Source organism: Plecotus auritus (genome assembly GCF_963455305.1).
Source record: "Plecotus auritus genome assembly, chromosome: 1".
Classification (NCBI taxonomy): Eukaryota; Metazoa; Chordata; class Mammalia; order Chiroptera; family Vespertilionidae; genus Plecotus; species Plecotus auritus.
Genome location: NC_137770.1, coordinates 9,310,413 through 9,559,238, shown reverse-complemented (window position 1 = coordinate 9,559,238; position 248,826 = coordinate 9,310,413). Strand labels below are relative to the sequence as shown.

Here is a 248,826-nt window from a genome sequence, read left to right as displayed (position 1 = left end):
TGGTCCCAGATAATGTGTTTCTGTTGATTCAGTGATTCGTAGATACTTTAGATAACTAACTTGCTCAATTCTGCTTCTGTAACTGCTTTTCGGGAACCAGGTTCCTCATTTCAAGCCCAAAGATGCAATCGATACCTTTGTGATATTCTGCATATAAGCCAGATGTGGCGAACTGTTCGGGGCTGCGAGTTCTGGAGCGCTTTTGCTCCCTCGTATACCGCCGGCTTTTAATAAATGACTCCATAATTCGACTTCTTGAGGCATCCTTTGTAAGATGGGGGTACACTACAACACCATGTGGTGTTTGACCTTTGAGTTCAGGAGTTACTGTAGTAACCAGTCTAAGGGAATAGTGACCAATCAGAGGGGATATCAAGACACCAGGATCTGCAGCCTTTATGAGCCATAGGGAAAAGGAACTCAGCGGGACCCTTTCCCCCTCTCCACGTGAGAGTCCATTCTGTGGGACTCTTTTCCTCTCCCCACTTGTTCTTCAATAAATCTCCACCTTTGCTATACCACTCTCTGTCTGTGGATCCATTCTTTGACTCTGGCAGACAAAGAATCCGGGTTCCAGTCCAAAAATTCAGTTTCAAAATGGTGCGTTGCCTGGGAATTTCTCCGTAAGTCAGTCAACCCTCTTCATGTCAAATGGGGAGTAGCCACGAAGTCTGTCCCTCTGTCCCTTTTCTGTCTCTTGTATGATTTTGGAGGCTGACGGCCGCCCGCAGTCACTTAAACTTGGCTGCCATCTAAAAAGCGGGCCTCTGTCTCTCTCTCTCTCTCTCTCTCTCTCTCTCTCTCTCTCTCACTGCTCCTTTCTGGATGTACTCTCCAGGGCCAAAAACAAAGTAGGCATGGGTCAGTCAAGTGAAAGCCACTACGGCAACTGCTGCTACAGAAATAAAAGTCTCCCATGGAAGGATAAACTGGTGCCGGGTCGGGTGAGAGCGTTAGGCTTCTGCCAGTTGCAAATCAAAGCCAAGCCATCAACTACATGAGTGCTTGGGTCCCTGCCCAGCTCCGAAGATCAAAGAGACAATCATCTCCCCCGGCCCCGCCCCCCCCCACCCCACTTCTGGGATTCTCGGATGTTCTTACGTGAGTAAGAGCCACAGTGGGGGTGCTTGGGGAGACTCCCCATAGCGTGTAGACCCCCTCATTGGGTTTTAACAACACATGTAATTAAATTCTGACCTGTCCAGGGGATGCATACAAGGGTTGGTCACCCAGCATTCCGGGTCCTCGCGGCTGTCTTGGACAGCTGGGAGAGAAACTGAGACACGGTTCCAAAAAAAAAAACAGCACATTTCTTTTTTTGTTTTGTTTTGTTCATTATTTATTTATTTATTTATTTATTTATTTATTTAAATTGTTTGAAGTATTACAAATAGTAGTAAAACAGCACATTTCTGACCCACTACATATGTCCACGCCCCTAGCCCAGATCCCAAGCTGGTTTTAATTGGAGGATCATCTGCCTTTTCTCCTGCTTTCTCCCTCAGTCAGGTCCAATAGTATCCAGCCAAGATGGCTGCCTCCGCGGTCCAGGACCCACTAAGCTTAAAACCCTAAGTCTCTTGCCGAAACTGGTTTGGCTCAGTGGATAGAGCGTCGGCCTGTGGACTGAAGAGTCCAGGTTCGATTCCGGTCAAGGGCATGTACCTTGGTTGGGGCACATCCCCAGTAGGAGGTGTGCAGGAGGCAGCTGATTGATGTTTCTCTCTCATCAATGTTTCTGGCTCTCTATCCCTCTCCCTTCCTCTCTGTAAAATATCAATAAAATATATTAAAAAAAAAAAAAAAACCTAAGTCTCCATTTGTGCAGGACTTTATAGTAAGGGTCTTGGGGAAAACTTCTAGGCAAGAGTTAAGAAAGGGAGAGCCAGCCCTATCCGGTTTGGCTCAGTGGATAGAGCGTCGGTCTGTGGACTGAAAGGTCGCAGGTTCAATTCCAGTCAAGGGCATGTACCTTGGTTGTGGGCACGTCCCCAGTAGGGGGTGTGCAGGAGGCAGCTGATGGATGTTTCTCTCTCATTGATACTTCTGTCTCTCTATCCCTCTCCCTTCCTCTCCGTAAAAATCAATAAAATATATTTTTTTAAAAAAGAAAGGGAGAGGCCCTAACTGGTTTGGCTCAGTGGATAGAGCGTCGGCCTGCGGACTCAAGGGTCCCGGGTTCGATTCCGGTCAGGGGCATGTGCCTTGGTTGCGGGCACGTGCCCGGTGGGGAGTGTGCAGGAGGCAGCTGATTGATGTTTCTCTCTCATCGATGTTTCTGACTCTCTATCCCTCTCCTTTACTCTCTGTAAAAAATCAATAAAATATATTTAAAAAAAAAAAAGAAAAGAAAGGGAGAGCCAGCCAACTGGTTTCCACTCCTGACACATGAGCATGGCCCTGGATCTTCCCATCAGGCATAACAGGAATTAATCACAGCCCTTAGCCGCTCTGCCACCACCCCTGTAGAAGTCAGCATTACCGCCAGGCACAGCTGTTAAGTTAGCCCACTAATTACTAGGTCACCTGCACTCGCCTTCATTGTGATTCTGTTAAAGGGTCGCACACTCTCGGGAGTGTTCTTAAAAGTCTCATTTTCGCCATGTTTTTATTTCCCAGTCCATAGTTTGAAATTTGGATAGGTAAGCCATTTCTCACAAATTAGGGACACTTCGGGACTTTCTATACCCGTGTAGAGGGAAAGGCTAGTTCAAAGGGAGGCGCCCCACCCGATTTGGGGTGGCTTCTTGGTCTGAGCCCCATCTCTTCATGGATGTTATAGAATAGGCCTGAGACGGTTTTTCTTTAGAAAATGGCGAAAATGACACAAGGGGAAGGTGAGGCAACCAGGCAAGCCACATGGCCAAAATTGTCCACTAGAAGAATGCTGAGGTTCTGGGGAGGGTCAGTCCCCAAACCCGGGACGAGAGACATTGCCTTTTTAATGGAGTGCTTTGTGGAGTGTCTGTGGATTGTGTGCACTTGTAAATATTGTGTATAAGAGTGTTTCTATTGATGTTTCCTGTTGACGTTCGAATCAATCTGTTTAAAGATGGGGCACATCCCACTTTGCTTGGGTCCAACTGCTTGTGGACGGGAGGGACATGTGGCAGGGTGTGATCTTGAGAGTCTCTTTGTCTGCGATGTACCTCGGTTACTGATTGCTTTGCTAGCTTGGTTCGCTCTCCGCCGTCTTTATGAACATAGACAGCCCTCTGTCTCTGCTCTGTGGAGGCTTTGTGTCACTCAGAACCACATGATTTTATTTTATTTTTCAGCATAAAATTGTTTTATTTAAAAATCTATTTTAGCATTGAAGTATGAGCAGATCAATTGGTAACATATTGTAGTCTGCTGACATGCTGACGTGTGGTCTTAAAATCTCTGCGAAAGAAGCCATCAACAAAACAGCAAGAAAGCCCACTGCATGGGAGGACATATTTGCCAATGTTATATCTGTTAAGGGTCTAATCTCCAAAATTTATAGGGAACTCATACAATTTAACAAAAGGAAGATAACAATTCAATCAAAAAATGGGCAATGGACCTAAATAGACATTTTTCGAAAGTGGGCATACAGGCCAAGAGACATATGAAAACATGCTCAAAGTCACTAATCATCTGAGAGCTGCAAATCAAAATGACAGTGAGGTACCATCTCACACCTGTCAGAATTACTATCATCAACAAACAACAAGTGCTGGCGAGGATGCGGAGAAAAAGGAACCCTCATGCACTGCTGGTGGGAATGCAGACTGGTGCCGCCACTATGGAGAGCAGAATGGAGTTTCCTCAAAAAAAGTGAAAATGGAACTCTGTGGGAACCCCTTTCACATCCCGCGTGGTTCGGGGCTCAGGTTCAGGGTTCGGGTTCTGGAGGAGGCCGCACACAAATGAAAAAGACTAGAAAAGTATTTGGGAATATTGGGGGCCAGGTGGGAGCCCACCTCTAGGGGGAGGACACTCCCCGCTCCAGCCTTGCTACCCCTTTTATTAAGGTTTGGGATCCACCCATAAAGGCAGGCAATTCCAGTAATAGCCAATCAGCAAGGATTTACATAAGATTGACAGGTGGAAGTTGCTTCAGCTACCACTGTCTCAACTAGATAGTGAGTGGGTGGTTCTGACCTTTCAGAGCTTCCAGGGTTAACCAGCCTTCCGGGTTCCTTGTCCACACCTCTCTGCTAGTGGGGGCAATGGTCGGTTTCCGATATCTCCCCCATTTCTTTTCTTTAAAAAAATCTTGCATCTGCAGACTAGAAATAAACATATAAGAACAAAAACGAGACAAGCAATAATAGTTATGCTGAGAGGCAAATGAGTCAGTCTGTAGTAAGTTTCTTTCTGGGCCAACAGTTCTTTGAGTCCCAATTTCAATGTCCAATAGTTTTGAGTCTCAATTTCAATGTCAAACAGTTCCTTATGTGTACATGTCAGCAATGATATTTCAGTTCTGGATGGTGGACAAATGGTGGCAATGCAGGTTTGACCCTTTCTGGTTTGGTCCTGGGCAACCTGCCGAGATGCACAGCTGCTGACCGCTAGCGTGGCAAGGCATCTCCACCATCTTCCATCTCTGGACTGTTTCTCCTCTCATCTTCGTGTCTGGAGCAGTCCTGTCAATTCCTCTCTGTTGCAGGAATCCACATGGTCTTGGAGTTGTTTTAGATCCGGTTTCTGCAGCTGGCCATGGGCTTTGCATGCGATGAATTTTCCACACCTTTTCTCAGTGTATTTTTTCCCTCCTTCGCTCTAGGTGAAAAATATCATCTCCTCCAGATGTCCCGTGTTCGGGCGCCAGTTGTGGGAACCCCTTTCACGTCCCGCGTGGTTCAGGGTTCAGGTTCAGGGTTCAGGTTCTGGAGGAGGCCGCACACAAATGAAAGAGACTAGAAAAGTATTAATTTGGGAATATTGGGGGCCAGGAGGGAGCCCACCTCTAAGGGGAGGACTGAACCACATGATTTTAGATTTTAAGATTCTAAGGCTAGCCCAGCCGGGTGTAGCTCAGCGGTTGAGCGTCAACCCAGGAACCAAGAGGTCACCGGTTCGATTCCAGGTCAGGGCCCATGCCCAGGTTGCGGCTTGATCCCCGGGGGCGGGGGGAGGGGGGCGTGCAGGAGGCAGCCAATCAATGATTCTCTCTCATCACTGATGTTTCTATCTCTCTCTCCCTCTCCCTTCCTCTCTGAAATCAATAAAAATATATTTTAAAAAAAGAAAGGAAAAAAAAAGATTCTAAGGCTAATTTTAAAGTGTAAATGTGTGAAGGTTACATATATGTTAACCCAGGGAAGTTTAAACAAAGACCACTAGCTAAAGTTGTAGACTACCTGTGGCTGACAAACGATTGTCTTCCCCGCCCGAGGCAAAGCGGGAGGAGGAAAAAAAAAAAAAAAAGAGCAGTTTTACTCCGACAAGTGGCTTTTGGATCCAGAAGTGGCAGAATCAGAGGCAGCCCTGGCGGAACCTGTGCAGGCGCTCAGAAAAGGGGCAGGGTGGGTGGGGGAAACGGGCAAAGCCCCGCCCAGCGTCATGTCCATTAGACATCCGGTAGGCAACATAGGTATTAATGGGACCGGGGACTGGGTGGTCCGCCCCTGCCTGTGATGTCACACACCCGCGCAGGTCCTGCCTAAGGTTAACTATGAGGTGACCACAGCTTGGCGGCTGCGGCACCCTTGGGGGCACGGCAGCAAGGGAATGCATGGGCGGTAGGTGTGTCGTCCCAGCATCTGCTCTGTGACATACAAAGTATATCGTATCTGTGACATTACTAAGATATAAAAATGTAATGGCCAAATTGAAAAGAATTAATTCTGTGGTCAAGACCAAATCTTTAATATTAAAACCAGTTTAAGTTTTAATAATCTTTAAATTGGGTGTATTTGACAGCTTTTCCGAATGTAGTATTTCAAGAATTTAACTGAGAGACAGCTTTGTGATATCTCAAGGACCCTGAGGTGACACAAAGATTTATTCTCCCTCCCTAAAAAGAAATATCTTTGAACTAAATTAGACCAATGCAATATACTTGAAGTTGCATGGGGAAATTCTGCCAAATAAAAATTAATAGCAATGTTCTATTTAAAATACATATTCTTTGAATGTTATAGAATTTCAGTCTGTTTCAGGAAAAAAAAATTACACAGATTCAAAGCTAAGTTCAAACAGGAAACTTTCCGGAAAAAAGGGCAAGCGTGATAATTCTGTGTCTGCCCGTGACACTCTGGGTTTTACGTTTCTTTTATTGGGATTGATAAATTGTTTTCAATGCTTAATACACCGTCTGCAATAAGCCATGTGCCACATATTATTTTTTATATACAAATTGTTTGTTGTACTAGAAGGTTGTTGTCTCAGAATATTATAAAGCAAAGGTTTTATCAATTGCATTTTAAACAAATCTATAACCATGCCACTTTTGAATTTTGTCATTGGACAGCCATTGCCTTACTTTGGTGCATTTAAGTCTTTAGAAAAACCCATGAACAGGATTCTGACTTACTCTAAATTGCAGGGTCTTAAGCAGGTGAACTAAAAGGTGCTAGTAAAACTTCAGGAAACTATTAATTAGGAACAATAACTAAAATATATATTAGCATACCTGAATAAAATAAGCTTTAAGAAGAAAGTTTTTTGTTTTTTTTTTAAATATATTTTATTGATTTTTTACAGAGAGGAAGGGAGAGGGATAGAGAGCTAGAAACATCGATGAGAGAGAAACATCGATCAGCTGCCTCCTGCACACCTCCCACTGGGGATGTGCCTGCAACTAAGGTACGTGCCCTTGACCGGAATCGAACCTGGGACCCCTCAGTCTGCAGGCCGACGCTCCATCCACCGAGCCAAACCAATAAAAATCTCTTCCACCAATATACACCATTAATAAAAAAAACTAAAAAGGTGTGCCTTTGTAGTTCCCTGTAAAGTCAACTCGCATATCCCTCTCCCAGCGGAGAAACAACCAAGTTGGTTGCCCAGTTTAAAAGGTGACATTTTTAAGGTTTGAAAATAAAACAGCAGAAATTAAGGGTCAGTGAAAACTAAAAGTTAAGCCAGTGAGCAGGGAGTTTAAAATATAAAATCAGGTAGAGGATGAATCCTTTAACGACGAGGGCATACAAGAGGTGGGTGGAGCTGTTTATACTTTTCCTTGAATCCCTGGATACTGGCCAAACCAGGGTTCGGGGTACTGTGCAACTCTCTTAAGGCCTCACCCTAGAGAAGACCCCTGGGAAATTCAGGTCAGCAGGCACTCCAACCCATGCAGTTCAGTGGGTAATTCAAAACATTACCAACACTCGGGCCCTTTCAATCACAGATGAGGGACCTGCGAGCAAGACACGGGGTATGCTCGCTTCCCCGAGATAGGGAGGGAAGCGGGTGGCCTCTGCGTGACCTCGGGTCATCACCGCGGTGGTCCGTGTGGCTAGTCCACCTGGCAACCTTGTTTGTGGCCGTACGTGGGCAAGGAACCCCTCACTCCTAGTTTGACAGAGGGGACTCCCTTCAGCCCTGGCCAGGTTGGAGACGCCTCACTGGCAAGGACGTCTTTGTAAGCACAGTGGATACAGGAGAATCCTTGGGCACCTCTTCTTCTTCCTTTCAGATGGGAAGCGTGTTCTCTACGCTACAAAAAGACAGTCCGTTAGGATGTGTCCTCAAGAACTGGGATAAGTTTGACCCACAAACCTTAGAAAGCGCCTGATTTTTTTCTGCACTCAGGTTTGGCCTCAATACCAATTGGCAAATGGGGAGAGTTGGCCCTCAGAGGGAAGCCTCAAGTATAACGTCATCCTTTTTTGTAGGAAAAATAGGAAATGGTCAGAAGTCCCATATGTCCAAACTTCCTTTACCCTAAGGGACAGGCCAGATTTATATAAAAAACGTTAAGTAAATACCTCGCTCCTGGCAATAACAACCCAAAGTCCACCGAGGGAGAAGGTGGAGGCGGGCCGCCCCCCCGCCCCTCCTCCCAGGGCTGAGCAAACCTTAGCTTGCCCCAAGACAGATAAAGGATCTGGCCATACTTTAGCCCAGATCCCCTTCTTACCCCGGGACATGAGACACATTAAAAGTGATCTAGGGCCAAAACCGGTTTGGCTCAGTGGATAGAGCGTCGGCCTGTGGACTGAGGGGTCCCAGGTTTGATTCCGGTCAAGGGCACGTAACTTGGTTGCGGGCACATCCCCAGTGGGGGGTGTGCAGGAGGCAGCTGATCGATGTTTCTCTCTCATCGATGTTTCTAACTCTCTGTCCCTCTTCCTTCCTCTCTGTAAAAAATCAATAAAATATATTTTAAAAAAAAAAAAAAGTGATCTAGGAAAGTTCTCAGAAGACCCTGACAAATATATTGAGGTCTTCCAAAACCTCATTCAAGTATTTGATCTCTCATATAGAGACATCATGCTCATATTAAACCTGACCCTCTCAGCCACTGAAAAGCAAAATATACTAGAAAAAGGAAGAGAATTTGGAAATGACCATTTTCTTACTTATGCTGGGAGAATAGAGGACTCTGAGGAAAGAAACAGGGATTTCTTTTTTTTTTTTTTAAATATATTTTATTGATTTTTTTACAGAGAGGAAGGAAGAAGGATAGATAGTCAGAAACATCGATGAAAGAGAAACATCGATCAGCTGCCTCTTGCACACCTCCCACTGGGGATGTGCCCGCAACCAAGTTACATGCCCTTGACCGGAATCGAACCCAGGACCTTTCAGTCTGCAGGCCAACGCTCTATCCACTGAGCCAAACCAGTCAGGGCAATCTTTGACATTTTTTTGTACTACATTTTTTTTTTTTTTTATTGATTTTTGTACAGAGAGGAAGAGAGAGGGATAGAGAGTTAGAAACATCGATGAGAGAGAAACATCGACCAGCCGCCTCCTGCATACCTCCTACTGGGGATGTGCCCGCAACCAAGGCACGTGCCCTTGACCGGAATCGAACCCGGGACCCTTCAGTCCGCAGGCCGACGCTCTATCCACTGAGCCAAACCAGTCAGGGCAATCTTTGACATTTTTTTGTACTACATTTTAACTGATTATTCTTCACAAGAAATTTTCAGTCTAAAATAATGTCTTTTTGTCAGCTCTATCCACTGAGCCAAACCGGTTTTGGCGAAACAGGGATTTCTTAACAGGACAAGAGGCAGTTCCCCCCGTGGACCCTCAATGGAATCCTGAAACTGAGAGGTGGGAAATAAAGCACTGCCCGTTTTGTATTATAGAAGGCCTCTGACGCAGTAGAACAAAGCCTGTCAACTACTCTAAACTAACCACCATTAACCAAGGGGCTGACGAAACCCCCTCGGCTTTTCTAGAAAGGCTCAGGGAGGCGTTGGCTAAGCATACGAACATTACCCCAGACTCAGAATTGGGACAACTAATTTTAAAGAACGAATTTATCACCCAGGCTGTCCCAGACATCAGGAGAAAATTGCAGAAATTGGCTATTCGTCCCGAGAATACTTTAGAGAATCTCCTGAAGATTGCCACCTCTGTTCTCTAATAGAAGCCAGGAGGAAAAGAGGTGAAACAAGAGAGACCAGGCTAAGGCTACAAAAATAGAGATCATAGCAGCTGCGCTTCGGGAGAACAGAAGCCCCCCCCCCCCCCCTGTCAGAGCCCCTGGAGGCAAATGGTCAGTCCCGGTCACTTGTCACACGTGTGGCCACGTTAGACATATGCGCTGGAATTGCCCCAAGAGGCATATTAGACCCCCAAGTCCTGTCCTGTCTGCCAAGGAAACCACTGGAAGTCGGACTGCCCCCGGAGACTGAGGTCCCTTTGGGGCGGGGACTGGCGACCCAGCTGGCCCAATAGGACTGGTGCGTCCTGGGGTCTCTCAACCCAGCCTCAGAGGACTGCCACCTCCACCCAGGAGCCCCGGGTAAGCTTGACAGTAGCGGGGGGGGGGAGGGGGGGGGCGCGCAAGGAAATTAATTTCCTTCCCGATGCTGGAGCCACCTTCTCTGTACTCCTCCCAAACCTGGTAAATCACCCTCAGAGGCTGTAGCCGTTACAGGCACGTTTGGGAAGCCAAGAAAGAGATCTTTTTCTCAGCCTTTAGGGCGTAGCTGAGGTAAGCGGTTCCTTTGCCATGCCTTCCTGATCCTGCAGAAAGCCTCACATTCGCATCAGAAACACTATCCTCTCGCCCTAACCGGTTTGGCTCAGTGGATAGAGCGTCGGCCTGCGGACTGAAGGGTCCCAGGTTTGATTCCGGTCAAGGGCATGTACCTGGGTTGCTGGCACATCCCCAGTAGGGGGCGTGCAGGAGGCAGCTGATCGATGTCTCTCTCTCATCGATGTTTCTAACTTTCTATCCTTCTCTCTTCCTCTCTGTAAAAAATCAATAAAGTATATTTAAAAAAAGAAAGAAAGAAAAGAAACACTATCCTCTCAACCTTGAGGCTCTAGAAAGACTCAATATTCTAACAGGCCATCTATTTCAGAAGCCAAGGTTTATTGAAACCTTGTCATAGTCCTTACAATACGCCCATCTTAGGGGTACAAGAGCCTAATAGAGGGGGAGACTAGTTCAGGACTTATAACTGGTAAATAAGACAGCGATTCCTATCCAGCCAAGTGTCCCTAACCCTTATGCTTTACTTGCCCAGACTGCAGAGGACACAGAGGGTTTATAGTCCTAGATCTCAAGGATGCCTTTTCTGTATACCCTGCCTCCCAGCTCAGCCCCTGTTTGCCTTTAAAAGATCCCAATCATCATAGCCGTCAGCTAACATTGGACAATACTGCCCCAGAGCTTTCGGGAACAGCCCTCATTTATTTAGGCAGGCCTTTGAATGGCCCAAAAGATCCTTTTACAGGCACTGTCTTTACGGCTCCCCACAGGTCAGCGGCATCGACTCCTAGATCCATCTGTCTGGAGTGAGCCTTGAATGCCAGCAAAGGAGGAGGACAAAGCTGCTTTGCCATCAACTAGATCACCAATTTCTACTCGTGTGAGCCTCTACAGGACCTGAAACTCCCCTTTCGAAGGGATCCTGGGAAGTCAGTGAGTGCCAGATAAGTAACATTCTCTGGTATTTCTAGATAATCAGTGTTTTCATCTTTTTAACAATTCTTATTCTGTCTTTTCATTAAGTGTCACCTGAATCCTAAGCTGGTACCTGGAGGAGACCTTCTCTGTCCTTACTGGGACCCAGAAACACCACAAGATTCTCCTACTTATAGCCCCTCCCTGTAACCCTGATATAGTAAGTTTCTCAAGCCATACTGGCTCCCCAAATCCCTAACTACTAAGTATAAGCAGCCCAATTCAGGGTCAAATAATCTCAAGTAGATATATATCTCCCACATCTCTTTCAGAGTAAAATGTGCTAAAGCTTAGTCTATAGGACAACTTATGCTATCACTACCACCAACCAGAACCACTTCTCAAGCCTCTACAGATTTTTATTCACAGAAAGCCCTGGATTGAGCAAGGCAAAGTCTATGCCATAAATAATACTTCTTGCTGCAAGCAGCTTGGCTAAAGGAAAAGGCCCCGAAGTATAGAATACCATCTCCATTAACTAGCTCCCCCCCACAGGCCTTGGTTTATACTGTTTTATTATTACTCACCTTTAACCATCCTTGTTATGTTTCACTAGAGGCCTGGTGCATGAAAATTCATGCACTCAGCCCGGCCTGGCCCCTCTCACAGTCCGGGAGCCCTCAGGGGATGTCCTACTGACACAGGGAGTGGGCCTAAGCTGCAGTCTGGCTTCCCTCTGCTGGAGGCGGCCAGGCTGATCAGGGGAAGGCACTGCCCCCCATCACCCCTCTGCTGCTGCCACTGCTGGCTGTGGTGGCTGCAGGGCCTGAGACCCGGGCCTCGCAGCTGCCTGAGCCCCAGGCCTTGCAGGCCTTGCAGCCGCTGTGGCTTTGTCCAGATGGACATCTGGATGGATGTCAGGAAGAATTCCGCCCTAATTAGCATATTACCCTTTTATTAGTATAGATAGCCTCCCATTTAGAAACCCTAAAGCTACAACTGATCCTCCTCATGGAACAGCAAATGGAGGCCGCTACATCCATCTTCTGTGGACCCTGACTTCTGATGGGACCCTGACTGCCGCCCCAAACTACGACCCCTTTGCCAGCAGGAAGCAGCCAGAAAGATGCGGCATCCCCTGTCCCCAGCGGCTGTTGGGGTTTCCTAATTGGAGGAGGGACTGAAACAGGAATTTTAGGGGACTATCGGGAGGCTTAGGGAATTTTTAGAATTGGGGTCCATGGAAAAACACAGAGCTACAGGTTGGGAGAAGGTACATCTCCACAACACAAGGAAGCCAGGTGCAGGGAGCAGCAACAGTTGCATTTACATAAGACATTTACATAAGACAAAGGAGCCAAAAAGGTTTATATTTACAAAATAAAGAAGGAAGCCAGAAAGAAAAGAACAATGAGGGAGGAGGGTATCATATGTCCCATGTGGTGTTTGACCTTTGAGTTCAGGAGTTACTGTAGTAACCAGTCTAAGGGAATAGTGACCAATCAGAGGGGACATCAAGGCACCAGGATCTGCAGCCTTTATGAGCCATAGGGAAAAGGAACTCAGTGGGACCCTTTCCCCCCTCCCCATGGGAGAGTCCATTCTGTGGGACTCTTTCCCTCTCCCCACTTGTTCTTCAATAAATCTCCACCTTTGCTATACCACTCTCTGTCCATGGATTCATTCTTGGACGGACGCTGGCGGACAAAGAATCCAGGTTCCAGTCCAAAAATTCCATTTCACGACCCAGCTAATGACTGACAAGACACAGGGACGAGGGCTGCAGGAGCGCCAGGGCCATACCTCCTGGTGGCCTTGTGACAGACAGGTGACTGCTTATAACTGACACTGTTTTGATATTGATCTCGGTTGTCATGCCATCCTGGCTGTTACTAACAATACTATTCATGGCTACATTTTAAGGAACGCAGAGATCAACTAGAAGCCTTTGCTTTCCTTGCTAAGGACTGTGAGCCTGGTCAGAGGTAACAGAGATGGAGTTGGTTTTGTTCATTTTTTTTCTTTTTTTGGAGTTGGTTTTGTTCACATCTACATTCCTACGAGGACTTGCGCAACCTGCCCCAAGCAGGGCATTCAAGGCACCTGCACTGTTCAATCGTTCCATTCTAAGGGCATTCAAGGCACCTGCACTGTTCAATCGTTCCATTCTAATTTGACTTACTGCCCTGTGACGGTACGTGACTTCCTCTCAAACCTCCCAACACAGGGACGGATGCTGCAGGCTATTGTGCTTTACCTCCCGAAGTCTGGGCAACCCAGGGACACCCCTTCCTCCCTGCGAGCCAACTGGACATAGGTTGCCCTGTTTAATCGTCATGGTCTCCAAAGTCTCCAGCCACCTGAGCAGCTCCACCATCCACTCCTGCCCTGTTCTGGGTCTGGACCTCTGGGGCCCACACGCTACGGCTTTTCTGGCTTCTTGGTCACTCTTCCACCCTCTGCCCCCGCTGCAGCCTTGAGGCATGGAGCTGGGGCTGAGAGGCTGGCGATATTCAAACCCAGGCCTCCAGACCCCTAATCCAGGGCCCACCAGCACTGGACTAGGAGTCAGCAGACCTGGGTTTGGGTCTCTTCTTCTTTTTTTTTTTTAAATATATTTTACTGATTTTTTACAGAGAGGAAGGGAGAAGGATAGTCAGAAACATCAAGGAGAGAGAAACATCGATCAGCTGCCTCCTGCACACCTCTTACTGGGGATGTGCCCGCCACCAAGGTACATGCCCTTGACCGGAATCGAACCTGGGACCCTTCAGTCCGCAGGCCGATGCACTATCCACTGAGCCAGTCGGTTAGGGCTGGGTCTCTTCTTAATGACTGTTCTCCTTAGATTCTAAGAATGAAAGGAGCCGAAACCGGTTTGGCTCAGTGGATAGAGCGTCGGCCTGCGGACTGAAGGGTCCCGGGTTCGATTCCGGTCAAGGGCATGTACCTTGGTTGCGGGCACATCCCAGTGGGAGGTGTGCAGGAGGCAGCTGATCGGTGTTTCTTTCTCATCGATGTTTCTAGCTCTCTATCCCTCTCCCTTCCTCTCTGTAAAATATCAATAAAATATATTAAAAATTTTTTTAAAAAATTTAAGAATGAAAGGAAAGCACACTGATGGTTGTCTCCCCAGAGGTCTCTGTCTCACTATACTTCACCGTTTACCTGTGCCTGACACACACCCCCTCGCACCAAATATCCCCTTTAAAACCTGTCTACGAGGTATATCCACGGAAATCTCCATCCTGATATCAGAACCGGTAAAACTAGAGTCAACGCACCGTGTGCTCTGCTACCGGAAACTCGGCTTTGCGGTCCTGACCGCAGGCGGTGAATAAGGAAGTTGGCCCCCCGAGTGATATCTGACTCCCACAGTGAAGAAAGAGCTCCCAGCCAAGCTCAGCCCCAACCGGACAGTCCGGACTTCACGAGGCGCTGGGGAAGGAGTGTGGGGGGAAGTCTCCAGAGAGTGGCCCCCATCTCAGAGACTCCGAGGGTGGTGGTGGTGGTGGCAGCGGATTCGGCTGCTCCTCACCCCCTCCCCCCACTACCCAGAGCTGCACTCCGGCTCCCGGCCCCTCCGGCCCCAGGGTGTCCTGACCGCCGCGTTGGACGCGCTGCGATGGCCGGGTTCTGCCCCGCGGCTCCCGGGCCGGTCCAGGAACCTCCCCCTGCTCCACAGTCTTCCGCGGCTCCCGCAGTCAGTCCGCAGGCAAGTGCAGGACTCCGAGGGCCTGGCCGCGCCCAAGACCCCGTTCCTTTTTCAGGTTCGCTCTCCGCCCCCCGAAATGCCGGAGCGCTCAGACCCTGAGACGCCACGTTTTGTGCCGGGCGACCAGGAGCCCTGGCTGGCCCCCCGCACAGGGGCGCGCAGGCGGGAGAGCGAAGGCTCTCCGAGGGGGCGAGTCTCCGCCGCAAGAGTGTCACAACTAGTTAGCTGTGTCCAAGCCTGCAGGGTTGGAGGGTCCAGGCGTTTTCGCGGCAATGTCCCCATTATACAGACGAGGACACTGAGGTCCAGCGGCGGAGCCGGGATCTGAACCCAGGTCCCAGGTTCCCGGGCCCCGTCCGGAGCGAGCGCACCCCACGTCCCTCCCAGCGGGCACGCGTCGCGCACGCCGGGGAGTTCCCGGGCTCGCAGGCCGGGTCCCACGGTCCGGCTTCCGCGAACACCGCGAGGCTCTCCTGCCCCAAGCAGCGCGCGGGCGGGCGCACGAAGCACACTCTTTGTCTGCCTCGCCTCGCGCCTCCCCCGCTGCCCGCCCGCCACGTCCCGCGCCCCGCCCGCCAGGCACGCCCGCCAATGAGGCGCAGCGGCGGCGCGCAGGCCTCGGGGCGTTGTCCGCACCCCGCCCGCCCATTCGCTGCACCCTGCGCCCCGCCTGAGGCCCCTACCCCCCAACCCTGCCGGCCGGCCGAGGGGCGGGGCGCGCGGCCCCAAGTAGGGGACCACTGGCCGGGCGCACAGCCTCGAGGGCTCGCGAGCCGGCCTGCGGGGACCTTTGCCGGGCGAGGAGCCGCGCGCTGAGCCGCAGCCGCCGCCGCCACCCCCTGCCCCTGCGCTGATCAGGCTCTGCGCCAGGAGGCGGCGGCCAGACCGAGTCTCTGCTCAGCGAGCCGGGGCGCTCCCGACGGCGACCTGCCCCGCAAAGGGCCCGAGAAGGAGAAGGAGAAGGACGTGGAGGAAGGACGGCCATGGCACTCGACTTCCTGGCTGGATGCGCTGGGGGTAAGGAGGCGGGCGGGGTGCGTGCTGGGCGCCAGGATTAGGAGGCCAGCTCACCTGCGAGCGCTCGGCCCAGCGCCTGGCACTCTGGCTGGGACTTCTCAGCTGTAAAATGGGGATAACAAAGCTCTCATCTCACGGGGCTCTCGTGGGCGTGAATTGACACCAGGCCCGAGAGCTGGTGTTTTTAAATCCTTCGGGGCGCGTTCGGACAGGAGTTCTGGGGCCCCGCGGCAGCTCTGATTTGGCGGAGACGGGGGCCACCAAGAAGGTGCCTCGCCGCCCCCTGCGCCCTCCTCGCCCGAGGCCCTTGGTGTCCTGCAGGTGTCCTGGAAGTTTGGGGTTCGGGGTACGAATCCTCGTCCCTCAGCTTCATCCCATCTGGAGCGGGGTCCGCTTCCTGGGCCCGAGAAGTTTGGGGCTGGCTCCACCTTCTCCTGCAGCCTTCTGGACAGAGCAGGGGCACCGGATCACCCACCAGCGGGCTGGCCTGTGAGCACTGTCAGGCGCCCGCTGGACCCCAGGCGTCGAGTCACCTTTGGCACGCTGCCCCCTTTCTACCTCTGTCAGTGAGCTGCTGGGGGGCGGACTCCACCCCAGTGGCAGAGTGGGCCTGACACGCCCTGTGGCTAGCTCTTGGGCTTACGTGGACGTGTCTCCCAATGTGGGACACCTTCACGGAGGTCGGAGGTCCGGCTGTGACGCTGGGGTCCAGGCCTGCGTTCCCTGGAGGACCTGAGTCTGTGTGCAGTCCCGGGTCTGCTGTGGCCCTCCCTGTTTGCTTTTAGCTTCTCTGCTTTTACTTGGAGAGTTAATTTATCCAACAGGTATTAATTGGGAGCCAGGTTTAGCGATGGGAATTTAGCGATGAGCTGGCAGGCCCTGCCTCCTGGGCAGAGAGAGGGCTGGCTGGGTGGCCCAGGCCCAGTCCAGCTCTGACCTCCGGCTTCTCCCCTCCAGCACCTGACAGTGGTGGGCGCCCTGGAGGAAGAGGCGTGCCTTAAGCTCTGGGTGAGAGAAGGCTGGTGAAGAGAGTGTGGTGTGTGGGAAGGGATTTAAGAATTTACCAGACTGTTACCCAGTCAGGCCTCAGGAAACCACAGACTAGGCAGCCGTGGGCAAACTACGGCCCGTTCGGCTGTTCTATCCGGTTCTCTTGCTCTCCCCTCCGCTCCTTTACTTTGAATTTATATTGGTTCACACAAACACTCCATCCATGCTTTTGTTCCGGCCCTCCGGTCCAGTTTAAAAACCCATTGTGGCCCTCAATTCAAAAAGTTTGCCCACCCCTGGAGAGCCTCAAAAGCGGGTAGAAACCCCAGAGTTTTCAATAGGCCACTGGAGAATTTCTCCCCGCCCAGGCACCTGAGGACACAGGAAGGAGGGGCCTCTGCCCACCCAGCTCTCATCCCTCCACCCTCCTCTGATCCCACTCTGCTCATCTTTCCCTTCCCTTGATGCCTGCCCCCCCCTCTGCTGCCCCCACCCCCCACCCCATGGTGGCTCCAGAGGGTGGAGGGCTGTCCCAGGGCCAATGCCCTTTTCCAGCTTCTTGGGGAACGTGGGTTCTCTCCCCAGAGGGGCTGGATTCCTTCTGTTTTCCTGCAGGTGTCCTGGGAGTTTGGGGTTCCGGGGAGGAATCCTCACCCTAAGGCCAGGCCTGCTTAGAGATGTTCAGTCACTCTGGGCTCTTGCTCAGGCAGCGCCTCTTCCTGGAATGCCTTTCGGCCCATCCTCACCAGGCCCACCTGGGAGAGGTCCTATCCCCGCCCCAGGGTCCAGCGGCCTGCTGAGGTATAGGCGCTTCACCAGCTGCCCCCCACTGTCCACTGGGGTCCCCGTGCAAGCACGGGGTGGGTGGTGCCACCTACCTCCCTGCTGTGTGAGTCGAGGCCTGAGCTTCCCAGGTGGACGAGGATGGAAGTAGCTGCCGGGAGGGGTGCAAAGGGTCAGTATGAGAAGTGGAGGGACTAGTACAAAATCATACTGCCCGCTCCTACCACAGGGCAGGCAAAGGCAGTCCTCCCCCCTTTAGCCCATGCAACAGTGACTGGATTGTATCCCAGGGCCGCCGTGGGCCCCTGGCATGGCCTGGCCCTTGCAGGGAGGCTGCAGGAACCACGTGCAGGTGACACCTCCCCCTCAGAGCCTGGCCCCCAGAGCCCCCCCCGACCCCGTCTGGCTCCTCAAGGCCTGGAGGCTCAGGACAAGATGAGGTCGGTGCTGCTCCTCCGTGGCCGGGTTCCCTAGCTCCTGATTTCCCAGTCAGGGTTTGGGGGGACAGACAGCACACCAGGTGGTTTGTCTGAGGGTGCACTTCCTGTTCAGCTGGCTCTTAGAGAGGCCAGGCAGGACCTTGATGGACAACAACCTCCAGGCCTTGGGAGGCTCAGAATGCCTGCCTGCTCTCCCCAACCAGGGCCAGCCTCAGGTCTTCTGCCTGCTTAGACCCTGGGCTCTGGCTGGGGGTCTCCCTGCTGGGGGCATGGATAGGAGGAAGTGCAGAGAGAAGTTCAGTGTGGGCAGGGGGCCCCCTGTGGGGAGGACAGGTACCCCTCCCACCACCTCTGCTGCCAGGTGCCTTCAGGATGGTGGTTCCCTCCGCCTTGCTGGACGGTCATGGGGTGGGAGGGTTCCTGAGAGTCCAGCTTTTGTGGGGCAGTGGGTTTGGGGTTGGGAGACAGGGTCCATTTCTGTCGCTGCTGCCTCAGGGTCCTCTCAGGGAGATGGCCCGGCGAGGCCTCCTGGCTCTCAGGTGACTGTGAGGGTAAAAGGAGGAGGCTTTGGGGGCCGGAGGCCCTGATGCAGGCAGGCCCTGCCGCCCACTCTGTGCCTGTAGATGTTCTGGGCGAGGGCGCGGAGACCAGTCAGGGGAGCGAGTGGGAATGCAAATGTCTGCCCTCGGACACCCTGCCTGGGACCTGCCAGCAGAGGCCAGCGGGTGAGGGTCTGCCCCTCCCATCCCAGAGGCTGAGACAAGTCCGGAGCCTGAGCCAGGACCTCTGCCACACGGGGGAGGGGGGGGGGGACCTCCAGCGCTCCCAGCATCTGCATCCCTGGGCCCCGAGGCTGGACCCCTGGCACAGGAGCTTGGTGGGCCGGAGGCAGAAGGAAGGCCGATCAGCACGCCAGGGGCGGGCAAGTGTTAGGTGTCCAAAACACCCCAATCCAGTTACAGCTGAAGAAGAGAGGTTTCACAGGCGTCCTCAAACTACGGCCCGCGGGCCACATGCGGCCTGCCGAGGACATTTATCCGGCCCGCCGGGTGCCGCTGCCTGTCCTGCTTAGCAGCCGACTCGTCCCGGGCCCGCAGTGCGCATAGGAATTTGTTCATAGTTGTTTTTTTAAACTATAGTCCGGTCCTCCAACGGTCTGAGGGACAGTGAACTGGCCCCCTGTTTAAAAAGTTTGAGGACCCCTGATAGGATTTTCAAATTCAAAACATGAAATGGGAAAGAAAAAAAGAAAAGAAAAGGCTGATCTTAAACTACAGAAGCTAAGTGTGTCCCAGGACCAAAAATACAAGCTGTGGAAGCCTTGTCTCCTCATCCACCTGCGCGATCGTGCTCCAGCAGGAGGACAGGCCTGGCCATGGCGACCGTGCTGAAAAAATAAAAGTGGAAATTTTCTCTGATCACAAAAAGGTGAGTCTGCAGAATGGACAGGGCTGGGGCAGTGCCAGGCAGGATTGTTTTTGAAGAAAGGCACACACCCTTGGCATCTCCAGTGGCATTCCTGAAGTCCATGATAAAATCTCAGTCTTCCTGTCCGAATAAATCAATATTAACAGAAAAGGCCTGGAAGCCAGAGGGCTTCTGGGACGCCGCCCCCCTTTGCGCCTCGCCCCAGAACCTCAGCAGACACAGAACCGTTCCCTGGCGGCCTTAAAAACACGGCTTTTGCAGAAGAGCTGATTCTAGGGGGCATTTCCCTGGCTCCACCATTTCTAATATATATATATTTTTTATTGATTTCAGAGAGGAAGGGAAAGAGAAAAACTAAAACATCAATGATGAGAGAGAATCATTGATCGGCGCCTTCTGCACGACCCCTACTGGGGACTGAGCCTGCAGCACCGGGCATGTGCCTGACTAGGAATCGAGCTGTGACTTCCTGGTTCATAGGTCGACACTCAACCACTGAGCCACGCCAGCTGGGCCCGGCTCCACCACTTCTAGCTGTGTGGCGTGGACATATTACATGCCTTAGTTTCCTCACCTACCAAATGGGCTAAAGTTAGCTGTCATAATTATACATAAACACTGCTGGCAGTAAAAGGATTCTAGGATGTACACATGCAAAATTCTAGGGAGAAGCCCTGGAGGGTGTGGCTCAGTTGGTTGAACATCGTCCCCTGCATCAAGGTTCGATTCCTGGTCTGGGCACATGCCGGGGTTGCTGGTTCATTCCCCTGTCGGTGTGTGTATGGTAGGCAACCCACTGATGGGTGTTTCTTTCTCACATCGATGTCTCTCTCTCCCTCTCCCTCCCCCTTTTTCTAAAACCAATGAAAACGTATTTTTAAAAAAATTCTAGGGAGGAAAGCGTGGCAGTTACTCAGTCTCCTTGAGCCTCAGCATTCCCACCATGAGGTGGGGTAACAAGACGTCTGCAATCTGCACAGCATGCAGGACTCTGAGAAGTGTTTGTGAGCCTTTGTCCCTCGAGGGGGGCTGAATTTTGGCAGGGCCTGGGCCGACACACCACCAGGCATGACCACAGTCACAAGCTGTTGTTCCCTGGGTATCAGGCGACGCCCACTAGGGAAGGGAGTGGTCCGCCGGCACTTGCCATGCACCAGGTCCTGGGTGGGCGTTTCCCGGGAATCCCCTGGGGGGAGTCGATGCTCACACCTGGGCTGACTCCGAGATGAGGCTCAGACCCTGAGCCCTTTGTGAGCTCGGCCAGCTGGTGACAGAGGGGAAACTCGATTCTGAGTGAGGGTCCAAGTCCAAAATTTCTGGAGTCCCCTGCCAATGCCAGGGGTGTTTGGAGCAGTGGGACCATCTTAGAAATAGCACGTGCAGCCCCCCAGGGGACATCTTCTGTTTCAGCTGCGTGAGCAGCAGGTGAGGGAGGGACACCAGCTTTGAGTTGGACAGATCCTGGTGTGACCTTGGGGATGTCACCCTCACATGCTCCCTCCCCCCTCCCCCCGAGCCATGAGGATGAAGGGGCTCCCGGAGGAACCCAGTGCATAGCAGATAATGGCCTCCCCATAGCTCCACCCCCCACTGCAGGTGTCTGAGACATCTGGGTCTCCAGTCCCCCTTTCTTCCTCCAGGTGTGGCAGGCGTGCTGGTGGGACACCCATTTGACACGGTCAAGGTGAGTCTTTTGTCGTGGTTTTAGTGTCGGGCCCCATGGAGGCCCAGACAAAGGACAGCAGCCTGCAGGGTCTGGGTGGCTGGGGCACCTTTCCAGCGCCCACCTTAGGAATCCCTCAGGGTCTTGGCACAGGTTCTAGCACAGGGGTCCTCAAACTACGGCCCACAGGCCACATGCGGCCCGCCGAGGACATTTATCCGGCCCGCCGGGTGCCGCTGCCTGTCCTGCTTAGCAGCCGACTCGTCCCGGGCCCGCAGTGCGCATAGGAATTTGTTCATAGGTGTGTTTTTTTTAACTACAGTCCAGCCCTCCAATGGTCTGAGGGACAGTGAACTGGCCCCCTGTTTACAAAGTTTGAGGACCCCTGTTCTAGCGTAACGTGGAGTAAGGGCGACCACTTACCCACTGAGCCGAGTGGGCCGAGCCTCCTGGGTCTGCCCCACATCTCCCAGCGGGGGCAGCCCGTCCAGGTCCATCCTGGGGCTCAGCCAGTTGAGACCTGGGGGGTGGGGGGTGGGGTGGCCGGTTTCCCCTGACCGAGAGCAGGGATCCCCACTGTTCTTGCAAAACTCCTCCAGACTGCTTCTTAAAAGAAAGAAAAGCTCAGGGAGAAACTACGGAAATACAGAAAAATCCAAACTTGTCAGGATTCCCCAGGAAGGTGATCGTCATCGTCAAGACATTGGGTGAGCATGTTCCAGGGCAGGTGCACACCTGCGCTGTGCTAGCAAGCCCTGCGCCCCGAGAAACCCGAGTTCCAGGTTCTCAGACGCCTCAGAGCAGAAGCCAAGCAAATCCATGTCCTCTCTGCAGAGGTTCCAGCTCAGATTGTCCCTGTGGTTGGGGTTTTACGCCCTTGAACTAGCCAAGTCAGGGCCCTACCTTATCTGCTGCCCCGGGAGCCAGGGCGGCTGCTGTACAAGGCAGGGCACAGGGCAGGCCTGTCCACGGTGAACACTGCCCAACGGGGGAGGGCAGAGCTCAGGCAAGGACATCACCTTAGCTGGTCCGAGGCGGGCTTCTGGTCTCCTTGTTTCCGGACCCAGGTGTTCCTCTGGGTCCTTTTCCAGGAAAAGGACTTGCGAGCTGGGGGCTGGGTTTCCTGCAGCAGAGATGTTGGGGCCCCGCCTTGTGCACTGGCTCCTGGGAAAGGTCTGTCCCTGGGCCTGATGCAGGGCCACGCCTCCCTCCCGCTGGTCTGCGCGGTGACGTGGGCCTGTCACTTTGCTTCTGGGCCCAGACGTCCTCATCCGCATGGTGAGGGGTTGGGCAAGATTCCTGAGGCCCCCGTGGTGGCCGGCGCACGGTGTAGTGTAGACGACGTGGGACGAGCGGCCAGTCCCGAAGAGCACAGATTTCCTCCCATCGCACTGTGGGCGGGTCTGGGGAGGAGGCCGAAGGGCCAGGCTTTCTGACCACACAGCGGCCCCTGAGCTCCCTGAGGGCCACCGAGACGAGGGCCTGGTGGCACCTGTCCACACGGCTGCCCAGGCTCTGCTCCGCTGGCCGCCTGTGAAGCCTGCCCACAGCCGGGCAGACCAGGCCAGCCTGGCAGTGTCCACGTTGTGCTGTGTTTCTGTCTGTGGTCACGTGCTGTAAAGGCCTCTTGAAGCTGCGTCCGGCCAAGAAGTGGCTCTCCGCGTCCTCAGCCCAGCTCTGCGGAGGCCGCTTGGAGCTGTGACTCAGCCCAGGCCTGGCCAGGCCTTCTGCCGGCTCCCATTGGGTCCCTCAGGCCAGGAGCATGGTCCTGGCATCCCTGCCCCCTCTTGGGCTCCTGAGCCAGGACAAACACCCCTTGCAGCAAGTGGTGGGGTGCAGGAGCTTCTTTCCCTGCTGGGCTCATGCTCTTTGGAACCCCCTTACCTGGCACCTAGAGGGAGCAAATCCGTGACTTTCCCCCCACCCCCCACCAGCATCACATCTGGGCAAACTGTCTTTAAAATCTGAGTTTTTTTTTTAATTTAATTTATTTTATTTTTTATTTATTTATTGATTTTTTACAGGGAGGAAGGGAGAGGGATAGAGAGTTAGAAACATCGATGAGAGAGAAACATCGATCAGCTGCCTCCTGCACACCCCCTACTGGGGACGTGCCCGCAACCAAGGTACATGCCCTTGACCGGAATCGAACCTGGGACCGTTCAGTCCGCAGGCGGACACTCTATCCTCTGAGCCACACCGGTCAGGGCCTGAGTTTTTTTATAAAGGGGAGAAAACCTGTCCCAGTCATCACCTTCCGTGACCGTGCTGTCCCGCCCGGGGCTCACATGGTGCTGGGCGTGGAGCGCACTCGTGGTTTCATGTAATGTTATAATGGCTTTACTTTTTTGCTGGCTGTTTTCCATTATGAAAGTTAAACGCGCTTCTGACAAGAAAATTGGGAAACGTAGAAAAGCAGATGACTTCCTCCAGCAGACCAGCCTGCCCTCACAGCCCACGCTTGGCCTTCCGCTGGGCAGGTGACGTTTCTGTGTAACGTCCTCAGGGACACACCCAGTTTTTTGGTCGGCTTTCTGTTACAAAAGTAATTCAAGTTGTAAAAAAAATGTAACCGTCACAGAGACATATAAACGAAAAGGAAAAAAACCACAGTCCTTCAACCACCGTCCCCGCCCCGTGGGCGATTTCTGCTGAAAAACAGCAATGTCGTGCATTCTTGCTTTTCCAAAAGTGGGATTTGTTTCATAGCCCTGCAGCTGAAATGAAAACTTAATGTATAGCAAAGGGCAAAGGTGCTAAGAGTGCAAACCTAGGAATCATGGGAAAAGAACAAGGCCCGAAAGCCCCCTCCCCTCTCCAGACCTCCCCCTCCTCACTCCCAAGACCAGGGCCCATCTCACCTGGCCTTTCCTTGAGCCTCATGCAGTCAGACCTGGGGCGAGGGGACACCTGTGTTCTGTGTTAGTCACACTGCCTCACAGCACGGACGTTCCCAGTTTATTCTTCCAGACCCTTGGGACCGAATTTGAGTCCAAAATTTGGGTTTCCCTCTATGGAGCCAGAACCACAGCCACTGTCCTCAGCCACGCTGCCCTCACACGAAGGTGGTTTTCTGTCCTACTTCAGGGACACGACGGTAACAGGGGACACCGTGCCCAAGCCCCCTTTCGCCAGGGAGTGGCTATCCCAGGGCAGGGGATAGGCCCGCACGCGATGTTGAAATCTTGTGTTGCTTTAACCGTCTTTACTTCCTGAGCTCGAGCTGTCTCCACCCTTCGCAAAAATGTAACTTACAGGGGAGCTAAAGCCTCACCCAGAGTCCAGGTGAACCCACATTTCTGTCCTCCCTCAACCAGACCCTGGGCCTGACCCCCCAAGTTCCTATAAGCCTAGCAAGGGCAGAAGGGGCAGGAGGGGCACTAGGGCCTAGTACAGGACCTGGGTTGGGGGCCTGGTCCAGAAAATCATCCCCCTCTGGTTCAGGGGTCTTCCTGGGCTTGTGTGAGAATGAGCACTTTTCTTTTTCTTTTTTTTTTTTTTCCAGGTCTCAATTGCATAGGTATGCAAGTTTAATCACTGTAAAACTTCTAACGTTATCTGTGTCCATTAAATAGAACCAACAATGCTGGGCCTGTTTAAATTACAAGGAAAAAAAAATCACTGTGTACCAACCCAGTATCTTACAAAACCAGCCGGGCTGGCCACAAGAGGGAGCGGGCACCCCTGGGCGGGTGGCTGGGTGCCAGGAGGGGTTAGGGGTAAGAAGAGGGCTCCCAAACAGAAGGGGACTGATTGTCCTCGTGGGAGGGGTGCAAAAGGCACATCAGAAGAGCGGAACTTAGGGGGGGGGGCAGGCCAGGAGTGCTTTCTCCACCAGGGCACAGTGTTGGAGGGGGCACGGTGCCGCCTGCCCACCCCTGGCACTTGGAGAACCAGTGACCCATGAGCCCTCGGCACGGCGAGCCCCATCTGAAACAGGACAACAGTCGCCCCTCCTACCGCAATCCCCATTTCCAAGGGCCCCCCCTGGCCAGCCTCCTCAGAACTTGGGGCTCAGCTACACCGCACTCCCCAGCAACATGCTGCAGCCCCCCACACCTCTGGGTCAGAGCAGCTGGGAGAATAGCAGGGTGGAAAGTGGGTGTGGGAAGATGGTGGTCCAGCTGCTACCCCCAGAATGAGCACTTTTCTAGGGGTGAGGTCCTTAGTCCTAAACGAGATCCTGACTCCCAAAACCTTAACACTCTCCATTCTAGAGATGATAAGATGTGGGTCCTTGGCCACATTTCACCCCAGACCCAGGGTCAGAAAGGTATCATTGACACTACCACCAACTGGATATTGACCTCGGTTGTCATGCCATCCCATCCTGGCGGTTACTTACCATACCATCCATGGCTGCCCTTTAAGGAACGCAGGTCATCATCGACCAGCAGGCTTTGCTCTCCTTGCTAAGGACAGTGAGCCCGGTCAGAGGTCACAGCATGGAACTTAAATCTTGGACACAGAGACGGAGTTGGTTTTGTTCACACTTAGCCTCTGCCGGTCCGAGGTCGGGGGGCCCCTGCCCCTCTGGGTGGCATCCAGTGCAGCTGGCTGTCTCTGGCTGTGTGCTCGCTGATACCCCTCCCTGAAGAGGTGCGGACACCTGGCCCCATCGCACCTTGGAACTCCAAAAGCCACAGAAAGCCAGCTGCGTGGCCCCCTGCCCTGTGGGTCTGGCCTCTGCCTTTGTCATGGGTGCCATGGAGCTGGGTGCTCTGTCCCTGGCTTGCCCACCTCTCACTGGGCCCTCCTTCCAGGTGAGGCTTCAGGTCCAGAGCCTGGAGAAGCCCCAGTACCGAGGCACCATGCACTGCTTCCAGTCCATCATCAAGCAAGAGAGCGTGAGTGGCGTGGGCAGGGGCAGGTGGGCAGGGGCGAGGGCCAGCCAGGAGGAGGCTGCGGTGCTGGACCACAGGGTGGGAAGGAAGAGCCGGGGGCCCAGTGGGGGGATCGGGACTTTGGAAATGGGATGGTGTGAATGCCCAGGACGCTCAGATTGAGGACTCTGGCTCTAATAACGTTCTGTTTGATACCTAGGAACGCCTGGGGTGGGCTGGGGCTGCCGCCACCTGTAGTGCGGATTCCCGGGGGAGGTAGGCTGGGCTGCCCATGCCCCAGGTAGGAGGTGGGCACCTGACGCCCCTCTGCCCCGCAGGTGCTGGGCCTGTACAAGGGCCTGGGCTCACCACTCATGGGGCTCACCTTCATCAACGCGCTGGTGTTCGGCGTGCAGGGCAACACCCTGCGGGCCCTGGGCCAAGACTCGCCGATGAACCAGTTCCTGGCGGGGGCGGCGGCAGGCGCCATCCAGTGCGTCATCTGCTGCCCGATGGAGCTGGCCAAGACGCGGCTGCAGCTGCAGGACGTGGGCGCGGCCCGCACCTACCAGGGCTCCCTGGACTGCCTGGCGCAGATCTACCGGCACGAGGGCCTGCGCGGCGTGAACCGGGGCATGGTGTCCACCCTGCTGCGCGAGACGCCCAGCTTCGGCGTCTACTTCCTCACCTACGACGTGGTGACGCGCGCCCTGGGCTGCGAGCCGGGGGACTCGCTGCTGGTGCCCAAGCTGCTGTTGGCGGGCGGGACGTCGGGCATCCTGTCCTGGCTCTCCACCTACCCCATGGACGTGGTCAAGTCCCGGTTGCAGGCCGACGGGGTGCGGGGCGCCCCACGCTACAACGGGATCCTCGACTGCATGCGCCAGAGCTACCGCGCCGAGGGCTGGCGTGTCTTCACGCGAGGGCTGACGTCCACGCTGCTGCGCGCCTTCCCTGTCAACGCCGCCACCTTCGCCACCGTTACCATCGTGCTCACCTATGCACGTGGCCCGGAGGACCAGTCGGAGGATGAGGGTGTGCCCGCTGCCTCGGGCTCTGCGCTGGCCCAGCCCTCCAGCCTGTGAAGCTCCACCCCATCGACAGAGGCGTGACCTCCCCAGGGCCACTTTTCATAACCCCAACATCAACATCAATTGGCCCCCCTGCCCAGACTGGCGGGCTGGGCCTCCATCAGATCTGGCCCAGTGCCACTCATCAGCTGGGTTACCATGGCCACAGACTCCTCATTTTTCTCAGCTGTGACGTGGGGATGCTCAAACCCGCGCCGTGCAGTCAGGAAGCTGGCCCTGTCCCGTGGAAGCTTCCAGAAACCCAGCCAACACTCCAGTCTTCCCTGGGACCCCACCCGCCACCACCCCGGCTCTCCCGCGGCCAGGCTGCCCAGGGACACTCTGCGCATCCTCTACCTGGCAGAGCTCCAGGGCGCTTCTTGGCCACCTGTCCAGGCTCTGGGATGAGGACAGAGGCAGCCCCGGTGCCTCCTGGTATCGGAGAACTGAACCTCTCCTAGTGCACCCCAGCTTCTCCACATGGCACCGCTGGGGGTACCCCTACTGCTGCCACTCCCAGTGGAGGCTGACCTGGGACCACCGAAAGGCCATGGGATTTGCTGGAGGCTCCATACCCTCCACAGTTGTAAACACAACCATGGGGAGGGGAAGTCTGTACCCTCTGGGCCTCAGGCTGCCCATCTATAAAATGGGGACACAGGTGCGCTGATATCTAGAGCTCTGGCCCACTTTTCCAAAGGTGAGTGGAGGGGGGAGAGGGAGATAGTATGGGCCCCCCCACCCCCCCTTCTCCAGCAAATGGTGTCTTTCCTGGGCACGCTCCTTGGTGCCTGGTGTTCCTGTGAGGTGGGAGGGCCCCTTGGGGGGCGTGGCTGTGGCCAACCTGGGCCCCTCCGGGTTGAGGGGGAGCTGAGCCCACGCTCTGGGGCTTCCACTCAAAGCTAGTGCTGCGGTGGGAACTCGGGGTAGCCCCGGCACATCCAGTACAGCGTGGCCATGTGACCGGATGGGGAGGTGAATGGTTTTGCATGGACGAAGGTGCCTGTGGCCCCCTTTGCCCTGAGTGGGGCTCAGCCTCTTGGGCAGTGGGACAAGCTCTCCCAGGAGGCACTGGGCGAGGAAGACGGGACTCCCACCCTGTGCGTGGGTGTCCCTGGTAATAAAGTCCTTTGTTTTTTAAGAGGGTCAAGGCTTCATTTGTGTATCACAGAAGGGGCCTCATTCCACACCCTCCCCGGAGTGAGAGGGGCCGGCTCGGTGGTCTGTGCCCTCCGGCCCTGATGGCAGCCCCAGCTGTGTGACCTGGGGTCAGCTTGGGGCACACCTTAGCCCCTCAGTTTCCTGGTCTGCACTATGGGGCTAACGGCGGCATGAGGATCGAGTGAGCAAAGCTCAGACGTGCTGGGCGTTCAACAGGAGCTCCTGGGGTGTCTGGCTCCCCCAGCCACAGGAGGCCTGTCCCTCTCCTCCCGCTGCGCGGGGCTGGCAGCGTGCTGTGAGCTCTCCGGGAGGACCGAGCTGTGCTCAGGTCAGACATGGCCGCTGGCAGGAGGGTGAGTGGAACTGCCCACCCGAGATTAGACCTAACCCAGCGAAGAGGTCCCTGAGGGCGCCTCAGGAGGTCTTGGGTGCCCACCCCCACTTCTCAGCCTCTTGGGGTCTATCCTGGACACCCTGTGTCTCCCAAGCTACCAGCCTGGATGGAGGCTCTTTCCTTCCCAACTGCTGAGCCAAAAAGCTTTGCCCACCCACGGAGGGGCGGGGGCAGGAGAGAGGGCGCCCAGCTCTCCCTGCAGGAGGGGAGCCAGCTCTCCGGTGCCTTTGCACCCCATTTAATCCCAGCACCAGCCTGTGACGTTGGGCTGTCTGCAGTGTCCAGGGAGAGGAGGCCGGGAGGGGGCTGGGTGAAGTGTTCTCAGGTGTGTCACAGACCCTGTTAACCAGTGTCCCCTCCCTGGGGTCCCAGGCAGCAGCGCCTCCCCCCGTAAGGTCCCCTGGCTTCTCTCTCACTTCTCTTTCCTCTGAGAGAACCCAGGCAAATGCTAAAAACCAGGGTCCCCCACTCCCACTGTGAGCACTGATGGTTAAACATTACCGACAGGTTGGGTGGGAAGAGGGGCTGAGAGAACTGTGGGTTTTTTATCAATTTATTTGACAATTTATTTTCTTCCTGACTGAAATTTATGTTTATTCTATTTGGAATAAGTCATCTATTAATGTGGCAAAAAATAAAAATGCAGACGAAACCCAGACTGTGTAATGAAGGGGAAACCTGGTCCCCAGCACCGCCCCTGCCAGCACCCTGCCCCCCCTGGAGCCCGGGGCTGTCTCAGTTCCTGGAGGACATCCGGCATGTCCTGGGTGAGTCCCAGCCCGTGGAACACTCCACTCCTGCAGACTGTGGCCTAGGTACTGACTGTTCTTTGAACTTGACAGTTATCTTGGAGATGTGGCTCAAACAACAGGCATTTATCCTCTTGCAGGTCTGGGAGGTCAGAAGTCACATTCACTGTCAGCATTGCAGGCCGCTGGGATTGAGGGAGGACCTCCCGCCCTCCCCCTGATGGCAGTGACTCACCCCTGTGCACACACTCTCTCCAGTCCTCATAGCCTCCGTTTTGCAGCGGGGGATGCCAGTGAGGAGGGCACTGTCCAAGGTCACACGGCCAGTTGGTGCTGGGTCAAGAGCCCGAAGGCCTTCCTGGTCTGCAGCCCTCACCGCACCCCTGCCCCGGGCCTGGCTATGCACCATATGGCCCAGGCTGATCCCCGGGTTCCCGTGGCTGCAGTGACAGACACCCCAGAGGGGCACCCCAGCAGCACAGGGAGGGGCGGGAACTTTGGACAGGTTCGGGACCCACCCTGGGTGCCCCTTGGTCTCGGCTCCCTTGCTGCTATGCCTCCTTACCTGGCACCCACCGGCCCTCCCAGGGGAGGGTGTGTCCACTGTGACGACGGTGGAGGCAGTGGCCACGGGGAGCTGGGCCAGTACAGCCCTTTGCTCACCCCCCACACTGGGAAGCCCCCCTGTGGCCCCCACCCACCCAGCCCCACTCTCCAGGCCAGCTGTTGGGCATTGTGTGTCCAGCCCTCCCAAGGCGAGGAAGCCCGAGTGGGGCGGTGGTGCTCCACATTAGATGCTGCTGGGTGGGAGCTGTGCCCTGGCAGACGGGCAGGGCAGGTCTGCAGGGCGGGCCGTCCATCCCTGGAGCTCCCTCAGGAGCTCTCAAGGTGTGGTGGGCTCCTCAGCCTGTTGGGCAGACCCTGAAAGCCACCCCTGGGCATCCAGGTGGGTTTGGGAAACAAAGTGGGCAGAATTGATGCCTGAGTGGATGTGAGGGGGTGAGAGATGGGAGGCCACCATGACACCCTCTTCTGGCTTAAATGTCCCTGTGGATGGTGGAATGCAGGATGGGAAGGGGGGGGGGCCACAGTGAATAAATGGCTGAGGGGCTAGATGAGGGCAGAGGCTGCTGAGCCTAGGGCCAGGTTGAGTTTTGCCGGAGAGAGACAAGGGAAGGCAAGAATGTAGGAGGGCGGGAAGCGGGGACATGGAGCTTTGTGGGGCTGGATGGTGAGGAGGTGATTGGCTGAGGGCACTGGGGTGCAGTCCCACAGAAGTAGGAGTGACAGTGAGAGAGCAGGACCCCAGGACAGAGACCGGGGGCTGCAGGTGTCGGAAACACGAGGTTTGGGGGTGGCCATGGCAGTGGCAGGTGGAGTGGGGTCATCAGGAGGACAAGGCCATGGATGGACCATCTTCCAGACCGATGCTGAGATCGCCAGTGAAGATGGGTGGGAAGCCGGTGGCCCAGCATTAGAATGAACGGGGTGACTGGCGGAGTGGGGCTGGGATGTGGTGGAAGGATTTGGAAGTGTAAGTGGGCTAAGGGGAGCCCCGTTCACTGCTCCTGCGGTATGGGGGTGAGAGAAAAAGCAGCCCAGCTTGGAGGGCTTCTGGTCCCTCTTCCCAACCCACACCAGGCTTTGACTTCACCCAGGACTGGACAGGGATCCGGCCACCCCTGCCCTGGTCTAGGGGTGCACCGGGAGCCCTCCCAACCCCAGGCCTTGCTCAGGTCTCCCTTCTGGTCCTACAAGGGCACCACGAGCGCCGCCTCCTCCCTCCTGGCCTGTCCTGGGGTCCAGCCTGCCCCAGCCACCCTTCTCCCCTCCGCCCAGCTTCTGCTGAGGAAAAGGAAGCTCCCGACAGGCCCAAGGTCATCTGCCCTTCTGCTTTGCCAAATCCCGAGGCCTTTCCAACTGGAGTGTCCCCTTAGCAGCAGGTGGCCCTACAGGTGCTGGAGGACAAATGAATGACCCCTCCTCCCCCATCCTGTGGGTCCTCACACTGGGCCGAGCGTGTTTGCGGATGGCACGAATGGCTGTGGGCGCCAAGGTGCAGGCTTCTAAGCTTCCCCCGCGGGACCCGGGCTCGGGAACCAGCCAGGCCTACGCAGATGGGTCCTGGCTGCCCCACGCTGAGCGCACACACATGCCCACGCCGCCACCGCACACCGTGTGAGCGACCGCAGCACAGCGCCCCCCAATGGCAGAGGGGAAGGCGCACCCGCTGATGCCGGCCCAGTCAGGGGTCTAAGGCTGGAGAACTGACTAACCCTCAGGCCTGCGGGCCAGAGCAGAGGGGAAGCAACTCAGGCAGCGGAGGGTTGGGGAGGATGGGCGGGCCGGCCCTGTCTGGGGGTGGTGCACGGGGCTGGAGAGGGGCTCTGGCCACCAGCTTCTGGGACACTGGTAAGCAACCTGTTGCAGTTGGTGGAAGAGCTGGAGCTTGGGCGAGGCCCCTCCTTCCGGTCCTCTTCTATCTTCTGTCTCCTCCTCTAGAAGTAATGCAGTTCCATTAGCACCTGGAAAGGCCTGACACATAACTGGGGCTCAGTAGCTGCTGAATGAGTGAACCTGGGAGTCGGAGGGCCAGAAGCTTTGGGCATGAGAAGCTGCGAGGGGGGCTGAGGTTGGAAAAGTAGGTCAGGGCTGGACTTGACCCGGTAGGAAGTGGGGAGCCCGCCCCTATAGGTTCAGGTGGGCAGGGAGGACCCACGCTGGAGCCCCATTTGGGAGATTGCACAGCGCGGAGCATCAGGAAGCTGGAGAGGAGCGACTGGGCCAGAATAGGCGGGTGAGGAATGCTGGCGGTGGGGGCCCAGAGCCAGCGCCCCAGGCTGCCATGCTGGGAACCCATGGGAACCGAGGCGGCCAGGGTGCCACTCCGTAATCAGCGGCCAGGGCTTCTTCCCAAGGGGTTGGAGATGAATTCAGGCTGCGGGCCAGAGGCAGCAGGAGCCAGGCAGGCCTGGGTTTGACTTCCTGCTGCCTAGATCTTTGCAAATGACCCTCATCCATGACGTGAGTTGAATGAAATGGTGTTCACAGTGCCCGGCATGGTGCTGGGGACAGTTAGGTCCCCAACATATGTTGTTACACCTAGGTGGAGATGCTGGCAAGTGTGGAGTAGGGACAGTGGGTTCAGCTATGGGGTGAGGGTGGGGGCAGGGTGCCCCCAATCTTAGTCTTTGGCCCTTCACTCAGCAGCATCCTGCCAGCAGCCCCTTCCCCCCCAGGAATGAAGGAGCTCTGCAGCGCCAGACGCCATGGGAGTAAGTGCTTCTCTGCATTTGCTTTAGGCCAAACCCTAGCTAGCTCCCGGTTTATTTTACCAAGTTTTGAAGCCTAATTACAGTCGAGTTTCTTACGGGAGTTCCCAGAACTATCACCTGGGGTTGAGAATTTGCTTTCTGAAAAGTGGGTTTCTCATTAAAACTCTTCCAGTCCATCAGTCCATCCTGGAGCCGAGAGGCTGCGCTAAGGAAGCATTTCCTGCTGGTGAGACTGAATGCATCCTGGAGTTTCCATTCCTGGGCCACAAGGGAACCCAGGAGGATCTGCCTCAGACCAGGCAGGAGCCTCCGGCCAGCTTCACTGTGTGATGAAACGCAGGAAAAGAGGCGGCTGAGAGGCTTGAGGAACAAACAAGAACCACAGGCATTAAAAAGCTTAACATTATGCGTTTATTATATCTTATAGAGCCATGTTATTATACATGCTTGGTGCTTCAAACTGGGTTACGTTAAATGTTTTTCCGGATGCAAAGCCATCTTGCTTGATGCTTGAGATGCGGATGCCTTAAATGCGATTAATACTTCTGCATCTATGACCTATGAGCTAAGGAAAAACCAAGGACAATTCCAGAAATGGCAAAAAACATTTAAGAAAAAGATGCACATGAGACGCAACGCTAAGTCCTTGAGCCAGGGCCTACAGAAGTTACCAGAAAGCGAATAAAAACAATTGTTCTATGAAAATGACTTGACCAATCACCATCTGTAGATAATAGAGCCTCTAACAGTTACGGATGTTGTAGAAAAGGTGGTTTGGTATCGATGCCTTTTTTCCCTCCATGTAAAGTACACGCAGACATCATGCAGCGCTCCCCGCCCCCCCCCCCCCCCCCGACAGTGCAGCCAACAGAATACAGCACAGCATCTGGCCCCTCCCCGTGACACCCCAATGCTGTTTCTCATGGCGTCTGAGTGTCCTTAACAGAGAAGCAATCAATCTGGTCAAATCTACCACTTTGTGGAAAATCACTGTGCTTTAGGATGAACGTGCCACCATCACTCTCACCCTGTGCAGACACCCACATCCTGGCCAGAACCATGGGGCCGGGTGACCAGCTCATGGGAATTTGATTTACCTGCTGTCAACGTTCCCTTCCAGTTTTCGTAAGAGCTGATTAAGTGTGTGGACAATATGCCGCCTGCCTTCCCAGCTTACACCTCTCTGCTCACCACTTAGCCTGGAGGCGACGAGAGGCCCACATGTGGAGGCACCTGACCATTCCTGTCTGACGCTGCTGCTCTGAAAGGCCTGCACTGCATTGTCTTCAGCGACCAGGGACCTGAGCACAGCCCACACAGTAACCATCAAAGTCAACCAGGGTCAGTACGTTAGGGTGTAGGAGACCTAGCCACCACTCAGGCAACGTTTCTGGGCTGGCAAGAGGTGCCTTCTGCCATGTTGAAGAGCAGGCTGTGGGGCCACGACCGAGCTGCAAGGGGGCAGAGCTTGGGTTAAAGGTTTGGGTGGAATGAATGCACCTGCTGGGCCTGACTGCTGACAAGGCGCTGCACCTGCCGGTGGTCCGAGGCCGTCCAGTGACGGGCAAAGTGCTGGCTTCGGCAGCCGGCGGAGCAGCTGCAAGGAAGCCTCGTGGCGTGGGTATGGCATTACGTGGGTGCCTGTCGGCAGCTTCAGTTCTCACCACCTCTTTGACCCCTGGGATCCAGGCTCTGGCTAGTGGCCAGACGTCAAGAAAGCAGGAGGAACTTGGGAGAATTTAAGGTGAATAACATGGTCTTCCTAAACCATGCGATCCCAAATCAGTCAGATACAAGAAGCGATCAATTCTCTCTGCCTGTCCAACTGAAAAGCTTCTGAGGGCCCGGTTTTCCTGTGCCACAGGCAAATCTGAGGTAAGTTTTGCTAAGCAGACGGGGGGGGGGGGGGGGGGGGGGGCGGGTGGCGGGCAGAGACAAAGCCCTCTGCCCACCCACCTGCCTGACCTGCCCTGCCCTGCGTCCCTCCGGGCTGCTCGCTGGATGGAAGTGCCTCTTCTGTGTGTGAAGAAACAAACCAGAATTCTGCTGGGAACATGGCAGGCAGTGGGCTTCCTCTTCTGCCAAGGGTCTCACTTTACTCAAATTTAGTGAAATAAGTGACATGTAAAAGAACTGTACGTGAAAACCAGATAGAAAAAATAATCTTGATATTCCTCAAATCCTCAGGTCTTGAATCTAGGCAAAGCACACAAACACCATATGAAACCAATAGTGTGAGTTCAATGTCACCCTGGAAAATAAATGTCACTCTGAGGTGACAGTTCTTTATACAAATATTATGCTTCCCCCTAACTTCACTACCAAAGAGGGGGGAAATAATAAGAAATCCAAAAATAGAAAACAACATCTTATTAAATGTAAACGTATCCTCTGGGCTCTTATATTACATATCCTACAAACATGCAAGTATCTCCGCTCAGATGTAGGAAAATATGTCTATCAGTATTACTTATAAATCAGGTTAACCCTCAAGACCACCAATTGACTCACTGTTCGAACACCATGTCAAAGTTTTGTCATGTACATCCTCAGCAAACTTAAGAATTTTACCCCCAGTGAGAAGGACTCTGCTCTTTAACTGTCACTCACCTATTCGTTCTCTATACTGGGGTTGAGTGTTCCGTCAACAAGGAACTTGGACAGTACATTTCTTCAACCCCCCAATTACATTCCTTTCAGAAACTAACTCTGCAGATCGAGAGAAGACACATGAACAGAGTCAAGGGGGGGTGATGACTATTTCACTCTGACAGAGGGATGGAAGAGATGACCAAAGGCATCCCCCTAGGGGTCAAGGCACGGGAAGAGGGACCAACCTCCTCACAGGGTCCTGCTTCTGTAGGTCATAGGACATAGAGTGGCTCTCTGGACTGCCAGCATGTCCGCACAGCACAAGGCTGCCCTGCCGTGGGCCCTTGGGGAAGGAATCCCAAGGACAGTGCCAGGACTAGGATCCACGGTGGTGCAATGCTAGGCAAGGGTGATGCAGCTCCAGACCTAATATGCCCCCCAGGACTGCTTGCCTGCTGGCAGGGAGGGAAGGAATGGGCGCTCACACCATGGGCACCTGTGGAGGCCTCTGCCCCAGGTCTAGCCAGAGAAGCACTCCGGGCGCTCAGCTTCAAAGGGGAGCTCCATCATGGCTTACCTCGCCCCCGACTGCCAGATACAGCCACTCCTGGCTTATCGAGGGGACAGCTGGGCTCTTCGGATTAACTCAGTTCCAGCAAACTACTCAGTCAATGGAAAACAGATTCTGAACGAATAAAAAAATTGTCTCAAGTTAAATTTTTCATTTATGAATCAGAAGGCACTTCAAAATTCCGGAGAGCCACAGTGTCACTGCTCCTGGGCCACCAATCCTGCACAGGACCGGAGGAGGAGCTGGAGACAGGGCAACGTTTCTGACCTGACGTGTCCTGGACATCAGTTGAATAAATCTGGTTCAGCTAGTTTGTCGAGCACACAGCACAAAGACACACGGATGTTTGCATTCTGAATAAATGGGATTTTGCTGTATTGTGGCAGTTTATAAAATATTCTCATGGGTCTGATATTTGACTCGAAGTAAAATTCAAAAAATCATAACCGTACATTTAAGAGGTCACAATGTGAGAGGCAAAGTACTCATTGAGTACAATTCTCTTAACTGAATCACCTTGCCAATCAGTACTCAGTGTCCATTCAGAAGCATGAGATTAAGCTGCTGGCGCTCAACTGCTACATGTGCTAGCACTGAGGACTCCACTGCCAAAGGACCCAAGGCTCTCAACCACACAGCATAACCAGGGCCTGCCTCTGGCTGGGCGAGGACCTGCTGGCGCCGCCCAGAGGGCGGCCTGAGCACTGGACACCTGCTTGTCCCTGCCAGGTAACACCTTACCTTGAGAACACAGGCCAGGGTGCAACTGTCAGTCACATCTTTGCTGGGGGAGCAAAAATCAAAACCCAATTGCCAAAGGGCCTGGTTGGGAGTCCTCTGAGGTAGTTCCTTAACTCGGGATGCCTGTTACCTACTCTCTCAGAACTCAGTCCATGCGGAAAAGTATTGAGATACCCATGCATTGCTTTAATCATAAGTCACTGTAACTGAGTGCAAAATAAAGGAAACTCGAGTTGCTTTATTTAGCTTCCAATTTCTGGGAGGCTCAAGAATTATAATTATTCTGGACAACAAAAGGAAATAAGACTGTGCTTACAGATCTTTTTCTGCCATATTCTTTCTGTAGGATTGCTATTTTATTGTTGCCCTTTCTGTTACATGGATGTACACACCAGGTGTTAAAAGGTACAATACATTCTACAACTGAGCACCACTTTCTGTAACTGAACAGGCAAAGAGATTACACTGAACATCAGCATCTGGCAGTATTTTTCAAAAAAAAAAATGTGACTAAAATGGGTTTAAATTGATTAACACTATTAAATCACATCTAATATTTGCTACTACATGATTCAATACAGCTATACGATACAATTATACAAAATGTGTTAACATCAAAGAATACAACCAAAATTAAGATAGCAAACAAAACCTATATAACTTTTTTTTACAGGAAAATACTTTTGAAGTATGCATGTAACTGCCCATTCTTTTAAAGAAAATCTACTGCAAGCAAAGTTATCAACCTCCAGAAAAATCACACATAGCATTACTAAGCATATCCCCAAAAAGTGTACAATATGCACACTTGGAAAATACAAAATTAAAAAAATTGTAAGCAACAGGTGAGCTTCATATTTATAAGAATGTGAAAAGAAGTCCCATTTTTAGCACTGTTGTATAAAGAATTGTCTTTTGATGCGAAGTTCATGACTTGTCCTCATGTTGGGACCACACTTTACAAAACACCGTGTTTTTGAAACGAGATTACAGAGCTAGATAGAGTCATATCTTAGCAATGTCATCTTATTAAAGTTTTTTAAATTTTTACTACTTTATCAAAACATGTCCCTTAAGAGTGTAGGATTCATTTTTAAAATTCTTTCCTAGAAACAATATACAAAGGAGAGGCATAGTTATTCCCAAACACACTCCTGGAAGATGCTTTCCAAGGTCCAGAAGGCTCTTCTCTCTCGTCTTCTCACTGGTTGTTTTTGGCCTTTGCATGTGTTAAGATGTGAGATTTCAGGTTAGTCGACTGAGCAAACTTCTTATTACAACCATCGAAGGGGCACACATAGGGCCTGTCTCCGGTATGGATTCGCACATGTGTGCGCAAATTGAAGTCCAGTGAAAAGCGTTTCCCGCAGCCTTCGAACGTGCACTGCCGGGGAAAGACCAGAGAACCTGCTCAGTGACACAAGGACCCACCGCTGCGCTGGAGGGCAGCTTACTTCTTTGACCTAACACTTTCCTCCCTGCCCAGGGGAAATTTTCTGGCTGTTCTAGAATTAGTGGGCATGGAGCTCTAGCTCTGCGAGAACAAGTCCTAAGACCCACAGGAGCGCCCTCCTGAACCATTTAAATATCAAGTAAGAGAAACACTTGGATCTCTCTAAATATTATGTTATGGTCCTAAAACTCATGTACAAAAACACAGGAAAGCTTCTGGTGCCAAATCAAGAACCAGGTCAGGTTTACTGTCTGTACTGACAGTACATGGGCTTCTAAAATGAGACAAAACGTTAACTGTTCTTCCTCTCGTACAGTAACCATTTTAGAAGTCCCTGCCAATTAGTGATTCAATATACTAACTACCCAAACTAAACTGCTTTGACCCCACCGTGGATGCACCCGAAATTTAGTTTTAATCTTGCTTTTGAGCAATCCTTTCTCCTGATGTGATGGACACTACAATGGTCTCCAGTATGTCACAGAGCAGCCCTCCTGTGACAGGACACCAGGCCACCTCTCCCTGAGCTGGAGCTGCCTGCCTACACTCGAGGTGTGTGTGTGTGTGTGTGTGTGGTGGGGGAGAGGGGGGTGGGGGGGGGGGCGGAGGGACTGGCTCTACCTGAAAGGGCTTCTCTCCAGTATGAACCAGTTGGTGCCGTTTTAGTTTTGAGCTCTCAACAAAAGCTTTGCCACACTCTGCACAGACGTGGACTCGGGGGCCGTGGGTGTGCAGATGCTTTCTCATGGCAGAGTTATCCCTGAACATCTTTGTGCAGCCCTTCAAACAGAGAGAGAAGCTTAGTGGTTCACACTGCAAAGTGCGACAAAGGGTCAACCACTGAACAGCCTTCACTGACACACTAAAACAAAACAACCCCAGCCCCATTTTAATTTTACTTAGTATTACAGCAGAAATATTAAAATATTTAAGACAAAAAAACAGACAGCTGAAAAAGGCCTTATCATTTAATGTAAACCCTTGTTTTACAGATGAGGAAACTGAGGCTTAGAGATGTCTTAAGTAGACTTGCCCAAGGTCACACTACTAATAGTAGCCGAGCTGGGAGTAGAACCCAACACCCTGGCTTCCAGCTATACCACCGCTGCCTCACCCAACTCCGTCCCCCACATGAAGTAACAGAAGCCCTGAGAAATAAATGGAGTTAAAATGACGGCAGTCCACCACTACCTTTGGTGGGCCCCATATTCTGTGCTGCAAGAATGGGCTGTCATTCTCCATCGCCTACTGTTCCCTCTTCTCTCTTTGCCTCTTTCCCCTTCTTGACAGAGAAAGAAGCAAGAGGGTCTCCAAGGAATGGCAACTACAGAAGAAATTGATTTTGTGAGACACTAGGAAAAGAAGCAGGCAAACTGATACGGGAGCGGGGCGGCAGATGGGAGGGTGGCGCTCAGAGAAGCATGTCCTGCCCAATTTCTTCTGCAGTTGTTGCCCAGTGATGGAGTGGGTGGGGGAAATGACAGACAGCACAACAGAGGACAGCACAAGCCAACCAGTGGACAGCTTCACAGGCAGAAGGGCGGGCAGGAAAAGCCACAGTTTTTTCACCTTGACCCCTAGGTTGAGTTTCCATTTAGAAGATGGGGTTTTAAAGAAGTAGACAGAGAAGCTAGAGAGATGGCAGGCACTCAAAGGCAGAACTGTTTTCAAATGCTTATCTATATTTTGGCCCCAATGAAAATCACTTTACATTTCACACTCTCCACACGAAGAGCATTAAAAAGAACAAAGAACTTGTGAGTTGCATAGTCATTAGAGGTGACACCTCAAAGCTAAATTTGTCCTACAATCCATCATTTTAAAAATTATTTATTCCTTAAAAAATTCTGCCCTTTGTTTTTCTGCACCTGTGTGATATTTTCTGTTAGTTTTACATCCAACTAAGTTTGAAACTGACCCAAGCCAATACCTCAAAGTACCTTTTTGGACTATCGTTTTATTTTAAAGACTAAATCACATTTGAAAACAATTAAGTACCCCTTTAGTAACACACAATTAATAGAGTAAATTAAGAAAATTGTGAAGAAAATGACGAAGTCTTATTAAGCTTACTTTAGCAACATCCAAAATAATCCCCAAATTCTTGTAACGTACCTACAGTCCCAATAAAGTCCATGGGTGAGCACACAACCCAATGTCTAAGACTGACTTGTTAATGATCCAAAAATAAAATCCTAACATAGTATATTCAATATATAGTAATAATAAAAACACTGATGCCCTATAGCAACCCCATTTAATAGCATTTAAATTGGCCTTTACTGAACAAAACTTACATTACAAAATATAGTCTCTTGAATATAGTTCCTCACTTAATCTCAAAAAATATGAAAACAAATAAAAAGTACAAATTTCTTATAATCTCTCTAAAACTTCATTAACAGTCTAATGAACACTTTTCCCCTAGCATTACTTACTTTATGAGGGCAAGCTATTGTTCTTGGAGCATCATCTTCTTTAATTTTTCTTGGCTTCATTCTTACCAAAAGAAAAAAAAGAGAGAGAGAGAGAGAGATTTGTAGGAGTGGGTAGACTCAACTGGCATAAATCATATAGTCCCTAAAATGTTTTCCTTACAGGTCCAAAAGCTAAGATTACAATATGCTTCCGTGCAGGGGAGGGACGAGACAACTCACATTCGGAATACCTATGCGTGTGAAGCTCTTCCCACTGGCCAGAAAAGAATGCTGATGTTCAGAAAGACCGGGTTGCTGCCTAGGGTCGCAATGCTAATGAGCTGGTGGGGCAGTTTAGGATGGCCATGCTGTGATCTGTGTGACTCAAATATCTGCTCCTTCCACGGAACTCTTTAAAAGATACAAAAGATCAGCAGCCCAGATAAACAGGAAATCTCCTAGAAGGTGTGAAACAATGTATCCAAGAGCAGTTGTGATAATAAGGATGCCTTATACCCAGAGAAACAGATATGGGAGGCTCTTAAAAACATATATCCCGCCCGTCCTGGCCAGTTTGGCTCAGTGGATAGTATGGGCCTGTGGACTGAGAGGTCCCAGGTTCAATTCCAGTCAGGGGCATGTGCCTTGGTTGCGGGCACATTCCCAGTGGGGGGTGTGCAGGAGGCGGCTGATTGATGTTTCTCTCTCATGGATGTTTCTGGCTCTCTATCCCTCTACCTTCCTTTCTGTGAAAAATTGGTAAAAAAAACAAAACCCATAATAATAATAAAAAAATATATTCCAGACCAGCCCGCACTGGCTCAGTGTTTGAGCACTGACCTATGAACCAGGAGGTCATGGTTTGATTCCCGGTCAGGACACATGCCCAGGTTGTGTGGGGCATGCAGGAGGCAGCCAATCAATGATTCTCTATCATAGCTGTCTCTCCCTCTCCGTCTAAAATACAAATACTAAAAAATATATATATCCTAACACAAATACTTAAAAAAGGGAGGGGACCCACTCATACTGACAGAAATGACCTTTTAGATCACACATAGGTGTAATAGCTCTGGAAGGGGAACCTAACTGCTGTTAACTGTAGTGTTGGCTACTGTAGGAGCCCCCGAGGGACTGGTGGACAGACGGAGACTGACGGACAGACGGGAACACCCATATCTCTTCATCCTGTTTAATTTTTAGCACACTACTGGTTTTTCAAAAAAATAAGAGCATTTCTTTAAAAGGACAGAGATGTCTGGCCCTGCTTGCGAGAGAGGGAGTGCAACGAGAGTTCTGATCCCATGAGCAGCCAGATTGAGCCCTGCATGGAATTACTATCCAGAGAGCTTGCTGAGTGGGTAACTTACCTACCTGCTATTTCCCCTGAACCAATACTTGGTCTTTTGTCAAAACTTTCTCTCCAGCTCTAACTGGTTTGGCTCAGTGGATAGAGTGTCGGCCTGCGGACTAAAGGGTCCCAGGTTCGATTCCGGTCAAGGGCATGTACCTTGGTTGCGGGCACATCCCCAGTAGGAGGTGTGCAGGAGGCAGCTGATCGATGATTCTCTCTCATCGATGTTTCTAATTCTCTATCCCTCTCCTTTCCTCTCTGTAAAAAATCAATAAAATATATTAAAAAAAAAAAAAAACACCTTTCTCTCCCAATACTCCCTACAGAACTGTGTGTGGTGGAGGGGTGAGAAATTAAGAGTTCCTAGAAAAAGATGTACATCTCTGGAACAAATGTTCTTTCTGTCCCTAGTTTTGCCATCTCAGGTTCCTACAGGAGGATGCTTATTTAATGAACAACTAAGTCAACGATCCCTCACCAAGAGCCAATTAATTGACCTCCACCTTTTTAAAAAAAAAAAAAAATATTTTATTGACTTTTTACAGAGAGGAAGGGAGAGGGATAGAGAGTTAGAAACATCGATGAGAGAGAAACATCGATCAGCTGCCTCCTGCATACCCCCCACTGGGGACGTGCCCGCAACCAAGGTACATGCCCTTGACCGGAATCGAACCTGGGACCTTTCAGTCCGCAGGCTGACGCTCTATCCATTGAGCCAAACCGGTTTTGGCGACCTCCACCTTTTTATTAGAGTTTTGCTGTCATCTTTGTAATTGCAAAGGCCCTAACAACATCCTTCTTCACCCTTCATCTGGGACAAGGACTAGCTTCTTACTTTATAAAGTCTAACTTAGGAATCACCTAAACTTTTCGTGCCCTGGAGGAGCAGAGGTGAAACAATTTATCTGGCAGCTATAACTTATTTCTAAGGAATTTGTTCGAGACTGTACAAATTTCGTTTTACATGACAACATTTTCAATCTAGTATCCTCCCCGTACCCCAACATTGTAGGTACTGGGCCTTTCTTGTACTTAAGAGAATTACCACATCAATTAGCAAATATTTTCTAAGTGCCTGTTGTGTATAAGGGCTCTGAACTAGCCTTTGTTATTTTAAATACCACTCAATCCTAGAGTTTGGTTGGGTCTGAGTTCACAAAACTAGGTAGGACAAAAATTTGATGCCACTGCGCCACCTGGAGGTTATATCAAAGTTTGAAAAACTATAGTGGTTTATATGAAAGGATTCTATTCCAAATATCAATTAAAAAGAGTAATTAAGGCCCTAGCTGGTTTGGCTCAGTGGATAGCGTGTCAGCCAGTGGACTGAAGAGTCTCGGGTTTGATTCCAGTCAAACGCCATGCCTGGGGGTTGCAGGCTGGATCCTCAGTAGGGGGTGTGCAGGAGGCAGCCAAATCAATGATTCTCTCTCATCCTCTATGTTTCTATCTCTCTCTCCCTCCCCCTTCCTCTCTGAAATCAATAAAAAAAATTTTTAAAAAAAGAGTATATCAAGAACCAAGCTTCAGTCTTCCCAATTAAGAATGTTTTTACCTTTGATGACCCCACTGATGTGTTCTAGGTCTGGACTCTAGCTACACTACTGTGAGTGCCTAAATTCATAAAATGGTCCTCACCTAAAGAGCGTCAATTTCACTGCCTGCAAATTCTCTCAATACATCATTTTTTAAAAAATGCCCATTGGAATGACAAAGAAGTCTTACTGACAATCTTTTCCCTGACCCACCCAACTTGGGGTCTGAATGTGGCAGCAGTGGATGTCCCTGTACCAGGAGGGCAGGTGTGGCTCAGCTGAGTTTCCACACCCCATACATTTTCTTAAGATTATTGCTAGGAACTGCATTTTTATAAACATGATAAACTTTAAATACACACAAAAGTAAAGAGAATGGTGCCATGTACCATTTACTCAACTCTTAATTTTTAAAAATGCTATTTATTGAGTGTTCTCTTTCTTTAAATGTCATTTTCAAAATGTGTGCAAGTTTAAAATGCATTTGGACAAAAAGGAAGTGGAAGGTATTTAATTGCAGCCACTCTTAAGCTGCTTGGCAAATCACCCTGCTCAGAGCAGCGAATGAGGCAGTAAATGCTGGTACCTTTTGCACTCTATTCCAATGTAAACACTGGGAAAAGGTCATTTCCCAAAGAAGTATACTGAGACGGAAAGAGTTTTGTGAATAAAGACCAAAATCTTCACAGCACCAATTTATATATAACTTGCAAACAAAAAATATATATTCTATATGTGAAATCCAAAAATTGTAAAAAAAAAGACTAAAATCACATTACTACCATTTTGAATATCTTCTTGACTTGCCCAAAATAGACAGAAGTAGCCAAGATTGGAGTTTTCATGGACTGTGATACTTTACAAAGATCTTTTGATCCAAAGACGACAATGACAACACCAAAGGCACTACAAATGAGACGGAATGGGATGTGCGACTTGATGCTGACTTCTACTAGTTTCACGACCTTGAGCAAATTACTTAACTTCTCAGCCTCAGTTTCTTACTCTGTAAAAAGGTATAACGCTGCCTACTTTAGAGCTGTGAAGGTTAAAAGTTGCACATTAAACTCTTGGGAAATGATAGCTATTATTTTCACCAGCTGGCTGTGTGTTAAATGGGCCTAGCTAAAAATGAGTTAATTCCTTTAAAAAAAAAAAACACACACAAAAAACCACCCAGTAATACTTAACAACCCAGGTCTAGTGCTCCACCGAACCACCCTTTCAAATAAAGGACTGTGAGATTGGAGAAAGGGGCACCGGTAAAGTAAGAGGCCTCCTCGACGTGTTAGAAATTATATGAGGAGCCAGGTACCAACAAGAGATGTTTCCCTTTCAATTAACATGGAGAACCCACTCCCTACGACATGACTGGTTTCATGCTGTCTCATTCTGCATCTGTGGAAGACATGGTAAAGGTTGGACTCCAGGACCAGAAACTGTAGGAATTTCCTGGTATGATTTCCTGCAGGGCATTGAGTAAACCAGAAGTTCCAGTCAAGTTAAATCTGCAATGTCCCAGAGCCGAGATTACATTTCTGAAGCAATGATACTTGAATGAAAATAAGCCTCTTGCCTGCAAAAGCTCGCTTGACTTCAGACTGGAAACACCAATTGTGACCTGTGCTGACAGGACAGAGGTTTCTGTGTAATACAGCTAGCATTTGCAAGCATGGTAAAGAACTATAAAAAGAATAATGCTGCCTTAGACAAGTGAGACAACATTTGTTAAATGAATTATCTCCTAAATAACAGTGCATATTCATGTGATGATACTGAAGAGATTTAAGGTACTTTCAGCTCCATGATCACATTCACATTAATCCTGTGATTAAAGTCTCGGGGTGGGAAATGAACAACAAAATAACCAACCTGGGACTAACTTAAGCACTCTTTATTCTGATCTTTCTAGACCAAAAGTTTCCAAAGGGCTAACTTTAATTAATGAAAAATGCACAAAAGGTGTCTATTTAATCAGGAATAGAATTTGCCAGGTCCCACCCACTGACCCTTTTGGAAATATTTACTAAAAAGACATTTCAGGAAATAAGTGACCCATAGCTCCACCTCTCAAACACCATGACTTCCAAGTGTAAGTCATTATTTATACTTGCCCACATACTAACTGATTTACTAAGCCGTCTAGGGTCAGTGCAGCAGGAGCCTGAAACATCCTGTGGTCTGTTGCAAGTCCAGTGCAAAATCCCTGCACCCAGTATATGAAGGAGAGAAAAGAGCAGCTAACACACCTCCTTAAGCCAACAGCCAAATTACAAGAGGAAGTGGATGAAGAGTGCAGGCCAGAAAAACAAGTTCTGTGGATCTTTATAAGCAAATAAGATGGGGTCTGGCCCCAACAGTTTGAAACTTGGTGCCTTCTGCTTTCAGAGTCTCAGTCACCAATTCTGGGGACTCTGGGAAATTCCATTCAGCTGTTGTTACTCACATTCTCAAAATAGGGCATTCTTGGCTCAATATTTCTCACCATCACTACTATCCAATTAGAGATTTGTTCCGTTTTACATGATCTTTTCAAGATACCATGGGAAATGGGAGTGAGAATGAGCCCAACCCTATACACTTCATATACATTGTCAAGGTGAGCAAGATCTCATTCTATTGCATATAAATGAAATCTTGAGCAGGTTGGCCATAACAGAAATAAACCCATGCTATATATTCAGGTGATCATGTAAATACTACTTACTACAGAACTTAACAATGTGCCAGGATCACCCTGCTTGCTCTAGAAATCCAAAGGAGTAGCTTCCGTTACCCACAAGAACCTTCTCCTACAGTGAGTCAAATGAGCTCTCTTCAAATACTGTCAGTATTATGCCCCATTTTTATGCCATTGCTTTCCCTCATCCTGCCCCCTTTTCAGGGAGTTTCTGATTTATCTTTTCATTTTTAGAAGACTCCCATACCACCAAAATCTCCTAGCTTCTTACTCATGCTGTCCACTAATGAATGAGATAGACTTTCCTTATAGCAATTCTCACAACCCACAGACTTCCTGTACTAAACTGCCTCTTGCAAAGCTGTCTTCTTGGTTTTCTTTTCACTGTATTCTTTAGGAAGTCTTCCTTTTGATGTTCACTCTCATTTTACTAGAATAGATCCTCAAGTCACCTCCTCGGAAAGCATGCATGCAACACAATGAAACAAATCTTGTATTTGATCGATAGCTTTGCTGGATCAAGAAGTCTACATTTAAAATTTTCCCTCAGAAACGTCAAAACTGCTCCACTGTCAGATAATTTCTTGTTATCTATTGCTGTTGAAGAAGAGTCTCAATCATTCTTTGTAGATGAGCTATCTTTTCTCCCTCAAAGTTTTTAGGTTCTTTATCCTTAGTGTTTTGAAATTTCATAAATGGTACCTTTAAGATATCTGGTACCTGGGTCCTCAGAAGGAAGGTCTCAGGGAGCCCTGATACAGAGGCAAACCACTTGGGAAACGCAGAGGCTTCTATTCCACAACAGTGACACGTGTCTCCTGGGTTGAGGGCTGAAAGACCCTGGGTTTTCTGTTCAGAGGACTGGGAGCAAGCTTCCAGATCAGCGGCTCTGATTCTCCCGCAAGGTCAACAGCGCCAAGGGTTGTCCACTGCTCACTACCCACAGGTTCTCTTTCTGCAACACTCTCTGCTCCTTCACGAGGTCACATCACAATGTACATTTTAGTACTACATTCCTCCCTCCCTCGGCCTCCTGCAGACTCCTGGCTCTCTCCATGCTGTGCTCACCTACCCGAGTCTCCTCCTCCTCCTCACCTGAAAGATCCTCTGGTCCTTCCCTGGTTCCTCTTCCCCTCTGAATACCAGGGCTTTCCCAGGACTTCCTGTGGAGTCTTTTCCCTCCAAAACCTCTCCCTCAGAGAGCTGACTTACCTAACACTTCCAGGCTTTCAGCCACCCCTCATCAGCCCCAACTTCCCAACACCACCTAGTCTAGAATGGATGTTTCATTAGTACCTAAAATCAAACGCTGTCTTACCCTGAACCCCCAGACCAGCACCACCTCCCCATTTCCCATCATCTAAGGAGTAAAGATTAAAAAAAAAAAAAAAAAGTTTTTATTGGTTTTCTTTTTTATAGAGAGAGAAAGGAAGTGGGAAAGAGAAATATAGATGAGAAACATTGATTAGCTCCCTTCCGCACATCCCCTACCTGGGATTGAGCCTGTAATCCAGGCAAGCACCCTGACCAGGTATTGTTGAACCAACGACCTCTCAGTGCATGGGACAATGCTCAATCAACTGAGCCACACGGGCCAGGGCAAGGAGCAAAGCTTTTTATCCCCCTTCCCACTATCTCCTCTCACCTTTACTCTTTCACAGCACCCTATCTCCCAGGCACACCTGACTGCTTGCTGTTCTCTGATTATACACTGGATATGGAATGTGTGCACCATGATCATGCCAATCTAGCATACAGCCCACCACAGAAACCCCACCTACCCATCAAAGCTCAATGCTCTTCAAGGCCCCAATCAAATGACACTTGCCACAAAGCTTTCTTTGACCCTCGTGTCTTATTATCTCTACCCCTAAGGTAGAGCCTATATCATACATATCTCACTAAATTCTGAGTACCATAAAGGTCACTAACTTTAAGAACACATGACAATATTAAACATTGGTATGACATCTGCCCTAATCTTCCCCAAATCTCTAATCTCAATAATGACTACTACAGATTCCATCTATATTTGTCCTGGGGTGGGGGTGGGGTGGCTAATATTTGACACAGGCCTGCATTTAAAATATGAATGGCAGATTAACAGCTGGAACAATGTCATTAACATAAGTATTGAGCCTTAACTTTTTTGCTAAGCCATAACAAATCAGAAATAAATTAATGTGTATATTTTTCTCTGTAACTAATTTCACTGGACAGGAGAACAGTGTTGGAACCCTTGTTAAAACATAATGGAATTCTTAAACTCATCTATTAACATGTGGGGAAACTGAGGCTCCAAATGGCAAGAGGTCGCCCACCTTGTTTTTGGCAGGGCTGGGAGGAGACACTGGAAACTCCAGGGCCTCCAGCTCCTTCCTATTCCGCTCTGCTCTCGAGAAAGAAAAAAAGGTGCCCCACTCTGTCCTTAAGAGAGTAGGATCACAGATTTCCTTCTTCCTGACCCAGCCCTTACTAAATTTCCTGGGTGGTTCCAGGCTCCACTCAACCTCAGGCAGGGGAAAAGAGGACTCTCCGCTCCAGAGTTTATTAGTTCATTTCATTTTACTTAAAAGTTTACATTTCTGTAAACTTTTCTATGCCCTTGTAAAAACTGCCCAACAATACTGGAAAATAAATAATGTAAAAAGGGCAGAGGCTTCTTCTATAGGGAACTCAGCCTGTTTTAGGCAAGACAAACATCTAATGGATTCAGACCTTCCTTGCTGCTTACCTCTTCACAGTCATAGGGTCCCAGCCATGAATACCTGAACTCTTCCTTTCCCACCAGAGCTTCCCTAGTGCCCCAGCGAATCACGAACGCATGAAATCCTCTCTAGTGGTCAGCTGTACAAAGCAGTAAAGACCCAGGTGTCCTGTAGCTTAGCCCAGGACAACACACTGCATATGAAACTTACACGAGCAGACCAGGGGATGGTGTAAAGATAGCCATTACCAAACAAATTATATCCAATTTATTTATTCACAAGCAATGTCATTTATGGAATTAAAGAGTATTTACTTCATCTTATTGTCTTCAAGGATCTAAAATGGTGCCACTCACATTAACAGTAGTTACTATTAAAAATAAAACCAACTGCTTTTGTTTTCAAATGTTTCCCCCTAGAGCAAAAATACAAACCACCATTGTAACTTAGGCACAAAAAAAATACAGCTGGCAACACTCAAGTAAGATGAAAAGAAAGTTCTTGTAACTTACCTAGCAAATTCTGCCAGTTGTTTGGGATCTGAGAGGTCAATGCCAGGTATCCCTCCAGGAGGAAGTTTCTTTCCTGTCATGTACTCTGAATAATCAGGAGGTGAGTTCTCCCCAATGATCTGTTCTTCAACCACCGTCTCATGGTCAATATCTTTTTTTTCATCTGAAGCACACCAAAAGATGATCTTAGTGAAGTAAAAATGTCTATGTGGGCAAATACATTTTAAAAACTATATAAAGCGTTTTCATTAGCAGCTTCTTAAATGGGAAATTTATAGCCACACCTCGATTTCTTAAGCACCCAGTCTTTTTCCTTAATCTCTTAAAACCCCATTTTTGCTTGAAGGTCACCAAAATCTTCAATGCCAAACCCAGTGGGTCTGTCTCTGAATGCTCCTTCCCAGACCATAGGGCGGTTCCCCAGCACCTGCTTGCCTGGATTCATCCACTTCTCTCTCTGGCTTATCTTCAGCTTCTTGCTTCTCCTACCACACCTCTCTCAGAGTTCTGCTTTTGGTCTATCACACGCATTTCCTGTTAACCACCAACACTGCAACAAGTCTCACTTTATAGCCTTCACCTTAGGTAGACTCCTGCCTACCTCTCCAGCCTCCTCATTCTTCACTCTTCTCTCCTCACTCTGCTCAACTCCACTGGCCTTTTAGTTCCTCAAATGCACCACGGCTCAGCGCCTTTCCTCTGCAACTCGCTCTTGACTTCGACTTATAACTATAGCTGTGTAATAGTTGTCGGCTCTTCCACCAGACTGCCAGCCCCTCCAGGAAAGGGGTGCTGGTCAGTCCTGACCCCATGTATCCGTAAAGCCTTGTTCAAAGTCTGCACATGATTGGCCCTCAATGAGCACCTGGCTTGAAGAATGTAGGACACATCTCTAACTCATGTTACCATCATCTCAAATCCAATAGGGTAAAGGGATATTGATCCCCATAATTAATCTCCTGTATCACAGACATCAAATCCTATTGATCATTTTTAAAAGGTCTCCTCTCCCTTTGTCCTACCACCATCACCTTAGTTCTAATCATGTTCTGCTCTAGTGATGCTCCAAAGGATAAACTGATACAGAAAATATAAGCTGATACACTTTCACTGGTGGTGCCTCAACAGAGGTATAAACTACTTCAGCCTGGCACTCCGGGTTCTATGCTGTCTAGTTTCATTTTAATACATCTAGGCCCGACATCTATTTCTCTAGTACATGTGCCCCTCCATACTCCAACCAGCCATTTTCTCACAGGTGCCTGGCAAGATACTCCATAAGCAGGAGTTCCCCCCTCGGCTCTCTCTAATTCCAGCCTACCTCCAAGCCTCCCATTCTTACTTTCAATTTCTATATCATTTATTGCTATTAACACTGCCAAACACTAAAATCATGCTGTTATGAGTTTCTGTCAGCCTGCTCTCCTAAACTGGAGGGAAAGGCCCAGAGCCCAAACCAGCCTTCTACAGCTCTGCTGCCTAAAAGCAGAAAATAAGTGCTCCAAAAATACAATGTTAACTGAAATGTCCTTTTTCTCCACCAAAGTGATTCACAAACAGCAGGAACACTAGAACTTTCAGAAGTGAAAGCTTGGTTGTCCAACTCTTGCATTACCTTTCACCAGTGTTAAAACCCATGACCAAAAACCAAACCAAATTCTGCAATTAATGTCACTACCAAAAACAGCACATAGCCGTTTAGCACCCTGCTCTCTGACATCAGACGTGAGGGAAAGATACCAGTAGAACAGGTAGAACGTAGGTTCATTTGATTCAAGTTCAGTTCCTCTCAGCAATGAAAAGCACAGAATACAACTGCTTTAAACTTTAAGCGCCTCTCTTTGCCCATCACTCTCCATTTCAGGAACTCTTGTTGGTCATTACAAGGAATTGCAGAATAGAACAGCAGCAGACATTTCACTGAATGTGTGTGTGTGGGCACTAGTTTAATCACACATACATCACCCTACAAAGTGGGAATATTAGCAACTGCATTTTACAGAGGAGCAAGATGAGACACAGAAAAATTAAGTCAGTAGCAAATGTGAACTCATGAAGTCTAAGACCGTGTACTTAGCCGTTACGCTCAGCTGTCTTATTTGGAACTAGAAAGGACTAAATAGGACTGTGCACCTGAAACCTGGATAATTTTGTTAACCAGTGTCACCCCAATAAAATTAATAAAAAGGAAAAATGAAATAAACCACTTGGCACAATGCCTAGCAAAAACAAACACAAAAAACACTAGATAATATCTCCCGGGTTACCCATTGAGAGATGAAGAATATCCATCCAGGAATGAAGGAGTCTAAGAAAACAATAGCTGGGTGTATTAATAAGAAAGTTCAAGAAATGTAGTTATTGATCGTAAGTCACAAGGCTGGGGTTCTGCACTGTGACCAGATTCTTTCATCCTCTCTTTTCTCAGGGCTGAGGCAATTCTTTCACCTCCAATCTCTCCAACTTACACGACTGCTACTATGCATCAACTAACTGTCAAGTAGCACAGAAACACATTAGTGGGCAGGGAAGCTCTTTTTCTTCACTGATGTTTTATATTTCTGATATGAGAATGATACCAAGACTCAGAAACATTGCTGCTCTAAGCAAGCTACTGATGAGAGCACATCTCAAGGATGCTGGGGCAGAAAAAGACTGACCTCCTGGCGTGAAGAAGTCAGGCTAAATCACTTGCTGTATTAGTTCAAACCGTGACTAAAGGCCTCCTATGTGCCTGGCACTGTTCCATTTCTGGCTGTTCAGGAACAAAAGCCAGAAACAAAACAAAGTTTTTGCCCTGTGTTCTCAAGATCAAGGTGCCAGCCAATTCAGTGCCTAGCGAAGGCCCTCTTCAAATGCCTTTTTGCTGTGTCCTCACATACCCAGAATTCCTGTCTCTTCCTATAAGAGCAGTAATCCCATTCACCAGGGCTCTAACCTCATAACTTAATTAGTTCCCAAAGGCCCTACCCCTAACACCATCACATTAGGGATTAGGGATTCAGTTTCTGACTTTTGGGGTGACACAAAGAGAAGTCAAATGAGGCTCAGTTCTTAGTTTCAATATGCAAGATGAAGCATGGTGGGGAGGAGAGGACGACACTAAGATGATTAAGAATTAGAACACAGCCCTGGCCTGGTGACTGGGTTGGTTACAGTGTTGTTCAAATACACCAAGGTCGTGGATTCAATCCCCAATGGGCACACACAAGAATCAACCAATGAATGCATAAATGGATGAAACAACAAATCGATGTTTCTCTCTAAAATCAGTAATTTTCTTTTAATGAACAAAATAAACCCAGAGCAGAGGCTGGCAAGATTTTACAATCTCTAGGAACAGCCTGTGGGACAAGCTGAGCCTGTCCCACTCCCCTCATTTTCACTGTTTCCTTTTTATCCTCACTTTTCAAACTTTTGGTAAAAGATATTAACATAGCCCCAGCCGGTTTGGCTCAGTGGATAGAGCGTCAGCCTGTGGACTGAAGGATCCCAGGTTGATTCAGGTCAAGGGCACATGCTGGGTAGTGGGCTCGATCCCCAGTAGGGGGCGTGCAGGAGGCAGCCAATCAATGATTCTCATTACTGATGTTTCTATCCTTCTCTCCCTTCCTCTCTGAAATCAATAAAAATGTATTTTAAAAAAATATATTAACATAATATTTAACTCTCTGTAAATGTGCAATTCAGTAGCATTAAGTACATTCACAATGTTGTGTAACTATCACCACTATCTATATGCCCCAACAGAAACTTGGTACCCATTGAAAATAACTCTTCCTTCTCCAGCCTCAGGTAAGCTCTATTCTACTTTATTTCTATGAATTTACCTATTCTAAGTATCTTTTATAAGTGGATCCATACAGTACTTATCCTTCTGTCCCCAGCTCATGTCACTGAGCATGTTTTCAAGATTTATCCATGTTGTAACACATATCAAAATTTCATTCTTTTCCATGCTTGCATAATATACCTGTATGGGCATACCCCATTTCGTTTATTCATTCATCTATTCATGGACACTTAGGTTATTTCCATCTTTTAGCTACTGTGAATAACAGAATGACGGTATACAGATACACTTTCTATTTTTATAAATAAAATTTGATTGGAACAGTCATACTGGTTTGTTTACATACCTCCTATGTCTGCTTTCCTGCTACAATGACACATGGAGTTGATTAGTTGTTTCAACAAAGACTGCAGGATTTTCAAAACCTAAAGTATCACTATCTAATAATTTTACAGAAAAGGTTTGCCGACCTTTGGTCTATTTAATGAGATTTCACTTAGAAAAAAAAGAATTAAACCGCAGTGGAAAGCCTTCTATTTGAAAAAAGAAACAATTTTTGATGGCGAGATTACTAAACAATGGGGTTTACTGCCAAAAAGGACATCTGTCAAGTCTTTAAAACAGATTAGAGTGAAGTTTTATTTTGGAGGAGGAATAAATATGACTGGGCAATGACTTTGATGCCTGGGGGCAGGATAAGAATGTTGAGTTTCTTGTTTCCATTTCTTGGAGGGTGGTGTATCATCAGCTGATATGGAGGACAATGGGGGGAGGAGTCTGTGCAGGAGCAGGTCTGGAGTTCCACTGAGATCTGTGTGACACCCAGTGGACAGACCTCAAGGAGGTACTTGGAGATGCAACTGTGGGGGAGAAGAAATCTAGGTTGGAGAAATATATGGGAATCAATGGCATACAGACTCTATTTAAAGCCACCAAAATATAGAATATTATCTATTGAAAAATATATAGACAAAGAGAGAACTCAGAACCAAAATCCAGGTAATTCCAATGTCGAGAATGAGGAAGACTCTGCAAAGGAGACTGAAGAGATGTCCAGATGTAGGGAGAAAACTAGGTTTGTCTACTGAGACTTTTACTCAGGGACACACCAAGTGCAAGTGGTTCACGGTGAGGGCAGTCTCTCCCAAGTACAGACATTAAGAGCATGGTCTGTGCATAATTTAAAAACTGATTAGAAGTCAGCCTGCTTTTGATTATCACCACACACCGCATTTCTAAACGTCAGTGATACAATATTCTTGCCTTAAAAAAAATCTTGTTGGTCTAAGTTCGAAATAATTGCTGTGGTTACGGTACACTTTCATGTTTATTTTTTTGTTTTAAATATATTTTATTGATTTTTTACAGAGAGGAAGGGAGGGGGATAGAGAGCTAGAAACATCCATGAGAGAGAAACATCGATCAGCTGCCTCCTGCACGCCCCCTACTGGGGATGTGCCCGCAACCAAGGTACATGCCCTTGACTGGAATCGAACCCGGGACCCTTCGGTCCGCAGGCCGACGCTCTATCCACCGAGCCACACCGGTCAGGGCCACTTTCATGTTTTTTACTTATTACTTAGTAAGCAGTGTATTAATTACCTGGAAATAAATTTGGAAAACTTGAAGACTGATGCACAGAAATTGTAAAGAGGGTCATTAACTCTTCAATAACAAAATGCAAGGAAATAAACTAGTTACATAGAAATAAATTATATTCTATAGAAGAGAGATTGCCAGAGAAATGACAAAAGATGCTGGGTTCTTTGGCCAGGAGAAATCAAAGACAATGTTCGTCTCATTTTCAGCAAGAGCTGGACACATATTAAAATAACAGATCAGCCCTAACTGGTTTGGCTCAGTGGATAGAGCGTCGGCCTGCGGACTGAAAGGTCCCAGGTTCGATTCCGGTCAAGGACATGTACCTTGGTTGCGGGCACATCCCCAGTAAGGGGTGTGCAAGAGGCAGCTGATCGATGTTTCTCTCTCATCAATGTTTCTAACTCTCTATCCCTCTCCCTTCCTCTCTATAGAAAATCAATAAAATATATTAAAAAAAAAATAACAGATCAAATAATGTCAGTGTTTGTTATTACTTGGCCATTTTACTTGATTTTTGCAAAAGAAAATCTTCAGAAATCTTTGCCAAATAGAAATTTATGATGCTCTAAAAGAAATTAATATTTTATTAAATTTACAGACCATATGTTCAAAAAATATAGTAGCGAAAAGTTACTCATTTTTCTTTTTTTTACAATTTTATTGTAAAATGTTTTAGTTATAATACGCATTCAAATAAAGAAGACTTTCACTGGCCACATATTCATTTCTATGGAAATAGATTCGCCATATAGAGAGAAAAGGTGTTAACTGATCCACTCTCAATGTCAAATGTTATGTACGCTATTGAGCTGTACTTACTGGCAACGGGGTGATAGCAATACCCATCTAGGTAAAGCATGTTAATGAAGCAAAGTATCTAAATCTGCTTTAAAAAACTGTTGTATACAGTTGATCATTAAACAACATAGGCTTGAACGGCACAGGTTCACTTGTATGCAGGTTTTTTCAATAATACCTGGTTACTATTTTCTATCAGAGGTGGGGAGTACGTGGAATTTCAACTGTGTGGATGTGGCACCCATAACCTCTTCTTGTTCAAGGGTCAATTATGTGTATACTAGGTATACATCCTCTCTGGAGTTTTCCTAGAGGGCGGACTTAGTTGTTTCAAGGAGACAGGGTCAATCCACATTAGAAGTTTCATTGCAATGAGTTTCTATAACCAGTGTTAACTTAAATTTAAAATTGTGATTACCAGAACACAACTGGGCAAAGCAAATTAAAACCTACGTCACAATGCCCAGCTGGCGTGGCTCAGTGGTTGAGCATTGATCTATGAACCAGGAGGTTACGGTTTGATTCCCGGTCGGGGAATATGCCTGGATTGAGGGCTCGATCCCATGCAGGAGGCAGCTGATCAATGATTCTCTCTCATCATTAATGTTTCTACCTCTCTCTTCCTCTCTGAAATCAATAAAAACTTATTTTTTTAAAAAAACCAATGTCACAATTCCTATATGAAAAAAGCTGAGAATGCAAGGCACTGCTTCATACAAATAGGGTGGTGGGGGAAGTTATATTGAGAACTTCTCATCAAAATTGTGGATTAGTCATATGTCACTAACCTCTGGTCAAACACAAATGACCTGCTACAATCAGACCAAAGTTTAGTTTAATGGCCTCAAATGGAACATGGAAAAGCTAGCCAATGCCACCCATAAATGGGACACACATTTTTAATTATTTCAGCAGGATAATCAATTCATTCACATTTTAAAGATATTCTCTATTTTTTGCATATGAAATTATTCAAAGGGTAGAAAAGTTGTATAATAAGTCCATTTCTCATCTATGCCTTTCCCTTCTATGTTAGCAAAGCTATAATCACTGAAAGTCTAGTTTGAGAGGCAAAGCAAAGAGACTCAAAAGAATTTACAATCCAAAAGGTATGATTAAGGAACTAAATGAAAAGGCTGGGAGTATTCTTCAGGTCTCCAGAGAAGAGGTGAAAAAGTGGAATCTTGCCCTAACCGGTTTGGCTCAGTGGATAGAGCATCGGCCTGCGGACTCAAGGGTCCCAGGTTCGATTCCGGTCAAGGGCATGTACCTTGGTTGCAGGCACATCCCCAGTAGGAGGTGTACAGGAGGCAGCTGATCGATGATTCTCTCTCATCAATGTTTCTAACTCTCTATCCCTCTCCCTTCCTCTCTGTAAAAAAATCAAAAATATATTTAAAAAATAATAAAAGATAAATAAAGACTGTTTCTGGGCTATTTAAAAAGTGCAGTCTCACCTGCCCTCCATGCTCCAACTAAACTGGCTTTGTGTGATTCAATGTCTGATATAAGGTACATGATAGCCCTGGCAGGTGTGGTTCAGTTAGTTTAGAGCTGCATCCTGTACAATGAAAGGTCACTGGTTTGATTCCAGTCAGGGCACATGCCAGAGTTGTGGGCTTGATCCCCGGTAGGGGATGTGCAGGAGGCAGTCGATCGATGTTATGCTCTCACATTAATGTTTATCTCTCTCCATCTCCCTTCTTCTATCTCTAAAAAAATGAAAAATATATTTTTTAAAAAGATCTCTTTCCTTCAAGAGGCCTTTCCTTCCTATTCCTGAACCTTGCTTGGTTTCCTTGGTTAATGAATAAAGAGAATGGCACCTACCTTATAAGGTTAAGACAAGATAACACACTAATGCCAACCACTCTGTCTGGAATAGAGGAGTGTGCAAAAACTCCTTTGGTCCACTTTTCCCTCCCTCCTGGGTTTAAGGAGACAGTAGGTACTATGCTTAATGGTTTTTAAAGACTGTAGTAAGCAAGTAAAGAACATAGAAAATTATAGACAATCTTCAGTTAGGTTACACTTTAAGTCTTTTGGGCCATTCTAAGTGTGTGAAATGTGACACTAGATTGGTGGGAATCTGTGCATTACTACCAGTCAGTGGTCCCCTTCAAATATAAAGCAGTTTATTTTAGAATTCAGTCCTAAGTAAAGCTTGATTTTCCTTATAATATTTTCCCATCTTGGAATCAGATAACAGTAGTAAGATTTCCTTTTGTACCTTGATTGCCAGGAAGCTCATTAGGGTTGACCCTAATGCTTCCTTATTTATATTTTTTACTTCCTTATTTTGTTGTTGTTAATCCTCACCCAAGAATATTTTTCCCATTGCTTTTTTAGAGAGTGGAAGGGAGGGAGAGAGACGGACGGACATCAATGAGATTGGTTGCCTCCTACATGCGCACCGCCCTTGACCTGGAATTGAACCTAAGATCCTTTGGTGCGTAGGGTGGTGCTCTAACCACTGAGCAACTGACCAGGATGGACCCTAATGCTTCCTTTCTTCTGAGCCTGAGTTTCTATTTTTACCAATTCTCACAATTATTTACGTATTTATTTACTTATTTATGGGTTAATTAGATTTTATTTCTCCACACCTTCCATTTTCGGGCATTAACTTTGGTCTGACCATTCTAGGTGACTTTTAGCAAAAATGACATTCCTTATTCACCACTACCACCTCCTTCACTTAAATGGGACAGAGACTCACTGCTAAGCAATAGGCCAAAGTGAGCCATAGGCTGTTTCCACTTTTCCCCACTAATGAAGACCTTAAGTAAGGATAATATCACTTACTGAGTACCTGGTACCTGTTTTATGCCAGCAACTATCACATTCCTTAACTCAAGCAAAAACCTTTAAGTTTATTAACACCCCATGTTTTTTGGTTGAAGAAATCAAGCCTCAGAAATACCAAGTAATGTACTTAAAGCACAGTGAGCCACAGATCTAGGATTGATTGTGAAGTCCATGCCTTTTCTAAAAAGGGAAGGCTTTTCCACCCCTCCTCACCCTCAACATTTCTTTCCCACCTCTGTTGTAATAGAGGAATGTGGCATTTGGGTCTATAGGCTAGGATTCTGCCTTGTGGACTCAGCTAGTTACTGAGAATATTCTCTGTGTCTAGTGCTGTTCTAAGGCTGCAGGGTTATAGCCCAGGGTTTACACTCTAAAGCAATAGTTCCTAATGTGGGGCATATGCCCCACAGGGGGGGCAATTTGACTTTTAAGGGGGGCAATTCGAGAATGAGTTATGAACAGTGAATTTTTTTGCATTTCTTATGGTTCTAGGGGCCTCATATACAATATATAAATATATTGTGACATATTTATGCATTTGAGTTCTCTATATGTTCTGAAACTTCATTTGCTTTCATATCACTTCATATTTATTTTTTAACAGCTTCTTAGTGATTTCTTCCTTAGTACTTCAGCTGTCCTTTCGTTCTTTTATTTTTCTCTTTCATGGATGCCATGTTCTTTGGAAGCTTGTTTAGACCAAGTTAATGGCCTTTTAGGCTTCCTCTACGTGAATAGAAGTTCACTTTTTGAATAATAAGAATTATATGTCACGGGGAGTGGGGGGGACGACACATCAGGATTTTAGAGATGCATGTGGGGCATGACCAAAAAAAGGTTGGGAACCACTACTCTAGAAAAAGTAGATAAGAAATTAAAAGAAAAAGGGCAGGACGTTTGCAGACAGTGCTACAAAGAAAATAAAACAACAGTTATGAGATAGAGTGACAGTGTGTGTGCGCTAACTTGAATGAGCAGAGAAGGCCTCTTAGAGGTGAGACTTGAAAAACAAGGTTGCACTAAGAATGGGAGCACCCAGCTCAGAGCACTGGAAGCAGAGCAAGTGCTAAAAAACAAATTTAAGGAACTGAAAGAAGGCAGGAAGGCTGGAGCATAATGGGAGTAGAGGGAGGAGCGGGGAAGGAAGCAGGGGCCAAATCATGTGTGGCCCTGCAGGTTATGCTAAGGTGTTTGGATTTTCCTGACAATAATGGGATGTCTGTGGGGTGTGGGTATGGGTGTGTTAAAACATACAAAATATAAAGTTTACCATTTTAAACATTTCTAAGTCTACAGCTCAGTGGCATTAAGCATATTCATTGTTGTGAGGGGTCTTTAAGCCAGGGAATAAAGTCAACTGATTTCAAAGTCTTAGAAAATTCAGAAAAGAATAGATTGTGTGTGTATGTGTGTGAAATCCAAAGGTCTGTATTTAGTCCTTATTAAAAATCTATAAAAACTTATTTAATATAGAAACCATATGTATTTATACAAGAAAAAAAAGCCCATCACAACCAGTTAGATTGTTTTAACATTTAGTCATATCTGAAACCACTGTGTAAGACTAACTGAATGATTACTAAGCATTTTACTCAAGAGAGTTCCTAATATTCTACAATTAAAGAGCTATGCTTTAAGAAATGGAATATATTGTTTCCTACTGTCACAGAGGAATTTGGAAAGGAGAATTCCTTGGTATAAAGGAACTGAAAATGCTTTTAGGGATACCCCTACTCCAAACAAGTCATTTTACAAAGATCCCAAGGTAGAAGTTAAGATATTACAAGGTCAGATACTTTGGATCAGTGCTCTCTAAAGAGGAAATTTGATGGTTTACTAATATGATTCCCAAAACCACGGGGCTGCTGTTATTGGTAATTAACCACCAAGTTAAATAAAATGGGACTGGCTAACACAATATACTCAGCACTAGGAAATGGTCCCTTTCCTGCACTGAAATAAAAGCCCACCATACATAGGAAGGTACAAATTTATACAACGGAGTCCATTAACTTCTATGACCTCCCCACATCTTCCTAATGTTCTGCTAACAATAGGGAAATGTGTTATTTCCAACATCCAAGTAAGATAGCAAATTTTAAATATACAAGGTTTAAGAGTTTATCCAATATTATAAAATACAACTCACGGGTAAATTTCCAGATCCTAAAATTATAAAGTTTTCACTTTTGCATCCTCTTCCTATGGGAAGCAGTTAGAGCAGGATTTATAAAATGGTCACCTGGAAAGAACAGATCTGGAGGTAACAACAGCAAAAAGCAGACCTTAAGAACTGTTCGTTCTAATAATTTTTTTTTTTTTTTTTGCTAATAACCTGTTATGGGCCCTAAATTTTGCTGCCTTAAAACAAACCGACCTTACTAAGCAGACTTAGTACATACTCGCGCAGGAGTCTGGCATACTTTCAAAATATTATTTTATTTATTCTCTTCCAAAAGCCTAAAATGCTAGGAGGTAGGTCAGGAGTTCTGACCTTTTCCTGATATAGATTCTTCTTTCCCGACTAGGGAAAGTCTGCTGTTGAAGGTGGGAGGGAGAAGAAAAGGTCAATAATGTGGACTGGAGAGTCTAACAGTGAAGGCTTTATCAGTAAACCAGGCTTCCAGAGCTACCAGGTCAGGAATCAGGATCTGACTTGGGCTGCCCCACGTAGCTGTTGACGTCATTACTTTGGAGAGGACTTCTTTGGCTTTGCTCCATGGAAATTTATGTTTATAGCATTCCTACTTAGTGATAAATACCACGGCCAAAAAGGAGAACTTCAAAATCCACAGAATGGCAAATGTTAACAACTAGTGACTGTTGGCATACCTGAATTTTTTTAATATATAACATTAAAAAAAATTTTTTTAAATGTATTTTTATTTCAGAGAGGAAGGGACAGGGAGAAAGAAACATCAATGAGAGAACCATTGATCAGCTACCCACTTCATGCCCCACACTGGGGATTGAACAGTGACCTCCTGGTTCATGGGTTGATGCTCAACCACTGAGCCATGCCAGCCAGGAAACACTGAAAAAGTTTTAAGATATTTCGATTTTCTTTCAATTTACTAATTCTAGTATCAAAATTTTTCTGGTCTTAGATGTTTTGCTCAATCCACCACCAAGCACTTCTGCATGTGGTCTAACAAGATAATTAAAACATCAACAGCCTTGAGTGAAGGCCACAATTTTTAACTACCTGAAACATCAAGATTTTAAAGCCTTCTTAGGTCTCTCTCAAAACTAAATGTTTTAAATACTCAACTTTTATCATTAGCCTCCCTACTCCACCTAATGCTCTAGTTAAGTGGTTTTGTTTACAATAAGCTCCGTAAAACAGTATGTCGCTCCTATACAGTAGTGATGAATAATATTGTGCCCCTAATTCGGCAATATTGAAATAGTCATTAATTATATTCCAGGGGGAAAAAGAAAACATGTGCCTTGAAGCGATGAATTAAGAATAATGAAAACAGCCCTAGCTGGTTTGGCTCAATGGAGCATCAGCCTGCGGACTGAAGAGTCCCAGGTGCAATTCCAGTCAAGGGCACATGTCAGGGTGGCGGGCTCTATCCCCAGTAGGGGGCGTGCAGGAGGCGGCTGATCAATGATTCTCTTATCACTGATCTTTCTCCCCCCCCCTCTGAAATAAAAAATAAATTAATAATGAAAACAGTTGAACTGTGATTAAATAGTGAATGTGTTCAGCCTTACCTGGGCCTTAACCTTCTCATGTGAAAAATAAGAAGGTCCTGTTATCCATACAATGGAGCACTATTCAGCCATAAAAAGGAAGTACATCCACAACATGGGCGAACCTTGAAAACAGACTAAGCCAGACACAAAAGGCCACATACTATACAATTCCACTTAAATGAAATGTCCAGAACAGGCAAATCCAGAGAAACAAAAAGTAGATTAGTGGTTGCCAGGGGCTGGGGAGAGAAGGAAATGGGGAGTTAACCCTAACAGGTATGGTGTTTCTCTTTGGGATGACGAAAATGTTCTGGAATTAGATAGTGGTCATGGTTGTACAACCTGGTGAATATATATTAGAAACTGTTGAACTGTGCACATGTGAGTTATAGCAATTTAAAAAAGGAAAAAGCAGATGTCTAAGGACTTTATAACTTTCAGATCTAAAACTACCCTATAGCTACTGCTGTCCAATTCAAAGGCACCAACCATAGGTACCACTGTTACTCTGGTGGGAAATCAAAGAAGATGGCATATAACCAAAAGAAACGGATAAAATCCAAATATTTGGTTTTCACAAACATGCTGGGCCCCCATTCAGCTTTTTTTTTTTTTTTTAAACCAAGAGGCACTAATAAGTAACTAGAGTCCTGAGAATATGACCCTATATATAGTTATTTTTATTAAGAACTTCAGATAACTAAGCTTGGTGTTAGACAAACTGTCACCTCACAGAACTCATTCCAACCTAAAAGAATGTTTTAGTGAAACTCTAATGTAGTTGAAACTTTCGAGACAGGATCAAATGAGAGCAAGTATGTGAAGCAGTGAGTACATTGCCTGCCTATACACACACACACACTCTTAGCTTAACAATTAACCTGCTTTGATTTCTTTAATAGATTTTTATTGATTTCAGAGAGGAAGTGAGAGGGAAAGACAGAAACATCAATGATGAGAACCATCGATCAGCTGCGTCCTGCACACCCCAGTGGGGATTGAGCCACAACCCAGGTTTGTGCACTGACCAGGAATCGGACTGTGACCTCCAGGTTCATTGGTCTACACACTCAACCACTGAGCCATGCCCGCAGGGCTGATTTCTTCACCTCTTATCAATTAGCTCCTCATTTCAGGTCTGAAGATGAAACTACAGTGTATGCAGAATTTTAACTTGGGACATGTATAGTTAATTACCAACTATTTACCTTCTCTTTGGCAATAATTCCAAGCCACAAGAAGAGGGCTAATTTACCAAAAAACATGTCTTAGGAAATAGGCCATATTATGTTATTGCCATCAAATATTTACCACCTTTATGCACAGAGGACTCTGTAACACCAGACATTCTTTAAAAAAAGGGGGGGGGTGGGGGGAGACAATTACCCCATACTGTGCAACCAGGTAAGCAGCCACTTGCACAGGGATAGTAATGACTTTTAAACTAGACTGAAGTGTAAATTAACTCCCATTAGTCAAGCCCTGAGACTTTCCCCCCTGACTGATTTGATATGTACCACTTCATCAAGTAAAGCCTCATTATCAAATTTTCAAGGTATTGAAAATAGATTAGCAATTTGGTAAGATCAAATGCAAAATCTGTAAAATTTCCCTGGTTTTCTAAGTTACCACAAAACCAACATGACCATACCATAAGAAAAAGTAAATTTAATGTTATGTGGTTAACATATCTCTACCTAAATATAAAATTTCAAAGAAATCCTCCATTCAGCCAACTCAACATAACCAACACTTTTTCTCCCTCCTTTATTCCATGCCTGAGCAGCTCCTGTTAGCACTTGCTATTGAGATTTTGGCAGCACCTCTGATCCCCTTTGCTTAGTTCTGAGTCACAGGTCCATCCAAACAGCTTTAGTTATTAGTTACCGCAACTTGGGGCTTTCAGTAGATACAACCAGACCAGCTTTTCAGTCCAGACTTTTCACCTTCTATTTAAGTCATTCCTCTAAATTTTAAAAATCCTTTAATACTCAAAGGTCACATTTTGAGACTCCATGCAATTTTGAGAATTTATGAAATAGCATTGAAGTAACTTAGTACTAAATTTAGCCATCACAGGTTCTAGGTTAGCTACAGCAGAATTATTCTCAGCCTATTTAATATCCCAGCAATTTAACTTGTTAGATTTATAAATAAGATACAGACATAAAAACCCGCCTTTTGAAAATTATAAATACCCTATAAGAGATTTACACATGCCTGAGATATTTTTCTGGCCTTCTTTCAAAGCAGTATTGAAATAGTAAAAAGACGCTTCTCTAGAGTACTTTTCACGGGAAAAATAAGGTAGCTTTCTACCAAGTAGAAAGCATGCAGAGATTTACAGTACTCGATTTTATTTAGTGGAATAGCCAACCAACTTATTTGCAAAGAGACATACTTAAAAAAACTTCCGGAAACGTCAAGAGCTACCAATTATCTACAAACATTCGTGGCCCCTGTCCACGACGTGCTGCGGAGGAGCGCGGTCCAGGCCGGGCCGCGACACGGTGACAGGCCTGCCGACGCCAAGCCCGCAGACGCCAGCCCGACGTGCCGCCCAAGTCCCGCCCCGCGAAGACGAACGCGGCCGCGGGCGGGGCCCGGCCTGCGCGGTGCGTGGGAGCAAAGGGCCCGGGCACTCCCGCCCCCTTCGGAAGGCGCCTCCCGGGAGCAGTGGAGGGTCCGGGGAAGGGGGCGGGGGCGGCGTGAGGGTGAGCGACGCCCTCTACAGGAAGGCGGGGGAAAGGCGGCGGCGGGACGCTCTGCCGGGCCGGGCGCGAGATCCGTACGCCCCACCAACGCCCTCTTCGCGCCCCGGGCCTCGCGGGGAGCCGGGCGGGCGGGGGCCAAGGACAACGAGCAGACGGGCCGTCCGTTGGCCTGAGCGCGCCCCGCCCCGCCCCGCCCGCGCCGCGGGGCCGCCCAGTCCAGGGAAACTACGCCATTGCGGCCTAGCGGGCGGCGCCGCTCCTCCGCCGCCATCTTTTCGGGCCACGGCCGCCGCCCGCCGCCCCCGCCGCGGCCCGCCCGCCATCTTTTGGGGCCGCCATACTTGCCCTGCGAAGAAGATGGCGGCGCCCATCACACACATAAAACATGGCTTCCCTTCAAAACAAAAACATCCCGGGGGCCGGCGCGGGCCGGCGCGCGCGGTCGCTCACCTGAGGACCACATGGTGACCGAGAACTCGCCCTCCAGGGTCTTGATCTGCACCTGCTTCTGCTCCCACTTCTTGTTGCCCGCGTCCGCGCCGCCCGCCGTCCCGGCTCCGCCGCCGAGGTAGCCCTTCTTGCCGCTCTTCTTGCCGCCGCCCTTCTTGACGCGGCCGCCGCCCGACGACGAGCCGCCGCCGCTTTTGCCGGCCGCCGCCACGGTGACCAGCGTCTGCTCGATGTAGTCGTCGTCGCCACCGGCCGGCGCGGGCACCGGGATGAGGATCTGGTCCTCGAAGCCGTCCTCTGCGCGCAGCCCGTCGGAGTCGTCGCCGCCCACCACCTCCTCGCGCGTCTGCACCAGGATCACCTCCTGGTGGTGGTGCACCTGGGTCGGGTCGTCGGTGACCAGAGGCTGCAGCGCGATCATGGGCGGGTGGTGGTGGTGGTGGTGGTGGTGATGATGGCCCATGTGCCCGTGGCCGCCGCCGCCGCCGTGGTCTCCGCCGCCGCCGTCCTCATCGTCGTCGTCGTCCTCCTCCTCGCCCACCACGGTAGTCTCGATGGTCTCCACCGGGATAGTCTCCACCTCGATCTCGTGTAGCTCTACGATCTCGGCCGGCATCTCCGAGCCGTCCGCGGCGATGTAGAGGGTGTCGCCCGAGGCCATGGCTGAGGGCTCCTCCGCCACGGCCGCGGCGGCCTCGGCTCCGAGCGAGGAGGCGGCCGGCCGTGGGGAAGGAAGGCAGAGGGAGGAAGGCGGCGGGCGGGCGGGGGGAGAGGGGGCGGGCGGCAGGGGGAAGGGGCGGGCGCGGCGGCGGCGGCGGCGGGCTTCCCCGCCTCCTCGCCTCGGTGCGCCCCGCGCTCGCTCGGCCGCTGCTCACCCCGGCACCCCGCCTCACCGCGCCTCGGCCTCCTGCTCTGGCCGCGCCTCCTCCCGCCCTCCGGGCCGGCGCTCCGCTTCCCCCTTCCTCCTGCACCTCCGCCTCCTTCCACACAAATACCAACTCCTCACCCCGAGCTCAGATCTGGCCGTCGCCGCCGCCGCCGCCGCCACACTGCGCTCGAGCTCGCCTCGCGAGACTTCCGCGCTGTCCCGGCCCACCCCGCCTCGCTCCTACTCGCCAGCTTGCCCTCTTGCTCCTCCTCCTCTGCCAATCGGTCAGCCGTTCGCCACTGAGGCCCCGCCCACTCTCCCGGGCTCCTCCCGGATTGGGGGAGGCGGGACGGCCCCCGCGCGCGCTGGCTGGCCCGCGGCGCGTGATGTCACTGCGCCGTCGCCGCTACTCGCGCGACTCCCGCCCTCCGCGGTGCAACAGCGGCTAAACCCGTCGCCCCAGGCCCGGGCCGCACTCAGCATCCGGGCGTCGCCGCGGCAGCCGCTACCTCGGAAGCTGGTGAGCGGTGCGCGCGGCTCGGGGCACCGCGTGGGAGGGACGGCCGACCGAGCGCGGGGATCGGAACCGGGGGACCGCGTGGGGAAGCGGGCGGCGCGTGCGAGGCAGCCCCGGCGCCCCAATAAAGTCTGTTTTGACGAGAAACGCCTGAGCCTCCTTTTTCTCGCGGGACGGCGTTTGCTCTTGGCGACTCTCTTCAGGCAGGCGATGACGGCTGCGACAAAGGTGGGCGGGCAACAGAAGAAAATGAAAATGTCCGCGGTCTGCCGCGCTCCCGCATTGCCCCGCTGGGCCCGGGGCGGAGCGCAGATTGGCCGCGCGGAGCGGGCAGGTGGAAGTGGCGCGTGAAGCCCCCAGGTCCACCGTTGGGAGGGTGTCCGTTATCCTTTTATGACCCGCGGAAACCTGGGACGGAGCCGTTGGTGCCTGCTTCCCGATAGATCTTAGAACTAGGGTCCCGCTGCTCGCTGTGTAGCTCGGCTCCTTTTGATTTTCTACAGTTTCCTTCTGAGCTTCCCTTTCTTCGCTCTCCAGCCAATCATGGCTTCCCTTGACCTCAGTCTTCACCTATTTCTCACATTCATAGATGCTCCTCCTTATGCCCACCAGGCTTTGCATTGGTCTCGTCTTTAAAAATAACACAATTTTTCCTGTCCTGTTCTTCATTATACCTGCCACAGAGCCTAGGTTTTTCCTTTCACGAATTAGCGGGGCCAGTTGAGCCTTCCTGAACAGCTAGCTATATTACAGCGAAGTGGTTTTGCCCGTTTACTCTTTTGGCCTGGTTTAAAGCAATAGAAATAAAGGTGTACCGATTTTTTAAGAAAGCCACGAAAAACTGAAAACTTGGAAAGGTGTGTCTTTGCTGTACCCGTTTGGCCCATGTGAATTTCTTGAACGTGTGTATTCTCCATGTTTACTCTTGTCTTTTGGATAGTGTTCTTGCAGTTGAAGCCCCTGATTATATGACCTGTAATACATTAATCTTAGATCCAACTTGTTAAAACAAGTTGGTGTCTTTATGGGACCATATTAGGGAAATGTTTGCATTTTGATTAAGTGATTTGACCAGTCTTAATTTAATTCCTATTTCTAAATGGCATTGGACTTGAATTTTGAGAATAATATTGTAAAGGAGTGAAAAATTAGATCATTTTGAATCTGAGATTTAAAACCTGAGTAATTCCGCTTGGAATGCTGCACCCACACAGTTTGGCAAATTTGTTGAAATACGTCCTTTCTAGCTTCGTAGCTTGTAAATTCTGCAGAAATGTTTCACATAGGAAAACCAGTTGTGGGAGAATTTTTGTGGCTTAATATCCCCATCTCTAGTAATTGATGGGAAAATAAATGTCTTTGCAAGTTGTTGATACTTCCCCTTAGAGAAAAGAAAAGGGGGAAATACCCAATGAGGTAGCCTAGCTTCTGAGTCACAGATCTCAGAGTCACCCAGGCAAGGGTGGAGAAAGCTGAAAAGGGTTTTTCAAATTGTCAGGAAGGTGGTAGGTGTGAGCTGCTCCTAAATGCTATCCTAGCACCCGCTCGTGAATAGTTTTTTTAACTTGCACTGGAGCAGGTGACCTGTTAGACTGGCCTCCAGTTTTCTGTGCTGAGAGATGTTCTTGTCTTCCTCTCTTTAGCTGTGGAGTATCTTTTGGCTTGACATGCAGAGACACTGTCCTGAATCAGCTCTAGCCAGCTTGCACTTGCTGCTAAAAGTGAAAATCAATTTAAAAGATCAGGTTAAATTGCAATTTCAGAGCCATGAAGCTTTAAACGTAGGATAATCTCACTTTTATTATGCTCTGTTTGAGCAGTATGAATTGGACCAATGAGTATTTCCTCTGAACTTCTGGAGTCCTTCCCTCCGCCAAGACAGATGATTTAACATCACTTAATCTGGTATTTCTCTTACACCACCAGTGTTTTTACCCTCCCCACTTCCAAAGGTCATGGCTGTCTGTCTGCAGCTCAATGTTTTGCACATGGAGTTATTGTTTGCTTCTTGTTTCATCAGAAAATGAAGTGGAAAGCACTGACAGAGGAACTCTGTGCGATAGTGCTTGACCTTCCCACCTGTCTCAAAAGCTCCAGCTTTGGCCCTGGCAGGTGGTACAGTGGTTAGAGCATCCGCCCATGCACAGAAGGGTCTCAGATTCAATTCCCAGGCACATGCCTGCTTTGCAGGTTGATTCCCAGCCCCATCACAGCATGTGTGGGAGGCAGCCAATCAGTGTGTGACTCTCACATTGACATTTCTCCCTCTCTCTCTCTGCCTTCTTTTTCCTCTCCCTCCCTTGTTCCTTCCCTCCCTTTTACTCTCTCTGAAAATCAATGGGGAAATATCCTCAGGTGAAGATTAACAAAAAGTAAATAGCCCAGCCAGCATGGCTCAGTGGTTGAGCGTGGGCCAATGAAGCAGGATGTCACTGTTCCAGTCCCAGTCAGGGCACATGCCCAGGTAGCTCAATCCCCAGTAGGGGGAATGCCTCTCATCATTAATGTTTCTATTTCCCTCTCCCCCTCTGAAATCAAGAAAAATATATTAAAAATAAATAAATCCTGTCCTATATAATAAAAGGCTAATATGCAAATAGACCGAACAGCGGAACAATTGAACAACTGTTTGCTATGATGTGCGCTGACCACCAGGGGGCACGCATGGAAGATGGTGGGTGTCGGCAGCAGGCAGCAGAGCGCGGAACGTGGCAGGCGTTGGCCATGGGATGGTGGAGCAAGTGAGTGGGGGTGCCAGACCAAGGTGGGGCGCCGGTCACAGTCATCGGGGCAAGTCTCTGGTGGTTACTGAAAATTATTTGCTCCTGTGTGCCACGGTCCCGCCCGGTGATTGCACCTGATGCTGGCGCCAGCCCCGCTCACACCCGCTGCTGGTGCCCAGCGCCGGCCCCTATTGCCCCTCAGGGCTTCTCCTTCCCCTGCTCCTGAGGAGCAATCGGGACTGGCAGCTGCCTCTTGCATCCACTACCAGCGACAGCCCCGCTTGCACCTGCAGGTGGGAACAGCGGCTGCTGGCCCCGATCACCCCTGTGGGCTTCTCCACCTCCCCCTGCTCCTAGGGGCAATAGGGGCTGGTGCCAGCCCCAATCGCTCTACGCCGTCAGTGGATGCGAGCGGGGCCGGCGCTTGTCAGCATGTGGGAGTGGCGGCAGCAGGAGCAGGGCTGCTGGCTGACAGGGGACCGGGGGCCGCGGTGGGAGGGGCCGGACAGGGCTGCAGAGGAGGGGCCGAGACCTGCCCCTGTGCCCACCGCAGCCTCACGGCTCACAGTTCTTTCAGGGTGCACAAATTCGTGCACTGGGCCCCTAGTCCTATATAATAAAGATGTAATATGCAAATGGATCAGCAGGAGGGTGGGGCAACGAGCTACAAGTGGGTGGCGGAGAGCTACAGGAGGGGGCAGGGCAGCAAGCTGTGAGAGGGGGCGGGGGAGCTACAGGAGGGTAGGGCAGTGGGCGGAGAGCTACTGGAGGGCGGCATTGAACTACTGGTGAGCTTCTGGCACACGGATTCGTGCGCAGGGCTACAAGTATAATAATAAAAGCTTAATATGCTAAGTGTCTGACCATTCGTTCCACAGTTCGACCAGTCGCTATGACGCACACTGACCACCAGGGGGAAGACACTCCAACTAGTATACTAGCTTGCTGCTGGGGTCCGGCAGATCAGGACTGGGCGAGACGGGCCATACACGCCCTGGAGCCCTCCCACGGTCCCTCCCCGGCCCCGATTGTGCACTGGTGGGGTCCCTCCACCTGGTCTGCGCCCTCACAATCTGGGACCCCTTGGGGGATGTCAGAGAGCCGGTTTAGGCCTTATCCCTGCAAGCCAGGCCAAGGGACCCCACTGGTGCACGAATCCGTGTACTGGGCCTCTAGTAAATGAGTAAAAGCTCCAACTTTGTACAAAGCTTCCAGTCTACTGTGGAAATTAATATCAACTACAGAAGAAAGTAGAACATTAGAATCGTTAAGAGTTATATATATCTTTCTAGAATCTCTAAGAAGTCAAAGCTCACTAATGGTGGAGGAAATGTGAATGACTCTGGAGGAGAGTCCCAAACAAGATTAACCCCAAGTGACCCACACCAAGACACTTCATAATTAAAATGCCAAAGGTTAAAGGCAGAGATAATCTTAAAAACAGCAAGAGAAAAGCAGTTAGTTGCCTACAAGGGAACTCCCCATAAGACTGACAGCTAAAGTTTTCTTGACTTTGGACTAACATTGGGATTTTCCAGAGTGGCCTTGGAAAAAATCTCAAAAGGTATGTTCTCTCTAATTATGAAAGAAATAGTAAACTAATTAGGCTTATTTGATATGTTCATTTATATAGGAAGCATTGTTAAGAAGTGGTCGTAATTTTTGAGGGTATATTTGTATGAAATTCCTAAACATGTGATATGTCAGATATAACTTTATAAGTCACAATTTTAAAATGGATGCCACTGAATTCCTTGTTAATTGTATTATATATATATATATATATATATATATATATATATATATATATTATTGATATTTTACAGAGAGGAAGGGAGAGGGATAGAGAGTTAGAAACATCGATGAGAGAGAAACATCGATCAGCTGCCTCCTGCACATCCCCTGCTGGGGATGTGCCCGCAACCAAGGTACATGCCCTTGACGGGAATCGAACCTGGGACCCTTCAGTCCGCAGGCCGACGCTCTATCCACTGAGCCACACCGGTGAGGGCTTATATATTTTTTAAAATATATTTTTTTATTGATTTCCGAGAGGGAGATGGAGAGAGAGAAACATCAATGATGAGAGAGAATCATTGATCGTGCTGCCTCCTGCATGCCCCACACTGGGGAGACTTGAGTCTGCAACCCAGGCATGTGCTCTGACTGGGAATCGAACCATGACCTCCTGGTTCGTAGGTTGACACTCAACCACCGAGCCATGCCAGCTGGGTGTTAATTTTATACTAGTGGCCCGGTGCACGAAATGCGTGCATGGGGTGGGGGGGTGTCCCTCAGCCCGGCCTGCACCCTCTCCAATCTGGGATCCCTCTCGCAATCCAGGCACTGGCTCCTAACTGCTCACCTGCCTGATCGCCCCCAACCACTCTGCCTGCCAGCCTCTCCCCTCAAATGCCCCCCTGCCAGCCTGCTTGCCCCCAACTGCCCCCCCCCCCCCGCCAGCCTGATCGTCTCCAACTGCCCTCCCCTCCTGGTCTGATCACCCCTAACCGCCTCTGCCTTGGCCCTGCCACTATGGCTTTGTCCGGAAGGATGTCCGGAAGATTTCCCAGTGTAGCATATTGCCCTTTTATTAGTACAGACTAGAGGCCCTGTGCATGACATTCGTGCATGGGGGTGGGTGTCCCCTCAGCCCAGCCTGCACCTCTTCAATCTGGGACCCCTCGGGGATGTCCAACTGCCGGTTTAGGCCCGATCCCAGGGATAGGGCCTAAACCGGCAGTTGGACATCCCTCTCACAATCCGGGACCACTGGCTCCTAACTGCTCACCTGCCTGTCTTCCTGATAGCCCCTAACTGCCCTCCCCCACCATCCTGATCACCCCTAACTGCCTCCCCCCCGCCGGCCTGGTTGCCCTCAACTTCCCCCCAGCCGGTCTGGTCACCCCATGCAGCCTGCTGTTCACTCGTTTTGTCGTCCCTCAGTAACCGCCCCCTGCCAGCCTGGTCGCCCCACGCAGCCGGCTGTTCAGTCGTTTGGTCATCCCTCACTAACCACCCCCAATGGCCTTGTCGCCCCACAACGCAGCCTGCTGTTCGGTCGTCCATCCCGTTATTTCGGTCGTGATGGCCCCTGGCTTTTTATATGTTCGGATTGAATTTTCATCAAAAATAATTTCCCTTACCACAAACTAATTTAGCTGCCTATGAAATTGCCCTGCTCTGCATCAGTTACAGTATGGAGACTGTTTGACATGGATGGGGCCAGTCTTCAAGGAAACCTGCCCAGAGAGGAGCTCATGGTCTCACTGCAAGGCAGTATGGGGGTTTGCAGCTAGTGCCAGCATTTCCTGCCCTTGCTAGGCTGCAAAACCTCTCTTCTGATTCAGATCCATGCTGAGTTCCCAATAAAATAATTAGAAAAGTTAGGATGAAAATTCATGTGTGTGCATCCAAATTGGTTGCCCCTAGTTTGGATTAGTACAAGTTAAATGAAAAATTACAGATGTGTGTGGTTTTCTTAGCCATTTAAACTATAATTATTTTTCCTAGTTGTGGGATCTATGAAATATGAGCTATTAAAGGGATAACTCTCCAAATCAATGCATATATTAGAAATGGAGTTAAATTATGGTGAAATGGCCTAACTGTACATGTCTATTAAGCCCACCTAAAGGTCTTAGTCAAAGTCTTTTTCTGGGGCTAAGTGGTTTATTACAGTATATGAATCTGGTTATTGCCCATAAGTATAAGGAAAGTTGAAATCTTTAATAATAGATGAACCTCAAAAAAGGGCTTCTGTCCTGAGTGGCACACGTAGGGTAGAGCAGCTTGATTGTTCCACGTGCATAATCGACATTAAGAGATTTCAGAAGCAGTTTTTTTTGTTATTTGGGCAGCTGGTGATTGTTGGTCCTGGCACTCCTCCCCTCCGCCCCAAATAATAACAATAGATGAGCCTCATTTTTCTCTAGTTGATTGTTAGAATGCATCTTCAAAGCAGCTACATCAACTTACTTGTATGGCAGTTGCTCCTGCCACTGCCCTTCCAAACAAATGCAGCCTGCACACTCGAGCAGAAGGGGCAGAAAATTCTCCTTCAACCCAATGTAACGCACCACCACACTTGTTTCACAGCATACTCACTGCACTGTAAGAAACAGGATGTTGTCTTATTCGCGTGCTTGTGAGCGTGAGACAGGTCAGTGTGGTGGAATGGGGAGAGCTCTGGTGGACTGGGACTTACCTTGTTCTCCGCGAGAGAGCGGAATAGGGGTTTTTCGTTTGTTCAAGAGGACAGAACTAGGGGATTAGGTAAGCCCAGTGTTCCTTCCCCATTTGTGAGTACCTGCTCTTGCAGTATAAGCAAGAGAAATAGCTGTCTTCATGAAGCCTGCAGTACGGAAGGGGATATAGGCTGTGGACAGACAGCTCACAAATACTTGTCTTGGTTCTTGTCCTAGGAAGAAGTAGAGAGGCCGGAGCCCAACCTCATCAGATAAAGGCCCTGGAAGGGTTGAACAGACCACACAGTGCCCACTGCAGCGCTTAGCTTTTCCTGTGTTAATTTCTATATGAAAAGGGAGTAGATAAAATAAGTCCGGTGGTAAAATTGTAAACATTTGGAACAAGCCAGTAACACTCAGTACAAAAAGGGTATTTTTAGCCTTGGAAATTTATCAAATTAATTCACTGGAACTGTTGTTGACGATAGTTGAGGTTTCTCAGTACTTGTTTTCTAACCTCATGTGCCACCTCCAACCCGCTTTTTATGAACCTTTCCTTGTTCAAAATTCCCACCGTGACTTGGCGATTAATCCTGGAGATTTTTTGCGAGTTTCAGGCTTTGGAAGGTAGGACAGCTTTGGAACTGATCAGAGGGAAGGACAGACTTGAGTCCTCAAAACTTGACTTTGGGTCCTGGTCATGCCATTTATCATCCAGGTAACATCAGCAAAGTCCTGGAACCTCTGAACTCTGCATTTTCTCCACTATCCGATGGGCCAAGCACTGCCAGTGTCAGGTTATAGGAGTAAGCGGAGATGATAAGTGGATTGCCCAACTTGGGCAGGGAAAGTTTATGCTTCCCAGGACTGGTTCGGGTCCCTTCTCACGGTTCCTTTTCATGGCTAGGCCACACACATCTCCACGTCTGTGCTTATGCTTTGCATCCACTGCCAGCTTTGGGGCTAAAGCTTACAGACAGGGCCCAGTACTCACGTGGTATCTTAGAGCAAATGAGAACTCATTTGCCGACCAGACTTTTTGTCATCAACAATAGGTTTTTAATCTCTCGGAGCTAGGTGGATTATTTTCTATTAAAAGTAGAATGAACAACTTGCTTTTCTGTTTTGTGTCAGAACGCAATTTCTCAGCGTTGGAGCTCCTTTAGGGAGTGTGTCTATATCTGTGATCCAGGTGCTGCTGTCTTCCTGGTCACTTTCCCCCTGTGACACGTGCTTTGGATGGGGAGGGTAAACCCAAGAAGACTTGGCAAGGACGTTATCATGGTGGGTCAACAGCTGCCACTCGACAAAACAGCCTAGAGGTGCAAGACAGACAAGAGGAACACCATCAGCCTTTCTCGCCACGCTTCAGTGAACCTCAGCCCAATTCAGAATTGTCACCAAACCGCCATGGCCCTCTTCCTGGCACAGTTCTTTCCTCCCTTAGGTCACGTAGAGTTTTAAACTTGGGTTGAAAGGATGGGGTGGGGAGGAGGGACTTCATTATGTTGTAAACTGTGCCATCCTATTTCTGCCTGAGCAATGGATTGGGAGTGACCATGTACTATTTTGCTTAAGTGGCATTGTCATTGTAAGAATGCAATCTTGGATTGCCTGAACCTTTCCTTTTTTTTCTTTTTCACTGAATTTATTGGGGTCATACTGATTAACGAAGTTATACAGGTTTCAGGGGCACAATTCCAAAACACATCATCTGTACACTGTGTTGTGTGTTTAGCACCCCAAGTGACTTTCTGACCACGTCATCCAAAGGCAGTGCTTACTCTGACATGATTCAAGACTAACGCCATCGCAGATGCCGCCCTCTCTACCAGCTCAACTTCTCCCGTGTTCATTGAAGACTTGGCACTTTATCTACAATTTTCCTCCTGAACCTAAGCCATACCTGACCCTTGGTTGACTTGAGCCAGCACAGCCTCCTTATATGTTGGCCTTCTAACTTGTTACTCTCATTTCCACCTCTTCAGCTGCCATGTCCTTGTCATGCTTACGAACACACCACATCTGGAATCTTAACTCCCAATATCCCATCCTCTCTGACGCTCACGCCTTCTCTCCTGTTACTGCTATATTTCAGCCTCACACCTTTCAATCCCTCTCTTTCCCAGACCAGAACACTGGTTGATCACAGCATCCTCGGCCGCCAGTACTACTTGTGTCTGATGAAATGTCACCAAACACCCACTTCTGCCTATACTTCTGAAACCCTGGGATCTACTGGAAACCCCACCGGTGTACATAGATTTTTGTCTTGCCTTATTCATGGTCTCCAGCATCAACTGAGTGTATGTCACTTGAGAACCCTTCCTGCTTGTCCTAAGTCAAACTCCCTGCACCATTTTGCTCAGCAAATTCTCTAAATGACTCTCCTCAAAATCCTTAAGAAATCTGCTGCCGTTCATTTCTCATCCCCCTGCAGTAGCCCAATGCCCTGGCCTCCTGCTTCATGGAAATTGGAGGGATCAGAGTTTATTTCCTCCCTCTGTGCTGTCTCCCTACACATGAACAGACAAGCTCCCTCTACTCGCAGTGCTGCTCCATGCTGAGCCTGTGTCCACCTGTGCTCTCGCCCACCTCGTCCCTCACGTCCCTGCACACTCACTCATCTCCCACGTGCCTGCCATTTTCCCTGGCTCTCTGCCTTTGCATTAAGTCCTGCTCCTTAAACGAGGCTCTCGTGACCCTGTCTCCAGCCATTGCCTTATCCCCTTCCATTCTCAGACCAGGTCTGTTGTAATGGTCTCTACTTTATCTGTTCATCCCGGGATTGTGTCTGCAGCAGTGTGCCAGACATTCTGTCATCAAACAGGTGAAGACTCCTGACCTTGACTCATCCTCTCTTAACACTTGACCTGGTCTGCCTCTCTGTCCCTGGGACTCGCACCACTCTGCTTTCTCTTCACTTCCCGTCTCTGACTTTTGCTTCTCTCGCTGCTCTGCTTGTTCTGCCTGTCCTCCTGGTCATCTGATCCACTCTTGTGGCTTAACAACCACCTGTGTGCTGACCATGCTTAGTTTCTATCTCTATCTGGATCCTCCCCAGAGCTCTAAGTCCATGCCCCCAGGTGGCCCTGCTCCTGTCCCACAGGCCCACTCACTGGGTCCACCGACCTTCCCTGCGCCCTTCCTCCTTTCCGCTGGTGTCTCTCACCAGTTGACTCCTCTCACCCCCTAATCCTCACCGGTAGCCACCAAATCCTGATGTGTTTACCTCCTAAATATTTCTCAAGCGGACTTTGCTCCATTCCTGCTGCTCCTGTCCCATGCAGGCCCTGGCTCTCACCTAAACCAGTGGTCGGCAAACTCATTAGTCAACAGAGCCAAATATCAACAGGACAACGACTGAAATTTCTTTCCAGAGCCAAATGTTTTAAACTTAAACTTCTTCTAACGCCACTTCTTCAAAATAGACTCGCCCAGGCCGTGGTATTTTGTGGAAGAGCCACACTCAAGGGGCCAAAGAGCCGCATGTGGCTCGCGAGCCGCCGTTTGCCGACCAGGGACCTAAACTTTTGCCAACCAGCTGCTCTACCCCCTGCAATCTTCCTTCCCCAGGCACTCCTGAATCTTCCCTGCATGCAGGTGCACCACACCCTCCCGGATCAAACTGCAGGGGTTTCCGGGGGCCTCAGGGTCTACCAACTCCTCAGCAAGGCATTCCAAAACGTTCTGGCCTCCTCTTCGGTCCTGCTACCTCCACACGTACCCGCCAGGATGTTCATACTTTGGTCTCTAGACTTCATTTTCCTCTGCCTAAAATGCTCTTTCCCACCTCCTCAACTTTACCCTCTTCCAAACAGCTGAGACGCCTCCAGGAAGCTTTCCCTGGACAGGTGTTTCCACAGCGCTCTGCCCCAACTGCAATTGTTCTTTTTCTTTTTCTTTTTTTTTTTTTTTACAGAGAAGAAGGGAGAGGGATAGAGAGTTAGAAACATCGATGAGCCCTGACTGGTTTGGCTCAGTGGATAGAGTGTTGGCCTGCGGATAGAGTGTTGGCCTGTGGACTGAGGGGTCCCAGGTTCGATTCTGGTCAAAGGCATGTACCTTGGTTGTGGGCACATCCCCAGTAGAAGGTGTGCAGGAGGGAGCTGAATCAATGTTTCTCTCTCATCGATGTTTCTGACTCTCTGTCCCTCCTCCTTCTTCTCTGTAAAAAATCAATAAAAATATATTTTTTTAAAAAGAAAAAGAAACATCAATGAGAGAGAAACATCGATCAGCTGCCTCCTGCACGCCCCCCACTGGGGATGCGCCCGAAACCAAGGTACATGCCCTTGACCGGAATCAAACCTGGGACCCTTCAGTCCGCAGGCAGACTCTCTATCCACTGAGCCAAACCGGTTAGGGCTGCAATTGTTCTTATGTTATTACGAAAGTGGCTGTTAATGTGTCTGCTTTCCCACAAAACCACACTTTTGAGGGCAGGGAAGCAGGGCCAGCCCAGGTAAAATATGGCTGGAAGCAATCCGCAGGAATACCTGGTGATGCTACTACCTGTGTCCTCCCCTACTGCTTGGAAAGTCAGGTCCAGGACCCATAGCTGCATTAAGGAAACGTGGCAGAGTAGAAAAAGGAGTTCTGAAAGCAGACAGGCCTGGATTTGAATATTTGTTCCATCAGTTATTAGCTAAGTGGTCTTACGTGAGTTTTTTAACCTGTCTGGGCCAGTTTCTTATCTGTACATTAGGACTATTACTGTTTAAGATTCTTGCAAAGTTTGAGTGAAATAATATGTGCAAAGCCCCTGACATGTAATAGGTGCTAAATAAATGTCCTTTATCTGTTACAGCTATTCCTCTCTCCCTCCTGCTCCATCCTGACATCCAGCCTCACAGAAGTTTCCTTGTTCTTGCCCCTCGGTCTTCCTGCCTTGGCTCACACGCCCTTCATGAAGGAAGCTTCCTCACATCCACCAGCCTCTATTCGCTCAGATCTTCCCGTTAGAAAGAACCCCTTCCCCGGGCTTCTGTTCCCCCACAGCGTGTAGGAATCCTCACGACGCAGTCAGCTGTACTCATAGATGGTTCCTGGGCTGGAAGCTCCTGGAAGATAGGGGTGTTTCTTCTACCTTTTTGCAGCTCTTTATGCTTCTGAGCTCAGGGCTGGGACACGCGGAGACTTAAATGGTGGCTTACTCTGAGGGGGTGGCAGGCAGGGGAAGGCTTCTTCACTGGGCTGAATAGTTGTGAGAGTCTGCGTATCAGCTCACTTGTCCTTAAGATTTTGAGTGATGGGAATTAGACACAATTCTAGAAAATTCACTTCAAACAGTGAAAAAGCACCCATCTTGGAATTAGTTTATAATGTGAAGAAAGAATATTGCTTGCCCCAGACTGCATGAAAGTGATGTGCATGTCTCATTATCTCTCATAAGCATATTCAAAAGTAAGTCTTTAAGGAGACTGAGCTCTGGAAAGATCACCTTATTTCGACCAGCTCAGATGAAGCTGACATAATCTTTCATCCAGCCCTCTCAAAGCAAACGCATTACAAGTAAAATCCTGTTAGCACAGCTACCACAACAAAGAGAGTGCATGTAAAATGACCATCTCCTGTCGAAATAAATGCCTTATTGATTGATGTATTAATCCAGTGGGTAGCGGATGATGGGCGTACGAGTAAACATCTATTTTATAATCAGACAAAAGCTAGTAGGCCCTGGCCGGGTAGCTCAGTTAGAGCAGTGGTCGGCAAACTGCGGCTCGCGAGCCACATGCGGCTCTTTGGCCCCTTGCGTGTGGCTCTTCCACAAAATACCACGGCCTGGACGAGTCTATTTTGAAGAAGTGGCGTTAGAAGAAGTTTAAGTTTAAAACATTTGGCTCTCAAAAGAAATTTCAATCGTCGTACTGTTGATATTTGGCTCTGTTGACTAATGAGTTTGCCGACCACTGGCTTAGAGCATTGTATTGATGCATCAAGGTTATGGGTTTGATCTCCAGTCAGGGCTCATACAAGAAGCAACCAATTAATTCATAAGTAAGTGAAACAACAAATCCATGTTTCTCTCAAACCAATCAATAAAAATGTTTTTAAAAGTAAAAATATGGCCCTGGCCGATGTGGCACAGTGGATAGAGCATCGGCCTGTGGACTCAAGGGTCCCGGGTTTGATTCCAGTCAAGGCACATGCCCCAGTTGCAGGCTCAATCCCCAGTAGGGGGCAGCCAATCAATGATTCTCTCTTATCATTGATGTTTCTCTCTCCCTCTCCCGTCCTCTCTAAAAATCAATAAAAATACATTAAAAAAAAGAATTAAAGACAAACGTACTGTTGAACTCTGAAGCTAGGAGGAGGCAGGCAGCCCACATCTGGTTCCCTAGGAAGCGGATTGTTGCATCACGACTGGGCGCTGGAGTGGGAGACGGCTTCCAGGAGCAAGGTGTCTCTTGTATTTACGGTGCAGTGAACAGAGCTCTCGGTTACAGGAGGACGGCCAGAATCACCTCCCTCCTCACGTGAGACCCACTGTCTGTGATGCAGCTGCAGCGTCCTGTCCCCCTTCCTCCACATCCCCCCTTCCGCACCCAGCTCTCACCTCTTCCTCCCTTATGCATCTTGCCTCCAACTTCCCCAGCTTTCCTGTCCGATCATTTTTCCTTTACCATCCCCCACCCCCTTCTTCCCTGCCCTGGGCCGCTCGGAGCCTGCCTTAATGTAGTCAGTGTATATGTTCACACTCATCCCGTTGATCGGCCGTGGCTTTCTGAGTTATGGTGTGGAGTTTTTTTTTTTCCCTAGATAAATTCCAGCCCAAGTTATTTTTTCAGTCCATGGACTTGTATTGATTTTTCTCCCCACGGATCAATGATCTCCAGGAAAGCCCCACCGCCCTGTAAGTACAGGCGGGAAGGACTCCCAGAGCCGCCGCTGCGTGCTCAGAGTTGCTCCCTGGCCCTGGAGTCGGGTCTCTATAAAGTGATCCCCAGCCTTGGGCAGGGGACAGCGGGGCTGGTGCCTTTCCTGAGCTGCTCCCCGCACTGCAGAGAACAGCAAGGTGCAAACATTCCCAGACTCCCTGGTACCTGGGCTTCTGGGCGAAAATTGGGTTGCTTCAATCTGATGCCCAGTTTTGGAAGGCTGAGGTAAAGTAGTGTGAGAAATGCTCACCTGTCCGAATTCAAATAATGGACACGGAGAAAGATGTGTGGCAAGAAACGAGACTTTTAATAAGTCCTTGCAAGAGTGGGTGTCTGGCCCTAGCCGGTTTGGCTCGGTGGATAGAGCGTCGGCCTGCGGACTGAAGGGTCCCAGGTTCGATTCCGGTCAAGGGCATGTACCTTGGTTGAGGGCACATCCCCAGTAGGGGATGTACAAGAGGCAACTGATTGATGTTTCTCTCTCATTGATGTTTCTATCTATCTCTCTCCCTTCCTCTCTGTAAAAAATCAATAAAATGTATTAAAAAATTAAAAAAAAAAAAAAAGAGTGGTGTCTGTCCCAATGTGCAGGCACATGTAGAGTAGTGATCACAGGCTCTTTATCCCCTAGGGTACGAGAGTCCCTCCTCCAGTTCCTCATTGGCTGAGTACTATGGGGTTCATAGTTTCCTCCTATGTTGCCTGGGTCTTATTGTCTCTTACTGGGTTATTTTTAAAAATGGGCTGAGGCCTTTTCTCGTTGTCCCCACCTCCCCCCTGTCTACTTGAGGCAGCACCAGATGTTTCATCCTGGGCATGTCGGGGGTTTCCACCATGATGCTAGCTCACCTACACAGTTCTTTGTTCTTATAGCCTCTTCCCTCCTCCCTCCATTCCGTTTGCCCTGGGGAAATTCAGTAACCGGTCCATTAAAAGTTGGCTGTGATGAAGATGGATCACAGAGGCCTATTTCCGGCAGTCGGCTTTGGCGTTGGCAGGTTATGGGTTGGAAAGGGGGCTCTGTAATAAATCTGAGTCCAGTGACGAAGCAGCCTCACAGGGTGGTCTGATCACAAATCCCTAGCTGGGCAGGTCACGGTGGATAGATAAGCCCCAGGCACAGAACTTTTTTATTATCAGCCCCGCCCATTGTGTCTGTGCTTCTGGGTTAACACAGCTTTGCAAGGCCAGAGTGAACCTGTTTTTCAGGCCCCTCAAGGCATAATCATCCCCCAGAGGGCACATAATCTTCCTTGTTAACTACCCTGTAACCCACCCGCCTTGCTTTCTCCGGCTGTCTTAATTCTAAGTGAAAAGAAACTGCTTTGGAGGCCTTGCTCCTGGCCGCTCAACAATTTGGCTCGAGCTCATAAAAATTTCCTACAGGTCTGAGCATTTCTTACGTCAACATATGTGATGTGTAAATCACAGCCTGAATTTAAAGTACCCAGTGGCAGAATCACCTCCCCCCTCACGTGAGACCCAGTGTCTCTACCCCATCCCTATGGCTCTGTTTTCTGGGTCTCAGGAGACAGTGCAGCAGCAGTCACCCTGTGTTGGGTCCCTGGGTCACCGTCGAGCTGCACATCCTTGCACGTAGCGGCTCCCCCCACCGCATGTGTCCCATTCCTGGATCTCCGGAGCATTGTTTTCAGCCCGTCCAGTGGTGTGGTAAGCTCCTAATTCCCCGTATTAGTCCTTGTCCGTTTAACATATCACCACTGCAAAGAGCCCGCTAAGGTCTGAATGTTTTCCCACCCAAATTCACATGTGGGACCCTAAAGTCAATGTAAGAAAAGTTCAAACCTGTAGAGAACTTATTATTTTTTAAAAAATATATTTTTATTGATTTTTTACAGAGAGGAAGGGAGAGGGATAGAGAGGTAGAAACATTGATGAGAGAGACACATCAATCAGCTGCCTCCTGCACACCTCCCACTGAGTATGTGCCAGAAACCAAGGTACATGCCCTTGACCGGGATCGAACCTGGGACCTTTCAGTTCACAGGCCGAGGCTCTATCCACTGAGCCACACCGGTCAGGGCTGCATCTTATTTTATACATTGCAATCAGAAGAGGAGGCGTACCTGGGTTACATGAAATCCTTTAGTGATAGATTTGGGAGATGGGAGAAAGCAAAATGGGAAACCTCTGGGACTGGATAAAAAGTGAAATGAGAAAAAAACAAAAAAGTGAAATAGACACATCTTTTACATCGGTGGGTGTGGGATACTGTAGTTAACAATCAACAACATGATGACAGTACAATGAGGGGATCTATGCCTGTGTAGGTGAGGGGTCTGAAAAAGGAAATTACTTGACATTCCTAAGGTAGGTTAGCAAAGTTAATTAGCTCAATTAAGGTAAAGATAGACTTTATTTTTTTTTAATATATTTTGATTTTTTTACAGAGAGGAAGGGAGAGGGATAGAGAGTTAGAAACATCGAAGAGAGAGAAACATCGATCAGCTGCCTCCTGCACACCCCCTATGGGGGATGTGCCCGCAACCAAGGTACATGCTCTTGACTGGGAATCGAACCCGGGACCCTTCAGTCTACAGGCCGACACTCTATCCAATGAGCCACACCGGTCAGGGCTAAAGATAGACTTTTGTTCAGGAAAAATACTGCCTTAGTACATGACTACTCGCTGAAATGCTTTTAGTTAGACATTTTTTATATACTTTTATTGATTTCAGAGAGGAAGGGAGAGGGAGAGATAGAAACATCAGTGATGAGAGAGAATCTTTGATTGGCTGCCTCCTGCATGCCCCACTAATTGAGCATGGAGCCAGCAACCCAAGCATGTGCCCTTGATAGGAATTGAACCCAGGACCTTGAGTCTGAAGGCTAACGACATCTATCCACTGAGCCAAACCAGCTAGGGCAGGAAGTTTTTTTTTATATATTTTCACTAGAGGCCTGGTGTGCACCAGTGGGGTCTCTCGGCCTGGCCTGTGGAATTGGATTGAAACTGGCTCTCCGACATCTCCGTAGGGGTCCTGGATTGCGAGAGGGTACAGGCCAGGCTGAGGGACCCCATCAGGCAACTATTGGAGCCGGGGAGGGACATGGGAGGTTGGCCAGCCTGGGATAGACCATGGGAGGGCTCCAGGGCATGTCCAGACCCCAGCAGCAAGCTAACCTACTGGTCGGAGTTTCTGCCCCCTGGTGGTCAGTGCACGTCATAGCGAGCGGTTGAACAGCCTTAGCATATCATTAGCATATTACACTTTGATTGGTTGAACGGATGTGGTTGAACAGATGACCGGACAACCAGACACTTAGCATATTAGGCTTTTGTTATATAGGATTGATTTCAGAGAGGGAGAGAGAGAGAGAAAAATCAATGATGAGAGAGAATCATTGATTAGCTGCCTCCTGCACACACACACACACACACACACACCCCACACACACTGGGGATCAAGCCTGCAACCCAGGGAATCAGTCATAGGTTGGTGCTCAACCACTGAGCCACGGTGGCTGGGCTAGAAAGTTTTCATATCAGAGCATCCTATGTAGTTGCTTTAGGTCTCTGAGTTTGTAAGGCTGTCTTACAGGTCTCCTCTCAGCTCGTCGGGTTTAGTGTGTCGCCCCTTTTGGTCCACACTAATCCCCAAAGATGTTCCGGTGCAGTGGTGCGAGGTGTCAGGGGTGGAGCCTTTGGGGTGATTAGTCCTGAGGGCAGAGCCCTGGTGAATGGGATTGGCACCTTTATCAGCCCCACCGAGCCCTTCTGCCCTTTCTGTCATGTGAAGTCACAGAGAAGGGTCTTCTGTGACCGGCAGAGAGCTGTCACCAGAACCTGGCCAGTCTGGCACCCTGATCTCAGGCTTCCAGCCTCCAGAACTGTGAGAAATAAAGGCCAATTTTTATAAGCACCCCGTCTCTGGGGCTTCTTATAGACAGCAGCTGGAACGGACTAAGAGCCTTCCCTAGCCCTGGACCCCTGCTCCCCCCTACATGTCACAGTGTGTAGTTAGGTGGGGTCGGGTGCCTCATTTCTCTGCCATTCATTCCTCTGCCATTCGGCTGTAAGGCACTGGGTGCAGGCTCTGTGCATCGGCCTGGCCTCCTGCCCAGGGCTTGTCCTTGCTCACTGCGTCACCTGGATGTCCAGCGCCACACCCGCCCACGGCAGCGCCTCTGGCTGCACTTGGCGGCCAGCAGCCACTCTCCCAGGCCGTGTGGGGAGGGGAGAGCTCCATCCTTGGCCTCCAGTAACTTCAGCCTGTAATTTACACATTGCTTATGCCCCGGTTGGCGGAAGTTGGCTGGGTCCCTGCCTGAGACCAAGCTTCTGGGAGGTTTCACAAGGTTCTGATCCCCCAAAGGGACCGAGCCCATCCCAGAATTCAGGAATCCTGCCAGGCCCTGGGTCGTGCCTGTGATGTCCCTGAGGGCAGCTTTCTGGGCCTACCTCAGGGACAGAGATTAAAGGAGCCTGGGCTATGTGTCCGCTGAAAAGCTGTAAAACAAGTTTCTGCTCTCTCTCAGGTGGAACAATTGTCTCAAGATCAAGGGAGGGAGGAAGCCACCTGGGCTGGTCCAACAAAGTGGATGGAGGTGACTTCCTGAGGCTTGAGGAGGCAGTGTCGAGTGGGACTCTGCCCTGGGTCACCCTGAAGTCTGTGGTAGACACCCCGTTCCCCGGGGCAGAGCATGAAGAAAAGCAGATTGGCCGAGAGCGAAGGGGGAGGCCAGGCAGCCTGTGCTTGTGTTCCCGCTGGGCTCGCGGGTCCGGGGCTGGACCCTGCCTTTCCTTCTGGCTGTGGCAGGAAACAGCGCCTGCCCTCCAGCTCTCAAACTCTTTGCTTCTGTGGGCAGGGCTGGTGGCCAAGGCTCAGCCGGCTGCATTGACCTCAGGAGAGATGTCTCCCAGAGGCATGGGCAAGGGAAGGAGATCGAACCTTCCTTCTTATCCAGAAAGGCTTTGAGGGGCTGTTGGGACCCATTCCCTCTATTTCAAGCAGCTAGTAAGTGGCAGAGAATTCAACCCCATTGCCGAATAGGGGAATTTTACTCTAATAGTTTTCAGTGCTGTAAATAACATTGGCAAGGAATAAATTGTGTTTTATTCTTTTGGATGATTTTTCAGGAGCAAAATTACAAGGTCAAAACATAAGAGCATGTTCATAGATCTTTTTTTTTTTTTAATATATTTTATTGATTTTTTACAGAGAGGAGGGGAGAGGGATAGAGAGTTAGAAACATCGATGAGAGAGAAACATCGAGCAGCTGCCTCCTGCACACCCACTACCGGGGATGTGCCCGCAACCAAGGTACATGCCCTTGACCGGAATCGAACCTGGGACCCTTCAGTCCGCAGGCCGACACTCTATCCACTGAGCCAAACCGGCTAGGGCCATGTTCATAGATCTTGATGTATAATGATCAAATTTTGCCCCCAAATGGGTGCATCAACTTACAAGGCCAGCAACCATGGACCTGTTCACCTGAAAATGACCCCCCTTCCCCAGAAACACTGCTGCACTGCTGAAGCTGTGCCCAGTCCTGACCATGACCCTCCCTTCTCCCTGCAGGTGAGCCCAGTGCAGAGTTCCATGACCCAGCCCGGCTTTCACTGGGATTGCACTGAACTTGGGTATCACATGAGACAGGGGACCTCCTTATAATAAGTCTCCCAATCCATGGACATGGTATATGTCAGCACTTCTGAGGCCTCTTTATCTCACAATAGTTTTATCTCCAAAGAGCTCTTGTACATTTTTTTTTATTCCTCACCTTAGGATATGCTTATTGATTTGAGACAGAGAGGAAAAGAGGGAGGGAGGAGAGAGAGAGGGAGGGGAAGAAGGGGGGGGGAGAGGTAAGAGAGAAACATCAATTGGCTGCCTCCTCCTTTATGTGCCCCCACTGGGGATCAAACCCACAACCTTTTTGGTGTACAGGGTGATGCTCCAACCGTCTGAGCCACCCCGCCAGGGCTTGAGCATGTTTTATTAAGAGGCCTATGTTTGATGTCATTGTAAATGTGGTTCTTCGTTTTCTAATTGTTACCGCTAGAATTGTTTTAGTGTGTGTGTGTGGGGGGGGGGGGCGGGGAGGAGGGTGCACATTGATTTTTATATCCAGCAACCTCGCAAAACCCCATCTAGTGACTTACTTGTTGATTCTTTGGTGTTCCTATCATCTCTAAGTAAGGCATTTCGTTCCTTCCTTTGGAATCTCTGATACCCTTTGTCCTTGCCTTACTGCCCTGCCAGGTCCTGCTTGTCCCGTTCCCTCTCTCACAGGGAAAGCGGGCAGGTTGCACCGCCCCAAGTGAGGTCTGTCCGTGGGCTCTGCAGCTGCCCTTTATCAGAGCGAGGAAGTCCCTCCCTTCCCATTTTGCTAAGTTTTTCTGGAGAGTAGATCGAGTTGTATCTATCTTCAACCGCAGAGAGGACGCCTGACCTCTCCTGTCTCCTGGTAAGTGGTAGATTATGCTGCTGTCCAGTACGGAACCTATTCCTGAATGAGAGTGCCCTGTACTCTTTCCCATTTCCCTTATCAGGTTTTGGTGTCAAGGTTATGATTGCCTCACAGAACGGGTTGGGCAGTACCCTCTTTGTCTACGTGGAGTTTGTGTAAGTGGGGCTGTCTCTTCCTTAAATGCACATGAGAACCACAGGCGAAGACCCCTGGGTCTGGGGTTTGCTCGGTGGGAAGATCAACTGCTGATCAACTTTCACTTTCAGAAATCTCATCCCGCCCTGACCGGTTTGGCTCAGTGGATAGAGCGTCGGCCTTCGGACTCAAGGGTCCCAGATTCGATTCCGGTCAAGGGCATGTGCCTTGGTTGCGGGCACATCCCCAGTAGGGGGTGTGCAGGAGGCGGCTGATTGATGTTTCTCTCTCATCAATGTTTCTAACTCTCTCTCTCTCTTCCTCTCTGTAAAAAATCAGTAAAATAGCCGAAACCGGTTTGGCTCAGTGGATAGAGCGTCAGCCTGCGGACTCAAGGGTCCCAGATTCGATTCCGGTCAAGGGCATGTGCCTTGGTTGCGGGCACATCCCCAGTAGGGGGTGTGCAGGAGGCAGCTGATCGATGTTTCTCTCTCATCGATGTTTCTAACTCTCTCTTCCTCTCTGTAAAAAATCAGTAAAATATATTTTTTAAAAATATAACAAAAAAATAAAAAATAAATCTCATCCCATCCTCCCAGAGCCACCACCTCACAGCTGGACCACTGGCACCCTGGGGTCACTGCGAGGGGCCTCCCCAGCCCGTCTTCCTGAAGCTCCACCTGGCTCCCAGCTCTCTCCTGCCCCAGAGCGTCCACAGTCCCACTGCTCCTAGGTCAAATCCGAATCCACAGCAAGACCCTCAAGTGAGGCTGGACCACCTGTCCACCCTCCCCTTCCGCTGCGCCCTGCCGAGCTCCTGCCGCACCCGGGCTTCTTGTGTCACAGCTTCTGCCCATGAAGATGGACACAAAAGTCTGTCCCATCCTGGGACCTCTCCTGCCACTAAACCCGCCTCCAACAGGAAGCCTGCCCCTCCCCTTTAGCTACAGTTGCCTGCCCCCTATAGCTCTGTATTTTTGCATATTATCAAACTGATTTGGGTAGAATTAATTCTGCACTCAAGTGAATGTTCTGAAAGGGTAGGCATGTATTTGTGATCATTCACTCAGTCAACAAACACGTCCACTCCAGTGCACAAGCACTGTGCTGGGGGCTGGGTACTGGGATGCACCAGTAACTACAATGGGTTCCAACCACTTCAGAACCGTCCAGCCCGTGGGAAATAAAGCAGCAGATGAGGGGGAAAATCACCCAGAATCCCACCAAGGTATTGGAGCATTTCTTTTCAGCTTTAAAAATGCATATCATAACCTGCGTAAACTACCTGGATGGGTACGTACTACTCTACAGCTTTATAGATGAGGAGCTGACACAGAGAACTTAAGTCAAAGGTCAAAGGAATGGTGGGTCTGGATTTTAACTCAGGCAGCCCAGCTCTGAGCCCGCTACCCTCCCCCACCCACTACCTTTTAAACAATATGAGTCAAGTTGTGTGTCCCTGTTGGAAACCCCAAATTATCACTTCTGCCTGACCTGTGTGGCCCCGTGGTTGAGTGTTGGCCCATGAATCAAGAGGTCCCTGGTTTGATTGGGTTGATTTCCTGTCAGGCACATGCTCAGGTTTTAGGCTCGATCCCCAGGAGAGGGTGTGCAGGAGGCAGCAGATCCATGTTTTTTCTCCCGTCGATGTTTCTATCTCTCTATCCCTCTCCCTTTTCTCTCTCTCTCTCTGAAAATCAATAAAAGCATTTAAAAAATATTTTTTTCACTTATCTTACTACATCCATCTTACCATGGGAACTCTCCCTTCGAGGGACCTGTCCATCAGTTACCTTCAGGTCCAGGGTGCCTGGCAGGGAGGTGTCCCCAGTCCCACTGACCTGCCCCTAACCAGTCCAGCTGAGGTGAGGAATCCTGGGCCATTCCACCTCTTGGAGCTTCCCTGGACTTCCCAGGAAAAGGGGACCCCAACGCATCACTTCCAGGGCTAGCAGGGAACTGAATGGCAGTCAGCCCTATCTATAAAGTGCCTGGCTTGGGGCCTGGTACCCCAATGATGCCCAGGGATGATAATCTCTTAAGTCATCATCCCTCTCCTTGGTTCTGTTAACATAAAAACATTCAAACCTGTAAAGAATTTGTGTGAGTTTATTTGAGCCAAACTGTCGACATATGCCGGGAAGCAGAACCTCAATGAATTGAGATAATCCTCCCGAGGATGGCGGGTTACATCTGTATTTATACATTGCAATCAAAGGAAAGGGATGTAGGTGGGTTACATGAAATCCATTGGGGATAGACTAGAGGGGCGGGAGAAAGCAAGGTGGGGAAACCCCTGGGATTGGATAAAAAGTAAAATGATAGACACATACTTAGGTGGGTGCAGGGACAATTAATATGATAACAATGAAGGAATTTGTGGTATTTGTCCTGGCGCCCAAGCACATTAGGTTGTGCCCCAAGGGGTCCAGAAAAAGGGAAGTTACAAGTTACCCAGACATTTCAAGAGTATCCTCCTATGTAATAAAAGGCTAATATTCAAACCGAACGGCGGAACGACCAGTCACTATGACATGCACTGACCACCAGGGGGCAGACGCTGAACACAGGAGCTGCCCCCTGGTGGTCAGTGCGCTCCCACAGGGGGAGCACTGCTCAGCCAGAAGCTGGGCTCACAGCTGGTGAGCACAGCAGAGGCCTCTGTGGCAGCGCTAAGGTGTCCCACTGGGAGCGGGCCTAAGCTGTCAGTCAGACATCCCCCATGGCTCCCAGACTGCGAGAGGGCCTCTAGTGTTATTATAGATGCAAAAGGACAGATGGGCTCAGTAAGGTAAAGGTTGATCTTGTCTAGGATGTAACTACCCACCATCACTGCTTTTAGTTAAAGTTCAATTTCAAACCATCCTTTGTGGTTACTTTAGGTCTCTGAGTTTGCAAGACCGCCATGCAGGCCTTCCCTGAGCTTGTCAGGTCAGCATGTGGCCCCTTTCGTCCAGTTCAGATCATCACTGTACCACGCTACATGTGGTGGGGGAGACACAGAGACTAGACAGGCAGGCCACCAGCCTAGAGTGGGATGGTCGGTGCCTGGAAAAGGAGCGTGCACAGGGTCTGAAGAAGCCCCCAGAGGAACCTTAACTCACTGCCACCTGGGTCTGGAAGGGCCAGTGTGAGCAAGCTAGAAGGGGGAGGGGGGAAAGGCAGGCTAAGCAGAGGGCACAAGCTGGGTAAAAGCTTGGCGCAGGAGGGAACAGGAGTAGAAGGCCAAGGTGGCTAGAAAGGAGGCCGCGGGGTCCCAGAACCTGGCAAGAATTTATGTCTTTGTATTAAAAAAGCAACAAACTACTTTGGGGTTTGAAAGCCGCTCCAGCTTCAGAGCGGAAAAGGGAAGCGAAGCAGCAGGTCCAGGGCGCCGGGCGGGAGGAACGCACTTGGCCTCCCACCGCCCCGCCCCCAGCCCGCGGCAGGTGAGACCCCGCCTCCTTCTCTGGTTGGCCTGGGGCGGGACCTGACCCAGGCCGGCCAATCCCCGCGCGGGCAGGGCTCGAGCCCGCGGGTCTAATGCTCCAGCCCCAGCGGCCCTGGGAGCAGTGAACAGACTGCCCCGCAGCAGGCGGCAGGGGGGGCCAGCCCGAACACGCACTAATAGAGGGGAGGGGAGGGGACAGCTGTGTCAGGGTTGGCCATGAGCAATTCCGGGACGTCCGCTTGGCCAAATGACCAATTTCTAACAATTTCCTAGCATGTGTCTGTTCGCCCTCCCCCCCTTCGCCCCGCCCTCCGGCACCCACTGGGCAGTGATCATTTCTTGTGTGGTCTGGCACGTGGTCACCGTTCCATCCTGCTCTGCAGAGCCTCAGCGCTGGGCTTCTGAGATCAGGGGGGCCTGCGGGGGCCTTGGGAGTTACAAGTCCCTCTCCCTGCACGGTCCCCGCCTCCTTGTAGCTCTGGATCTCGGAGTTCCAGCGAGCACGCCGCCTCCAGGAAGCCTTCCCTCGGGCACCCTCCGCTGCTCTCAGTCTGGAAGGTTATCCCAGAGTCAGGGCTTCGACAGGGGCCCCTCCCCACCCAGAGCCCCAGGCTTGTTTGGGGGGGGGGAGGGGGTCCGTTAAGGTGAGGTGAAGGGCTGAAGTTGGCTGGGACCACCCTCCACTGTCTGGGAAGGTATCTTGGCGACCCCTTGCCAAGACCCTTGTGAGGTGTGCGGTCTGGGAAGCGGAAATCTTTATCTGGCCTCCGAATTCCTGCCTGTGCCGGTCCAGATGGAGACTGAGGACTGAAGCTTGGGGAGAACACTCCCCTGAGGGCTGCAGGCCCTGTTAGGGTGGCCGCTCACTGGCATGGGAGCAAGGGCTTTGCCCCAACGAGGGGCACGGAATGGAACCTTATTGATTTGTCTCCTTACGGGACCACTTTTAAGCACATTAACCACATCCTGTTTTTGCAGAGCAGGCTTAAGACAAAACAGTTTTTCCTAAGCAACGTCAGGATCATGCCATTGACGACCATGTTATTCACAGGGTCATCCTGTTCTTCAGAAAGCTGACAGTGATCTATGAAAGAAGGCCTTCGTGCTGGGAAGGGGCCATGAGACCGTATCTCAAGGCCTGGCCTGGTGTCAGCACTGACAACTCCATCTGGGGCATAGTCCACGGCCTCTCTGGAATGGGAGTAGTAAGCATGCTCAGAAATTCCCACTCTCCAACACAAAGTCCCGAATGAAGGAGTTTCTGTCCTCATGGATCTTGGGGCCCCGAAAGGTGGCACCCGGAAGCATTGTGCTCCTGCCGCCGCCCCCCCTCCTCCCCCCAACCCCGTGTGGAAGCACCCTGAAAAAGGGCCAAGGAGCTGTTCTTTTCGGGGGATTTTATGGAGGTTTCATTACCTAGTCACGATTGACTAAGTTATTGGCCATTGGCAACTGAGCTCCATCTCAGCCTCTCTCCCCTCTCTGGAGGTCCTGGGTGGGACTGAAAGTTACAAACTTCTAATCATTTGGTTGGTTTTCCTGGCCACCAGCCCTCACCCTTCAGTGGGGTCCAGAAGCCATTTCATTAACATAACAAAAGACCCCTGTATCACTCTCAACTCTTAGGAAATTCCAAGGATTTGGGGAACTCTGAGTTAGTTAACTATGGATGAAGACCAAATATCTTATAAATCACTACATGGAAAGTATGCAATAAGAAGTCTGTCCTTCTGTCCTTGAGCCACTGTTTGGCTCAGTGGATAGAGCGTCGGCCTGCGGACTCAAGGGTCCTAGGTTTGATTCCAGTCAAGGGCATGTACCTTGGTTGTGGGCACATCCCCAGTGGGGGGTGTGCAGGAGGCAGCTATGATTCTCTCTCATCGATGTTTCTAACTCTCTATCCCTCTCCCTTCCTCTCTGTAAAAAATCAATAAAATATATATTAAAAAAAAAGAAGTCTGCCCTTGGTTACGATTTTTTTGAGTGTCTGTGTATTTTATTCCTTTCTTTTCCAAACTAGATCAACTACAGATTTAGCGATTGCCAAATTTTAAAATTTTGTTTCTACTTGGTTTATTTTATTTAGATTAGTTCTACTGATTTTTCTAAATCATCACTTTACACTTTTATCTTTATTATTTCTATTCTTCTGTTTTTGTTATTTTGTTGTTGTTTATCTCTATCTTGAGTTAGATACTTAGCTCCTTATTTTTTTATTCATCCTTATTAATGTGAATATTTAAAGCTATGAATTTACCTCCACGTACTTCTTTAGCTTAGGTCCTGCTATGCAGTATCTGAACTATGGTTATTTTCTATGAAATTTTAACTTGATTTATTTTTTGACCAAAGACAATTTAAGAGTTTCAAAACTGACAGGTAGTAAGGTCTTTTTTGTTTTGTAGTTTGATATTAATTTCTGGTAATTGGAGAATGCTGTCTATTCTATACTTTTTTGGTAAATATTGGTTTTTTAAAAAATAATTTGCCCTGACTGGTTTGGCTCAGTGGATAGAGCGTCAGCCTGTGGACTGAAAGGTCCCAGGTTCAATTCTGGTCAAGGGCATGTACCTTGGTTGCGGGCACGTCCCCAGTGGGGGATGTGCAGGAGGCAGCTGATCGATGTTTCTCTCTCATCGATGTTTCTAACTCTCTATCCCTCTCCCTTCCTCTCTTAAGAAAACAATAAAAAATATTTAAAAAATTATGTTTATAAAAAAATAATAATAATTTAATAGGTGGTCATTTGTGAACGTTCAGATGTTCACCTTCAAGGGAGTAGTCTGTTTTTAAGATAAAGAGTTTAATATACATTAATTAAATCTCAAATTATGTTATTAGGTCCTTTCTAATCTGACTTGTTTTTTTGTATACACATCTATGAAAGATGAATTAATTAATACTTAATGGCAGGGGAGATACCATGATCACCAAGGTGGTTTTCCCAGGGTGAGGCTTATCCATTGCTCTCTGATGTGCTGACCCCTACGATTTCACCAAATGTGGGAAACTTGACTGTATAATTTGTGGTAGTGGATGGGGCGGAGAAGAAAGATGAATTAAAATTTTTACTACAATTGTGTGTTTTTCACTCTTTCTCCTTGTATTTCTTTCCATTGTAAGAATGCAGATACTGTGTTATTTAATGCTGTCAAACTAACTCAAAAAGAATCTGGAGGCTTTGCTAGAAATAAATGATAAGTTGTTTTTTTAATTGAGGGAGAGGAAGAGAGAGAGAGAAACATTTACTTGTTGTTCCACTTACTTATCCATTCACTGATTGATTCTTGTATGTGCCCTGACCAGGGATCGATCCCACAACCTTGGCATATCAGGATGACACTCCAACCAACCTGGCCAAGGTTGATAAAGATTTATTCAAGGATCTTAGAGTTTAAAAACTATGAACATAGCTAGACCAAACCTAGAAGTGTTTGAAAGAAGAAAGAAAAGTTAAGATTTCTCCTAGTAAAAAGTACATTTTTGAGAAGTATCACTCCTGCACTCAGCCCTAGAATTAGTCCAGGATGGTTATCAGTCAGATGTCAGACACCTGGATGAGGGTGCTAGGTGGTCAAAGATGGGCACCACGAACTCTGGTCACATCGAATGGTCTGGGTAACGAGTGCCAGGTGGTCTGGATAGGAGTCCTTTCAGGTGGGTGGGGGTCAAGTTTATCTGGAGGTTTGCTATATGTGTATTGAGGCATGGATGCAGGACTAGGAAGTTCGAAAGTTTAAATTCCCAGGCTTGTTAGAACAAGAATAGAATCATTTCCTCAGGTCTCAACCCACTCGCTTTTAGTAATTTAGCAGATTGCCTAGAGTAACTCCATTTTATGTCTTCACTCTATTTCTCAACGCATAAATATTAACACACGCTCTTTGGTGCAGCGTAGGAACGTGACATCTTCCTTGTGATTGCACGTGTTGTCACTTTAAAGTGCTCGTCCTGGTCTCGTCTAATGGTTTGCCTTGAACCTGACCCCCGCTTTCCGTTGGTTTTTGCCTGTTACCTCCTGCACCATCCTCCTAGCTGCATTCTTTCTGAGTCTTCCTGTCTCGGCAGTGTCTTTTGCCTCCAGCTCAGAGTCAAATGTGAGCCATCTCACAGGCATTTCCCTTTACAGTGAGTTAACCTATTTGCATATATCGAGGTGACAGATCTCCTTAGACTTGGTGAAGTCCTTTTTTTTAATACTCTCTAGGTTTTGCAGGTTATCAAATATTTGCTCCTGGTATATTGGGAATTTTATAGCTGTGTACTTGTGGTTACCTCTATAATTTCACATAGCTCACTTAATCCTTTATTTCTCTAAAGAGCGTCCATTGATTTCCAGCTATGAGTAGTAATGACACTATTATTTGCTTGTTTTTTAATATATTTTTATTAATTTCAGAGAGGAAAGAAGAGAGAAAGAGGAAGAGAGAGAGAGAAATATCAATGATGAAAGAGAATCATTGATCAGCTGCCTCCTGCACGCCCCGCACTGGGAACCAAGCCCACAACCTGGGTATGTGCCCTTGACCTGAATCCAACCTGGGTCCCTTCAGTCCGCAGGCCAATGCTCTATCCACTGAGCCAAACCGGCTAGGATGACACTATTGTCTTTTCTTCCTCCTTCCTTCCCTCCACCTCCTTAATTTTAAATGAAAACAAACATCAGGATAAATACATAAATTTATTATAAAATAGAGTTATAATGTATTATAAATACACTAGAGGCCCGATGCACGAAATTGGTGCAAGAGTAGGCCTTCCTTCCCCCGCCTGCCAGCACTGGCTTCCCATAGGCACCCGGGACCTGGGCTTCCCTGGCAGCCCCAGGCTTCATCCGGAAGGATGTCTGGAAGGACATCTGATCTAATTAGCATAGTACCCTTTTATTATTATAGATTAATTGTGTCTAAGATATCATTTTGTATCTAAAATGCTCCACTGAGCCTGGCCGGTGTGGCTTAGCACTTGAGCGTTGACTCAGGAACCAAGAGGTCACCGGTTCAATTCCTGGTCAGGGCACATGCCTGCATTTCAGGCTCATCCCCAGGAGGGGGTGTGCAGGAGGAAGCCAATGGGTGTCTCTCCCTCATCAATGTTTCTCTTTATCCCTCCCACTTCCTGTCTCTCTAAAAAAAAAAAAAAACAATAAAAACATATTTAAGTCTGATCAGCATGGCTCAGTGGTTGAGCATCGACCTATGAACCAGGAGGTCACGGTTTGATTCCTGGTCAGAGCACATGCCTGGGTTGCGGGCTTGATGCCTGGTGGGGGACATGCAAGAGGCAGCCAATTGATTATTCTCTCTCATCACTGATTTTTTTTTTTTAATATATTTTATTGATTTTTTTACAGAGAGGAAAGGAGAGGGATAGAGAGCTAGAAACATCAATGAGAGAGAAACATCGACCAGCTGCCTCCTGCACACCCCCCACTGGGGATGTGCCCGCAACCAAGGTACATGCCCTTGACCGGAATCGAACCCGGGACCCTTCAGTCCGCAAGCCGACGCTCCATCCACTGAGCCAAACCGGTTTCGGCACTAATGTTTCTATTTCTCTCTTCCTCTCCCTTCCTCTCTGAAATCAATAAAAAATATATTTTAAAAAAACATATGTTTAAAAAATAAAATAAAATGCTTCACTGATGTAGTAACAGCTCTTTGAATGAAAAGAAACCTGTCCTGCCCTAGCCGGTTTGGCTCAGTGGATAGAGCGTTGGCCTGTGGACTGAAGGGTCCCAAGTTCGATTCCGGTCAGGGCACATGTCCAGGTTGCAGGCTTGATCCCCAGTGTGGGGCATGCAGGAGGCAGCCCATCAATGATTCTCTCTCATCAGTGATGTTTCTGTCTCTCTCTCCCTCTCCCTTCCTCTCTGAAATCAATAAAAATATATTAAAGAAAAAAAAAAAAAGAAAAGAAACCTGTTCCATCCCGCAGGCCCCGCAGAGGGCTGACAGTGGTTGCTTTCCAGATGGAATTCAAGGGCATGTTGGTTTTCTTGTCTCTGAGCCCCATGTCCCTGCCCTGGCTGTGGGACAAAATTCTTGCCCTCCCAAGGGCCACTTGGAGGAGGAGTCTGGTTTCCTGGGCAGTGATCCCAGCCCTGAGCGTCTCAGCAGGAGCCCCATGGGTGGAGGGGCTCTGGCTGTGTCACCCTGGATTCCAGGCTGCGCAAGGCTCTGTGTCTCAGCGGATGACGTCAGTTCGGCCTCCACAATCCTTTTCTTTCCCTAGCCTCTTTCATGAATCTGGGTGTGGCTGACACCCGTTCAAAAGCAGATCATGGTGTTGTTTTTTTTTAATATATTTTATTGATTTTTTACGGAGAGGAAGAGAGAGGGATAGAGAGCTAGAAACATCGATGAGAGAGAAACATCGATCAGCTGCCTCCTGCACACCCCCCACCGGGGATGTGCCCGCAACCAAGGCACATGCCCTTGACCGGAATCGAACCCGGGACCTTTCAGTCCGCAGGCCGACGCTCTATCCACTGGGCCAAACCCGTCAGGGCAAGCAGATCATGTTTGATAACATCTTATGAAAGTGTTCTGCACAGAAAACAATTACATAGAAGAAAACACAGGTACTAAACTTATGGACCTTGGTCTTAGGATTTTATGAATCTGGCCCCAAAGGCAAGGGAAGTAAAGGCAAAAATAAATGAATGGGACTGTATCAAACGAAAAAGACTCTACCCAGCCAAAGAAGCCACCCACAAAACAAAAAGGCAACCAGCCGAATGAGAGAAGATATTTGCAAACAACAGCTCCAACAAGGGGTTCATATCCAAAATACGTAAAGAAGTCATACAACTCCACACCAGACAAAAAGACAATCCAGTTTACAGATGGGCAGAGGGCCTTGGCTGGTGTGGCTCAGTTGGTTGGGTGTCGTCCTGGGCATCAAACAGTTGCCAGTTTGATTCCAGGTCAGGGCACATGCCAGGGTTGTTCATTTGATCCCTCATAGGGGGCATGCAGGAGGCAGTTGATCAATGTTTCACACTCACGTCGATGTTTCTCTCTCCCTCTCCCTGCCTCTCTCTATAAAAATCAATTTTTAAAAAAAATCTTTTAAAAAATGGGTAGAGAAATAAACAAAAAGAAAATAAATGGGTAGAGGACCTGAATAGACACTTCTTCCAAGAAGACATACAGATGGCCAATAGATATAGGAAAAGATGTTCAACTTCACTAGCTAATAGGGAAATGCTAATCAAAACCACAATGAGATACCACCTCACACCTGTTAGGATGGCTATTGTCAACAAGCCAAGTAATAGCAAGTGTTGGAGAGGTTGTGGAGAAAAGGGAACCCTCATTCGCTGCTGGTGGGAATGTAGACTGGTACAACCACTATGGAAGGCAGTCTGGCGATTCCTCAAAAAATCGAGAATAGAGCTAGCAATTCCTCTCCTGGGGATATACCCAAAAAAACTGGAAAACATTTATTTGAAAGGTATATGCACCCTTTGTTCACTGCAGCATTATTCATGGGCGCTAAGACATGGAGACACCTGTGACTGAGGACGGGGTAAAGAAGATGTGGTACAATACACAATGGAGTACTACTCAGCCAAAGGACGAGAGGAGCCCAGCTCAGCTGGCATGGCTCAGTGGTTGAGCATCAATCAGTGATTCAGGAGGTCGAGGTTCGATTCCCGGTCAGGGCACATGCCTGGGTTTTGGGCTCAGTCCCCAATAGGGGGTGTGCAGGAGGCAGCCGATCAATGATTCTCTCTCACCATTGATGTTTCTATCTCTTCCTCCCACTCCTTCCTCTCTGAAATCAATAAAGATATATTAAGCCCTAGACTGTAGAGAGCATCTGGGAAGGCATATGAGTATTTCTTTAATTATTGTCAGCTGAATCCAGTGGTGTTGGCAGAGCCACGTCCTGGAAACACACCTTGCCAGAGGCAGGTGTGTTGTCAGCTTGACCTTCAGCTTAGGCGCCAGGGGGTGGGTTTCATTATCTAAATCCAGCCAAGCACTATGAACAAACAGGATTATCCAGCCCATCCAGAAGTGACCATTACAAAGAAGCCACAAGAATGCACATAATCTCCTTTGTCTTGGGCTTTAGTAAAACTTCCTGGTATTTTGCTGTATAAAATAAACGAGCTGTATCAGCTCTGGGTCACTGTCTCTCCATCAGAGGACAGCTGTCCCACCCGGCCCCAGCTTTTTCCTTCTATCTCTGTGTCTGTCTCTTTCTTTCGCTTTCTCAATCCACAGCAGCCCCTACTCAGGAACCAGACTGCTCTCTAGCCGCGCTGGATGTGGAAAAGAGAGAAATATTTACACTAGCCAGTATGGCTCAGTGGATAGAACATCAGCCTGCAGACTGAAGGGTCCTGGGTTCGATTCTGGTCAAGGGCACATGCCTGGTTTGCAGGCTCAATCCCCAGTAGGGCGTGTGCAGGAGGCAGCCAATCAATGATTCTCTCTCATCATTGATGTTTTTATTTATTTATTGTTTTAAGTATTACATATGTCTCTTTTTTCCCCCATTGACCCCTCCCTGGCCACTCCCAAACCTCAGGACAAGCCCCCATGGCCTTTGTCCTAGTCCATTGGTTATGCTAATATGCATGCATACAAGTTCTTTGGTTGATCTCTTACATGCCCTCTCCCCAGCCTTTCCCTGCCTTCCCTCTGAGTTTTGACAGTCCATTAGGTGCTTCTCAGTCTCTGGATCTATTTTTGTTCATCAGTTTATGTTGTTTATCATATTCTACAAATGAGTGAGATCATGTGATATCTTTCTCCTACTGGCTTATTTCGCTTAGCATAAGGCTCTCCAGGTCCATCCATGCTGTTGCAAATGGTAAATGTTTCTTTTTTATGGCAGCGTAGTATTCCATTGTGTAAATGTACCACTGTTTTTTAATCCACTCATCTGCTGATGGGCACTTAGGCTGTTTCCAAATCTTAGCTGTTGTAAATTATGCTGCTATGAACATAGGGGTGCATATGTCCTTTCTGATTTGGTGTTTCTGATTTCTTGGGATATATTCCTAGAAGTGGGATTACTGGGTCGAATGGGAGTTCCATTTTTAACTTTTTGAGGAAACTCAATACTGTTCTCCACAGTGGCTGCACCATTCTCCATTCCCACCAGCAGTGCACGAGGGTTCCTTTTTCTCCACATCCTCGCCAGCACTTGTTTATTGATTTGTTGATGATTGCCATTCTGACAGGGGTGAGATGGTGGTACCTCATTGTTTTGATTTACATCTCTCGGATGATTAGTGACTTTGAGCATGTTTTCATGTGTCTCTTGGCCTTCCTTATGTCTTCTTTCAAAAAGTATCTATTTAAGTCCTTTGCCCATTTTTTTTATTGGATTGTTTATCTTCCTTTTGTTAAGTTGTATGAGCTCCCTGTAAATTTTGGAGATTAAACCCTTATCAAAGTTAACATTGGCAAATATGTTCTCCCATGCAGTGGGCTTTCTTGTTGTTTTGTTGATGGCTTCTTTTGCTGTGCAGAAGCTGTTTATTTTGATGTAGTCCCATTTATTTATTTTCTCATTAGTTTCCATTGCCCTAGGAGCTGTATTTCTTCTTCTTGTCTGATCACTATGGCTAGTACTTCCAGCACTATATCGAACAGGAGTGGTGAAAGTGGGCATCCCTATCTTGTTCCTGTTCTTAGGGGAAATGGTTTTAGTTTTTGCCCATTGAGTATGATGTTGGCTGTAGGTTTGTCATATAAGGCTTTTATTATGTTGAGGTATGATCCCTCTATTCCCACTTTGCTGAGAGTTTTTATCAAGAAAGGGTGTTGGATTTTGTCAAGTGCTTTTCCTGCATCAATTGATATGATCATGCGATTTTTGTCTCTCAATTTGTTTATGTGATGTATCACGTTTATTGATTTGCGGATATTGTACCACCTTTGCATCCCTGGAATAAATCCCACTTGGTCATGGTGTATGATCTTTCTGATGTACTGCTGAATCCTTTGTATTTCTATGGGGTCATCAGTGATGTTTCTATCTCTCTCTCCCTCTTGAATCCTCTCTGAAACCAACAGAAACATACATACATATATTAAAAAAAGAAAAAAAAAAGACGAAATACTGCCATTTGTGACAACATGGATGGACCTTGAGAATATTACTAGTATGCTAAGTCAAATAAATCAGACAAAAAAACTAAGAACCATATGATTTTATTCATATGTGGGATATAAAACTGAAACTCATAGACTCAGGTTACCAAAGGGGTGGTGATGGGGGTAGTAACGGAAAGGGGGCCAACTATATGGTGGTGGAAGATGATTTGGCTGTGGGTGGTGAGCGCACAATGCAACATACAGATCATGTCCCATAGAAATGTAAAAATAAATAAATAAAGTGTTCTGGAAGTTTCTGAGGACCCCAGAGTTCCGGGAGCACCCAGCATTGCCTGGTGCCAATCTGTGGCTGTGCCAGGCAGGCCCGCCCTGCTGAGCCCCCTCTGGCTCCTGTGCGCCAGCCCCACCAGGGCACCCCTGTCCCACCACACTGTGCACCTGCCTCTCTCCCCGTCTTGGCTTCTGCTGTTTCCTCCCCCCGCCCCCTCGGGCTGCTGTCCTCCCTCCCCTTTTTGATGGTCTGAAGCTCTTCATTCTCTAAGACTCAGACCAACCGACTGTCCTCTCCTGCTGGAAGCATTGGAAGCATCCGTCCCTCCTTCCTCCGGCCCCTCACTGTCTGGAAGCTCAGCTTCATCCTCTGACTCAATCTCTGCTCCCCTCCCAGAGCTGGGGTGGCCACGGAACTTTCTGGGAAGAACTTTGGAGTCAGACAAGGCCCACCTGCACCGATTGCAGTTTGCACAGTTGTGAAGTGGGGATAGCGGGGACGCTGCTGATAGTTCGCTGCGGTGAAGACGGGTGGGAGGGGCACCTACCAAGTGGCTGCCCTGTGCTTGGCTCTGGGCACACAGGTGGAGCCAGCCCTCCCCGCCAGGATGGATGGGGCTCCAAAATGAGGAGCTTTCATTAGCACTGGCGGCCTGTTATTATTATACTAGAGGCCCGGAGCATGAAATTCGTGCATGGGGGTGTGTGTCCCTCAGCCCAGCCTGCACCCTCTCCAATCTGGGACCCCTCGAGGGATGTCCGACTGCCCGTTTAGGCCCGATCCTACTGGGTAGTCAGACATCCCTCTCACAATCCAGGACTGCTGGCTCCCAACTGCTCACCTACATGCCTTCCTGATTGCCCCTAACCGCTTCTGCCTGCCAGCCTGATCACCCCCTAACCACTCCCCTGCCAGCCTGATTGATGCCTAACTGCTCCCCTGCCAGCCTGTTTTCCCTTAACTGCCCTCCCCTGCAGGCTTGGTCACCCCTAACTGCCCTCCCCTGCATGCCTGGATCCCCCCCCCCCAACTGCCCTCCCCTGCAGGCCTGGTTCCCCCCAACTGCTCTCCCCTGCAGGCTTGATCACCCCCAACTGCCCTCCCTTGAAGGCCTGGTCCCTCCCAACTGCCCTCCCCTGCTGGCCTGATCGCCCACAACTGCCCTCCCTTGCAGGCCTGGTCCCTCCCAACTGCCCTCCCCTGCTGGCCATCTTGTGGCGGCCATCTTGTGTCCACATGGGGGCAGGATCTTTGACCACGTGGGGGCAGCCATCTTGTGTGTTGGAGTGATGGTCAGTCTGCATATTACTCTTTTATTAGATAGGATAGAGGCCTGGTGCACGGGTGGGGGCCAGCTGGTTTGCCCTGAATGGTGTCCCGGATCAGGGTGGGGGTTCCCTTGGGGAGTGGGGCGGCCCAGGCGAGGGGCCTGTGGTGGTTTGCAGGCCGGCCACACCCCCTGACGACCCAAGCGGAGGCCCTGGGATCTGGGGTTTATTTATCTTCTACAATTGAAACTTTGTAGCCTGGAGCGGAGCCAAGCCTTCTGCTTGCTCCGTGGCAGCAGCCATTTCTATTGGGATTTATGTATCTTCTATAATTGAAACTTTGTAGCCTTAAGTGAGGCCTGGGTCGGCCAGCGTGTGGGGAAAGCTTGGCTTCCTCCATCGCCGGGGGCAACCCTAGCCTCCTGCTCTTTCCTGCTCTGTGGCTGCCACCATTTCTGTTTGGATTTATGTATCTTCTATCATTGAAACTTTGTAGCCTTGAGTGAAGGCCTAGGCCGGCAAGGGCAGGTGGAAAGCTTGGCTTGTGGGCGTGGCTTGTGGGTGTAGCGGAGTGATGGTTAATTTGCATATTACTCTTTTATTAGATAGGATCAGCCCTATTGATTCTTTACAGTAAAGGGCAACATCTCATGTGAATATGCAAATGAACTTTCCCACGTCCTCACTGTGGCTCCAGGCAGACCCCCCTCCCAGGGCAACTACTATTTTGACTTTTACCACCATAGATGAACTTTGCCTGTTTTTTGTACTTTTTATTTTATTTTTTTAATTGATTCTTTTTTTAGAGAGAGAAACATCGAAGTGAGAGAGAAACATTGATCAGCTGCCTCCCACACGTGCCCAGACTGGGAAATGAACCCACAACCTGGGTATGTGCCCTGACCGGGAATCGAACCTTTTGGGGTATGGGACGATGCTCCAACCAACTGAGGCGCCCCAGCCAGGGCTGCTTTCTGTACTTTTTACAAATGGAACCATGCAGTCTGTGCTCTCAGGTCTGGCTTCTTCCACTCAACATTATCATGCTATTTGCCTGTATGCTGTTGTGATAGCAGTAATATTTGTATCGTCCTTCCCCTGTGACCTGGCCCCTGGCAAGGGATTACTTCATAATGAGTCTTGGTGGAGGCAACTTGACCCATTCAGCTCCTTTAAATACTAGGATGTGGCCTGAGTCGAGTCCATTGTTGAGAAAGGCACTGAAGGTACAAACCAGGACAGCAGGGAATGCCAAGGAGTTCATTTTACAGGCCGATGCCCTGCAGGTTGGCTTGGCTGTTTATAAATACCCTGGCAGCGTCCTGAGGTCACTTCAGGCTAGTGGCTGCGGGCCTCCCACGGGCTCACGGGGCCCTGCCCCTCCACTCCACCCTGGTCCATCCAGGCCCAGCGCCTGCTCCTTAACTAGCCTTGGTGTCTCCACCTGTCAAATGGGCCCCCTCTCTTTTCCTCTGTGGTCTGGGTGGGCACCCAGGAGGTGAGACAGGCACAGAGCCCCTGGGCTTGGTCTCAAAGGGAGAAAGCATCCCTCATCCTGCTCTAAACGCCCCAGGTAGAAATCTTCGGCTGGTGTCTCAGGCCCAAGGCTCCCAAGGGGTAGCTTCCTAATGGTCCCGAGGACCCTGGTTCCAGGTCCTCCCTTACACCCTCTGTGTGACCCTGTGCTGGCTCCATGGTAAATCCCTCCCTGTGATGCATGGGGAGTGGGGTCAGTGAGTCAGTGAGTGAGCCCGTGACTGCAGTTTGAATGCTGCAGTCTGGGCCAGGGAGACTGGTAGGGTTGCCTCCCTGGAGCCAGTCCCCTAGGCATATCCAAATTACCAGCATCACTACTGGTGCATTTTCGGGCCATTATTAAGTAAAATAAGGGTCATTTTAACACAGGCTCTGTGATACTAGGATGGTCTATCTGATAACCAAGAGGAGTCATTACTAAGTGGCCAAGAGTGGGCAGAGTGGGCAGCGTATACAGTGTGGAGACACTGGACAAAAGGATGATTCACGGCCCAGACAGGACAGAGAGGGATGGTGTGAGATTTCATCAGGCAAGTCAGAACTGCGTGCAATTTAAAACTTATAATTTGTTTATTTCTGTAATTTTCCGTTTAATATTTTGCGAATGCACTTGATCACCGGTAACTGAAATTATAGGAAAGGAAACGGAGGATCAGGGGGATTAGTCATGCTCTCTGTTCTCACCTCCTGGAGCAGGCCATTCCTGCACTCCACCTTCCAGGGGACCAACCTCCGTTTCTCCGGCAGAGTCGACCAGAGACTGGCCCACTTCCCCTGGTTCAACCAGTGACCAGCTTCCTAGATGCACTTGGCTTTTTCAAGTGCCCCCTTTGCCTTAGCTTTTTGAAGAGGCGGACGTGTCATTGACCTAGCTCCCGCAGTTAGCTCCCGGAGCAGGGGCCTAAGAAGGAATGTTTGAGGAGGATTCATTCTTTTTTTTTTTTTTTCAAGACTTTTTGAGTTGTTTTTGTTTTTGTTTTTGTTTTGTTTTGTGGTTTTTTTTGAGAGAGAGAGAGAGAGATTGGGGGAGAGGGAGAGAAATAACCACGTGAGAGCGAAACATCCATCAGCTGCCTCCTAAATTCCCAATTCCCCCTAATGAGGATATAGCTGGCAACCCAGGTACGCGCCCTGACCACCAATGAAACCCACAACCATTCGGTGCATGGACACCCAGCCCACTGAACCACCCTGGGCAGGCAGAGGAGGATTCATTCTTGCATGGATTGTTTTACTGGACATTTTAATGGTCTTGTCCTGTGGCTGCCTCTCTGCCACGCCTCCACTCCCCACCCACCGCTCAGTCCCTCCCCAGCCCCGGGCAATTGCCCTTCTGTCCCCCCGCTCCCCTCCCCCCTTCCACCTGCCAGCTGGCTCCTTCCCTGTGCAGCCTCTGACCCTGCTGTCCTTCCAGATAGGGGACAGATGGGCAGAAAAGGGTTAACATAAGAATTTCAAGAGAATTTCTCTCCTCTGCCTTTTGCCCGCTGCTGAGACGCTGACTGGCGATCCCCTGGCCCTCTGGGGCCTTCTCCTCTCGGGCCTGAGCTTGTGGAGGGTGGGATGGGGGGGCCCTCTGCCTCCCGCGCCCGGCTCCCACCCGCTGCATGCACATCCTTGCCCCAGGAGAGCCCCGAGGTAGGGACGGGAGGGTGGCAGGTTCATGGGTAGGGTTTGCGCTGCCTTCGCGGGCCGGGGTTGGGCGGGGGTGGCGGGGGGAGGGTTTGGGATGGGGGTCAGAGGGTAGTGCTCCCAGGGGTGGAACCGCGAGCGCCAAGCGCAAAGGGAAGGGTCTGCTCCGAGCCACGTGCGGCTCGAGGAGCGCTGATGGGCCTCCTGGCCAGCAGGGGGCGCGGGTGGGGCGTGGAGGAGGGCGAGCCCCAGGGATCTGGCCCGTAGGAGTCCACTACTTTAAAAACACAAGCGCCCTGGCCCGTTTGGCTCAGTGGATAGAGCGGTGGTCTGAGGAGTGAAGGGTACCGGGTTTGATTCCAGTCCAGGGCACATCCCCTGGTTGTGGGCTCGATCCCCAGTAGGGGGCGTGCAGGAGGCAGCTGATCAATGATTCCCTCTCATCATTGATGTTTATCTCTCTCCCTCTCCCTTTCTCTCTGAAATAAATAAATATATATATTAAAAATGAAAACATTAAGTTATAAATCTCTTATTCTTTTATTTTTTTATTTTTATTAATTTTCATGAATTTATTTGGGCCAAACTGGCGGCATAGGCCAGGGAGCAAGATCTCAAATGCTCAGCGATCTCTTGTCCCTTTAAATGACCCATGCCTGCAAGGCTCAAACAGCAGAAATGTTAAAATAACTACCCTCGACCCAAAGCCTCGCCTCCCGGAAGTAATCCCTGCTTCCGGTTTGGGAGCATCCTCCACGCCTTCTCCAGAATGTTTACTCATACACGAGCATGTGCTCACTCCCAGATGCCCCGCGCAGACATGCACAGACACACATCCACCCAGAGGCACTCAAGAACACACGTGGGAGCACTTGGATTGCAGAAAGAGGTTGGTCAGAATATTCTGTGGTGTGGGCGTATTTACGCGGAGGCGTCTCTAATGATTAATTATGTAAATTTCATCTTCACAGGTGTTGCTGTGCGAAACCTCACCTTCTCTGGCCCTCCTTCCATCACACCATCAACAAGCATTTCGTGTTTCCATGCCATCTTCCACGCTGTGGGGAGGCCCAGCTGAAGTTGCTGGGTGCAGAGTGTCCGTATCTCAACTCTCCCAGCCGAGGACACCTGGCAGGGCCGTTCCGGTGTCCTGGGTGTGGGCATGGGATTCAGGGAGATGCCCTGGGTGTGAGGGCAAAGCCATGGTGAGGAGAAGTCAGAGGCCAGTAGCTGGACCAGGACTGACCCTTGACCTTCCGGAGGCACGTGTCCGAGACCTTTGGGACTCACAGGTTTGTGTGGACCACAAACATTGATTATTCGCTGGAAACGCAATCACGTTGAACTGAAAAGAGACCCCCGAGAGACTCCTAAGGAGAGGCCTATCCCATATCCAGTCTCCCGTGTATCTGAACACACCCTGCCTGTGATTCTACCATTAACCTGCCCCAACCATCCCCCCACCACACACCCTGCCTGTGATTCTACCATTAACCTGCCCCAACCATCCCTCCCACACACACCCTGCCTGTGATTCTACCATTAACCTGCCCCAACCATCCCCCCTACACACTCTGCCTGTGATTCTACCATTAACCTGCCCCAACCATCCCCCCCAACACACACTCTGCCTGTGATTCTACCATTAACCTGCCCCAACCATCCCCCCCCCACACACACACTCTGCCTGTGATTCTACCATTAACCTGCCCCAACCATCCCCCCCAACACACACTCTGCCTGTGATTCTACCATTAACCTGCCCCAACCATCCCCCCCAACACACACTCTGCCTGTGATTCTACCATTAACCTGCCCCAACCATCCCCCCTACACACACCCTGCCTGTGATTCTACCATTAACCTGCCCCAACCATCCCCCCCAACACACACTCTGCCTGTGATTCTACCATTAACCTGCCCCAACCATCCCCCCCACACACACACACTCTGCCTGTGATTCTACCATTAACCTGCCCCAACCATCCCCCCCACACACACCCTGCCTGTGATTCTACCATTAACCTTCCCCAACCATCCCCCCCACACACACCCTGCCTGTGATTCTACCATTAACCTGCCCCAACCATCCCCCCCACACACACTCCGCTGAGTTCTGGGAGTTTTCCTCTTCAAAGCCACTATGGCCCGGCTGGTGTGGCTCAGTGGTTGAGCATTGACCTATGAACCGGGAGGTCACAGTTTGATTCCAGGTCAGGGTACATGCCTGGGTTGTGGGCTCAGTCCCCAGTTGGGGGCGTGCAGGAGGCAGCAGATCAATGAGTATCATCATTGGTGTTTCTATCTCTCTTTTCCTCTCCCTTTCTCTCTGAAATCAATAAACACATAAGTTTTTTAAAAGCCACTATGCCCAATTGAGGAGGTAACCCTAACCCCAACAGAGTCCGAGGGGGCTTGGCGACACTGACTTCACTGTGTGCGTGCGTGTGTGTGTGTGTGTGTGTGTGTGTGTGTGTGTGTGTTGGGTGGGGGTACCTGAGCACTTTGCTGCCTCCCTGCCAGCATTTCAACCTCAGCTCCTCTGTCCAGGGACCAGCTCCAGTCCCCACTTGGAATGTGTTCCGTAGGGTGGGGCCAGCAGCAAAGGCAGTTAGTGGCCTCACACTCCCCACAAGATCTGAGCTTCAGGATGCATCTCTGCAGGCTGCTGGGTCAGGTGGAGGCCCTGCAGAGGTGCATCCTAAAAGGACCCACAGAGAGCTAGGGTGGGAGACAGAAGGGCATTGGGCTGCAGTGTGCCAACCCGGGCTGCCCCTGTGCCTGGCTGTCCACTGGCATGCCTGGGCCTGGGCTGGAGACCATGAGCATGCCAGAGCTTTGATTTGGAAACCTAGTCCCATGGACCTGAATGTCTGATGCAGTGCTCACCTCTAGGCAAGCCTGGGCCAGATGCTGAGCCTGTTTCCTTCATTGTCCAGCTTCCAGAAGGGCAAGACATGTCGCTGTTGACCCAGGAGTGGACCTGGCATGGCCTGGAAAAGGACCTGGCTTCTGGCTTGGAGTTGGCTCGCACCTGTGGGCTGGTACCACATCCCCTGCTCCAAATGGCCATGATGACTGGTTTTGTTTGGATGTGGTCTGCAGTTGGAATTTTCTCCCCAGAAACAGGGCAGACTTCTCCAACTGGTTTTTATTTTGTCCTTAAGCCACATTTGAAAATGACTTAATCAAAGAATAAGAATAAATTCAATCATAGGGCCTGGCTTCTGGCAGGCCTGGGTTTGAGGGCCCCAGGACGATTGATGAGCATCCCTGGGCAGCCAATGACCTCCATTGTCCCATGTACACTTCCTGCCCCAGCAGCCTAGGTGTCCCAGTGGACCACTGCTGGTGGCTGAGGGCCTACTACGTGCCAGGTGAGGTCTTGGGGTGCTTCCCATGCAACTGCTCTAGAAAGTAGGGTAGCTATCCCCACTTTACAGATGAGGAAACTGAGGCTGGGAGTTTGTGAGGTGGCTTGCTCAAGGCCACCAGGCCTGTGAGAGGCGGAGCTGTGGCCTCACTGCACCTGTCTGTGTCCAGAGGCGGTGCTGCCCCTTGGGCAGGGTGGCAACGACACCGACCACAGACACAGGCCCATGCTCAACCGCCGCTACGCTGTCCAGGCTGGTTTTTAGGATTCTTAACAGTCAAGCTCCTCAGTGAAACCACGAGGCCTGGCCTCCCTTAATTAGGTTTTATAGGATAAGTCATGCTCCCTGAAGGCCCTGTTTTAACTTGCCTTGGGCCAGAGTAACTATTTTAAGAGGAGGTCCAATTAATCAAGCCAATTTGTAAATGCCAGAGACGTTAGTATCAACTTACGATTCCATTAGCCCGTCTTTGCCCAATATGGGATATTTTGGGGCAAAGAGTACTTGACTATGGAAATTTAGGCGAAGCTGCAGTTTAAATAAGGTATGTCTAGTTTCCCTCTATTTAGTTACTTCCCTAAGATTATAGGGGCTATCATGTTTATATTTAGTGGGATCCCCACATATGACTATCATTTTTCCCCCATAATTGATTAATTCCATAAGGTTTTGTCAATGGGAGCCCTGTTGTAGAGGTGCCAGAGCCAGTCAGCACTTTTAACAATATTTTTTTATAGAAATTATCTTAGAACATAAATTCTGTTGTATATATATATATATATATATATATATATTATATTTTAGGGTATGAGCTTTTAAAATTTTTAAATATATTTTTAAATTCTCACCCGAGGACCTGCTTACACAGAGGACTTAGGGAGAGAAAGAGAGAGATGAGAGAGAAACATTGATTGTTGCCTTCTGTACCCTCCCTGACTGTGAATCAAACACACAGCCCATGTATGTGCCCTGACAAGGAATCGAATCTGCAACCTTTTGGTGCACAGGCCAATGCTCAACCAACGGAGCCACTCTGGCCATGCAGTGCATATACTTTTAATTTCCAATTCAGTCAAATTATGGACTTTTATATATATAATGTATTTATCATATCCTATCTAATAAAAGAGTAATATGCAAATTAACCATCACTCAGCTACACCCACAAGCCATGCCCACAAGCCAATCAGGAGCGAATATGCAAATAAACCCAACCAAGATGGCTACAGCCACAGAGAGCAGGAGGGAGGCTTGGGTTTCCCTGGCAATGGAGGAAGCCAAGCTTTCCGCCTGCCCTTGCCGGCCTAGGCCTCCACTCAAGGCTACAAAGCTTCAATGATAGAAGATACATAAATTCAAACTGAAATGGCGGCAGCCAGGAAGCTGGAAAGAGCAGGAGGCTAGGGTTGCAGGGGAGGGCAGTTAGGGGAAAACAGGCTGGCAGGGAAGCAGTTAGGCATCAATCAGGCTGGCAGGGGAGTGGTTAGGGGGTGATCAGGCTGGCAGGCAGAAGCGGTTAGGGGCAATCAGGAAGGCAGGCAGGCGAGCAGTTGGGAGCCAGCAGTCCTGGATTGTGAGAGAGATGTCCGACTGCCCATTTAGGCCCAATCCCACCAGGATCAGGCTTAAACGGGCAGTCGGACATCCCTTGAGGGGTCCCAGATTGGAGAAGTTGCAGGCTGGGCTGAGCGACACCCAACCCCATGCACAAATTTTGTGCACTGGGCCTCTAGTCCTATGTAATAAAAGCCTAATATGCTAAGTGTCTGGTCATTTGGTCAGCCATTCAACCAATCAAAGCGTAATCCTATGTAATAAAGAAATAATATGCAAATTAATCCTCACACCCTCACAAGATGGCTGCCTACGACCAGGCCAGCAGGGGCGTTAGTAAGGGATGACCAAATGACTGAACAAGCAGGCTGCGTGGGGCAACCAGGCGGTGGGAGGGTAGTAAGAGGTGACCAGGCTGTGGCGGGGGGGGCGCAGTTAGGGGGTCTGCTTGATCACCCCTAACTGCCCTGCTTCTGGCCTGGGTCCCCCCAACTGCCCTCCCTTGTTGGCCTGGTCTCCCCCAACTGCCCTCCTCTGCTGGCCTTGTCACCCCTAACTGCCCACAACTGCCCTCCCCTGCTGGCCATCTTGTGGTGGCCATCTTGTGTCCACATGGGGGCAGCCATCTTGTGTGTTGGAGTGATGGTCAATTTGCATATTACTATTTTATTAGATAGGATAAAATATGTAACATTTATTAACCTTTAGTTTCTTTTCCCTGTAGCTAGGGGTTTTTCTTCCTTTTTTTTTTCTTTCAACCCTTCCCTCACTCCTTTTTTTCTGTTTTAAACTTGTAGCCTCCTGAGGCTGTGGGCTTGTTTTCTGTCTCAGGCGGATAGGAAAGAAAGGGGCAGGGAGAGGGGCCAGGGGCCGGCCTCCAGGCCACAGCCTCTACCTGGGAAGGCTCCTTCTCCTCTTCCTCACTCCTCCCCCACACTCCTCCTCCTCCCTTCTCTCCTTTTTCTTCCCCTCCTTCTGTTCCTCCTTTCCCTTCTCCCCTCCTTCCCTTCCCTCCTGCCCCCTGCTCTCTCCTCACCTTCCTCCTTCCCTTTCCTCACTCTTCCCCACACCTCCTTCTCCTTCCCCTCCCCCCTCCTTTCCCTCTCCTCTTCTTCCCCCTCCTGGTCCCCCCTTCCTTCCCCTCTGCTCCCTCCTCCTCCTCACCTCCCTCCCTCCAAGGTCTCCATGGGTGTGATCCCACCTCCCACCGGATCAGGGAGGACTCAGGACGGCAGCCAGACAAACCCACAACCATCAGGGCCCTTCCCACAGGACCTGCGGGTGCCACGGTTGCAGAGGTGGGTGTTTGGTGACAGCACCCGCTGGACTCCTGGGAGGCGGGCAGGATGAATGGTACACGTGGCACCTCGGCTCCCCACTGCTTAGTGCTCAGGGTCAGGACGATGTCACACTCCTCTCCCTTTGGAGGAGCCATCCCCGAACTGGAGAGGGACATCTCTCAAGGGGTCCCAGATTGGAGAGGGTGCAGGCTGGGCTGGGGGACACCTCCCCCCTCACCCCCCGTGCACGAATTTCGTGCACCGGGCCTCTAGTATATTTATACAAACACTAGAGGCCTGGTGCATGATATCCGTGCACTGGGGGGCGGGTCCCTCAGCCCAGATTGTGAGCGGGGGATGGCCAGGAGAGGGGCCGGGAATACCCCCCAGAGCCCAGGCTCAGACCAGGGCCCCAGGAGGCCCAGCTTTCTCGGCCTCAGAGGGAATCGCAGCCGCCTGGCAAGTGCAGCAGCAGCAGGGACGCCGGGTGCCCGTGGTGCCAGCAGGTGGCGCACCTCAGGCTGCCAGGGACGCTCGCGGGAACCACTCACTGAGCCACCAGCAGTCTAGTGGCCTGTCATTCCCAGTCTGAGGCCAGCCTCCTGCTTCCTGCTGTGTAGGCTTCATTCATTTTTAAAAAATATGTTTTATTGATTTCTGAGAGGAAGGGAGAGGGAGAGACAGAAACATCAATGATGAGAGGGAATCATTGATCGGCTGCCTCCTGCACGCCCCACACTGGGGATGGAGCACGCAACCCAGGCATGTGCCCTTGGCTGGAATCAAACCTGGAACCCTTCAGTCTGCAGGCTGATGCTCCATCCACTGAGCCAAACCAGCTAGGGCTAGGCTTCATTCTTATTTAATTACTAGTGGCCCAGTGCACGAAATTTGTGCACATTAAAAGGGGGTTAATTAGAGGAAATAATTTAATATTGCTATTTGCCCTTTCTCTATAATAGAAGTGTCAGAGGTGAAAGAAAATTAGTAAAATGTATATGAAAACCTTCCTCCTGTCAGAGTCTGGGGCACACCATGGGACCCAGAGTCAAGTCCCCGCCCACTCACATGCACCTCAAAATTGCGTGAGACCCAGACCCGGCTGCCCCCCCCATTGGGCTAGATCCAGACCTGGCCAGTCCCACCCTTGTCAAGCCCTGCCAGGCAGGGGGCATAGCCTCAGGTCCCCTCATCCGGTGCCAGGATGGGGGGTATGGCCTGAGGTCCCCCAGCCCAGACCGGGGCGGGGCGTATGCCTTGAAGTCCTCCATCAAGCCCCGCCTGGTGGGGGACATGGCATGAGATCCCCTGTCAAGCCCTGCTGGGTGGGGGCATGGCCTGAGGTCCCCCATCAAGCCCCTCTGGGTGGGGGGCATGGCTTCAGGTCCCCTGGCCTGGCACTGGGGCGGGGGGTGCAGCCTGAGGTCCTCTGTCAAGCCCTGCCGGGTGGGGGGTGCGGCCTGAGGTCCCCTGTCAAGCCCCACCAAGGCAGGGGAGGGCGTAGGCTCAGGTCCCTGCTAATTGCTCATTAAGGCTCCTTATGGGAACTTGGCCTCAGCTGTGGGTGCAGCCATCTTTGTGATGGTCAATTAGCATATTCCCTCTTTATTAGATAGGATATGTGACCAACAGGTCAGGAAGGGACTGCCATCCACAAGATGGCTTGTTAGGTATAGTTCCCAGGAGTCTCCCCCCCCCCCGCCCCCGCCCAAGCACCAGGGTGGCCAGGAGCAGAGGGAGGAGCGGCAGCCTGGGCAGGAACCTCTCACCGGGTTTCCTGGGAAGGAGGAAGGGACAGGAGGAGGGTGAGCAGGCTTAGTATCGGCTTGCTTGAGTAAGTTTATTCCAGTCGTCTGCCCAGTGTGGGGCCAGGCTTGGTGCTTAAGGTGGGGGACACTGGTCTGGTCAGTGTGTCATGAAGGCACCCTCCCAGGTGAGGCATTTACTGTCTCTGGAACTGGCTTCCCTGGGAGGGGCGGGCTCCTCAGGCTCAGCAACGCCCCAAGGTGTCATGGCAGCAGAATCACAGGAAATAAAGAGGCCTGGGTGACACACCGCGGGGGTGTGGGCAGCAGTGTTTGTTCTGTGGCCGCACACCACTGCAGTGCGCACACCACCGTGAGACGCCTATCCACGCTCCCTGAGGGAAGGGCGGGCTGTCCCCAGGGCCGGGCTCTTAGCAGGAAAGCTGTGCCGCACGTCCCCGCACCTGTGGGTCCAGGTCTTCATTTCTCTGGGCCCTGTGCCCAGGAGGAGAGGCGGGTCCCAGGCTTGAACCAAGTGCGTCCGGGGACAGCGTCCAGGCTCTTCAGCCTGCGCGCCTGTCCTTCTGATCTGGGGGCCCTCAATGTGCTTGTTTGACAAGATATATTGATTCTTTCATTTAGCAAATCAATATTAAGGGCAACTCCTTTGCCAGAAACTGATATGGCTACCAGGTGTGACCCCAAGAGCGCAGACACCCTAGAAGAGGGAACAGGCCACAAGCAAGTAAATAAATACATGCTATAAAATGTATTTCAGATAAGGATAGCCATAGTTACACATAATTACATTGTAACTATGATCTCCGTGAGAGAGGACTTCCGTAAACAAAACAAGGTAGGGGACGGGTAAATGGTGCCTCTCCTCCATTCTCTGCCCTTCTAGAAATTTCATTAGATGGAGGCTGGGATTCTGGCTTCCTTGTCTCTTTCCTTTTTTCATTTTATTTTATTTTTGTTAATTGATTTCAGACGGGGAGGAAGGGAGGGAGGGAGAGAGAGAGTGAGAAAGAGAGTGAGAGAGAGAGAGAGAGAACATCCATGTGTGTGTGTGAGAGAGAGAGAGAGAGAGAGAGAGAGAGAGAGAGAACATCCATGTGAGAGAGATACATCAATCCCGGTGGTTGACCCCACATCAACTCCAACCACCTGAGCCTGGGGGGCTTGTCTCTTGTCTTTCATTTCAAGAGCGGGTTGTTTTTCCCTTTTCATTTTTTAATTTATATATATAGCCCGGCCGGTGGTGGCTCAGTGGCTGAGTATCGACCTATGAACCAAGAGGTCATGGTTTTATTCCAGGGCAGGGCACATGCCTGGGTTGCGGGCTCTATCCCCAGTGTAGGGCGTGCAGGAGGCAGCCGATCAATGATTCTCTCTCATCAATGATGTTTCTACCTCTCTCTCCCTCTCCCTTCCTCTCTGACATCAATAAAAATATATTTAAAAACATGTTTCAAAAAATAAGTTTTCATTGATTTTAGAGAGAGCGGAAGGGAGAGGAGGAGGGGGAAAAATGGATTGGGTGCCTCCTGCACATATCCTGACCCACTGGGGATCCAACCTGCAACCCAGGCACGTGCCCTGACTGGGGATCGAAGTCAGTGACCTTTCCGTGAGCCTGATGACGCTCAACCAACTGAGCCACACGGGCAGGGCTCGTTTTTGTTTTTTTTTTTGGTTTTGTTTTAAACAAGCAATTTATACTTGTCCATCTCTGCTTTATTTATTTACTCACTTTATGAACGAAACAGCCTTTTGCGTCTGTTGGGAGAGGTTTTCCTCTGACCTTGTCCCGGCGCTGCCCCTCCAACAGCCCTGTTTCCCTGCCTCCCTCCGAGGTGGGCGGCTCTGGGCGGCAGGCTGTCACACTCCGCTGTGCCCCACGCACTGGCCTGCTTTCTGCAAATCGGGGGCAGAGAGGGGACTTCCTGCCGGGCATCACACACTACAGTCAAGACTCTGGATGAGGTGCTTCCTACACCCGCCTTCCTTTATTTTAGTGTCATACAACAGTATGGTGCATTTGTTACCATTAATCAACTAATATTGACACCATCATTTATTTTGCTTTTTACAATTTTTATTTATTGATTTGAGAGGGAAAGAGAGACATGGATTTGTTGTTCCGCTTATTTATGCATTCATTGGTTGATTCTTGTATGTGCCCTGACCTGGGATTGAACCCACAACCTTCGCGTATGGGGAGAATGCTCTAACCAAGTGAGCTACCCAGCCAGGGCTTGACACACTCTTTTATTTGTTAATTTAATTTAATTGTGTTTTTTTTTTTTTTTTTTTTTTTTTTTTTTTTTAATTTCAGAGAGGAAGGGAGAGAGAGAGAGAGAAACATCAGTGGTGAGAAAATCATTGATTGGCTGCCTCCTTCCCATGCCCTACTGGGGATGGAGCCTGCAACCCAGGCATGTGCCCTGACTGGGAATCCAACCCTGACCTCCTGGTTCATAGGTCGACACTCAACCACTGAGCCACACCAGCTGGGCTCAACACACTATGTTTAACCAAAGCCCATCCTGTATTCAGATTCCCTTGGTTTGTCCCTAATGCTCCTGTGTCCCGAAGGCAGGGTGGGGTCCGGCTCCGCCAGGAGTTCGTCAGGGACACATCACCTGCCTCCGCGTTCTTGCCTCCAGGAGTGGGAGGAGGAAGGGAACACGGCGTGGCGGATCTTCCGTGAGCACCTTCTGTTTACTGACTCGACCGTGGGGCGTGAGCAGCAGGAACGCGAGTGGGTCGGGGGCTCAGGGAGAACATAGGATGGCTCCCCTGGACGGGCCGCGAGCGCCCCCGGCGTCCCCAGCACCACCTCGGGGCCAGGGACTGCAGCGGGTCGCGCGCTCAGAGTTTCATTTCCCCGCGGAGGTAACTGAGGCCCCGAGAGCCTCCAGGCCGGGGTGCCACCGCCCCAGGTTTGGCAGTCCGGGACGCACCCCGCCCCTGCAGTGCCCGCCCCCGAGGCCCGCTCCTCGCAGGCCCCGCCCCCGGAGGCCCGCCCCCGGAGCCCCCGCCCCCAAGCCCCTAACTGGCCTCGCGCGGCGCGGACCCGGCGACAGGTGGAGCGCAGCCGAGCCGTGCCCTGCTCCCTGCTCCACGCGCGCTCCCTGCCCACCATGGGCAACAGCGCGGGTCGCAGCGACTTCGAGTGGGTCTACACCGACCAGCCGCACACGCAGCGCCGGAAGGAGATGCTGGGTGAGCGCCGCCCGAGGCCCCTGGGCACTCCCTACCCCTGCTCCGGGGAGGTGGGAGCGGCTCCCCTCCGCCGGCGTCCCCGGCCCGCGTCCTCTCGCGTTCCCCCGCCCTGTCTCTGCCTCCGTGTTGGGACCCGGGACACGGGGACCCGTGCGCCGGGGAGCACGTCTCAGCTGCTGCGTCCCGGTGGGGACCCGGGCGCAGACCCGGGCGCAAACCTGGGGCTCCCGGGCGCGGGACGCGGCGGCCCAGGGGTTGGCCACAGGGATCAGCTACGGGGGATGCGCTGTCCCCGCCCGGGGAAGCTCCCGGTCACTCCCGCGGCCGCCGAGAGGGCGCCACGCCCACCCCAAACCGAGAGTAGACAGAATGGGACCCCGATGGAAGCAAATGCTGAGCCAGAGATTCAGCTGCTTTAAAAGCCAGAGCTTGGACAGAGGATCCCGCCCATCCTGTCCTGGGTCTTGTGGCTGAACGCGCGGTGGCCGCCCCTCTCTCGTCTAGTGTCCCACCAGGCCATTTTCACCCACTTGCTCATCCTGCGGGTTCGCGTGCCAGCGCCTTCCTCTGGACCCGGCATTCAGGGTTAAAGGGCCCACACCTCCAAAACAGCTTTTATGAGATGCCTCGGAAGGCTCCCACAGTGCCGGGCGGCGTCCGCGGGCGGACATGCTGCTGCCTCCCTCCCACACCCGTTGGCAGCACTTCTGTCTTTGCCAGTGAGGCTGAGAAGGCAGTCGTATTCGCTGTGCGTTTCAAGTACCTTTATTTAATAACCGGTTTTCGTGTTTCACTGGCCAGCGTGGCTTCTTTTTCTCGGGTTGGTCTTTTGCTTGTTGATAGAGCTCTTGGAATCGCAGGCTTTTAACCCCGGGTCTTACATGTTGCGACGCATTTTCTCCTTTGCAGTTTGTCTTGTGCGGTCACAGGAGCTGTTCTCTGAATGCGTTGGAAGGGATTCGTTTTTGTCTTTAGTGTTTGTCCTTGGGTGTCTCCTCACCCCACCCCAAGGCTATGGAAATATGCACCCTATCACTTTTTAAAATTGTTACTGATTTTTACAGAGAGAGAAAGGAAAGGAGAGCGAGCGAGAGAGAAACATTGATTTGTTGTTCCACTTATTCATGCATTCATTGGTTGCTTCTTGTATGTGCCCTGACCAGGGATCGAACCAGCAACCTTGGCCTATGGGGACGACGCTCTAACCAACTGAGCTACCTGGCCAGGGTGAATGCTCCCCGCTACTTTAAGCCTTCCAGGCACTGGGCATGTAGAGCGGTTCGTGTGTGACTGCCCTGCTCTAGCGGCAGACCCCTGGGTGGGTTTGTGACTTGGTGTTTCTCCTGTGAGGTGAGCCATAGTCCAGCACTGTTGGTGGTCTCAGCGGTGGCAGCGTGGTCCCCTGCGCCTGTGAACTTCCTGGGGGTGGCTGGGAGGGCCTTGGTGATCATCTGGTCCTCCCTCCCACCAGCGCCCACCTGAGAGCTGGGGCTGCTGCCCCTCAGGAGGCCCAAGGCAAGGCTGCGTTCCTGTCCCACCCCCCGGCTCCCCCGCTTCCCCCCACCTTCCCTTACAAGACTCGCTGGGCACCTGGTCCAAGTGGAGAAGGCCGGGGGAGGGATGGTGACGTCTGTAAAGCAGGCACCTTCATCCTTGCCTGGCGGAGTGGGTATGGGGAGGAAAGGAGGTCTTGGATGGGAAGTGCTCCGCGTGGTCCCCAGCACTCCAGGTCACCGAGGAGGAACTCTCTAAAGAGAGGAGCCACGGGCCCTGGCACCAGTCCTGGGCGCTTGCTGGACAGGTGACCAGCAAGGCTGGAGGACTCGGAGCGGGAGGCATCCTGGCCAGGCCAGGGACGACACAAGTTCTCAAGGGCTGGTTCTCCAGGGAGCCTTGATCATTTCCACTCGCACTGCGTGCTGTGGGGTCCTCCCTTTGCATCTAGTTTGAAGCCAAGGAACTGGGACTGTGCCATTCTCCCTCCCCCCCTGGCACTTGCTATTCCTCTGCCTGAATGTCCGCCCCTGCTCTGTTCCACCTCCTGCAGGAAGTCCCCCTGGCTTTTCTCGTGGCCCGGGGCCGGGTGAGGGAGCTCCGTGGCTTCAGGCCATGGGCCCTTGTCTCTTTGGGGCAGTCTGCAGGGGTCTAGGGCATGGCTGTGCAGTGATCTCCTGGCAAGGACTCAACACGCACTCGCTAGCCATGTGACCTCAGGCAAGCCAATAAACAGGTGAGGAAATTGAGGCTTATTGGCGTTAAAAGGGATCCGCGGTAATGTTGCCTAACAGAGTTGTTGTGCAGGTGAAATGGAGGGAATGTTAAGTAACCTTCACGACAGCTGTTACCTCCTGTGGTCAGGCCCGTGTTTTCCCCCGGGACAGGGACCACCTGTGGCATTTCCAGCTGGAGAGATGGCTTATGGGTAACTGCCAGCCAGCATCTCTTTACAGAAGAGGCAGCGGCATGAGGTTCAGAGAGGGGAAGCGGCTTGCCTACGGCCGCACAGCTTGGAGGTCACAGAGGCCAGGCTGGTGTTCAGGCAGTCTGCTGCTCAGGATGTGCTGCGGCCCTGCCCAGCATCTGCTGTGTCCCACCCAGGTGTCTGCTGTGCCCGTGCCAAGCTGACAGGGCAAATGGACGCTCAATAAAGATCCTAATCTCAGAGTCAGGACCCAGAAGGTCATGGCACAGAGCTGCTGAGTGCTCTTCTGGCAGGACCAAAATCCACCTGCAGCTCCTGCCCGCCTGCCTGGGTGGGGGCCTGCTCCCAGGGCCCGGTGTCCTAGCAAAAGGGGATCCCACGGCAGCCCCTCGGAGCCCCGTGTCCCAGCCCCGCGGGGCCGAGGCTTCCTGTACTGGGAGGGCAGAGCAGAGCCAGCGGGAGTCTGCCTGCTTGAGATCAGAACCCAAGCCAGGTGTGGCCATGGAATAAAAGGCAGGCTTTGGATTTGTCTTTTCAAAAACAAATAGCTTTGTGATTTTGTTTTTGTTCTTGACTTACAAAAATAGGGCACAGGAATAGTGCAAAGAAGTTCAAATAATCAAAGGAAAACAAGGAAGTAAGACTGTTGGCACTGGTTGGATTATTTGCTCAGGAAAGAACTTGGCTGGGGATGTCTCGGCGGCAAAGCGGTGAGATCCAGACCAGACCTGGCTGAGCCCTTGGCTCCGCTCTCTGGGGATGTGTGGACGGTTCTCAGCCAACCACAGAGATGTGGCTGCCGGGGGAGAGCAGGTTGGTCACAGGGCCATTCTCTCGCGCCTCTGTCCCTGCTGCAGTCAGCACACAGACCCTGCCCCCTCTTCCAGGCAGGCTGCAGGCGATGCCTAGTCTGTGCCCACCCAGCCCCGAGATTCCACAGAAGAGAGGGGGTGCCTCCTTCCCCTCCTGCTCGGAGAAGCACGACCTCCCCTGGAGCCAGCTAATCTCTGGCTCAAGCTGTGGGCCCTGTGATTGGTCGGTGAGCTGTGATGGGCATGGGGAGGGCAGAGAGAAGCAGCTGGCCAAGGAGAGGAAGGGGACCTGGATCCTAAGCTGGGTGAGGAGGCGGGAAGGGGTGCTGTGGGTCTGGCCCACAGCAGCACAGAGAATAGGTGATCCTTATGGGGTTCCTCCTGGACCCTGACTGACCTGGTTATGTCCTCTCTGCTCAGACCCTCCAAGAGCCTCCCTGCTGGAATCCCCACCTCTGCCTGGGCCCGAGTGGCACACCCAGGCCCTGGCCCGGCCCCGTCTTCCTTTTTGCTCTCTAGCCACGTTGTGGAATGCACCCTGTCTTCTGCCAAATGCTGTTCTCTCTGCCTGGATTCTTTCCCTCTACCGAACTCCTATGCATCCTTCAGGTTTCAGCCTAAATGTCCCTTTTCTCTAAAACTCTCCCTAACAACACACACACACACACACACACACACACACTGTGTGCCGGTAAACGTTAAGTGATCAAGTCTCTGGAGGGAACAAGAGCCCTGATCTGTAAATATTTGTAACTATTTCTACTATGATCAATATGAAGTGATCAACATGCATCATCCCTGATCTTGGAGCTGGGAAGGGAGGAGCCTGCTGGCCCACGCCATGACCTACCTCCCCCTGCCTCCCCACTGAGCTCCTCCCTCCTGCTCCCTGCTCCTCCCACAGGGGCCCGCGCACTTTCACCTTGCGGCCTTTTCCCTGTCTTCAATCCTGCCTTGATCTGCAGGGTGATTGTTCAACTCTCTGACTTCCCAGTCACCTGTGAGCTTCCCCGAGGGCAGGGCCAGGCCCACTCCCACCTGGCACGGCCTGGTGCGGCCCTGGCTTCCCAGAGAGCCTGAGTGAGCCCATGGAACAGCAGGCGTGATCTTGGCTCCAGCCCAGCGCTGTGAGGGGTGTCATCCTTGCAGCTGGTGGTTGGGAGGCACCCCGTTTTTAAAAAATACATATTTTTATTGATCTCAGAGAGGAAGGGAGAGGGAGAGAGAGATAGAAACATCGATGATGAGAGAGAATCATTGATTCGGCTGCCTCCTGCATGCCCCCCACTGGGGACCGGGCCCTCAACCCGGGCACGTGCCCCTGACTGGAATCGAACCCAGGACCCTTCAGTCCGAAGGCCGAAGCTCTATCCACTGAGCCAAGCCGGCTAGGGCGGCACCCCGTTTTAAGTGGCATTTCTCAGCTGCTTAGTGAGGCTGAGCTTTCACGGCTTTCTTTTGTGAATGTCCTGTCACGCCCTTGGTTCCCTTTCCATCAAAGTTGTCCTTTTTCTTGATTTCTGAGTGTTGTTTTTTTACATATATTTTTATTGATTTCAGAGAGGAAGAGAGAGAGAGAAACATCAATGATGAGAGGGAATGCTTGATCGGTTGCCTCCTGCACGTTGGACTGAGCCCGCAACCCAGGCCTATGCCCCTGACCAGAATCGAACCTGGGACCCTGGCGTCCCCAGCCAATGCTCTGTCCACTGAGCCAAACTCTTAGGGCCTGAGTGTTGTTTTTCACTCGGTCTTACGGTGGCCCTGTGCTGGCCAGGTGACACCTACCTCCCCTGGCGGCCCTGGGTCTTCTCACAGGAGCATGTCTTCTGTCCTCTCTTTTCTGCCTCCGACATTTGCACATTTTATGCACAGCAGGGCCCTGGGAACTGGTTGCTTGCCCACTGTTACCCAGCGAGTTAGAGGTGGGACCGAGCCACTGTCTGTCCTCGGTCCCTGACACATGACTCCTGGCAGGTGCCAAATCTCGTGTCCCCTTCCAGCCTCTATGTAGATGGGTGTGTGCCCCCTCCCCCGTCCCCCTGCCTTCCTTGATTTGTACCAGCTTTTGTGAGGTATGATTTACATACTGTAACATTGACTCATTTAAAGGCACAGTCCAATGGTTTTTAGTCATTCAACTTAGAGTGTCTCTGTTACCTGAAAAAGATGCCTTAGGACCGCTCCCGGTCACTCCACAGCCCCACCCCATGTTCTCAAACCCAAACCCCTTTGTCTAAGTCCTCATCCAGGAGTGAGGATATTTTCCCCATTGATTTTTAGAGAGAGTGGGAGGGAGGAGAGAGAGAAACATCAGTGGTCTGCCTCCCACTCGCTCCGTGACCAGGCTGGGGATTGAACCTGTGTATGAGGTACGTGCCCTTGACCTGGGCCCCTGGCTGGGCTGACACTGAGCAAACCATCCAGGGCTCCAAATCCTTTTAAAATTTTTAAAAAATTATTGACTTAGAAAGAGAGAGAGGGAGAGAGAGGGAGAGAGAGAGAGAGAGAGAGAGAGAGAGAGAGAGAGAGAGAGAGAGGTGAGAGAGAGCACCAGCGCCCCGTGCACACATGAAAAACACCGATCCATTGCTCTACCCCTCCAAGCATTCATTGGTTCATTCCCGCACACATCCCAACTGGGACCGAACCTGCAACCCTGGCACATAGGGACGATGCTCTAACCACTAAGAAACACCAGTCAGGGCCAAATTCTTTTAAAGAAATATTCACTTTTTATTGAATTTTAGAGCGAGAGGAAGGGGGGGGGGAGAGAGAGAGAGAGAGAGAGAGAGAGAGAGAGAGAGAGAGAAACACTGATGAGAGAGAAACATCAACATCGATTGCCTGCCTCCTGCACGCCCCGACCGGGGATCGAGCCTGAAACCTGGGCATGTGTCCTGACCAGGAATTGAACCCTGGCACATCGGGTGGACACTCAACCACTGAGCCACACCTGTGGGGCTAAATCCAAATTCTTTCTCCTTTGAGTGCAGCTGGCACGTCCCTGGGCTCTGTGTGTGTGCCTCCTTCTCCTGGCACATTCTAATGGGGCACACTGCCCATGCCCTGGCACCCCACCCCGCTCAGCCTGGGAACCCCTCCATCTCTGTGATCTGGGGCCTGGCTGCCACGGACCTTCAGCAAATATTTGTCAACGAGCAAAAAGCAGGTTTAACAAGAGGCAGGTGAGGAGGCGAACCGTGACTGCTGAAGGCCCTTTGGGCCACTTTCCACCTTTTCTCCGTCGAACCGGGTCCCAGAGAGCCTCCCACGCCGACCAGACGGGGCGAGGCTGGCCTTTTGGCCCCCAAGCGGAAAAGGCGGGAGGCCGAGCTGGGAGCTGGCGCACCAGGTGCCAGGGCCCGTGCCGCGAGGAAGCAGGCTGGGACGTGGGATTAGGCGGGCTTTGGCGCCTTTGTCAGGAGAGGCTGTCGGAGGTCCGGTTACTGGGCTGCGGGTGGGGACAGTGCGGGAAGGCGCGGGCTCCTGGTGCCCCGTGCGCAGCGGCTTGTGGGGCTCGGATGCAGGTGGCAGCAGAAGCTGGCTCTGCGATGGAACATTCGAGACTTGGGTGGTCACAGGAGACTGGCAGCAGTGGTGTTTGGCGGCCCTGGGGGTGGAGCCGTCCCAGGTCCCAGCCGGTTGGGCCTGGTGTGTGACAGGTCCAGGTGAGAGAGGGGAGGAGCCCCTGTGCTCCTGGGAGCCCCGCTGGAGACCAGGGGGGTGTGACTTCATCGCCATCTGGACCCCAGGGAGGAGCGGGGGCCTGTGCTGAGGGCAGGAGCCTGGTGCCCGCCTGGGGACCCCGCTGTCTGCGGGGTGCGGGCCCAGCGCCTCCCCTGCCCGGCTGCGGCGTCTGCCATCTTCCCTCCGCTTGGCTGGCCCAGCAGAAGCAGCCAGGAGAGGTTCCGGGAGTAACCGTGGGTCCACAGCTGAGACTGGTGTGGGGTTAGGGTCAGGCTGCCCTCCCAGCAGGCTGTCCTGCTCTGCTCTCTGGGTCCTGATGACCCAGCCTGTCATGTATGTAAATATGTAAATATATGTAATGCATGTAAGTGCACACACCTGCTGGAGCCCTGCTCTCCAGCCCCTGAGCACCTGCCGCCTCCTCACCCCGCGGTGGCCATGGGCCCCCAGCCCCGGGGCAGAACCTACCTCCATGGGCCCCCAGCCCCAGGGCAGACCCTACCTCCATGGGCCCCCAGCCCCGGGGCAGACCCTACCTCCATGGGCCCCCATTCCCAGGGCAGACCCTACCTCCATGGGCCCCCAGCCCCAGGGCAGACCCTACCTCCATGGGCCCCCATTCCCAGGGCTGTCAGAGTGGGCACCCTGGTGAGGAAGCAGCCCAGAGAGGGACAGGGCCTTGCCCAAGGGCACCCGGCCCGGGCCTGAGCCGGACTGCAGTGCGGCTCTCCTGAGCCGGGACCCGGATTCTCTGGGCGCTTTGCCTGAGGCCGCCCAGCTCCTCTGGGGGCTGAGGTTCATTCCACCCTCCAGAGGGGCCCCTGGAAACTAGGCAGGCGCTTCACTGCTGGTGGAGCCTGTTTCCTCCGCTCTGTGGTGGCGGTGGTCCCCTCCTGGGCATGTGTGTGTCTGGGTGGGTGTGTGTCAGATGCCGGGCATGCAGCCCCTGCTGGTCTCTGCGTCCAGGCCTGGTCCTGCTGCATCCTGCAGGCCTGGACTCGGGGGTCCCGAGGTCACGTCTGGCTCTGACCGTCTCCGGGCCTCCCTGGGTCTCAGAGCCCCTTTCTGTGCTGTGCCTGGACAGTGTGACTTCTAGCAGTGCTGTCACTCATGGCCGGCGGCTCTGGCCGGGCCGCTGCCCGGAGCCGTAGGCACGGGCGTGTTGTCTCTGGTTCGAAGTGGCCATCCACGCTTGCTCTGGCTCTGCTGGAGGCATCCAGGTCCTAGCCCCACTGCTGGTCCGTGGAGCAGGAGGCCTGAGCGGGCAGGGTCCCCCAGGTCAGCTGAGGTCCCACGGGGGCAGAGCCTGACCAGGGCTCCTCCTGGAGTGACTGGGGGTACAGTTCTGGTTCTCTCCCCCTCCCCACTCACACCCCCGCTCCTCTCTGTCTTCCCTGATCCCCCGGAAGAGGCCCTCCTGTTGGGCCAGCACTGCTTACTTTGTCCGTGACCCCTCCCTGGCGTCCTGCCCCTCCGTGCCCGCACACGCCCCGCACCACCTCACCTCTCGGCCATCTCAACCCTGGCTGTGCCGAAATGGCTTCTGCTGAGGCTCCCGTGACCTTGCCAAGTTCAAGGGGCCCCCGTCTTGTCTTCCTGTCGGTGACTCTCCCTGACCTCCCCCAGCTGACACCCTAACCAGGGGTGGGCAAACTTTTTGACTCGAGGGCCACAATGGGTTCTTAAACTGGACCGGAGGGCCGGAACAAAAGCATGGATGGAGTGTTTGTGTGAACTAATAGAAATTCAAAGTAAAGGAGCGGAGGGGAGAGCAAGAGAACCCTCCGCTCTTTCGGCTCCACGGGCCGGATAGAACAGCCGAACGGGCCGAATCTGGCCCGCGGGCCGTAGTTTGCCCACGGCTGCCCTAAGCCCATGGCTCCAGTTGCCCCAAGTCCTGCCCTGCCCAGTGACCTCAGCCTTGGGTCTGTGTGGCTGGTGATCCTCAGAGCAGCTCCCCAGGGAGGTCCCCCAGGCCTCCCACCTCGTCAGGGAGCCGGAAGCTCTGGAATTGAAAAGGTTCGATATTTGTTTCCCTTGAGTGAGGATTGAGCTTCCATCTGGCAGGTGTGGGTGAAGGGATGGGGAGGTGGGGTGGGGAGCCAGCGGGCCCCTGGTCACAGGGCTGTTAGGACGGTCCAGAGGAGCCCTAGTCCTGGGGGGGCCTTCTGGGGCTCCACTGGAGGCCTCCCAGCCTCACTGCCCAGCACGATGGGTGCCAGCCCCCGCTCTGAGCCCGCCCCGCCCCCATGCTTGTAGCCAAGGCGCCCGGGACCAGGCTGTAGGCCTCAGTGCCTGCTCTGCATGGCTCCCCTGAGGGCTGTGCTGGGCCTGCGGACTTGTGGGGGCTCCTCCCTGCTCTGTGGGGGAAGGTGCTCTCAGGCCCAGAGAGGTGATCTGGGGCTTACAATCTTGGGGGTCGCCCCTCAGCTGCCTGCCAGCATCCAGCTGCCTCACCCCTCGGCCCAACATTTCTTTTTTTTTTTTTTTTTAAATATATTTTATTGATTTTTTACAGAGAGGAAGGGAGAAGGATAGAGAGTTAGAAATAACGATCAGCTGCCTCCTGCACACCCCCTACTGGGGATGTGCCTGCAACCAAGGTACATGCCCTTGACCGGAATCGAACCTGGGACCTTTCAGTCCGCAGGCCAACGCTCTATCCTCTGAGCCAAACCAGTTAGGGCTCGGCCCCACATTTCATTGCTTCCAGCAGGATGGCCAGGTCCAGGGCCCGGGAGCGGAGGTAAAAGCCAACCCAGGCCAGACTGGCCTCCCTGAGCAGCACCCACGGTCCCAAAGGTCAGAAATGGGCTGTGGGTGCTCTCAGGTCCGAGAACCGTGTTTTCTAACCACAGTCATAACAGTTCCGGGGGCTCAGGCGGGCATCAGAAGTGCTGAGCCCAAGCTGGGAGGTGAGGCGGCTGGGGGAGGGGCTGGGAACCTGGCACCCTGTGCCTGAGCTTCTACTGGGAAAGGAGGAAGGGGCACCAGGCCCACAAGGGTGGGCTGGGCAGGGGCAGGGAAGGCACCCAGGGGCCTTCTCCCACTGTCCAAGGTCACCGCTAGCAGCTCTGTGACTGCCCTTGCCTCGGAGGGGCACAGGAGTGGCCTGTGTGCTGGCCTGGGCCCTGGGGTCAGGGTCCTCTCAGCTGCCCCGGCTTGCGAGTCAGTGCTCACCTGGCGCAGGTGTGGCCTGCCCCACCCTGCTGCCCCGGGCTTGGCCTCCTTCCAAGGGGAAGCAGGGCAGGCCCACCCTGTGGAGGCTGGTGGCTGGGTTGGCTCCCAGGTGCGCCTTGGCAGTTGAGGGCCTGGCTCCCAGTTGCCCGAGGGGAGAGGCTGGTACCCTGAGGCCACGGCTGGTGAGCGGGAGGCTGGAGCCTCTGGGTCTGCGGTCCCCGCCCCGCAGCCCAGCCGGGTATGCAAAGGTTCAGGGCACTTTGCATGCAATCGCCTGGCTCCCGGCTGTGGGCAAGGGCTGTGGGCGAGGGCATTCCTGATGAGGAGGTTGCTGGCACTTCCTTCTCGCCCTGGCCCTCACGGGAAACTTGTTTCCCTGCTGGATTCCCACCCCCAAGCCCCCATCCTCCACTGGAGGCACCCATCGTCCTGGGCAACACCCTCAGAAGTATCCCGTTCTCTGTGACCCCTTTTGGGACAGGAATACGCTGGGATGAGGCCTGCCCCCTGCCCCCCTCCCAAGTGGGGTCCGCAAGTTGCCCATCTGCCTCTCCCCCCACCGCCGCCCCGCCCCGCCTGGGCCTTTTGGTCTCTCCCGCCCCACCTGGTGGGATGATGCTGGGGTGCCGAGCACCCTACGGGACCTCGGCCTTTCCTGGGCAGCCAGCTGGCCTCCCAGTGTGCAGCCACGGCCCGAGCAGCCACCGCGGGGCAGGCCCGGGAGAGCAGTTGCCCAGCCGGGTAATGCCTCAGCATGGTCCCCACCATCTCCCAGCCCTAAAGCTTCCAGGAAGGGTGACCACCTGCAGCGGGGGTCCGCGCTGTGTGCGCCTGAACCCTGCCTCGTTGGGCGCACGTGCTGACCAGCCATCGCCAAGCATGGCACAGCCTGAGTCCCTGCTCCCGCCTCGCCCTGGGCTTCCTGTGCTGCCCCGTTCATCCTGCCGGTGACCGCGTCTGTGGTTCGGAGACGGCTCCTTGGAGCTGAGGTTACCTGCTTGGAGCTGAGAAATTTTTTAAAAAGAGAAAAACAAAAACAAAGCTTAGTTGAAATGGCAAATTTTATGTTCTATATATTTTACCACAATTAATTTTAGAGAGAGAGAGAGAGAGCAAGAGAGAGAGAGAGAGAGAGAGAGAAACATCGATTTGTTGTTCCACTTATTGATGCATTCATTGGTTGCTTCTTGTATGTGCCCTGACCTGGGATCGAACCCACAGCCTTGGAGTATCGGGACAGTGCTCTACCAACTGGGCTAGCCGGCCAGGGCTTACATTCTTTTAGGTATATATTTAGGAGTGGAATTGCTGGGTCATATGGTAATTCTGTGTTTAACTTTTTTTTTTTTTTTTTTGAGGAACCATCAAGTTATTTTCCACAGCAGCTGTGCCGTTTTTGTGATCTTACCAGTTACGCCCAAACAAGGGTTCCAATTTCTCCACATTGTCGTCACCTGTTACTTTCCGCTTTTTAAATGTAGCCATCCTAGTGCGTGCGAAGCAATGTTTCATTGTGGTTTGATGTGTGTTTCCCTAGTGACTGATGACACGGAGCATCTTCCCATGTGCTCATTGGTTAGTTGCACATCCTTCACTGGTTTTTAAATCGGGTTGTTTGCCTTTTGTTGTTCAGTTGTAGGAGATCGTTGCATATTGTGGATTCAAGATCCCTGTCCAATCCTAGCTGGTTTGGCTCTCTGGAGAGCGTGTTGGCTGTGGACCAAAGGGTCCTGGGTTCCATTTCAGTCAAGGGCATGCACCTCGGTTTCAGGCTCCTCCCCGGCCCGGCCCTGGTCGGGGTGCGTGCAGGAGGCATCCAGGCGATGTGTTTCTCTCACATCGATGTTTCTCTCTGTCTTTCCTTCTCTCTTCTAGGCTCCCTAAAAATCAATGGGAAAATATCCTCAGCTGAGGATTAATAAAAAATAAAATAAAATAAAAAAGGTCCTTGTCCAGAACTGGGTTTGAAGCCACTCTGGAGGCGGCTCCCTCCCGGTGCCCAGGGACGGCTGTGGCCTCCCGTGGCTGGAGGAGTGGGCTGACTCATGCTGTCCTGGCTTGCTCACTCTTTCTCGCTGTGCTGTGGCCACTGTGCTTGGGGAGCTGACTGGGTAGTGTCGTTGGCCGGTGTCAGGGAGAGAGGTCCCAGGATCACAGGGCTCAGGCCCCAGGTGGCCCCTTCCTGCAGAGAGGGTGGCTGGGATGGGAGTGGAGGCTGGGAGTCCCGGTTCTGCCCACCCATGTCAGCTGCCGTTGGGTTGAGACCCATCAGCCACTCAGCCAGTGGCAGGCTGTCCGGAGGGCTGCGTGGAGCCACTGCTCATGCAGTTGGAGCCCACGTCGCCGCAGCTGCCAGACGAGGCCAAGGCTGGGTGGTAGGGCGGGCATGTGGGCAACTGCCTGGGGGGTTCTGTTGGCTTCCTGGGCAGAGGTGGCCTGTGATTCTAGGATTTGGGGACCCCGATACCCCCCAGCATCTCCCAGCAGATGAGGGCTGTCCTGCTGTCCGGGAGCCAGGACCTGTCCGAGGGGACAGACACACTGAGAGGCGTACCATGTCCTCGCCGTCTCATGCTGGGACACCACAGCCCACGGAGGTGGGACGAACCCATGGCCACACAACTCCGATTGGGAGCCTGAGTCTTCGCTCTGGAGCAGAATCCCTTTGCCATGTTGCTGCGTTTCTCTTTGTACACTGCCAGGGACAGGCAGCTCACCACCTCCGAAACAGCCTGGGCTACTGCTGGGTGGCTCTGACAGAAGGGGTGCCGTAGCCGGACATCCCGCCTTATCTTTAGTCACTGGAGAGACATAACTACACCTTGAAGGCTGGCGTCCCCATGCCAGATGCATCTTCTCAAGGGGGAGGCTGGGGACATGCCCTCAGGTGCCGGCTGAGCCCGGGCATCACCCTGAGACTCAGTCTCCTCATCTGGAAATGGGACACAGGCCTGGCAGGAGGGAGGAGGGCCTTGGGGCGGTTGAGCTGGGCTGTCATATCCTTCCGGACCAAGCACAGAGGGGGAGCCACTGCCTGGGTCACTGGGACGAAAGAGCTGGGCAGAACTGGGCTGGATGCAGCCTTGGCCTGGCCAGTTCCAGTTGGGGCCCAGCCTCTGCTGCTGTCCTGGGACCCTCTTCATGGGACAGCCTGGGAGGGTGAGCCTGAGGCTGCCCACTGCTCAGGAGGGTGGACACTGCCTGTCCCGAGGGGGCCCTGGGACAAGCCCCACCTTTATCGCCTCAGTTCCCCTCTCTGTGCATCGTGGTGCTGAGTGCTCACCTGCTGTGCCCTAGGAGGCGGGACGGAACACACCTGGTGGACGTCTGTCACCCTGTCCGTCCCCGTCCCTGGACGTAGCACCCTCCCCGGCCTGGCCCTGCCGGCCCCTCCTGCCCGGCAGCTGCAGAGGTTTCTAGAACACACGGCTGTCTTGATAGAGGGTACTCCCCCCACATCCCTTTCCCCCTGTTCCTGCAGGGTTTGCTGCTGCTGGGCCGGGAAGGTCAACTCTCATTGTTTTTTCCTTTTCTGAGAAATGGAACAGAAAATACGAAAGATACTATAACAAACACCCACCCTCCAAAATAAACACATTCAACATTTTATGGTGCTTCCTTCAGATCTTGTTTTAAGAACTGAAACACTTGAGAGCAAGCCAGAGCCCTCCCCTCCAGGTGCCCCTCCCCTAGCCGCTGCCCCTCCCGGTTCCTGATATGCCTAGTCCACCTGGTCACAAGCCGCTGCACCTGCTGTACCGCGTGTGCGGGTCACGGGCACAGCCAGCGGCTCCTGGCTCTGCAGCCGCTTTGATTTCTGACCACATTTCTGTGACCTGTGGTGACACCCGCTCTTTATTTAGGTTGATGGCAAAGCCCTCCCTACCCCCGGGAAGTCTCCCCAGTGCCCCCAGGTGCTGGGGAGGAGGCAGGTCTGACTGACTGGGCGCCCACAGGCCTGGCTGGTCCTAGGTCCAGAATCACACGCAGGGCAAGGTCTTAGCATGATCCTCGAGGGCGAATTATCCCGTGTCACTGCCCAGGGGCTTAGTGGATGATGGAGGAGGACCAGAGGGAAGCCAGTGGGACAAATGGAATGAAGGGAGGGAAGGAGGGAGGAAGGGAGAGTGGGCATATGGCTGGGGGCCCATGCAGCCGCGCCCCCCTCACCACCTTCTCTCCTGGCCCTACCTGCAGCCAAGTACCCGGCCATCAAGGCCCTGATGCGGCCGGACCCTCATCTCAAGTGGACGGTGCTGGGGCTGGTGCTGGTGCAGCTGCTGGCCTGCTGGCTGGCGCAGGGGCTGGCGTGGCGCTGGCTGCTCTTCTGGGCCTACGCCTTCGGCGGCTGCGTGAACCACTCGCTGACGCTGGCCATCCACGACATCTCGCACAACACGGCCTTTGGCACGGGCCGTGCCGCCCACAACCGCTGGTTCGCCATCTTCGCCAACCTGCCCGTGGGCGTGCCCTATGCCGCCTCCTTCAAGAAGTACCACGTGGACCACCACCGCTACCTGGGCGGCGACGGGCTGGATGTGGACGTGCCCACGCGCCTGGAGGGCTGGCTCTTCTGCACGCCGGCCCGGAAGCTGCTCTGGCTGGTGCTGCAGCCCCTGTTCTACTCCCTGCGGCCGCTCTGCGTGAACCCCAAGGCCCTGACGCGCATGGAGGTGTTCAACGCCCTGGTCCAGCTGGCGGCCGACGCGACCATCTTCGCCCTCTGGGGGCTCAAGCCCGTGGTCTACCTGCTGGCCAGCACCCTGCTGGGCCTGGGCCTGCACCCCATCTCCGGCCACTTCGTGGCTGAGCACTACATGTTCCTCAAGGGCCATGAGACCTACTCTTACTATGGGCCCCTCAACTGGATCACCTTCAACGTGGGCTACCACATGGAGCACCATGACTTCCCCAGCATCCCCGGCTGCAACCTGCCCCTGGTAGGTGGCCGCGTGGGCAGGGGCGCAGCGGTGAGGGGTGCACGGGGTCTAAGGAGGCGGGAGATGTGGCGGGGTGGCCCTGGGGCCTGGCTCTGACCTCCTTTTCCTTTCATGCTGATCATGGAGCGGCCACATTCTCAGTTGTGGTCTCAGGGCAAAGGGAGAGCCGCACAGGGGCGGGGCGTGGCCTGGAGAGTGACAAGGCGAATCCAGGCAGGGCAGGGGCTCGGGGCGCATTTACAGTTTAGACGGCTTAGTGTAATGCGAACCTGACTGAGCCCAGCTATGGCATGCACTGGCTGTGCATCCCTGGGCAAACGGCTTTCTAGAGGCCCCACATGGCAGGGAGGACAGGGAGGGTTTTGTGACCCAAGGGGCTTGGCCTGAGTTGGTGCAGAGTGGCAGCGTCTGGGCGGGTGGCTCTGCCTTGGGAGGCCTGGGATGGAGAATTTCTGAAGGAGGCGGGAGGGCAGGGTGGGGAGGAGGAGTTCAGTCTGGTGTGGGTGGGATAGAAAGAGCTGAGGTGCCCCTCGGGGCAGGAGAGGGGGCAGTGGGGTTTTCTGTGTGTGCCTGGGTGTGCACATGCCTTTGGGGGTTTGCATGTGTGCCTATGAGTGTGCCCGGTGTGTACATGAATGTGTGCGTATGGTTATGTGTGAGCATTTGTCTGGGTGTGCAGGCATTTGCACCCTGGCCTGTGTGACCGAGTCTGACAGCCTGTGTGTGCAGCCCTCCCTCCCCACCCCTCCTTCCCTGCCCTCCCCCTCCCGTCCTGCTGAAGGCACTGAGGTCCGACCCTGGGCTGAGCACCACCTCACTTAAGCCTCACCACAAGCCGATTTGGCAGGTGCCCGCCTTACCCATTACCCCCATTTCACAGATGAGAAGGTAAAGGTGAGAGGGGAGGTGCCTGTTGCAGGAAGCAGCAGAGCCAGAACCTAGACTCGGGTGGTCGCGAGTGTCTTTACTTCCGGGCAAAGTGAACGGCCCCCTGCTTGCGCCCGTGCAGGTCACCTCGTCTCCCTGAGCCCGTCTGCAGCTCTAACGCAGGCCCTGAGCACTGATGTGCCCGGCGTGCCCTCCATGGGGGCGGCGGTGCTGCTGCTGCTGCAGGTGCTGAGGCGGGGAGCACTTCCCGGAGGAGGCAGCTGAGGGTGTCGTGTGCAGGCAGGGGCGAGGCGCTGAAGAGGAGAAGGGTGCAAGATAGGCATTTGGGAAATAAGTACTGAGGTTGAGAGGAGGGCGATGGGGGCGGGTGTTGTGGGAGCTGAGGCCAGAGGGTTGGCAGGCTGGGGAGGGCACTGGACGGGTGAGGAGCATGAATGACCAGGCCAGGCTGTGCCTGGGAACTGGGCAGGTGCTTGAGGAAAGACAGCCCGGCCGCCCTGGCTCCTGGATCAGAAACTCCAGCTGGCTCCAGGGACAGGTGCATTTGAACCTGGGCAGGGGGCTGAGACTGTGCCCGGGGCTAACGGCCAGCACCGGCCAGCCTCCTGCCGGGCTGAGCTGGACACAGGCACCCTAGGGATGACAGGGTGTGTGTCATTGTGTACACGCTCACGTGTCTGTGTACATGCTCACGTGTTTGTGTACACACGCCTGTGTGTACATGCTCACGTGCACTGCACATGTGTGGCAGAGGCGTGTCTGTGCCAAGGCCTGGCCTCTGACCCCCACCTCCCCGCAGGTGCGGAAGATCGCGCCCGAGTACTACGACCATCTGCCGCAGCACCACTCGTGGGTGAAGGTACTCTGGGACTTTGTGTTCGATGACTCCTTGGGGCCCTACGCCAGGGTGAAGCGGGTGTGCAAGCTGGCAGGGGACGGCCTGTGAGCTGGGCCGCTGGCGCCGGCCCGTCGCTGCGGAGCTGGTGGTCCTTGCCTTCAGCCTGGTGCTCAGAACTTGGCTGCCTTTGGTCCTGGACCCCTGGGCTGCTGCTTGTCCCTGGGTTCCGGTACCATGCCGGGACAGCGGACCCAGGCTCTGCACGTGGACTCGCTGCTGCCTCAGGCCAGGCCGCCCTTTTTGGGCCTCCCTGCCTCCTACGCTGTGTGCGCAGCCTCCACGGGGCTGATGTGTCTGGTGTGCCCCTGCCCTAAATTAAACCAGCGTTTCTTTCCACATCCACGGCATGCTTTTGAGGCGTCTCGGCCCCAGCCTGGGCCTGAGAATGAGGTCCCTGGCTGCCTGGAGGTGGTCCCCACCTGCTCCCGCCCCTGGGGCTGCTGCTCCCACACTTGGGTGCTTAGGCAGCATTTCCTGAGGGCCCTGCCTTTGTGGGGGGCAGCCTTTGGGGGTGTAGGCAGCAGAAGGCCCCACACGCCTGCCAAGTCCATGTGCCCCGAAGCCCTCCCTCACATTCACCCTGCTGGGTGCTGCAGCCATGGTCTCCCCTCGGTCCATGTCATCTGCTCCACCCCCTGCTCAATCCAGCACCCTCGTGGGAAGCCTTCAGAGCCTCGAGGGTTCAGGCTTCACACCATGGGGTCTGTCCCCACAACCAGCTGAGATATGGGACTTGAGATTCTCACAGCCCGGGGGCCACAGGCCAGACACATGGTGGCTGGACAGACAGGTGACCACAGTCAGAGGGAGGCGAGCGGGTGTCCCGTGTCTGTGAGGGGGACATGGCTCTGGCCTGACTTTGGTGAGGCCGATGGCACGGCTGACCTCGGGAGGCATCCTTCCTGCCCTCCCTGGGCCCCCTTCTCCCAGCCCTGAGACTGCAGGCCTCCTGGACCGGGAGGCGGGGGGAAGCAGGAGAGCAGCTGACGCGGGCCAGCACTCAGAGACCAGAGCCTCAGGGCCCACCTCCTGGCGGGCAGATCACCTCTTCCCTTCAGAGCTGAGGACACTCAGTGGGATGAGGTATGTCCAGGAAAATCGGTCCCGTCATCAGCCAGACCAGGGCCTGCCTCCCCGCTCCTCCCGTGGCCCTCGCGCGGCTGGGCCAGTGGCTGGGCACACTGCTGTGTCTGGTGGCCGTGGTCACTGGACTTCCAGGCCTGCCCACTGGCTAGGCCGAGAGGCAGACTCTCCCTGGCTGGTCTGAGAAGGGCTGGCAGGTGCTTCGGGGGTGTCCCTGCGGGGGCTCAGCAGACACCAAGCCTGGAACCAAGTGGTGGAGGGTGCAGGGGGTTCATCCTCCCAGCCCTGCTGGTCAGAACGCACGTGGACTCCCTCTGATGTTCCAGGCCAGGGTGCCACTCAAGGCCACTTCCCACTCCCCTGTGGGTGTGGCTCCCATGGCCACCCCGGGCCCCACAGGAAGTGCCTGAACTGCCTGCTCACCCTCCCATCCATCCCACGTCTGAATTCAGCCCAGCTACCCCCAAGGCCTCCATCTTGTCCTACTACTCCTGGTCACCACTGCCGGGGGGCCTTCCCCGACAAGGGGTGCCCCAGCCAGCAGCGACCAAGAGGAGGCGAGAGAGTGAGCAGAAGCCGGTGTGTGGACAGTAAGCGTTTATTACCACGTGGACACAGACACCGAGGGGCGCGGACAGACTTCACACCGTGACGCTGGGAGGAGCTGCTGGCACAGTGCGCCAGGCCCAGGTGCGAGGGGCACCCAGGAGGAACTCGGAACCACCTAATGAAGCGTGTGGTTTGGGGGTATCTTTTCTATAAACCAAAAGAAATGTACACTTAAATAGACAAATATAAAATACAAAAAAAGGCGAGTAGACCTGGTGTTTTGTGTCAGGTAGAATCTAAAAAATCCAGGAAGTGAACTTTGCCCTCATGTCAGTATTTTCTCACGGGTTAGGACTTGAAGTGAAACACATCCTAGCTTCAGTGTGCGCTCGCGTGGCCGGAGACCGGGCTGCGTTCCTCCGTCCGTCCGTCGGGGTCGTGGCTCGGGCCCTGCACATCTACGAGGTGCTGATTCCGCTCAGCTCCTGCCTGATGGCTGAGGACAGGAGGAGAGGAGAGGGAGGCTCAGGTGTGGCGGGAACCAGCCCACCTCCTCCTCTGCTGGGCCCGCCCACCCCGCCTCTGCTGGGCCCGCTGGGCCCGCCCACCCCCGGTGAGGTAGCTCCAGTGCCTCTGGTCTCCTGAGACCAGGCTCGCAGAGGTCAGAGCCCGATGAGGTCTGTGGGGCTTCCATGCACCCACAGCTGGCAGTCTTGCTAGAGGCCCGCTGGGGTGGGGGCAGTGGCTGCAGGAAGCCTTGGAGCCGGGAGGGGCAGGCAGGCACCCCCTCCTCCCACTCCCTGGCCGGAGCTCTTCCCCCAGGAGGGCAGGGATTCTGCTTCCTCTTGTCCCCACCCCCAGCACTGCCCCCAAATCTGGGCCTTTCCCTGGACCCACCCACCGCTGAGGCAGCTTCCACCTGTGCCGTGGCCCACTGCCCCACTGCCCGCTCCCTCCCACACGGGCTGCTTCCAGCCCCAGGCAGCCCCTCCTGGGGGTCGCCCAGCTATAAAGCCGAGTTAATGGTTGGCCTGTCTCCGTTCTGGCTCCAGCTCCATCTCGCTCTCTCTATTCATTAACTCCTTATCTGTCCAGCTCAGGCCTGCGGGGACCCGACAAACAGGAACCCAGTGTTCTCCGCTGGGACCAGAACAGGGTGTGGCTCCGTCACCCAGGTAGGCTCTCACCCTCACCTCCTCTCTCCCCAGAGTCCAGGCAGCCCTCTGCCACCCAGCTGTGACTTCATCCCCCGCTGGTGGGGAGCAGGTGGGGCCTGAGGCCAGCCCTGCTGAGAGCCCTGTCCTTCCCTCTGGCTCCAGATCTGAGCCGCTGTATCAAAGGCTCAGTGGGGGCCCGGGCGGGTGTGACTCACGGTGGCCAGGCCCTGCCCTCTGGAACCAGGATCTTTAGGGAATGCCACCACCTGCTCCCCCAGCCCAGGCCAAGCAGCTGGGAGCTGGGTCAGGGTCATACAATGGCTCTGCTTCCTGGGAGGTGTGTACACTTAGCAAGTCCCTTCACTTGTCTGAGCCTCAGTTTGCTTGACTAGAGAATGGGGAGGGCCTGTGGGCTGTTTGGGGGAGAATGAAACCGCCCAAGTACAAAGCCAAAGGCCTCGGGGTCCTGGATGCCTCCTGGCTGGGCCGCGCTGGGTCCGCCCTGTGTGGCTCTGGTGGCGGCGGCTCTGCCCTCCCTCAGGACCAGGGTGAGCCCGACTCACCGTCGATTATCTCCTCCTTCACTTTGTGGAGCTCTCGGACCACCTCCTCCAGGATCTCCTGTGGGAGCAGAGCCTCAGAGGCAGGGATGGGAAGCCGGCCTTGCAGGGGTGAGGTGTTGGAAGGGTGGGGGTGTCCTGGGCCTCCCTCTGGAGCCACAGCCCCTACATCACCTTCACCCACACCCTGGAGCTGGGGGGAGGATGGTGTGCCCGGGGATGGGACACCCTGGCCGGCCCTGCCTGGCCTCCAGCACCTCAGGCCCCTCTGGAGTGCCCGGACGGCGGGGGATGTTTATTTCTGCGATGGGGGGCAGGGGTGGGCCTGGGGACAAATGCTACAACCCCCTCCACTGCTGGCTCCCTGACTGTGCTGCAGCGAGGGCCCCACTGGGGCTGCCCCCGATGTGCCCCCGAGGTGGTCCCAGCCCCGGGCTCCTTCACAGCCTCTCAGGAAAGGACACGCTCACCTGCTTCATCCGGTCCAAATCAAAGGCATCCAGGGCCACGTCGTTCACACTTCCGGCCGGCTTCATCCTGGGGAGAGGACGGCGGGTGCAGTGAGGCAGGTGGCGGGGCCTGGCAGGCACGCACCACGTGGGGGACAGAGCCTGAGCAGGCACCAGGGCCTCCTGCTTGGGGCGGGCCCTGCGGGATGAGACTGCCCCTTCCCGTGGCCCTTCAAACCCTCTTTGCTTGTGTCTGTGGCTACTCCTTAGCCGCCGCCTCCAGGACCTCAGGGATGCTGTGACCATGTTTCCCAGCCCAGGAGTCAGGGCTCAGGGTCCAACCGAGGAGAGCTCTCTCGGGCAGCAATGCCCCCGCACGCGTTCTCCCCGGGAAAGAAAACACCGACAAGCTAGTCCTCGCCGCGGGCTCTATGTTCCTGGCCAAACAGGGAAACCAGCCATGGCGGCCTTGAGTACAATGCGAATCGCAAAACCTGTGCAGCAAACACGCCCCTTAAAGGCCTGACAGCAGGCAACATCCTTGGACGTGGCTTTGCTCTTCGGAGGCAAAGGTTTCTGTTTCCTGGGCTGCGTCTTGGAGAAGTTTCTGAACTAAAGCTAGCTGGTTTGAAATGTAACGTCTCTTCCACATGAATCTTTCCTGGAAAATCTTAGCAAAACGCCCGATTTCTCTCCATGTGGACAGAGAGGTGGGCGGGGCCTGCGGGTTCAGGGCAAGGACGTGGCCGAACCGCTACAGGGCCCGTGGGAGTGACGGCAGGTGGACACACTGTGACCGGACGGATGAGAGCGTGTGGTGAAATCGAGGACCGGTGTTGTCCACGGCCAGGGAGAGGAGGTGCTGTCGCAGCCTCGCTGGGAAACAGCACGGAGGCTCCTCAAACGACGAAAACAGCCAGCAGGCCCATGTCTGGGTTTTATGTGGAGATGCAATCGCCGGAGGAGGGAATTCTGACGAGGTACCTGCACCCCCATGTTCACTGCAGCATTAGCCACAGCAGTCAGGACACGGGAGCCACCAAAGTGTCCATGGATAGACAGGTGGGTAAGAAGACGTGGAACATACATATGTGGAATTATTCCGGCGTGAGACAGAAGGAAGCCACGATTTGTGGCAACATGGATGGACTACAGGGCATGAGGCTGCATGGACTAAGCCAGGCAGAGACAGACAGACATGGTATGATCTCACTTGTATGTAGAATCTAAAAAAAACACCAGACTTATCTAAACAAAGAATATGTTGGTGGTTGTCAGGGGCTGAGGGCGGTGAGGGGGACGGGTGGAGGTGCTCCAGGGCACGCACTTCCGGTGAGCAGATGGATCCGCTCTGGGTATGGTGACTGGGTGGCAACACTGTATAGTGTGCTTCAAAGTAGCTAAGGAAGCAGATCCTGAGATTCTCACCGCACACACACAGGTAACCAGGCGAGGCTCACTGAGCTCCCTGTAATCACTGCACAGTGTACACACATGTCGAATACCACGCTGTACGCCTTCCACCTGCACAATGGAGGTGTCAATTATTACTCAATACAGCTGGGAAAATCCGCTGCATGCCACAGGAAACCTCGGTGGTCCAGGGCACAGAACTGAATTAAAACGAATGAATGAATAAAATGCTCCCCCGCCCTCCCAGATGAACTCAAGAGAGAGGCCAAACGTGGTCCCGAGTGAGTTTGTAAGGAATTGTGGGTACAGCCTGAGACCCGCAGGGCCATCATGCCCATCCTGTAGGTTCAAGTCCCTGTTGCAACAGAAATTTTCCGGGTCACCTGGGCCAACTGCCTCACCTCTCCGTGCCTCCGTTCTCTCCATACGGTGTATGTACACCCAGATGGTGACACTGTCAAACTCCGTGAGCGCAGGGACGCCCCTGCCGGAGGGACGGACCGCACTGGAGAACCGATCTGTCTCAGGGCTGGAGAGTCCCCTTCTGAGGGGCACGGGCAGCCCGCCCTTCCTCCAGCAGCAGGAAGTGACCACTGTGCCCTGGGCACCCTGCCTCCTCCTGGGCCTGCTCTGTTCCTGCCCCTCCATGTACTCCCTTCACAGCCGAGTGAGCTCCCCAACAGCTGACAGCCAGCACCTGTGTTGGTTGAGGGCGCACACACTGAATCCAATCAACGAGACGCCTTCCTACACACTGCCCTTCCTCTTCCCTTCTCACTCTGTAGCCACAGGGCCTCAGCAGTTCCACGCCGATTGGAAGGCAATCCCCCAATCTCAGAGCCACCCAAATGCCACTCGGAGGGAGGCCTGCCCAGCCCACTCGCTACAGCGCCTGTCCCCAGTGCTGTCTCCCATGTGACCCTCCGGGCCTCCCGAGCACCTGTCAGAACCCACAGCCGTCCAACCACAGGCCTTCCCAAGAGATGGGGTCCCTGCAGGCAGGATGAGCAGGACCCCTCCCCCACCACCCCGGACCTGGCAGACACAGGCCCTGGACAAATCCTGGCTATCCCTGAGTCCCCCCGCTGCTCACCCTCCGGCCAGGGCCAGGCCAGCGCGCTCTGCTCATCCCCCCTTTTGCTCTGCAAGACCAGCCTCAGAGCCACCTGCTCTGCCACGCGAGGGGCTTCCCTCAATCCTGGTGGGCAGTGGAGACATTTCTTACCCGGGCTCTGGAGCCTGCAGTGAAGCCAACTTGGCCTCTGGTTGCTATGGGGCTGCTAAGACTCTGACTTTTGGGGCTTCCTCAGTTTCACATATCCTATCCTGTTACCGCACCAGCTCTTGGTTTGGGAAACATGGTCAGCATCCGCCGGAAACTGTACGGGGAGGAAGGCGAGGCGGCGGCGGCGTGCCGGGCCAGGCCCCGCATGGCTGAGCTGTGGGGCGCAGCTGTGAGCACTTCCTATGTCCAGCTCCTGTCCACACAGCTGTCCACACGACCGCCTGAGAGGCAGAGGCCGACAGACCTCTTCACGGGGTGGGAAGGGGGGGGCGTGCCCAACGACACAGGGAGCCCAGAGCTGGGACTCACTTCAGCTCAGCTCATGCCCCTTTGGGCAGGTCGCCCTCCCCGCGGTCTCTCCCTCCCGGAGAGGGCGGAGGAAGCGGTCCCCGGCCACACCTGGCCCCAGGTCTCAGGGGGAGACCGCCCACAGCACTGTTAGATGACAGGACGAGGACAGGGTCTGGTGTTAGTCACGGGCAGGGGACGACGGAGGCCCCACAGAGCTGTCTGGTACCTAGAGTGAGGCTGCGACTGAAGGGGGCTCTTAGCTTCGGGGCTCTTGGCCACGGACGGGGTTCTAGGGCAGGGGATGAAACAGACACGTGAATGGGCACCGTGGCGGCCTCGGCCCCACCGACGGCGCGGCTCGAGCCTCCCCGGGGCCCGCTCACCTGGACAGCAACGAGGACACGGGCTTCTCCACGGAGTTGCTCCGCTCCCAGGGCTTCCGGCCGGCCTCTGTCAAGTCACGTCAGGACGAGGAGCCTTAGGGCTGAGAGCACTCCCAGGCCCCCGCCCAACATCCCCGCAGGAGCCCCCCGTGCCCTTCAGGAAGCTCTGCTTTGGGGGAGCTGACACCTGGCTTGCCCTCAGCCCCCCTTTGGCCCCAGCAGCTCTCGCAGGCTGTGGATGACCCTGCTGTCCCCCGTGACCCCCAATCGGGACCTGGCTGGCCTTGACGAGCCTCAGCACGGAAGCCTACCCTCCGTGAAGTGCAAACCAAGTGCCAGGGAGCTCTCAGCTGTACCCTCTGCCGTGGGGTGGCGTCAGCGGGGGTAAGCGGGCAGAGGCAGCCGCGCCAGGTGCTCACCAGCCTGAGGCCCACGTTTGCTTTTGGGGGCCAGGCCCCTGGGGCCCCATGAGCACCTGCTGCCTCTGACTCCGTGGTGCTCCCCACAGGACAGCTGGCCCTTCCCTAGCCTGGGCGTGAGGGCTGGTGGCATTAAATTATATTTCCCTTTTTGTCACGAGGTCTGTCAAACCGAATGGAATTCACTGGCTTGGTGGACGAGCAGAGAGGCAGAAGGGAAAATGCCCAGGCAGCAGAGAGGCCGACCGCAGGCCAAGGCAGGTCTCCTGAAAGCCACCCCTGGGCACTGCTGGCACAGGAGCTGGACGCATCCACGCTGCCGGCGTGTGGCCCTGAGCGAACCCCCACGTAACCACACTGAGCTTCGACCTCCTCCCCTGGGCCAACACCAGACCCATGGCCTGGGCGGGGGCATTTACACACTCACTCGCCGCGAGCCCACGCGCATCACACAGAGCCATCCCGCCAGGGAGGCAGACGCGCCAGCAGAGCGCCAGGCCACGAGGCGGGGCAGGTCGGAGCTCCTGCACTGGACAGGCGCTGGCAGGCAGCGCTCCTCTCGTGGGGAAGGCAGGGCCGGGTGGGTGGGCTCTGCGGCCTGGCAGCTCCGGTGCCCACGGGCAGCCATCCCTGGACGCTAGCACTCCTCCCCTGGGCACCGGGGGAGCCTGAGGCTCACCGGAGTGGTGGCTTCGGGGGAGGTGGCAGGGAGACCCCTAGCGCAGCCCCGCTGGCTGTCTCAGCTCATTTGTAAAGTGAGGCGGAGGGACCGGATCTGTTCCTGTGGGAGCGCCTCCTGCTCTGAGACCCTGGCCCGCGCAGGCCGGGCAGGGCGCCTCTCACCTGAGGAGTTGGGTGGCTGGCTGGCTGCTCGGGTACCCGGAGATGGAGAGGTGCTGGGCTCTTCCTAAAATGGGAAAAAAGCTTGGCCGTCAGTCTGCTTACGAAGGCTGTTGGGCCGGGGCAGGATGCCTGTGACCAGGGCCATCTAGAAAACCCTAGTTTTTTTTTAAGGAACATATGTTACTTTTATAATTGGCAAAATGAGTATTATTAACAGATGGAACCCCAAGTCCGGGTGGGAGGTGGTCTGGCCCATGGAATCAGGGACGGAGAGGGCTGCAGGGAGACACAGGCTCCTGCCTAGTGGGGCAGACTCTACGGCTGCACCACCCGACGCAGCCCGCCGAGGGCCCGACCCTCCGCACAACGGCGGCCTGAGCTCCTGGGTGTGCCCGCCACTCCCGGCCCAGGAGCAGCTTCTGCCTTGCTGTCCATTGTGAGGGGCGTAGCCAGGTGGGACCCACCGGGAGCCACCTAAGGGACCTCTGCTCTTTGGGCCTGGCTCCCGCCTCTGATGGCTGATGTGAGGACCAGATATCTGGGTGAGGGTGCTGTGGCCACCCACAGCCCACTTCCCAGGGACCAGGCTGGGGAAGGCCTCACTTGTCCTTCACCTGAGAGGTGGTTCTGAGACTATCCTAAGGTTATCTCTGTCCCCATCAGCCCACAAGTTCATGAACGTTGCTGCCAAATGAGTTCTAAACCCTAGGTCTGTCCCTCAGCACCTCTGTGGAAAGTCTCTGGAGTCACCTGGTGGGAGGTGGAGGCAGCGGGACAGGTGGGTGGGCAGAGCTGCCTCCCGGGCCCTCGGCCTGTCTGCGCTTTTGCTGACGCTGCCCCCTGCGCTGCGCTCTCGGCCTTGAAGCTCAGGGCAAACGCCGCTTCTCGTGGGCATCCAGGCAGGCTTTTGGGGCTCCTCCTTCAGCTCCCAGGGCCCCTGGTGCTCCTTCTCTCTCTGCCCTCAGTATTTCCTGTGTCCCCTCCCTCGAGGGCAGGGGCTACATCCTGCTCTCTCTGGGGCCCCAGCACGTGCACGGCCTGGCCCACGGCGGGGCGACTCTGCCAGTCGCACAGCTGGTGCGGCTGCCTGGCCAGCGTGCCACAGGGCTGTCGGTGGGACTGGTCGTTAGAGCATAACTGGCTGGTGCCTGGGCCGTGGGGATGACAACGAGTGCTTCATAGGCCCTCCGTAGGTCACCTGGGGACGTACCTATCACGTGCACCAAGTGCACCCCATGCCCCAAAGGCCTGGCTTGGGGCCAGAGAGCCTTCCCGGGTGTTCACGCAGGTGGGGTGTGCGAGGGGTGCTTGCTCACCGTTTGGCTTTCGTCTTCCTTCTTATCAGCCGGCTTGTCTGTCTGGGAGGCTGCTTTTCTCCTAACACAGAGCAAGAAGCAAATCAGCTCCTGGAGGTTCCGCACCCATCCAGACGCCCTCAGAGGATCCCGTGGGGGGGATCTGACCTGTTTTGAAGCCCCCATCTGGTCTGTGGCGAAGTGTTCAGGTCTGTGCTGGTCCCAGGACCCTGGACACAGAACTGGCCTGGCCACATGGGACGGGAGAGGCCCCGTCTAGGCTGAGACCTGCCAGCCAGGGCTGTGGGAACGTTCATCTGCAGGCCCACTGCCTGGGTGAGCAGACCACCTTGTGGAGGGAGGAGGGACCCTTTTTTTTTTTTTTTTTACCACGCCATGGACCACCACTGAGAACGGACATGCTCAGGAAAGAAGGACTCTGAATAGCCGAGCTGATGCCTCTAGACAACTCACGCGTTTCCCACAGTTTTCCACAAACTTTAAAATCTCACCTAAGTGGCCGCCTGCATGTGAGATGGGAAAAGGCAGCTTTGAAATAATGCCCGATTCCCAAATCTACACACGTAGACCTTTGATATTCCCCAAGACCTGCCTTTGGGGTCTTTAGCTCTATGAGGCCACCAGTGCACAGAACTCTTAGATCTGGGAAGTGAGCAACCCATCAAGAAGGAGGCTGACGCCCGGCCAGTGTGACTTGGTGGTTGAGCGTTGACCTATGAACCAGGTGGTTATGGTTCGATTCCCAGTTGGGGCACATGCCCGGGTTGTGGGCTTGATCCTTAGCAGGGGGCATGCAGGAGGCAGCCGATCAATGATTCTCATCATTGATGTTTCTCTCTCTCTCCTTCTCCCTTCCTCTCTGAAATCAATAAAAAAACATATTTTAAAAAAGAGAAAAAAGGAAGCTGGCCTGGCGAGTGGTGAGGGGCTGCAGGTCGGATGTCATCAGTCGGGTGACAGAGCCCACACGGTTGGCTCCTCAGCCACACAGGGCTCCTTCTTCAGTCTTCTCGTCGCAGGAAGCAGGTCCACCCACCTATCGCTCCTCAGAAACCATCTTCCTTCCCACACAGCAAATCTGCCTTTCCCCATCTCACTTTGGACAACTGGTGCAAGCCACCATCATCGCTTCCTGGATGAGGGTGGTGTGCGCCCTGGCCCACCTGCTGTCACTCTGCCCCGTGATGTTCTGCTCCCACCCAAAGCAGGCCAGGCCACCCCAGCGCTGTGGCGCTGCAGGGAGGGCGCACAGGGAGGAGGCAGTCTGCCATCACCTGCATGAAGAGGTGGGCTCCACCACATCCACCTCTTGGTGGACGCCAAAGAGCAACTCAAGTAATCCCGTCGAGCCGTGCAAATGTGTTTGTTCTCGGCAGGGCCCACTCGCGTCTGGGCGTCCCACCCGCTCTTGGCAGCGGGCCTTTTCCGGTTCTGAGGGACTTCCTCTCCCTTTGGTCTAGGCCAAGCTGTCATTGTTGGTTTTGGACTCGGGGGAAGAGTGAATGTTTTCTTTTTGAAAAACACCTCTGTTTTTCCCGGAGGCCCCGTTCACCTCTCTGAGACAGAACCCAACGCACCTGCGAGGAGGCTGTGTTCTCCCTCCCAGGGCTCTCAGCCTTCCCAGGCACTGAACCTCCACCCTCTGCTCGTTTTGCCTGGACTGCTCTTCTCTCCCACCTCAGCCCCAGAAGTGTTCTCGTCCTTCAAGATTGGGCACGTGTGGAGCCTCCTCTGTGAAGCCCTCCCGGCTCTCCCCCCCAGGGAGCTGTTCCCTCCGTGGTGCAGCCGCGGTCACCCTGCACCTGGTCACTGTCTGTCCCCTCTTGGTTATCTCTGTACACTCAGGCCCTGCTGCAGGTTTGGGAGGCCCTGTGCTGTGGAGGTCTTGGGCAGGAAATGCTGGCTCCGTCCCAGCTGAGAAGCGACAGACCAGCTACCTGCACACTGGGGCCTCTGCCCCCACCTCACCCTCACAGAGCCGAGCAGATTTAAGGAGGTGAAAGGCCACGAAGACCCTGGGCACACAGGGAGCTCGCACTCAGCGGACTTGGAGGGCAGAGGGAAGAGCCCGGAGGGTGACAGCAGGCAGGAGGGGTCCTGGCTGGAGCAAGGTCCCGGCCCTGGCTTTTCTTGGACCACAGGGAGCACTGAGAGGTGAGCCGTGACACCGGGGACCTGTCAGGGCATTCCTGCTGCCACGCCACATTAATGAGTAAAATCAAGTTTTGCAACTCTCCCGAGGGACTGTGTGATCTCTCCACTTGCTCAGGTTCCACCTGGGAAACGACCAAGAGCCAGGGACAGGCTGGTGGCCTTGGGCAAACTGGAGCCACACCTGCGGGTGTGGGCAGAGACGTGGCTGGCAGGCCCCAGGGCCCAGCCAGGACATGGATGGAACTGTTTCTCCACCTCAGCGTGCCGTCCCCGGGCTCTGGCCGCCGCACAGTCCCTTTTCCTGTGTCCTCCACAACGGCTCTCACGTGGGGCAGCCATGCCGCCCCAGCCCTGGGCCCACACCTCGTTTGTGTTGGGATCCTAAGTGCGGGGAATACCCTCATTTCCCTCTGAAACTATCGCCACATTTCCCCCTTCTCAGGACGGCTGTACAGGAAAGATGCTTCAGTATCTGTTACACTGAAATGCGGAGGGCTTTAAAGTTCACGGACTCCGTTCGGCCTGACGCCTCAGACTGACCCCAGGACAAGGGGAAACTTAAGGGTTGTCCGCCTGGCTGAGCGCAGGCTCTCATTCGGTGCTGGGGCCGCTGAGTTGCGCCAATACCCTCAACACCCTAAAAACCCCTAAACACCTACCTCTTGGCCAGCAGCTTGTTCATCTCTTCCATGAGGCCTCCTCCTCCGCCCCCACTGCTTGCCCGATTGGCGTCAGACTTGGAGGTCCCGCTGGGACTGGAGCCTCCGGACGCATCTTCGGGCTACAGGGAAGGACCAGCGTTTAGTCTGCTATTGTGGTAGATGTCACTCGAGGGGGTCATGGGGACGTGTGTGAGTGTGGACGTGTCATTCCCACGATGGCAGCGCAGAGGAGGCCTGAGGGGTCATTGAGTCCCATCCTCCCGACCCACAGGTGGCAAAACCAGAGAGGGACCAGGCCTGGCCGGTCACAGTGGATGCTCTCCTGGCGCGGAGCCATCGCCCTTGCGTGACCCAAGGGGAGGAGACAATCCTTGGGACGGAAGCGGCCTCCCACCAGAGGTGTCAGAGCCCCAGCCACCGGCCAGTCCAGGAGCTCTGCCTTCCAGGCTGTGGGCGGAAGGGCTCAGGAAAGAGGCTGGGCCTAGGGGGCTGGTTTCCATGAGAAGCACTGATGGAGGGATGGACCCCGGGCCCAAGTCCTAACTGCGCCTGATGAGGGAACTACTTCCTGCCCTGCTGTGAAGGTCACCGTGAGGGTCAGCAGCAGGTTACAAAGCTGCAAGCGGCTCCTGGTCTACCCAGTGCGTCCTGTCCTGTTCTCACTGAACACAGCCGGCAGAGGTGTGTCCAGGTTGGGGAGGGCGGGGCTTTGCTCGGGGTCTTGGGGATAGGGGGAGGCTCTGTCTATTTGGCAGTTAGAAACTGGCCCCCCAGCCTATCCGGCCTGTGCTCAGGGACGCTTACCCGCTGGACCCTCCTCAGCTTGGCCCCCGCCAGGGCAGCGGCCAGTCCTGACACGGAGCTCTCGTCGTGGCTGGCGCCCTGGGCTCCTCCGGCTGGCAGTGGGGGTGGGGGAGGGGGAGTGGCCCCAGTGGGTGGTGGTGGGACAGGGGGTGGGGGCGGGGGTGGAGGCCCACTACACGAGAGGGGGGCGCTGACTGCAGATGAGGGGTGCCCCGGTGGGAGGGTGGGTCCTGAAACACAACACAGGGGCTCCATTAGTACCTAGCCCCCGCTGTGCTTCCTGGGAGGGAGGAGGGACATGGCAGCCTGTTGCTCTGAGGGAGCAGGGAGAGCTCAGGCTGCCTCTTCCATCCCCTTGGGGTGAGCTTGGCCCTGCTCCGGTCACTCCCTAGGCTGGTCCCCGTATCCCCAGCATTTGGAGGCCTGGCTGGACCCCAGTGCCTAACACCCCTTGAGCTCAGCTACCTTTGTCCTGCTCTAATGGTGGGTCTCCAGGGGGAGGAAGGTCTTTGGTGGCTCAGACTGTACCCTTTTCTCCTGTGTCCCTTCTCCGCGCCTTGCACCACCCGAGGCACCAGCAGACACTGGTCCCTGAGATGCGACTGTGAGTGACCCTTGGCCTCTGGGGACTGTGGCAGGTAACTGTGGGTCACAGGGCTGACCAGGCCATATGTCAGGGAGCAATGCTGAGTGCTGGCCAGTCCCCTGTCCCTTGTCCCCCCTCAACATCCAGCACCAGAGGCTGGTGGGAGGAGCCACCAAGCTGAGCTAACTGCCCACTCTCTCCTGTTCTCTGGTCCCCTACTCTCATCGGATTTGACTGGCACACATTGAGGCCTATGTAGCTCCTCACTGAGGGCCCGATGCGCCCTATCCCCGCCTCGGTGGGGGCTGCCACCGAGCGGGTGTGGGGAGCAGGCCTGCGGGCTCTCACCTGTGGCTGAGGTTCTTCTCTCTAGAGACTCCTGGCGCTGCTGCTCCATCACTTGTCTGAAAAGCAAGAGAACCAGGGGGTCCACGGAGCACAGGCTGCAGGGCTGGGTTTTGCCGGTTCTTCCTGAGGACCCACTGTGCGCCCTGGGCTGGGGTCGCTCACAGTGAGCTCCCCTCACCCCCTCCCTGGCTCTGATGGCCACTGGGCTTGCTTCCCCCACTTAACAGAGGAGGCACGTGACTGGTTCAAGATCTCCAAACAGGTGAGTGCCGGCAGCCTCCTGCGTCTCAGGCTCCCCTAAACAGGGAGCCCCCCCATGAAGGCTCGGGCACCATGTGGACGAGTGACCATGCTTTCCCCTAGGCTGGATGGGCCTCCTGGCTTTTGTGCCTGTGGCCTCAGCTGACCCGACCGCAAATGTCCTGTCTCCACGGCACCTGGCTAATCCCGGAACAATTCCCAGCACTGTGGGTTGTCAGAAGCGGACACTCCGCAGGCACGTGCTCATTCTTTGCAGCACAGATGTAGCCGCAGGCCTGGCCTCCATGACGGGGCCATGTGGGGGGGGCAGTGCAGGCGGTGAGCCTTGCGGGGAACCGACAACCGAGCTCCTTACGGCAGAGCAGCTTCGGGCACTCTCACAGGCCGGTCGAGTGAGGACACTGACCCACAAACATGTCCGCAGAATCTGGGACGGTGGCGCTGGAGCAGGAGGGGGCTCAGGAACCATGTGGACCAGGGACGGCAGCAGCCTCACTGGTGTGTGCCCACCCTAAATGCCTGCTGTGCAGCACGGGGCAGGGTGCTTCGATGCCCACCTGGCTCAGGGGAGGGTGAACTAGAGGCCAGCAGTGGTGTCTGCATGGCAGGGGGGGTGTGGGCCGTGAGTCTGCGCGCTGTGTACGGCGAGCTGGCCTTTCTCTGGTGCCTGGCACGGGCCCCACACGCAGCAGCTGCTCAGTAAGTGCAGCTGCTCGCATCTTAGAGGAAGGTCACAGTTTATTGCAAAGACCATTCAGAGGGAGGGAGCTTTCTGCTTTCCATTCTGGGGTTCCTGGCTTTGTGGGCCTCCGATTCTTCTCCGTAAAATAAGCATAATATCACCTGTTCTAGGGAGTTCTTTTAAGAGTTATACCTGGTACCTAAAAAATAATAGAAAAGACCCTTTGGCATTAAAGGTGTCTGAAAAACTCCCAGCAGCACCTCCATTAGCCTCTCCTTCTAAACTGCCGAGACATCACCCAAACTCAATCTGCCCAGCAGAACTCACATCCAGAAGCCCTCAGTAAAATGAGGTGTTTGGAAGTATTTACAAATCGGGTTTCACTCATAACAGCTCACTGTGCAGGCTCCGTGTCAGCCATGTCTCCCTCTGTGTGGAGTGGCAGGAACCAGCAGGGTCCCTGCTCTGTGTTTGCCTCTTGCCGTTCACAGACTGACTTCCAGGGGCGCTCCGGCCTGCGGACAGTTGACTGCTGGCAACACTGAACTGTCTGCAGCCAGTGGCCTCCCACACCTTGGACTTGGGTGGTGGGTTAAGATAATGCAGCGTGGTGATGTTCAACCAGTTCTGAGAGAGCAAAGGGAGGGTCTGTTTAGGCCCACATGCCCCTGGTGCATTCTCTCGCAGTCTGGCAGGGCTCACGCGTGCCCTCTGGGCCCAGGCAGCCCTGGGACCTGGCGGGGGGCTGAGCTGGGATGGAGGGCAGTGAGGGGTACACCTTGCAAATAGTTGCTGTTTTCCTGAGAGGCCAGAAGACAGGCCCGAGGAGTTAGTCAGCATGGGACTTAGTGCCAAGGAGTCTGTCCAGGGAAGCATTCCCTCCTCCCTCATTGCTTGACCCGAGCAGAGCAAGGACTAAGCTAACACTGTCATCCTCCAGCACGAATGACCTGGAGGGTGCTGTGCTCAGTGAACACGTCCGACAAACACCATGTTTCACTTACGTGTGGAATCCAACGACAAAATAAACGAGGAAACAAATTAAACAGCCTCAAAGGTGCAGAGGACAGACGACGGTGCAGAGGGGAGCGGGCTGGGGACTGTGTGAGAAAGGTGAAGGGACTGAGAAGTGCAGCTCGGCACTTACAGAACAGTCACGGGCACACACAGGGCGCATAGGCAGTCACATGGTAATAACTGTATGCTGCAGGTGGGTTCTGGGAAGACGGAGGGGACCACTTTGTAAGTTACACGATCGCCTAACCACTACGCGGTACACCTGAAACTAATACAAAATACGGATGTCAACTTTAACTTAAAAATAAAATAAAAAAATAGACACAAAAAGAATGAAAACAAAAATAAAAACAAAAATAAAAAAATCCCTGTCCTATTCAAATGGGAAACTAAGGCCTGGGAACCTGCCGAGGGTCCTAAGTCCACGTCAGAGCAGAGGCGCTCAGAGATCCTTCTCTCCAGGGGGAGGGAGACCCTGGAGAGAACACCCGAGGGAGCCTCAGGCCAGGCGAAGCTGGGACATCCCTCCCACCCCCAGCCTGGGGTCCCACTGGCATCTAGCCACAGCCCTTAGGGTCCTAGTCTTTCCCAGAAGCTGGGGAGCGTGGTGGGACCAGGATGCAAAGCCTCACAGAGAGGCAGGACCCGCAGGGCATGGCCGCCAAGGTTCAAGCCCTAGCCCTGCCTTTCCTGGCAACATGAGGTGGGAGGCCACGCCCTCCTTGGCCACCAGGACCTCTGCTGTAATGTCAGGACAACAGCACTGCCCTTCCTCCCAGTTCGCACACTGCAGGAGCAGCTTGGAGCGAGTGGGGTGCCATCCTAGGGCCCGTGCTCCCCAGGAGCTGCCTCCTCCACAGGCTGGCCGCACAAGAACATCGATGCGGACCTGGCCCTGGCTCACACAGCGCTCTCATGGCGGTGCTGCTTTAACCTTCCCGGGAGGTGAGTGGGCAGGGGGCTGAGGTCCTCCTGAGAGGCCATGGCACTGTCCAGGGCCTCCAGTGGAGGGGATTAGGGCCAGGTCTCCCGAGGCCTTCAGATAGAGTGAGGGGAGATGGCACAGGACGATGCCGAGGCCGGAGTCTCAGTCAGACAGACCCTTCCCGTCATGACAACTACCTCCTCATACACCTGGAAGGCATGTTAGCTCAGAGCACAGCCCGCAGGACACTGCCCGGTTCATGAGGGCTGCGACGGGAGGCGTCGGGCTCTCTCTGTGAAACCACGGCGCTCACCACCCTGGCAAGGCAACAATGGCCTAGCTCCCTCCTCCTCTCTGCTCAGGCCTGTTCCCTGTCCCGGCGGGCGCCTCGGGGAGTCCTGGCCCTAGCTGCAGTGTGTCCTGCGCTGGCCGAATGGTGCCTTAGCCACCAGGCTGGGCCCTGTTGGGGGAGCATTACCTTCTCTGGATGTCCATCTCATCAGGAGAGGGGCCATTCTGCACCTGCCGCTGGGTGGACGGGCCTGTGGGGCAGAGAAGCACAGAGTATGGTGGTTAGTGGAGCAGAAAGGCCCTGGCAAACACACCTGGATCTGTCTTTGCCCTCCTGGTCGGTCCCATGAGGGTCATTGACCTTTCGACAGTGGTTCTGACACCTGTGTAATAGCCGTCCCCATCTCAGCCTCTCAATCACCTCTCTCGCCCTTTCTGTGGCTCTTCGGTTGGAACCAATAAATGGGACGGCGTTTTCACATGGTGCAGACCACCCCTTTTGGCTACTGACGCCTCTCTAACCACATTTGCCTTTTCCACTTCCTCACTTGCCACTGTCTCCCGAAGCCACCGTAACTAAAATCGCCAGTGCACTTACTTGGCGTCACCAAACCCCGCAGAGCCATTTCTTCCGACTTTTGAGCAAAGCAACAGCACTAGAGCAGGTAAGTGTCAGAGCCAGGGTCAGCCCTGGGCTGCCTGCACCTATGGGTTTGCAGCGGTGGGGTGGGAGTGGCCGGTGGAGGCAGAGCTGTCATCATGGAGCCTCCCAGGCCACACCCTTGCCCTGGACCCTGAAGGCAGGGCCTGGAGCGGGGGCGGGGGGCTGCACATGACCCGTGTCCACACGGGGCTGATGCTGCATCACGTTTATAAGAAAAGCCAGGCTTCTGCCCCGACCCAAGAAAGAGCCGATTGTTCCTTGCCTTTGCCAGCTCAGGTGTCACGGGAAGTGTGGCGTCTCAGCGAGGGGGAGGGGCTCGAGCAGGTCTCGTTCTCGCTGACTAGGTGGGGCAGGAGCTTGTCTCCTCCCCAGGAAGAGGTGACAGCATCAGCCTGCGACAAAACCCACCAGGGGCAGGAGGCCTCTCTGGAGGGGCTTCAGGCAGCGGAGGGGTGGGCGGCCTGTGCCCTGGATCAAGGGCCCGGCGGGTAGGGTGACAGGATCTCAGAGCGGAAACGGACCATCTGATGGCGGGCAGCCTCCTGCCCAGCACAGGAACGCCATGTGCCTCCCGGGCAGGTACTCCTGGTGCATCCCACTGCCTCCCAGGTGAGCGAGGGCTTTCTCACTCTGAGGGGCCAAACCCACCCACCCTCGAAGGCCCTGTTTCCTCCACCGGGTGACGCCACGTGGTCTGAATACTTTTCTCTGCTTGACAGCCCTTTCCAGACCCTGTATTAGCCTCCATATCTGACAGTTTCAGACCCTGCTGTCCAGGGCCCTGGCATCTATCTGCTTCCGGCACGGTTTCCCTGAGCCATGCTTTGTGGCTTGCCCGCCCCCGTGTGGAGGATCCCGATGGTGAGTGGGGGCCAGGCTGGGTGGGAGGAGGAGAGGCCGCCCAACACTCGAGGAAAACTCCCTGGTGGACCTGCCAGGCCTGCTCCTGGCTCAACGCCTCCTGCTGCTCTTGGGGTAGCAGGGGAGAAGCCTGCGGACTTTTTATAGAGGTGACTAATGATGTCTGGCGTGGTGGCCTGGCTGTAGTATGAAATAAGTGTTATGTTCTTTCCCTGTCTCTAAATACTTTTTTTTCCCTTTATTTAACACATCATTATGTGCTCTAAAACATTTATTTTCCTGACTATAAATAACATGTAATATATGTTCATTAGGAAATTTGAAAAGTTTAACAAAGAAAAGAAACATTCTCAATTAAAAAGATCCGGAGGGACAAGCTCTTCCCTCACCCAGCGGGCCAGGCTCAGGTCCCGGGCGCCTCCCTGGTCATCAGGAAACCAGAGCAGGAACATGAGAACACGGATGACAGCAGCATCAGCTCTCCTCAACGCCCTGATTCTAACTCCCAGCCCTACCGGACAGCACTGCTTGTAACAGGCGAGGAAACAGCCCAGAAAGGGGAAGCGACTTGCTCAGGGCCTCACAGACGGCAAGCGGTGAAGCCAGATTCAATCTATGTGCCAAACACACTTTTTTTCTTAAACTCAACCACACTGCGGGGTCGGATGGCCGGCTTGGGGAGGGAGAACGCAGGAGAAGGGGCGGCTGGCCCGCTGCCCAAGAGCCAGGGCTGCAGCCTCAGGGGTGCACAGCCTCTGCGTGGTGTCCACACAGCAGACAGGGGTCCCCCAGCTCTGACCCACCCACATCCTGGCCGAGGCAGGAGGGAAGGCGTCCTAGCCCCGGTCTCTGCTGCTGAGCCCACGGCCTGAATCTGGAGGTTGCCCTTCTGGAGGCTGAGGCCCTGTCCCGGAGACCCTGTCTAGCGCCAGGCCTGAGGACTGGAGCCACCATACCCTGGCCAGGCCCCACCCTGGGACCGAGGTCTTACACCCGGGCAATACCAGCTGCTCGGAGGCCTCTGCGTCTGCTGCACTGGCCTGGTCACAGGAAGTGTTTGCCATCCCTTTCTCAGGACCTCAGAGGGCAGCCAGCTGTCCACACAGTAGTCTGTGCTGATCCTGCGCTTGGGTCCCCCACCAGCCTATCCTCCAGAGGTGGGGGATCTAACAGGGCCCTCGCTGTCCCCAGGGGCTCTGGCCCCTGTACTTGAGACATGCTTTAAAATTAGACAGCTGGCATCTTAGTACGGAGGGAAGAGACAACACTGGGTTGCATAAGGCCTTCCATGCATTCTGCTTAAACTAAGAAATGTTAGTCTGCTTTGAGCTCCGAGTGTCCTGAACGTTAGGAGTACAGTCCCTCCCTGTGGAGGGGTCTGCTCAGTGGCCCACGGTACCCTTAGCGGACAGTCTCCCGGCCGATTCTCCCCACTGGCCTGGGTGCCCCCTGGCAGAGGCAGGGTGGAGAGACCGGAGAAGGATTGCTCCCCCAGAACTGCGTGGGATCCCTTGGGAAATTGCTGGTACAGACATTTGTAGGTGCTTCCTCAGTGAGAAAACCTCAGGGTGGGGCACTGGGTGGCTGGTGGCCACTTCCCTGTCCCGGTGTTGAGTCACCTGCACGATTCCTGGTGGAGCATCGGAAGCCAGGGAGGACGCCATAGGCTCTCCTGTGTCATGGAGTCACGTCCCACCTTCAGGATCCAGGCGAGGAGTGGGTGGGGCCCAGCTCCGCCTCCTCCACCCCACATCTCGTGAGTTACCGAGTCTCACTGCGGCTGAGTCTGAGACCCCAACAGAATCCATCCCCATGTGGCTGCCTCAGCATCTCCCTCCTGTGATGCCTCGGTCTACCTCAGGAGCCTTTTCCACCCTCCCTCCTCCTGTCTGCCCTCCACACTGACAGTGCAGACTACGCTCTGGAAACACAAGCCTGACCTTTACGGGGTTCGGTCCAAGCTCCATCGAACAAGATTCCAGCCCACCCCGCAGCCACGTCTCCTGGGCCCGCCTCCGCACAGACCTGCCTCTGCTCCCCAGCTGGACCCTCCAACCCGGAGGGACACAGAGTGAGTGGTGGTGGTGCTGAGAGGTGAGGGGGCTGGCCCAGTGCCATGGGGCTCATGATGTTGGCCTTGGTGTCATGAGCTTGCCGAATCTGGGAGCTGACTGAAGTCAGGGGCACAGCAGAGAAAACAACACTGGAGGAGGGGGCCACTGGGCCAGACTCCAGCCACGAGCCCACCTGGGCGGGGGCTGACCCCGAGCCACAGACGAGGACCCAGGCGAGAGTCAGCCTGGCTGACCGGAGGCGCTGACGGGGGCCAGACTCAAGGAGGCAGTGGGGCCAGGAGGTCTGAAGTCACCTCTGCGTTGGTCAGTGGTGTGTCCCTCCCTGGATCGCCCTGAGGCCTGGGGAGGCACCCCTCAGTTTCTCACCTGTGAGCAGGTGGTAATGAGCTCAGGCACCCTTTCTAAAGGCTTCCATACCTGTCTCTGACATGATCTGACACAGGATCCCACCATGAGGGATGATCACACCCGGGAACGCTGCCCTGGTCTAACAGAGAGGGGCAGGGAGAGCCGATGGGGCTGGGCTCCAGGAGAACGCTCAGAGCTGGGGCAGGCAGGGAACAGGCGGGCCCAGGTCTCGCTCGCCATGCAGGGGCTCTGCCAGCGCTGGGCCCTCGTCCCAGGACACAGCCTGTACACCTCCACGTAGTCTGACTTGTACGCTCCAGGGATAGAACTGTTCTGTTCTCTAGGTTCCCAACAGAGTTCCTGGCCTCTGGTCAATACTCAATCAATATTTGTTGAAAGTAAATGACTGGGCCCTGGGCAAATGGTGTGCGCATCTCCAGCCAACTGTGGAGACTAGGGCAGGTGACATCTGTACAGCTCTCTTCTCACCGCTGGACACTGGCTGGGCTGGGACTGTGCCCCAGGGGCCTCGAGACGTTAGAGCAGGTGAGACGCTGCAGGCCAGCGGTGGAGGCACTGGGAACATACAGTGGGAAGGGGAAGGGAAGAGAGAACTCAAGTTTCCGGGGCAGTTTACGAAGGAGCCTCATCGAATCCTCACACTCATCTCCATTTTCCCCATGAGAAGCCGGAAAGCTGGGACATAAGTCACCAGTGGAACCAGCTCCAGGCCCAGAACAGAGGCTCTAAAGCCAGTGCCCTCCGCTGCCCCGTGTGACCCCAGGGCACGTGAAGCACATGCTGGACTTCCCCTCCAGAGGAAGGAAGGGTGGGCAGAGAGGTGGGGGAGCCAGGGTCCTTCAGAGGATCAGGAAGAGCTGAGCACAAGAACCACGTGGGAGAGAGGGAGGAGTGGGGCGGGCAGGAGCCGCGGCCTCTCAGCACCCTGCTGGCCTCTGGAAAGTGAGGCTGTGGGGCCGCCTGATGCTGCCTCCCACCTGGCCCTGCCCTGGCGCTCCGTCCCCACAGCGCTTGGGTGAGGTGTGTGCAAACGAGTGCCTGTCCCAGGCTCTCGGGCTGCCCAGGTCTGGCCTCTGCGGAGGGCTGAAGGTGTGATGGGACTTGATCACGGAGGTGTCCCGGGCAGGGCGGTTCTAGCCGCCAGTGGCTTCCTCTCCCAGTGCGCTGAGACCCACCTCGCTAGCACTGCTCCTGCAGGACCTGGCAGACGGTCAGTCCTTCCAGTGGTGGTGGCTTGGCGGCCGCCGGACAGCGAGAACAGTGCTGTGCCCCCTCCAGACCTCTGTTGCCCCTCACTCCCGTTCCCAGTCCTTCCCCATTCCTGGCTGGCCGCTTCTGGACTGTTCCAGTTTATACAGACCCCCGCAGAGGGAACTTGGAGCCAGGAAACCCAGTTTTTGCTGTAGTTCTGCCACAAATAATTATGGGGAGCCCCTCTCTGGGCCCCAGTTTCCTATAAAACGAGAAGGACGGAACCAAGGCCATTGGGTTCCAAACCTCTACCGTGTGAAGGGACAAAGAAGAAAATGTACCAGAATGGTAACAGTGGCTATCTCTGGATTGTGGGACTGTTTTCCTCTTTTCAGCTTCCACATTAGGCAAGTGAAGGATGCACTACCTTATACTAAAGACAAATGGCAGAGTCCCCACAGAGGGAAGAGCCCCCTGGGACCCAGCCCTGTGAGACTGGCTGGCGCAGGGCACAGCCTGCAGTGGGCAGACGCGCCAAGCCACTGCTGACACCTCCTCCTGAGAAAGGCCATCCTTCTGCCTACCCATTAACATTTATGAAGCGCGGGGACCGGCCCCCGCTCCTCTGGGACAGAGGGACGGCCAGGTTTCGAGTTAGCCTCCATAGGAAAGGCATCCCCTGGGCCTGCGGAAGGGACGGAACCTGAGCTGGCAGGGGTTCCTAGACAAAGGATCCAGCACCTGCTCCGTGAGGCTCGATGGGATTTCTGGCCAGCACACGACAGCCACCTGGTCGGGGCTGGGCAGAGGCCCAAGCCCTGTGGTTCCCCGCCCCCCTCTGCCATCTCTTTGGCTGGCTCCTCTCCTTTATCAAGAAGGCCCCTCCATTTTGGACTGACTGACAGCCACACTGTGACATGGGGGGAGGCAGCCTTCCCGGGCCAATTCCCTAGCACGTCTTCTCTGGTGTCCAGGTTCCTGCTGTCAAGCAAGTGACCGTGCGGGAATGGAGCCTGTGATCTGGGCCTACGAATCAGAGTCACCTTGCCAAGGCCACACAGGAATTGGTGGCAGAGCTGGGACCAGTGCCCAGGACGAATGTCACCCAGTCCAGGGCTGTGTCCACCCCAGCACGCTGTGCCTAGCACCCCCCACCCCGACCCCCAGCTCAGCAGCAAACTCCGACCACCTCCCTCGTCGAACACCAGTTTCCTTGCTTGTTTATGGCACCCGGGGTGTTTTTAGTGCCCTCTCTGCCTGGTCCTTACTACTGAGTTACTGAGTGCAGGCCACAGTGGGCTGAAGAGGGAACAGCCTGGTTAGCTCAGACCAGCAGAATCAGCTGATGCACCACCCACTGCAACCCTGCAGGAGATCTCCCCCAGCCCCGGCCACCAATGTCGTGCAACCCCAGGGTGACTGATGGCTACAGCTGTGTCTCCAGGGCCCGTGTCTGCATGACCTGTGGGCCTGGGAGGTCAGCATGTGCAGAGGCAGAGACTCAATCCAGAGGGACTAAAGCCCAAGGCCACAGCCAGAGTGCCTACCTGGTGGCTGGAGGAAAGTCCTTTCCCTGGGACAAGGGCGGCAGGAGGCCGCTGTGCCACCCCAGGGCCGGCGAGCAGCACTCCCTCCCCGAACCTCCCCTTGTCCAGAGGATCCTGAGGGAGGAACACATCCTAAACACTGGGGGGAGCAGCTGGAACCCAGGTCTCCCAGCTTCTAGGCTGGGACACGGCCACCAGCCTGCGTGGTCCCCCTCAGGCTCTGTCAGGCCAGTGAGCTTCCTAGTAAAACAGTGTTTCTCCCTTTCCCAATAAGCTCATTTCAGGACACACCACAAGCCTTTAAAAGAATCTCCAACAGAACGAAGAGCAGTAAAAACCTGCCACACCCTGACTGTGGGACAAAGCTCCTGCGAATCATTTTTTTTGATTAATCTGCGCAACTGTCCAGGGCAGGGCCTATCAGACCTATTTATAGATGGGGAAACTGAGGCTCGGACAGGGCGAGTGACTTGCCCAAGGCCACCTGCGTCTCAAGTGACCGGTGCTGCTGGGACAAGTGCCCACATGTCCCGACGCCCAGTCTGCGCACTGCTGTTTCTGCCCGCCCCTCCCGCAAGGCCTCGTGTAAACAGCATCCAAGCCCTCCATGGGTCAGTGGCAGGTATTTGGCCCGAGGTCCAGAGTGCGTTACCCGCCCCCCACTCCCACCCCAACCCCCCAGCTGGGGCGGAAGGAGGGGCCCTGGGGAGCAGGAAGGAGGGAGGCGCCCGTCACCTACAGTTCACTCTGCAAAGCACGGTGCAGTCGCAGTGGCAGAAGCAGAAGCAGTGGAAGGTCCACTCCCTGCTGACCATTACGGGCAGGCCCCTGGGCGCAGTCCGGGAGGCGCGCTCCTCGCATCCTGGCCACTTACCTCTCCTTCCTCAGCTGCCTGGCTCCTGCAGTGGGAAACCGATCCTCGGGCGCCCGTCAGATGGGCTTCACGCTTCAATCTTTAATGCGGCTTCCCAGCTAACCTATCAGAACCCTCCTGTCTACCCGATTCCAGGGAGCCCTGGGGGCCCGGGGGAGGGTCTGCCAGAGGAAACCTCCTGCCACGGCTCTCCTCTGGTCCCCTGTGGGCGATGGGATGAGACAGGTGGGCGCGGAGCCAAAGGGAACAGGTGACCGGCCAAAGGAAGAAGCCCGGGCACTGTTCAACTGAGCCATCTCTTCCACGCCGGGCCATCCAGGGTCCCTGCTGGCTGTTCCTTGGCCTACCTCTCCTCACCATCGTACCGGCTGCTATCCTAACCTGCTCCTGAGAGCCCTGCTTGTTTTTTTTACCAGCCTGACCAGCTCCAAGGCCCACAGGAAGTGGATCCCTCAACTTGCCAGCAAGCCTTACTGTCACCAGACCTGCAGGAAGCTTATCTGTGCTTCCCTAACTTGCAACCCCACAGGACCCAAAGGAGTAACTCGGGTCCAGGCTGGGCTTCTGTCCCCCTGGAGCACTCCCGGGTCCTCTCCCACCCCCCTGCTCTGTCCTAAGGATTGTACTCACTGCTCACATGGAGCTGCTGTTCACCCCCCTGAACCGTGAGCTCCTTGAGAGGGAAGCCCAGGCCTTACCCAGCTCTGGACCCCAGTACCCTGCTCAGGGCCTGGCACAATGTGTGCAGAGAACGTCTGTGGGACGTGCCCAACCTTGGCATCGCCTCCAGCTCTCCCTGTCCGAAACCAAGTCGGCACCTTCTCACAAAAGCAATGGCTGCTTCCCATCACTGTGGTTTCTCCTGCTCTCTGCCCTCTACTTGTCCCCAGAGGGGCCAGAAACGGCAGAAAATGCTGTTTCTCTCACAGACTGTCCTTCAGGTCACCTTCGCTGCCCTGCCTAGATCCCAGACGCATGCTCTCCTACGGGGGGTCTTCCGACAGCCCCACCTGGGCTCTCTGCCCCAGGCCCGTGCCTTTGAGCCCCTGCTTCCACGTGAAACAGAAAGCTTAGCTCCTCCATGCTGTTCCCCAGCCAGGAAACCAGTGGTTCCCGCCGGTTCCCCTGGGAAATCCTGCTTTGGGACCCGAGGCCTCCTACACTCTGCCTTGCCTGGCCCAGCCCTCCCTGCCTCCTCCAGCTAGTGTGTCCCCACTAGCGACCTGCCAGGGCCAGGCACCATCTCCCTTACAGTCTTCCCTGTGGATACTGATTGCTCCCTCGTCACCTCCCTGGACTGAAATGCAAATGTGCAAAACACGAATGAGTCTGTAAGGCACGACGCTGGACTTCAAAGGAATTTGGGGAGCCCCCACTCACTGCCTAGGAAGGTCATCTGAAGGCTGGCATCTCCTCTTCTGACTCAGGGCTCACATGGGCCCTGCCTATCCAAATCCTTCCCCAGACGATTAGCACATCCATTCTAGTGGGCTCTGCACCTCGGGCAGCGGGTCACTTTCCCTCTCTGGGACTTAATCCATGTCCCTCCACCCCCTGGGCTGTGCTGGAGAGGAGGCATCAGATGCTGGCAGCAGCAGTGCCCATCATCTACTGACGGCTCACCAGGCTCCAGGCACTGTTCTGAGCCCGTAGACCTGAAGCCACTTAGAGCTAAATGGAGTCCTGGCTCTGTCAGTTACTCTGACCTTGGGCAGGTTACTGAACCTCTTTAACTCTGTTTCTTGTCTGAAAATGAACAAAAGCACCACTTGTCTTGGTGTGCGGATCAATGGCACGCTGATCAGCCTAGAGTGGATACAGCGCAACTCGATAATACCTCTTTCCCTGCTAGGTAGTTCTGAGTGGTTAGCATTTCATAGTAAATGCTGTCTATTAAATTCTCGTAACACACCGCACGAAGAGGCCAGCAGTGGCTATCATTACCCCACTGGGCCACGGATGCCCAGAGAGATGAAAAAGTTGCCTGCATCAAATTAGTGAAAGATACAGCCGGAACCGGACCAGGGCCTGCAGCCTCAATCCCATGCTGTCACAATAGCTCCCTCTGTCTCTGTGGGGCCACCTCTACCACGGGTTCTGTTGTGAAAACTCCCAAAGGAGGCCTCAATGCAGTACCCAGTGGGCAAACATCCAACCTGAGACCTGCCCGCCAGCAATGGGCCACTTCGCTTCCAGGAGCGGCACAGGGACATGTCAGGAGGAAGGCGCTGCAGAAACTGAAAGGGAAGTTGTTACCAGACCTGGGCCGGGGGCTCAGCAGATCCCGGTGTTAATTCTCCATCAGTCCCACCAGAGAAGCTGTGCTGGATGGGATCACAGACTCTCCTGCCCTCCCAGTGGGCAGTGCCCACCCAGCAGGGCTCAGACCCTGGCGGAGCTGGACGCCCAGGAGGGGAGTAATGACATTTCAACATCAGTGTGTGCAAAAGGGGTCAGGAGGAACAAGTGCCACTGAAACCAGGTGGCTGGCTGGGTTTGAACCCCGATTCTCTGGGGTCCGACGCTCCGAGCCAGTTTCTCCATCTCTAAGATGAGGGTCTTGGCTGATATGACCACAGGGCCCTTTCTCATACCATGAGCCTATGAGTTTGTTAATGAAATGTATTTGTTTCTTCAACAAGTACTTACTCCCAAGTTTTACTCCAATGGAGGGAAGGTATTCCCAGAACAGATCTCCAAGAACATGCTGTTAATGATGCTGGCCACGCCTGCTCTGCTGGAGGCCCGTGCACACCCTGACTCTACTCCTGAACTGGAATGGCCCTTCCAACTCAGGGGTGGGCACCCCAACAGCTTGGTGTGCTCTGGGGGTATGTGGAGAAACGGAGAACGCTGACCACCCTTCTACACTGAATGGTAAATAGTTCAAAACAGGGAAATATTCATAGAGTAGAAAATAAACTCATGAGTTTTTACGACACAGGACTTTCAAGGGCTCAGGAGACTGGGGGTCACTTTAGGCCACACACACACACACACACACACACACACACACACACACACACTCACACCCCAGACAGAAGAAAGGCAGGCTGCTGGGTATGTAACCTGACCGGGAATCCATCTAGCAACCTTTCAGTGCATGGGGCGCTGCTCCAACCAACTGAGCCATACTCACCAGGGCAAGACCTGTTCCTTTTCTTAAGGAGCATGGCAGTTAGCCCTGAGGGCGTCACCGCTTCGTCCCACCCAGTCATGACTCGCTGTGTAGAGGGGTGAGAGCCTAGGAAAGTGTCTCGGGGCTGGGTGCTCCAGCAGCAGCCTGACTTCTTAGTGCTGACAACTTAGGAACCACGTTCCCATCTATTTTATTATCTCGGCTTCACAGCTTTGTAGGTGGCTATTAGGTTCATTTTAAAGATGAGGAAACCAAGGCTCGGGGTGGTGAAATGGCTTGCTGCAGGTTTCACAGCTGCTGTGTGCCATGGCCTGGGGCATGGGCCTGGCACCCTGTCATCTGCCCCTGAGTCTGTGTCATTTATCAGTCACCTGTGTTGCCCATAGCTGCTCACTGTGCCCAACCCAAGGCTCATTAGGCAGGCCTGGCGAGGCAGCATTCTGTGGGAACCATTTGCTATCTCACGGCCTGACCGGGCGTGGTGCCCAGGCTCACCTATGGAAGACTAAAAGCCCCAAGGACATCTTCCGTTAGTGCCAGGGAGAGAATCCCGGGGCCGGTGGAAGGAGGTACTTCTCCAGGAGGGAAGTGCAAACACACCAGCATCTTTAAAGGAAGGCAATGGCGGCAGCAGGGTGGAAGTTAGGAGTCCCCAGGAGGGATACAAAGTCCCACCAATGTGCAGAGGGAGACCCCAAGGGTCAGGCAGAGCCTCTTCTGGGACCCCCAAACCACCAAGATCTGCTTGTTCCACCAGAATCCTCCTTACCATCCGGTCCTCCCCACCTGCCCTCAACCCTGCAGGCTCAGGCCAAGCCCTGCTTTCCTCACCCCGTGTCCCAAAGCACAGGCTGCAGCATTGCCCCAGGAGCTGGTATGGTTAACTTTCCAAATATTAAAGAAAAGAGTAACTTAGTAGCTATAGTCATTTACAGCTGACAAAGAACCTTCACAAGCATCTCTTGCCACCCTCACAACAACCCTGTGAGGTAGGTATGACTACACCATTGCACAGATGGAGAAATGGAGTTTCTGGAAGAAGTGACTTGTCCACGGGCACACCCTGCACAGCTATACTTGAACCGAGGTCTGAGTTCATGTCTGATGTACACGCACCTCAGGGCCACAGCAACTGCAGCTCCGTGGACACTGGGCTGCTGGCTGGGCAGGCGCGCTCCGTCGTCAGGGGTGGTGCGAGTTGGGCCAAGGTGACGGGTGCGATTTCTGTGTGAGACAATTCTATGTGCCATGTCCCTCAATCACAGATAGCACCCCTCACCTTGCGCCCAGTTTCAGGCTTGAGAGCGCTGCTGCTTCAGGAATGTCGCCTTGGTCTTCAGAGGACTGCGTGATGGCAGGAAGCGCCAGGCTTGCGAACACACCAAACGGATGCGGGAGCAAATGGCGAGCCCCCCACTCACCAAACACCTAGGACGCAACAGCCCTTCTTCAGGGCGCCTGCCCTTGAGGGCTCACAGTCTAGGAAGCAAACCATGAGTCCAACCCAGTGGGACACAGCGCTCAGAGGGAGGGCAGGTGGGCAGCAGAGGGCATGGCTCAGCACAAAGTGAGGCGTGTGTGTGTGTGTGTGTGTGTGTGTGTGTGTGTGTGTGTGTGTGTGTTGGGGGTGGGGGGAACTGCAGTGAGCAAGAGCCCGGCTGCGAAGGGGCCTGGTGGGAGTGACCTTGTTCTTTAGAGAGGTCACACTGGAAGTGCCAGCAGGGAGCACAGACTGAAGAGAGGAGAGAGGCTGCCAGGCAGGGGGTCCTGCTCCAACCCTTGGGGGGAGGCCTGGGAGTGTGGGGCTGACCTCAGCCCTGTGGATGTGGCAAAGGCTCCCAGGCTCGACAGAGCGTTGGTTCCGAGGACCCGAGACCTGACTGGGTTCAATGCTGGAGGAAGAGGACACGCCAAGTGGTGCTAACTGTCAGGAGGGAGCACAGGTAGAGCCCCATGGGTGCGGGGAGCGGGTCCTGTCACGTGGCTGCAAAGGCTTCACCGAGGAGCAGGTTCTGAGAGCGGGGCGGGGCCTGAAGGTGTGGGGGGAGGTGAGAGGGACGGCGGCAGGGGGCATCCTGCTAAGTGGCCCGTGCCCCGTGCCCTGTGAGACCTGGCCAGGAAGGGAGCGAGGGCCTGCCTGACCCAAGGTGAATCTGAGCAGAGGCTGCGCCAGACCCAGGCGCCTGGCACTCAGGAGTGGCCAGCAGAGGGCAGTCAGGAGCAGAGGCTGGGGAGGGGCAGCTCCTCGGGCTTCCAGGCGCCCGGGCAGGGCCTCCCTCCTTCCTGTATCTGAGGGGAGTAAGACAGCCCAGAATGTCTTCATCTTTAGGAGAAAAAAGTTCATAAAAGGTTTAGGAGAAGCAGAATTCAGCCCGACTCTGACCTCTGAGGGGAACAGGGTGAGGAAGCGGCTGTCTAGGCAGGAGTCCTGCCTGCGCCGGCCCTCGCTCGCACTGACACTGACTGGACGGGGTTAGCACAGGGGCCCAGGACAGGGTGGGAAACACCACCCAGTCCAGGACAGTCACCTCCTGAAATACAGCGACGATGTTATCACAGCAAGCCACCTAAGGGGGGCTGTCCTGCTAAACCCCGAGGCTGATGAAAACAAGCGCTTCACCGTGTGTTTCAATCCCCCCCACGTGCATTCCACTAAGCTACCAGGTGCCCCCCTTTTTCTTTTTCTCAGAGCCCAGAGCCCACGCGGTAAAATAGAGTGGAACTACTCCAGCTGCGTCAGGCTGAGGCCCCTCGGAACTCCTCAACATGACCAGTTTGAAATTCACTGCGCTCAACCCCAAACTGGAAACGAAGGTGCCATTGACTGTTCCGCTTCTGCTCCAGTCCTGCCCAGCCCCCCAACACCTGCCTCAGCACCCGGAGGCTCCCACATCTAACCGCGGGCTCAGCTAAGGCCTCTGAAGGAAATCCACACGGCGCCCTGAGCCCGCACACCAGAGGCTTGAACCCCTAATTTCCAGGCACAGGCTGCCCTGGTCAGCGCGTCTTCAGAGCTCCCGCCATCAACCTGCGCTTTGCGTACACCATGACCTCACTGGAGATACACATCACAACCTCGTTTTACAGACGGGAAGCTGAGGCTTGGAGAGAGTCCTGTGCAAGGTCAGACAGCCTATCTGCAACAGCCGGGTGGCTCCCGACTTCGACCCTGTGAATGAACTCCATGCTACTGTCCCACGGGCCAGTCCTGCCTCAGGAGTCCGGGTGCTGGGACACGTACCCCAGCGCCCCTGCCCCCTCAGCCTACTGGATGTGTCCCTGGGCCCAGGCCCCAGTGGTCTGAGTGGACGGCCTACTATATGCCGTGGGGGGGTCTCGGGCTTTCTCTCCCCTCCCCCTGACATGCTCAGGCTCATCACAACATGAAGCGTGGCCAGCTCCCCTTGTCACCCCTGCCACCTCCTGGGAGTATCTACGACTGTGATGATTAGGGGTGTTGGACCTTCTGACCTGGGAAGAGTTTCTTGGGGTAATCTTACTGGGAGCTGAGACAGAAAACCTGTTTTGGTCTGGGGTTGCCCCCCTCTGTCCTGAGCTGACAGTAAGGGCAGGGGAGGCCGTAGGAGCGTGAGCTGAAGGATATCATGGCTCCTGAGGCGAGAACTCTGCGGAAACTTAGCGGCAAGGGCGGGTGGCTCCACCCACGGGGAGGACCTGCCCGGATTTCATTAGTGGGAACTCACGCCTCCTGAATACTGGCTTTCTGTCCTCAGCTCTCCTACCGCCTCACAGCAGCCCAGGTCCAGGGAAGATGCTTTCTTAGGAAGGAGTGCGTGTGTCAAACCTGAGCCTCCTGGGCTGGAGGGAGGAACCTGAGGTGCAGGCCCCAGCTCTGCCCAACTTGCTGCGTGACCCTGTACAGGTGCTACCCTCAGCGGGCTTAGCTTGGTCGTCTGCAAAATGTAGGTGCTGTTTCCTGACGCCCGAGGCTCCTTCCCCGCCCCCACTCCTCAGCCCCACCTGGCCCTCAACTATCGTCTCCCCCCTAGCAGGGGCTTTGAGGATGAAGGTTTTCTTAGAAATTCTCTCCCAGCAGGTGGCTGGATCCCATCAGTTTGGCCCTGCTCTCCTGGACAGTGGAGCCGGTCTATAACCAGGCGAGAAGTTTTCGGATAACTAAAGCAGTGTCGAGGATGACTACCGGACCTGGGAGCAAAGTACTGGATCTGGGAAAAAGCGCGGGCAGGGTGGGGCAGCCGAAGGAAACAGCTGGACACGACAGCGGTGAGGTGCCCACACAGGTATTGTGTCAGGTAATCCGCCAGCCCTCAGTGCCCGATCCCATCCGCTTTACACACGAAGGGACTTGCCCAGAGTCACACTGCTTGTCAGTGGAAGAGCAGATGTGCCCCGAGTGTGGAGTGGAGCATCAGAGGCACGATGCTCGCGCCCCTCCCCCACACCCAGCCCCACGCGTCTGGCCCACCTGGCTGTTCCGGTTACATCCTTTACGATAAACCAGTGACCTAGTGAGTAAAAGGTCTTCCTGAGCTCTGTGAAATGCTCTAGTACATAAAATGACCCCCCGGGGGGTGGGGTGTGGGAACCTCTGATTTACAGCACGGTGGTCAGAAGCACAGGTGACTGACAGCCTGGGTCCCTGCTGGCATATGAAGTCAGGGGGGGGGGGGCAGGGCAGTCTGAGAGATGGAGCCCTTCACCTTGGGGAACCCACCCTCTGGTATCAGAAGGGAGGCACAGAGGGCAGCGGGGACACGGGAGGTGGGAGGCGTCCTCGGCACCACGACACCCAGGCTCCGAGGTGCGTGCTTCCGCCTCACCATTGTTGCTTCTTTGGATGTGGACGGGGAGGAACGGTGTCCTCACCCCAGCCCCTCTGCCAGGCACTGCATGCCAAGGGCTCTATAAACATTGCAAGTTTAATCTTCACAACCCCCTGAGGAAGTAGGTTAATCATCCCTGGCCACAGGTGGCAGGGCAGAGGCTGACTATAAGCTCTCGCTGCCACCGAACAAATGCTTTCTTCACTACTACACACTGCCCCCACCGGGAGGGGAGGGCCAGTGAGCTGGCAGCCAGCGCAAAGGCTGAACTGCAGGAAGGCTGGATCCGTGTGGCACAGCCGCACCATGGAGTCCCACCCCGCAGCCACAGGAACCGACCACGGAGACACAGCGTGGAGGGGAAGAAATTGCGTGGCGTGCACACACGATGAAGTTCAAAAGCCGGCAAAACTGCTGTTGTTAAAGATTCCTGGTTGTCCTGGTGCACACGTGTAAAACCTCAGCTGCCCATCTCAGACCTGTGCACGCGCTGTCCACAGGCTATCCCTCAGGTGAAGGAGCAGCATAGCCCTCAGTGGGCGCGGGGCCCCCTCCAATGCAGCTCGCCTCATGCAGAAGCAGACCTGCCACGGCCAATGGACCCAGACGGGCACCTGCTACTCAGGATGCAAGTGTGAGACCAGGCCACTCACACTGTGACCCACTGCCCCCAACAAAGACACCCCTTCACCCCGGCAGAGGAGGTCTGGGTTCTGAATCTGAGCTCCTGCCTGACACCAGTAAGTTATTCCCCATAACGGGTCACAGGTTTCTTATGTGAAAACGGTAACAGGTGGATTAACTGATTTCCTTGTGATTCTATGGTGAACTTAATAAAGTAACTAGATTTTTATTTAATGTAAGCAGTTGCTTTGAAAGAGTTAGTTGTCTGACTCAATTGAAACCTTTTTCTTGTGTTTTGACCCTCCAGGTATCCAGATGCACAGTTAAAACAGCTGAACTCACATCCTGGGGCAGGTGAGGTAGTTCAGATCGGAACCTTAACCTCAGCTCCTTTTACCACAAGGCTCAAGGCTCTTGGGTGGCAACGTTGAACGAGCATTTGTTCACTGGGTGCCTACACTGTTTCAGGCCCTGCTGATCATTTCACATGTCATGGATGAGCAGCTGCCCCACCGCGCACCCCAAGTTCGCAGCAGAAAATCCACACACTTTGGACCACTTCAAGGCGGGAAAGACCTCTGTCAGTACCTCTTCTGTGTAAGACTTATGGGAAGCATACTCAAAACGTGTTCATTTACAAAAAAACAAACAAAACAAAAAGCCACACAACAAACTTCCCCAGGGCTTAAATTGGGTCGCACAGCTGCAGTGTTTCAGGACAATAGATGTCTGCTCACTCCCCCAGGTTCTAAGTACCACGACTCACCACTTCCCACCCCGGTTCTGGCAGCAGCAACAGCAGCGACAGAAATTACACCCACAATACTAACACGGGGGGTCGATATGTGTCAGGCAGTCTGCTAAACATTTTACATTCTCTCTAGACAGTTAAATGTAAAAATAACCCCGTAGCACCCCCACTTTACCGATAAGGAAGTGAAGCACAGAAGAATGAAGTCATTGTCCCAGGGCCCCTCGGCAGAACCCGTGCTCACGCCCAGCCGTGGGTCCCAGGCTCCAGCAAGGTAAGGTCTCTAGCCAAGTGCAGGACCATGCCCGTGGCTACTGAGTCACCCACGCCCGGGAGGCCTCAGTCCTCCCTCTAAGTTAACACTGCAAATTTCCAATACAAGCCACATGTATTTTTTGCTCATCACTTTAACTGCCTACTTAGGAACTTTTGCTAGCAACCCCCACCCACCCACCGTCTGCAGAAGTATCAAGTGCACCCAAGTCTTCAGGTTGTGGGGCCTTTCACTGTGAGCCCCCACCTTCTGGGTTCCTTTCCAGCCCCTTCTCCACCTGCACCCCGGGCCTCGGGAACGCTGCAGTGTCTTCTTAGCACACCCCGAGCTTTCATGCCCGGGTGCCCTGTGTGTGCTGCTCCCTCTGCCCCCGGCCCGCCCCCACCTCTGCCTTGTGACCCCCTCATCCTTCAAATGCCGCCACCTGTCGAAGCCTCCCTGGCAGCCCAGACGGGCAGTTACTTGTTTCCCTTCCTGTGCTCACACCTTATAGAGGACTTACCCCAGGACAGCGTAATTGGCAGCTTAAGATTCATCTGTTCACTTCTTATATATTCTGCCTACCAGGTTCTTACCCTTGGTCAGTGTTTAGTAAAAGTTTGTTAGGCATAAATGATCGAATTAAAGAATAAATGGCTGCTCCCTTCCTCCCACCTCTGCCAAGTCTGGATCTGGAACCTGGAAGCAGGTGACCAGCGTGACACAGGCCTGGACATATACTCCTGGGAACACATCAGCGCAGGTCTGTATCTCACCAACGGCGAGAGATGTCAACACCGCGCATTTCCCTTTAAACCTACAGGCAGGCAGCAGTTCCTGCGAGCCAGCTCAGCGCAGGTGGGAAGGGGGGCACCCGAGAGCCAGAGCTGTGGGCGGCTCTCGGAACAGGGGAGGAGCTCGGCGCAGCCGGGGCAGAGCCCCGCTTACCTCCTTCCTGGGAATTCATGATGTTGAGGGCAAACAGCATGGCGTTGGAGAACGTGGTCGCCTCCTCCTTACTGGCGAAGTTCAAGCCATAGACCTGGCGGGCGTCTCGCCACTGGTGGAAGGTTGGTGTCGCCTGATTGTACTTCAGCCCTTTCACGATTGAATAATTGATCACAACCTGGAGGAAAAAGAGCGAGAAATACGTGTAAATAAATAAAAGGTAAGTGAGCTGGAGGGAGCGGCTGTGGGGCAAGGATAGTGTGTCCCCAGGGGCTACCAGAGGACAGGAAGTTGGGGGGTGGGGATGGGGAATGGGGTCACAAGCAGGGGAGAGCGTGCCCAGGCAGCTTTCCCACAGGATCTCTGGTCACGTCCTTTAACTGTAATGCTGTGTAGTCACAACATCCAGAGGAGAGCCCTGAGCTGGGAGTCGGGTTCCAGCTGTGTCGCCCCAAGTGGTCGCTGCACCTCTCCGGGGCTCAGTTTCTGCAATTATAAAAGGGGGATGATAATGCTGGCTGTGCTGCCCTCATGGGATTACTACAAAGGTCCCACTGTGATGCATAGCTTACTAGGCTTATAGACACGGAGATCCGAAGGGCAAGAGTCTTTTTCAATTCCTACCTATGCCTTCCAGGGCCCTCTGCATGAAGTCTATACTTGGGCTGCATTAATAAATGGGTCCGTAGTTAAAAGGATCACTTGGAAAAGTTAAAATGTGCCACACCAATGTAGAGCATTATTAATATCTTTATTATTAATCAAGCAAGAAATATCAACTGACTGCCAGCTCAATGCCAGGCCCACCAGGGAAAGCTACAGAGAGCAGCTAGGACCAGACATTCAGGTGCTCACAGCAGGCAGGGGACTCGACACCAGGCCCGCCTGACCTCTAACCTTCCTCCTTCAGACATGTAACAGGACTATTTAGCTAGTGGGGCTCACGAAGGGGTGGGAGGCCTGGAGCCATTATTCTGTGTCCCTGTCCCCTCTGCTCGGGTGACTGCGTTTCTGACCATTATCACCATGAGTTACTTTCACCTGTTCTTGAACTATACAGACGTGGATTCTTATGGTATATACTCTTGTTTCTTTCACTCAACATAATGTCTATGAGATTCATCCATGTTATCACATTTGTAAGTATTTAATTCTTATTTATTGCTACACAATATTTCGCCTTATATTTTAGAGAGAGGAAGAGAGAGAAACATCGATTAGTAACATTTCATCTTTTTAAAAAAATCCTCACACAAATGTGTTTTTCATTGATTTTAGAGATAGGACGGTGGGGAGAGAGAGAGAAACATTGATGTGAGAGAGCAACATCAATAGGTTGCCTACATACACACCCCGATGGTGGTGGAATCCACATCCTGGATATATTTCCTGACGGGGAATCAACCATGTGACCCTTTGGTGCTCAGGAGCTCTAACCACTGAGCAACAGCAGCCAGAGCACATTTCATCTTTTGATATACCATAAATGACTAATCCATTGTCCTGTTCATGGACATTTGTACAGTTTCTAGCTGTTGGTTATTAATAAAACTGAGTATTTTCAGACATGTCTTTTAGTGGATGCAGGTGTGTACTGAGTTGATACAGTCTGTCAAACCATTTTTCGGAAGGCTCTATCGATTTATGCTTCGAAAAACTCTTCTCACATCAGAATCATGGCGGAGTAAGAAGAGCCCTTTGTATCTATCTCCCCTTAAATTTCCATGTCAGATATCTATAATCCAACAAAGGTTCCTCTGCTCAGCACAAAAACATGCCTGAGAGGCCCACCTATCAGTACACCTGAGGGTGGGCGTACTGGAACCTGCAGTGGGTGTGTGACAGAAGGAAGGCAGGGACAGTGTCTGCAGGTGAAGCTCAGCAGCTGCCAAGGCCCCAGCTAACACAGTAGCAGTGGAGGAGTCAGGGGTGGCCCCCGCACTATGGCCCAGAGGAAGGTAAGCAGGGCAGAAGCAGGGTTGGTGCCCATAAAGCCAGCTCACTTTCCCTCTTCTCCCCCCCACTGCTGGGGAACACAGTAGCAGCAGGAGCGGTTATGGAGATGCCCCTAACAGCACCATGGTGCCTGGGGCTACAAGGCCAGTAGTACAGGAGTCAGTGCTGCTGCTCCAGAACCTGGCTCCCCACACCTGCCACAGTGGTGGGGCCCTGAGACTGAGGCAACCTGGACAGAGTGGGGACACCCACCACCCCGTCACCCAGGAGTCAATTTCCACAACACCTGTGGCAACCAGGAGGTGCAAGGAGCGGTGGTAAGAGAAAACAAAACTTGCTCTACAGCACCATCTACTGGGAAACAAAAGAAAGATCTCTAATTACCAATCTGCTGAATTAAGATCAAATGGTACCTGAACAAGAAGAGTCTATCTCAACTGTACAGAAAATGACAAGTCTCCAGAAACCAACCTCAAAGTCACAGAAGACTGATATGTAAATGACAGAGAATTCAAGACACAGTAATGAAGAAACTCAACAAGATATAAGAAAACTCAGAAAGGCAGTTCAATGAGCTCAGGAATAAAATTAATGGAAAGGAGTACTTAACCAAGAGATTGAAACCATATATATATATATATATATATATATATATATATATATATATATATACACATACATGCACACACACACATATATACACACACACATATATATATATATGTATGTGTGTATATATATATATATATATATATAACCCAAACAGAAATTCTGAAACTGAAGAACTCAATAAATGAGATGAAGACTGCATTAGGGATCACTGGAAATAGAGCAGGCAAGATGGAAGAGAGAATTCATGAGCTCGAAGACAGAAACCTGGAAATGATTCAGGTGGACTAAGAGAGAGAACTAAGAGTTAAAAAAGTGAAAGAACTCTATGAGAACGATCAGACTCCACTAGAAAAATGGGTATCCCAGAAGGAGAAGGGAACAGAGAGCCTATTCAAAGAAATAATTGATGAGAACTTCCCAAACCTACGTAAGGAATTGGGTATTTGAGAATGAGATGCTAATAGAATAGCTAATTATCTCAACACAAAAACTACTTCTCCAAGACACGTTATAAATTGTCAAAAGTTAATGGTAAAGAAAAAATTCTCAAGGCAGCCAGGGAATAAATGACAGCAACCTATAAAGGAAACCCCATTGGATTATTATCAGATTTCTCAGCAGAAATCCTACAGGCCAGAAGAGAGTGGAGTGATATATTATAAACTACAGGCCGGGTGCACGAATTTGTGCATGGGTGGGGTCTGGCTGGCCTGCCCCGATCCAGGCCAATTGAGTTGGGCCGGTCAGGGGGAGGGGCCGTGGGTGGTTGGCCAGCTGGCCCTGCCCCTGGTCGAACTCCTGGTCAAAGGAGACAATTTGCATATTAGCCTTTTATTATATAGGATACTGAAAGAGAAACCACCAGCCAAGAGTACTATATCCAGCAGAGTTATCCTTCAGGTGTGAAGGAGAAATAAAGGTTTTCCCTTATCAACAAAAGCTGAAGGTATTTACCACAAGATCTTCATTACAAGAAATACTGAAAGATGCTCTTCTACATGAAGCAAAAACACAAACGTATACAAAACTTTGAGTAAGGTGACAGACAGAATCAGGATATAAAGGTTAAAGGGAAAATAAGCATTAAAAATAACTATAGTTAGTACAATTTGGTGATAATTCTTATATCATTATCCCCATGGAGTTATTGGGAGACTGAAATAATCTATATTTATAAAAGCCTAAGCAACCTTTACCACCAGTCGAATGAACAATTGGTCAACTGGTCACTATGACAGGCACTGACCACCAGGGGGCAGATGCTCAACACAGGAGCTGCCCCAGTGGTCAGTGTGCTCCCACAGCCAACCTCCCGTGGCCCCTCCCTCTGGCTGGCCAACCTCCCACAGTCCTTCCCCCGGGCTGGCCGAGTGGTCAGTGTACTCCCACAGCCAACTTCCCAAGGCCGGCCAACCTCCCATGGTCCCTCCCCCCCGGACTGGGTGAGATAGCCCCGATCGGCCTCGATTGCCGGCCAGGCCGAGGGACCCCACTCGTGCACAAATTCGTGCACTGGGCCTCTAGTAAGATATAAAGAGATTAAACATGTAAGATATCCCTATTTGGTAAAATACCAGGAATATGTCTCCCTTAAAATGTCCGACCTTGTAATCCACACTGACTGGGAAACAGACCTGTGAAAATTAGTCTTCACCCTGGAGGTCCATAAAGTCACTGTGAACCAGGTTTCCTGCCACTCTCACAATGCCTTGGGTTATTAAGAACCTCTTTTATGTTCCTACTAGAGGCCTGGTGCATGAATTCGTGCACTGGGGCGGGGGGGGGGGGGGGTGTTCCCTCGGCCTGGCCTGCGGGATCAGGCTGAAACTGGCTCTCCAATATCCCTCAAGGGATCCCAGATTGCAAGAGGACGCAGGCCAGGTCGAGGGACCCCACTGGTGCACGATCAGGGCCAGGGAGGGACGTGGGAGGTTGGCCAACTAGGGAGGAACCACGGGAGGGCTCCAGGGTGTGTCTGACCTGTCTCGCTCAGTCCTGATCGGCCGGACCCCAGCAGCAAGCTAACCTACTGGTTGGAGCATCTGCCCCCTGGTGGTCAGTGCATGTCATAGCGAGTGGTTGAGCAGCTTTAGCATATCATTAGCATATTATGCTTTGATTGGTTGTATGGCTGACCGGTCGACCGGACACTTAGCATTCTAGGCTTTTCTATATATAGGACTAGAGGCCCAATGCATGAAATTCGTGCAAGGGGCTTGGCCCCCACTGCCGCGGTGGCTGCCTCTGCCTCAGCCCCCACCTGCCTCAGTGGCCGGGGGCCTCTGCCTTGGCCCCCGCTGCCATGGCTTCGTCTGAAAGGTCGTCTGGAAGGATGTCTGGTCTAATTAGCATATTACACTTTTATTATTATAGATTGCATGTTTATGAACATGCAATTGCAAGCACAAGGCTGTGCTGGTAACTTCTCTGCCAGACTCTAGATCTCCAGGTTAGAGTCAACACAGCCTCTCTGCATGCGCCCAGGAGTCACTGAGGGCTGCTGCCAGAGTCTCCTGCACAGGAAGTCCTCCTCCCAAATGAGCCCCGCCATGTGGTTTCCTCTGCAGGAGGCAGCGAGGTGTGGAGCCTCCTGAGAACAAGGTGAACGTCAGTTTCCGGGAATCCTGTTCTCCAGTCCCGTGCCCCCTCCAGCGTACCTTCCATCTTCCCAGAGCACCCTGAAGGGCAACCAAGAGGCATGAAGGGAGTGGAGAACGGGTCATAATGAAAGCAATCACTTAGGGACACCCACTGTGATTCGGAAACTGCACTGGGTTATGGGCCTGATGTCAAAGGCGAGTACCAGAGTGGTATGCCCACGTCAGCCCCACCCATGGGTATGTTATGAAAATGGGTAAGGTGTTTTGGTTGCCACCATAATGGGGACTAAGGGTGCTATATATCCTTCAATGTATGGTGCGGTGTACCTCTGTAAGGCAGAGCTAGAACCAATAAACTGGAAGAACAGGGAAGCTGCTTCTAGGAGGTTTTTAAAGAAACCTTCCTATCAGTAAGCTTGTCAACAAGGGACAGGGATGCCTCTGAAGGTACCGAGAGTTCCAGGTTAGAGAGACTACCTTTAGTCAGGAGTCCTGAAGCGGGGATGTCCCTTTGAGCCACAAGAATCTGAAACTTAAAGGGCTATTTTGGCCAAAGCAGAAACACAGTCAACTGGCAGCCACTAAAAATAGTCTTAAGTTTCTGTTCTCTCTTTTCTTTTCTTTTTAAATCCTCACCCAAGAATATTTTTCCCACTGATTTTTAGAGAGAGTGGAAGAGAAGGAGTGGGGGCAGGAGAGGGAGAGTGAGAGAGAGAGAGAGAGAGAGGGAAAGAGAGAGAGAGAGAAAGAGAGAGACAATGAGAGAGACATCGACTGGTTGCTTCCCACGTGCCCGGACCGGGCTGGGGATTGAACCTGCAACCCAGGTCTGTGCCCTTGACCAGGAATCAAACCTGTGACTCTTCCGTGTGTAGGCTGACACTCTAACCACTAAGGCACACCAGCCAGAGCTGTCCTCTCTTTTCTAATTGCTAACATGCTGATTCTTGCAGATAGCAGCTAACCTGCTGCTCAACTTAGCCAAGGCCTGACCAACAAAGGATGCCAGAGATGCTATTTAGGTCGAGTTTTCACAAATGCTGAAACCACAGGTCTGTTGATTTCACTGCTAAATGTGTCCCTTTCAGTCTCTAAGAGAGAGGGGCGAGCACTGAAGCACTAACCAGAGTCCCCATGGTTAGGCCACACGAGCCCTTTCTCCACGTCTCTATTCTGGTCCTTGTCACATTAGACTGCTCCGTCTTAGTTATGTGTGCACCACTGTTCCTGACATGGGTGGACTTACCCTGTATCTGTGGAGGTACTTACCAGCTTCACTCACAAACTACCTTATCCGATATGTCTGGGATGTACTATTAGGGAGAGAAACAACCCCAGATTCTTCAAATCAACTTGCTGTTCCTTCCAAAGTAAGACTTAGGGTAAGCATGTCAAACTCGCGGCCTGCAGGCCGCATGTGGCCCACAACGAATGTTTTTGCGGCCCAGCCAATATAACAGTATGTAAGAATCTTTTTAATAAAAATTTCATAACTTAATTTTTACAATATCGTGTTATACATAATTATTAATAACAAACTATAATGTTCACTAATGACCAATTACTACAATCATGTTGCATTCATTTCCCTTACGCACAGGTGCACCATTTCTCGCCACTAATACTAGCAGTGAGTATTTTAGCAGCCGAATGCCACATCATTAGTTTTGTACTGACTTGTTTGGTGTGCGCAACAGAAAATATTTCGTTTTCAGAGAACAAGAAAAACAGGTTTATTTGCGTTACGCTTATTAATTTGTGCAGTTATTCAGTGTCTGGTAAGTTGATGTTCAAGAAAAAATATTAATTTTTATTCAAATGTTCTATTATTTTATGTTAACTATTACTGATTTATTTCAGCCCTTCGTATTCAGCATGTCTCTATCGAAATAAACCTACGTTTCTATGAAAATTGAAGCTTTTGTGGTTTTTTTTTTGCGGCCCACATAAACTTAAAACTTAAACCTTGTTTATCTGGCCTGTGTTAGCCTTTGAGTTTGACATGCTTGGCTTAGGGGGTTGAACAAAAAAACGTTTATTGTCATATTACTCATGGATATGTCGTCATAGAATAAAACTAATATATTTGTACAATATATTTTCAAAGCTGTTTCATATCTATTATTTTATTGTAATGTTACATTAACACACAGAAGTATGCAGGATGTGGGTTACCGTCTCTATGAGACAGATGTGAAAAATGGTGTTCAGAAAATATAATTTGCTCAAGGTCTCATAGGAGAATGTGGGTCAGAATCGGAACCCCGCTCTTCTGACTCCAAACCTGACCTTTTTTTCTGGACCTCTTTTCACTAGACGGTGTGCATGTGTGTGTTTATGCGTGCACGTGTGGGTGCGCATGCGCGGCACAGGCTCGGGTGTCACCGGTGGCTCCGGCACTCACCTGCTGATCCTGCAGCTTCACTCCGACGACTCTGAAGGTGCTGCTGGCAGTGTTGTGGTAGATGTTGATCCGGCTGAAACCCTGCTGGCCGGGTTTGATGGGTACCCATTTCTTACTGGTGTCATCGTAGACCATCACGGAAGCCCGGGCTTGGCAGATGCTCTGTTCACTGCGGAGCAAGAGAAAACTTAAGTGTCAGGCGCAGCCACGAGGGAAGGAAGCTGGCTTTGCCCTTTTCTGAGCCAGAGGCCACCTGCTATTTGCCGCAGAGAACCTCCTAACCGCCAGAGCTTCCCGCAGTCTGCGGAAGGGCTGCTCTGGGAGGCGGAGAGTCATTCTCCAGAGACCCCGGGGCTGGAGAGGAGTGTGCTGTGCCAACACTCTCAATAGCGTGGAAAAGACGCACAGCTTTCCTGTTAGGGGAAAAGGCGCTTGAATGTGGAAGGAATTACAATGACAATTGGCCAGCTGTCTCCAGTCCTCCAGGCAGTGTGTGAAATAAGGTAAGGCATGAGAGCACTGGGCTTCACAACCTGTGAAGCAGCCACAATCACCCCACTTTGTAGATGAAACAACAGAGGCTTGGAGACCTGGGAAAACTGATACCAATTCACACAGGAGTTCGGTGAACATTTGGGATTTCCAACCAGTTCTGTCCGCCTGTGGAGCACACGACATAGACAATCTTCTTCCAACAGCCAACGAAACGCTCCGTTTGTGATATTGTGACAGGGCACCATCACACAAGCTCCGCAGACAACAAAACGTGAGGCGATCTTCTCCGAACAGAGTGAGAGCAATCCAAATAAGCACATGGCTGCACCTACTTTGCTGTACGCTTTTAGTAATAAACAATGTCATCTGTTCAGAAGACGACAGGAAACCAGGGAACAAGCAAAAGAAACCCCTGGGAGAGGAAACAGCTGTCGCTAAAACCAGGCACTCCTGCCACTGAACGCCAAGGAAGGCCCGCTGCCTTCCACACCAGCCTCCCCATCCGGAGCAGCTCCTTACTCAGTCTTCAGCGCATCCGAACCCCAGGTGAGAAAGGTAAGACCCCGTTTTAAAGGCAGGCACACCGACAACAGTGAGGTGTGGCCGCTATCAGAGAGGGAGGCCATATGAACACAACTGCGTTAGAATTAGAAACAGAAGTTAAAGCCCAACAATTTGAGCCCAAATAATTTCGTAGAAGCAAAAGTGTGTGCACTAGTGGACGGTCGTCAAAATGAGCCCAAGCTGCCGGGAAAAGTGACATTATGGTCACTTTACCATATTTCTTGGAGGGAAATAAAATATTTGAAAAAGGTCCCACTCCCAGCCCCAGTGGTTACCGGATGACGAATTGGTGGCTTTTAGGAGATCAGTCCTCGGTGACTTGGAAACCCCCAGCTGGCCAAGGGTGCCTAAGTGTCCCTGAGGGCTGAGCTTCCTCGGGACCTGCTCAGCTCCCTGCTGACGTGGATGGCGGAGGATCAGTGTACAGATCATCATCATCATCATCATCATCATCATCATCATCATCATCATTGAAACAGTGGCTCAATGGACAGTGCAGACAAGCCTTCCCACATGTCCCCTCACTTCCCTTCCCATGAGTCACTCGCACATTTCACGGGTCCAGTGACTTCGCGTGCCAGTGCTGGGTGTCGAACCCCCTGGGAAAGCCTACGCTGGGCCCCAAACTTGCTGTCGACCCCCAGCTCTGCTCTGGTTTCGGAGTCCAGGGTACCTTGATGTCAGCTGCCCACGCCTCATGCTGGAGGTTCTGTCCGGGATCAGATGCATCAGAAGTGAGTCGCAAGGGCCTTTTTGTGCAGTTGTGCTGCATCTCCCCCCCCCCCCCCCCACCGACAGTTCACCGTTCATTTAACAGACATTTAAGGGGAAATCGGTGATGAGCAGAACAGGCATGGTCTTCCCGGAAGAGAGCCACGTGATACCCTCCGGGAGGGACAACCAGCCTCTGCCTTCTGGCGCCTGAAACCACGTGTGTTTTTTTTGTTTGTTTGTTAATCCTCACTCAAGGGTATTTTTCCATTGATTTTTAAAGAGAATGGAAGGGAGGGGGAGAGAGAGAAACACTGACGTGAGAGAGACACATCAATTCGTGGATTGCTGCCTTCTGCATGCACTCCGACTTGGGCGGGGATTGAGCCTGCAACCAAGGTTCGTGCCCCTGACCGGAACAGAACCCAGGACCCCTTCAGTCTGAGGGCTGATGCTCTACCCACTGAGCCAAATCAGCTAGAGCCCACGTGTCTTTTAAAAGAGAATGTGCTTAGGAAGAGGTGCCCTCCCTCTGGCTAGGCCTTTGGGCCTTGTCTTCATGAAGTCTGGTAGAAATTACACTGTACACAGAAACAGACAGACCTCAGATTGAATTAGTTTCCTTCCAATATAAACTGACCGGAATCGAGTTACGGGCTAAGCTGTGTCACTGCCATGCTCAGCCGCCCTGGACTGCCTCAGGGGCTGGGAGAGATCCTGAGGTGCAGCCTGGTGTCCGTGAACCAAACAAGGATGTTACCGAGCCTGAGGGATGTGAGCTGAAACCCCCGCTCTACCGCTTGCTGGCACGTGACCACAGAGGCCCTGAGGTGACGTAGAGCTGAGTGTCCTCACAGGGCAGGTGCTGGGTGGCAGGGCAGCGCTCTCCAGAACACCTGGGTGGCGGCCATGGAAGTGCCTTTCAGAGCTCCAGGAGAGCCTGTGACGGAGCAGAACTGACCGGTGGTCCCAGTGGCCACCTCTCTGGATGCCACCCTGTCACACAGAGGCCATGCTTCTCCAGACTGCTCTGTCAGTGCCCGACACGGGCCTCCTCGATGGGGAAACCCTGCTCGGCTTCCTCAGCAGCCTGTGTGCTGTGGTCTGAGAGGGTCCCACTCCGTCCGTCTTTCCTGCCCTCTCGCCGGCACAGATTTTGGACCTGCACCCTGGCCTGAAGCCCCCTGCCTGCTCCTGCTCCCTCCGTTCTGCACTGATGTCCCCAGGGCCTTGGCCTCTGCTTCTTGGAAGACCCAAAGCGATGCACCTGCTACAGTGTAGATTCCCCGAGGGCAGGGGCAGGCCGGCCTCATTCTGCTGTGCCCCTGGGACCGGGCACAGACCAGGTGCCTCATAAATGCTTAGGGTAGACTCTCAGGGCTGAGCAGAATCCTCGCGATGGCCTGATCCACTCTCATGTCCAAAACGACATGCCTTCTAAGTGGCCCTAAGTGGACGCCGAGCCTCTGAATGAAAACCGCCAGCGAGGGAAACCTGCCCCCCCCAAGCAGCCCACCCTGCTGAGGAGTGGTCTCAGCTGTGAGGCATCCCTCCTGTTCTGGGACAGTCCACGCCCTGCCCTCCAGGGTTACAAAGGTGTCTGGATAGCGCATGACAGTCCAGTGGACGACTGAAGGGACATCTTGGTTCTTCCATCCATTATTCCCACGACATAGCCCCCTTGCCACCTGTCACTCTCCTCTAGTGAGTTCTGACTTTTACATTTTCTCCGAGTGTCTGGGTCCTACAACTGGGTATGACCATGGCATCTCAGTCTGACAAACACAGGTGCCAGTGAGTCAAACACATGTAGTGACACAGCGCCGAGTGTGACAGCCACTGTCCTCAGAGCTCACGGCCACTCAGGAAAGGGGACAGATGATTACACCTTCCAGGGCCTGGGGGGTGGGGAGCCGGGGAGCCCCTCTGCAGGCAATGCTGTGAGTGCCCCAGATGAAGAGCTTTCAGCCCAGCGAATCAGGAAGGGGATGTGGGATGGTGGAGAGAGCAGAGGCAGGGAGGCAGGGCCAGGTGCCGTGCAGAGAACGCACACCCCACACACTTTAGGGGTGCTTGGACGGAGATATAAAGAAAGTACCCACTGCTGTGCTTGCCCCTAGTAGGTGCTCAAACACCAATAGTGATTTTTCTTATTGTAATTATCGCCATGGGCTCCTTTTTCTGCTGTCGTTTTAACACTAGGTTCAAACTGAACTTGTGGTTAACCAAAAGCCCTGCTGTTCCCCGCCTCCATGTGAATAGTGCTTGTCTACCTGCTTATTTTATTCCCACTGACAACACCTAAGGGCCAGGAAAGACGCACTTACTCTGCTTCAGGGTTGTCTCGCTTACCATCCATCCATTTGGGGTTTTGTTTTGTTTTAATAAAATCCTCACGGTACCCAAAGGCTTCAGAAACTCCATCTGTCTAAATGACGGATCATTTGAGGAAAGCATGTTTGACAGACAAGTATTTTTAAGTATATTATTTTTGAATGACTGCACTATTTTTTTTTAAACACGAACACACAAAATTCCTTTACTAAATTTAGGAAGTCTGTCCCTACGCCCTCCCCACGGGCCCCATACACTTTGTGCCAGTGTAGATGCGGCCTCAGCGCTCCCCATCCTGTCTGGCTCTGAGGAACCACGTGGGGCTGGAGAAAAGCTACAGCCAATTCTCATAGGGCTGCTTGTATATGATCAAACAACCAGCTGATAAGTGGAAATAACTGGTGAAAATGCAGTTGGGTTTGAGCTACCAGATCGATGGACCCCCCCCCCCCCCCCCCGCCCCCGGGACCTAACACTGCTCGCTCGGTCTAACCCTCGGGAAAGCGCAGGTTCCTGCCCGCCCAGCTGCTGCTTTCTCGACCCCACTTCCTACTGACCAGGGAGTTTCTGAATTTGCCCCAGGCCGCCAGCCGCCAGCCCAGCCACGCTCTGCCCGTGTACAGGCACCTGGCCTCCCTCCCCACCCTGCGAATACCTGTCAGGGCTTTTCCAGGCATTCCTACGGAAACCTGCAGAACAGTGTAAGTTCACAAGCCAGGGCAGGAGGGTGTAAAGCCCAAAGGGCGACAGAAAGGAACAGGGCTGATCACCAGAGGCTTGCGGGTGGAGAGCATCCGCCCAGGGTTGAGCCGGAAAGTCCAGCACCTAGGTCTGCACTCGCTCTGCCTCTCAGCATGGAACTCGCCAGTCTGTCCTGCTTCTCAGTGTCTGCCTCACTGGACTCTGAGCTCCCTGAGGCGGGGCTCGCTTTTCCTTTGTACACCCAGCCCTGTATGTTGCAGACACAGCTGCTCGCTGAAGAAATGATTGTGAAGAAGAGCGTTTATGATGGTGTGCCCATGGGCACGTGCCTTTCAAACCCCACTCTTTATTCTCAGAGAGCAGCTGCCAAACAAGAGCACCTGCTATAGATTAGCATCAGGTTCTCTGTCTCACCACGGCCTGAGATCAGTCAGGAAACGCAACTCTGAGGGTGGGCCTACTGCGCAGAGCGGGGCGGCTGCTGCCTCTGATGGTGCGTCTCGCTGGCCAGTTCCAGGGAACGCGGAAATGTGGGCGCCGGCCTCCGCTCCTCTGGAGGCTCAGCCGAGGAGCCACATTCTTTGCAGCCTGGATCTCTTACTGGAAAGACAGGCTCCCGGCCTCCCTGTCTCTCCCCAGCGCTGGCAGTGGCCCTGCTCGGCCCGATGCCCTGATTGGTGGCTCCCTTCAGAGGGAACAACCCATTGCTCTGTCCATCATGTCTCCCCAGCAGGACTGGGAACTCGGTTTGCCTGGGACGGAGGGACTTCCGGTGAGGTAGGACATTCAGTGTAAACCCAGGATAGTCCCAGCAAACCAGGGTGCGTGTCACCCTGCTGGGAACTCCTGCTCTCTCACCCCAATAACGACCACAGGGTTGAGCACCTAATGAACACCACTGATGGGAGCTGGCACCTACTCTCGACCCAGCTCTCCCTTTCTCTCCCGGTGGCTGCCCACTGGCACCTGGTCTCTGTCCCTAATATACTCATGGCCCCTAACAGATCCTACTCGATGGCCCCTTTGCTCTAACTCATGCTGTTCCCTCTGCCTAGGGTGCTTTTCCAGCTTAGGCTGCCAGTAATTCCTACATATCCTAACGTCACCTCATTTAGAAAGGCCTCCTTGAAGACTCAGGGCCAGCAAGGGCCACTTCCCCGAGACTGGCTCCACTGCAGGGTGATCCAGGGCTCAGGCCACAGTTCCCTTCCCCGTTTATATCTGGATTTCTAAAACAGGGCAGATCAGGGAGGGAAGGGCAGTCTGTTCACACAGCCCAACTGGCAGCCTGGTGGTAAGGCCTGGTCTGACAGCAAAAGCATCCTCTGGACATTTGGGCCAATTACATTGACTTCCTGGTGTCACTCAAGAAGTTAAAGAAGATGCTTCCTCTGCCTGATATGCGTTTTCCTTCCTACATCCACAGGTTTGCATCTCAGCGGTGCTCAAAGCTCAGGTCATGTCGCTGCCTTCAGAGAACACCTGTTCATTCATTCCCACTCACTGCTAACTGCCAAGAGGAAGGCCCTCGGCTGGGCCCTGGGAAGGGCGTGGCAAGTCTCTGCCCTTAAGGAGACCCCATCTAGCAGGAGAACCAGGCAGTTACAGAATGGCACAGGACAGAGCTATTGTGTTTTTCTAAATGAGGGTGCCCAGTGCCCAGCTGGTGCTGCCTGTGCCAAGGCCCTGTGAGCCTCTGGTTACTCTCCAGCTTTCCTGGGGGCCAGTTGGAGCTCATTTTCTTCCCGAGACCATGAGCCCCTTGAGAGCAGTCAGGTCTGACCACCAGGTTCCCCTCCACACCCTCCTCGGGGTGGCACGGTAGGCTCTCATTAACAGGCACGGGCTCAGTAGCTGCCAAGGGAATAAGCGAGTGAGGGAGCAGTGGGAGGCCAGAGGGAAGTGGCTATAAATAAATGTTCCCAAAGCCAAGCAGAAGCAGAGCCAGCCTGTGAAACCCTGACTTGTTTACTTTCAATATACAAGCCAGGAAAGTGAACTTGAAAAGGAGGCTGAGATTCAGAGCGGCCGCACCGAGAACGCAGGCTCTGGCTACGCGTCCAGGGCTCCAGGACAGGGCGCGCTCGCCCTCACCGCCCAGGACCATGGCCAGGAACAGCACCTGCCAGTTCAGTGGCCCCTGCTGGTCAAAGCCTGTGATTTCATGTGATGCTCAAAACAATGATTCGGAGGGAGTGATCACCTTTACCCACTTTACACTAAGTGACTTACCCAGAGTCCCCCAAGGCAGGGAGACATCCCTGGCCGGGACCCCACCTTCCTCCTCCTTTCTCTGGAGGCCTCTCCTTCAGGCTTCTCAGGGCTCGCTCCCTCAGTGGGTCCGTGGACAGGCTGATGCTCTAACCACTGAGCAACGCCAGCCAGGGCTAAATGCTTGCTTTGAGTTTGCCTAGTTTTGCCAGGTATTGTATTTCTCAGCCTTCAAGGATTCCTTGGGGGTGGGAGGGAGCACAACGCACCTTCGATCTGGCCACCCCCATTCTTCCTCTCTCTTTTCCTGCATTCGTTCACAAAATAAACCAAGACAACGCCCCATTTCCTGAGTACCGACCATGTACCAAATATATTCCAAGGCCCAGTACTCAGAACTCAACCTTCTCTTGAATAAAAGACGTGGTCTCTGTTAATGGGGTGGGGGGGAGGCCCACAGTGTACAGGTGTGTGCCAAGTGCTGTGGGTACAAGAAGGGCATGCTTCAGCCTGCCAGCGGGGAGCGGACCATTTCAGGCAGAGCGAACCGCGGCAGGAAAGGCTCAGAGAGGAGAGCGCAGCATCCTCAGCCATCCATCCCCTGGGCCTGTAGCTTCTCCAGGCTCCTCAGGGGGAATGAGGAGACCCACACCAGGCATGTCATCACCAGGTCCCGCCAGTGACTGAGAAACAGAGGTCGGGAGGCACAGCCTCGTCAGAGCTGAATATCTGCAAGTCCTCTTTTTGGATGGAGGAAACAGGCCTGGAGAGGGAAGTTTCTCAATGTCCTGCGGCTAATGTGTGGAGGGGCCGGGACTAGGTTACAGGGCCTACATTCTGCTGTACAATAGGGCTTCCTGCTTCACTTAGTAAAACATTTTTACTACCCCTGACCTTTCACGTCATTTTTCCCCCATTTGAAAGTAAGTTGCAGATATACTGCAATCCTAAGGTGTTCAGCCTACATCATTTAAAATAATGACATTCTAGCCCTAACAGATTTGGATCAGTGGATAGAGCATCGGCCTGCGGACTAAAGGTCCCAGGTTCGATTCCAGTACAGCTGATCGATGTTTCTCTCTCATTGATGTTTCTACCTCTCTATCCCTCTCTCTTCCTCTCTGTAAAAAAATCCATATATTAAAAAAATAAAATACAATAAAAAAATAAAATAATGACATTCTAATATGAAGCTTAAATGCCATTATTGTACCTAAGAAAATTAATAATTTACCCAATTGTTCCTAAAATGTTTTAATCTTCAGGGATCCAGCATCCACTTCACGTGTTACATTTGGGTTGTCTATTTACCCTCTTTTTAAAGCTGGAAAGTTGGGCCATTTTTTTGTTTGTCATTGATACTGATTTCTGTGTGTGAAGAGTTTAGGCCAATTGTCTTGTAGGCTGTCCCCATTCTGGGTTGTTTCCCCTGATTAAATTCAGAGCAAACAGCAAGAATGGGACACAGGTGACAGTGGGGACCTATTGTGTCATATCCCATCAGGCACCCCCTAATGCCAGTTGCCTTCTCTCTGAGAGGCAAGGTGGGTGCAGGGGGTGATCGCCAGGTCTCTGCAATGGAAAGGTACATTTCCTCTGGGCAACTGGTGAGTCACCCGCAGGGTGACTGTTTTTCCTTAATGGGGACAAGCCTGAGACAGATTTAACGTGTTCTAAGGTTCGTTCTGAAATAGTTCACGCCTGTGAGAAGGTTCCCCTGATGCCACCACCCAGACTAGGACATATGCTGCCTCCTAGGCGGTGAGTTCAGGGGGAGCCCCTGCATCCCCTCTCAGTCCCAGCCCGCTCCACGTCTCCATCGCGCCTCTCGAAACGTTCTGTCTCAGGACCGCTTTACACAGATAAAAATCCCTGAGTTTGTCAAAAAGCTTCTGTTTGTGTCAGTCACGTCTGTCCACATGTACCATGTTTGAAATGAAAACTGAGAACTTTTAAAACACAAGCACACATGGCATCACTTGCCACAGTGATAATGTCAACACATGCCATGCGGCCTCTGGGAAATCCCACCGTTCACTCATGACATAAGAGTGAAAAAGGCAAATAATGTCTCGACACTGTTATAAATGTAGTTTTGAGTCACAGACCATTAAAGGCAGGCCTCCTGACCACATTTTGAAAACAGTGAGTTAGATCTGCATATATTAACATGAAGAAATTCGAACGGTGACGTTCAAGCCCCGTTTCTGTGAGCATGAGCATTAAAGAAAGGCTCTTGGTAAACGGAGAATACACTTAGTGTCAAACCCGGACATCTTTTCTTCCATACAGACTGGGTGGGACGATCAGACTGCGCGTCACGTGCCTAAAGACGTTCGCCTTTTCTCCACCATAGCCCCGTCCCAGATGCTCGGGCAGCTGGTCTGGCCTCTCCGGGAAAACATCCACCAACTGTTGGGAGCGTCTGAACCTGTCTCACACCCACACTTTCTTTCAAGGCTCCCAACACAGCCCTTTCCTTGGGGAGCCATCTGGTAGGGCACGTGGACATTAGGGCTACTATTACTAGTACACATTCTAATATATCCCAGTGTCCCCAGAGTCTGTGACTCTGACCACTTGTGGAAGTGGAACGAGTTTCAACAGAGCCTTGGGACAGCTATAAAGAGCTGGCTGGGCGGAGGACCGGGGCAGTATGCTCATCTCTGAGGGCGAATTAACAGCCCAGCTAACATCCCTGCCCATCAGCATGGCAACTCGGCTCAGTTCCATGAACACCTGAGTGAGGGCACAGCATTACCTAGGCACAGCGATGGTCAGAAATGAGGAACCCTGCCTCCTGCCCGGAAGAGTCTAGGCAGGGAGGGGAGATGGTGAATGAGGGATGATGGGCAGAGAAACGCACGGGAGCTACAGGACAGAGAAGGTCTCTCTGTCTCATGGCATCCACCGTGTGAGATCAGAGACTGCAAAGGGTAACGGAGACCAGGAGGCCTTGATTCTAACCCTTACTCTGCAATTTGGGGCCAGTTCCTTCGAGAGGCTATAGTGAAGTCTAGCTTCTGAAAACACAAGGGACCTGGCTTCACAGCCCAGCTCTGCAGGGATACCAGTGGGACTTGGGACGAGTAACCTCACTTTGCTGACCCTGGCTTTCTTGTCTATAAGTGGGAATGACAGCAGAGCCCCCGGAGGATGAGGATTAAATACAGCGTATGCAACGTAATTAGCATAATGCTTGGCATGTAACCCAAACGGGGATGGCTGCTGCTATTTTCTCTTTTATGGGTTCAATTACCTAAGAGAAGCCACTGGACGAGACCAGTTCCCAACCACCTGTGCCCAGGACACCTGAGGAACACAAACACTCTCACGAGAATCACCTAGGCCAGTGGTCGGCAAACTGCGGCTCGCGAACCCCATGCGGCTCTTTGACCCCTTGAGTGTGGCTCTTCCACAAAATACCACGGCCTGGGCGAGTCTATTTTGAAGAAGTAGCGTTAGAAGAAGTTTAAGTTTAAAAAATTTGGCTCTCAAAAGAAATTTCAATCGTTGTACTGTTGATATTTGGCTCTGTTGACTAATGAGTTTGCCGACCACTGCCCTAGGTCCATTATGCTAATGCTGTTCGCGGAAAGCACACAGCATTCTCTGGAACAGAAGACAGAGAAGCTCCAAGAAGCTCCCAAATGATCTGGCTACACATCCAGGGGAAGAGTAATGGGACACCATGGCCTCTGAGACCCCGGGTCTCAATATCCCGATCTGCGTATCTCACGGCTGGACCAGCCAGGTACTATCACACTTCAAATGCATTACCAGGAGCAATGCAACTTTTTTCCCCTCAAAGAAATATTGAGGAATACTTAAAAAAGATGAAAGAGAGTTAATTTGGCTGAGGTGGAGGGTAAGGCCCCGAAGCACCTCTAACCTAGACGATCTAGTGCAGACAGACATCTCCAGTCTCCTAGGTGCTTTTAAGATGGAAACCTCTCGGATTCCTACAATTTAAAAAGACCTTTAAAAACATTGCATGGTGCCGAAACCGGTTTGGCTCAGTGGATAGAGCGTCGGCCTGCGGACTGAAGGGTCCCGGGTTTGATTCCGGTCAAGGGCATGTACCTTGGTTGCGGGCACATCCCCAGTGGGAGGTGTGCAGGAGGCAGCTGATCGATGTTTCTCTCTCATCGATGTTTCTGGCTCTCTGTCCCTCTCCCTTCCTCTCTGTAAAATGTCAATAAAATATATTTAAAAAACAACAACAAAAAAAAAACATTGCATGGGTCCTCCCCACTCACTTCTGAGACCATTCCCTGCAGTCAGCAGCTGACATTAAAAAAATTAAAAAAAAAATTGATTTCAGAGAGGAAGGGAGAGGCAGAGAGAGAGAAACATCAATGATCATAGAGAATCATTGATCGGCTGCTTCCTGCACGCCCCCTACTGGGGATCGAGCCTGCACCTCAGGCATGTGCCCTTGGCCGGAATCTAACCTGGGACCCTTCAGTCCGCAGGCCAGTGCTCTATCCACTGAGCCAAACCATCTAGGGCCAGCAGCCGCCATTTACAACTGAAAGAGACTTGGTCCCTCTAGACTCTGGAAGTAAGCATACCCCTAAAGTAGGAAGTTTTCTGTTATCCACAGCTGCACCCACAAATTCTTTAACCCTCAAGGCAAATTACTGAAATGATAGAAAAGTGGCTGGCAAGGAGCAGGAGGAAAGCCAACCATGAAAACCCAGCGTGTGTGCCCGGTCCTGTGGGATCCTGGAGCATCATTGGGCAAGTTCTGCTCACTGGAATGTCAGCTTTAGCAACTCGTGCAGCATGCTTCCAGAGAGCCTGTGTGTCCTGGAAAATTCCAGGCCTTCCGCAAGAGCCACATGTCTGTGAGCAAGTGCCCGGGCTGGGCTGCCTCGCCCACAAAGCCAGTGATAGTGATAGCGCCTTCCTCATCGGCCCAACACGGCGAAATGAACCAAATAAGAAAATTGGGCCCTGGCTGGTAGCTCAGTTGGTAAGAGCATCATCCTACTATGCCAAGGTTGCGGGTTCGATTCCCAGTCAGGGCACGTTACAAGAATCAACCAGTGAATGCATAAATAAGTGGAACAGGTAGATGTTTCTCTCTCTTTTTCTAAAATAAAAGCTGGTAAAACTGCACTTGGGACACTGTGAAGTACTTTTTAAGTAGGGATTATAACTCTATGCTAAGATCCAAAGCTGTAATGAGTTAATCAAATAAATGCCCCGTCCCAGGAGGTAAAGCTCTGCCTTATCACCCACCATCTTTCTTGGAGTCAGTTGTGGGGCAGAGGAGTCCTGTCAGATGTAACGTGACCCTCAGAAAGCCGTTAACCAAGCAGACACTGACCCGCTGTGGCCCACATTCGTGCTAAATAGCAACAGTCCCGGTGCTGACGGCCCAGGCAGTCCAAGTCTCTCAGGCTGAGGTCAGGACTCTGTTTTTACAGTGCATGAAGTTTCCATTGTGAAAGGAACCTCAGTTCTTCCCTCTTTGCTCCGCCATCAGAGACAACAACCTGAACGTTTTCAGGCCGTTCTGGAGAGGAGAGCCAGGACCCATCCACAGCACCTGAGCCAAACCACAAGCCGCTTAGACAGATCAGACCCCCTCTACACACAGAAGCCATTAGAGACCACAGGCATCAAGAGACACAGGCCGTGCCATGGACAGACCAGCAGAGGGAACGTGCACGGCTGTCAGTATCTTGCTGTGTGACCCTGGGTCAGTCCTATGCCCTCTGCTCTGTCCCTGGATCTCCCCACTGTACAACAGGGGACCTGGGGTGATTTCTGTGGCCCCTTCAGCTCTACACCAGTATGATTCTAGGTTTCCTCTTGACAGCCCGCTGTCCCCTTTTTGGTCCCGGTACTCACACCATGGCCATGGCTGGAAGGCTTTAGCACAGGGAACCCGAAGAGGTGAGTCCTGTACTCCCACCAGGCTATGTTGATCACAGGACCACAGACCCTCGGGAGGCAGCAACTTGATTTTCAGACTCGACTTAAAACCAAACAGGAAAAGGAAGCTGAACCAGAGACAAAGGGGAAACAAACCCCAGTTGGAAACTGAAAGCTAGGTAGAAAATGGAGAAACAAGAGGCTCCCAGGCAGAGCCCCACCAGCGTGGGTGGCCGAGAGCCACCGTGGGGCCTGAACCACCACCCACAGTTGCAACCTCAGGCCTCCAAGTGCTTCCTGCAGAGGCAGGGGCCGGGGTGGGACCAGGCTGTGGTGCTGCCTTCACTGCTAACCCTCCAGCCCTGTCTCAGAGCCCCCTGACAGGGCCAGGGCTCTCCCATCTGTTATAGGTGGTGGGTCAGCGCGCATGCTCCCTACAGGCCTTTATGAAAAGCTCCAAGACTTAGAAGCACCCTCACTCATCTTCCAGAGAAGACTACATGATGATGTTGTAATAGCTTACTTAATCGTTTACTCTGGTAACCATTTAAAAAAATATATATTTTTATTGATTTCAGAGAGGAAGGGGAAGGGAGAGATAGAAATATCAATGATGTGATAGAGTCATTGATTCGGCTGCCTCCTGTATGCCACTGGGGATCAAGCCTGCAACCCGGGCATGTGCCCTGACCGGGAATTTAACTGCGACCTTTTGGTTCATAGTTCGATGCTCAACCACTGAGCCACACCAGCCGGGCTCTGGTCATCATTTTGCACTTGTTCTGGGGAGCTGCTTCTCTCTAATGGTGATATTTCAGTCCGTGACTTGGGGCCTAAAAGGAACATGCTGGGGATTACTGGAAACCTGGTGTCACTTGTTCTGTAAGTAACCTGGCGCTTCAGTTTCCTCAAGTGTGAAAAGGGGCTGCACAGGGTCCTCAGGAAGATGATAAGATCCATTCATTCCCAATCTTTCATTCAAAATTTCCTGAGAACCCGGAATTACACATTGTGCTAGAAACTAGAGACAAAACACGGAAGAGAACAGAAAAGAACACAGCACTTGTCCTAAAACAGCTCCCACAGTGTAGCAAGAGACTGACATGTTAGCAAATAGATGTAATAAAATGTTGTTATTGATGGAGTAAAAACCAGCTGTACAGCGTACAGTACAAAGGAAGATCAGCCCTAACCGGGAAGCTGAGAGCACTTTGAACGCTGACGATGTATCCTGCAAGGCTTCCAGCGCTGCACAAGGTGCAAACCACAAATTTTGACATGTTATGGCTTTTGTTTTCCTTTAGTTCAAAACATTTTCTCTTTTTCCTTGTGATTTCCTCTTTTATCCATGCATCATTTTAGATTTTGTTTAATTCCTAAATATTTGGTGTTTCCCTACATCTGTTACTGTTATTTTTTAAAAAAAGAAATATTTATTTATTTATTTTTATTTAAGAAAGGGAGAAGGAGAGAGAAAAACATCAATGATAAGAGAGAATCATATAGAACCCCAAACAAAAGGAATCCAAAGAGGACGACCACACCAAGACACATCATCAGTAAAATGCCAAGAGCGAAAGACAAAGAGAGAATATTAAAAGCAGCAAGACAAAAACAGTTAATTACCTACAAGGGAGCACCCATACGACTGTCAGCTGATTTCTCAACAGAAACTATGTAGGCCAGACGGGAGTGGCAAGAAATATTCAAAGTGATGAATAGCAAGAACCTACAACCAAGATTACTCTACCCAGCAAAATTATCATTCAGAATTGAAGGTCAGATAAAGAGTTTCACAGATAAGAAAAAGCTAAAGGAGTTCATCACCACCAAACCAGTATTATATGAAATGCTGAAAGGTATTCTTTAAGAAGAGGAAGAAGAAGAAAAAAGTAAAGATAAAAATTATGAATAACAAATACACATCTATCAACAAGTGAATCTAAAAATCAAGTGAATTAAAAATCTGAGGAACAGAATAAACTGGTGAATATAATAAAATCAGGGGCATAGAAAGGGAGTGGACTGATAATTCTCAGGGGGAAAGGGGTATGGGGGGTGCGGGAAGAGACTGGACAAAAATCGTACACCTATGGATGAGGACAGTGGTGGGGGTGGTAAGGGCAGAGGGTGGGATGGGAACCGAGTGGAGGGGAGCTATGGGGGGGGGGGTGGAAAGGAGAAACAATTGTAATAATCTGAACAATAAAGATTTATTAAATTTTAAAAAAATTAAATTAAATTAAAAAAAAAGAGAAAGATTTATTTATTTATTTTTATTTAAGAAAGGGAGAGGGAGAGAGAAAAACATCAGTGATAAGAGAGGATCATCGACTGGCTGCCTCTGTACACCCCACACTGGGGATGGAGCCTGCAAACCGAGTATATGCCCTGACTGGGAATTGAACCATGACCTCGGCCGATGTTCAACCACTGAGCAACACCGGCTGGGCTGTTACTGTTATTTATTTTTAATTTAATTCTACTATGTTCAAACAACATACTTAGTATGATTTCTTCTTTTGTTTTCCCTGGTATGATATCAGGCCTTTAACATTACGGAGACTGGCTTTAAGGCCCGGCATTTGGTCTACCTTGGTGAATGTACTATGTGCACAAGGAAAGAACGTGCATTCTGAAATTAGGGGCAGTGTTCTAGAAACGTCAATTAGGTCCAGCAAGGCCATTCAGACCTTCTACGTCCTTACTGGTTTGTTGATTTGTTTGTTTTTGTCTAATTGTTCTATCAACCACTGAGAGAAAGGTTTAAGAAGACCTCCAGCCATGACTGTGGATTAGTCTATTTTTCTTTAATTTTGCCCATTTTTATTTCAGGTATTTTGAAGCTCGTTAGGTACACGTATTTTTATGACTCATATCTTCCTGATGTGTTGACCTTTTCCTCAGTATGAAATGTCCTTCTTTACCACTGGCAGCACTCTTGGTCTTCAAGTTGACTTTATCTGACATTACTGTAGCCATTTGAGCTTTTTAATGCTTTCTGCCGGGTATACCTTTTTCCATCCTGTATTGGTTTTCTATTGCTGCTGTAACACATCACCACAGCTCACAGCTTGTAACAACACAAACTGATTATCTTAGTTTTATAAGACAATAGTAGGTGAGAAGTCGGACACAGATCTCAGGTGTTGCAAGCACTGTTTCCTTCTGGTCAGGGCACGTATTCTAGAGGATCATTTCCGTGCCCCTTCCAGCTTCCAGAGGCCACCTGCGCCCCCTGGCTCAGGGCCCCTTCCTACATCTTCTCAGCTAGAGTGCATCACTGACTTCTCTTCCATCCCAACATCTATTTCAGACCATGGCCAGAAAAAGGTTCTCCACTCTTGTCTCTTTTTATGGTCATATTTTAATGTCTTTTTGCTTTTATTTTTTCCCTATCTTTATTGAGGTATAATTGTAAAAAAAAACACACCTGTATATTTAAAGTATATGACTTGACGTTTTGATGTATGTATACACTGTGAAATAATCACCACAATCAAGCTAATTAACATATCAATCCCTATCAATCATCTCATAGAGTTATCATCTTCTTTTCTGGTGTCCGCCCTGACCAGGAATTGAACCTGCAACCCTTTTGGTGGATGGGACGACACCAAATGAGCCCACACTGGTCAGGGCTAGATACTCCACTTTTAAGGACCCATGTGATTAGACTGGGCCCAATGGATAACCCAGAATGACTGCCCCATCTCAAAGATGGTAACTTTAATCACATCTGCAAAGTCCCTTTTGCCATGTAAGGTAACATATTCAGAGGTTCTGGGATTAGGGTGGGGTGGTAGCATTACTCTGCCTACTATATATCTTTTTATCCTCAACTGGCCTATTTCTTTGTATTTAAAGAGTGTTTCTTGTAGACAGAATATGATTTTCATCCAGTCTGATAATCTCTCTTTTCATTGGAGTATTTAATCTATTTACATTTAATTTATTGGTATGGTTGGCTATTGGTCTGCCATTTTGCTATTTGTCTCATCTGTTTTTAGTTTATCTCTTCCCCCTTTCTTACATTGTTTTAAGTAAACTAAGTACCTTTTAGAATTCAATTTTAGTTTTACTATTGTCTTTTTAGCTATATGTTTTTATATTATATTTTAGAGGTCTTTCTAGGTATTACAACATGCATTCTTAACTTTGAATACTTAGAATATTATACCATTTCATGTAAAATCTAAAAACTTTACAACTGTGTAAATCCACTCCTATCCTTTATGGTATAGTAGTCATATGTATTACATATTCACAATACAATGTCATATATTTTTGTTTTAAATGATCACACATAAAACATTCTTTTATATTTACCCATATATTTATCCTTTCTGGTACTCTTCATCTTTTCTAAACCTGAGTTTTCTAGTATAATTTATCTTCTGCCTGAGGAACTTTAGAATTTCTTATATATCAGGAATGTTGGCAATAAATTCTCTTAGTACTTTTTTTAATCTGAAAAACTATCTTTATTATTGAAGGTACTTTTTTTCTGAGTAGAGAATTCTGAGAATTGTTTTTCCTTTCAGCACTTAAAAAAATGTTGTTCTACTGTCTTCTGGCATCCATGGTTTCTGATGAGAAGTCGGCCATCACTCATATTGTCATCCTTTGTATATAATGTACCATTTCCTTTGGTAACTTTTCATGTTTTCTTTTTCTTTGGTCTCCAGAGTGTGACTCTGATGAACTTAGTGTGGTGTTCTTTATATTTAGCCTGCTAGGGGTTTGCTGAGGTTCTTGGATATGTCAGTTAAGGCTTTTCACCAAATTTGGGAAAATTTTGGTAATTATTTCTCCAAGAATTATTCTTCTGCCCTCTGGGACTACAATTGCACATATACAGATCTTTTGGTATTACCCACAAGTCATCAAGGTGCTGTTTGTTTTTTTCCAATATTATTTCCCTGGTTTTCAGATTTCATGATTTCTATTGCTCAGTCTCCAAGTCCACGAACTCTTTCTAATACAGTCTCTGATCCACATTTAATCTCATCCAGTGAATTTTAAAGTTTCATGTCTAATACTAGGATTTCCATTTAGTAAATTTTTATAATTTCCATTTCTCTGTTGAGATTCTCCATCTATTTACTCATTATATTCACCTTTTCCTTGAAGTCTTTAAACATATTTATAATAGCAACTTTGAAGGACTTGCCTGCTAATCCCAACTTCAAAGTCACCTCAGGGTCCACTGATTTTTTTTTTCCAATTAAATACAGGTAACATCTCTTTAATGTTCATTAATTTATGATTGTATGCTAGATGTTATAATTCATTGCAGAGAGTCTGGGTTGTATTATTTTCCTTTAAAGGTATTGAGTTTGTCCTGGCAGGCAGGTAAATTACTGGCAGATCCTTTAGATGCTGTGGAGCTTGGACGAATTATTTTTTAAGTTCTATTTCCATTTTAAACTTAGCCCTAGGGTGTGACCCTTATTCAAGGACACAGTCCTGAATGCTAAGGTGTGGATGTTCGGGGTGCCTGAGGTGCTCAGTAAGGTGTCTTCATTCAGGTTGACTGGGATCTCCAACATTTCCTAGCAATGCATGACCTTAAGCATCATCATTTGTTAGCCCTTACAGTATGCCATCTGTGCTAAGCCTCATGGATAGTCTCATTCTATACACATAGGGCTGGCCCTTAGCCAACAAGCCAAAGTGAATACCTACACAGACTTTGCTGTCCTTGCCCTTACCATGAAGCCTCCTCTTCTCTATTTCCTTGCCCTGCAATGTCCAGCTACTTCAGTAGCCTGGGATTCCAATGTCTGCCCCCTGAGCTTATTAAGATTAGCATTTAGCTTGAGCTCCACCATTCTGTGCCAAGACCAGAAGAGACTCCAGCAGAAAGCTAGAGCTACTGTGGGGCTTACCATGTGTGTTTCTTTACTCAAGGATCAGAATCCTGTGCTGCCTGCTCAATGCCTGAAACACCAAGAATTTAATATTTTTTGTGAGTTTCATTATCCTTCATATAGTAAGGTGCTCTGTATATTTTGTTCCGTTTCATAATTGTTTTGTCAAGAGAGCAAGTCCATCATCAGTAGTCTGTCGTGGCCAGAAGCAGATTTATGATTCTTAAAATACCAAAAGGTATTCTTTTTTCATTTTGTGTGGATTTCCTGAGGATGTTAACCTGGGTGTAAACACCTTCACTGTGAGAATGTGCCTTTCACTTTCATCCCTCATTTCCTGTCCTCCACACATGCTACTACTGCCTTTTCTTGGTTTCAGAAGTAGGTAACAGGTAAGAGTAAACTTGGGGGGCATTCTTTTAACTCAACAACCTAGCTTTCATAAGGCACTTGAGTAGAATTATGATAAAGAGCAAGAAATGTGGAAAGATTTCTGGCTAGGGGCTTATGAGATATGGAGTCTAGCCCATGCTTTATTACTGACATGCCTTATTATGTCCCTGGGCATTCACCTCCCCACTCTCCACCCTGGACTCCTCCTCTGTTCGATGCAAGGACTGGCTATGTTAATAATTATGGATTGCAGGTACAGCACCAATCCCTAAATCAGTTGGGTCAGGGCAATAAAAAATGTTGGAAAAATAGGATAGGAGCTATTGGCAAAGAGCAATTTAGTGAGAAAGTTAAGAAATGTCCTGTTTTGTGTTACTATAAATTGAGCTCAGCACCTCCTATATTGTTTAGGATATAGTAGGTATGAGGTACATGTTGACTGCATGAATGGATATATGAATGAATGAATGAATGAATGAATGAATGAAAAGGAAGGACACTAAATCTCACACGGGAAATTAAATGCTAAGGCATCTGGCTCTGGATCTTGAATAAAGTAAATATTCAATAAATGACAACTAGATTGACTTGAATTGAAAGAGGCGTTTTCCATGTGTCTAGAGTCCAATGGCAAAGAATGGCAGGAAACGGATCAGGGAGCTATACTTAGTAGAGTTACTTATCTTCTTTTTCTGTAAAAAGATACTCCTCTCCCCCTTGGTAGGATATTTGAGCATAAAAGGGTCTATAACTAAGAAATATAAAAAAATTATGTTTATATAATACTGGTTTTTCATGAGAATTTTCATGACAAGGTCCTTGTGTCTTAGGAGTGCAACAAAAGGGAATGGAGAAATGGCTACACAGAATTAGTTATCATCACTGACACATTATGAAAACCAATTTGGGTTTGCCCTTCAAGACCCAATACACTCATCACCTCTTCACTGAAGTGATTATTAAACCTCAAAGACAGATAAAATTATTCCTACTGCTGTGTTACTTCTGTTACGACATTATCAATTTAGTTGTCACAGATCACTGACCTTTAGCTAGGGGCTACCATGTTTTAGTCATTTCAGAACCAATCGTGCCCACCACAATTCTTGCTACACAGTGGGTTTCCTTTTGGGGTGACAAAAATGTCCTAAAATTCATTGTGATGATGGTGGCAAACTGAATATACTAAAACCCACTGACCAGTATACTTTATTTGTTTTGATTTTAGTTAGTTAATTATTTTATCTGTACACTTTAAGTGGGTGAAGTTTATATCTCAATAAAGCCATGGTTTTAAAATGCCCCGAATGCAGACCGAAATAGGACGCTTTAAAATAGGTTATGAATTAACAGTAGGCCTTTGAGATTGTTGAAAAAAATCGTCCCACCATCCTTGCTCATATCAGATACTAGTAGAAAGGGAGGATGACAACTGTCAACTCACTTCAGTTCTAGAATGTGAAGAGAAGGAACGAAGCAGTGCACTCTGGCAGAATGCAGCAGCTACAGTCCAAGTGCTCAGGCTTCAAGACAAGCCTATGAACTTGACCCGAGAACTAGTTGTTTCTCAAGCTATATGTTGAGTACTTTAACGTTTCCAAACCTTTTGCCCCCTTTCAATGATTTCCAGTGGTTTTAGTCAGCATCTGAAGAAACAGGACACACTGGCTACTTTTGGTTAACTACAAATTAAGTAAAACCAAAGGAACATAATGAGAAACCAGTTTTTCATCATTCGAATTACAGGAGCTTTCTGTTTGTTTCTCAGAACTTTTGGTTTGGTCTGGTTTGATTGGATTTCATTTCTATGAATGGAACAGCTGGATGAATCTGGGTAACCACTACCACAATCAGAAGCTAAAGTCCATCACCCTCAAAACCCCCTCTAACTGTCCCTCAGGGGTCACACCCTCCCCCGCCACTCAATTCCAGCAACCCGACCTGTTCTCGTTTTCTTCTATAGAATATCATACTAATGGGATTATATGGGATGTAAACTTAAAAAAAAGTTTTTATTGATTTTTAGAGAGAGGAAGAAGGGAGAGGGAGAGAGAGAAAGAAACATTGATGAGAGAGAAAGATTGATAGGTTGCCTCCTTCATGGTCCTTATTGGGGATTAAACCCGAAACCCAGGCACTTGCCTTGACCAGGAATCGAACCAACGACCTCTTGGTTCAGGGTTTGACACGCAACCACTGGGCTGCACCAGCTAGACTTTCCTTATAATTTTAATTTGCATTTCTCTAATGAGTAATGGTGCTGTGTATCTTTGCATGTTTTCATGTGGGATCTGTATACAGTCGCGTTGGTGAAGTGCCTATTCAAGTCTTTTGCCCATTTTATAAAACTGGGCTGTTTTCTTACTGTTAAGTTTTGAGAGTTCTTTATACATTCTCAAGACAAGTCCTTTGTACCAGTAATTTGCAAATATTTTCCTGAAGTCTGTCTTTCGTCTTTTCATTCTAACAGTGTCTTTCACAGGATGACAGTTTCAATTTTGATCAAGTCGAAATTATATTAATTTGATGAAGTCCAATTTATCATTATTTTTTCCCCCTTTTTATAAGGGAGGGAGCTTTTGCTGTCACATTTGCAAACCCTTTGCCTAGCCCTAGGTTGTGAAGATTGTCTCAAATTTTCTTCCAGAAGTTTTATATTTTACATTTATATTTAGAATCCATTTTGAGGTAACTTTTGTATAATGTCTGGGGATTAGGTCAAAGTTAATTTGGGGGCATATTTTGCTTAATGTTCCAACTCCATCTGTGGAAAAAACAATGCTGAGTCCATTGAATTGCCTTTGCACCTTTGTCAAACATCAAGTGACATATCTGTCTGGACCTACTTCTGGACTTTTGACCCAAGTGTCCAACATCCCCATAAGTCATCTTGAAAAATCATGAGGCCAGCTTGTTGGTGTCATATACATGTCTCATCATCAAAACTCAGAACCTGGATCAGGAACGGTGATTGGGTACCTGATTCATTTATTTTGTGATTCAGATTGTAGAGTATGTAATCCATTCTCTCTCCAGCCTGGACCACACATAGAATACTGAGATCAGTTTTTGATATTTCAATACCAGAGGTACTGGCAACCTGGAAGCATTCTGAGAGGGTGACTAAGATGATGAGGCAAAAGGAATCATAAGCCACGAGGACTGACTGAGAATCCGGGCTGTCCAGCCTGGGAGATGAAAGGGGGATGTGAATACTAGTTCTGAGCCTGTGGAACGGAGCTTGCTGGAAAGAAAGAATCCTTTGCCCTGACTGGTTTGGCTCAGTGGATAGAGCGTCAGCCTGTGGACTGAAAGGTCCCAGGTTCGATTCCGGTCAAGGGCATGTACCTTGGTTGCGGGCACATCCCCAGTGGGAGGTGTGCAGGAGGCAGCTGATGGATGTTTCTCTCTCATCGATGTTTCTGACTCTCTGTCCCTCTCCCTTCCTCTGTGTAAAAGAAAAATCAATAAAATATATTTTTAAAAAAAGAATCCTTCTTTATGTGATCTCCTGGGAGCTGGTTAGGTCCAGTGCTGGTGTGGGAGCCCATGGGGGACACCGCAGGCTTCTTGCTTTCAGAGGAGAAGCCATAGGGACGATGATCTTGCTGTGACAGAGGCCACCCTGCCGACTGCAGGTATAACTGAGTCTACACCTGCGTTAGTAGAGGGTTGGATCTACCATTTGCGTTGACTGATTTTGCATGGTTGCCAAAGACGGCCCACAACTCTATTTTGTACAAATGACCTGTTTCTGTCTTTGGGATTAATGGTCTCATGAAGAGCCTGAGGTCATGTGAAAGAAAGGTATTTGCCCAAGGTCTCAAAATAGTGGTTGCAAAACTGAATTTGGAAAGCAAGCCTCCTGAAGCTTGGTCCAGGCCTCCGCTTTATTCTGTTTGCTGAGGAACAAATAACCCAATAGCTCCTTCTTGCAGGCTCTCCAATTTTGCAGGCTCACCCACGTAGAGGCCTTTAAAGACAAAGGCAGCCTCTTATTAGAAATGTTAACACTTTTTTTTTCCAATGACAAGATGGGGGAAAAATCGTATCAAATCAGACCAGTCTTTCTGCTCTGAGCTGTTTTGGGGTGACCTACTGCTCTAATTAGGCTGGACAAAACCTGGCTTTCGTGAGGTTCGGAATATGGCTGGAGGAAAAATTGTCAAGGCTGGTTAAGTTCATCAGTGCCCCGCTGGCCTCAGCATTCCAGGAATTCATCGATTCATTCCACTGGTGAACCGCAGACACAGACATGCAGGGACAGCAAATACCATAGCTGAACTAGTCTGACTAATGTACCCAGGGCAGCACAGAATAGAGAAACAGTCACACTTCATTCATTGCTGGCCCCTCACCCCACACCTCAACCCCCCAAGCTCCTCGGATGATGGGGTGGGGGCGGGGGGAGAGAGAGCTACAGAAGGAAGTCAGGACCGAGGTTCATAGTCCCCCCTCTTCCTTTCTAATGTGTGTTCACCTACAAAGGGCAGACACAACACCGGTCCTTTCTTGCTGACAGAGTTCTGGTGAAGAGCAAAGTGGACGGCGGGTGGAAAAGTGCTTGGCAAAGTGGAAAACACTGCCCCTGCGTGAGGATTTATTCGTTTAGCAAGCATGTGTTGGGCACGTGATAAAAGACACACGCTGTGCTAAACACCACGCGTACACAGCTGACAGGCCATGCCACCTGCACCAAGAGACAGCCCGGTCTGACAGCGCGGCAAGGCTGAGGGTGGGAAAGTGTAGGTGGCGGCGCCCCCTGTCCTGATAGCAACAGAACCACAGAATCACCTTAAGAGCACCCCCTGCTCTGAAAACAGGGTCCTTTCTATTTAAAGTTCTCTTTTCCTGAAGCCAATAATACTGTCCTCAGTATAGCCAGTGAAAACTGTTCTTAGGAAGGCAGCTGGTACGGCTTAGTTCCTTAGTCTAGGTCAGTGGTCGGCAAACTCCTTAGTCCACAGAGCCAAATATCAACAGTACAACGAGTGAAATTCCTTTTGAGAGTCAAATTTTTTAAACTTAACTTCTAATGCCACTTCTTCAAAATAGACTCGCCCAGGCCATGGTATTTTGTGGAAGAGCCACACTCAAGGGGCCAAAGAGCCGCACGTGGCTCGCGAGCTGCAGTTTGCCGACCACTGGTCGAGGTGGACAGGAAATATAATTACTTTGTTAATGAATTAATTTTCATAAAAAACCCAAAACTAAATCCTTAAAAAAATCTTTGTCCAAGTTTCCTGACTGCTGTTTCAAGCAAATTCGCTGCCAATCTTGGCAGGAATCGCACAGAGATGTGTGCCGAGTGGCACGTGCTAGACGGACATGGCACTGAGCTGGGAGGCAGGAGACAAACGCCACCTGCTCTCGGCTCCCAGGCAATCAACTTCCCTTTCGGGCCTTAGTGTCCTCATCTGTGCAGTGAGAGACTCAGCAGGTCACCCAGCACCCCCAGCCCCACAGCTGGGTCTCGCTTTCCTCATTTCTACTCTGCTTATGAAGGTTAAGTTTAAAATGACTGGGAAAGACTGCTGAAAAGCAGAATATCCCACTTGTCAGAGAAGCTTGCCAGGGGGGTGTGGAGTTCAGCACATGCCTTTATTGATCTATTTATTTTTTGTTAATCCTCACCCAGGGTATATTTTTCCCATTAATTTTATTTTATTCATTTATTTAGAGAGGAAGTGAGAGGGAGAGAGAGATGGAAACGTCGATGAGAGAAACATCGGTCAGCTGCCTCCTGCACTTCCCCTACTGGAGATCAAACCCACAACCCTGGCACCCCAACCAAGGAATCGAACCTGCGACCTCTTGGTGCACTGAGCCATTCCAGCTGGGCTGCCATTGCTTTTCAGAGAGTAGGAGGGAAGAGGGGGCGGGGCAGGAACATCGATGTGAGAGAGACACATTGATTCGTTGTCTCCTGCACACACCCGGACCAGGGTTGGGGAGCAACCCAGGTAACATGCCCTTGCCTAGGAACTGAACCTGAGACCCCCTCGGTGCATGGGCCGATGTTCTAACCCAGGGGTGGGCAAACTTTTTGACTTGAGGGCCACAATGGGTTCTTAAACTGGACCGGAGGGCCGGAACAAAAGCATGGATGGAGTGTTTGTGTGAACTAATATAAATTCAAAGTAAAGGAGCAGAGAGGAGAGCAAGAGAACCGGATAGAACAGCCGGATCCGGCCCGCGGGCCGTAGTTTGCCCACGGCTGTAACCACTGAGAAACATTGGCCAGGGTGCATGTGGCCTTATTAATAACATAAAGGACCACTGGGACTGGTGCCAGCTTCCTCATGCCCGGGGATTTCTAGCAGTGGTTTTGACTAAGGAACTGCAACTCACCTGCGTGTAGGAAGGGTCTACAGAAAAACTGCACTGAAAGTAATTACTATGAAGGATCAGCGTTTGCACGAGTTCCCTTTCCCATTGCAAAGCCCAATCTCTCCCTCCAGAGGCAACTGCTGGTACTAGTTTTGAGTATATTCTTTCCCTGCTATCCCTCACACATTCAGGCAGGTTTGAGAGGCTCCCAGCCCTTTTCTTCCCCATAAATGGGCGCACCCAGCCCCTCCTGTTCTATACCTGAGGTGCACAGGTGGGCTTCCACACAACCCATGACACTGCCTGCAGTGTTGTGGTTTAGAGCATGTCGCACTTCCAGGGGACTGTTAATAACTTCATTAGTATTTCAAAGGTGCTCTTGACCTCCAAAAAGTGACTGTCCCTCCACAAAAAGCACATGAACTGCCCTGAGCCCAGGGCTCGCTACTAAAGCCCTGTCACAGGTGCTCCCCTGCTGGGGGTCACGGGGCTCACAGCTGAAGGGGCTGAAGGAGGTGCATCTCCACTGGTCAGCAACAGAGGAGCTAGGAGCAATGCAGAGTATGTGGAAGCTTCCGACATCAATGCAAATTGAAAACAGAGCCAGGAATATTGCACACATCTGAAAATTCTAGAAAAGTGAAGGCAGTGTGAAAGCCAGGTTTCAAAGACCTAATACAAGAAAGTCATCGATAGCTCATTCATCATTTTCCCATTGATTACATGTAGAAATTACAATATTCTGGATATAGTTTAAATACATTATTAAAATTACTTTTACCTGTTCTTTTTACTTTTCTTAACAGGGCTGTTAAATATTTAAATTCCCCACGTGGCTCGCATTGGTGGTTATGGCAGTCCTGCTCTGGGGAATGCAGCACCACTATTCACTCTCCTCTGTTCTCCATCACTGATGACTGACTGAGCTGCACCTTAGAAATGTTCTCTTCTTACTCACGGATACAGAAAATAGTTGGGCCTGATCGCCCCTAACTGCCTCTGCCTCGGCCCCTGCCACTGTGGCTTTGTCCGGAAGGATGTCCGGTCTAATTAGCATATTACCCTTTTATTAGTGTAGACTAGTGGCCCAGTGCACGAAATTCGTGCATGGGGGGGGGGGTTCCCTCAGCCCAGCCTGCACCCTTTCCAATTGGGGACCCCTTGGGGGACATCCCTCTCGCTATCTGGGACCTCTGGCTCCTAACCACTCACCTGCCTGCCTGCCTGATCACCCCTAACTGCCTCTGCTGCCTAACTGATTGCCCCTAACCCCTCTGCCTGCCTGCCTGCCTGATCGCCACTAACTGCCCTCCCCTGCCGGCCTAATCTCGCCCCCAACTGCTCTCCCCTGCCGGCATGATCTCTCCCAGTCTCTGTCTCTCTTTGTTTTTCTCAGCAGTCCTCCAGGCCTCCCTGCCTCCCTCTTCCTCCAGTGGGGGCCGCTCCACCCTCTGCCCACCCTCCCTTCCATCCAGGCCTCTTCAGGCCCAGTCTGTTTTGTTTCCTCATTCTGAGAGAGACTCTGAGAGTGAGCTGGGAGGGAGGGCAAGAAAGGGAGAAAAGGCTGTGAGCTGGTGGGCACTGTGTGTGTCTGTGCGTGTGTGCAGTTGTGAGTGCGAGTGCTGGCCCCGCCTCCCCCATCCCCATCTCCGCTGCCACAAGTCCCCACCCACCAGAGCCTGCTGCGCGCGCAGCCTGGGCGTTAGGTCGAGCCTCTGGTCGTTGTGGTTGTGATGGACCCAGGGTTTTTATATATTAGGATAAGCATACAAATTCAAAGACAAGTGAAGTGCCACTATTTCTAAACACATGTGACTGCACATTATATATTCATATTAGAGGCCCAGTGTATGAAATTGTGTGAGCATAATTCACCACTGCTTGCCGCCCTGCCCACCGCCGGCCACCGCAAGCCGCCCCGCCTGCTTGCTTCCGCCCTGCCCACCACCGTGAACTGCTGCTCATGGGTCAGGGGTCAATGCACCTCATGGCGACTGGTAAGCGATCGTTCTGGTCGTTATGCTCATGGTCCCTGGCCTTTTATTATATACCAGAGGCCCGGTGCATGAAATTCGGGGGGTGTATCCCTCAACCCAGCCTGCACCCTCTCCAATATGGGACCCTTCAAGGGATGTCCCACTGCCTGTTTAGGCCCAATCCCGGTAGGATCGGGCCTAAATGGGCAGTCGGACATCCCTCTCACAATCCAGGACTGCTGGCTCCCAATGCTCGCCTGCCTGCCTTCCTGATTGCCCCTAACCGCTTCTGCCTGCCAGCCTGATCACCCCCTAACCACCCCCCTGACAGCCTGATTGATGCCTAACTGTTCCCCTGCCAGCCTGATTGTCCCTAATTGCCCTCCCTTGCAGGCCTGGGCCCTCCCAACTGCCCTGTCCTGCTGGCCATCTTGTGGTGGCCATCTTGTGTCCAGATGGGGGCAGCCATCTTTGACCACATGGGGGCAGCCATCTTCTGTTGGAATGACGGTCAATTTGCATATTACTCTTTTATTAGATAGGATGAAGTAATAGCACCATAAATTTATGTTGTGTTATTTTATGGGCCAAACAAATTAAACACACAGGCAGAGGTAGTGAAGGTAATGAAAACTTAAACAGAGAAGCACCATGGAGAAACCTGTCCACTTGGTCTCTAATGGCCCAGGGAAGGTATGTGCTGGAAGGTAAACCCTCTGGTCGGGAGGGGAAATGTAAAAGCAAAGGGCAGGAAGATCACACAAAGGTGAGTTCCTCGGGAGGGAACTGCATTCGCTGTGTAGGAGTCAGGCGAGTTTTGTTGAGGCGAGTTTTCTAAGGAGCAGGTGAGCAGCCACACGCTACCCATTCTCTGCCCTGATGTTGAAAGTCAAAACCTGGGGACCAGTGAGAAAGAGACATCATCCACCCACAGAGGAGGAAGAGGGGCCTGCGGCAGGTCAGAGAGAAGGCCGGGCCAGCCCGGAGGGAGAGGTGCACCAACCCCACGGCCTATGAGGAACAGGGTAAGGAGGAGTTCAAAAGAGGAAAAACACAGTGATTTTCAAAGTGCACAAAAGCAGGGAGGAGGGAAAGCAGAGCAACAAAAGGAGCTTGTAAGAAGGTGTGGAAGGGAGCATCGTGCTAGCCACACAACCGCCATGCACCGAGCCCCTTGCCGAGTCGTCTCGGGACCAGGAGCCAGCACGCAGAGGGGCCGGGACCGGTGGGAACAAGTGACACCGCCGCCTGGACACCAAGCCAGGGAGGACAGAGTGGGTTCAGATGCTGACCAAGTCCAGGCCAGGAAACCACCCACCACCCCCTTGGTCTGGGGGGATGGACTGCAGGTGTCGTGTAGTTAGAACTTTGCTGCGTGTTCATTCAATACCGGTAAATCCAATTCTTTTATCCCACTGTGCGCCCAAGTCATTCATTTTAAAGTTCCACTTTAAGAAGGATTTTTAATATTAGGGAATGACCGAACTTCATCCTAACCAATGGTGGGAAAGTAGGAAAGCTGCGATTATGGGGTAGCTCCATGAGGAGTCATGTGTGGAGCTCTGCCCCCGCAGTCTCCTTACCATCCTTCCCCTTCAGGTCTCCTGCGGCTCGTTACCTGCAGTCAGTCCAGGGCCGCCTGGGGAATGACTGGAGGAGATGGCCCCTGCGCTTGAGGAATTCAGCTTTTGGGAGAGGCAGCCTATATTCAAGAGAACCCAAAGGAAGTCATAAAGGTGATCAATAACCCAAACCTTGCCACTGAATTTCTAGTCTGTCAGTAAACAAAGCCATACTCTCTCTTTACAGCATCACACACACACACACACACACACACACACACACACACACACACAATATCCCAGGTTGTATCTGAGACCGTCTCAGGTGGCTTCCTACCTGAGTGTTTAAGGATCTTGAAGTTCTATCATTGTTCTCTTGAACTTTTTATTATAAGCAGTTATTAATTTTTCAATGACTAAAACCAGCTTATTGAAAAACAAAACACTTAAGGGTGCAAAGGGACAAGTGAAATGAAAATGGGGCCCGGCCTGCTCTCCACGTTAAGACAGTCACTGATTGTGTCTAAGGCCCTGGCCATCCAGACGCTTGGGCATTCAATACAAGGGAGGAGGTGATGGCCCACCACGCCTGCCCATCTGGGTCCATGGCTCCTGCCCTGAGAGGGAAGGGCGGGGTCCTCACAGCCCACCGGAGCTGAAGTCTGTCCAGAGAATGGCATGATGAGAGCAGTTGGTCTCAAATCTGCCATATTTGCTTTGCATGTGCTTAACAATTCTCTCCACGTGCCACAACTCCTTTAGATTTTAATTTCTTTTCTTCTCCTAATTTTATGGGGCATGGCCAATGTGGTGCTTCATTAAACCGCAGTGCTTCCAGCTCTCTCAGTGTGGAGCCAGGACCCATGGGCCACCTTCAGTTCCCCATCCGCTGGCCCCCACGCAGCACTGATTTCTGTGCCAGCCTCCCGCCGCCCAGGGCCAGGAAACAGGAGCAACAGAACAGGAATCAGGTGCCTTGAGCCCTAGAGCAGGTCCTGGGGACCAGGACCACGTTCTGACCCTTTCTGGGTTTGTTTCCTCATCCGTAAGGGAGTGTATTTCTAATTTGCTGAGTGCGATGTTAATTAAATAGCATATTGTAACTAGAGCTCTTGGCACTTAATAGCTGAATTAGACGGAAGCTATCTGGCTGGATCCCTAAGGTCTAGCACTGAATGAATGAGAGAGAACAGAGGGTGTTCAGTAAACATTACTTCCCTTTCCCGTTGGAAATGCCTCAAGAGACCCTGACACGTCTGCTTCAGGAAAGTGAGAAATGCTGTGTCCAAAAAAGTGCCTCCTAGAACTTGGAACCAGAGGCTACCGAACAGCTGTTTCAGCGCTGACACAGCCTTTTCTGCTTCTTTAAAATATATTTTTATTATTATTATTTAAAAAATATATTTCTTTACTGATTTCAGAGAGGAAGGGAGGAGAGAGAGACAGAAACATCAATGATGAGAATCATCGATTGGCTGCCTCCTGCACGGCCCCCACTGGGGATCGAGCCTGCAACCCAGGCATGTGCCCTTGGCCGGAATCGAACCTGGGATCCTTCAGTCCGCAGGCTGACCTTCTATCCACTGAGCTTAGCCGGCTAGGGCTATATTTTTATTTATTTATTTATTAAAATATATTTTATCGATTTTAGAGAGGAAAGGACAGGGAGAGAGTGATAGAAACATCAATGATGAGAGAGAATCATTGATTGGCTGCCTCCTGCACGCCCCCTAATGGGGACCGAGCCCGCAACCCAGGCATGTGCCCTTGGCTGGAATCGGACCTGGGACCCTTCAGTCTGCAGGCCGATGCTCTATCCATTGAGCCAAACCAGCTAGGGCTATATTTTTATTTATTTTTTATTTTTAATTTATTTATTTATTTTATATTTTATTGATTTTTTACAGAGAGGAAGGGAGAGGGATAGAGAGCCAGAAACATCGATGAGAGAGAAACATCAATCAGCTGCCTCTTGCACACCCCCTACCAGGGATGTGCCTGCAACCAAGGTACATGCCTTTGACCAGAATCAAACCTGGGACTCGAGTCCGCAAGCCGATGCTCTATCCACTGAGCCAAACGGGCCAGGGCTATATTTTTATTTAAAAAAAAATATGTATTTTATTGATTTCAGAGAGGAAAAGGGAGAGAAAGAGATAGAAACATCAATGATGAGAGAGAATCATTGATCAGCTGCCTCCTTGCAGGCCTCCTACTGGGGGTCAAGCCTGCAACCTGGGCATGTGCCCTGACCGGGAATCGAACCGTGACTGCCTGGTTCATATGTAGACGGTCAACCATTGAGCCACACCAGCTGGGCCTGCCTTTTCTTCTAAAAGCACACAGCAAGCCCTCCATGGACTGTCCCACAGATAAGGTCTCAAGTCCCCTCGCCACCCTCCTCTCTTTTAAATGTGCCTGCATTCGTCAGCTCGGGCTGCCATAACTAAATACCAGTCCGGGTGGCTTAGCCACAGAAATGTACTTTCTCACCGTTCTGGAGGCTGGAAGGCTAGGGTCAAGGCATCAGTAGGCTTGGTTTCTCCTGAGGCCTCTCACCTTGGCTTACAGGTCCACTTTTTCGCTGTGTCCTCACATGGCCTTTTCTCTGGTGTCTCCCTCTTCTTGTAAGGACACTGGCTCTGCTCAGGCTCCCACCCTCCTCACCTCATTTAATCTTCATTATCTCTTAAGCGTTATCTCCAAATATGGTCACATTGGCGGTTACGTCTTCCATCTATGAATGTGGGGGACACAACTCAGTCCAAACCAGTGTCCCAGGCCACAGTGCTCTGTTAAACACCAGGATGAAACACAACACTGCAATGTGGTCTGACGATTCTGACGACGACAAGTGTGGTCACCTCCAGAGGAGGAAAAAATGGTACAAGTGATAAGTCTGGTTTTTCTTTATCCTGCGCAGTTTATATTATTTGGAATTCTTTAGGTTGTAAGTGACAGATTCTGATGAGAAAAAAGTGGAATTTGTTATTTCATACAGAGCAAAAACAACTACCTTCATGGCAGGGCCGATGCCTTGAAGCCCAGGCTCAGTGATGCCATGAGAAGTCGGTTCCTTGGCCATCACTGTACTCTACCCCATCTGCTGGCTTTGGTACCAGAAGGCTACCACCAGTGACTTTAGGCTTTCATCATCCCACACAGCTCTTGATCCCAGAAAAAGCAGCATCTTTCCTCACAGATCTAGCCCAACACTCTTCCCTTAAACCAAGCACGTCAAACCTGTGCCAGTGGGCTGCGAGTTTGACATGTTTGCCTTAAACCAGTGGTCGGCAAACTCATTAGTCAACAGAGCCAAATACCAACAGTACAACGATGGAAATTTCTTTTGAGAGCCAAATTTTTTTAAACTTAAACTTCTTCTAACGCCACTTCTTCAAAATAGACTCGCCCAGGCCGTGGTATTTTGTGGAAGAGCCACACTCAAGGGGCCAAAGAGATGCATGTGGCTCACGAGCCACGGTTTGCTGACCACTGCCTTAAACCAATCACCACAGCCAAGGGATTGAGTCATGTGTCACCTCCAAAGAGGGGGTGTGGGGTTGGGCCAGGTCAGATCACTGTGGAATGGACTGCTGGTTCTCCCCTGCTTATCCCTCCTCTCTAAACTGGCTGCTGGGCAAACAATATCTTTCTAGGAATAACAATGCTAGTAGAGGAAACAGATAGGCATGCTAAAAGATTACCTGCCTCTCTCTTTTTAAAAAGTTCTCGATCTTGGGACGTTTTACTTATTGGAATGATCTCAAACTCATTCTCTGCCCAGGTGCTAACAAAAGACTGATCCAAGGCGGGTAAAGAATGTCCTCGCACATCTCAGCCCTTTCCATCAGTGAGAACTGCACGGGTGTGGGAAATCGCAGCAGTTTCTCCTCCTGGCAGTGCTGAGAAAGAGTCCGATTTATCATGGACACATCAAGAGTAATTATATCAAGTCCGGCCTGTGTAGCTCAGTGGTTTAGCACTGACTTATGAACCAGGAGGTCACGGTTCGATTCCCGGTCAGGGGACATGCTGGTTTGTGGGCTCCATCCCCAGTAGGGGGTGTGTAGGAGCCAACTGATCAATGAGTCTCTCTCATCATTGATGTTTCTATCTCTCCCTCTCTGAAATCAATAAAAAGATATTTTTAAAAAATCCACTGCCAATTATCCTATATAATAATAGAGGAATATTCAAACTGTCCGTTACTCCGTAATGTCACAACCGATAGCAGGAGGCCGCCTGTGCATGTGCAGCGGGACGTTGCTCCGGAGACGGGGTGGAAGTGGGGAGGCGCCCGGAGGAGGTGGGGCCATCCTGTAGTGGGGAGGGCGGGGGTGAGAGCCCGTAGCACCCCAACCACCCACCTGCCAGGGAAAGGAGCACAGCGCAGCAGGCGGGAGGCTTCCACGCTCTCCTCCCAAGCCATGATGGGGTGGAGCCACCGCGCGTTGCTCCAGAGATGGGGTGGAAGCTGAGGTGCCCGGAGAAGGCGGGACCAGCCCGAGGCGACTCGAGGGACTGAGGCAGGGCTTTAAGCGGCCAGAGAAGGCCAGAGAGGTCGGGGGCTGGGCCAGGCGTGCTGGAGCTCTGTGTGGAGAGGTTTGGGTGTCAAGGCAGGGCAGGGCCGCTGATTTCGCGTGCTGGGCTCCTAGTATCTTTTTTTTTTTTCTTTCTAATTTTTATTAAGGTATTATATGTGTACATTGGGCTCCTAGTATCTTAATAAAACTGGAAGAAAAATATTTTCAGTTGCAACAGACCAATTACAGAACCCAGAGATCAGTCATTCATCCAACAACCATTAACTGCCCTTCAAACAGCTGGAAGGTGCTGTGCTAGGTACTGGGACAGACATGAACAACTCAAAAAAAAACTTTCAGGGGGGATGAGAGAGGGGGAGATGGAAGGGGGCATAGAGAGGATAAATGGTAATGGGAAAAACAAAATAAAAGACAACTTTCAGTTGTACTGCTTACAAAGCATTTTTGCATATATAATCACACTTTCCCTCACAATGAACCAATTTTACATATTAGGCAAGTGAAACCCAAAAAGAATGAACAATTTGCACCAAATTACACAGCCAATAAGAGCAGGAGTCTGAACTTACCCTCCAATGAGATTTCGAATCTCACACTCCTATCTTCTTCCATTATGTATTTTGCCCAAAGATTCTCTTCTTCCCCATTTCTAATTCTCACACTCAGATTACCCTTCAACTACAGCAATATTTTCCTGAGCGTAACTAAAAATTAAGTGTTAAGCAATAAAAGTTCCTTCATCAAACAGATGTGGGAAGTTCAGGGGCAAAATTCCTACCCTCCATCTTCTACTTCTGTGAGATTTCTCATGCTCCCACACTGACCTTGCTCAGGAGAGTGGGGTGCACAGTGTTTCTCAAACAACTGACTACAGCCCTCCCACTCCCCATGCCGCCTCCTGCGTGACTAAGAGCCGTCCAAAGCACAGGCCCCAGGGTCGGGTGGAACTGGGTTCCAATGCCGGCTCTGTGTGACGCTGGAGAGGTTAAGCCAGAGCACACCTTGCTTTTTTTTTTTTTAAATCTGTGAAACAGATATGACAGTAACAGCCGCTATCTCCTAGGAATCTTATGGGAACGACAAAATCAGGGTCAGAGGCAGCTACGGAGTGGCAAAGGCAAGCATGGACTTTTCAGTGAGAAGACCGGTCCAATTCCCAGCTCTACCAATGAAGCAGACCGTGTCACCTGGGGAGCGACCTATTCCCGGAATCTTCTCAGGCACGTGCCTGTCAGGTGCAACGGTAAGAACAGTACCGAGCCCCCAGACTGATGTGGAAACTGGAAGTGATAACAGGTCCTGGAACATGTGCCTACACTTGCAACGTGTCTTGTTTGTATTTGAATCTAGAAGAACCAGAAAGTTTACATTTTAATACGTAAGGACTTGTGAAACTTCATATTTGGTGCTAGCTCAAACCCTTTTGTCAGTCCCTACAGCTCTGAAATCTACCCTGTGGCCCTTTAGTCCTTGCTGCTGACCTGCTGCCTGGACCAGTTCTGCCCATGCGAGCTGCTCGGCGGACTCATTTTCCCCAGAATCCCAGGCGTGCCTCATGTGCTGAAATGAACAGACACCCAAGAGGCAGCAACTGCCTTGTTTCCTGCCATTTCCCCTTCCAGGGCCTATTAATGGCGTGTGGAGGAGGTTTGAAAGAAGTTCATAAAAATGAATAAAAAAGAAGTGCCGGGAAGCCACGATGCATCCGGCTCTGTTCAAGTGTGACAGGTGGAATGACAAGGTATCAAACCTTCTTTCTGCCTTCAAGTAACCCTCAATCAAGTCAGGAAAGTACGACAGAAAAGTTAAGTACTAGATTATTTTCTATACGTCCGTGTTGTATGGAAGTTCAGAAAAAAGAGACATTCATGTGGGCTAGAGTGGGAAAAGGCTTCCTGAAGAAGTGTGCACAGTGCTGGGTTCTGCAGGGTTCCACGGGGAGAAAGCACAGGCTGTGCGCTGACTAAATCAATGTGGAGCGGAGGGAAGGCTCCTGCGACGGAGGTCCCAGAGAGCGTGCAGTCAGGCCAGGGAGGGCTTTGCTGGCAGGGACAGGGCTTTATACTGCCACCTGGTAAGGGACTGGGAGACGGTCCTCTCTTGGCCACCCTTCTCTGAAACAAGCTGTGTTCAAGTTTTCACCCAGGGCAGGATGAGCGGATTCGCGCTTCATTCACCCCTGGGATCTGGTTATCACCGGGGTCCCTACCAAGACCAGGACAACGATTCTGTCAACTGTAGCACGTGTGTCCACCTCCCTGCAGCCTAGGACCTCTACCTCCCTCAGTCTTCAACAAGGAGGAGAGTAACGAAGGTGGAGTCTTCGCTCTCTGGCTTTGGAAGTGCTCCAGTCCACCTGACTGGGAGAGCATCCTCTCCGGGAAAAGGGATTCCATAGGATCCCTCAGTGGCCTCCCCTGAAGTCCAACAGAACCGCCCGGAATCACCCATCATGTCTACAACAGCTGCTTCTGGATGGAAGGGTGCTCACCACCGAGCTCTCACTTGTAATTCACTTCGTCCCCCTCCCTCTCCCCCTCAGTGGAACAGACCTCACACATCAGACTGTCAATGCAGTCCACACAGTTCAACAGACATGTATACCCTGTGCCGGGCTCTGGAAATAAAGAGCGGTGAGGCCAAGGCATGCACTGCTATGCCGGCCCCGGGGAAATGTCGGCACTTGGAGGTGGGCTCTGGCTGTGTCATCGTCATTAGACGGAAAGCACTGAAGTCCCAGTCTGTCAACTGCAAGGAACTTAATTAATCTCTCAGGCCAGTGTATCTGCGTGTCAACCAAGCCCCAATCCAAGCTCTCAGCTGATTAGTCACATCACAGTTGGTTCACTGTGTCATGAAATTTCAACAAGCAGGACTGTCATCTGAGGACTTCGTCTGAGCACCTAGGAAGACGGGAGTCCAGGGCGCCCCACCTGAGTGTCAGGCCTCTCTCCTGGCTCCTGTGCAATTTCTAATCAGGATTAGATTGGAACAGGATTTCATTAGTCTAATTAAATGCTTTGCTGCTTGAGGGAAATTAAAGGAATTAATTTATTGAGTATCTACTAAGTGCTAGGCACCTTGCTAGATGCTTTAGCAAGTAATCTCATTTAATCAACGCAGCAACTCTGGGAGGTGGGTAATACCCCATTTCACAGAGGCAAACTGAAGCACAAAGAGCTTAACCAAGCTGCTCAGGTAACAAGGCCAGTGGAAAACCAAAGGTGCCAGCGTTGCAGAGCACCGAGCAGTGTGTCCCCGACCACGTGGTCCCCGAAGGTGAAGTGCTTACCACTGCAAGGTAGTGAACTCCAGGGCAGAGAAAGTCACCAATCATGAGGAAAAGGCAAATCAGACACGGGTAACCTTGAGGAGAAGGAGGGAAGTTGCTCCTCCTTGGGCTTTATCAGCCCACTCTTCTGACTCAGCCCCTACACTGCTCCCAACAGCCAGCCCTTCCCTTTATTTTCATCCACCCAAATCCTACGCTTCCCCAAGACTCAGATCTTCCTGAAAGTCCCCGTACCCCTCCATACCGCAGAACCACAGCACCGCTAATGGGATCTACCTCACCTCACCTGCGTGCCTGCGCCTTGGCTGCCCCACCCCATGCTTTTGGTGCTGGCTGAGGACAGCAAATTCCTGAAGGCGAGGCTAAGGATCACACATATTTGCACCTTTTACTACGGCTTGTAGTTAGTAGACGTCCAGGAAGTGTTTTTTGAATGAACGTTCTGCTATCAGCAAAAAGGCCCTCCCCACCTCTAAAAAGACATAGACAAAATTTCCAGAACCTACACAGCGGGTGCGACCTTTGCAACTATCCTAAGTAGCGACAAGCAGCGTGCTGACCCAGGCTGGTATCCTGTTCTGGACTCATTCCTCGCTGAGTCCAGTTAAAGTCTCCCCTCCCCTCCCTTCTTTCCTTCCTTAAATTTTATTGGGGTGCCATTGGTGGACACGAACATACAGGTGTCAGGTGTGGGTTTCTATGCTACAAGGTCTGTATATTGCACCGTGTGCCCACCACCCAAAGTCACAGCTTCTCCCAACACCGTATATTAGGATCTTCTTCTCCCCACCCTCTTCCCTCTGGTAGCCACCACTCTGCTGTTTGTGTCCACGAGTTTCAGTTTTATATCCCACATAGGAGTGAACTCATATGGTTCTTAGCTTTTTCTGACTTCTTTCACTTAGCATAATGTTCTCAAGGTCCATCCATGTTGTTGCAAATGGTGCTATTTCATCCTTTCTTATGGCTGAATCCATTGCGTAGATGTACACATCTTCTTTATCCAGTCCTTTATCGTAGGACACTTTGGTTGTTCCCATGTCTTGGCCTTAGTTTTCTTTTGATTCGTTGTTTTTAACATGAGATGACTACTGTGCTATGCGAAAAGTGTAAGGAATGGGAATGAGACCGAACTGGTTAAATATTAACTGATTAACCTTCCACTAATTCCAAACTATAAGTACCAGCATTATAGAAAAACTTTGTAATTTATACACTTCTGTCTTACATATTATCCTCAAAGTAGCCTTTTCCTGTAAGTGCAGAAACTGCGGCCTGGAGAAATAAAGTGGCTCACCATGTCACAGTTTAAGTTTACATTGTATGAAGTGTATTCAAATCTTTGGACTCCAATTCCCAGCACTGCCTCTCTTTGAATAAAACTCAACAATAACTGTAACACATTTAATAATAGAGGACAGACTGGTATTTTAAAATATATCCACTTTGCCATCCCAAGAGCTAAATTATTTGTTTCCCAAAATAACATTTTGCTTGTGGCTTGTCAGACAAACAGGCGGAACTGCCAAGTCCATGAGATGTGTCTGTCCTTCCCCGCCACCTGCTCTGTTTTTCTCCTTCAGCTCTCCACCCGCTGCCCACTTCCTCCAACCAGGTGCTCCTGGGATGGGTCTGGGTAAAGGTACCATTTGGGGGCTGTCTGTGTCCCTGAGCCTCCGTTTTCATTTATAAGACGCGACGTGGTTAAAGTTACCAGGGGCAAAGCACCTAGCAGTGCCTGGCGCATAGTAGATACTCAACAATCAAGTTGTGGACCTTCCCCATCCTGCCCAGCCCAGCTTCCATCTCCCGTTGATCTGAGCTGTATTTCCACACCACAGTGGAACGTCACTGCACAGAAACATCTGTTTCTTCAAGGATTGCAGGACCCTGGGGAACGGGAGGGTGGGCTCTCCTTGCTTTCGAACTTCAGGTGTTCCCTGAAACCACTTATTTTAACTCGTTTCAATATTCCAGTGGGAGGGCAAGAAAATGTACATCTTTCCCCAAAACCACATATCAATTTGCATGAATAAAGATAAAGCTAGTTGGAGTTTGAACCTTAACCGGTCCAGAACATTTAAAAATTAAAACAATTAAAACAGACTCAAAGTTGTAACTTCCCATTTTCATGTGACTGATTCATTCCACCTGTGGATTTGAGATCTGGAGTTGGTATATCCTGGAAGCAAGCAGGAGTAAGTATCAGGAACTTTGAGAAACAGTGGTTTCTGATTTTGGTTCCATTCTCACTTGAGGGTTATGGAGCCAAAATCACACGGAAAACTACGTTCTGGGGATGGGAAGGACATTCGGTCACGGCTCTGGGTCTCGCGGTGGGAGGAAAACTCCAGTATTCGACAAAGCTGTCTCCAGTGTGCTCAGGTGACGGTCTCTGCGGTGGGGAGTAACAGGTAAATGTTTGCTTAGACCAGTGGTCAGCAAACTCATTAGTCAACAGAGCCAAATATCAACAGTACAACGATTGAAATTTCTTTTGAGAGCCAAATTTTTTAAACTTAAACTTCTTCTAATGCCACTTCTTCAAAATAGACTCTCCCAGGCCGTGGTATTTTGTGGAAGAGCCACACTCCAGGGGCCAAAGAGCCGCATGTGGCTCGCGAGCCGCAGTTTGCCGACCACGGGCTTAGACTATTAGTTCAGTACACTTCTCGTCTAAGAAGTTTCTTTAAAAAGGCAAAACCACAAGAAAAGTGTGTCTATCACAACAGCCAGCTGGGACAGCTTGCCTGGTGTTAGAACGATGCAGACTGTCGTCAGTGGGAAGCCAGAACCCCTGACCGCTGGAAAATGCTGGCTGGACCTCTCACGCTCAGGGTTCGCCAGCTCTCCAGGCTTGGGCCCCAGGTCCCAGCGAACCATTAAACCAGAAGCAGGTGGTACAGTGAGGCCACTGCAGAGTCCTCGGGCGATGTGGCCGGAGCTCTCTGGTGCTCCAGCAACTGGGATGTGCTGCGGACATGTCACCTCTTTCTCTGGAGGTCAGTGCTCAGCCTTCAACATGCTCTTCTAAGTGAGCACACCAGCCGGCACCACGGCACCATGAGGCCTGCACCGAGCTGGCTGGAGAGCTCGCTTGCTTTTCCTTCCTTGGTAAGTCCTTGTGAGACAAACAGTCAAGTGCTTATTAAGGCCTTACTGTGTGTCAAGCAGCGTTAGGCATGCAGGACCCAGAACACATGGACTCACACTGCCCTGGCTGGTTTGGCTCCGTGGTAGAGCGTCAGCCCATGCACCAAGGGTCCCGGGTTAGATTCCAGTCAAGGACATGTACCTTGGTTGCAGGCTTGATCCCCGGCCCTGGTGCATGCGGGAGGCAACCAATCGATGTGTCTCTCTCACATCAATGTTTCTCTCTCTCTGTCTCTCCCCCTCCCTTCCACTCTCTCTAAAAACAACAAAATACCCACGATTCACAAAAGTTCTCAAGACTCCTAGTCCAATAGGGAGTCAGCATGTACACGTGTCCATGTCAAAATCTGACCTCCTTTTAACAATGAGTGTGGGCCTGTGCTCTTGAGTTGGGGTGTATGGAGGCCTGTAAATGTGTGTGGATAAGAGGATGGAGTCACTCACGGCGCCCTTTCCTCCCTTAGGTACATGTAGAAAGAGTGCTGTAACTTATCAAGCAAGTTTATGTTCTCATTTAATGCTGACAGCATTACAGATCTGCTTGTCGAGAACTGCTATCCCCATTTTCCAGGTGAGAAAATGGAGACAAAGATCCAAAGACAGAACATGGCAGAACCAGGCTTACAGCCAAGATGATAATCCTAAAATCTTCACGTCAGTATGCTCTCCACCCCTCTGAGGCCTCCCGGGAGGAGGAGGGCTGTGACCCATGTGGCCAGTTTAACCTCCTATGAGCGTATGGCCCGGGTCCACCTGCCTGTATGCTGCTCTGGCTCCTGATTCCTTTCCTACCTCTACCTCCACTCTGCCTTTGCCTCACACTTCCCATCTCAAAGACACTCTCTGCCTGCTTCTCCCAAGCCAGTGGTCAGCAAACTGCGGCTCGCGAGCCACATGCGGCTCGCAAGCCGCGGTTTGCCACTCTGTTGACTGAGTTTGCCGACCACTGTCCTAAGCCAATGGTTCTCTGGTTCCAAGACCTACAGCATCGGAATCACCTGGGAACTTGTTAGACATGCACGTTTTAAGCTCCAACCGAGACCTACTTACTGGGTCCAAACCTCTGGGAGGGCGCCCAGCAATGAGTTTTCGGAGCCCTCCAGGTGCTTCTTCTGCCTGTTACAGCCTGAGAACCACGTTGGCCTCAGTTAAAAAGCTAAGCTCCTCTGTAGTGTCTGTGCTGCCCACTGTGATCACCTGGCCCCACACATGCGGACCCGGTGACTGGAAAAGACGGCCATTTGTCTGGTGCTGTGCAGCGGTCACAAAATGCAATCACACCCAAAATGCAGCGTGCTCAGGGCCAGCTCAGGCAGGAGCCTGAAACAGGGGTAAGAGACTTCTTCTTTTCCGGCTTCTGGTACTTTCCATAGAGGGCCCCACTTTCTCGGGTCAGCAGTGTGGTGGCCTTTCACTCTGACCCTTTTCACCTCTTCAGACCCAGCTCTTGGGCTAGGAGCCCTCCGCAACGGGAATGGCTTTTCTGATACACATCCCTCTTCAGGAAATGTAGGGAAGGGCTCCGAGCTCTGTTCAAGCTAAGGCTTACTCCATCTAGCATACATGCTAACAATAAAATATGAACTTAACAGTCTTACTACTTTCTACAATTCATAGAACTCTCACAAGGATCAGAGAAGCTAATTTTGAAACTGGGATTAGAACCCAGAACTCCTGTTTCATTCTTTTTTTTTTTTTTTTAAGTGTTTTTATTGATTTATTTAAGAGAAAGAGAAAAACATCAATGTGAGAGAGAAACATTGATCTGCCGCCTCCTGCATGCGCCTTGACCCAGGATGGAATCTGCAACCCGGACATGTGCCGTGACCAGGAATCTAACTGGTGGCCCTTCGGTGCATGGGACAACACTCAATCAACTGAGTCTCAGCGGCCAGGGCTCCTGTTCCATTTTTAAAGGACAAATCTACTGTAACCTGTGCAGCATTAAATAAATTCTTGTTAGTTGTTAATGGAGCAATTATAAAACAATAAGTCTGGTCCCTATGTAAGGGCACAGGCCCCATGTCACCAGAGCATATTGCCACATGGAAGGAATATCCCTTTCACAAGCCCGACCCATCAGGAATAATGCAGGGGCACACTCTTAAACAAAGGATAACTTCCTAGATCCAAAGCCCCAAGCTTACAGGAAGGGCGGGGGACCTGTGTGCACATCTGATGATTCTCTCAGCTACTCCCTTGATTTTGATTAAAAGGTCTCTAGTTTCCTCTTGCAAATAATGAAAAGTGGTTATTCTATTATCATTTTAATGTTTGTTGCAGCAACATTTGGAGGGAACAAAAAGGGCCTAAAAGAGACAGAACTGAGGTTCCCACACAATCTTTGCCCATCAACATGGCACTTATGCTCAGTTCTAAGATACACAGAAATCCCAGGTGAGAAACGAGAAGCTGTCCGAGGTCAGAAGCAGGCACATATATGCTCTCCTCCACATGTTCCACATGGAAACATGCACAGGAATGACTGATGGCCCTCCCATTGCACCTTCTTTATTTTCATTTCTTAGAAACTCTATTGGAACATCCCTTCCCACATTCACCCCCAGACACAGATTCCCGGAGAAGAGATGGAGGAAAGAGAGGGAGTAAGATTCACAAAAGGCTCCAATTTGCAGCATTAATAATTACAGAGCTGAAAAGCTTACAAAAGCAAAGAAGGCTCCTGTTAACAGGACATTATCAAGGCACTTCCCAGAAAACCGCCCAGCCATGAGATTACTATCGACGATGAGGAAAATCAGAGCCAAAATCAAATCTCAACTAAGCAGACACACTTGCAGAATTTTTCACCTTCACTGCTACCACTAGCATTTTTTAAAAGAGAGCAGTCGACTCCATGAGTTTGACAAAGGAAGAAAAACAAAAGATAGCAACAGACTCCTTCTGGATAAACAGTTGCTATTCTGTATTCTTAACTCTACACCTGCAACAGCAGCTCAAATGAGGCACAAGGTGGGGTCCTCCGCAAATTTACACACCAGCAAACAATTACCCACGCTGCATCTGTGCATGCAGCAAACACCCTGACCAGCACCACCATGCACCTCCGACCCCCGTGCCTGGAGAGACCCCACCAAATGCAGAGAAGAGCCCTTTTTGTGTGTGAGAACCAGCCAGAACCTAAGCTGTCATTACACAGCAAAAACCCAGCGAGAACAAAAACCCAGCGGCAGACAGATGTACGAAACCAGAACATACCTGAATTCTTCAAATGCAAACATGACCTAGACAGAGACAATTTCCTTAGATTGTCTGGCAGCCTTTTTGGTTTGGAGGACAACCATTTAGTCAGTCATATGGTGCAAAGTGCAGAAAAAAGAGGCGGGGTTTCCACCCCCCCCAATATTCCGAAGTAAAAGGCTTTCTGCAGACAGGAGCCTGCAGCCTCCAGCTCCGCCAGCTGCTGACAAGCGGCAGCTAACAGGGGAGGCAGCGAGAAAACCATGTGATCATTACAGCAAGTCTGATTAATGCAGTGTGTGCTCAGGCTCCAGGCTGGGAGGCGGATTAGTCCAGAGAAAAAAGTGGAAACCGGGTCCTGGGTGAACCACAGATCACATCCCCCCTCCAGACCAGGATTTCGCCGGGGGGTAAAAGCTTAAAGGTATGAGAACACAACCTGTGCCACTGTGACCTGCCTGATTACCTCATCTTCCTGTGCCTGCTGCTGCTGAAATGACCAGGTGTGACCAGTGTGGTCAGTGAAGAGAGTGGACAGTGCTACCTGCCTCCATTTCACTGACAATTCTGCAGAATCCCTTATTATACCTGTCCACTACCCAACACTACTTTATCACAGATGCATACACTGCTGTGGAATCAGAAAGGCATGTGGTATGCCCACCACTGTCCCATGAACAATATGACCTTGCAGTCGATTGTGATGGTGATCTCATTTCTTTGATTATTCATTTATTGAGTACTTAATATGTAACAGGCTCTTACCAATTCCTTGAAGTACAAAAATTAGTGTAATAATTTTGGAAGTTAAAAACAGTAAAAAAGAACGAGATGTCAGTCAAAAAAAAAGAGCAATGTTTTCCAGTTTGTAAAGCCCAAGTTGGTAAAATCTGGCAAACGAGCTGAGGCTGTACTCTAAAACCTGCTGTGAAGAAGAACCTTCAGCACTGGGGCTGCAAACCTTCATAAAACAAGGGGGACAGATCTCCAATGAAACCCTGAGTCGCTCTTGACTTTTTTTCTCTCCCTCACACCACAAAGATAATCAGTCACTAATTCAGATTCTACCTCATGAAAGTTTCCTTGAACCTGTCCCTTTGCCCGCTCCCTGCCCACCGCCTGAGCCCCCACCTTCAGCGTCTCTCACCTGGTCTGCTGCATTATAAATGGCCTTCCTCCATTCCTTCTCACAGATTCTGCCAGAGCAGTGTTTCTAACTCTGATTCTCATGCCCCCTATGTGAACCCTGCATTAGTCCCTCAGTGCCCATAGTGTTATGGAAAACCCCTCAGCCCAGCATGGAGAATCTTATTTCTCCAATTCCCTTTTTCCATTAAAACTCTTAATAATCCCCAAATCCAACCAGACATTCCTAGTTCCCAAAATATGCCAGGACCTCCTTTCTTCAGACCAGGGGCCAACTGCCTAAATTATTCCTTGCTCCCTCTGTGACCTGCACCCTTCCACGCGCCCACACTGTTCCCTCAGCTGTCCGTCCCCAGGAGCCTGAGCATCCCAAGGACAGCTGCTCTCCCCGCGGCCCCTGAGGACAGGGGGTGAGTGAGAGGAGTTACTCAATAAGGGTTTGCTGAATGAACCTCCTTCTGCCCCAGCTTTCCGCCAGGGAGAAAGGGACCTCGTCCTCACATTAGGTGGCCTGGGATGAACACACCCCTCTCCTTATGTTATCCCTGTCTGAAGAGAAGTGAGCGTCCAGAACTTCCCTCAAAGAAATGAAGTAATAACAGCCAACCGGGGCAGACTGATTAGTAAGAAATTTGGGTGAATCCTGCGGTCCCTCAAACCATATAGCAATCAGCAACTAAGCTAATCCAGAATGCCTTCCACGACGTTCCTGAGCAGTCTTCGCCCGAGACACTTTCCTTGGCAGAATCATGGTATAACAGGAAACACAGGAGCGTCAGTCATGCGATAACCCGCTGGAAGTCCCAGGTCTGCCACTTAGGGCCTGTGACCACAGGCAGCTGCTCTAGTCCCGCCTTCTCCCCACAGTGATCATGGGAAGTGTGCTTCTGTGTCCAGTCTACTGTCCCCCTGGGAAGCCTTGGACACATTCTCACCCGTGTAAGCTTCAGTGAGTGGGGGTGCTCCACAGACGAAACCCTGGCATATGGAACCACCACCGATGGTAGCTAATATCACATACGTTTCAAAACCCCATCCAGTCCCGCCCCTGACCAAAACCAGCCAATGGTGATCTCTAAAGCTCCCGAATTCCTAGGTAATCAATATCCTATATAATAAAAGGCTAATATGCAAATAGACCACGTGGTGGAACAACCAGAACTGAACAACCTATCGCTATGATGTGCGCTGACCACCAGGGGGCGTGTGCGGAACATGTCAGGCGTTGGCCACAGCAGGATGGTGGAGGCAGTGAGCAGGGGCACCAGAACAAGGCGGAGTGCCGGTTGCTGTCATCGGGGCGAGCCTCTGGTAGTTACTGAAAATTCTTTGCTCCTGCGCGCCGTGGTCCCGCCCGGTTCAGTCCCACACAGTGCGGTACTGCCCAGTGCTCCCACCTGCTGCTGGCATCGGAGCCACTGCTCGCACCCGCTGCCGGTGCCTGGCACTGGTCCCAATCACTCAGCACCATCAGTGGGTGTGAGCGGAGGCTGCCGGCCCTGATCGCCCCTGAGGCTTCTCCACCTCCCCCTGCTCCTGAGGGGTGATCAGGGCAGCAACCACTGCTCGCACCTGCTGACAGCACTGGCCCCGCTTGCACCCACTGCTGGCGTGGGCCTCAATCGCTCTGCACCGTCAGCAGGTGCGAGCAGGGCCGGTGCTGTCAGTGTGTGGGAGAGGAGGTGGCGGGAGTGGGTCTGCTGGCAGATAGGGGACTGGGGGCTGCGGCGGATGGGCTGAGACCCGCCCACAGTTCCTATCAAGATGCATGAATTCATGCACTGGGCCCCTAGTGTATATATACGCACACACACACATATCTATACTAATCAAAGGGTAATATGCTAATTAGACTGGACATCTTCCAGACATCTTCCAGACATCTTCCGGACATCCTTCCGGACAAAGCCACGGTGGCAGGGGCTGAGGCAGAGGTGGTTAGGGGTGATCAGGCCGGCAGGGGGGAACAGTTAGGGGGCGATCAGGCTGGCAGGGGGGAGCAATTAGGGGGCTATCAGGCCGACAGCGGGGAGCAGTTAGGGAACGATCAGGCCGGCAGGGGAGGGAAGTTAGGTGGTGATCAGGCCCGCAAGGGAGGGCAGTTAGGGGGCGATCAGGCCAGCAGGCAGAGGTGGTTAGGGGCAATCAGGCAGGCAGCCAGGAGAGTGGTTAGGAGCCAGCGGTCCTGGATTGAGCCTAAACTGGCAGTCGAACATCCCCCGAGGGGTCCTGGATTGGAGAGGGTGCAGGCCAGGCTGAGGCCCTCCCCCGACCACATGAATTTTGTGCACCGGGTGTCTAGTGTGTATGTGTGTGTGTGTGTATGTATATATGTATATAGATAAATATACATATACATATTTAATCTCACATATCATCTTGTGCTGAGGAGTAGCCTTTGTCCATTCCACGTCTCAGGCCTCTAACCAGGTGGGTCCCTGTGGACAGGGGCTGACAGGACTGGCAGGAGGAAACCTAAAGAGTTTAGCTCCTCATGACCTCCATCAGAAACACTCTAAGTAAAAACAGCATACTTGCTATGCAAACACAGCTTCAAGAAAAATAAATTATAATTTTGGGCCACCATCCCCAAATTCTTCTATTTTGTAATTATGGGGGCCTCACTACCAGTGACCTTCGTTTTTAGTCCTTTTTAAGCCTTCCCCCACGCACAGCACACTCCTGGTACATAGTAGGTCTCTGGTCAAAATATGTTTTTATTGATTTCAGAGAGGAAGGGAGAAGGGGAGAGAGATAGAAACATCAATGATGAGAATCATTGGTCAGCTGCCTCCTGCACCCTCCCTACTGGGGATCGAGCCCGCAACCCAGGCATGTGCCCTGACTGGGAATCGAACCGTGACCTCCTGGTTCATGGGTCGATGCTCAACCACTGAGCCACACAAACTGGGCTGGTCAATATCTCTTTTTATTTCACTCAGTGTGTTTTCATTCCAATTGAATTAACTTTTCCAAGAATTAAAAACAAAAACAAACAAAAAAATGCTTCTTGAATTGATAAGAAATATGTGAGTCCTACACTGTGAACTAATTCTTTCCCTCAGATTACATAATTCAACTGAGCTTCTACAGTGAGGTTTAACTTTAAAATAATTTTAAATAAGCTACTAACCGCAGGCTAACCCCCAATACCGTAAACCAAATACAACTGCAATACATCTTTCAGTCTACCGCTTCTCAAAAGCAGGCGTTTACTGCTATTCATTTCTGCATTCCTGTCCAAGTCTATCTCCCCAAGTAAGTGCTCTCTAAATAGCTGCCCAGGTCATTGCCTTCACCCGGCAAGTGCTCGAAGGGCTACCATGTTAGGTGCTGTTCTAGGTGCAGTGAAAGCCCTGAGCTTCTCAGTGCATCTGCTCTAAGGAAGGAACTCAGAGACTGAATGGGTGAGAAAAGGATAATAAAATAGGGCAATGTGTCAGAGAGTGACGGGGGCTGTGAAGAGGTGATGGGAAAGGCCCCTCAGGTAGTGATATCGAAGTTGAGATGTGGATGATAAGAGGACAGTTATGCAAACATCAGGGAAAGATCACTGCAGGCAGAGGAGACAGCTGGCACAAAGGCCCAAGGTGGGAGGGCACCAGCCTGGCATCCCTCCTTCTCCTACCGTGGTGTGGCTGGCCTAGAGCGGCCAGCAAGAGTGGAGGGAGATACGACAGAGCTAAGCAGGGCTTTATCAGCCAGGAAAGCCCTGGAGAGTCTGAGAGGGCAGTAACATGACCTGATTGTCACTGTTGGAAGGAAAATGAAGCGGGAGACCAGTCAGAAGCCGCTGCAGCAGTCACAGGAAGTGACGGGGTCTGGACTCGGTGGCACCAGGAGACAAGCCGGAAGCTGATGGGTTTTAGGTAGTTAGGATTTAGAGATGGTCTTCCTCACAACTCGGTTGTTTCATGCGGTTCTTAGATTACTAGCAAAGCAGAACAAAGGTTAAAATACTTAAACAGGAACGCTGTGGCCACCACCAGGACCAAAGAAGAGTAAGGACCTTTCTCATCTTTATCATTCTATCCCAGGGTTTGGCCGAATCACTCGATAAGTACCTGCTGAATTAATGAATCAGCAGTTTGTGGATTTAGAGAGAAGATGTCATAAAGAGATGAAACTGGATTAGGCCAGCAGTCCTCTTTCTGGTGCAAGCATCCAATAAAGGGCAGATTATCCTTCTGAACAGACACATGCAGCTGCTCCAATGTCACTCAGATACACAGAAACGGGCCAAGAAAATCTTACCAGGAATAGAGGAAGAATCAAGAAGATAAAAGCACGTGAAGCAAATTCCCATATTCAATCAAGAGAGATTTCCTGGGCACCGGCCAGGAGTCCGCACCACTCTATCCCTGAGAGGGGAGGGAGGTCCAAGGAGACTCGGGCCCACTTCAGGCCTTGCCAACAGTCGGGAACAGACCACACACTCCAAACACTGAAACAAGAGTCCAGATGGTGCATCGGCAGGCACCATGTCTGAAGCCGTGGCACAGGACTTTATAGTTACTCTGTCAGCATTCGGTTGTTGTCCCACTTCAACTCACTGTTCTTATCAAGGCCCCCTGGAGTCCTGGTTCCGCCATGAGGTGTCCATGAGCGTGGAGGGTAAAGAGCGGGCAGTCTCGGCGCCACTCCTCACCAGCCGAGTGCCCTTTGGCAACTGATTTTACCTGCCAGAGTCTAGAGCAGGGGTGGGCAAACTTTTTGACTCGAGGGCCACAATGGGTTCTTAAACTGGACCGGAGGGCCGGAACAAAAGCATGGATGGAGTGTTTGTGTGAACTAATATAAATTCAAAGTAAAGGAGCGGAGGGGAGAGCAAGAGAACCGGATAGAACAGCCGGATCCGGCCCGCGGGCCGTAGTTTGCCCACGGCTGGTCTAGGGTCTCAGCTTTTTCATCTAAAAATGAGGATAATCATTCCTGCCCTGCTCCCTCACAAAGAAACGGTGAGGGCCAAATACAATAGCAGGTGTGCCAATGTTCTGTAATTACAGGTGCTTTATAAAGAAATAATTGTACTATTACGAACAACGAAGGAAATGATCCTTTTCTACTTTGTGGCTCTGAGATTTTGATAATGCAGGAATTTTAAGGATTCACCCGGGCCATATAGTTAGATGACCCATAAATGCAACTTATTATCCAAGTGAGGAAGAGGGAATTTAGATAAAAACCTATAATTGTGGGTATGAAGGGCTAAGATGACATTAAAGGCAAATTACTCAAACCCTACTCAGCCTAGCCACCTAAGACACTTATTCCTCTCTATGTACTCATCCTTGTAAAGTGTAATTAAAAAAAGCTAAAAATGTAACTCCTACACAAACAGACAGTATGTATGTGCCAAGGATTGATGTAACTCATTGGTGAGGGAACCAGCAGGACGCAAAGCTGGTTCAAAGGTAATATGCATATATGCAGGACCAATGGACACAGACAATAGAGTGGTGAAGGCCTGGGAGGGGTGGGTACCGAGTGGAAGGGGTCAATGGAGAAAACAACAACAACAAACAACAAAGAGGACATTTGTAATACTTTCAACAATAAAGATAAATTTAAAAAAACAAACGAACAAAAACAAAGGTAATATAGAAACACACATAGTCAGTGGACAAAAAGAAAGCTGTGATCATCTTTAAAGTTAGATACAAAACTGGTTAATGTACCATAGAGCAATTAAACCAAAACTTTTGAGGTTATCTTTTCTACTAAACAGAAATCAATTTTAGATCACCACTGGACAAAAAACCATTTGTAACTTACCCATTTTCTACAAGTTAACATTTAACTTGACAAAAGGAAGTGTCCAAGATTATCCCTTAGATGGACTTGCTGAACAATGCTCCGGAATGATACTGAAAGGCACACAATAATCTTTTTGCTTTTTCTCCCAGTTTTAGATACTTTTCCTAAAATACCTTTTAACTTTCTGATCCATCCCAGTGAACTGCATGCTAAGAAGTTCTTTCCTATCTGGTCCATTTTTGCTTCTGCCTTATTTACATCCTCTTAATTTCTGAAAATCCTTCAAATGAATGAAGTTGATTCTAAATTACTGCTTAGGCTTCCTGAAATTTGGGGGGCCCTATTTTCCAGAACTTCCAGTCTTCAATGTTTCTCTGAATTCTAATGATCATATGCACGGGTCTCTTAAGGAGGAGAAAGGAACGTGAATGTCTGATTCATAGAAGCTGATTCACAGAGTCCCCTCCCCCAGACTCTGGCTATTCTGAGGCAGTTACCACAATTAACTCTAATTTCCTAACTTCACAAATCCACCCCTATCACCCCTTCTTTCCAATATATCCCTGCTTGAAAGTCACAAACCAAACCCACAACAGAGTCACATATAAACTCAACCTACACTGCCAGGTGCAATAATATCAAGTCAAAGAGGAAATCTAGTGAATCAGAGAATGTCTTGTTCAAAGTCTGCATTTCCCACAGAGACTGGGAATTGGAATGAACGGATGCACAAATCAAGTGATCTAAAGAACTGAAAGATGACTCAGTTCCAAGGGCTTTGGCATGCTACGTGTCTTTCAAGAAGCTAAGTGAGGAAGGGAATTTCTGGGGACTAGTCCCATGGGAGCCTTCAGAAATGGAGCCTGTTAGTCCATTTGGGCTGTGGCACAACAAAATACCACAGATTGGGGGCTTATGCACAGTTATTTCTCACAGTCTGGAGGCTGAAAGCCTGAGACCAGGTGAGGGCCGCTTCCAGGTGGAAGACTTCTCACTGTGTCCTGACTTCCGGGAAAGGCCTGGGAGCTTAGCCCGGTCTCTTTGATAAGGGCACTAATCCCATTCAGGAGGGCTCCACCCTCATAATCTAATCACCCAAAGGCCCTCACCTCCTAACACCATCACAGAGGGAGTTAGGATTCCAAAACACCAACTTGAGGGGGAGTGGAGCACAGCATTCAGGCCATAGTAGAGACCAAGTGAATGGACACTGGGAATTCCTAGCACCGACTGGCAAGGCAGGAATGAAGGTATTTTGTTTTGAAGGTAGGGAAGTAAAGGAGAGGAATAAATGTGTATTTCTAAAATCAAACCACACAGGTCCAAAGGCACCTCTGCTGCCCTCCAAGGGAATGGTTGTCCCTATTTGAACCTAAGGCAGAGAGTCTGGGTCCCAATCCCGTCCTCACAACCTGTTCCCAGCCTGCAACCGCACTGCAACACACTAAAAAGGAAAACCTTCACACACACATCTGCTGACTGGAGGAGGAGTTAGAGGGGAGCCAGAGATGATGCTAAAGCAATTGCGTGAATATATGCCCATGAGAGTTGTAATGTGAGAAGTCCTGCTTTATGTAAATGTATTTTGTTCCCTCAAAAAGCTAGTTTTTCTTTCTCACATTTTATTTCTGAAAACCAGGCTTTTTCTATTTCTGATTTCCTACTAAAATGTACAAGGGTGGTGTCTTTTCTCATCCAAAATAGCACTTCGCCTTAGTTTCCAAAAGAGTTCCCATTTGCATGAGTCTTGCATGTGTTTATATTCTTTCTTACAAAAAGCTCTGACCCCAGCAGGTAACTCTGGTGTGTGTGTGTGTGCGCGCACACACGCTCATTTTCACTAGAAGCATTGATCTGAAACACCTCGTTCACCATTACTGGAAATGGCAGGTCTCTCTGAGTGGTTTTTAAAGACCTCTAACCTTTAATCACATCATGGCACTCTAGAAAATGATACTATCTGTTTGCCACACTAGGGAATTGGATGAAGTTGCTTGCAATGGGAGTGACTGGCCTCGGGGCTGGGGCTCTGGCTCACAGGTGGTTGAGGGACCCAGATGCCAGCCCACCTTCCCTGGTGGTGGAGGCACACAGCTTGAGAGGATGCACTAACCCTCCACTCGAGGGGACAGGCACTGAGAGCGACACTGACAACTCTCCGCTCTCCTCTGCCCGCCCAGCAGCAGGGTTTCTGCACCTCCCATATCGACACTGGGGCCAGGTAAGTGTTTGCTGTGCAGGCTGTCCTGTAGAGAGCAGGGTGGTTAGCAATATCCCTGGCCTCTACCCAATAGCACTCTCTCACCCCCAGCTACAACAGCTAAAAATGTCTCCAGTGCAGCATGTCTGGAGGCAGGGTGCAGAATGCACGCCCGTCCTCCCCCCCCCCCCCGCCCCGCCCCTTGAGAATCACAGGTATCCTTAGAGCAGCCAGCGGTCCTCAAACCTGACCGTGCATCACAGGCCCCTGGAGACCCTGTCCAAGCACAGAGTGCTGGGCTCCATTTCCCCCAAGTCTCCTACTCAGTCTGGGGAGGGGCTGAGAATTCTCATCTTAGATAAGAAATCTCTCAGGGGATGCTGAGGCTGCTCGTGGAACCCACTCTCGAGAGCCACTGGCGTGAAGGAAAAGCATCAACTTAGAAATCAGGAGACTCCGCCCTGTTCCATCTCTGACAGCAGTCGTGTGACCCTAGACAGGTGCTATGTTTTTCTCCTTTGATCAAAATGAGATTGGGCTGACATTTTTCGTAGGTCGCTGCTGCATTAGGGAACGCTATGCAACCTTCGGAAGCCCCCGTCCTGGGTAATACGGCGGTTCCTGAAGTTCCGTTCATTCAGTGCCCGCCTGCTTTCGCTCTCTCTTTTCTCTTGCCTTTGTTCAGCATTTTCTGTGGGACCGAAGGAAGGTAGTATCGTAGGAGAGTTGAAGGTTTCAGAATGATATTTAGAAAATATCCAAGTGCTCATTTCTCTCATGTTATCAAGTGTACATCTCTTAAAAAGTACTCTAGTTCCAAATTTAACCAGCTGCCTACCAAATCCCAGCTCAGCAGCAGCCATCCCTGGGAGGTCTTAGTCACTTTGTCCTCATACCTGTTCACGAACCCAATTTATTTTTTTCTTTTATCATTTGTTTTGGTGTCATTTCTAGGAAACCGGTGCTTAACCCAAGGCCATGAAGATTCGCTCTTGTATTTTCCCTGTAAGAGATTGAGAGTTTTAGCTCTCATATTTAAGTTCATTATCTATTTTGAGGTAACTTGTGTACGTGGTGTTAAGTAGTGCTTCAACTTCATTCTGTGGTAGGTGGATATTCAGTTGTCAACACTTGCTGGAAGGCTGTTTTCCCCATTGAAAAACGATGTCCTTGAAAAGCCAGTTGCCTATAAATACAGCGGGAGTGAGTTCGGTTTTACACATGCTGAACTTGAGCTAAATGTGTAGGAAACCATGTCCTCCACGTGGAGCCCAGGAAGCAGCAGAGTGAGCTCAGGAAATGCTCGGGGAATGACTCTGCACCTGTGTGTCCACAGTGGCGCTGCCTCGTCACCCGTGGATAGACGCGGCACTCTGCAGCGAACCACTCGGGTTCTCTTTCTAGAGATGCTCTTCTGTTGGGGACCGTTTCTCTCCCTGATTCACTCTGTTGCTTACAGTTCCATTTGCGTAGTGACACAAATCCAGGAGAGCATTTTCCTTCCTGCCAGAAAGGAAGTGTTTATAAACAGTGCCCTAGAGCTGCTCAGGGAGACATCTCAGCGGGTCCAAGAAAGTTATGCCAGTGCACATATCTGATTTTGATCTGTCCATAGGCACACAGGCTCCAAGGTGTGGGGTGTCTCTATTTTGTGTAATGGGTTTCATTTGTTTGCCAGGCCCAGCAAGCCAAAGTCAGAGAATTTAAATGTTTTCACTGCTAATGGGCTTCGGCGGGTCAGAGCTGAGAGAGAGGAAGGCCCTTAAAAGGGCCACTAATTAGAGCTATACCATGAGTAACTGCAAGAACCCAGGACGTTTACGTTAGGCGAGGCAAGCCTTTCTGAAGACCGCTGTCTTCAAGGAACTGAAAAGCCAACTGAAGAGAGAATAAGCCAGGTCCAAGAAGTGCAGCAGGGAAGACCCGGAGCAGAAGGTAACATCCCCTGGCCGCGTCCGCCGCAAACTCAAATCAATCTAAGTCAAAACAAATAAGTAAAACTTGTTGCTCAGACCTCTTTTCTGGCACTTCCATCTCAATGCCCTTCTGGCCTCTGGACTCCTTAAGGCCCAACTCTCACTCGTGTCTGTAGTTCTATCTCTAGCCCCACTGTCTTGGTAGGCACTCAATATACATCTTGCAAAGTCAACATTTAAGCAGATATAATACATGAAAATATACATAAGTAATGTATTTATAACAAAAGTCTACACTTTAAAAAAATTCAGGTTGACTGTAGTAAATTTAAATTTTTACAGTTTTTAAAGTATTCACATTTATTGAAATTATGCTAACATTAACTACTTCACACTACCTTTGTTGTGTAAAATAATATCAACGTGCTGACATTGCCTAAACCAATCACAATGTACACTTCTCTCAAAAACAAAAGCAAAATAAGGTCAAAGGGGGCTCTTCCTGCTCAAAGATCTAAAAGCCTGTGATCACTCCAATTTATCTCCTGTCCCAACCTCTAAGCTACCCACTCGGGGACTAAGCAAAATGTTTACAGCCGTGCAAACACACCGAGGACGCATAGCAGACACGCTTGGTCACACATGTCCACCACACACTATAAACACTCTTGTCTGAAGTCTAGTCAGCCTCTCAGCTGGGATGGCCGTGGTGAACAAGAAAAGGTTCCACATAATTGATTTCCTTAAACATACTACTCTCAGTTCTTTTAAAATCCAAGTCTGGTCATTTCCTTTTGTCCTTTCCTAGTGTTTGTTTTCTCCTGGTTTTTAAGTCTTATATTCCCAGAGATCGGATCGTTTCTGAGTGCCACTGGCGGTATCTGAAAGCTCTACAGACAACTTGTGGCTCTTCAGAGATGATTTTCTTTTGCTCTGACGCAGGTAGGTCAGGGATAAACACAACTCCAGGGCACCTTAATGTAGTCAGAGATCCGATGATTCAAAGCAGTGCTCCAGTTCTGGAGAGGCCCCTCGCCTTCTGGTTCACCCTCGTCCCTAAACAAACCTGGGGTGTTTACTAGGGCTCCTCCTCCTGGCAGGTTCTGAGCACCAAGTTGTTATTTTTTCTCCTCATCCAAGGACATGTTTTTTATTTTTATTATTTTTAGAGAGAGAAACATCGATCCATTGCCTTCTGTATGCGCCCCAACTGGGGATCGAACCCACAACCTGGGTATGTCTCCTGACTGGGAATGGAACCTGCAACCTTTTGGGGGATGGGACAATGCTCCAACCAACGGAGCTACACTGGCCAGGGCCTAAACACCAAATTTTATCTCCCCAGTCCCATGAATCTGCCTAAAGCTCTAATCTTCTCAGCTGACAAGCTTCATGGGAAGAAATGGTGCCAAGTGCCAGGCTCACTTGTCCATCCTCTTCCATTGAAATAAAGCATTAATCAAACAGTGATGTCATCATGCATTCCGATCTACAATCTAACATGCTTTACTGCTGGGAATGGGGATGCAGGACTCCGTTCAAAAAATGTGGGAGCAGGAAACCCCCAACTCGCACAGCAAGTGCACAGCAATGTCTGCTTCCTGTACTGCCCCTCCCCCCCCCAACCAGTTTCAGCCTCGTCCAATGATCTTACTACCTTCTAAAGCTCATGCCCAATTTCTGCTGTGCTGGGTAGGAGCTGGGGTAAAGCCACAAAAATGGACAACACATGAGTCAAGAGAAAAAATGCTCTTGCCTATTTCTGCCCATAACTGAAGAGGAAAATATGATGGAGGAGAGTGAAAAAAGACCAGTCAGAGACAAGGAACCGGACCGTCATGTCCCTGTTACCCCACTGTCTGTGCACCTGAGGCAAGCGACCACTGGAGTCCGTCTGTTTTCTCATCTGAGCAATGAGGAACTCGTGCATCATTCAACACAATGAGCACTTCCTTCGTTCCAGGTACAAGGCTAGGTGTTGAAACCACAGTGCTGAGTAAACCAGCCCTGCTTCTGGCCTCAGGACTAGGTCAGCAGTCCTCAACTCTGACTGCACATTTAACAGCCTAGAGACCAGTGGTTGGCAAACCGCGGCTCGCGAGCCACATGCGGCTCTTTGGCCCCTTGAGTGTGGCTCTTCCACAAAATACCACGGCCTGGGCGAGTCTATTTTGAAGAAGTGGCGTTAGAAGAAGTTTCAGTTTAAAAAATTTGGCTCTCAAAAGAAATTTCAATCGTTGTACTGTTGATATTTGGCTCTGTTGACTAATGAGTTTGCTGACCACTGGCCTAGACATTTTGAAAAGACAAGACACCTCACTCCAGATTAATGGAATCTCTGAGCTAGGGTCCTGGCACTGCGGTGGGGGGGGGGGGGGCAGGGAAGAGGGCTTTTCAAATGTTTTTGATGCCCAGTGAGGGTTAAAAACCACTGGACTTAGAGGATTTCTAAGTTTCTGAATCTAACTTCCTATGACTTTACAAATAAGTACTTTTCTACTTTTCAAAAACCTCCAAAAAAAAAAAAAAATCCTGTGGCTTCATTAATAATTTGGGGGAAGGGTGACTAAGGGTAGGAGGTACCTTGCTGTGCCAACAATCCTATGCTGAAAGGTCAAACTGCCGTGAGTCACCTCTAGTCTCAAGCATGCCTCCTGGGAATCAAATTCAAAAGCTACAGGCATCAAGTCATAAATGAGATCCCCCCCAAGGGGCCACAGATGCCTGCATCTTGTCCTTCTGGATGTGTTCCTCTGGGTTAAAGTACCACTTACCAAACTTTGGTCATTCACAAATTTTTCTCATGTCAATGCTGTTACTTAACCTTTTTCTTTAAAATCAACTCACTAGACAGGGGTGGGCAAACTTTTTGACTTGAGGGCCAAAATGGGTTCTTAAACTAGACCAGAGGGCCGGAACAAAAGCATGGATGGAGTGTTTGTGTGAACTAATATAAATTCAAAGTAAAGGAGCGGAGGGGAGAGCAAGAGAACGGACAGAACAGCAGGATCCGGCCTGTGGGCCGTAGTTTGCCCAAGGCTGCACTAGAACAATAAGAGTATTAGCCCAGCTGAATATTAAAACATAGTACAGAGCCTCTTTAATTAAAAGTGAGATGTTGGCACATGAATAAACACAGACCATAGAAAATCCAGAAATAGGTCAAATTAATTAAATATGATAAAAGACGGCATCTCAAAACACTGGGAGAAAATGGAATTTAATTGATTGACTGTGAAGACCTAATTGGCTTTATGAAGCAAATCATGAATTGGGCAGCACCTCATCTAGGAACTAGAAGGGTACTCCCAGAAAATGGAATTTTATTGTTATTATTATCCTCACCTGAGGATATATTTTTATTAATTTTAGAGAGAGAGGGAGGGAAGGAGAGAAAAAGAGAGAGAGAGAAAGAATGATTGGTTGCCTCCCATACTCAACGCAACCGGGAATCGATCCTGCAACCTAGGTATGTACTCTGGCCAGAATCGAACCCACAACCTTCGGTGTATGGGATGACGCTCCAACCAACTGAACTACCCAGCCAGGGCGAAAATGGAATTTTTAAAATTTTAAAATATTTTTAAAAAACTGATTTCAGAGAGGAAAGAAGAGGGAGAGATAGAAACATCAATGCTGCAAGAGAATCCTTGATTCTGCTGCCTCCTGCACACCCCAAATTGGGGACCAAGCCCACAACCTGGATGCGTGCCCTGATCAGGAATTGAACCACAACCTCCTGGTTCATAGGTCAACACTCAACCACTGAGCCACATCAGCAGGGCCGAAAATGGAATTTTTAATAAGTGGTATTGGGATAACTGAAAAATTAGATAGAAAAGGATAAAATTGGGTCCAGCCCTCAAACTATATATTTTATTCCACAAGGATCAGGAAGACAAACAAACACCCCACTATGTAAGGAAGTACCAGAAAAAACACAGGTGAATCCAACCTAGAAAACTTTCCAGCAAGAAGCAGTGAGTAAAGATCAATGGGTCCAGGCTACCTGTCACTACTTGAGCAAATTAAGCAGAGACAGGGTTGAATCCAGGTTGAGCGTTTATTCCAATCCTGCTGGCAGTATGGGAGAGCAGCAGGTCATCCACAAACATCTGCTCTGCCTCTCCCCATAAACCAGCTGCTTATATTGGGTAGAACAAAGATTAGTGGGGAAGTAGGCTAAAGGTTATGCCAAATGGGCAGTTAACAGATAATGCAGGCTAAAGATTTGCAAAGGCAGGAGCGGTGGGGGGGTCTTCAAAGGGCTGGCAGCTCTGGTTTTTGGAACAACGTTGTTAATCTTTCCATGATAATGGGCCGAATTTCTGGTGAGCTTCCAGGTCCCAGGTGCAACTCCCAGCCAGGTTAGAATGTGCTTTCTTTAACCAGAACCAAACAATTACGGTTAACAGAGCATGATTGATATTTCTTACAATTATAGCTGGACCCCAATATCCTATTTCTGCCCCTATCAAAGAGACTGGAAAAAGAAATCTACTTCCTTTCTATTTAGTAACAATATCCACAAAATCACACGCATCAAGAATCCCTTCTGCATCATTTCGGTGCCACCTCTGCAGAACCACTTTGCCCAGGCTCTGACCTGCTGCCCAGGGGATGCCATGCGAGCCCTCTCAGGACCCACCTGGGAACTCCTGTAGTGAGGACAATCCTTTGTCACACAAGACGGCAGTATGGAGAGATGCTTCTCCCTTCCTCCCCGAACATCAGTCCTAACCCATAATGGACACCTGTACTGGCTCTTCCCCCTCCACTCATCTCCCCTCTCCCCATTCCTGCTCCCAGAGGCCACATGCCTTCTAAAACGCCTCTCCCAGGAGCCTTCATCTTGGGTACAGCTTCCTGGAGAATCCAGGTAAAATTAGTGGAGTTAACACACTAACTGTTTCTAATACACAGAAAAATACTTCGTTATTAAAATTTAAAAAGCATTCCTCAGGCGAGTAGCATGCCTCCCTACTCCCTGAGGGAGGGCTGTGAGTAGAGACTTTCCTGGGGAGAGGACAGTATGATGGGGGATAAATGAGTGACATTCTAGCGATGACACCTCAACAGTCATAAATCCTGCGGTAGTATCTCCCTCTGTATGTGATGCATGGGACCTCATCACGGTGTCTTCCTTCCTAAAAGGTATCACCCCAGTCTAATCATGAGAAAGGCACAAGAGAAATTCTAACGAGGGGCTCCCCACAATATGCCTATCCAGCACTCCTCCAAATCGTTGAGGCTACCAAACGAAGCAAAGTCTGGAAAAGGACCACAGCCCAGAGGAGCCTGAGGAGGTATAAACTACCAGTACATGTCATGTGCTGTCCTAGATGGGGCCCTGGGACAAAAAGAAAAGGAGGAAACCTGAGTCAGGGATGGACTTTGATTAATAATAATGTATCAATATTAGTTCACTAAGTATAAAAAATGTTACTATGTAAGATGTTCACAGGGGAAACTATATTTGGGACGGAGTATGGAAACTCTGTAGTATCTGCTCAATTTTTCTGTAAATCTAAAATTGTTCTAAAATATAGTCTATTAATAAAAAGAGAACAAAAGCTTTTAAAAAGCTTCCTCCACCTCTGGCAATGGGGCCTGGGATCTGCATTTTGGAAGGAGATACAGTGATTCTTATGCACAATGAAGTTTGAGAAACACCTGGGACGCTGAGAGTTATCTATAATAATAAAAGCGTAATACGCTAATTAGACCAGACAGCTGAACGACCTTCCGGACGGACGTCCTTCCAGACCTCTGGAAGACAACTTTCTGGACGAAGCTGGGGCTGCAAGGGCTGAGGCAAGCCGTCGTGGCCGCGAGGGCTGAATCAAGCTGCCGCGGCTGCGACCGACCAGCGGGCTGCGGCGGGTGGGCAGGGCCTCCCTCTGCGAGGGAAGCCCGGGGCCCAGGTGCCTGCTGGGGGCCGGAGGGGAGCCTGGGTCCCGGGTGCCAGAGGGAAGCCGGTGCCGGCAACCGGAGGAAGGAAGGCCTACTCTTGCATGAATTTCCTGCATCAGGCCTCTAGTAGTACATAATGTTCTTACAAAGAAGTAACGGAAAACACCCTCCACATCATGCCTCATGGCAGCGGTATGGAAACACAGACAAAAGCACTGTCCCCCCAGCAAGGCATGAATCCATTAAGCAGGTAATGAAATGGCTGTCATCCTGGACGCCAGCTTCAACTGCTAGGGGTGGCTGCCCGGAATGTTGCACCTGGAGGGACCCATGCCAAGCGGAAACAATGGCATGATTTACAGTCCATTTTACGGCGCCAGTGTCAATATTTACTAAGCAACCAGCAAGTGCCAGGCACAGTGCTAAGCTCTAGGCATCCAACAGAGATCGATACGGCCTAATCCTTTATGAAATACAGGAGAAAGTGTAATTACAAAAACAGCTACAGAAGAAGAAATATGGTTTGCCATAGCGACAAATAACAAGGAAGGGCCCCTCAGGCAGCCTAGAGGCCACGCACTGCCTCCCTGAGGAGGTGGCATTGAAACTGAGATTTGAAGGCTGAGAAGTGAGCAAGGTGAGAGGAAAAGGAGGTGGACTCTGGTCAACGCATCTATTAGTCCATTAGATCTTTTCTTAGTGAAGGGTTCCTGGAGAGAGAACAGAGAAGAGAAGACCAGAGCAGCAGACACAGCTCCTCAAAGAGGCCAGAGTGGAGGGCAGGCCCTAGAGAAGGTTTAAGGGTTCTGGGAGCCTCTAAGGAAGGGACTCCGGGCAAATATATCACGAGGGGGAGAGGACGGGAGCAGGTGTGTAAGAGGCTTCCAAATCCAAGCTCGTGTAAGCTCTTGTAAGGTAAGCTGTCCAGTGTCTCTAAAGATACGGGAAAAGGTGTCTCTGGAGCTTTACAAAGGCATGTCTGTTTTACTGTAGAACAGTGGTCGGCAAACTCATTAGTCAACAGAGCAGCAAACCGCGGCTGGCTCGCGAGCCGCAGTTTGCCGCTCTGTTGACTAATGAGTTTGCTGACCACTGGACTAGACTAAATGTTACCCTGTAGTTGGGAGGCTGTGAGGATTAGGCAATTGTGGCATATTGTGTGCAAAGAGGTAAAGGGTAGTATAGGACAGTGGTCGGCAAACTCATTAGTCAACGGAGCGGCAAACCGTGGCTCACGAGCTGCGGTTTGCCGACCACTGCTCTAGAATGAGAAACACACACATCGGCTCACGTTTCCCCTTTTTCCATGGCTTCCATGAATTTCACAGCTAAATGCACTCAATTACATTAACTTTCTTTTTTAAAAAATATTTTTTATTGATTTCAGAGAGGAAGGAAGAGGGAGAGAGAGAGAGAAACATCAATGATGAGAATCATCGATCGCTGCCTCCTGCACACCCCACACTGGGGATTGAGCCTGCAACCCAGGCATGTGCCCTGACTGGGAATAGAGCCATGACCTTCTGGTTCATAGGTCAATGTTCCACCACTGACCCACACCGGGTGGACACAGTCACGATTTCTTAATCTAAATACTCTGGTACAATGATCTCTACCCCAAAGTAGCATGCCTCCAGTTTTGTCTTTATTTCAATAGTTCTATTTTGTGTCTCTCAGAGAGAATGTCCCTGAATCTTTTTCAGAAGTTGAAGCATCAACAGCAGCTGTGGTTTCTAAACCAAATACTAATGGTCACATATGATCGGTCAGTCATACAGTGATCCGACAAAAGGGCAGAATATTGGAAATCAGAATCGTGCCAGGTTCTCCTTCCCCACAGACACAACAGACTGGGGTGGGGAGGCAGATCACTAACCTCTGCGGAGCACTATAAGCCAAGAACCTTCGATGTGTCCTCATTTGACCCTCACAAAACGCTGAGAAGGTGGAGCAGCTCTCCGAAGAGCCCTACAGACACGTGCTCCGAGGATCTTCGGAGACCATGGACAGCCCACCTAACGCTTGGATTCAGGAGCCTCTCACACACCTTCTGACCTATGTTTGAGAAGGTTACCAGTACGAAATCTGCTCCAGGTCAGCCAGCCGTACGGAGTGGCTCTGGGGCAGAACCCAGGTCTGTCTGCCTCTAAAACCCAGCCCGCTTAGAATACAGGGACAAAATGTGACCTACACCAGTTATAACAAACACAAACTTCATCCACAGCTACATTATCTCCAAAGCCAGGAGTAGGCGATGTCTTTCGCACGGCCTTGAAGACAAAGACAGTGCATCTTCCAACACAGCAGCTGGAGAATTCAGGAACAGGGCTCCCTCCACTGGTGAGCACAGGGAGCCACGCCACTTCCTTCCTTTGAATCCTTTCCTAGTCCTTTGCCTTATTTTGGGGGGCGGGGGGAGGGGGGGGCGGGGTTGGAGGGAAGCTCTAAGTTAAGACCAGGATTAAACTTCCTTTCATTAACTTTCTCTCTTTCTTTCTCTCTTCTTTGTTTAAATTTAACATTCTTATAATAATTGTTCAATATTTGAAGTCCTAATGGCTGATGACCTCACAAAATAATTTGTTTGAATTTAACACTCAGTAACTTTAAAAATGTTTATACCCTTTGGCATCAGTAATAATACTATTTTGCTAATTTACCTTAAGAAGAGAATCAGAGAAGCATGCCAAGATGTATGTACGCAGGCATTTACCGTCATGGTATTTTAAATGATGGCTTGCTAAACACAAGCTAACTATCCTGAAACTGGGATACTGGTAAATAAATTACGGTATATCATGTGATAGACTATTATCAACTATTTAAAATGTTTTCAAAGAATATTTATGGCAAGAAAATGCATACATGTTAAATGCAAAATTTCCAATACAAATGCATAGTACAATATTGTTTGTAAAAATGTTACACGTACACATGAAAAAATTAAAGAAACGAAGTCACATGTTTTACGGGATTATCCCTAACCAGCAGGATCAATGCTGATTTTAAAAAAGTGGTGACTTATGCCCTCGCCGGTTTGGTTCAGTGGATAGAGCATTGGCCATGCACTTGACCAGGGTCGATTCCTTCTGTATACCTTTCTGTGTTTTTTAATTCTCTACATTCAACATATGTTCCGTTTAAATCAGAAAAAAAATATTTTTTACAAGTAAGAGAAAACTGCCCCCAGAAATGATCATCTCTATGGGGATCTCCTTTGGGGCTAGGAAAGAGAAAACTGTGCCCTCGATGAGGGACCGGGGCCCTCCCCGCGTCAACCCTGAGTGCTGGGCGTGCTCCTCGCTAAGGTGCCAGCGCGTTACTACTGCACATCTGATGCTCACCCGATAACCTGGAGGCATCGAGCGTACAGTCCACCGCAAGGCTGAAACCTGGGTAGCATACATGTTCCCTTTAAAGCGAAGCAATCTTTATGTGAAACAATGCCGACATCATTTATTTTCATGTAGCTTATTTATGTACAATTATCAACTAGGTCTAAATTTTTGTTTTACATAACTAGACACAAACAACCAAACCAGTAAGATTCAAAATGACATTACTTTAAAATAAAAGGATGAAGTCGCTCAAATTAAACATCATCACCCACAAGGTAAATACGGTAATGACACTGCCATAAAACAGGCAGACAGAACAACAGAAGAGAGCCTAGAAGGATGCACACACACAAGTCCCAAAGACCCTAGAGCTGGCCTTCCTGACGTGACTTCTAAAGACATCGGGAGGGATGCTCCTCCCCGGCGCCCCCCCCCCCCCCCGCCCTCATTCTGCAGCACTAAGTTCAGAAATGTACTTGGACCAGCTGTGAGCGCGGGCTACTGGCGATAAACAAGGGCTGTGTTTGTGCCTGTGTCTTACGCTGCACCTTGTTATCACGCTGCACTCTGTCGGTACTCCAAGACTGATGAAGTGCCCTTGGCCCAGATGAGGCAGTCCCCTGGCACATAACCAGACCTCCAATATGCCAGTCTGGCCATGACTTACATATACAAGGCTGGCTTGATGGGGGCAGGTAAGCTTTCTGAGCATCGGAGGTGATCCTCACTCAGATGTTACCAGCTGCGACTATGTACCCCCGAAGAGGATTTTGGGATCCAGGTGTTTGTACAGCCATTCAACTTAGAAAACATGGCTGATATAGCTGCCAGGTATCTACTGATAAAATCAAGTATCTGATCAGCAATTTTGAAGAAAAATGTAATTCTGAATTTTATCTTATTCTAATCTGAAGAATAACTTTAAAAAAATTCTTACATATAAAACAGAAAAATAACTTAATATGTAACCAATCTTCTAGAAGAATGCTGTACTAAACATAGGAAATGATGGAGGGGGGGTAATTATAGAGAAAATTATTCAGTGACATAAAATTATCAAACTTCTTTATATCAAATCTTTAAAAGATAAAAGGGAGATAAAAGTGGGAATGTTCACAGAAGAGACTGTACCAACAAATGACTAAAGCATATAAACAGAAATATATTCATATACTGTGTATGCGGGGTTTGTTGATGTTTTGGTAGAAGGGGATTCGGTAAATGTCTGTAAATCTTTTAGGGATGGGGGATGCTTGGGGGAGAGGGAGTTCTGGTTCCTTCCACCTCCTTACCCATATAATCCAGTACCATGGGACAGTAAGCCCTCAAAAATGATTTCTGAAAGAAGATATGAAAATACATTAAAGTCTGTTGGAAAAAGGTCCGTTACAGAAAGAATTCAGGCAGTAGACTAGAAAATAATGAAAACCTCAGACACAGCTTCTTCTTTTTTAAAAAAATCCTCACCTGATAGAATTCTTTTAGGTAACAGTGGAAGGGAGAGAGGGAGGGGGAGAGAGAGAAAGATCGATGTGAGAGAGACTTATTGGTTGGTTGCCTCCTGCAGATGCCCCAACCTGGGTGGGAATAAACCTGCAACCCAGGTACCTGCCCTTGACTGGGAATTGAACCTGAGACCCTACGGTACATGGACCGATACTCGAACCACTTAGCTCACCAATCAGGGCAGACACAGTCTTTTTTATCCGAGTAACTGATTCAACAGGACTTTTTTGCTAAAATGTGGACCAGTGCCGCAAGTGTTCAGCTTATTGGTTAGAATGCATCTGCAGCCAATGCCTTTCTGAGATACTCCTTCGAAGGGAGAGTTTGGAGACTACGACCTTTATCATTGGGTCACATCTAGGTTACCTAGGTAAAATGACGTGTTATTTTCATTTTAAAAATTCAGGATTGAACAAAAAGGAAAGTGCTTTTCGTGGATGAAACAAATTGCTTATACGCATCCAAATCAAATGAGCTGACAACAGACGTGATGAACAGACATAATGAATAGACTCCCTTGACATTAGATCCATTTGAAAGAGCCAAGTATTTGAGGTCCATGTAAATATACTTATATAGATGTTTAACTATAAATAGTCTGCAACAGAAAATCATGTTAAACTGTCAACAGCATTTTAAAAATGTGTAAAAAACCAATGACTTAAAGGAAAAAGAGCTGACTGACTCGTTTTGGAAAAAACATTTAAGAACTTCCATTTCTATGTCCATGTCTTTTTTTAAAAGATCTGATCAAGCCCAGCTGGCATGGCTCAGTGGTTGAGCATTGACCTATGAACCAGGAGGTCACGGTTTGATTCCTGGTCAGGGCACCTGCTCAGGTTGTCAGCTTGATCTCTAGTGTGAGGTGTGCAGGAGGCAGCTGATCAATGATTTTCTCTTATCACTGATGTTTCCCTCTTTCTCTCCCTTCCTCTCTGAAATCAATAAAAATGTATTATTTTTAAAAAATCTGATCCAAAAGAATGGGACCTAAGAATGCTATTCCACTATTGTTGATAAAAAAAATTAAATGTTCTATTCAAGAGGACCAAATAAACGGTAATTTTTATCAAATAAATAATAAAGGAAATCAAGACAGGAGAAAGATAGATCTATGGAAACAAGAGAGGAAAGCACCCACTTCTAAAATCCTTTGCTTCACAGTAATAATCTGAATTAAATTACCATATTTTCAATTAATTATATATTAAGAGGAACTAAAAATGTACTCTTAAAATTATCTTGAATCCAGATCTTTTCACTAACAGAGACAACCTAATATAGTTCCAACAGAACACAAGAAAAAAGTAATATTATTCTCTGCAGCTTCTGAAATCTCCTCCAGAATTGAATATAGACTCAAACTGCCCCTGAAAATGCAAACATCAGGGCTTCTTATTTCCAGTAACCATGGACTAAGTAAACCTGAACAGAGAACTAGAAAAGCAGGGAGAAACAGAAAAAATATCTGCTTGGAGGCTTCAGGGAGGAAGGCACGTCAGAGGCTCCGGGAGGTGAACACAGTTTTGGGGGCTACTTTTCCTGGGAGGGTGAATGCTAAAAGCTGGGCATTGGGTTGGGGGTGAAGGTGCTGGGACGAATTGAACACGAGGAGGCTGAACAGAATGGTCTGGCTCTCAGAAGGACTGCAGCTCCACTTAGGAACATCTCAGTCCCTGCAACTGCACTGAAGTGGCTCCAGATCTTAAGTGCCCCATTTGCCTGACAAAAGCAAATGTGAGTTATCACTAAAAGAGAAAAACATCATCTTAGGCCTCTAATTATTTCCACAAGCAATTCTGCAAATATGATGTCCAGCACACAATTATAAAACAAAACAAGGCACATAAGACAAGACAATATGAATGAAGACCAGCAGAAGTAGACACTGGAAATGACTCACACATGCTACCATAATCAAACTTTAATTACACACACTGTAGTCAAGGAGATAAAAGACAAGATTGAGTGTTTTGCCAGATAACTGGAAACTATAAAATGAATAACAAGTAGAAATTAAAGAATAAAAAATATGTGCCTGAAATTAAAAACTCCATTGATAGGTTTAATAGCAGATTATTCATAGGAGAAGAGGAAGAGGTAAGTGGGATTATCAGAATGAAGGACAGAAAGACAGACAGAAAACATAGAAGGTTAAGAGACACAGAAGATACAGTGAAATGTTCTAACATGTGTAATTGTAGTCCCAGGAGGAAATGCGAGAGAGAATTGGGCAGAAGCCATATTTGAAGTCCTAATGGCTGATGATGTCACCAAATAATGAAAGACATGAAGCCACAAATAAAAGAAGCCCTAAAAACCTTAATTACATATTTTTAAAAATTGCTGAAAACCAAACACAAAGAAAACACTTAAAAAACAGTTTGATTAAAACAGACAAACAAGTGCTCGCTTTGGCAGCACATATACTAAAATTAGAACGATACAGAAAAGATTAGCATGGCCCCTGCGCAAGGATGACACGCAAATTCGTGAAGCATTCCATATTTTTTTACCATTTGTAGGAACCTGGATGGAATTAGAGAACATTATGCTAAGTGAAATAAGCCAGTCAATGAAAGAAAAATACCACATGATCTCACTCATTTGTGGTTAATAAAAAACATTATAAACTGATGAACAAAAACATAGATACAGAGGCAGTAAAGCATCAAACAGACTGTTAAATTACAGCGGGAAGGTTAGGGAGAGGTGTGGGAAATAAGAGATCAACCGAAGGACTTATATGCATGCATATAAGAATAACCAACGGATGCAAAACATTGGGGGGTGAGGGCATGTATGGGAGTTGGGTGGGTGGGTGGGGCAATGGTAAGATATGTACACATATAATACCTTAATAAAAAATAAAAATAAAAAATAAAAAAATAAAAACAAACAAACAAAAAACAGACAAGTGATTTCTCAACAGAAACAATCCCAGTCAGAGATAATATCTTTAAAGTGCTAAAAGGAAACAGTGGCAAATCAGGAATTCTGTAACTACTGAAAAACCATTCCAAAACGGAGAAAAATGTTCTCAAATTAGACTGTGGTGATGGCTGCATAATTTTGTGAAAATACCAAACACCACTGAACTGTACACTTTATTTATTTTAAAAAAAGTTTTTAGCCAAAACCGGTTTGGCTCAGTGGATAGAGCGTCGGCCTGCGGACTGAAGGGTCCCGGGTTCGATTCCGGTCAAGGGCATGTACCTCGGTTGCGGGCACATCCCCAGTAGGAGGTGTGCAGGAGGCAGCTGATCGATGTTTCTCTCTCATCGATGTTTCTAACTCCCTATCCCTCTCCCTTCCTCTCTGTAAAATATCAATAAAATATATTTAAAAAAAAAGTTTTTAATATCCCAAATGGGAATCAAACCAGTGACCCTTTAGTGCACGGGATGACGGCCAACCAACTGAGCCACAGGCACCAGGACACTAAAAACCACTGAACTGTACATTTAAATGGGTAAATTTCATAGTATGTCAGTTATACTTTGATAAAGCTGTTTTTGTTTTAACTGAGGGATAAATAACGACATTTGCCAATAAGCACTATAAGAATCTGTCACCAGCAGACCTGCACTGAAGAAATCCAGAAGGGCATTGTTCTGGCGGAAAGAAAATGACCCCAAATGGAAGATGACAAATGTGCAATGCAGAGCTATGGGTAAAAGATGACCATTTTGATAAACAGTGCTCTGAAAGGGTTAACTGGAGAACATAAGGCTTGAGCCTTACAAAATCTAACAAATGTCAAAGGGAAAGCTCGTTCTGTTAGCCTAAGCCCGTGGTCGGCAAACCGCGGCTCGCGAGCCACATGCAGCTCTTAGGCCCCTTGAGTGTGGCTCTTCCACAAAATACCACGGCCTGGGCGAGTCTATTTTGAAGAAGTGGCGTTAGAACAAGTTTCAGTTTAAAAAATGTGGCTCTCAAAAGAAATTTCCATCGTTGTCCTGTTGACATTTGGCTCTGTTGACTCATGAGTTTGCCGACCACTGGCCTAAGCCTTGCACAACACGCTCCCCTTGAGTGGTTAATTTACAGAAATCCCTGAAGACCATCACCCCTGCACAGCCCCCCGAGAAAGGACATGGCCATAAAACTACGAGGGGGGCACGGTCCTGACACCTGGGTCAAGCCGAAGCCCAGTCTGCAGCTCTCCCGAGCGCCTAAAAAGCCTGCTCCCTCCCCAATTCACCGCTGGCTCTTTCTCGAGTCTGACCACCTGCACCCAGGTGCCTCGAATAAACATCATTTTGATTATACTAAACCTTGAGTCCGTTCTGTGTGACCTCAGCCCAACCCCAAACCTTTCATGCTCAATAAGTGGTGCTGATAAGACATAAAATTTGGACCCATTTTCACAAGTTACACAAAAATCAATTCCAAGTGGACTGTAGATCTTAATTTGAAAGACAAAACAGTAAGATTTCTAGAGGTTATAGAAAACTATCATTTTAAAAAAAAATACGTTTTTATTGATTTCAGAGAGAGAAAGGGAGAGGGAGAGAGACAGAAACATCAATGATGAGAGAGAATCACGGGGGATCAAGCCTGCAACCCCAGCATGTGCTCTGACTGGGAATCAAACCCTGACTTCCTGATTCATGGGTCCACACTCAACCACTGAGTCTCACTCACTCAGGAAGCTATCTTCTTGATCTACAAATAGAACTCTTACAAATTAGGAAGAAAAAGACATGTAAACCCCAAAAGAAAACTGGGCAAGACATTTGAACAGGCACTTTATAAAAGAGGATACCAAATAAACATGAAAGATGTCCAACATCATTAGTCAGCAAGAAACTGCATTTTAAAACCACGCACCAGGATGGCTAAAATTTAAGGCTGACAATACCAAGTGTAAACAAGGATGTGGAGCACAAGAACTCTCATACACTTGCTGGTAGGAGTGTAAATTCGTAAAAACACTTCAGCAACTTGGAACAGTATCAGCTACGGAAGTTAAAGATATTGCATATCTTGTGAGTTAGAAATTCCACAGCTAGGTATATACCCAAGAGAAACGAATGCACCAGGAGACACATAAGAGTCGTCATAGCAGCATTAATAGCCAAAAGTTAGAAACAATTCAAATGTCTACCAACGGTGGAACGGATAAATCGTGGTGCATTCATACAATGCAATACTATCTATAATAATAAAAGTGTAATATGCTAATTAGATCGGACAGCCCAATGGGAAGGCGGGGCTCGGGGGAGGCAAGCCCCCTTGGCTGCGAGGGCCGAGCCCCTTGCACTAATTTCGTGCATCCGGGCCTCTAGTAGAGCAATAAAAATGAACAACTACAACAGAATAAATGAATTTCAAAAACATCTTGAGTGAGAGAGCCAGACACAAAAGAATACAGATTGTATTATTTCATTTAAATAAAGTTCACAAAATAGGCTAAGTGAAACTACAGACACTATAGTTTATATGGTACATGTGTTTAGAAGGTAAAATCACACACACACAAAAAAGCAAGAAAGTTATTATCTCCCACACGTCGGGGCTGGGTTGCCGCTGGAGCGGGAGTTCCGCGCTGCTGGCAATGTTTTAGTTCCTGACCTGATAACCAGCAGACCCCTGGCTGGCTGATACACACCATTTAGGTCTCGCACTTCATGGGCGTTCAGAAAGGAAGGAAAAGGGAACGAGGCAGGGGAGAGAAGAAAAGCACCACTTCACAAGTAAACCGAAAGGCGGCTCTGAGCGCCGGCACCGGCGGCTTGGCCCCGGGGTACGCAGCCCGAGAGACGGAAGCCAGAGGGGCTTCGGACCGGTCTCCTGGCGGCTGCAAGGCACCCATCCGGGCTTCGGCCACCATGTGCCACCGCGCGGCCGGCGCGCGGCCACACCTGCCTGAGGCGTCGACACCCCGCAAGGCCGGCGCGCCCGCTCCCTCCAGCACGCCCCCACCTCGACACCCCCGGCTGCTCCCACCGTTCTCGACGCTCCCACGACTCCCCCGAAGCCAGCCCCGCGCCCCGCGCTGCCCACCGTGTCCCCTCCCGCCGAGGCATCCGCGAGGCTCACCTCATTGTCGCTGCCGGGGCGGGCGCGCGGGGCCGGGCGCGCGGCGCGGGGCGCGGGGCGTTAGCGGGGGAGCCGGCCCCGGGCGCGGCGGCTCCGCGTCTCGCTGGGCTGCGGGGGGCAACGGGGGTTCATCTTCTCGGGGCGGGTGTCCGGGCCGCTAGCTGCGAGGATGGGCTGCGGCCGCGGCGCCTGACAGCTGGGCCCCTGCCCCTGCCATCTTGGCGGGCGCGTGCCCGGGCCGGCGTGTGCGCGCGCCGCCGGGGAAGGTGGAAGGAGAGGAGGGGGCGGCGGCCCCCAGACCCGCTGACGGAGAGGCGAAGGCGAATTCAGCCCCAGGACCGAGACGGAGGGTGCGCCCCTCCGCCCGCTGAGGGGGTGCGCGCGCGGCCTCTGAAAGGAGAGCGCGCGCGGCGGTCCAAGCCCGACACAAAAGGCGCGGGGCCCCACCGCCCGCGCCTCCGGGAGACGGGAGCGGGGAGCTGCGAGGGGCGGGGCCTTGAGGGGCGGGGTCGTGATAGGTGGGGCGGAGCCGTGAGAGGCGGGGCGTGATAGGTGGGGCGGAGCCGTGAGAGGCGGGGCGTGATAGGTGGGGCGGAGCTGTGAGAGGCGGAGTCCTGTGAAGTGGCGCGGGGCTTTGGGAGGCGGGGTCGTGGGAGGTGGGGTGGTGAGAGGTGGGGTGGAGCTGTGAGAAGGGGATACCGGAGGGGCGGGACTTTGGGTAAAGGGTGAGCGATGAGGGGCGGGGCTTAAGGGCGGATACGGGAGGTGTGGGGTCGTGGGTGGGGCGCAGCCATGGTGGGGCGGGGCCTAAAGGAAGTGGGGCGTTGGGCCCGCACGTGGAGCGCTGCGCCCCTCCCCGCGCTAGGCGCTCCTGCACAGATGGAAGCCGGTGAATGCGCCAGCGTCGGTGCGCGGTGGCTGGAGGATGCCCGCCACCTCCGGCGCTGCAGTGCGCCCCGCCTGTGCGGACGCTGTGGGCAATCCCGAGCCGAGGGGCGTCGAGGTCACCGACTCCTGACGCCTCTCTTTCTAAATAAAGAGCCACGGCTGGGACTGGGAGTCGCAGCTTTTGGGAAATAGCACTTGAAGGATTTCCTGCGGCCCAACAAGAGCCCCACCCAACGCCCCAAACCTGTGAAAAATCACATCAAAGTAGGTCAGACAGGTTTTCTCTGGTTGTGAAATCCCCATCCTTCCTAAAGGTTCCTCAAGGTCTTACTTCCCATATCCAGGTAGACATTGCTCCAAATCCCTTTCCCGTCTGTCGCAGCAACATTGACATCATGTCTACCTTTTAATAAGAACCTCTCCAGCGTTTGACAGTGCCTGGCTTACAGTAGGTGGGCAGTGAAGGGTCGCTATTTTACTCGGGGCCCGGATTGAGAAGAGCCTCTGTGAGTGCTGTGGTTTTGCCCAAGATAGGGAAGTGGTGGAGCCAGTTCTCCCGCCAAGGTTTTTCTAACTCAGAATCCTAGTGCCCATCCAATGGTTTTCTGCGCTTGAATATCATTCTCGGGTGTTGCAGGTTGGTCTCTACATGTTTGTCCCCCTCCCTCACCATCTACTTGTCAGTGTTCCTTAGTGATGGGTAGTCACAGCTCCACTTTCCTTCTCCTGTTAGTTTGAACCTGAATCTTTAAACTCAGAAGGGCACCTTGGTTCCCTAGTCTGGTTAGCAGCCCCAGAGGGCAGCAGCCCC

At 51.0% G+C, this 248,826-nt stretch overlaps 5 protein-coding genes across 9 annotated transcripts; 3 read left to right on the top strand and 2 right to left on the bottom strand.

Annotated features, from left to right (window-relative positions):
* The first annotated feature begins 15,295 nt into the window (after positions 1-15,295).
* Positions 15,296-29,147, top strand: SLC25A29 (solute carrier family 25 member 29). 2 transcript variants are annotated; one of them, XM_080683844.1, is made up of 4 exons: positions 15,296-15,740; positions 21,022-21,065; positions 25,808-25,891; positions 26,206-29,147. In XM_080683844.1, the coding sequence occupies exons 1-4, from the start codon at positions 15,707-15,709 to the stop codon at positions 26,950-26,952; spliced, it is 909 nt and encodes a 302-aa protein (XP_080539970.1). In that variant the 5' UTR covers positions 15,296-15,706; the 3' UTR covers positions 26,953-29,147. The 2 variants fall into 2 exon arrangements, with proteins under 2 accessions (XP_080539970.1, XP_080539971.1); XM_080683845.1 differs by lacking the exon at positions 15,296-15,740 and adding an exon at positions 19,159-19,381 and having other exon boundaries at positions 26,206-29,141.
* Positions 29,148-36,028: 6,881 nt separating this feature from the next.
* On the bottom strand, positions 36,029-65,817 carry YY1 (YY1 transcription factor). The gene is made up of 5 exons (XM_080648449.1): positions 64,947-65,817; positions 49,080-49,242; positions 40,312-40,372; positions 38,495-38,653; positions 36,029-37,804 (listed from the first exon to the last, which is right to left on the bottom strand). Exons 1-5 carry the CDS (start codon positions 65,605-65,607, stop codon positions 37,622-37,624), a joined length of 1,227 nt encoding a protein of 408 aa, XP_080504575.1. The 5' UTR covers positions 65,608-65,817; the 3' UTR covers positions 36,029-37,621.
* LOC308255806 (uncharacterized protein) lies at positions 65,606-79,485 on the top strand (the record flags this gene model as incomplete). Its single annotated transcript, XM_080683741.1, has 2 exons — positions 65,606-66,334; positions 78,052-79,485. 2 exons carry the CDS (start codon positions 65,606-65,608, stop codon positions 78,247-78,249), a joined length of 927 nt encoding a protein of 308 aa, XP_080539867.1. The 3' UTR covers positions 78,250-79,485.
* A 36,472-nt stretch (positions 79,486-115,957) lies between these two features.
* On the top strand, positions 115,958-134,597 carry DEGS2 (delta 4-desaturase, sphingolipid 2). Its single transcript, XM_080644634.1, has 3 exons — positions 115,958-116,095; positions 130,397-131,139; positions 132,827-134,597. The coding sequence occupies exons 1-3, from the start codon at positions 116,014-116,016 to the stop codon at positions 132,971-132,973; spliced, it is 972 nt and encodes a 323-aa protein (XP_080500760.1). The 5' UTR covers positions 115,958-116,013; the 3' UTR covers positions 132,974-134,597.
* On the bottom strand, positions 134,593-247,588 carry EVL (Enah/Vasp-like). Of its 4 annotated transcripts, none has more exons than XM_080644597.1 (14): positions 247,128-247,586; positions 176,077-176,245; positions 168,505-168,682; positions 150,591-150,654; positions 147,228-147,283; positions 146,294-146,523; positions 145,487-145,608; positions 142,674-142,734; positions 141,358-141,421; positions 140,096-140,162; positions 139,939-140,001; positions 136,745-136,811; positions 136,278-136,335; positions 134,593-135,053 (listed from the first exon to the last, which is right to left on the bottom strand). In XM_080644597.1, the coding sequence occupies exons 1-14, from the start codon at positions 247,130-247,132 to the stop codon at positions 135,016-135,018; spliced, it is 1,242 nt and encodes a 413-aa protein (XP_080500723.1). In that variant the 5' UTR covers positions 247,133-247,586; the 3' UTR covers positions 134,593-135,015. The 4 variants fall into 4 exon arrangements, with proteins under 4 accessions (XP_080500723.1, XP_080500722.1, XP_080500725.1 ...); XM_080644596.1 differs by lacking the exon at positions 247,128-247,586 and adding an exon at positions 219,325-219,544; XM_080644599.1 differs by lacking the exon at positions 139,939-140,001 and having other exon boundaries at positions 247,128-247,588.
* Positions 247,589-248,826: the final 1,238 nt, after the last annotated feature.

Bases quoted from the DNA above. Each gene is read 5' to 3' on its own strand.
- EVL (XM_080644596.1), bottom strand. From the start codon at position 219,347: ATGTTTGCATTTGAAGAATTCAG. The intron at 176,246-219,324 runs GTATGTTCTGGT...CTTGCTCCGCAG, and splicing joins TTTGCATTTGAAGAATTCAG to TGAACAGAGCATCTGCCAAG. The intron at 147,284-150,590 runs GTAATGCTCCCC...CTTGCTTTTCAG, and splicing joins GAGATGGACATCCAGAGAAG to ACAAGTGATGGAGCAGCAGC.
- SLC25A29 (XM_080683844.1), top strand. From the start codon at position 15,707: ATGGCACTCGACTTCCTGGCTGGATGCGCTGGGG. The intron at 15,741-21,021 runs GTAAGGAGGCGG...TTCTTCCTCCAG, and splicing joins CCTGGCTGGATGCGCTGGGG to GTGTGGCAGGCGTGCTGGTG. The intron at 25,892-26,205 runs GTGAGTGGCGTG...TCTGCCCCGCAG, and splicing joins CCATCATCAAGCAAGAGAGC to GTGCTGGGCCTGTACAAGGG.
- YY1 (XM_080648449.1), bottom strand. From the start codon at position 65,607: ATGGCCTCGGGCGACACCCTCTACATCGCCGCGGACGGCTCGGAGATG. The intron at 40,373-49,079 runs GTAAGTTACAAG...TCTTTTGGTAAG, and splicing joins CAACTGGCAGAATTTGCTAG to AATGAAGCCAAGAAAAATTA. The intron at 38,654-40,311 runs GTAAGTAATGCT...CTCTGTTTGAAG, and splicing joins CAATAGCTTGCCCTCATAAA to GGCTGCACAAAGATGTTCAG.
- DEGS2 (XM_080644634.1), top strand. From the start codon at position 116,014: ATGGGCAACAGCGCGGGTCGCAGCGACTTCGAGTGGGTCTACACCGAC. The intron at 116,096-130,396 runs GTGAGCGCCGCC...CCCTACCTGCAG, and splicing joins GCGCCGGAAGGAGATGCTGG to CCAAGTACCCGGCCATCAAG. The intron at 131,140-132,826 runs GTAGGTGGCCGC...ACCTCCCCGCAG, and splicing joins CCGGCTGCAACCTGCCCCTG to GTGCGGAAGATCGCGCCCGA.